The sequence below is a fragment of the Artibeus jamaicensis genome, unplaced genomic scaffold, assembly GCF_021234435.1.
Source record: "Artibeus jamaicensis isolate MK-2021 breed Jamaican fruit bat unplaced genomic scaffold, CSHL_Jam_final contig_834, whole genome shotgun sequence".
Taxonomy (NCBI): Eukaryota; Metazoa; Chordata; class Mammalia; order Chiroptera; family Phyllostomidae; genus Artibeus; species Artibeus jamaicensis.
Window position 1 is genome coordinate 7113 of NW_026521981.1, and position 288358 is coordinate 295470.

General features: G+C 41.7%; 3 protein-coding genes and 1 long non-coding RNA gene across 5 annotated transcripts in view; 2 read left to right on the forward strand and 2 right to left on the reverse strand.

Annotated features, from left to right (window-relative positions):
• The first annotated feature begins 29526 nt into the window (after nucleotides 1-29526).
• LAMB4 (laminin subunit beta 4) lies at nucleotides 29527-158092 on the forward strand. The gene is made up of 35 exons (XM_053673199.1): nucleotides 29527-29577; nucleotides 37447-37509; nucleotides 44224-44381; nucleotides 49303-49438; nucleotides 51657-51730; nucleotides 54726-54914; nucleotides 55924-55987; nucleotides 56164-56378; nucleotides 57438-57558; nucleotides 58737-58925; nucleotides 66388-66567; nucleotides 69227-69336; nucleotides 71956-72035; nucleotides 72599-72749; nucleotides 82312-82443; nucleotides 92264-92449; nucleotides 94029-94144; nucleotides 94738-94858; nucleotides 102471-102648; nucleotides 103924-104067; nucleotides 107717-107948; nucleotides 108401-108558; nucleotides 110517-110741; nucleotides 111518-111738; nucleotides 113884-113980; nucleotides 117351-117726; nucleotides 121823-121983; nucleotides 127308-127513; nucleotides 128100-128264; nucleotides 138693-138837; nucleotides 143731-143938; nucleotides 145469-145607; nucleotides 148031-148204; nucleotides 152845-152998; nucleotides 157518-158092. The coding sequence occupies exons 2-35, from the start codon at nucleotides 37476-37478 to the stop codon at nucleotides 157649-157651; spliced, it is 5373 nt and encodes a 1790-aa protein (XP_053529174.1). The 5' UTR covers nucleotides 29527-29577; nucleotides 37447-37475; the 3' UTR covers nucleotides 157652-158092.
• LOC128628560 (uncharacterized) lies at nucleotides 108540-155439 on the reverse strand. The gene is made up of 3 exons (XR_008392980.1): nucleotides 155339-155439; nucleotides 109794-110066; nucleotides 108540-108602 (listed from the first exon to the last, which is right to left on the reverse strand). It is a non-coding gene; the product is annotated as an uncharacterized LOC128628560 (long non-coding RNA).
• A 23389-nt stretch (nucleotides 158093-181481) lies between the features above and the next one.
• On the forward strand, nucleotides 181482-255547 carry LAMB1 (laminin subunit beta 1). Its single transcript, XM_053673197.1, has 34 exons — nucleotides 181482-181699; nucleotides 181844-181953; nucleotides 183046-183221; nucleotides 185784-185919; nucleotides 188909-188982; nucleotides 194817-195005; nucleotides 195095-195158; nucleotides 198877-199079; nucleotides 202875-202995; nucleotides 204573-204761; nucleotides 204994-205173; nucleotides 205309-205421; nucleotides 206745-206824; nucleotides 216209-216344; nucleotides 217618-217776; nucleotides 218681-218808; nucleotides 219046-219169; nucleotides 220081-220285; nucleotides 220906-221049; nucleotides 221260-221491; nucleotides 224239-224402; nucleotides 225471-225695; nucleotides 226681-226895; nucleotides 227587-227683; nucleotides 237034-237403; nucleotides 241923-242107; nucleotides 243110-243351; nucleotides 245983-246186; nucleotides 246852-246996; nucleotides 248789-248996; nucleotides 249174-249315; nucleotides 253267-253443; nucleotides 254896-255055; nucleotides 255258-255547. The coding sequence occupies exons 2-34, from the start codon at nucleotides 181917-181919 to the stop codon at nucleotides 255392-255394; spliced, it is 5361 nt and encodes a 1786-aa protein (XP_053529172.1). The 5' UTR covers nucleotides 181482-181699; nucleotides 181844-181916; the 3' UTR covers nucleotides 255395-255547.
• A 2882-nt stretch (nucleotides 255548-258429) lies between these two features.
• Nucleotides 258430-288358, reverse strand: part of DLD (dihydrolipoamide dehydrogenase) — a 34749-nt gene continuing 4820 nt past the window's right edge. Inside the window, exons 3-14 of one of the 2 annotated variants that reach the window (XM_037152922.2) lie at nucleotides 282551-282630; nucleotides 282002-282070; nucleotides 279624-279693; nucleotides 278159-278259; nucleotides 277712-277855; nucleotides 276626-276727; nucleotides 262415-262605; nucleotides 261349-261519; nucleotides 260842-261031; nucleotides 260286-260423; nucleotides 259301-259390; nucleotides 258430-259206 (exon numbers count right to left, since the gene is read on the reverse strand). In XM_037152922.2, the coding sequence (XP_037008817.2) occupies nucleotides 259141-259206; nucleotides 259301-259390; nucleotides 260286-260423; nucleotides 260842-261031; nucleotides 261349-261519; nucleotides 262415-262605; nucleotides 276626-276727; nucleotides 277712-277855; nucleotides 278159-278259; nucleotides 279624-279693; nucleotides 282002-282070; nucleotides 282551-282630 (1412 nt within the window). In that variant the 3' untranslated portion in view covers nucleotides 258430-259140. Of the gene's footprint in view, nucleotides 259207-259300; nucleotides 259391-259895; nucleotides 260012-260285; nucleotides 260424-260841; nucleotides 261032-261348; nucleotides 261520-262414; nucleotides 262606-276625; nucleotides 276728-277711; nucleotides 277856-278158; nucleotides 278260-279623; nucleotides 279694-282001; nucleotides 282071-282550; nucleotides 282631-288358 lie in introns of those variants that run through there. The other variant, XM_053673196.1, reaches the window with a different exon arrangement.

A 288358-nucleotide genomic window follows, 5' to 3' on the forward strand; every position in this document is an offset into this window, starting at 1 on the left:
GTTTCCAAGAAGAATCTGATGTATAGAAGATTCCAGAAAATGTAAACATCTAAATTGTGATTTTAAAAAATGTAAAAAACAAAGGAATTACAATAGATGATTATAACCTTCAGCAAATTTCCCCCAGATTTTCTATTATAGCTTTCTAAGTTCCAGGTACTTCTGAGTTTATAATTTAATTCTTTCTGCATAATTGGTATTTTTGTTAGTTTTGTTCAAACTAATCAAGATTTTATTGTGTAAAAGTTAAAATGACATTTATTTGAGAACTATTTTCTTTTCTTTTTTTTTTAAATTTTATTTAGTTATTTTTCAAGTACAGTTTTTTGTCTATTTTTCCCATCCCAGCCTCCCCTGCCCCTTGCTCCCCACCTCCCTCCCATTTCCTCCCCCCCCTTAGTTCTCGTCCCTGTGTCCTTCCTATTTGTTCCTCCAAATCCCTCCCCCCTTTTTCCCCTTAGCTTCCCTTCCTTCTCCCCTCTGGTCACTATCCCCTTGTTCTTTATTTCAGTGTCTTTGTTTTTTGGGTTTTTTTTTCTGCTTACTTGTTTGTTTTGTTGTTTAGCTTCCTGTTAAAGGTGAGATCATATGGTATTTGTCTTTCAGCACCTGGCCTATTTCACTCAGCATAATGCTTTCCAGTTCCATCCATGTTGTTGCAAAGGGTAGTAGCTCCTTCTTTCTCTCTGCAGCATAGAATTCCATTGTGACATGATAGTGTACATGGAAAATCCTATAGACTCTACCCAAAAACTCCTCAAACTAATTGATGAGTTTGGCAAAACAGCTGGTTATAAAGTCAATATCCAGAAATCAAAGGCATTTTTGTATACCAACAGTGAATCAGCAGAAGCAGAAATAAAGAGAAAAATCCCATTTGATATAGCAAAAAGAAAAATAAAATATCTGGGAATAAACCTAACCAAGGAGGTAAAAAACCTGTATGCAGAAAACTACACAGCCCTGAAGAACGAAAAACGAAACTATTAAACAGCCTTGATCCCTTTGTGATTTTTAACTCTTTCAAACATGTTTCCTAATGTTTGAAAATAAGGCACATTTTTATTTGTGCTTTTACAATCATATCTGTGCAGAGAAGATTAAACACAAAACTAAACACATAAACAGGGCTAATAAAGTAGGGCATATCAAACATTTGCATGAAAAGCAGGACTAGATATTACCAGCCTTTTGAGAAACAGTCTGAGAAATCAGGTGCTGCTTCCTTTGCTGAATCCGGGCCCCGCCCCGGCCTGGCTGCCTGCAGTGCCAGCCTGTCTGCTGCCCACCTGGACCTCCGCCCTCCCTGCCACAGACAACTGGGACTCCTTACCCTCTCCCTCTTGATGGGAGAGCTGGGGCATTTACAAGCACTGCGGAAATGCCACCCACTTGCTTCGCCCCAGCCTCATTCTTTTCACTGTTTCAAACCTGTCTGGCTCTGTAACTGCCAGCGTCCAGTTTGTCCACCGCCTGCCCTTACTCACCTGTCCCCTGGTCCCAGCCTTCCACCCATGAGACCTGCTGGCACAGAGCCCCTCTCTACATGGTTATTTGGATAACAACATGTTACAGTGGTCCCCCCTTATCCAAGCAGGATGAGATTCCAAGACCCCACCCACATAGATGCCTAAAACCTGAGATAGTACCAAGCCCAATATATACTGTTTTTTTGCATACATACATACATACCCATGATAAACTTTAATTTATAAATTAGGCAAAGTATGAGATAAGAATAATGATAGAACAATTATAGTGATATACTGTAATGAAAGCTATGCAAGGCTTTGGGACAGTTACTAAGTAAAATAAGAGTTACTTGAAAACAAACATCGTGATACCAAACCACGGACCCGATAACTAGGACGGCTACTAAGTGACTAACGGAGGGGAGAGCAAACAGCACAAAGACACTGGTTGAAGGGATGTCCATGCTGGACAGAGCAGGATGGCTCCAGATGGCTTGTGGTTTAAACCTTATGAATTGTTTATTTCTGAAATTCTTCGTTTAACATTCTTTGATCACCATTGACTGTGGGTAACTGAAACTGCGAAAAACAAAATTGTGGCTATGAGGACTACAGTATGTAAGTCAACCATAAAATGCTCTGTAGACCTTAGCATTTCCAGCACAGAGAGCGTTCACTTCTGAACAGAAAACCGGGACCTCCCCTTCACTCTGCGGCCGGTTCACAGCCCACTCTCTCAGGGCACGTCGTCAGTCACAGCACTGGTCCACTGATGCCTTCTTGTTCACATGGTTTATAATAACCCTGATTTACTTTTATTTTATTTGTTTTTTTATTTTTTAAAGATTTTATTTATTTATTTTTAGAGAGAGGGGAAGGAAAGGAGAAAGAGAGGGAGAGAAATATCAAAGTGAGATGAGCCTGGCCCACAACCCAAGCACGTGCCCTGACGGAATCAAACCAGAGGCTTTTCCATCTGCAGGACGACGCCCAACCCTCTGGGCCACACCAGGCAGGGCTGGTTCACTTTTAATGGCTGATTTTGGAAATGGCTTGGGGAGGCAAGGGACATACAGATAACAATTCGCACCCAGCCTCAGCAAATCTCTCCCCATCAAGAGCTCTTCCTACAGATGACCACCAGAGGACTCCCGTGCTTTATTCGGAGCAAAGGAAAGGTTGTGAAACTCTGAATAGCTCTTGATCCACAGTCTGTGCAAACAGTGGCTGACTGCTGCCACCAGGGGAAATGGGATCTTCTGCTTCCAGGGAGTAAGTGTGTGTGGCCCTGAGCCTTGTGGGTCTTCCTCTTACCAGCTGTGTCCAGGCAGCTGGTGCCTGGGCAGCAGGGAGGGAGCGGAGTGAGCCTCCTGGCTCCCACCAGGCACCCTCCTTGCTGCAGGCTGGGGAGAGTGAAGGTAGGGGCGTGTCCTTAGTGTGGTTCACCCCCCCACCCCGGTCCCCAGAGCACGCCATTCTGACTGCCACCAGTGCTCTGACGTTTGTGACTGGACAGCACAAAAGCACGGTTTGCACACAGACAGCTTTTATTTTTTCACTTGTAAAAAAGCAAGAAGGGGAGAGAATACTATGAGAGTATTTATATTGAGAAAACAAACAAACAGTTCCCAGGTGGAGGTAGAAAGTGACCAGAATTTACATCCCAGTCCACTGCAAAACCATGTGTGAAGGAAGCCTGCCTCTGTCTGCTGCCTCTTTAAGGCCTCTGTTTCTTCAACTTTAAAATAATGACAGAAAACAGGTGATTTCTAATATCCCTTTCCGATTAAGTCCCATGGTTTTAAATAACCTTCCCTTCCCCCAAAAAATGTATTTTGAGAGCCTACGAGAGGTAAGTGGGAGTGTACAAGATGAGCTAAACCAGATATGGTTCCTGCTCTGGAGGGGATGAGAGTGTGGTGTGAGCAGATGTTAATCAAATAACCACCTGAATGAATGTGCGATTCCAAACCGAGATAAGCACCGGGAATCTGTGAGAGCAAACAGTGGAGGAGGCTGCCCGGTGCCGCGGTTAGGAAGGCTTCCCTGAGGAAGTGGAGAGGAGGGAGAGCTGGGGGACAGAGAGGAGACAGGACAGAGGCCAGTGTGCTGGGAGCACAGGCTGGGGCCGCCCGTGCGGAGGCCTGAGGACCACGCACAGGGTTTTGTGTTTATTCAAGGAGTAGTGGAAAGTGGGGAGTCATTAAAGCCATTGAAGGAAAGGATTATGTGATCACATGTGTGTTTGGGGAAGAGACAGGAACCATGGGATTCAGTGTGGAGAACGGGCTGGCGGGGAGCCAGGGAGGTGGATGAGAAGGGCTGGAGAAGCTTGGGGAAGCCATTTGGTCAAGGCACAGGTTGCATCCAGATCCGACGGTGGAGAAGCAGAGAAGTGGTGGATTCTAAAGATATTCAGGGATCCAACTGATGGAAGTAAGAGGTAGGATATGGGAGGTTGAGGGAAAGGGAATCTCTTAGATTTCTGACTTACGTAACCAGACATGAGGTACGCGTAGGGGGGAACATTAGGAAAGAACCAGATGTGAGGTAAGTTATGAGTTCAGGTTCATGAATGAGAAGTTTGAAAAGCCTCTGAGACAGCCAAGTAGAAAGGACTAGTAGGAATTGGATATATGGGCTTAATGCTCAAAAGGAACTTCCAAGGTGATGAGTAATCATTGAAGACTGAAGCACCAGTGCAATTGCCTGGGGAAAAATATAGACGGAGGGCTGAGGATTACAGCTATCAGGAAAGTCCCACGTGTAGATGGACCTCTAAAGGGAACTGATAAACTGGAGCCAAGGAAGTTGGGAAGAAATAAGGAGAGTGTGTTGTCTTGGAAGCCAGTGAAAGAAACCACTTCAGAAATAGAGAATGGTTTACAGTGTTATAGAATGTGAAAAATCGAGCAAAATGAGCACTGGAAAGTACTTCTCAGGTTTGAAGGCAGGGAGGTCGTCTGAGACCTCAGGAAAGCTGTTGGGTGGTATGTGGTCACAGCCTGGAGTGAGCTGAGGAGTGAGGAGAAGGGGAGGAAACGGAGACGGTGACGTTGCCGTCACCCCGGTGGACAACCCACATGTCCCTGGCTGTTCCTCGACACCTCTGCCTCCACAGTGGAACTTCAGCGTCCTGCTCTCTGCTCACAACCTCCCCTCCAAACTACTGGCCCCTCTGCTTTCTCTCACTCCTCTAGCTGCTTCTGTTTTTGCATCCCCTTTCCAGCATGAATGTTATAGTTCATTTTTTAACTTTATTTTTAATTACAGTTTACAGCCATATAGTTCATTATTTTTGAAACACTCCTTCTTTACCCCAAAGTCATTTGCCCATCTGTCTTTTCTAAACACCTGCGGAGCTAAACACCTGATATTACTCAGGATCAAGTCCTCTGCCTGCTTTCTGCTGCCTGCCCCTAGGAGCTGGAGGACAGACCAGAGGTCAGCATCACTATAAAGTCATAAACATCTTCAGATGGTTCAACTCACCACACTGCACAGCAGACCGGCTTATTTTTCTCAGGCGAACTTACATCCTCACACTTAGCAGTGACCACGTCGAATCTTTTCTACTCTCCTCAGACATTCAACCCTGCTTCACCTCCCCACCCAGCCTCACAAATCATTCTCTACAAAATGACCTGACATCACGATTAGCTAAAACAAGAGAAGGAAAAGCAGAGATGGGAATTCCCTCCCCAACCAGCAAACCAAAGTGCCAGGCTCCATGTGCTCTCACCCTCTACCTCCTGTGAAAGTGCAGGAGCCGCCTTCCCCGCCCTGGACCAGTCCTCCCTCCTGGCTCGGGAAACCCTGCCTGCAGCAGTGGCGTCCCCACCATCAGTCACCCCTTCTTCTGCTCAACGAAGCCTCTCCTGTCTCAGACAAAGAGACCCTTGCAACCTTTGATTTCCCACCAACACACCCACTTCAGTTACCATTTTCTGTCCTCTACTTCATGGTCCAAAATGTTGAAAAGCTGAAATAATACCAGAAAAAGTAAATGAGGATAATCATAGAAGCTACTGTTTGCCAGACAGTGCATTCTCTCCTCCTTCTACAGTCATAAAACCTCCCAGTCTCACTCAGCTTGTCCTGACACCGTCTTTCTTCACTGGTAATTATGTGGCTGTTGTCCCAGTGAATAGTCCAACTTTGTTTTAAATCAGGGGTTCTCAGCCTGCCCAGGGGAATCACCTGGAGAGCTCTGAAGCCCCAATGCCGGCCCCTCCCCCCTCAGTTGCCGTGGAGACGGATCCCAGCGCAGCCCCCACACAACACAGTGTGCGGCCAAGGCTGAAACCAGCACAGGGAAGGAGTTGCTGCGCTCTCCAGTGTGCACTTAACTAGCTGGTGAACAGTATTTCGAATACACTTCTCCACACGTGTCAATCTCAAATTCTCTTGTATTTCTCACATTCAAAATACATGCCATGGGGAAATGGGCTTCATATTGCTGGTGGGAATATAAAATGCTACAGCCACTGTGAAACAGTTTGGCAGTTTCTTCAAATGTTAAATATAAATTTACCATATGAGTCAGAAATTCCACTCCTGGGTGTCTGTCTAAAAGAGATGAACTGATGATAAATGAACAAAACATGGTCTATTTTTACAACTAAATGGTATATCCATGCAACTAAATGGAATACTACTTGGTAACTTTTTTAAGTACTAACACATGCTGCAACATAGAGGACCCTTAATGACATTAAGCTAAATTAAAGATTCATAAAAGGCCACATATTTAATGATTTCATTTACTTGAACTGTCCAGGAAAGCAAAGATATGAGACTGAAAGTATATTGTGGTTGTCTGGGACTGGGAATGGAGACAGGGATGAACTGTACCTTGGCAGGAGAGGCATTACAGGAGTCGTGGGAAGCATTCTAAAACTGTATTGTGTTGATGATCACACAACTTGGTAAATTTACCAAAAATCATTGTATACTTCAAACAAGTGATCCATGATGTGAAAGTTATACCTCAGTAAAACCGTTAAGGTCACTGTCCCCAGGCTTACATGTGTCTGGGAAGCATTCGAGGCGCACAATGAGCACAACACCAGTAGAGGGCGCCCCATGTCCCTGTCCTCCTGTTTCGTGAAGGACACATCACAAGACCGGAGCGTCTCAAAGTGCGGTCCTGGAACAGCAGCATCAGCCCTGTTTGCTAGACAAGCAGATTCTGGGTTCGCCCACATCCTCCTGAATCAGCAGGTCGGTGGGGGGGCAGCTGGTTGACCGAGGGCTCTGGTGACTCTGACGACACTAACAGGTGAGAGGCTCTGCTCTGGATCCAGCTCTCTCCTCGCTCACCTGTAGGAACAGAAGCACCTCAGGTGTTGAGATTAAAAGAAGAAACTAGGTTTTCATAATAGCAAGAAAGTTGAAATAACTCCAATGTCCATCAATAGGTAATGGTTGAACACTTTTGAATATATCACATCAATATCTATGCCGATGAATTACTAATCTGCAATACAAAAGGAATAAACTGCTGAACTCATTCTGCTGAGTGAAAGGAGCAGGCACAACAGTATCACTTACATGGAACGGGCAAGACCAGCCCACAGTGACGGAGGGCTCACTGGCAGTTGCCGGGGCTGGGAAAGGGGGAGGCTTCACTGCAGAGAGGCTGAGGGGATTGGCAGGGCTGATGGAAACGGTCTATCTGTTGATCGTGGTGGTGTTTGCAGGGTTGGATTTATTTGTCAGGACTCAAAACTAAATTCCTAAAATGGGTATGTTTTACTATACATAGTTATATCTTAATAAAATTTATTTTAAAAGGAAAAACTAAGAAACAGGGTCTAAGTGATCCTCTTCTGTTCTTTCTCTGGGGTCTACCTACCCAAAGAGGGGCGGGAGCAAGGGACATGGGGCAGGGCCCTTGTCTCTGCTCCTGTTTTCATGTGACAAGTGCAAGTGCTCAGGACCCAGCCTGCCTTCGGAGAAAGCTCTGCCAGAGGCCCTCTCTCCCGCCTCACCCAGTCCTGCCCTCAACGTCCAGGGATCCAGTTCACACCCACACCTCCCTGGGTGGTGCCCCAAGGAGACGGCCCCTTTCCAACTCTGGTCTCTGTGTGACCAGGAGCCCTGCGGGGCTTTTCGGAAACCCTAGCTGGTTGCTGTCTCTAGCCTGGTGCCTCAGGCCATCCCTTCTCTCCTCCTTATTTTTCTTTCTCGGGCTTTTCACCATCTTCCTTACTCCTTGCTGGTATCTCACTCAGTTTTGCTCTCCTGGGCCTAAACAGCATTATGTTTCCTAGCTTTCAGTTCTCCATCCAAATGACGTCTAATTGATACCCCAGAATTAACCTGTTTGAAGATAAATCTTCAGTTGTTTTGTGCTCTGTAACTCTTCCCTTCCTCGATGCACCCAACTCAGCAAATGATACCCACCTCGCCAGGGGACCCATGACCCTGGGAGTCACTGTTCTTCCTCCCCACGCCAGCAAAGCCAGTGGCTGATTCCCTAGGTTTTTTCCAAAGTATGTGTTGAATAGATCCACACTTCTTATCTCCAATCTCCCAAATACAGGGTCTGGCACAAATAATGCTCCTTTTGTTTATTACAAAATCATATCATGTAATTCTGTAACATAACACTATCACTCTCAAGCACACCATATGATATTTTAGGTGAAATGTTCAAACCGCTGTCCATCTCATGAGAGACATCCACATACCCTACCAACCACACTCCAGCAGGCGATACTTCTGCCTGACCCTTTACATGGCTTCTCTTGCCCACTGGCAAGCCAACACCCCACAATGGAGCACAGTTGGCAACTTGTTCTTTAAAGTCCCAGACAGTAAATAATTGAGGCTTTGAAGGCCATATGGCCACCGTTGCAAGTATCCGGCTCTGCTGCTATAGAGTGAAAGTAGCCTCAGACTTGAGACTTACGGCGTATAAGATAAACAAATTGGCGTGGCTGTGTTCCGATGGAACTACTTACAGTAATAGCTGTGTATCAGGTTTTGTGCTGGTCTCAGCTTATCCACAGTGCTGCTATCTGCTAGAAATGCCTGGGGCGAGAGTCCCCTCCATTTCAGGATCACTTGCCTGAGAGTTCACGACAATCAACAATCATTAGGACACTCCGGGAGGCCAGCCACATGGGAACGTGGACCTGGACAGCAGATCCAAAGAACTTTAGGTTGGAGAGCTCACTATCCAGTCTCATCAGAGGTACAGTGGTGCCCTGGTCAGAGGCAATGTCTGTCTATCCAAAGGGAGCAAGAATAAATTTAGTAAGGAAAGAGAGGACCTGTTCTGAAGAGGAATTCCAGGAGGGGGTCGCCGAGAGGAGTCCTGTGTAAGTATCGTTGATCCCGATGCTGCATCCGGAAGCCCCGGTGCAGGGGGGCAGCTGGCAGGTAAAATCACTGCCTGAGGAAGCGTAGTCAGCCTCCCCCAGGGAAGATATCCCCATCTGGATAGCCTCTGTTGTTTGGTTTGGGGACAGAGAGTGCACTGGCCTATCCTAACCTTGGGGCCAGAGAGAGGGATTCCCCTGGCTTGAGCCCAGGTTGTTGAGGCATGAACCCCCTGATGACGCAAGTTGGTGAAAAGGGTCGGTACTCTGAGGTGTCGGTGCTTGGCTGAGTGTGGAGGGCTTCGTGAGGGAGTCTGCCGTACTGTGGGAAATAGCTTCTCCCATGGAGCACTCTGTGTGTACAGAAGCGTAAGTGGCAATGATAAAAATTGGGGATTCTGCTAATTTATTCCATATTTGGACACCAGATGGGTTTGCCTTGGATGAGGAAATTGTCCTCTGCCACTGGCCAGAGCAAACGTCAGTGCCTAGCAAGGACCCAGGAGTCTGAAAATGTGGCTCTGTGAAAGGCCCTCTCTTAGGGCCCTTGAGGGCTACCTGAGCAGCAACATTCCGCCCACTGAGCTGAGTCATAAGCGCCCTCTTCCACTAGCAAGTTTTCTGCAGCAGGTGGGATGCCAAGCCCACCAGCATACGGCACTGCACACGGTGGTACGGCCACTGATGAAGAACACTGACTCTGTCTCAGGCTGTTAGGGCCCTGGGGCCTCGCCACACAGCCAGAGGGAAAGAAGCGGGAGTTCTGCTATCACTTCTTCAAGGCACTCCAGCAAGAGGGTGCGCAGGAGGTGGGGAACCCCATTCTCCTGTAATTTGGAAAAGCCTTTGGCATCAGGGTTAGCCCTCTGGTGAAGGCACCACTTCAATTTCCCCAAAGAGGCGTGGATCTCTCTCCCAGGACTTTACCGAACTCAGGTAAGAAGCAGTACTGGGCGGGGCAGGTTGGGGCCTCAGTTTCTAAAAGAGCCCAGTTTCAGTAGGATGCTGAAAGCTGGTGCTTAAGGGGAATGTTTCAGGCTGCCCCTAGGAGTTAAGATTTAGTGCAAACCCACCTCACAGGAAGCCAGGTAGATTCACGTTTGGTCCAGGGACCCTGAGAGGCAAAGTCAGGTGCAGCCAAGGACTCAACTTGGAATGTGGAGCCTGAGGGGACGAAAGGTGAGGCTGTGGGGCAGCCTGTTGGGCACTCTCTGAAGCCCACTGTTGGGCTCTGTCCCAGTGGAGGGGGCAACTGCACATGGCTGCATATACAGGGCAAAGGACCAGTGAGACGTGTTGCCTTAAGAACATGAAAAGAGCTCACATGTGTTGTGCCGTGTGAGTGTGGCGGGTGTTGTCATGTCATTAATGTTCGCCTGATGGGGGAATTCCTAGGCCCTCAGAGGACTGGATGATGCCCAGGAACGTGGCTGGGAAGCCGGGCCTTGAACCTTGTGAGGGGCAATTGCCCAGCCACGCTGGTGTCAGTGGTCTGTGAGGGTGCGCACATCTGCCCATACTGCTTCCTCAGAGGGACCCCTCCACATGCCATCAATATAATGCCAAAAACGGCACTTTCCAATTGCAAGGTGCTGAAATGCTGGTGGCAGAGTCCACGTGCACTTGCAGGACTGTTTAAATACCCCATTGGGAGCCTCATAAATGTATACTGAGCCCCCAGTGAAGTGAAAGCAAGCTGGGCCCAGGATTCCTTTGGGATAAGAACAGACTAGAACATGTAACTTAGGTCCTAAACCTCGAAGAATGCTTCTCAGCCATTGTAATATGTCCTCGATCAGTTCTATAATTGTGGGGGCGACTTCTTTCGCGAGTCCCCCCGGTGCCACGGACATGATAGTGAATAATGACCAAGACAAGATGAGATCAGTTTGGGGAGGAGGAGTGGGCTGTGGCCAATTTCTCAGGGGAGACAAAGGCCCAGAGTGCCTTTCTCCATAGCCTTTTACTGGGTTGTAATACACAGGAATACAGGGCAGCAAGGATCAAACAGTAGATAACATTACAAAGAAATCTGAGGGCTTCAGAGTCTGAGTCAGTGTCTGTCAGGAAGAGAGTTTCAGAAACTTTGGGAGACAAACTCATTTCCTCTCGGACCCTTATCATATGAATGAAAGCACTCTTAGCAGAGCATATTTCACCGGTTTATCAGCAAGTCTTTGTGATGCCAGATTTTTCCCCAGGACACGCTCTAGCAAGGCAAGGAGCTGCACCTCTCCCCACAGGTATTCAGGCTTAAGGGGATTAGAGCCAGGAAGCACTTCTCTCAGAGAACATGGAGACTCAGGCTTTGTCAAAGTTGGGGGGCGAGAGTCCATTGCTCTTTCTTGCAGCCTCCCAATCCTTCCATGATGGCCTCCCAGGTGATCCAGTCTGGCTTAGGTTGCCCTCCGCTGTGAGAGGTCTTACCTGTCATTGACTTCCAACCAAGCTTTGGGGGCAGGGAGAGGAAACTGAGGCAGCATTTGCTACCAGAGACAAGCTTTGTCTCCTGTGGCTAGCACTCCAGAGGTCATCCCTCGCCCTTAGCCACAAGGGGTAGAGATACAATTCCTAAAACCAGGCAGAGCAGTCTACAACATATAATATTAAGAATTAGAACCTTAGTCGAGGGAGTCTGAGCCCTGAGTTTCCAGCAGTCAGGAATGAGGCTGCACTCACTGGTGCCGGTGCCTGAGTTAAGGACCAGGCAAACGGCGTTTACAGGGGAGGCTGTGGGCTTGATGACCCCACCCCAAGGTTGCCACTGGGCAAAGCCTCAGTGCCCTGTTGGTCCTGGGCAGTGGTTACCATCCTGACCTCAGGGGGAAGACTCGCTGATGTTCACTTGGTGAGTCTCACCAGGAAGGCCAAGAACTTGGGCTTGTCCCAAGTCACCTGTGACACTTCAGTGTCTCCATGGCTATAATATGGGAAGAGCAAGCCAGGGGCCAACACTGGAGGAAGCTCATTGAGGGGAACAGTTCCAAGAGTTACATTAAATGGGTTCATAAACTTTGATTGTTTTACCAATCAAAAGTAAAAGGGTTTCCTTTTTGGAAATGTAGAGAGATTGCCTGGAATGACAGTGACTTGAGCGCTGGTGTCCAATCTGGCCGAAAAGAACTGTGCACTTTTATTTTCCCAGTGGCCCACCAGAGTGGAACAGGGTGATTGTCCCTGGGAGGTGGAACAATACCTTGGAGCTGCCAGTTTCCTAGGGCAGGGGCTCGGGGGGCTGGCAGTCCCGGAGGTGGGGGAAGGGGCAGAGGTGGTATCAGAGACTGGCTGGGCCAGACGGTTGGAGAGCAGCTGTGTGGGAAGAGGATGGATGACAGAAGGAAGCTGGGAGGATGCTGGTGTGGGGCCTGGAGTTCAGAGTGCGGCTATCCAGAGCTTAAGTGGCCAGAACTCTGAGTTCTCTCATCTCCCACAAGAGGTTTGCCCGGGCATGCCCATAGGGGCAAAATTAGGGGAGGGAGCGGGGAAACCTTTCCATCGAGGCAAATTTGTTCGTGGTTAGACCCTTCCTGGGCAGCAGAAGCAGAGGGACGTGGGGCTGAAGTGTCTGGCATCTGGGAGGGAATCCCCTCCATGTCCTGTCAGCACCCCCCAGCCCTGGAGAATGTAGGCGCACTGTCCTGCCATGAGGGGGAGCTGCCTGTAAAAAGAATTCTCTGCACTCAGGATCAAATGGGGCCTCTTCAGAGTTGTAAATAAAGATGGGGTCAGTTGGGTCACTATGGTCATGGAAGCAAAACCCATTGGACCCTGCCCATTTTGCACAGCGGGAGATGAACTTCATCTAATGTTTTCCATTCACCATAAGCCTTAGCACTGATCACCCTGATGGAAGGATGGGCACAGGGCCAGGTAATAAGTAACCAGTTAAGGAGAAGGAGAGCCCTGTACAATATCAGTGGCTCTGGGGGCCTTTGCTTCCCCTTCCCCCTCTTCCTCTCCACTAGAGGCCTTGCAAATTCTGTCACCTTTTTCCTGGGTGGCTGGGATGCCTCCTGGCACATATTTCTTGGTTCTGCCCCATTCCAGGAAAGCTGGGGATCAGGGGTTCTTGGAGTAGGGACATACAGCCCAGATGGATCTTAAAAAAAGTTATGGGTTTTAGAATTTACAGATACCAAGCAGTTGAGGTGTTTCAGTAGCCATGAGTATCTGGGCCTGCTTGAAAAGCCTTCAGTAGCCAATAAACTCCCTACTTTCCTGCCTGCTGCACAAAATCTTTAAGGAAGTTTGCATTTCAGTTAAAGATCCTGAACTCAGTGACCATGTCCTGGTTTTCCCCTGTTAACTTGCCTGTTGTTACTGTACCAATTTGGGGATGACATCCCTGCGATCCCTCTTCATGGGCAGTCACATTCTTTTCCAGGGGATCCCAATAAACCTGCCCAGACTGGGGTCTGTCTCCACTAGTTCAGCGTGCACAGGGTTTTTGGCCAAAGCCCCAGGCCTCGTGAGCACAATACCAGAGCCTTGGCTTCTCTGTGTCCGCAGTGCTGCGCAATGATCGGGAAGCTTCCATGGAGTTTGCATGTGCCAAGGAGCAGGTGCACTTCCTTGGGGATTTTAGGAAGCACTGGCACCAGGTATTCTGGACATTTCCATTTATTTGTTACTTTTTTAGTGACACCGCCCCAGAAATTGGAACCACAATATCTCATCGGGTCAGGGGATGAGAAGTGACAGCAGTGAGCAAAGTGGTAACGCAGGGACCGTAGGTTTCTGCTGAATGTCCCCGTCCATGGTGCCACCAGTCTCCTGCTGCAAAGGTATTTATCTGTCCAGTTTGGGACGCACAGCCCAGGCGTGACCCACCGACTCCATGGTCACAGACAGAGTTCCTCATCCTCCTTACCTTCGTGTGCGGAAGCTCCACTCACAGAGCTCCCCTGGGCCGTTGCGGATGAGAATAAATCTACCAAGACATGATCTGCTTGGGGAGAAAAGGTGACCAGGCCCTCAGAGGAGGAAGGTCCTGAGCATCTCCTTCCCTGCATCTTTATTGGGTTCAGCTCACACAGACATACACAGTGTGCACATAAAGATCATCAACCAATGCTCAAAAGCTACCCTCTTGAGAAACTGACATGATTGGCAGATAATAGCTGGAGAAACACAGGAATTGTCTCTGGTCAGGGTTGGCTTTGGCTCAAGTGTCTGTTTCATAGCAACAGGGCAGAGCAAGCCTCAAAGTAAACAATGTATATTCTTTCTCTGGTCAGATTCACCCCCAGGAGCCATCTGTTCCGGTACAAGATCCCAGCTGCCTCTGGCATTGTTCCCAGGCTGAGTCTGGTGGGGAGAGCAAAACAACCAAGAGACTAGGAGACTTTTACAGAAAGACTGAGGACTCTCTCAGGCTATGACAAAGCCGAGGGATGAGGGTCTTTCTGCCCCTTCTCTGAAGATCCCTAAGTCCTTCCCTGACGGCCCATTGCAACTGTACCTGTCTTAGGTTGCCCCTCCTCTTTTGAGGGGTCTTATCTGTCATTGGATAACCAGTCATCCACCCAGACCAAGCAGGGGGAAGTGAGGGAGGCAGGGGCTATGCTCCTGCCAGGAGAGAATGTTCTGTCTCCTTAGTGGCTCATGTCCCTAAAAGCTTTTCACTCAGTCCTAGCTGTGGGACCTTTTTGTCCATTAATGAGGCTACAGTCCCTGAAACCAGGTAGGACAGCTCCCAACACCTTGGGAAAATCCTTTCCTGGTGGCTTTAGTCCAGAGCCTGTTCTTTTTCTCTGACAATAGTCTTGCAATACAATCCACCCCTTCTACCTCTCCTTGGTTATTTGCTGAGTGTTTGTATTTCCAAACTAGTATCCTAGGAAGGCTGGGACTTGGCTCTTACATGCACCATTGTGTCGCTCATGGCCAGAATAAAATGCCTAAGACTCAAGCAGAAACACATATTGAGTGCCTAGTGTGTGCCAGATGCTGTTCTAGGCTCACAGTTGATACCAAATATATGTTGGTTGAGAGAATTAAGAAAAGAATAAGTGAAAGATACCATTCCAAGATTCTTTCTGTAAGCCTCACTAGGGGGAGCATGCAACCATGTTTCTACATACTTCAGCATTTTTTAAAGTTGTTATTTATTTATTTTTAGAGAGAGGGGAAGGGAAGGAGAAAGGGAGGGAGAGAAACATCAATGTGAGAGAGAAATACTGAATGGCTGCCTATTGCAAATGCCCCAGCTAGTACCCAGACCCACAGCCCAGGCACATGCCCTGACCAGGAATCCAACCGGCAACCTTTCACTTTGCAGGATGATGCTCAACCAACTAAGGCGCGCTGACCAGTCGTCCTGGTCAGGACTACTTCAGCGTTTTTTAAAAATCCTCACCCAATGATATTTATTGATTTTAGAGAGAGGAAGGGAGAGAGGAGCATCAATGTGAGAGAGAAATATTGATTGGCTGCCTCCCCTGTGCGCCCCAACCAGGGATCAAACCCGGGATCCAGGTATGTGCCCTGACTGAGGACTGAACCTGCAACCTTTTGGTGCACAAGATGATGCTGCAACCAACTGAGCCACCTGGCCAGGCCATGCTTCAGCATTTTTCTTTACATTTCTATCACCCTGTTAGTGTGCACCTGACCTCTCTATTGACATTTGAACATATGCTTCCATCTACCTGCTGGAGCCCCTTTAATGAAGATGCACAACCCCATTTGCAGAGCAGGACTTTTGCATTCCCTCTTTGGCCCAGGAAGCCACGTGAACATATTAATCTGGCCACACAGAGATTGGAAACTCCCTGCGTATAAAAGGACTGGTCCTCAGCTAACCTGGTAACCTTTCACTTTGCAATTGTCCCAGGCAATAGAGCTCACAGCCGAGGGTGCTGCTTCACACTCAATGGTTGTTAGTAATCAAAGTGACATAACAGCCTCCCCAGATGACCAGGCAAACCCCTTCTATCTTTCCCTTAGCAGCATCACACATTTTTGCTGCTCCTGGTTGTGGCTTTTCCTTTGGACCTGTTGTTTTCTGTCTTCTCTGGCTAAAGGGAAAAAAGCTATAACCCCTTAAAAAATAAAAGATATCATTTTATACAACACTGCTGGATACTACGTACAGGAAAGCGGGCATGGAGCAACTTTTCACAACATGCATTTTCAAATGCATCTTCAGAATAACGCATTGCTGTGTCGAGTGACATACAGAGATATCAAAATAATCAATACCAATGAAAGTAGCAGCAACTGACATGTTGATGCTTTCAACTGACACTGACTAGGATATGAGGTGTGGAGAAACTGCACAGTCTTTGGAGGAAGGTGACATGAGATTCCAGGTCTGTCGTCCCTCCAGCTCCTTCCTTCACCTCTGCACCTCTCCCCAAACTGCCCAGGGCTGAACTGTGCTGTGGGAGGTTATGGAAGGTAACATCAGAAGTCTCCTTTCATTTGCAATGAACCGTGGGGACACTCATGGAGCTGTGCATGGGGACCTGCGAGAAGACCCCGCTCATCTCCAGCTGTGGGGAACTGACAGAGCAGGAGTGAGGCTGCTCCCCTCCCGGCCTCTGGTCTCCTTCCCCAGCAAAGTCCAGGAACAAGGCAGCAAAGGAAGCAGTTTCATAGGTCTTAACACAATTTAAATCATTCAGGGTAAAACCTAAAATGAAAGGAAATGCCAAGTGTAAACATGAATGAATGTGTCCCCAAAGTTCCATGTGTGACTATATCCCCAGTCCCCAGTATGACTATATTTGGAGACAGGGCTTTTATAGAGGTAACTAAGGTTAAATGAGGTCATTGAGGTGGCTGGCACCCTGATCCCAGAGGATTCATGTCCTTAGAAGAGGAAATACTGGAGAGCTCACCGGCTCCCCGCACTCCCATCCACCGTTCCAGGGCACAGGGAGGAGGTGGCCATTCACGAGTCAGCACCCAGAGGCTGGTGCCTTGCTCTGGGACTTCTGGCCTCCTGTGAGAAAAAGAATTCCTGTTGTTCAAGCTACCAGTTCCATTTCGTTATGGCAGCCTGAGCTAAGACATAATCCTTTGCAAGTCACTTTAAATTCTTTTACATTTTGTCCTCCAAAAGCAAACAATCATTGTGGTGTTTTCTACTTTATATGTGTTGTCAGCATTTAACCCTCTTCAGTTAGCAAGAACAGAGAAGAGAAGAGCTAATCTGGCTTTGGTGTCTGTTAGATGCAGGGCACTTATGAAGTACTGTGTCTACTGATACACTGCATATCATTCCCGTTCATACTCCCGTCCGTCCTGGGAGGTGGCACCCTTCACTTTCCAAACATCACGCAACCACGGAAGACCTCTCACATTTGAAGGTCAGTGTGTCTGACTCCAAAATACAAGCTCCTTCCCTCGTGAAATTATTTCTCCTTAAACCTTAGCTACATAAAATAAAACTCTGTCTTTCAGAGGGAGGAGAGTAGGCCTATAGAATGAGGTCTGTTTTATAGTAAAGTATTAATATTTAAAAATGAAATGAAAGCCTGTTGTACAGTTTAAAGATAAGTTCTCAATCCCAAACCTATAAAAGGAAAAGACACCACTTTGTGCCCAGGCTTGGACCCACTTTTATGCAAGAAGACAGACCCCCATCTTACTCTTCAGACGTTGGCACACAGCGCACCGCCCAGGACCGCCCACTCTCAAGAATCATCCTGCTCTGCTGGCTGTGAGCTGCCAGATCTCTGGAAGGCAGAACTCGCACTTGCAAGTGTTTCATAAAGTCCCTCAAACATTGCTGGGACTCGTCTGAGGTTGTCTGGGATGTGTACTGATTGTTATTTTCCATAAAGATGGGAGGGATACGATGAGAATACGAAAGTCACACCTAACTGCTTACCTGCTGTACTCTGGTAGCAGCTCGAGGGCAGACGCTGCCGCTGGCATCTCAGCTCTCTGCCCAGCCCACCTCGGTCTCACCTCTCGCATAAGTAACAAAAGGGTGGAAGTGGAGGGCAAATTTGGAGGTCTGGAATTTGCAGCTCTGCACTCCAGGTAATAATGGAACCTTCCATCAGCACCGTTTACACCTTTGGGTGTGTGGGCAGTGTTTCAGGAGAGCCAGTGGAGTATAACAATAGTCTCCGTCTTCAAGGCACCTTCAGAGCAATTAGAGAAATAGGTGACCTCATGTCCAACAATTAGAGAGGTAGGACCAGGCACCATGATGACATATAGACTGTAATTACAAAGACAGATGTCATTGTGAGCTGAGGTAAAGGAGATGAATGGAATTTGGAAAGGGTAAGGATGGAAAGAGGTGTGGTGGCCTCCCCAGAGATGCCCGTGTCCTAATCCCTGTCACCTATGCATATGTTAGGTTACATGGTAAAAATCTACTATGCAAATGTGATCAAGTTGAAAATATTGAGGGAGGGAGATTTTCCTGGATTAAACTGAACGTGCTCAGTATCACAGGGTCTTTCCAGGAAGGAAGCAGGAGAGTCAGAGTGAGAAGTTAGAAACACAACAACAAAAACAAGAGATTAGAGTGGAGGAAGGAAGGGGTGACAGAAGGCAGGAACCTCTAGAAGCTGACAAAGTCAAGGACATGGATTCTCCCCTCAGAGCCTCTGGAAAAGGAACCAGATGTGCTGGCACCTTGACTTCAGCTAATGAGACTGATTTTGAACTTCCACCCCCCTTAACCATGAAGTAATAAGTTTGTGGTAATTTGTTACAATTGCAATAGGAAACTAATATGGGGGAAGTATTTAATTTGGAAAAGCAGCAAGATCAACAAACCCAAAAGGCAGTGACTCTAAGTGAAATAAACACCTAATCCCAATATTGGGGATAGGGAAAAGAAGGATGAAAAGTGAGGTGCCATGATGTATTAGTTTGCTGCAGCTGCCATAACAACAGAAATGCATTGTTTTACAGTCCTGGAGGCTACAAGTCCAAGATCAAGGTGCTGGGCAGGGCCATGCTTTCTCTGAAGGCATTAGAGAAGGTTCTGTCCCAGGATAAGTGGGTAAGTGGAAAACATTGAGGAAGCTACTCCCAGGAGTCGTGCCAGCTGCTTAGTTAGCCCTGCCCTTCTCGGGAGGGTAGCTCGGGCCTGCCAGTCCCACAGAGACTGTTAAACCCATGCTCTCATCCCAGCACATCCCTCCTTTGCAGAACAAGGTCACCATGTTAGGCCATGGCAGCTGCTGTTCTTATTTCTGCCTCCACTGTGCCCTCGATCACTTCATTTCAAGGGAATTAAAAGAAATAATGGTGTATGTCACTTTATTTTAAAAATAGGTTGGCTTGTGTTGTTGCTTTAACCTCCCAAAATAAAATATAAAAATAAGTTAATAGTCAGTTACTAAATGCTGAATGCTATGATATTCAAATGCCCTTGTTATCCAGTATGGGGAAGAGAAGTATTTCATTCAATGAATACTGAGAGTCTACTGTGAACCAGGCACTGTCTTAGGCTCTGGAAATGCAGGTGTAAACTAGTCATAGTCCATGCCCTCAAAGGATTTCCGGACTAGGTGTGAAGGCATAAGAAGAGTGAACATTCACAAAACAGATGGCAACTGCTACAGTAGACACGCACAGGGTGTTTTATTACCCACGAAGGGATCCCAGCCCAGAAGGGAGAGTTAGAAAGTGTCCTGGAGGAGGTGCTGAGACCTTAGGGGCATGAAGTAGATTATGGATCTTAGTCCATTCGAACTGTTACAACGAAGCACCATAGCCTGGGTGGCTTATAAATAATAGCAATTTATTTTTTCACAGTCTGGAAGCTGGAACTCCAAGATCAGGGTCCCAGCATGGTTTGGTTCTGCTGAAAACCCTCTTCCCAGCTGCAGGAAGCCAACTTCCTGCTGTGCCCTCACAGGGCAGAAGGGGACCGGGAGTTCTTTTATGAGAGCACTAATCCCATTGGTGAAGGTTTCAGCCTAATTACTGAAGCACCTCCCGAACGCCCCACCTCCCAATATCATCATCCTTGGGGTTAAAATCTCAGCATGTGAATTGGGGGTAACCTGAACATTCAGATCATAGCAATGGGTTCAGAGACTTTTCCTGAAAAGGGCCAGATAGTAAGTATTTTCGGCTTTACATGTGATGAGATCTTTCACGACTTCTCTGTTGTAGTGTAGACATGATAGGTGTACACAACACATAATGATCAATATAGACGTTTCAGTTAAACCTAGTTTATGGACACTGAAATCTATATTTCATATCACTGTCATGTCACAAAATATTATTTTTTAAATATTTTTAACCTTAAATGCCAGGCTTAGCTTGTTGGCCATTATAAAAGCAGGTAGTGGGACAGACTGGAACTGGGTCTTGGACATTGCTGACCACTGAACTGATAAAGAGGCGAGCAAAGCATCACAGGGAGAAGAAACAGCTCGTGGGAAAGGCACGTACGCACATTCAGGAACTACACACAGTTGTTAAAGATCAATTTTTTTAAAAGGTAAAATCATGAGTCTTATACAAACATAAAACAAATATGTGCCAAAGATTTATTTAACTTATTAATGAGTAAACCAGTAAAATATTATGGCCAATTCAAAGGACACATTTTCAAAAATACATTTTATTGATTATGCTATTATACTTGTCCAAATTTTCTCCCTTTGTCCTACTCTACCCAGTACCCTGATTCCCTCCGGCAATCCCCCCTTAGTTCATGTCCATGTGTCATGCATACAAGTTCTTCGGCTACTCCATTTCCTACACTGTTCATAACATTCCTCTGTCTATTTTGTACCTACCAATTTGTGCTTTTCAATCCCTGCACCTTCTCGCCCATTCTCCTCCTTCCCCCTCCCACCCGATAACCCTCATGTGATCTCCATTTCTGTGCTTCTGTTCCTGTTCTGCTTGCTTGTTTAGTTTGCTATTTGCATTCAATTATTGATAGTTGTGAATTTACAGCCATTTCAGTGTTCATTGTTTTGATCTTCTTTTTCTTATACAATGCCCTTTAGCATTTCATATAATAATAGCTTGGATGGTGAATTCCTTTAGTTTTACCTTGTCTTGGAACTACTTTATCTGCCCTTCAATTCTAAATGATACTTTGCCAAATAGAGTAAGCTAGGTTGTAGATCCCTGCTTTTCATCACTTTGAATAATTCTTACTAGACACTTCTAGCCTGCAAAGTTTCTTTTGAGAAATCAGCTCACAGTCTCATGGGAACTCCTTTGTAGGTAACTATCTGTTTTTCCCTTGCTGCTTTTCAGATTCTCTCTTTATTTTTGTCTTTCGCCTTTTTAATTTGATGTGTCTCGGTGTGTTGCTGTTTTTATCCATTTTGTTTGGGACTCTCTGTACTTCCTGGACTTGTATGTCTATGTCCTTCAGCAGATTAGGGAAGTTTTCTTTCATTATTTTTTCAAATAAGTTTTCTATTTCTTGCCCTTCTTCTTCTCCTTCTGGCACCCATGATTCAGATGTTGGCACATTTAAAGATGTTCCAGAGATTCCTTACCCTATCCTCATGTTTTTTAATCCTTTTTTCTCCCTTCAGTTCTGATTGAATACTTCCTCTTCCTCATGTTCCAAATCATTGATGTGATTGTTGGCTTCATCCCCTCCACTGCTGGTTCCCTGTGGAATTTTCTTTATTTCACTTAGTGCAACCTTCTTTGTAGCCTGGGCCTTTTGTATGCTGTTACAGCACATGATGAATTCTTTGAGCATCCCGATAACCAGTGTTTGAACTCTGCATCTGATAGGTTGCTTATGTCCATTTCATCTAGTTCTGTGCATTTGTTTCTGTGTATTAGGTAGAGCTGCTTTGATTCCCTGTCTTAGTAGTATGGCCTATTGTAGAACAGCACACCTATGAGTTGTATGGGGCAGAGCCTTAGGTAGTCACCAGGTCAGGGCAACCGATGTCACTGCTTTGTGTCTCTGTGTGGGGGAGGGCTTTGAGAGGGGACAATGCCACTGCCTGACCTCTGGAGTTTTTCCCAGGAGGAAGCTGTGCCTTGGTACTTGCTGTGTTGCTAGTCACTTCACTTTCTCCCTGTTTGCCACCGGTGTCCTTCAGCTGTTGCCCTGGTGCTGAATCTCAGAGAGGGTGTGTCAACCTAAATCCTAAGTCTATAAGTCTTAAGTCCTAAACCCTTGAATAGAAGTCTCTAGAGAACACCGCAGTTTCTTCTAGAGCCCCAACACTCACTGGTTTTTATAGCCAGAAGTTATAGGAACTTACCTTAATGGCACTGGAACCCTGGGCTATGTGGTCTGATGTGGGATCTCTTGCTCCCAAGGTATTTCTCCCAATTTTTACCCACCATGCATGGATGTGGGACCACTCGTTTCACATCTCTGCACCTCTCCATGCCTCTCTGCATGTCTGCCCTTCCTCCCCATCTGGATGAATGTGGCTTCTTCAAATCTTTTGTTGTCAGACTTTCATGCAGCTCAATTTTCTGACAATTCTGGATGATACTTGTTTTAGTCTCCTTGTACTTTTTGCTATAGTGGTGCAAGGAGGTGGGGCTTGTTTATTTATGCCTCTTTCTTTACTGAAGGTCCAAACTTTTTAAAAACACGCATATATAAGCTATCAGAAATGTCAAAATCAGTTGGCCAATGTCTAGAAGGCAATGTCTAGAAGGTACAGTTTGCATTCCTATGGACAGGACTCATTTGCATTATCAGTAACCCTGGGCAAGCTCCTTACTTCTTTGTTCCTCAGTTTACTCATCTGTAAAATAAGAATAACTTAGTATACCTCACAGGATCGATGTATACCAAGTGATTTAAATGATTTAGTGTGCCTCATTATCCCACTAAATATTTCCATGTTTTGGGACTCACTGAAACCTTAAAGTATGCTAGAGTGACACTGGGTCACAAAAGCACCACAGAATGAAACAATAGAAACCTGGCCAGGTGCAATAGGCTGTTAGTGTGGCAAAGATGGGCAAGGGCTGTTGCCCCATGTGTGGTGGAAGCGGAATCCTTTTGGTGTAGGCTTCAGTTTCCTCATCTTGAGGGCAACGAGAACTATAATTGTCTTTGACTTTGTTAACAATTTTTACATAGAAGTGACAGAGTTTTCACATTATCAACAACTTAAAATTTGTTGCATTTTACCACCTTCCTATAGGGATTGAAATGCATTTGAAAATTCCGATAGGAATTACAAAAGCCCACCACTGGCCCTGGGTCACCTGGCTGTCTCTCAAACTCCCTCTGAGCTCCACCTGCCTCTGTCTGGTAACTCTCCAGAGCTTTGGGAGCTCTGCTAGGCAGCATCTGAGTGGGAGCTGCCAGGAGTCCTCAGGCCCAAGTACCTGGAGGCTGTATAGGTTGTTCCATCTTCCTCTGTAAGGAAAGGAATTAGGAGAGTTGGTTGTAGAAGAAACCAAAAGGTAAAATTAGCATTCTCTCCAGGTCCCAATGAGCTCTCTGCCCGGGGTCACTCAGAGGTAACACAGGGCAGTTGACATGGGTCCTGACAGGAAGGGTTTGGCAGCTTTCTCACCGCCTGAGGATGTTGTAGGTGTGTCCACACCCATCTGTCCTTTCAGAGTTTGACAGCCTGTGTCATCTCCATCAAGCATTGAGATCTCAGGTCATTCAGGTTCACAGAATCTTATTAAAGGCTGGTGAGCTGTTTCCATGTCTTCTGAGACTTACTAATTCTCCACACAGCCCACTGGGACGTGTAAGCCTCCTGGTCCCCCATGAAGACTGCTTAGCCCTCATGAAGTCTCCTTGAGTCTGGGCGAGTCTCTGTGCGTGCTGCTTCCTCAGGCCTGCCATTAGGTGGGCCACTGCCACCAAGGAGGAAAGGCAGGTGGGGTCAGCGCCGGACAAGGCTCATCAGAGAATTCTGGTTGAGATAATGCTGCCATCTCTTAGTTTCCTTTCCGAGAACATAATAGCTGTATTGCTTTCCCTGAACAAGAGGACTAAATGCTCATATCTTCCCGGGCTGCCTACCTAGGAGTATGAAATGTTCACTTCTCCCACGTTTGAGTTCAGCTGAATGCATGGAATTGTGTACTTCAAACAAGTGGACTGTATGGTGTGTAAATCGAACCTAAGGAAATGTGCCAGCTTTGAAGCAGCAGAGCAGGGATTCCACACTGCTGAGTGGGGGACTCAGCTGGACCCTCGGCCGGCCTGCCTCCGTTGCTCAGATGAGAGCGAAAGGAAGAATGGGAGGGAGGCGAGAGACCTGGGCAGGTGTTCACAGGAAGACTGTAGGCTTCCAGGTGATTTTTATTTTCTTCTTCGTACTTTTTTATATTGTCTGATTTGGAGTACGTAAGCACTTATTATTTTTCAGGAAAAGCCATAAAGCTATTTTATTTTTGGAGAAAAAAACAAGAGGTGCCAAGACCTTTCTTTAAGAAGAGCTGTAGTAAGAGACTGCTTCTGATTAACTGGTAAACTAACCCTTTGGTTTAACAGGCAAATATTTTTCTTGAAAATACCTCCTCTCTGACAACACCCTAACCCAAACCTTCATCCTGAGGTATAATAGTTAAGTCAGAGAGTGAAGGCAGATATCCTAGAATACAGTTTATAGGAAAATAGCTATGGTCACCTATACATGGTTATTTGAAAACAAATTTCTGGAATTTGAATGGTATTGTCACTTTAATTTTTACTATAAAACTAGAGATACATATAACAGGGGAAAATCCCTCAAGATATAATAAAATCACTCAAGAATGCAACAAGCCTTTTAAATTTATATATATATATATATAAACACTTTTTATGAAATTCCAATGTTTGAGGTTACTTGAAAATAAACATAAATACTGACTGTCTAGGTTCTTCCATATAGCACAATAATTTAAAATACTACAGGGAAAATAGTATTAGATGAATAAAGCGAATGACAAACCAATCACATGAACAAACTGAAAAGTCCCTCCATTTCACCTAAACTCCCTGCCGAATCCTACCCAAAAACCAAACACCGCCCTTTGGTCTCCTGCTACCAGTGCTTTGTGAAAGGAAATGAACCGAGCTCAGCAGATCCTGACTGCAGCCTCCCTCCTCTGAGTTCAGCCCTGAAATGGAGAAGACGCGAGCCCAGTTGTCCAGGAGTTGCTTTCCAGTATGTGTGAAGGGCACGGAATTAAAGCCAACGGTGGCAGCAATTTAAAATGTAGCAATAAATTAAACACAATTATATAACAAGTTAAGAACCTTTGAAACACACTCTGAAAGAGCTGAAAGTCTATAAAATTAGTGTTTGGAGAATGTTTGTTCAATCTATTTTCTATTTACTCAATGTTGTGTAAAAGTGAATGTTTAGTTTTGGCTTAGTGCACAACCTTTATCTGCCAGGAGGGTATTTATTCTCCATTAGCTTATGGGAATCCTAAATGCATCTTTTCAAGCAAACAACAGACTTGCCCACTGAAACTGCACACGAGGTTGGAGATGGAAATTTTAATATACTGATGGGTGAATGAAACTGAAGACTCTGGCTTAGTTTCACCTCTATTCTATAAACCTTCTTTGTAGGAGGATGAATCCCAAGCCATATAGACTCCGAACCACTGAGTCCTGCAGTTCCCACAGTAGCCATACTTGCTGAATCACAAGGCAGACAAAAGGCGTGTGAGATATTTAGGATGATCCTGAGTCAGTTGGGATCTGACAGAAACGTTGAAAAGCAGAAAGGAAACATTCTACCTGGTCCCCCTAGGAGTAGATCGGGGTGGGGGTGGGGTCTCTTGCTTCTTCGAAACAAGCCCCTTCTAGCGCAGCACAGTTTATAGCCGATAGGTATCAAGCTGTCTGAAAATACTACTGAAGCATGAACCAAAAAAAAAATGAGTGCATAAAACAGGGAACAAAATACCCCTGCATTAGCCCTGGCAATTAAAATTGGCTTTAGAGAAAATGAGAAGGATTAAGCGAAGAAAATTAAGAAGCTGTAAGAGATGTGGGAATGGGAATGAAACAAAGGCAAATGACATTTTGTCAAGAAAGGCAGATGGTGATTGATTTTTTAAAATGTAGCAGTTGACTTAAGTTACCGCAGGGGCTTATTAGGGCATACAAAGTTATTCTAGCTGTTCTAAGATATTACACCCCAGAGGAAATTGTCATGTTCTTATCTTGAATATTTTCCTCTCAAGAAACTCCCCTTGATAACTTTCCTGTGCCCTCCAACTCTGGTAATTTACCAAGCCTGGTAAAAGCCAACCTGAAGCAGTTCAATTCATGTGCCCTTAAATTGTACAATATAAATTCTAAATCTCAATTAGGATTTAGATTTTCTGATATAAATATAATCATATAAATTTGTTAGCAGTGTCTGCAATTTAATATTAGCTCATTCAAAAAAGGAAGTGCCAACCGTGTGCACTAAGTTTAGCACTTGAGAATACAGTGTGATATATTTTAAATCCTTGGCCAAAACCTTGTGGTGTAGGAGATCACGCCCAAGGGAATTCGTCACAGCTGGGCAGATGACAAGCTGTCCATCTGTACTCTAGGACTAGAGAAGGGGGCAGAAAACAGACCAGATTCATCTCAATTCTGGTATGGACAGCTCTGTGGAGATTAGGCAAGACCTAGCAGAGGAGAATTCACGCAGCATCCAATATTGAGGATCTGTCTGCTGTGGCAGAATGGTGGGATGAGGCTGACAGAAAGGACGACCCACCCCAAAGGAAAAGACAGAGGTTCCTGGTCAAAAGAGAGGGCTCAAGGTAGACACGGTGAAGTCCCCATATACTGGGCCAGGCTTCCTACTAGGAATAAAGGACCCTCGACAGAAACCCGGTCCTGCAGACCAGGAAGAGGCTGCATGGTGAGTGAGAAGTGCTGCCCCCTGCTGAGCACGAGAATACCCGGAGCTAAGTAGAGTCTGGTGATAAGGAAGAAGATCAGAGGAAACATAGGAGTTTACCTGCTGGAACTGAGTCATTGGCTTCTGGGCAGAGGAAACATGAGCACTACTGGGCCCAGAGCAACACAGTAACCACGGGTCTTCTCTGCCCTCCTTGCCATCGCATTGCTCAGAGTATCACGGGGAGGCTGACACCAACATTCCACTGCAAAAGAAAGCCTGCCGCTCTATCATAGTCCTTCTGAAGGAGGGACAGCCAACTCTGCCGGGAGGAAACAAGGAAGCCTTCACAAAAGGTGACAGGGAAAGGCAAAATGGACAATGGTGCGCCGTAAAGGTGGCGGTCTACACGAGGCCAGTCGTAGAAGTGTGTGGCGTGCCCGGGGACAGCATGCACGGAGCCGAGCTCCCACGAGGGAGCATGGAAAGCGGCCGGCGCCAGATTGTGAACAGGCCTTGTGATGCCACAGTAAGAAACTGGAGACTGTAAGTGAAAGGGAGCCAGGAAAGGTTTGTAAGCAAAGAAATAACACGTGGAAACACGTGCTCTCTGGTGACAACGAGGAGAACAGCTTGGAAGAATGGAGGACAAGACTTAGGAGCCAACCAGAGTCTGTCAGAGGGAGCTGATGCCAAACTCTAGGGTGAAAAAGAAGTGGGGTAGAAACGCCATTTGGGAGCTGGGGGTTTCTTTCATAATATTTTATCACATCTATCACATTTTAACCCCAAAACGTAATGTTTTAAAATGTTCTGCATTAAGTAATTGAGGTAGCATAACTTTGTTTTGATCATCAAGACCTGGCCACAAAATATTAAATTTGGTTTTTCCAAGCAAAATAATGCAGTTCAGTTGATAATATTTAACCTTCTTTCTCCAACCTCCTCCCACACCCCGCTCCCACCCCTACCCCTGCTCTTGAAAGGTTCATAGGTGTAAACAAGCCAGTGAAAACTTAAAATCTTCTGACCAACAGTGTTGAGTAGAAACAGTGATGCTCAAAGAAGGAAACGCTGAGTCTGTGCGTCCTTCCTTTGGGTGATGCTCTGAGACCCAGGCTGAGCCCTGCAACTTCTGTCTGAAAGGACATGATTGTGTGCGAGTGCCCGCAAACCATGGCCCAAGGGAAGTCCCGACTACTGTGCAAATCACCAGTGGTGTCTCTGCTGAGGGGAAAACACACTTTTGGGGGAAGCAGTCAGAGAAATAGCTAATGCCACTTCCCTTTTTGTCGCTGAACCCCATCAATGGTTTAGGGAGGCCAGGCTAGAGACTTTGAGTCTATGTCTTGGGAATGAAAGGAAGAGAGAGAAATTAGGCATAGCTGAGGTTCCTAACTTGCACAAATGAGTGGGTAAAGATGCTGTTCTGTGCACTGAGATGGTATGGAAATGAGGAAGATGGACAGGTTTGAACAACTGTGAACATTGTATGTTTAAGGTGCTGGTGAGTCATTGGATAGAGTTATCAAGAGGCAGTTGGAAACATGGAGTCAAAATTTAGGTGTAGGTGGGGTTAGAAGCAGAAAAAGAAGAAGAGGTTTAAACCATTACACTATCGAAGTGGGTTGCCTGAGGATTACACGTGGGAAGGGAAGGAGACACTCAGGGGACAAAGTTGAGGAAACGCCAGTGTTCAAGGGGAAGGTGGAAGAGGAGAATGTTTTCTTTCATCTCCGTGGTATATAAGAATATAAACAACTTTGTTTGCTGGGTGACTTACTGAAATACTCAAGTCCAATTAAATAATGAAACAAGAAAATCTATCATCCCAATTTAGGAAGCACTTAATAGTATCATTTTCAGAACTTCTATGCTGTAACATGCACCACCAACATATCTAGGTACTGGTAAAAATGGAGAGAAGTTTTTCAAGACTTCTTGAAATTCCGAAAGACTGACTTTTTTCCATCCTGAGGACGAACACGTGTTGTGTTGCTGGCAGCAGTTACAGGCAAGGTTCCCGCGTCTGAGGCCCAGCGGGATCTAGCCTCCTGAACTTTTACTTTCTTTTTTATTCTTGTCTGTTCAGTATGAGCTGTTTCTTCTTCTCCTCCTTCTCCTTCTTCTTCTTCTTCACAGATATCAATCAGTGAAACAGGTTAGCTATTATGTCTTAGTGTTGTATTTGCAGAGATAAATTTACTACTCAAATTCTAGTAGCCAAAATATCCCATAGACTGCCCCGCCCTTTCTCCATGAGTTTCAGCAGATTCCTCTCTGCGTTCGCCCAGGATCTAGGTCTGAAGGCAAAGCTGGACGCTCAAGCAAAAGACTCTACAAGTTAATGAATCATAAAAACACCTGCATTTAACAACCGCTGTTTTTCAGGTGGAGAGCTTACTTTATGGAGCATTATTATTGCGAGTAGGAAGTAAACTGTATTTGAATAGGCACATATTTTTCACTCAGATGAACCTAGAGCATCTCACTCCAACAATTCATTCATTCCTTGAGTGGGTGTTGCACCTCGTTGCTTTTGTGAGCACAAGGGAAGCTTTGATTGTTTGTGAGCCTCCGTCCTTAATTTCCACTGTTGGAGCAGGCGCAAGTAACCTACACACCCAGTTAGAAATTTGGTAGGAATGTTGCACTTTGTTGCTGCCGTAGCCCTGATCACAACTTCTCAGAGTCACTATTTTCCAAAGTTTGGCATGGAAATGAACATTTGCTGTAAAATCGAGCTCTCTTTCCCTCTGTATACTGTGTGTGTGTGTGTGTGTGTGTGTGTGTGTGTGTGTGTGTGAGAGAGAGAGAGAGAGAGAGAGAGAAAGAGCCAAAATCTAAGGTAAGTAACTTCACAAATCACGTCTTTTGGCAGGTTTTGGAACACCTCTCATCTTTTTTCCCTGCCCTCAGGTGCCTCGGGGCAAATGTTTTCTCCTTAAACTGACTCTCACTTTCAGGTGTGCCTTTCCACGCCCTGCCTGCTGCCCGCACCTCTCAGCACTCTGAACTCAGCACTCTCAGCTCCAGGTGAGTCTCACTTCCATCTCGCGGGCAAGCTGGCCTTTTGGGGGTCAAGTGAAGGCATCAGCAAGTGAAGGTACGTGGGGAACCAGCACGAGTATAATGTATCAGGATATAGAGTGTGATTGTCACTTTTACAGAACAATCAGTGATCAGGTAACGTAGACAGACACAGTCACAGAATGCAGAATCCAATGGGAAAAGGAGAAGCTTCATGCACAGTGGATGCAGCCAGTGACTTGAAATTTTGTTTGTTGAAGGGAGCATCAAATGATGTGGTGTTGAACTGCATAGTCTTAAATTGTGTATTAGGCAAATGCTTATTTTATTATGGCAATACAGCTGGCGACAATTTAGAAAAAGTTCAAATTCTATAGAACTATCTATATCTTCAAAATATTTTTGTTAATACCCTAGGTGTGGGTGAATACTGTTTTAAAGGAAACATAAAATTTGCTTTAATTGACCGGAAAGGAAGTTTTATAGCTTCTAGTTCTGCATTCCTTACTATGATACAATTTAGCAACACAGCTGAAATATTGAATGATTCCTGAAAAAATGTGTTACACAAATAAAAAAAAGGTAAACAATTCTGTTTACCTGAGCACAGCCTCCAAGCGAGGGCAGATGAGGTAATGTTAGTGAACAGTGAGTGAATTAAAATCAATTAGCAATGCCAGAACATTATTGTCAGTTTCACATACTTTACTGTATTTTGCAACAATTCATACATTATCAGATCTGTTTATTGCACCAATTCATTCATCTTCAGACCTGTTTATTGCAACACAATATATTTTAAGACCTGCTTCCTCCAGCAAAATTAAACAATGACCAAAATGCATCCAGCCTTGTTGTAAATTCATTTACATGCTTTTCATCCAAAAAAGGGGTAATATTATATTTGTTCATCACAATTACTTTTACATATATCACTGAAACTCACTAATGAATTTAGCAAGAAAAAATTTCACGTAGCCTCTGTGAGGCTTTGCAAATGTCAGCTCCGATAAACCAGGCAGAAAAGCAGCACCAGCTAAGTGAATAGCTTGATGAAGGGAGGTGGGGATGGGATTACCACACCGCCGCACCAGTGCTGCACGTGCAGCTGGGGGGTTCGTAATGCCTGGGTGGACGATTTCAGATAATACGACTTCTAAGCGTTGCCGGAGTTACTCTAACCCTCATCTAGTTTGGGGCTCAGATCACCTGAAATGGAAAACAGAAAACAGGAGTGAAGACGAGAGCTGAGCAACTTATGGAAACAAAGGGCAGGGTGCAAGGCCCTGGCAAAGGGCACTGGGGCCACCTGTGACTTCTCAAGCTCAGCACTATTGCTATTTTGGGCCAGATGATTCTTTGTAAGGGGGCTGGGCACGGTCCTGTGCATTGTGTAATATCCATTTAGGGGCATCCATGGCCTTTACCCACTAGATCGAGTAGTATCCCCCCCACTATTGTGACAGTCAGAAATGTGCACAGGCATCGCCAAATGTTTTCTGCTGGGCAAACCAACCCATTGAGAAGCATTGCACAACACTTTCTGAAAAACAGAAAAGCTGACATACAGGCTTAAGGATTTGCAGGGTAATTACAGGGATCAGCAGCCATAATCCACATTCACTGAGAAAGAAGTCAAGAGTTCACTTGCAGTGGGACATAGAGAAGTAAGAAAATCAGGGATGATTTCAATTGCTTTACCACATTTTTTGGATCATTTCAAGGAGAATATTTTCAGCAGCCTGAATTAACCAGAATTAATTTACCTCTTCACTTGCTGTGCCTCAGGACCTTCAGGGATAGCTGGATTAAAGGATTTAAAACCCCAGTGTTGGCATTCATTCGGGCCTGTTCCCATTACTTGGGTGGAGGAAGAAAGCTAGGCACCCCAGCCCTTTTCACCTGCCTTTCCACTGGACCCTGCAGAGTGCCCTATGTGGATGCTTTGGACCACAAGCCAGTGCTTCTGATTCAAACACTGTGAATCCTTCACAGGATGTGGTTCAGGATCATTTCACAAAACATAGTTCTGCAATCAGTTGTAAATGGAGACAAAGACTCAGAATAAAGACGTCTTTGAAATATCTTCCAGAATCCAGCCGGGCAGTTCAGTGGGTTAGAGCGTGTCCCTGTGCACCAAGACTGGGGGTTTGATCCCGGTTGAGGCACGTATGAGAATGAACCAGTGAGTGTGTGCGTAAGTAGACCAACAAATTGACATCTCTCTCTCTTCCCATCCTCCCTCTCTCTAAAAGAAAAAATCAGTAAATAGAATGCCTTCCTGCTATGATAAAAAAATTAGGACTATTGATGAGTGATTATATTTATCACCCTATTTACCACTCAAGTGCCTCCTATCACAATGTTTGAACTTTAAGATTTAAGAACAGCCCCAGTTTCACACTGGAGCTCTGGAAAGCAAACAAATTTTGAAACAAGGAGAAAGTTTGAGACTAAAAGCCATAGAATAAGGCTATGGGAGAAGAGGCAAGTAAAAGGTCAGCACCACGGAGCACCCAGGATTGGCAATTGATAGGGGATCGTAAAGCCGAGGCTGCGGCAGCCCCAGCAGGGAGGGGAGCCTCCAGGGCACAGCTGAGACTTTCAAGTGGGGGTGGGTGAGGTGAGGTTAGTGCAACAGCCAGTAAATTAAAATCAGGCTAAAACGCTATGCCTGCAATTAGTGTCCAGGTTAGACACCGACATATTTCAACACAAGAAATGGATTCAAGTCAACAAAAATTTTTTAAATAGTTTTATAAGTATCCAGGGACAAAAAGATTAATGTTCACATTCAAGTGCTTACAAAGGAAAGTTTAGACAGGTCATAAAATGTTTTTAAAGCAAAATGTTTCTAATCCTATGTATTTACCCAAGAGAAATAAAAATATACATCTGTACAAAAACTTATAGATGCATATTCATAGCAGCATTATTCATAATAGCCAAAAAGTAGGAAAAAAAATGCCCACAAACTGATGAATTGGATAAACAGAACATAGTATGTCCATATAGTAGAATATTATTCAGCAATAAAAAAGGAACGCAGGGCTGATACCTACTACAAGAAGAATGAACCTTGAAAATATGCTAATTGAAAGAAGTCAGTCACAGAGGATGACAAATCATGAGATTGTATTTGCATGAAATATCTAGAATAGGCAAACCACAGAGAGAGAAAGGAGGAGGTACAGGAAGAGGCAGTTGGGGACGATGGCCATTCTTGTTTGGGTGATGAAATGTTCTAGAGTTAGACAGGGAGCAGAGCTCTGTGAACATGTTGAATGCCATGTTGTCGGTGAATTTTATGGTATCTGAATTATCCCAGTAAAGCTTTCACCAAAAAATAGATAAAAAGAAGAATATACCTTATGCCTTAAAAGAGTTACTAAGAGCTGTGAAGATAAGAATACTTCCATTCTTGCCTTGACCAACATGGTTGGTTCAGTTGATTGGGTATCCTCCTGCGAAGTGAAAGGTCGCCAGTGTGATTCCCAGTCAGGACACATGCCTGGGTTACAGGTTTGGTCCTTGGTCAGGGTGCATGCGGAAGGCAACCCACTGATATTCCTCTCCCTTTCTCCCTTCTTTCCTCTTTCTCATTAAAAAAAAAAAAAGAATTCCCCCATTCAGAGAGACGAGAACTTTCATAGGAGAGGCTTCATATGTGAAAGAAAACTCTTTTTTCCCCTGTTTTCTTCCTAGAAACTTATGAACAATATAAAATCTTCTATTCTAAGGGGAAAATTAATTTTGGTTATTGAGGGGCTAAAAGAAGAAGCCCTTCACTGAGCAAGCTCTGAGGAGTACGTGTGCATTTGGTCGGGAACAGATCCACCCAATCTCCTCACTCACCCCAACAACACAGCACTGTGGCCAGGGCCTGCAGTGTCCAGCTGGGGGACCACCCAGACCACACAGCCGAGGAAGCACCTGCCACTGAGCGGGTCTCGTTAAGCGTTGGCTGCTGTCTCTGGGAGCAACAGCATCTCTGGTCTTGTGAGTTACATAGGGCAGCGGTTTATTAAACTTGAGCTGCATCGGACTCACGTGGAGGGCTTGTAAGAGCACAGAGTCCTGGGCCCCCACCCCTAGAGTTCCTAAATAGTAGGTGCGGGGCTGGGGGTTGATCATTTGCATTTCTAACTAGTTTCCAGGTGACCCTGATTCTGCCAACATCTGGGTTTGCCCAGGACTCAGGGAGATCCCCAGGACCTGGGGACTTTCAGAACTAAAACCTGAGAAGTCCCAGGCAAATGTGTCACCTTACTAAGTCCTTACTCCACACTTTGAGAACCACTGTTTAAGAAGATAAGATCAAAGTTAAATTTGAAGGGCAAGGGGAAGAGGAATACGGAATGAGCCTCAAGTTCCTAGCCTAAGCACACTGGTCCATGGCATTGCCAGTGAGTCCTAAACTTTGGACTGCACGTTGGAATCACCTGGAATCTTTAAACATACTGTGGGGGCCTCACCTCCAGTTATTCTGATTTGATTGGTATGGAATGTTCCTGGGTGGCAGAACGTTTAAATCTCCCTAGGTGATTCTAATGTGCAGCAGAGTTTGGAAAACATTGGGCTATGCCCTTCTCTTAGAATGGAGTCCAGGAGGAGAGGAGGCACATGAGGCAAATTAACGAGTTTTAGATGTTTGTGAAGCATTGGTGGTTTTGAACCCTGGGTATGTGTCAGACTCAGCTGGCCCTGGCTGGGTTGTTCAGTGGGTTGAGTGCCGGCCTTCAAACTGAAAGATGCCTGGTTTGATTCCTCCTCTGGAGCACATGCCTGGGTAGCATGCCAATCCCCAGTTGCAGGTATGCAAGAGGCAACTGATTGATCCATGCTTTTCTTACACATCGATGTTTTTCTTTCCTTTCGTTCCCCCTCCTTCCCTCTCTTTCTCCCTCCTTTTCCCTCTCTCTAAAAAATAAATAAAATCTTTTTAAAAGAGAACATTCTGGGGAGCATCTTAAACACATGACACCTGGGTCTCACCCCCCCAGCAGTTCTGAATTGACCTCAGTTGGGTCTGAACATTGGTAGTTGAAAAATCTCTGAGACTTTTTTAAAGGAAGGAATGAAGCATGCAGGCAAAAGTTCTGAATCCCAGACCTCAGGATTTGGGAGTTCATGTTATCAAAAGTGTAGCTGGGTAATTGACCGAAGCCACATGCTCCGACTAAGGAAAAGTGCACCACCTGGAAAAAGTGCTCGGGTCTAGGTGACCGCACGGAGGGGAACTTCCTGAGGCTCCATCTGGACTCTGCACCTGGACCTAGAGGTCTTCACAAGGTTTTGTGTGAGGTAGTTAGTCCACAACCCAAAATTTTTACAACACACAGAGTTCATTTTCAGAAGGAGATGCTTCCAGAGGGGCTGCTTCCCACTCAGTCATCTTCTTATGACATTGGACATCCCGAATGGCCCCCGGGCTGCGTGAAGAGCTTGGATCACAGAATGGGACATTTGCCTAAAATCAGGCATTTCAAAACACTTTCTAAAGGATTTTGTAAGAAGGCTGGAACTGGCAGGGTGGCATTCAAGGCAAAGGAGGTTTCCGTAAGCAGGCAGTGCTGAGCTCATTCTCGAGTGCAGGCGAGGGGAGATGAGAGGGCTGAAATGTGGGGTCCATAGAATAAACAATCCATTAGGACAGGACTTAAATGGTAGAATGTCAAAAAGAGTTCTCATCTGTAAATACATGAAAAATATTTTTATATTCACTACTACTGAAATAACTACATTAAAATAATGATGAGAAACAATTCTTTGCTTTTTAAATTGATAAAGCTTTAAAATTCATAATACTCAATATTGCTAAGGGCTCAGGGCAACAGCTATTCCCACAGGCTATTGACAAGAGTGTAAATTGGGACGAACTTTCTGAATGGCAGTTTGACATCAAAACCTTTACACACACACGTAGTGTGTGCGTATATATGCATATGTATGTGTACTGCTTATGCATACATGTATGTGTACATACATAGTCATGTTTTTGGTTCATTATTTCCACTCTATTTAATACGTCCTGGGGAATAATTAAGGATATAAACAAAAATTTAGCAAAAATATTCATAACGGGAAAATATTAGAAACATGGTATACATCAGCTAATAGAGGATTTGTTAAATAAATTTTGGTTCCTGCATTCAGAGGAATATTATCCAGCAACTTAATCATCAATGCAGAAGAGCACTTGACTTCCTTGCCTCCCAACCCACCGAGGTTCATGTCCTTTCACCTGTATCAGGGCTCCCACAACAGCAACTTGGGGAGCCCCCTAGCCAGCGGGCCTTAGCTGAATCTACAAAGGGGGACACAGGTTTGGTTTGTGGAAGCCCTCAGCTAATCCTGATGCCCCTCACTAGGTTGAAATTGCTAAAGTGAAAATATATTGCTGGTACCCTGACCCACGTGGCTTAGTTGTTCAGAATATTGTTCTGTAAACCAGAAGGCCTAGGCTGAGGGTTTCGTTCAGCCGGGGTATGTACGGGAGGCAGCTGATCAATGTTTCTGTCCCTTTCTCTCTTCTTCCCCTCTCTCTAAAATTAGTAAGCATGTCCTCAGGTGAGCATAAATGTATACAGTAGTCTGTCCAGAAAAAGTCCAACCATATAAGAGAACAGTTTGTAGGGCATCAATGCAACCTGGCAGCCAAGGAGAGTGGACTGGAATGCACATGTGTGAACAATGACGACTTCACTATGCTAGTCAGTGGGGGTGGGAGACACCATTTAGTGAGCATGTGTACTGTGTGGCCATCACATGCAAAATGACTGAGTGAGTAAAGCAATGAACCTGCATCACATTTTGCATCAAGCTTTAACATTCCTCCATGGAAAACACTGGGTTTCTGTGGGGGAATGCTGTGGACAACTGGTGATTGGCAGCTTCTTCACAACACACCCTCTCATATATCACGTCTCATGCAGAGATTTTTGGTGAAACATCAAATTACCCAGGTGACTCAGCCACCCTGCAGCCCAGATTTGGTGCCCTGTGACTTGTGGCTCTTCCTAAAACCAAAATCACCTTTGAAAGGAAAGAGAGTTCAGACTGTCAATAAGATTCAAGAAAAAATGATGGGACAGCTGATGGTGATTGGAGAACTGTGTGAGGTCCCAAGGTGCCTACTTTGAAGGGGACTGAGGCATCATTGTCCTACATACAATGTTTCTTGTATCTTCTTCAATAAATGTCTCTATTTTTTAAATAAATTTATTGAATTTATTTATCAAAAAATGGCTGGATATCTTATAGACAGACCATATAGATAGATATAGATATAGATATAGATAGAGATAGAGATAGAGATAGAGATAGATATAGAGATAGATACATAGAGATATAGAGGTATAGAGGTATAGAGATATAGATACCTGGTACAAAATAGTGTCTGAGATATAATGATGTGGTATCATTTTTGGAAAACTCTTACACATGATGAAGAATGTATGGAAGAAACTATAGCAAGACATTAACCACTTCTCTGTAGATGATTGTGCTATGGTTAATAATTCCTTTATTTTCCCTGTCTGATTTTTTTTGTTTTCAGTAATGGGTACATATTAATTGCATAATTCATTTTTTATAAAGAATAAAATGGGCAAAATAGGTTAAAATAAAAATATGAAAAGGAAATGTTTGTTTCATATTATTTCCCACAAATAATTATATTTTGTGATTTCAAAATAGAAAACAAATATTTGTAAAAATGCTTATATTTTTATTTTTTAAGGAATTGGGAACTATAGGTGTTTTGCGTCCCTAAAGGGTAAGAACTGTCAGACAAATTTTCATATCATTGACAACTGATGCAATTATTGAGTTTATCAGTGACTGATTTAGCCTTCTTTTTTTTTAACCTAGCAGAACTGAATTTCATCATTTCCTGACAAATAATGCAATTTCAACTGACCTTTCTTTTGCATCTTGGTGAGTATTAGTTGTTCAAAATTAATTTTCTGCTTCTATTATTGTTCTAAAATATTTGGTAGAAATGGTTTTTAAACACATTCACCTCTTTTTTTCTATACTGCTCTATATTTGCATGGCTACTCCATTGTATAACTGTGTCAAGCAACTAAAAAATTTCACTCAAATATGTTTAGTACCCACACATAGCTATTTCTATCTCTCTTTAATGGAATATTATCCTCAACAGATAAGTAAGTAAATAAGTAAAGTAAGATACTAGTGAAAGTAAAATACTTCAGATTCATAATTTACAAATATAATACATTTCAATTTTTAAAAATAGTTCTGCTTTGAATGTAACATTTGTCCCAGTGATGTGGTCTCATGAAGAATTTATGGGCAAAATTCCCTCTGCTGAGTAAGCAGCAGCTCTGGGCAAAAGCACCAAATCCTCCATGCCTCTCCTGTTTTTAATAAGCTGAGAATAATTTACATTAGTCACAAAAAATATGTTTCCAACAATCACTCTCTGATCCTGAATTTTCTGTCTATGACAGACCTGCTTTTGATTACTAAGTACCGACTAAATAGCTTAGACTCTTCTCTTCAAAGATTCATGCTAAATTTCTTCATGGCAGCAAACTTCAAGAATCCCATCTTTTAATTTTGCGCTTTTTAAACCCTGAGGCAATTGCCCAGATAGATCTGCTAGTAAAAGAGGAAAGAACAGCTCTAGAAGGGAAGTGCTCACTTGTTCTCTGTTGAAAATTCCCTGTCTCAGAGAGGTGAGTCACAAGCCAGTGGGAAAAAGATATTTAATCTACATTTGGCTTGGATGTTCTCTTTGGAACTAAACCAACATTCAAAATTAGAAGCAACCACTGAGGATGACTGTGCCTTCTCCCAGCCTCGATGGAGAATAATGTCGACCTTCTTCAGAGAGTCTTCCTTGAGGAGATCCCTCTTCTGAAGGGAATGTCTTCAAAACCAACTTAGCGTGGGCAGAAAAGGCCTTGCTGCAATACATCTAGGATTTCTAAACCTAAGGTACCCTGATGTAACCCAAATCTGTACGGTTGCCTTTGGGTCCAACTACAAACCAGGCTTACTCTACACCACCAGCGTGGGCATTTTCTGGTTTGTTCAACCATAGGCATTTCAATAAATGCTAGAGCCTATTTAAACACTTTGTCTTGCAATCTGACTGAGGAAAATAAGGAGAAAAAAATCATAAAACATGCACTGGTGCCAGGTTTGGGGAACAAGATGCAAAGTGCAAGCCTTATCTAATGTGCATTCTTGGCACTTTTTTTTACCCATAATAGGTAAGGGGTGTGAGTACATCAATGTGTGTTCACAGCCTCTAAAACTCTGAGGTGCACTCCAAAGTATATGAAAATATCTCACATGTTTCAGAAAATTGTAACAATATACAACATTACTGAGAGACTATATAATAATGGTTATTTCTACAAAATGATCCTTATAGAAAGTTCAATGTGCATTTTTTAAATGGTCAGATCTCCCACTTTCATTCTTAGTAAGATTCTATCTTTAAGATGTATGTCATTTTTGAGGAATATGTTGATTTTCTAAAGACATAAATATCTTTATCCTTCATCTTTACTGAATTAGTTCTGACCTATTGCTAATATAATCTGGCAGCTGAAATCTTTAGACCAGGAAGGATATTGCCCAGTTTATGTCCAGGCATGCAGCCTGAATTACTTATGTTTCTTGCCACTTTTTGCCAAGTATTTTAGACTGTAAGTTCATATGTGTACTTAGAATATTACATAAATTACAGTTAAATTTCCATAACTCCTGGAATACTTTTATTTCTAAAAAGTACAGATCTGATTAAAACAAGTTTGGCCAAGTTGGGTTATAAAAGCAGGTTAAGTCTCCAAGGCAACAGTCCCAATAACAGAATTCAGGATGGAACTTGTCTAGAAGAACAAATCCCCACGTCTTAGCTAATCCACACGTAGCATAAGCAGAAATGCTATACCTGACCTTGTTTCAAAAAGCCTCTGCCTACTGGAGCCCAAAATGCTGATTAGTTATTTGTCCAAGATGCCAATTCTAGGAAATAAAAGGAGATCTATGGTTGGATTGTTGGGTGAATAAGAGGAAAATTCGTGTTAAGCAATCCAGGATCATTTATTATACAATGAAATAAAAAGTATATGATAGAACTAAGTTTTCTCACATACCTATCTCAAATAAAGAGAAGGAAATGCTGTGTCAATAGTAATCTTCGCAATGAGACTGAAGGTAGAAAATTCCCTGTTCAAGCTGACATTTGGTAAACTGTGGGGAGGTAGGCATTTGTGTCATATTCTTAGCTGTAGAACTATGATCTACGTGTTTACAGACTGATAATAATCACAAAATAAGCAGGTTAATGGAATAGTTCATGTGGGAAATGTATGCATAACAGAAAGAACATTATTTTTCAAAAGCTTGTACTTTGGGGAGGACAAGTTGAAGAAAAGAAATTCATTAGACATAGAACGTGTACATAACAAATTCTTTATTTTTCAATTGAGAAAACTGAGAAGAAACCAAGCTTAGTTTGTAGTATGGTGATTATTCTTCATTTTAGGCCAATCCTCTCACTCCTGTCTGTTGAAATCAAGTCTTGGCATAAAAATGTCTCAAGGGAAAAGCATATGAGCAGCTAGAAGAAGTCATGTGTGTGTTATTTTAGAATGTAAATGTACTTGATTCACCATCCAGGTACTGATGGGGTAATTTTGAAGGAAGAGAAGATTGTTTGGGTGTACTTTCATTTTGAGGTAATTGTAGGTTCTTGTGCAGATGTAAGAAATAATACAGAGATATGCCCTTTACCTTTCACCCAATTTCCTCGGATGGTAACATCTTGCATAACTATAGTACAATACGACAACCAAGAAATTAACATCCATAGAGTCCATTGACCTTATTCAGATCTCACCAGTTTTACATGCACTCATTTGTGTGTATGTATTAACTCTATGCATTTTTTAAATATTTTATTTATTTATTTTCAGAAAGAGGGGAAGGAAGGAGAAAGAGGGAGAGAAACATCATTGTGTGGTTGCCTCTCATGTGCTCCCTACTGGGAACCTGGCCTGCAACCCAGGCATGTGCCCTGACTGGGACTTGAATTTACGACCCTTTGGTTTGCATCCTGCTCTCAATCCACTGAGCTATACCAGCCAGGGCAATTCTATGCAATTTTATTTACATGATCATCACCACACTTAAGACACAGAACAATTCCATCACTTCAAGGATCCCCAGTACCACCCCTTCGTAGCCACCCCACCTCCTTCCCCGCCTGCCTCCCAAACCCCTTGACAATCTGTTCTCCATCTCTACAGTTTGGCCATTCAAGAAATGGAATTACACAGTATATAACCTTTTAAAAGGATTTTACTTATTTTTTTTACCACAGGATAAGGGAAGGAGAAAGAGAAAGAGAGAAACATCAGTTGGTTGCCTCTCCCATGTGCCCTGAGTGGGGACCAAACCCACAACCCAGACATGTACCCAGATGGGAATCAAACCACTGACTTTTCTCTGTGGGACGATGCTCCATCCATCTTAGCCACCCTGTTCTTCAGGGCCAACATATAACATTCTGAGATTGGCCTTTTTCACTCAGCCTAACTCCTTTGAGATTTATCCAGATTGTTGCCATGTTTCAAGATTCACTCATTTTTACTGCTAAGAACTATTCAGTGATATGGATGTACCAACGCTTTGCTTAACCATTCAGCCATTGAAAGAAATCTGGCTTGTTTCCAGCATTTCGCTATTACAAATAAAGATGCTACGGACATGTGCACATAGGTTTTTACATAAACATAAACGTTCGTATCTCTGGGACAAATATCTAAGAGTGCAATTGCTGGGTTGTATGATAAGCACATGCTTAGTTTTCTTAAAAGCTGCCATATTGTCCCCCAGCCGTTTTACACTCCCACCAGCAGTGCATGAGTGCTCCGGTTTCTCCACAGCCTCGCCAGCGTCTAGCGTTACTGCTATGTTTCTAACCATTCTGATAGGTGTGTAGTGGTATCTTATTGTGGCTTCAATTTGCATTTCCCTAAAGACTAATGATGTTGAACATGTTTTCAGGGCCTTATTTGCCATTTGTATATATTCTTCACTGCAATATCTATTCATGCCACTTGCCATGTTATTGTTGGGTTTTTTTTAAGATTTTATTTATTTGTTTAGAGAGGGGAAGGGAGGGAGAAAGAGAGAGAGCAAAACATCAATGTGTGGTAGCTTCTTGTGCACCCCCCACTGGGGACCTGGTCCCCAACCCAGGCATGTGCCCTGACTGGAAATTGAACCAGAAACCCACTGGTTCACAGGCCAGCACTCGATCTTCCGAGCCATGCCAGCCAGAGCTGGGTTCATTTTTAATGGTGAATTTTGAGAGCACTTTATATTCTAGATCAAGACATTAGTCAGGTATGTGATTTGCAATTATATTCTCCCAGGCTGATGCTTGCCTTTGTATTTCTTTGTGAAGTTTCTAATTTTTATGAAGTCCAATTTATCAGTTTTTTATGGATCATGCTCTTTTCATCAGTTCTAAAAAGTCTTTGCCTAGCCCTGAGTCCCCAAGACTTTCTCCTACATGCTATAGGAGTTTTATACCTTTATGCTTATATATTTTACATTTAAGTCCATGATTTGTTCTGTGTTAATATTTGTATAAGTCATGAAGTTTTCATGACAGTTCATTTTTGCCTATGGATCTTCAATTTCTCCAGCACTGTTTATTTAAAAGATTATCCTTCCTCCATTCAATTGCCTTTGCACCTGAAAACTAAGTTGGGCATATAGTGTGGATGTATTTCTGGGTTCTCTGTTCTGTTCCATTGATTCATGGGCCTATCCTTCTACTGGTATTACACTCTCTTGTTTACTGTACCTACATTGAAAGCTTTAATATCAAGTAGAGAGATTTTCAAAGTTATTTCAGCTATTCTGGGTCCTGTGTCTTTCAATCTACTTTATTTCTGGAAAATTGTCATGTCTATGTTTGAATTTTAATCAGGAGAAAACTAGTGCTTGGATTTTGGCCTTGAGAATCAAACAGAATTCTAACCCTTTAATCAAATTTAAAAAGATACTGTACTGTCTTGTTCAAATACACCTTTAAAAGAAGAAATGGAATGACACTATAAATAGCTATCAATAAAAAGTCACAGTTGACTCACATTGTATCTGCATTTAAAGTTATATCTGTATTAACTTTACTTAGGTCCAGTAAGATTCTACTTTGTTTTCTTCAATCTTCCCAACAATTATCAAATCTTTTAATGTGTTATGGGTTACGAAAATGTGACTCCAATGTAGTAGAGCAAACTCTGCAGGCAAGCCGTGCAGGCAGGTAATAGTTCAGATCGCCCTACCCACTCCACTTTTATATGTAAAGATTTCACATGGTCTTACCTCAGAATTTAAAATTTTAAAACAAGTAGAACTTTCAAAATAGTTTTTAAACTGAGATACAAGAATACTATCTCAGAGGTTTCATTACATGCAAAGTAATGAATTAAAGTGACAGTCAGAATGGAGGTGCCCTGGCAATGATCTACACCTCTTGTGACCAAATCAAGACAGGTCTGCTGGACAAGGCTAAGTGTGCCGTACAGACTGGGACTCCGTCTCTCACTTGGTCCCAAAGGGGCATGATTTGTTCCATGGCACATCTGAGCCCAACAACTCATGTTATAATGGATCAATTGAACTTACGTAGTGTGTCTGTGTATTCTTCTTTGTTTTATCCTAAAATGATACATGGAGAATTTCCAGTACAGAGAAACTGTCTCAATGAGGTTTCTCAGAAGCAGAGCCTGAGACAGGGATTTGTGAGCATGCGATCTATTGAGGGAGTGCTCTGAGGAAGAAGAAGAAGAAGAAGAAGAAGAAGAAGAAGAAGAAGAAGAAGAAGAAGAAGAAGAAGAAGAAGAAGAAGAAGAAGAAGGAGAAGGAGGAGGAGAGAGAAGGAGAAGGAGAAGAAGGAGGAGGAGGAGGAGGAGGAGGAAAAGAAGAAGAAGAGGAGGAAGAAGAAGAGGAGGAGGAGGAGGAGGAAGAGTAAGAGGAAAGAGAAGGAGAAGAGGGCTGGAGGGGGTCCCAGCTGGAGTCGGGCTTCAGCCTCCCCAACCCTGTGAGAGGTTCTGAGCATAATTTGCACAGTGGAGTTGATCCTAGCCTGAGGCTTTGGACTATGTACGGAACTATGTATTTATCAGTCATTGGCTACAGGCTGGCCCAGGTGAGGATGGGAACACAGATGGTATAACCTCCTAGGTTAAGAAATTTCCATCAGGCTAAGGACACCAAGACCATCCAGGACAAGGGTCTTAATGATCAACAGAACTAGTATTAAAAATAAATGGACTGTTGCCCTGGCTGGTGTAGCTCAGTGGATTGAGTGTGGGCTGCAAACCAAAGGGTCACCTGTTCAATCCCCAGTCAGGGCATGTGCCTGGGTTGCAGGCCAGGTCCCCAGTAGGGAATGCATGAGAGGTAACCACACACTGATCTTTCTCATCCTCTCTTTCTCCTTCCCTTCCCCTTTCTCTAAAAAATAAATAAATAAAATCTTTTAAAAAATAAATAAATGGACTGTTAACTTTGCACCTTAACCACTTGCTTCTTTAAGCCTTCGACTACCCTTGGACTGCCTTCTAAGTAGCTGTTTTTGTTGTGTTCAAGGATTGCTCAGTTATGCAAAAGCTGAAGATGGATGCAACAAGCGTGCCTGTTACCCCACCACCGGCGATCTCCTTGTGGGACGCAGCACACAGCTCACGGCTTCTTCTACCTGTGGGCTGGACGGGGCCCAGAAATACTGCATCCTCAGCTACCTCGAGGTGGGTTGGTTCTTTGTTTACTTGTCGGGACATTATTTAATCACTAAGGTAGGTTCCGTTCCTCCGAGTACAGCTGGGGCTGTTCAGTCAACAGTAAAGAAGGAGACAACATTCCTTTTGGAACATCAGAGACACATGAGATACAATTCAAAGTCCAGGAAACCTTGTCAGATCAGAAAATAGAAAGGTCTGCTTTCTATTAAGTAGTCTGTTTCTTGTTACCTTTAGAATTAAACAGAGGAGTCTTCTTGGCTCAGTCTTTGAAGGGAATGACTATAAAATGTACCTACCATAGAATAAACCTAGTTGACTTAAGAGGTAGAAACTGAGAATCCATCAGGCCCTCCAGGCCATTATGCTAACCAGTTCTCCATGTTGTGCCATAGAGATAGAAGGGCGTGGAACCTGGAACTCACCATGCCACTTGGAAATTGTCTTGGTCTTTCCTAAAAACCATAAAATCCCAGTGTGAACATATTTTGTGCCCTTTTTTTTCCCTTTAAGGCCAGTGTGTTAAAAAAAAAAAAAAAAACAAGTTGCTTTAGAGTTTGTTCTTCCCTGTGTTCTGAGAGCAAATCAAGCCCCCAAGGTCATCTGCGCCTCATACCTGCTGAAAAGCCTGAGGCTGTCATGTCAAGCCTTCAATGAGAGGATGTGCAGGAAGGAAGTTGGACACAAGCCTAATGTTAGTGGCCCAGGCTTTTCCATGTATTGTTCATTAAGGCAACTCCTGGAGGTCTCTAGAAAATGCTTTGTATTTTCATTGGTTTCTAGCAAAAGAGGATGATTATAAATAGGTGGAGACAATACCTGAATGCTTAGTTCTAAGTTTGGGAAGTACTTGTATAAGAAAGGAACTTCTCTTCATGGGCAAGGAAATGCGACTGTAGAAGTTTACTTAACTCTGTCTGGGTCAGGTGGGACGGATGGCCCTTCCAGTAGCTTTATGAGTCCAGGTCCTGTAGACAAAGAAGTGGTTTTCAGCTCTAACTTTCTAAACTTTCCGACCTCCAATCACCCATCTTGTTCCTAACCACTGGCATTCACTTGCCCTTGTCCTAGCCAACCCCTGATATACTCAGACGATAATCAGAAATCCATGTTCCTATGTCTTAATTTCACACCACCAAAAACAGAAGTAAATCAAACATCAGAAGCTTCTTTTGTCTATAGAATCACAGATATCTTAAAAATTTAGAGCTGAAAAAAATCGACAAATATCTTCAGGCTGACAAAGTTTCACAGGTGAGGCTTTGAGTACTAGTCTGCGCAAACACTGTGCAGGATGGGGGACAATTTTCCCATCTGTTTGTCTAAGAAACTGCTACCAAGCAAAGCGTCCTCTTCAAAAACTTCAGGTCAACATCGACCCACAGTATCACACAAGTGGGGATTCCCGCTTGGTCACTACAACTAAGCGCCCCCTGTAGCCAGTCCCAGCAACAGCTGCGCTTCCGAAATGTTTACACAAAGAACAGCCCATGAGCCCTGAGTATATACATTTTGGCCCCAAATTTTTATAGTATTATAGGAAACACTTTGAAGTCTCGAAATCTTGTGATGGAATCACAGGGCTTCTTCTGCTCTTGTAGGACAGGCCTGGGTCAAGCCTCCCCATATGGAGAATTGAGGTAGCTTCCACTGTTCCTTAATTTTTTCAAGTGGAAGGTTTATAGTGGCCAGTAATTCTAAAAAGATTTTATAGGCCTGACCAGTGTCACTCAGTTGGTTAGGCATCACTCTGCAAAGTGAAAGGTCACTGGTTCAATTCTCAGTCAGGGCACATGCCAAGGTTATTGGTTCGGTCCCCAGTTGGGGCCTGTGTGAGAGGCAACCGATGGATGTTTCTCTCTTACACCCATGTTTCTCTCCCTCTCTAAAAATAAATAAATTAAATATTTTTTTAAAATAAAAAGATTATGTGGAGCTCTTGAAAAGCTGGTTTACCTTAATAGACTCTAGCAGAAATAGTCATTAAAATCATCATGCATTCATTTGACAAATTTTATTGATTATCTACTATGGTCCAGACACTATCCTAGGTAAGGAGAATACAGCCATAAACAAAACAAAGTCCTTGTCCTCATTTAGTTTAAGTCTAATAATGCCAACAGACAGAAATCCAACCACTATATAATATAGTCACAGGTAGTGATAAAAGCTTGAAAATATTGCCTAGCAGGGTAAAGGATAGAGACTGGCAGAGGCCATAAGGGTGGGAGGTGGTGGTATTTTACATAAAAGTTAAGGAGAATTTCTCTGAGATGATGGCATTTAAGCAGAGACCTGAAAAAAAGGGGAGGAGCAAGAGATAGGAATATTTGGTGCGGGTTCAGGGAGAAGTGAAAACAGCTTATGTTGAGATTCTAAGTCACAAGAGTTCTCAATAAGCTCAAGGAAAAGAGGTGAGTGTAGCTAAGGCTGGGAGTATTGGGGGAAGGCAATCAAGGAGGCAGCCCTGATGAGGTCATGTAGGCCCTTGTAAGTCATGGTCAAGACGTAAACTCAACATTCACTAAACACCAACTAGTGCATTCGCTGTTGTAAGCAGTTTTCCAGCAGAAGGGATGGTAATAAACAGCTCCTGCTTCCTGAAAGCTTTGTGAAAATGTTCCTCCAGACTCCCACTCCCACAAATTAGCCTGGAACAGCTGTGCAGACCATGAGCAGTTGTTTGGAAGCCTTTGAAAATTTCCTTAGGAAGCTTTTTTGTATTTTATTTTTTAATTTTTATTATATTTTTTCCATTGCCAATTACCCCCCTTATATACCTCTCCCCTCCACAATCACCACAGTATTGTCCATGTCCATGAGTCCTTCTTCCTTTCTGTTTAATCCCTCCGCCCCCTAACCTCCCTGCCCAAAAGCTGTCATCTTGCTTTCTACATGAGTCTGTCTGTATTTTGCTTGTTAGTTCAGTTTGTTCATTAGATCCCACATATGAGTGAAATCATATGGTGCTTGTCTTTCTCTGACTGGCTTATTTCACTTAGCATAATGTTCTCCAGGTCCATCCATACTGTCACAAAGAGTAAAATTTTCTTCATTTTATGGCTGAGTAGTATTCCATTGTCTAACTGATCCATAGTTGTTTTATCCCCTCACTTACTGATGGACACTTGGGCTGCTTCCATATCTTGGGGACTGTAAATAATGCTGCAATGAACACAGGGGTGTTTATGTTCTTTCAAATTAGTGTTTTGGGTTTCTTTGGACATATTCCTAGAAGAAGGATCACTAGGTCAAAAGGCAGTTCCAGCCTGGCTTGTGTGGCTCAGTGGATTGAGTGCCAGCCTGGAAACCAAAGGGTTGCCAGTTCGATTCCCAGTCAGGGCACATGCCGGGGTTATGGGCCAGGTCCCCCTGGGGGATGCTCAGGAGGCAACCACACATTGATGTTTGCCTCCTTCTCTTTCTCCCTCCCTTCCCCTCTGTCTAAAAATAAATTTAAAAAATTTTAAAGGCAGTTCCAGTTTTAATATTCTGAGATATCTACTGCTTTTCACAGTGTCTGCACCAATCTGCACCCCCACCAACAGTGCAGAAGGGTTTGCTTTTCTCCACATCCTTGCAAGCACTTGTTTGTTGATTTATTGATGATAGCCATTCTTGACAGCTGTGAAGTGGTATATCATTGTGGTTTTTTAATTTGCATTTCTCTGATAATTAATGACACTGAGCATCTTTTCATATGTGTATTGGCCATCAGTATGTCCTCTTTTAAGAAGTATCTATTCAGGTCCTTTGCCCGTATTTTAATTGGATTGTTTCATTTTTTTGCTGTTGAGTTTTGTAAGTTCTTTATAAATTTTGGATAGTAACCCCTTATCGGATACATTGGTGAATATGTTCTCCCATTGCATGAATTGTCTTTTAATTTCACTGATGGCTCTTCATTACTGTTCAATGAAGACATAGTTTGACATAGTCCATTTGTTTATTTTAATTTTTTTATTTCCTTTGCCTAGGGAGATATATCAGATAAAATATTGTTATGAAAAATGTCTGAGATTTTGTTGCCTATGTTTTCTTCTAGAATTTTTATGGATTCAGGTTGAATATTTAAGTCCTTGATCCATCTTGAATTTATTCTTGTGTATGGTGTAAGAAAGTGGTCTAGCTTCATTTTTCTGCACACTCCAATTTTCCCAACATCATTATTGAATAAACTATATTTAGCCTATTGTATGTGCCTGCTTCCTCTGTCAAATATTAGTTGACTCTCAAGTTGTGAGTTTATTTCTGAGATGTGTTTCAAATACGTACAGCTACAAGCAGACATATTCAAGTAAGCACACTCCAAGGACAGTTTGGCTGTTAACAACATTTGAAAATCCATCTCATGGAAAATTAGTTCCCATTTACTAATAAGACCTTTCCTGTGAGACAAGAGGGTGGGGCTCTCTGTTGTGAATTTATGAAAGTCTTTTACAAAATCCACATGCATGATATAAGGGTTTGGAATTGGAAGCTTTTCTGCCAAAAAGTATGTTTGAGAGAGAAAGGACAATGGTCACAGATAACCTACTGGCCCATTGTTTTATTATTTTTGTGCCAAGTATTCTTCTTTTAACTAAAGGAAATAATTCTACTCAAAGTTATGTTCTGACTATTTCTCTATAGTTGAAAATAATCTCCAGACCATCTGCATCTTATATGAAAAAAGAATTGGTTCCTCATATATTTGCATTTTTGCTCCAAATACATAAATTTATAAAAATTCTAAGCCATATTTTAATTTCATTTGTTATTGCATTTAAGCATCTATTGATGGAAAAATTGATGTCTTGTTATTTCCTCTGCTTTGTATTTTTAGCCAGATTGAATGACAAATATAGTAAGTACAGTTTGTTTTTAAATTCAGATCAACAATAAGTAATTACAGTTCTTTATTTTAAATGTTAATGATGGTGTTTTCCAGGGGGAACAAAAATGCTTCATTTGTGACTCCAGATTTCCATACGATCCACACACCCAGCCCAACAGCCACACCATTGAGAATGTGATTACAAATTTTCAGCCAGACAGAGAAAGGAAATGGTGGCAATCTGAAAACGGTATGATTGAGCTCCTTTCCAATGTTGTATTTCTTCATGTTTTTAATAAGGTGTGTTTCTGTATCATATTAACAGTGTCAGAGCAAGCAGTTATATTGGAACAGCATTTACCAGAAGGCAGAGCCCTGTGTAACAACAAAATTTCTTTTCACTTTCAGAAAGATGATTTGTTTCTAGAGAAATAGAATTGTATTTTAAGCAGATAACTCAGAATGTTTCACTCTTTCCTTGCCAGGGAAGAAAATATCTCTGCATTCTTTTGTTCTTTGTAAAAAAGAAATAATAGTAAGGGAGTTTATGAGGTATTGGTAAATAAAGCCCAACATAAAACACACTGATAGGTGGAGTTAATAATGCCAGGAGAAGTCTGAGTTCATGCCATGTGCCTTCTCCTTTCTCAATACATGAAGGAAGAGAGGTAAAGGACATGTCATTTCTTACTGCAAGCTGAAGATTTTAATATAAAAATTGAATTGAAAGGATAGTTGGCTACCGACTGAAGTTCTTGCCTTTCTGGGTTTGTGCCCTCCTCTGGTCGTGAACAACTGTGCCATTGGACCTCACCCTGGTGTTTCCCAGACGCTCACTCTAAGTTTGAGCCCGACCAGGGATTCCTCTTATGCTACCCAGCTCTGGGCCTTACGTGCTTGTATTAATGCAGACTGGCTCACTCAGGATGGCCCCTCTTCCATACTGCCCTGCAACCCTGACCATGCCCCTCAAAATGATTCCATCTGCCACATCTCTATGTGTTGCACTTGGGGCTATAATCCCTCTATTTTCCTCAGAGGCAAGCATATTTCCCTGAGGGGATCCTAGTGCCTCAGAGGGAGTGTGAGAAAATCACACAGGGTCGTTAGGGCAAGCATGGTGGGAGACTAGTTTCCCGTCCTCCAGCGGGCAAGCACATGATCGATGTCTACTAAATGCCAGTTCATTTTGGATCCTCATCAGTGACTCTAGTCGGACTCTCCCTAATGAATGTGAGGCAGTTTCTCCCGTGAACACCTGTCTTCACCGTTGGGTGGTGCCATTTTTGCTGTATAGCGCTTTTGACCCACAGGTCCAGCATGTGCCCCACATCTCCCAGAGGGAATGCCCCTCTGTCAAGGCTCATTATATGGAAAAGGGGTCTCAACCAAGAATTTTGGAGAGGGGAAAGCAGATCTCCTTTCCAGAAAGGGTGAGGACCCCTTGACAGAGCCTGGAATGTGGCTGCCCTATGTGCAGCAAACCCTTCTCCGACCCATTCACCCCCGAAGGCCATTGTACCCCATGGCACTGCAGTCCGGCCGCTGTCCCAAAGAGCTTCACTGCCAATGCCAGAGACACATGTGGCTTGTGGGCACTAAATCAAGGTGTGGCTCATCCAAATCAAGATGTGCTGCAAGTACAAAAACACCCAATTTCTAACACTTAGTTTGGGGGAAAACATATGATAAAATGTTACAAATTTCAAAAATATTAATTACATACTGAAATGAGAATATTTTTTACATATTTTGTTAAATACATTAAAAATAATTTCACCTGCTTTTTTTTTACTTATATAACTTTGGCTGCCAGAAAGTTTTAAATGGCACACGTGACTCATATTTCTACTGGACAGTGTACTTCAGAGAGATCAGGGCTTCCAGGGCGTCCGGACCGGGGCCAATCCTCCATGTCCCTGCTGGAGAAGAGGGCAGCCAGTTACCTCCGTGCGAAGTCCAGCCAGGACACATCTGTCTCCTCCATGCAGGGGCCCACAGAGCCTCACTCCAGGGGAATGTTCCAGGCTGTGTTTTATGCTACACAACAATAGAACTAGTTTAAATGATTGTTAGGAGCTGTTGGAAGCACAGGGTGTGTCAGTATTACCGTGCTCTAGCTTGCAAGCTCGTGTTCCTGTGTAGGACAGATTCGAGTCCAAGGAAAGGAGCCCTCTTGTTCCCCCTATGGGGAACGTCCTTGGTCATATGGAATACTGCCACACTGTGGCCATAAGCATGGCCACCAAAACATCCCTGTGGCATAGTCTGAGTAAACCCTAGGTTGCTCTCCCAAAGACCTTCTCTTGGGCATGAAATGGCATGCTCCAGCAAACTAGGAAAGAGTGTTGGTCACCAGCATGTGATTTCAAGGTGTTTTATTATAGACAAGCCAGAGTGAGGGATTAATATGATAAGCAGGGGTCCCTCAAAATCACTGATTTTCTTCTTTCTGGATTTTTCTTTAGGTCTTGATCATGTCAGCATCAGATTGGACCTAGAGGCACTATTTCAGTTCAGCCACCTTATTCTGACCTTTAAGGTACAGATGCGTAGGTTTGCTGCCCCTTTTGTATACTTACCGAGTGCTGGGCTTGCCTGAAGTTTCACTTCCTCACTTCCTTGCAAAGAACAGAAAGCTGTGTGCATCCTTTTGTCATCAGGTTGTTTGTTCTTGAACAAAAACACAATACCACTGCTCATTAATTAATAACTTATATGGTCCACAACAACAAAAAATGTCTTAGAATATGTAGCAAAAAGAAAATCACGAACACTGGGGGTTAGAGGCCACAGAAATGAAGAAGACATAACTTTGAGGAGAAAGGACAGGAACTGGAAATTATTTAGGGAAATATGGGAAGACTGTGATCAAAAAGGAAGAACAATTAAAGGGTCTCTGCTAAGGTTACTGAGATGCCAGATAAAATCTTGTGCTATAGTCATTCTCTAATTACGCACCAAAGTTCTAATTTTGCTGTCAGGCCTGGTGCTAAGTTGTGGTAATACAAAAATGAATATAAAAGAAAAAGTTATAAAAATGGAAAAAAGACTTCCAGCCAAGATGGAGGTATAGGTGGAAATACTGTACTTCTTCACACAATCAAACTAAGGACAACAAGATTTAGAAACAAAAAACAACCAAAATAGACAGAAAATTGAACTGTACCAAAGTCCGACAACAACAAACCATTCATCCAGACAAGTAAGAGGGGCAGAGTCAGCAGCTGGCAGAGAGGGGTTGCAGCAGGAAAAAGAGTCCAGACCAACCCAGGCACGCAGGCGGCGGTTGGCAGATCCCAGGTGTGGGGTGGCAACAGGCAGACCCAGTGAGGGCTCAAGGCAGCTGGCTGACCAAGGTCACCCATTCATGCACAGATAAACCAGGTGAGAAAAACAGACAGTGAGACAGACCATGCAACTCAGGGCCCCAGCAATGGGAAATAAAGCCTAAAAGCACCAACTGGAAAAACTTCAGGGGTTGAGGTGTTGGGAGAGGCTCCCAGCCTCACGGGAGAATTCGTTGGAGAGACCCACAGGTCCTAGAATGTACACAAGCCCACCCACCTAGGAACCAGCACCAGAGGGGCCCAATGTGCTTGTGGGAAGCAGCAGAGGGGACTGAAATCCAAGAAAGGGTGGGACAAATGCCATTGTTCCCTCTCTGACCCCAGCCCCAGTCACAAACCAGTGACTGGGTTGACCCACGCTGGTAAACAACTAAGCTTTTGCCCCTCATATGTAACAGGCATGAACAGACCAAAACATTATGGCTCAAGCAGAAGAACAACTCAAAGCCCCAGAGCCAATACTTGTAACTGACCAAGAGATAGCCAACCTATCAGATGCACAGATTAAAACACTGGTTATCAGGATGCTCACAGAACTGGTTGATTTAGTCACAAATTAGATGAAAAAATGAAGGCTACACTAAGTGAAATGAAGCAAAATGCACAGGGAACCAATAGTGATGGGAAGAAAACTGAGACTCAAATCAATGGAGTGGACCAGAAGGAAGAAAGAAACATCCAACCAGAAAATAGTGAAGAAACAAGAATTCAAAAAAATGAGGCGAGGCTTAGGAACCTCCAGAACATCTTTAAATGTTCCAACATCTAAATTATAGAGCTACCAGAAGGAGAAAAGGAAGAACAACAAGTGGAAAAGTTATTTGAACAAATCATAAAGGAGAACTTTCCCAATCTGGAAAAGGAAATAGACTTCCAGGAAGTCCAGGAAGCTCAGAGAGTCCCAAAGAAGTTGGACCCAAGAAGGAACACACCAAGGCACATCATCATTACATTAGCCAAGATTAAAATGAAGGAGAGAATTCTAGAAACAGCAAGAGATAAGGGGACAGTCACCTACAAAGGAGTTCCCATCAGACTGTCAGCTGATTTCTCAATAGAGACCCTACAGACAAGAAGGGGCTGGAAAGAAGTATTCCAAGTCATGAAAGCCAAAGACCTACATCCAAGATTGCTCTATCCAGCAAAGCTTTCATTTAGAATGGAAGGGCAGATAAAGTGCTTCTCAGATAAGGTCAAGTTCAAGGAGTTCATCATCACCAAGCCCTTATTATATGAAATGTTAAAGGGACTTACCTAAGAAAAAGAAGGTAAAAAATATGAACAATGAAAGGACAGCAAACTCACAGTTATTAACAACCACACCTAAAAGAAAAGCAAACTAAGCAGACAGCTAGAACAGGAGCAGAACCACAGAAATGGAGATCACATGGAGGGTTAGCAACAGGGGAGTGGGAGGAGGTGAAGGGGGGGAGAAGGTACAGAGAATAAGTAGCATAGATGGTAGGTAGAAAATAGAGAGAGGGGAGGGCAAGAGTAGTAGGGAAAATGTAGAAACTAAAGAACTTAGGACACATGGACATAAACTAAAAGGGGGGAAATGTGGGGAGAGGAGGTGTGCAGGGTGAAGGGGAATGAAGGGGGAAATGGGACACTGTAATGGCATAATCAATAAAATATATTTTTTAAATGGAAAAAAATTTTAGCCTTTGCCCTTAAAGAACTAACAGTCTAGTTATGATTTCAGCACATATATAAATTTAAAATTATAATACAAGGTGATAAGTGCCTAAACATATGGTAAGTGGTGGGAAATTCATTGAGAAGGCTAAATCTGCTCTGGGCAATCCAGGTAAACTCCATGGTAGATTTTCAAGGATGTATAAGAGTTTGCCAGAGGAAAAGCATTCTAGGCCAAGAAAACTGCATGCAAATTGCTGTAAAAATATCAATTACACTACCCTCTTAAAAATTAATATGCCATCTTCCTTCAATTATTAAATCACATGGCCACATTTTTTAAATGGAATGAGATTATAGGGAAAAATATGTGCTCATAAATGCCTGTCCACTTCTGGGAAGAGATTTTGGTAGGTTCTTTGTATAGTGACTTTAAAGGATACAAATAAGGTTTGAAAGTATAGAGTTAGAAAATGTAAATACTCAATCTGAAGTGGGTAATACAATTTTCCTTTGTGGAGCATCACAAGTCAACTCATTTTCCCACAGACTTTTCGGCCTGCCGCAATGTTAGTTGAACGTTCCACAGACTATGGACACACCTGGAAAGTGTTTAAATATTTTGCAAAAGACTGCGCCACTTCCTTTCCCAACATCACATCTGGCCAGGCCCAGGGACTGGGAGACCTTGTGTGTGACTCTAGATATTCGGATATTGAACCCTCCACCGGCGGTGAGGTAGCCTTTCCTTTCTTGGATTTCTTTAATGTCAAATAAACCTTTTTTTTTTCAATGTGGTTAACTGAGATGAAAACAATTGAGGTAGTATTTGTTGAAATAGAACTTGAGTGGTTAATAGAGTTTAAATTGAAATGAGTCCTGAATTCATTTCAAAATCAGATAAGTGATAAATACCTTCTAAGAATAATCCTTCACAGAGAGACCAGCTGAAGGTGGGCAGGTGCTGAAAGGCAGGCTGGGCACCCGGGCCTGGGGAAGGCAGGGGAAGAGCATCTGTTTCTAACGCCTGCAAGGCAGCACATAGGCTAGTGCAGCTCTGGACTAGTTGTCTCATCTCCTTGCTCTGTAAACCAGCACTCAGCTGGGATCTGCCAGGAACATCCCCTGAGAAAAACTGGTAACTGGCGGAGGGTCCAGGTGGGAGTGGGGTTGGCAGGTATTACCTTATCAGATCTAGGAGAAGGGATTGAGGCAGACAGCAGCTCCAGAATTCCCTGCCAGATCCAAACTGATGATGACTCGCTGAACCATGGCCCCATAACTCCACCCCAGCCCAGAACAGGGGCCGTTTGTCCTTTGGAATCACAACTGCTGCCTTCACGGACCTCTTGTGTATAAAGAGCCAACATGACTGTTTATGGCTTTCATTTTCCCTCTTGCTACTTTTTTTCACATGAGAACCTAACAATGATCTGTACCCTATGATACCTGGGAGGCAAGAGCTCAGCCTGCTTGTAAGATCAGGATCTCTTCTTTAAGAGTTTACTATTTAGCCCTTGCTGGTGTGGCTAAGTGGATTAACTACCAGCCCACAAACTAAAAGGGTTGCCAGTTCAATTCCCAGTCGGTGCACATGCCTGTGTTGCAGGCCAGGTCCCTGCTAGGGGGCACACAAGAGACAGCCCACATATTGATGTTTCCCTCTTTAACATAAAAAAAGAGCACACTGTTTAACAATAACATTTTGGGGTAAAACAGTTTCAACTTACCTACATTTGTTTTACAGGTTGTTTTAAAAGTTTTGGATCCCAGCTTTGAAATAGAAAACCCGTACAGCCCCTACATCCAGGGTATGAATTGCTTTATACTTTTCACAGCAACTTCTTTTCTAAAAATCTCATGTTAGGCATATTCCTTGTCATTACCTTTCTGTAGTGCATGAAGGGGATGCCAGTCAAGAAGGGCATCTTGAAGTGATACAACCTAAATGCTCAATTCATTATTTTTATTATTGCCCTTTCCCTAGACCTTGTTACATTAACAAACCTGAGGATAAACTTCACCAAACTCCACACCCTTGGAGATACTTTGCTTGGAAGGAGGCAGAATGATTCCCTTGATAAATACTACTACGCCCTGTATGAGATGGTGGTTCGGGGCAGCTGTTTTTGCAATGGCCATGCTAGCGAATGTGGCCTAACACAGATGGTGAGGGGAGATGTGTTCAGCCCTCCTGGAATGGTGAGTTACTGACCCAGGAGAGCAGTTGGCTCCCCCACCTTCCCTTCATTGTCCTGGTGCTCGATGTAGATCAGCCTTTATGTGGGGATGAGCCAGGTGCCAGCGTGTAGGGGCAGGCGTGACTGTCTGGACCAACGGGCGATCTGAGCACCTTCAGTTCTCTCTCCAGAGAGACTTGTGAATCCTTCCAGGTATAAGCATCACTGAACTCATGACCAGAACTTATAACTTGTGATTTTAAGATAGCCCATTTTGCTCCTTTTGTTATTTATTATTTCAGGGAATGGAGATTTGGTGGGGAGGACCCATAATTTCTCATGCATTCTCTCACAAAAATTTATGAAAGGTCTGCTGTACTCTGTACCGAAGTGTAGGACTAATACATGCTATTATAAAGATGGTTACTCCAAGTAACGATCTTACACTATGAATGACTATGTCTTCATAGTAAAAATTCCTTCCATCTGTGGGACTAGTCCTAAAGAGGGATGTAGTAGAAGAGTTGTATTTTCATGCAGAGTCCTGGGGGTGTGTCTACTAAACAATTTTAAACTATTAGTTATATTCAGACAAGGCTTGATGTTGGGATCAGGGTATGGCACCTTCTTACCCAGCTACCTCAATGTTTAACTGGAAATAGAACTTCTCTCTTTGAACTTGGACATCTGGGGCATTTTGTGGAGAATCACACACCTTTCTCTAATTTCTTTCTGTTTTCTAATTCCCTCTGTTCTCTTATGCTTCTAAACCACCCTGGACACACACACACACCCCATCTTATCCCTCATTTTGTTGAGGGCTGCAATGTGCTGGTCTGAAACTAGCAGTGGGATGAGCCAAAAAAATTTTATTGTAAATGTATACTAAACATCTTAAATCTTTACATTGTAAAAGCTAGTTGAGCAAATAATAACAGGTAGTCCAGGCTGGTATTGCCACTAACACAGAGGAAATTAAGTCTGAGGCCCGCGACCTGGTATTTCATTTTCCATAAAAAGAGCCCCAGCATCCTCAAAGGTGAGCCCTCTTTTCACACTGTTTGTGCATCACACAATACAGGTTCATGGTCAGTGTGTCTGTCAGCACAACACAGATGGCCCAAACTGTGAGCGGTGCAAGGACTTCTTCCAGGATGCTCCTTGGAGGCCAGCTGCAGGCCTCCAGGACAGCTCTTGCAGAGGTGAGTGAAGAGTTCTTAGCGCAGTCGGAGTGTGTCTGGGCTTCCTTATTTTGGAGAACATGTAGTTCATCTGGACTGCAGGCAACAAACCTGTGGCTTCCAGCACCAGGTGAGTGACAGGCCAATGTCTCCCATTGTCTCCCATGGAAGAATCACCAACATCTCAAACCTTCACACCAAAAATTAACATTAATTTGAAAAATAAAACAACATATGTGTTGGGTGGCCCCTTTCCAGAGGAGGGACAGAGCCATGTAATAAGATCAGTGGGGATGCCAATCCATGATCTGGGTGAATCTTCCTGAGTAATCATGCATTCCATGAGTATGAACTTAAATTCATATGTCAGATAACAGGAGAAATGAGGTCTAGGTTCAAGTTTGACAGGCTATTGTACCTTTTATAAAATATTTCGACTAACAATGTGGAGGATTTTTATAATGTGTTTGCTGCCTCTAAATTTCGATGAACTTGTCTTTCAGTTTTTTTCCCAAATTTGAGAAAAATAAGATTTAGGGGAGTAAGGTCACTAGAAGAGCACGTGAAAAACCTCACCCATGAGTCACAGTATACAAAACCCAGCAAATATTTATGCTGTTTACAGGAAAGAAAAAACACACAAACAAGATGAACAGCATAGCTAGACATGACCACAAAGACAAATTCCTCCAAACCGACTGCCTTCCCTGTACCACTCTGGCTGCACCCAGGTTGGGGCGTAAATGACCTGTGCCCTGCTTCCGGCTCCCCTGCCCACAGAGGAGAGGCAGGGGGAGGCTCTGTTTTAATGAGAATCCCAGTGCCTACAGAACGTGTGATATAAAAAATTCAAATTTACAAAGTATGTAAAAGTATTCTTTACTCAACAACAACACAAATATTGTACTTCAGAGCTTCTAGATTATGCAAATGATTTACTGTTGTTCCTTGACTTTTTAAACACCCATATATTAAACGTTTGGGGAACACGCTTTATAGAGAGTCTATGAGCATTACAAGAGTACTAGAAAGATCTTTCGAAAGCACCTAATTTAACTGTTTGCATACACGGCATGTCCAGAGAAAGAAGGTGGAGTGGCTAGGAAAGAGGGAGAGGACGCACAGATTAGAGGGTGAATGTCAGCTGGGTTACTCCCAGGCCCCAGGTCAGTCTCTCAGTAACTCCTCTCCTTTCCCAGCTTGTAGCTGTAACAGCCACTCTGACCGCTGTCACTTCGACATGACCGTGTACCTGGCCAGCGGCAGGGTCAGCGGGGGCGTGTGCGAAGACTGCCGGCACAACACCGAGGGGCAGCACTGCCATCGCTGCAGACCCCTTTTCTACAGGGACCCCCTGAAGCCCATCTCGGATCCTTACGCGTGCCTTCGTGAGTCCCCTGACTCTGGAAGCATCCTTCCCACTGGTTTGAGAAATGCTGAAGGGGCAAGTGTCTCTTGGGCTGCCAGGCCCCACTCAGCTTAGCAGCATCTCCGAACTGCCCTCTCAGTGGGAGTGGGGATTGCAAAGTCATTTTGACATTGAGATCGTTTCTTTCTCTGAACAAATTGGGCCAGGTAATCCAGGTTCATCCTGGCAGCCTTGTGGCAGGGTTTCCTCCTGGAAAATCAGGAAATTATTCTAGATTCAATCAGCAGAGGGTGAACGGTTTCAGTGACTTCACACACCTGGAATTTCTAGGTCAGCTCCAGCAAACAGTTAACTGCTGAAATTAGCTACATTTGACTGGCGGTAGACAATTCAAATTTGTTGTTAAGATGCATGAGCTATTATCACCTGGCTTATATTTTCTTTTTTCAACATTAAAAAAGTTTCATTTTATCTTTAATTTCAACTTTTATTTTTTAGGTATATTTTATCAATTATGCTATTACAGTTCTCCCATTTTCCCCCCTTATTTCCCTGTGCCCTTCATCCCTCCTCCCACCAGCATTTTCCCTCCCCCTCCTCAGTTCATGCCCGTGGGTCATTCATGTCAGTTCTCTGGCTTCTCCATTTCCTATACTATTGTTAACCTCCCCTGTCTATTTTGTACATAGTATTTATGCTTATTCCCTGTACCTTTTCCCTTACTCTCCCTCCTCCCCCTCCTGGCTGACAACCCTCCATGTGATCCTCATTTCTGCAAATCTGTTCTTTTCTAGCTGTTTGCTTAGTTTGTTTTAGTTATCCTTTTAGGTTCGGTTGTTGATAGTTGTGAGTTTGTTGTCATTTTATTGTTCATAGTTTGGATCTCCTTTTTCTTAGATAAGTCCCTTTAACATTTCATATAATAAGGGTTTGATGATGATAAACTCCTTTAACTTGACCTTATCTGGCAAGCACTTTATCTGCCCTTCCATTCTAAATGGTAGCTTTGCTGAATAGAATAATCTTGGATGTAGGTCCTTTCTTATCATGACTTTGAATACTTCTTCTTTGAGACTCTCTCAGCTTCCTGGACTTGCTGGAAGTCTATTTCCTTTGCCAGATTGGGAAAGTTCTCCTTTATTATTTGTGCAAATAACTTTTCCACTTGTTGCTCTTCTTCTTCCCCTTCTAGTACCCCTATAATTCAGATGTTGGAATGTTTAAAGATGTTGTGGAGGTTCCTAAGCCTCTCCTCATTTTTTCGAATTCTTATTTCTTCATTCTTTTCTGGTTGGTTGTTTCTTTCTTCTTTTTGGTCCACTCCATTGATTTGAGTCCCAGTTTCCTTTCCATCACTATTGGTTCCCTGTACATATTCCTTTATTTCACTTAGTGTAGCCTTCATTTTTTCATCTAGTTTGTGACCAAATTTAACCAATTCTGTGAGCATCTTGATCACCAGTGTTTTGAACTGTGCATCTGATAGGTTGGCTATCTCTTTGTCGCTTAGTGGTAATTGTTCTGGAGCTTTGATCTGTTCTTTTGCATTTGGGCCATTTTGTTTGTTTGTTTGTTTGTTTGTCTTGATGCACTCTTTACATAGTGATGGGTGGAGCCTTAGGTGTTCACCAGGGCCAGGCAACCTAGTTGCTGTGTTGTGATGCTGTTTGTGGGAGAGGGCTCCAAGAGGGAACAATGGCACCTGCTCCACTCTCTGCTGGATTTCAATTCCTTCTGCCACTTCTCCCAAGCAGAGTGAGCCCTTCTGGTGCTGATTTCTGTGTGGGTGGTTTTGTATACATTCTAGGACCCTGTAGGTTTCTCCAACAAATTCTCCTGTGAGGCTGGGAGTCTCTCCTGGCACCTCGACCCCCACAGGTGTTGTTAATCAGAGTTTTGAAGCTTTATTTCCCCTGAGCTGGAGCCCTGGGTTATGTAGTCTGTCTTGCTCCCCAGTTTCACCTGGTTTACCTGCACACAAATGTGGGACTGCCAGGTCTGCCAGCTACCTTGCGCACCACTCCCCTTCACAATCCTCCATCTCACTGGGTCTGTGTATTGCCACCCTGCACCGGGGTCTGCCAGCTACCACTTTTTTTTTTTTTTTTGCCATGACCCCTTGCTGCCTGGCTGCTCAACTCTGCCCCTCCTACCAGTCTGAATGAATGTGTCTATTTTAATTCCTTGGTTGTTGGACTTCCATACAGTTCAATTTTCTGTCAGTATTGGTTGTTTTTTTTGTTTCTAAATTTTTGTTGTCCTTATTTTGGTTGTGCATAGAGGCATAATGTGTCTACCTATGCCTCCATCTTGGCCAGAAGTCATGACTTTGAATATGTCTTGCTAGCACCTTCTTGCCTGTAAGGTTTCTTTGGAAATCAGCTGATAGTCTTATGGGAACTTGTTTGTAAGTAACTGTCTCCTTTTCTCTTGCTGCTTTTAAGATTCTCTCTTTATCTTTAGTCTTTGGTAATGTGATTATGATGTGCTTTGCTGTGCACTTCCTTGGGTCCAATTTCTTTGGGACTTTCTGAGCTTCCTAGACTTCGTTTGTCAGATTGGAGAAGTTCTCCATTATTTTTTCAAGAAGGTTTTCAATCTGTTGCTCTTCCTCTTCTCCTTCTGACACCCAAATGATTCAGATGTTAGGATGTTTAAAGTTGTCCTAGAGGTTCCTAAGCCTTTCCTCAGTTTTTTGAATTCTTGTTTCTTCATTCTGTTCTGGTTGAATGTTTATTATTTCTTCCTTCTGCTCCAAATTTGATTTGAGTCCAAGTTTATTTTCCTTCATTGTTGGTTCCCTTCATTTCACTTTTCATAGCCTTCGCTTCTTCCTCTATTTTGTGACCATCCTCAGCCATTTCTGTGAGCATCCTGATTTTCAGTGTTTTGAACTCTACATCTGATAGGTTGGCTATCTCTTTATCACTTAGTTGTTTTTCTGGAGTTTTTGATCTGTTCTTTCATTTGGGCCACATTTTTTTGTCTCAGCACACCTGTTACATAGTAAGGGGCAGAACCTTAGGTATTCACCAGAGCAGAGCAACCTCTGACACTGTATGTGGGGAAGGGGTCCAAAAGGAAACAATGCCAGTTGCTCAGCTCTCAGCTGGCTTTCAGTCACCTCCCCTCCTACCCGAAAGCACGTTAGGCCCTTCTGGAGCTAATTCCTTGGTGGGTGGATTTGCATACTTTCTAGGACCCTTCCAAGGAACTCTTCTGGGGCTGGGAGTTTTTCCTACCACCACAACCTCTACAGGTTCTTACAGCCAGAAGTTTTGAGGCTTTTTTTTCCCTGTACTGGAGTCCTGGGTTGCACAGTCTGTCTTGTTCCCCAGTTGTTCCTCCCAGTTTATCCTCACACAAATGTGGAACCACCAGCCACCACTTCACCCACCTGGTCCTCAAGCTTCTACCTTGCCATAGCAAGGCATTTCAGTCCCAGCTGCCCATCTCCACCCCTCCTACCAGCCTGGATGAATGTTTCTTCTCTAACTCCTTGCTTGTCAGACTTCCATACAGTTCAGTTTTCTGGTAGTTCTGGTTTTTTTGTCTGTTTTTAAATTTGTTGTTGTCCTTCTTTTAGTTGTATGAGGAGGCACAGTGTCTCTACCCATGCCTCCATCTGGGCTGGAAGTTCTAATTTCATTTTAAAAATAAAATATTTCAAGCATATACAAAATAATAGAGAATAATATAGTAAACACCACTTATAACCACCACCATCTTCATCAAAATTTCTTACCCTATCATCTTCAAGACTTTGATAAAACACTACAGGTACTAGTGATGTCCTAGGTGCAATCTTTCTCATTTGTCTAGGGATAAACTCTAATATATTTAGCAGTTATTACCATGCTTACTTTTTTTAAATTTAATCTTTATTTTTTCATTAATATTTAGTCCCCTTATACCTGTCTCCCACCAGCAATCACCACACTGTTGACCATGCTTATTTTTATACTTTCACCTGTGTTTTTATCTACAAGCAATACATATTGACATATTTTCAAACTTTAGATAAATGATATTATGCTGTATTATATCTTTGAATATTTCATTCAACATTATATTTTTAAGATTTGTCTGTATCATGTGGCCCTAGATCTCCCATTTTAATTTTTGTGTGTAATTCCTTCCTTCCTATAAATCTGAGGAAATCTATTTGTTTGTTTTGATTTTGATGCTACAGTAGCCATGTATTTGGCCTTGTGCATATGCACAAAGACTGTCCCTAAGAGTCATACTAAGAAGTGGAATTACTGGAGCATAGTATAAACTTCTTCAAATTGACTGTTTAATACTGAATTGTCCCCTAGGTAGGTGTACCAAGTAGCAGCCTGACCAACAGTATATAAGCGTTCATCTTGCTCTATATCCTGGCCAATACTTGGTTTTATCCTGCTTTAAATTTTGCTACTCAGGTGGGATCTCACCATCATTTCAACCTGCATTTCCCTGCAGGAATGGGACTAGAGTGAACAAAACACCTAGGTTCCAAAATTTAAGGAAGCACTGACTCTCAGTGTCATCTCAGAGACATGCAAGCATAGGGCTGACACTCGCCACTCACACTGACCTGACAACGAGTGCCTTTTTAAATGTTGTGCCCTAGGCACTGTGCTTGCCCTTCTCTAGTCTCAGCATTGTTGTCTATTACTGTGAAGAGAAATATCCTAATCTGATTTCAAACACCCAGGGCCAGTTCCTGGTCTGAGAACTTTACTTGAAGACTAACAAATTGGTCTTTTATTGTTTCATGGATGCTGGTGGAAAACATGAAACTCCTGGGTCAAAGACAAAGAACTTTATTACCATGGCACAGCAAGAAGCAAGATGTTGGTGTGAGTCCCCAAGTCCCAAGTTCCATGAGGCAATTCAAAGGGTGTCAGGTGGATCCTGTACACCTAATGAGTTTATCTCATAGCCACGAAACACTGAGCAGAGGATTCATTGCTTTTATAGCAGTGGAAGCAAGCTCGTTCTTCGTCTGGGTGAAGATGTTTCCTCATTCCTCAAGGTAGCTTCCTGCACCCAGTGTTGAGATGCGGCCTGGATAAAGAGCAGTCAGGGCCTTGCATTATCAGCACTCTCAGCACACCGTTAAGATGTGTAAGACTTATGGAAGATTGTTGATCCCAATACCCAGAAATCCTGCTTCACACGCTATCATCAGCTTGCCATATGGGGTAGGGGACTTGCTGTGAAACTGCATGTACACACTACATAAAATGAAGTCTTATACAAAAGTAATTCAGTATAGCTACCTGAATGTATACAATATTCTAGATTTCAAACTTTAAATCATCGCAATGTAAAAAAAGCATAAATTAGCTCTTTTTGCTCTGATTACTCAGTAGGTACCTGATTGCATAAAATTTTACCTTTACACAGCCTGTTTAAAATTTATATAAAGAACTGGAATCTCAAAAAATATGTATTTTTAAATCAGTGTCCTACATTTTTTACCAGTGTCTACAGTTACACACACACACACACACACACACACACACACAAACTTTTATTTATGTTTTTTATGCTGTGTATTTATAAAAGAAGATGAAATCGCTTTCTTAGGTGGAATCAGGAAAATACGATGTTTTGAAACAGATAACCTTAGAATATGGAAAGAGATTGGAAATAACTAAACCAAATGTTTTAACACATTAAACTAATTCTTGTTCCTTAAGAACATTAAGTATTAACTTGATGGTGCTTTTGAAGAAAACCAAGGAAAGAAAACTAGTACCCCTGATATGAAATTAAGAAGTCATTCTTTGTAAACAAGGAGTTTCTTGAGGAAAGGCAGATGAGGAGCTTGTAGAAACTGCCATCATGAGACTCTTCAGTTTCTCCCAGTTCACCTAAACACGTTTACGTGCGTGTAAGCACGTCTGTGTAAATGACGTGTATTAAGACTGATGAGCAGCAGTCACACCTAAATTTCCTCTAAGTTGTTTTTGTTTGACCCTAAATATTTACATAATCAAATTCCATGCATAAGGGTTGAATAATTTTAACTCTTCTATGATTAAAACACAGAAAAAAACAAAGATTTGGTAGACTCAACCACTGCTAATAAAAGTTTGTTAGAATTAAGTTGTGTGAAATCAAGATTTTATTGAAATTCTATCTTGAAGGCCATGATGTAGGGTTATTTCAAAGTAAAATCACTACCCACTCACCCACAGCCCCCAGAGATGCTTCTGTATATGTTTAAATTACACTCTGGAACTCAGTGCTAACCCTTTGGAATGTTTCCCGAGTAAAGCTGAGCTTTTTCCTTTTGGCTACTTCTAACATGTATCCAGTTTGTTCCTTTCTACAAGCAATGGTTTTAGTTAGAAGAAATCGTGGTTTTCCAAACTAAACAGAATCCAATGCTGTTTTTCCATAGTAAGATGTTCTCACAAGTCACAATCTAATAGCAAACAATTGACATTGAAAAATTCTGTCAGACAAGCAAATGAGTGCTTCAGTGACACCAAACAACTGGTTTGACTGGATTTTTTCACTGAACTCACTAACCTAACTGGTTGTTATGTAAATACAGCTTTAGGCCTGAGGATTTTATTTTTATTAATCCAAAGAACACATGTATAAATGTGAACGTAATTATTCCTTAGAATCAGGATATTCATTTTTTTATTCTTACTACCTTATTCCTTAAAAGTAGGACCCCTTGAGAACACAGCACCATACAGATACAAGACCTTGGTGATCATCTAAAGTCTACTGCCACACACGTCCTCAAAAAATGCCCAAGTGCGTGTCCAGCCTCTGCCTGGACAGCGCTGCTGGTGAGGAGGCCGCTGGTCTGATGGGCAGCTCTAACTGTGAGAGAGCGCTACCTCTAGTAACTTCTACCCCTGGAACTGTTCGCACCGTCAGCATCCTTTATCATTTGACACTCCTTGCTTCAGTTGTTCCAGTTTCCAATGAAAAAAATGGGGGGAAGGGGAAGTTGGAACTTTTGTTGCTCCTTTGCTAACGGTGACTCTTTATCTCATTTCCCGGATTCTCTTCAGGGTCTTGTCCCACCAGCAGACATCCATAAGGAAAACAAGGATAGGAACATTTCTCACATGCTTCTTTCTTGCATGTGCTCCAAACAGGAGCAATTCGGTGGCGCAGGGTTGTGCAACAACCTCCCCTACCTACTAGCTCCAAAACATTTCCATCATCCCCAAAGGAACCAATCTGTTATCAATGTCCAGTTCTCAGAATGGCTGTCTTCTCTGGTCCTCTTTAGAATCACGTGCAAGTCTCTTTAAACAAAGGGCAGAGTTTTTCAACGCTTGCAAAGACCAGAAAACTGGGAGATATTTCTGAGCAGCCCTTGCCCACTTGTCTGAATATTTAAACATACTTAGTGATTTAAGCAAAGTAGAACAGTTATAGCACTAGTAAAATGCTATGCTGACGTTTCAGGTTTCCCACACTTTGCAGTTAACTAAGGTAATGCATGTCTGTGTCCCCAGCTTGTGAATGTGACCCTGACGGAACCATATCAGGTGGCATTTGTGTGAGCCACTCCGATCCTGCCTTGGGGTCTGTGGCCGGCCAATGCCTGTGTAAGAAGAACGTGGTAGGAGCCAAGTGCGACCAGTGCAAGTCCAGCCACTACGGACTGAGTGCCACTGACCCCGTGGGCTGTCAGCGTAAGTCAACAGCGGCTGGGCGATCGGCCTGGGTGGTTTAAGGCTTGCAGCTGTCTCCGTCATCTGTGAACTTCGATCACTGTAAATACCCAAGAGTACTTCCAGCTTCTCGGTTTTTAAAAGCGATTTAAAAATGCCCATACAATTGAGTTCAGTTAGTTTAGCTCTAGGTGGCTTGCTGAGTTTAATCATAAGGTACCAGCAGGGGTCGCTCACATTTTTCTGCCAGAGCAGGAAGTGGAAAATGCCAAGAACTTTAGTGCCAAGTTGTGAAACCTTTAGAAAAACAGCTTCCACTAGGACTCTCCTATACAGACTGTGAAATCACGTGCGTTTCTGTATAGACTGATGACTTCTTGGGCAAATTTCATGTGTTGCTTTCTTTTTATTTTATTTTTTTACATTACTTTTTTTCTTCTCAAACCCCTCTCAGTGTTTTTATGTTCTCTGACAAAAGAAAAAGCTAGAGTCAGGGGAGGGGTTGCAGGAAAATAGGAAAAACCTCAGTTTTCTGGGTCCAAATGAAGACGCCCTTGGCTTTAGGATCACACAAGTTTACAGCTGCCTGGGGTCTCAAAGAGTTGCCGAATCCTCAGGGAATCCTCGTAAATAATGTATTTTTTAGACCATAAAATGCAGCTAGGTTTTAGAAGATAAAAATAAGAAAAAAATTTTTGAAGCAAAAAATGTGGTAAAATATTTAGTAACATAAATAACATAATATTTCACTCAATGTAAATGTAAACAGAACTCAACAGCAGCATTAACAACCATTATTCCTCCCAAATTTGGGGGGAGGAGGTGCATCTTATCGTCTGACAAATACAGTGATTGTTCTTCTGTCACAGCAGAGTACTCTATGTTCTCGCCTGTGTAAAGACTGTACAGTATTTTCATGTTTAGAGTGCAGTGTGCTGAATCTTTCTGTAATAAGATTTTCTTCTTGAGTTTAATGGCAAAACTAAATTTCAGGAGAATGAGTTACATCGTCAAGCCAGTGGTCCATCGCACTGTGCAGCACTCCGGACATTTTCCCTGGTTCACTGGCTAACTTAATGCCCTGAGAAGCGGCCAAATAGGGGCTTTTGTTTTGGTTTGGTTTGGTTTGGTTTTCTTTTTTAACAGCTTTAGTGAGGTATAATTCACATACCATGTAATTCACCTTTTAAAGTGTACAATCAATGATTTTTTTGTACAGTCAGAGTTATATAGCCATCGCTACAATAATTTTAGAATGTTTGCCTTATCCCATAATGAAACCTTATACCCTTCTTCTGGCTATATACCCAAAAGATTGAATGCACAGTCTGAAAGAGGTATTTGTACACTCCTGTTCATGGCAGCATTCTTCACAGTGGCCAGAAGGTGGAAGCAACTCAATATGCATCCATGGATGAGTAGATAAGTAAATATGGTATGTACATGCAATGGAATATCATTCAGCCTTAGAAAGGAAGGAAATTCTGATGCATGTTACAACATGAACGAACCTTGAAAACACTATGTATACTAAATGAAATAAGCCAGTCACAATAGGACAAATGTTGTATAACTCTACTTATGAGAGGTACCTAGAATGTCAAATCCATAAGAACAGATTGTAGAATGGTGGTTGCCAAGTGCTAAAGAGGAGGCAGAAGTGAGGAGAGATTGTGTTTAATGGGAACAGAGCTCCAGTTTTACGAGGTGACAAGAGTTCAGGAGACGGTTACACAACATGAGTGCGCCACCACTACCGAACTACACACTGAAAATGGTGAAGACGGTAACTTTTATGTTACATGTATTCTACCTCACAAACAGAGTGAAGAAACCCCATGCTCTTTATCTGCTACTTCCCTAGCCTCCCATTCCCCCAGCCCTAGGTAGCACTGATCAACTTTCTGTTTCTACAGATTTGCCTACTGTGAACATTTCATACACTGGAATCCTATAATTTGTGGTCTTTTGTATCTGGCTTCTTTCACGTAGCATAATGTTTTCAAGGTTCATCCATGTTGTAGCATGAATCAGGTCTTCATTTCTTTTAATTACTGAATAATATTTCATTGTATGAATATATCACACTCTATTCATTCACCAGTTGACAGAGATTTGGGCTTTTCCATGAACACTGGTTTTTAATGCACGGAAAATATACATCTTGCTCTGCCAGCTTAATTTCTTAGCCTTCATAACATAAAAAGGATTCAAAAATCTCTATGGGTGCAAAAGAAAGAGGAGGAGAAGGAAATGAAAATGTAAAAAGGCATTAAAAAAGAGGAAATAGATAGAGAAATGATAGATGCATCTGCCACAGAAGGACCTGTCAGTAACAACCACGACACTCAGAAACCCTTGCCCCTAGTCAGTGACCCAGGCAGCATCACTCACAATAACAGTGCCGAGCACTCACTCAGCTTGCACGACTCCCTCCACTTTGTCTCCTCCTCATTGCCATCCAGTAGGTCTACATGAGGGCCCTGGACGTGTCTGGCACTGGATTTCCTGTTCAGTGTTGTGTGCAGTACAATAAGCATGCAGCCAGGCAGACAGTAAGTTTGGCAGGGCTGGCTGTTCTGTGTTCCTGCGGCCACGTGTTTTTCTCGGTATGAATTATTAGGAACATTTACAAACAGGGTGAAACAGAAACCAGTGATTGTGTATGTTGTGCTTTCAGCCTGCAACTGTAACCCTCTGGGGAGTCTGCCACTCTCGACCTGTGATGCAGACACAGGCCAGTGCCTGTGCCAGCCCTTTGCCACAGGACGACGCTGTGCAGAGTGCATGGTATGTAGTATTTGTCTACGATTTCCCTTGTAGGTAGAGATTCGGATTTCTGTTGCCACTACCTAAGAGAGACTTGGTCTTGCCCGTTGCTTTCCTTGTCCTATTGTGTTTGGGTACTCCTGTGCTAAAAGTATTTATACTACAGAAATGAGCAAACACTAGAAATCAGCTCCCACCCTCCCGCAGAGAGCTGGTGGTTAAACATTTACCAGCACACCAACATTTACCAGATAGGACTGAATCGACTCAGGCACCCATGCCAATATTTTTGTTTGTTTGTTTTCATTTTGTTTGTTTCATTTTATTGCGTTTTGCTTTATTGTGCTTCAAAGATGTTCCCAGATTGCTTTTTTATTTTCTGTCACCTGAGGATATATTTTTAAGCTTTTAGAAAGAGAGGGAGGGAGAGAAAGAGAGAGAAAGAAACATCAATGTGAGAGAAACACCAATTGGTTTTCTACCATACATGTCCGAACTGGGGTCAAACCTACAAACCTTTGGTGTGTGGGAGCAGCTGATATTCCAACTAGCTGAGCCACCTGGCCAGGGCTGATGTTCCTGGTTTTATAAATTTTATTTTAATCTTGACATACAACATTATACTAGTTTCTAGTATGTAAAATAGTGATTAGACAATTATATGCTTTACAAAATATCACCACAATTAGTACAGCATGAGGAAAATAGCTCATGTCAATAGTTTTATCCTTTGTTCTCCTAAAAGTGCCAAGCAGTAGGACGTGAGGGCACTTCTCTGCCCCCTTCTTTGGGCCTCCCAGACCATGGGGCCCTTTTCTGTCCTCTGCCCACAATCCCCTTACCACTCCTTGCCTAAAAATATTTTGGACTGGGTCATTTAAAAAAATGGATTTAAATGTTTTTTAAAACATCTTAAAAACATTTATCCCCGTGATAAATGAACTCTTGGATTTTTCACAGACTCCACTAAACATATGAGTATGTGTGTCTAAAGTTAATCAAATAAAACATTTTTACTCCATAAGAAATGTGTTATGCAATATGGAGTTCAAACCCGTTCTTTGTTCTTCAACCTTGGCAGCCCACCATGACATTTTAGAAAGAAAAAAATCTTAACCTAATAAAAGAACAGTGACCTTGATGTGTCTGAAGAAATGTGGCTGATAAATATGAAACATATGCCTATTAGGACAGTTTTCTGGTAATATTTTAAGTATTTTACTGAAAACATGTGGGGGTGGAGCAGAGGAAGTGGGGAAAGAAAGCTCGGAAGTGAGTCTGAAGAAGACGCTCGAAGTGAGACAGGCGAGTCAGTGCCAAGGCCCACTGAGCGAGGCGAGCCACTCCAAGCTCGGTGACCAAGTGTGCGCAGCACAAGGACGCGTGCAGAGCCATTTAACAGGGCCCGTGAAGACACCACAGCAGATCGTTCCAATAAAACTTAGATTCAGGCCAACTTTTGGGGTTGGCGGGTTAACTGCCAGTTTGCAGTGAACTCTGTTTGCAGCAGGAAAATAACAGAGCAAGGGCCACCCCAGCCAGGGGCACCTGCCGTTGCCCGTGAGCGCATGCACCTGCCAGGCGCCTCACATCCGCATCTGTCCAGCGGTGCCCTGGTCCCGCACTGAGGTGGCCGGAGTGGCCAGGTACCCGCCTGTCCAGAGGGAGTTTTCCCAGGTACATCCTCAGTGATGCAGTTCATTTCGTATTGTTTCTGCCCAAACTGAAATTTGGTTTGGGGAAAATATCAAAAGTTTTTGCTGTGTTTTTAACAAATTATGTCAACTTTTAATGTTCAAAGTAAATCTTCTTAAGTAAAATTGGGCATAAAATTTTACCAAGATTAAAAAAAAACATAACAAAAATCCATTTTGTTAAATGGGTTATTTAACAAACCCATTTCAAACAATAATTCCATGCCTAGTAAGAGCTTAATTTTATCTGAGCATGTTCAACTGAGGCTTGAGGGGAAAGCATTTTTCTGGTCATTTTCTAGTAAATCTTATCAGATTTAAGAAATAGTTGTTTGTATCTCACCAGTTGCTTATACTGAATAAAGGTCAAGATGTTGCAATGATGAAAAGTCTTAAGCAACAGAGCTGACTCTCACGGAGAGAGATTGTTATGCCAAGACAACTTTATTTATGAACAAGTGATTCTACTAAAGAGTGATATTCATTTAAGAGCTCAAAATCAGCTTGACTGCTTTCCTTTTCCCCTCAAATGTTTCAGTATTGTTTAAATAAAAATCCTCAGGGATTTTGCAGTAAGGGAATCTATTGTTTTTTATAAAAGCAGTTGCAAATAGGGTAATTGAAGAACTTCTCTCACCGGACCTTAAACAACCCAACTTGGGGCTACACTGGCCCTGTCAGAGGGGCTATGTGTTTTCCACAGCATCTCCCCTTGACCCAGACACAGACAGCTCGCCTGTCCCCTTCATTGCAAGTCCTTGGAATGGGAGCTATATGTCTTTGAAAATCATCACCATGTTCACAGGCAAAAAAAGCTACTGTGTGACTGTTCAAACTACGTGGGCATTCGATAGGTGTCAACTGAACTGTAGTGCTTTCAGCATCATACACCAGCACGGCAGTTATCTTCATTCCTGAGTCAACCTGGAGCATTTTCTCTTTGTAGGTTGGATATTGGGGACTGGAAAATCATCTCCATGGATGTGTTCCCTGTGACTGTGATATTGGAGGTGCTTATTCTAATGTGTAAGTCAGTATAATGAATAAAACAAAGTTTTGTGATAATATTTCTCACTTATATATCTATATAAAAGCACATTTTATCCTGATAAGCTCATAGTCGCAAGCAAAGGAGTTTATTTCATCACAAGCAAAGAACATCAAAAAGGGATGATCTCAAGACATTAACCAGAGCCCAGCTGATTTATTTTACTTGAAATATTTTCAAGGATGAGATGACAATTCAGCTGTCTGGGTCTGCCATGAGATGATGGGATAGATGCCTGCAAAAGTGTGACCTGACCTGCCTAAAACACTAACTCTTCACCACCCTGTAAAGAGGGATCCTACCCTCTTTTTCTTCCTGGGTTTTAAAGCAGAGTCAGAGCCACTGGGGACAGAAGTGGCTGCTTGGTTTCATGGATCTGGGTTTACTTTTCAAAACCAGGCTTCTAGGGCCCATGGCTGCTCATCATGCTACCTAGGACAGCTAATCGGTTGATTTGAAGAATGGACCCAAACTTGGGGTGCAGTTAGCTCAGCACCACTATGCCTTCATTTTACACTTGCCCCCTCTGCAACTTTTTCAGGTGTTCTCCCGAGGACGGGCAGTGTGAATGCCTCCCGCATGTCACTGGCCGCAGCTGCACTGAACCAGCCCCCGGCTACTTCTTCGTTTCTTTGAACTTCTATCTCTATGAGGCTGAGGAAGCCCTGCCACTCCAAGGACTTGCCCCTTTGGTTCGTATTTCACTTACTTTTCTTACAGACTTCATTTGCTGGAATGTCAGTGAATACATACAGCACACCCTTGGGATCACGGCTAAGGTACCTGGAAAAGATGGTTTACCCACAGACACAGGTCAGAGTAGAGTTTATTCCGTCATGGAACTGCAGAGTACGTAGATTCTTGAGAGCAGTCTGTGCTTGTTATATCCCAATTCTAGCCCAGACCCTGGGACATAAATGCAAATTGGATTAAGTTGTGATCAAACCGACTTAACTTTTGCTCTTTGAATGCACCCATCAGATGGAGTGTGTTTACTGAGCCTCTACTTGGCTGTCTCCCCCATGACATTGTAACCCATGAGAGGGAAGGGGGGATATATGCCCCATTCACCATTATTGCTCTCTAGTGCTTGTTATTTAGGAGGAACCTGATAGATGTCTGCTAATGAATAAATGAATGCTTGATTGACTGAATGAGTGAGTGAATGAATGAGGTACAGGAAAGTGGCGTAAATGTGCTCTCTGGCCTCCTGCAGCTACTCTGGGATCAGCAGTTGTCACCGAAGTGGGTGGTGTTCGCAGGAGTGTGTGACACTTGGAGCTCTACTTCATTTCCTACAAGTCACATTCCTGCAGGATATGTCCATGTAAGAAACATCCAAACCTGTAAGCATTTTCAGGAGTTTATCTGAGCCCAACTGATGACAACTGCCAGGAAGCAAAATCTCAACAGATTGCAAAAGTGCTCCAGAAAATGAGAGTTTTACCACTTATTTTCTACATCAGAATCAAAGAGCAAGACTAGGGGGATTAGTGAAATCCACTGGTGATAGATTAGGGAGGCTGGAGAAAGCGAAGCAGGGAAATCTCTGGGACTGGATAAAAAGTCAAAGGAATAGGCACTATTACAAAGGTGGGTAGAGGGTAGTTGACAGTGAACAGTGAACATGATAACAATAATAATGAGGGGTTTCGTGGTCTCCCTCAGGCTCTGGGGAAGTGAGGGGTGGGGGTGAGGAGGGGCAGATACCCTGACACTCCAAATGCAATGATCACAGATGCAAAAAGACCATAGACAGGCTCAGTTACGGCAAAGACTGACCTTTGTCAGGAAAGATGTTGACCTAGGACACGACTACCCTCTGTGACTCGCTCTTAGTTAAGATGTTTTCATTTCAGACCATCCCATGTGGTTCCTTTGGTCTCTGGGTTTGTAAGGCCGCTCTGCAGGCCTCCCCTGAGCTTGTCAGCTTTAGTATGTGGGCTGTTTTTCATCCACAGATATTTGACCCCCCAATTTTTTTCTTAAAGTTTTGTTATAGGCACAGACACACACACGTGAGATGATTAGAGAAAATACAAATTAGACTCCCATGACATTCTCCTGCATGTGACTCCAGCCAAGGTGGGATGGGTGACAAAGGGGAAGGTAATGTGAGGTGCGGTTCTCCCAGGAGAGAAAGCATGGGGAAGTCACCTCTGAAGACAGGTTTTGGGGAGAAAACTGGGAACTCATTCCAGCGTCCAGTGACTAAGTCATCTCCTGACACTTCCTTATCAGGACATTGATAGAAATTCAGAGAGATAAAAATGCATAAAGGATAAAAAATTCTACCATGAGCCTTGGAATTTGCTGTTTTAGTAACTGGAATTGGAGCAGCAGGAGGCTTACAGCTGTAGGGGGTGGAATCAAAGTGAAACAATTCTGTGTCTGCATTCTTTCTCATGGTTTTTAACATTGCATCTGTATAACGGCAATGAAAAAACCTTTCGGAAAGGAACGTTGGTATATGTATGTAGGCTATGTCTATTGTGGATTAGTTTAGAAATTCAGAGTTGTTGTGGCTCTGGTCACAGAGTACCTAACTCCCTTGTAATTCCTCAGTGGTAAGAGCATGGAGGAACATCTTTTGTTCTCGTATTGAGTCTTTGACCTGCTCCTGATGTGGAACTCCTAAATCCTTTGGAATTTTCTGAGCAGTAGGAGGAGGTAAGCGTGTCCTTTATTCTAGTGAGGCAACTCTGGATGGGCTTCTGGGCAGCTTCAGGAAGGGGACTGATCACCAGAAAGTCCAAGCCATTATCAGAAGCTTGAAACTTTCAGCCCCATCCCCCATCCATCCTCCAGAGCCGGGAGAGGGCAGGATATTGACTTCATACCTGTGTGGCGAAACCTCCATATAAATTCCAGAAGTACGGGACTCAGAGCTTCCACACCGATGACCACACCCATGTGCTGGGAGCGTGGTTCACCCCAGCTCCAAGGGGACAGGCGCTCCTGTACCTGGGCCCTTCCAGGCCTTACCCAATGTATTTCTTCATCTGACTGCTCATCTGATGTTTTATCCTATCCTTTATTATATAAGAGACCAGTAATGTAAGTATGACATTCTGCGAGCTATCCTAGCAAATTCTTAAGCCCAAGGAGGGGGTCACAGGAACCCCATTTGCAGCCAGTAGGTCAGAAGTGCAAGTATCAACCTCTACTTCTGATTTGCATTGAAAGTGGGGAGGCAGTCTTATAGGACTGAGCTCTTAACCTGTGGGATCTTGTGCTAACTCCAGGTAGATGTTATCGGAACTGAATCAAATTGTAGGACAGCCAGCTGGGGGTCAGAGACTTGGTGGTATGGGAATAAACCCACAGATCCAGTGTCAGGAGTGTTGTGAGTGTGGTAATACTGTGAGAGTAAAGAAGAAACACAAGAGTGTCTTCTGCAACTATAAATGCAATAGTTTCCATTTTGGGGGGGTAAGAATACACAAAACAAACATGATTATCTAAAATAGATGGAACGTTACTTAAGATTTATTCAGTATGCACCATGTGGTGGATGCTGACAAGCAGTTAAGTAGGATAATATCACACATGCAAATACAGCCCCAAACTGTGAACAGAATGGCTCACGTGACTCCTTACTCATCTCTCCATGGCTTAAAAAAAAATAGCAAGGCTACAGAATGAGCTTAAAAGGCAAGGAAAATTGCTTAAAGGATTGGAAAATAATATATATGACAAAGGAAAGGAATTACAAATAGTTAAGTGTTTAAAGGTTAATAAGTTAGATGCTTTTTAATTATCCATGCATTCATTTAACAACTACATAATGTGTGCTGCTATGTAAATAAAACTTCCTCTGATTTAATGCTCTGTGCTTTGCACTTTATGTACATTATCTTACTTCACTTTCCAAATAAGTTAGCTATTATCATCTGTAATTTCCAGATGAGGGGAAACATCAGAGAGGTTAAGTAACTTGCCCAAAGTCAGACAGCTGGCGGACGAAGGGGCCTGGACTGAAAGCCAAGCGTATCTGCTTTTGAAAGTTGCTCTCAACCATCAATGTGTTGCCCGTCCTCCTGCATAATGCTGAGCTTCAAGCTAAGGGTGGCATAGGAAGGGATTAGTTAGGGTCCCTGCCCTTCTGGCGTTGCCAACCATAGCTCCTACATTTACATGCATAGCTAGTGCAGGATGGGGACAGTGCCACATGGAGCGGGCAGTCAGGAGGTGCATTAGGATTTTGGCCATGAACAGGCTTAACACAGATGTAGAATAATTTGGCTTGAGATTTGTAAACAATAAACCTCAATTAGTATACGAGGTGAGAAGATAGTTCAGCCAGGAAAAGTTGTAAGTAATGATTCAGAGAAAAAAACAATGCAGTTGTATTCACAGGTAGAACAGGAAATTTATACAAGGAAGAAGTATTGGAAAGGAACATTAGATTCTTCTATTAAAGAGACTAAATTTTATTCTCTGGACAATGAGAACTCATTGAAACTTTCTGAGCAAAGGAATGACATGATGAAGACTATCCTCAGTGTTCTTGTTTTTTTAAGTGTACATAGTTTTAATTCTTATTTTTAAAATTATTTTTTGTTCATTATGCTACTACAGTTGTCCCAATTTTCCCCCTTTGCCCACCTCTACCCAGTGGCCCCCACTCCCGCAGGCAATCCACGCACCATTGTTCATGCCCATGGGTCCTGTGTATAAGTTCTTTGGCTACTCCATTTCCTACACTGAACTTTATGTTCACTACCTATTTGTACTTTTCAATCCCCTCACCTCTTCACCCATTTCCCCCACAACCCCTCCCATCTGGCAACTATCAAAATGTTCTCTGTATCCATGATTCTGTCTCTGTTTTCTTGTTTGCTTAGTTTGTTTTTTTAGATTCAGTTATATCTACATACAATTGTATCAACATGCATATGTATTTATTGCCATTTTATTGTTCATAGTTTTTAATCTTCTCGTTCTTAAATATGTCCCTTTAATATTTCATTTATAATGGTTTGGTGATGATGAGCTCCTTTAGTTTTTCTTTGTCGAGGAAGTTCTTTATCTCCCCTTCGATTCTAAATAATATCTTTGTTGGGTAGAGCAGTCTTGGCTGTAGGTCCCTGTTTTTCATGACTTTGAACATTTCTTGCTAAGCCCTTCTAGCCTGCAAAGTTTCTTTTGAGAAACCAACTGACAGTCTTATGGGAACTCCCCTTTGGTAATGTCTTTTCTCTTGCTGCTTTTAAGATTCTCTCTTTATATTTAACATTTGGCATTTTAATTATGATGTGTCTTGGAGTGGGCCTCTTTTCATCCATCATAGTTGGGACTCTCTGTGCTTCCTGGACTTGCATGTCTATTTCCTTCACCAAAAGGGAGTTTTCTTTCACGATTTTTTAAAATAGATTTCCAGTTTCTTGCTCTTTCTCTTCTTCTGGTACCCCTATGATGTGAATATTGGACCTCTTAAAGTTGTCCCAGATGCTGCCTATACTATCCTCATTTTTTTTAATTCTTTTTTCTTCTTGTTGTTCTGACTGGTTGTTTCTTTTCTTCCTTATGTTCCAAATCATTGATTTGATCCTCATCTTCATTTACTCTACTGTCGTTTCTCAGTAAATTGTTCTTCATTTCAATTAGTGTATTGATGTGGACTCCGGCCTGCGGGGTCCTTATGTTGTGGCTGTGACAAACAAATTCCCACCGACTACAGAAATCCTGTGGAGAGAAAAGGACGGCATGGCCACTCTTTCAGTGAGAAAGAGGGCCCTGGCCTCTGCCTGGACAGGCTTTTATTGCTTTTCTGGGCACATTACGTCAAGGATGGTCCTCATTTACTATGCACAGGTTCGCTGTAGGTGATTACCTTTTACAGATAACAAAGGAAAGCATGTTCCTAATTACTTCAAAGAGAAGGATATTGCAGAGCAAGGGGAAAAGTGGTTGAACTGGTTACACTTCATACTTGGGAGGCTTAGCACAGATTTTAGGAAGTTACTTTAAAGATATGCAGTAAACATTTTCTGCCTCCATTCAGGGTGAGGGAGTTTTAGCAAATAGCAAGCCTCATAGCAGCCTCGTTACAATGCAGGCCTGATTCTCCGTGGGAGAACCGCTCCATGGGCTCGGCTCCTGTGTGTCGACTTGCTCCCCATCAGTTTTCTGAATCAGGGGCTGGGCTACATTTGCCATGCCATTCGGATAGGTTCCCTAGAGTGTACCCTTCATTTCTGACCGGGTCTTTTTCATGCTGCTGAGGTCCTCGCTAAGTCCCTTGAGCAGTGTTTTGAACGCTGCATCTGATAGATTGCTTATCTCCGTTTCATTTAGTCCTTTTTCTGGAGTTTTGATCTGTTCTTTCATTTGGGCCATGTTTCTTTGTCTCCTCATTCTGGCAGCCTCCCTGTGTTTATTTCTATGTATTAAGTAAAGCTGCTATTACTCCCTGTCTTGGTAGCATGGCCTCATATAGTAGGTATCCTATAGGTTCCAGTGGCACAGCCTCCTCTATTACCGAAGCTGGGAACTCAAGGTGTATTCTTTGTGTGGGTTGAGTACACCCTTCTCTTGTAGTTGAGGCTTGGTTGCTTGTTGGTAGATCAATGGGAAGGATTTACCCAGGCTAGTCAGCTGCAAGGATTGGCTATGGACATTAACCATAAACCTCCACTCTCTATTGTGGATCAGCTGTGCAGGGGTAGGGTGGTAGTACCCCTAAGTGGTCTGTAGCTATCCTCTGGGTGTGATGGCCCTGGGTTTTCCTGGGTGATACTGCTGACCCCAAGGTCAGCCATCACCTGTATCTTGCCTGGGGCCACCCTGCATGAGCTATAAAGCATTCTGAGATGTCTGCTGCTTGTACTGGGCTTGGAGATTTCCAGGTGAAACCAAGTTGTGAATCTAGACTGGCTGCTGCTAGTACCATGCCTTGGGCCACTTAGCAAGAGGTTAGGAACTGGGAGCTCAGAGGCTAGGGGCTCACTGAGGCTAGCTGTTGCTTATTTGAAAGGATTTGGGTAGTTGTAAAGCATGAACCATTCTTATGGAGAAGTACCTGTTAATAGCTGTAAATGGCTAGGGATGAGTAAACAGTGGTAGCCAGGTTGATAGAGTCTCAGATATGGCACCCACCTGCCAGGTCTGTGGCTCGGTAGGGGAAGGGTTCAGAATAGGAATAATGGCATCCGGCCACCTTTCTGTCTGGGAGAAAGCTGTCCCCTAGCCCTCACCCTGATGCCAAACACATCAGTTCTTCCCCATATGCCACTGGTGCCTTTCAAGCTGCTACCCCAGTGCTGGAGCTCAGAGGGAGTGAGTCTGAATAGGTGACTTCATATGTGGGTTCTTTAAGAGGAACTACTTGGAACTCTAGAAGTTTCTTTCACCAATTCAATCCCTGCTGGTTTTGGCAGCCAGAAGATATACAGACTTATCTTCCTGACACTGGAACCTGGGCTGAGGGGCCTGGTGTAAAGTTGGGACTCCTTGCTCCCGAGATATCCATCCCAAATTTTTACCCACCACACGGGCATGTGGGACCAGCCTATTCTGCATATCTGTCCCTCCTACTGCCCTGGATTGATGTGGTAATTCTGTAGTTGTCAGACTTCCATTCAACTTAATTTCTGATGGTTCTGAGTGATGGTTGTTCTATAATTAAGTTGTAATTTTGATGTGGTGGTTTGAGGAGGTGAGCTGTGTTTACCCATGCCACCATTTTGACCAGAAGTCTCCTCAGTGTTCTTATAAATGCAGTCTAACCAAGAGAAGCCCAGGATGGAGGGAGAGCAGTCTGCAGTGGTACAGACAGGAATAAACAAAAGGATAGAGATGGAAATGTAAAAGGGTGTGAGTCCCAGATCACATCTTATAAATAATTGTTAAAACGCTCAACTTGGAGAACTAAGAAGAATGACAAATAACTGTGTTGGTAGGTCTTCAAAAAGTAATATACAGGGAGGTTTCCAACATGTTGCAGGTTTGGTTCCAGACCACCTCAATAAAGCGAACCATAACCTTTTTTTTTTTTGCTGGGGAAGGGTCTTGCCACTGATTTGTAAAAAATACCACATCTGAGAAGTGAAATAAAGTGAAATGCAATAAAATGTTGTATGCCTCTATGTATGTATATATATTTCTCTTAGTATGTTTGGGCTGCTATAACAAAGATACCATAGACTAGGTGGCTTATAAACAACAAAAATTTGTTTCTTACAGATCAAGGTACCAGCAAGTTCAGTGTCTGCTGAGAGCCCACTTTCTGGCTAATATGCATCTATCTTTTTGCTGACTCCTCACGTGGCAGAAATGGCAAAGGAGCTGTCTGGGGCCGCTTTTATAAGAGCACTAATCCCATTCACAAGGGCTCCACCCTTGTGACTTAATCACCTCTCAAAGGGCCCACTCAAAACATATCACCTTGTGGATTAGGTTTCAACATGTGAATTTCCAGGAGAGGACACAAATATTCAGTCTGTGGCAACGTACTTGCTCTAAAAATGTGGTCTGTGGCCGGACCATCAAAATCAGCATCACCTGGGAGTTCACTGGACTGGGAGAACCTCAGGCCCCAACCCAGACCCACTGAGTCAGGTCTGCATCTCAGCAAGGTCCCAGGTGATTCACAAGCCATTTGGAAAGCACTGGTTTGTTTTCTTAATAGAAATTACCTGTGGTCACAAAATTACTATTGATTGGATAGTAATTTTGTAACATAGTACAGAATTCTGTAACATAGTACAGAATTTAATATAGTGTAGTATATAGCTGATTCCATAATGTGTTTCCTGCATAAAATTAAACAGTTTATAATTTTGTGTTATAAGATGACACAATTGGTGAGGAAAAGGAAAAAAGAAGAGGACCAATAAACATGATCTTAGTGGGGTCTGCCTGAAGGGTCCCCCTCACAGACAGGTGGAAGAACAGTCAGAGAGTGTGGCTGAGACTCTGAACAGAGCACCAGCAGGAGAAGAGGTTCTTAAAGGGCCACGGCTGACCACAGTGCCGCATGCCCAAGTAGAGCAACCAGGGCAAATTAAAAACTTTGTATATAAGATCCACGGTGCAACACCATGAAGCAAACACCAATGTCCTGGGTACAAAATGTTTAGAAACAAGCAATTGGAGATTCTAACGGGGTTGCTGCTGATTGACGAAGGAGAAGGTATGAAAGAGAGGCCCACAACACCCAGAATTTTAAAGAAACTGGAGTTGCGTGAATGCAATTCCTTTGCTTCTGTCTGGCTGGTAGAATTTGGCTATCCTGGTATAATCTCTCATGGGAACTCACAAGGCCAAATATTGCAAACTGTGAGAACTAAGAGGAATTAGTCAGGAGTGTGTCTACCGATGAATTTCTATGCAAACGTAATGCCCTGGAATATGAACAGGTGCTGAACCAATATTGAATCATAACATAAATTACACTCTTTCAATTCTTTCCCAAACTTCTCACTGCACCTAGGAAAAAGTCTCAATTTAGTGCTAACAGGACTGTGACACCCTCACCGACACTTCCCAGTCGCTCTTTCTGACACTAAGGACAAGCATTATTAGGCTCAGAGCCTTAGGCAGGCAACTGTGTCTAGCTAACATTTAATAACATTGTTTTATTTTCCTTGTTTATTGGGTGGGAGTTAGTTTATGGTTACCTTCTATTTGAGAAAAGCAATAACATAACTGGTTTTCCATTTACTGTGGTCATCTAAATTTTCCTTTTGAGCTACATGTACTGATATTTTTCATGAGTACCATTGCTGACATTTTAAATGAGGTTTAAAAAAATATGAAATCCATGACACCATAGAGGCGGTGCACAAGCAGGGCAGAAATTCAAACAGTGGCACCAGAATGACAAAGGCTGGAGCAGTGCTGCCCCATGAAATTTAAAGTTACAGTCCCTCATTCATCTTGGATCTTTGTACCACACCTATTGTTGATTTTCTACAGCCTTCTTCTTGACATTTCATGTTAAAACACAGCATTTGTACTTTTTAAAAACACCATGAAACCAGTTGATAATAATAAATATTTTCCCGGTTTAGAATTTCACTAGAATAGCATCCTTTAAAAATAAAAATTGATACGTGGTCTCACGACCACCAAAAATTTCCCATTTCCACAGGAAAACAAAAAAATTATAAAATGCTCCCATGACTGCTTCTTGAGGCTATTGAATGAGAATCACAATTGTTTTTTAAATTACAGTATCATCTGAAATTCTTGAACTTCAGGATCATTGAATCTTTTGTTGCTTACTCTGTCATTTCTTTTCTTTTTAAGATATTAGCAACAGCTTTGCCTACATGCGATGTTTATTTGCAACAGCAAGGACATGATTTCATAATTGACAATGGAAATATAATCCTGAAGAGAAATCAGAAACAGAGCGTGCATGCTGACGAGCAGAGTGAGGTAAGCCCTCTCTTCACGGCCATGGTCTGTCATGCCCCGAACAAGTCACCCAGGTGACGCACTGACAACCGTGCCTGGCCCACGGAAATAGTCAGAGTAAGGTCTCATTATCCTCCAGAGCAGAGCAGAGGAAGGAAGAGGCAAACTCCAAGTAACTAGAGCCCCTATTACTTTTCACAACAAAAATGTCTGGAATGCTGGATTCCAAAGAGTTGGAGAGTCAGGTACCATGAATTCACAATTTCTTGTCCTTTTAGCAAGAAAGGGCACCGTGCTAAAGAATGGCTGTCCTCCTAGTCGGAGAAAAGAAAAAAAAATTGCTGTCCCTGGGGGCAGCACTTGGCCGTGCCCTTGATTCTGAGGTGGTTGTCGTTGGTCGGTGCTGGTGTGAGGGCCAGGGCCATGCCGCCTCCTTAGGGCCCTGCCTCCAGCAGCTTCAGAAGCCTGGAGGAGACCCGAGGAGCCCACAGCCAGCCAACTACTCCCTCAGAGTCGGGACTGCTTTAGGCCCACGTGTTTGCTCGTTCATTCACTGCACTGGGGTTTTACTGAGAGGTCCTGCTGCATGTGTGTGAATGGGCATGTCGGAAAAGCAAGCGCAAACAGATGTTGGCTGTGTTGTTTACCAACCTAGCACCTGAAACTGTTCATTTCATATAAAAGACTTATTCTTGTTGTTGTTGTTATAAGACAACTTGTTAAGTGAATGAAATAGTTGAATGAGACACAACTATTTAGCCTTGGAAACTGCCCTTAAGCTCGTTGTTGGGAAATGAGCCATGTACACCAATGAGTGGCAGGTGGGCAAGTCCAAGAAAGAGGTGCGTACACATGGTGTGGACCTCAGGGCGGGGACAGCTACCTCTGGCCGAAAGGGTCAGCACAGGCTCCATGAGGGTGGGCCTCCCACGGTGTCCGTGCTCGCCAGTCCCAGTGGCTCTGCTCTTCTTCCTGTTTCTCTTACCATCCACCTGCCCGCGAAGCCTTCTCCAGCTCTCCAGGCTTATCCATCTGAAGTCCACCTAATGAGAAGTCCACCTGAAGGTGCTCCCTGTGGCACAGATCAGTCAGCCTCAAATTTTACTGTGTGTAAGAATATCCCAGGGGTTTGTTTCACACACGTGTTCTAGGGCCTTACCTTTGAGATACTGAATCGGGGAATCCGAGACTGCAGGGAAATACGCACATTTGCCAAGCACCCCAAGGTGATTCTGGTACGATGGCCCACAAGTGCTGCTTTGAGAGCAGCACTTGAAGCCTTCACAAGCTGCTCTCCGGACTCTTGCCCCAAGCGACCACCTCTGTATTACTGATTTGCAGACCTTCTCCCAACTCCTTAAGACCCAATTCAGATTTACTGTTCTCTTACATTCCCTACCCCAACATCTGGACACAATTAATTGCTTCTATCTCTGGTGTCCCATAGATCAGTGGTTTTCAAACTGCAGGTCATGCCTATTAGTAAGTAGATAATACAACCATCAGACCGGGTCAGCTTAGCACAACAGAAGAATACAAAGAAGGGCATATTTTTGGTGAAACTTTTGTTTCATTTTATATAAATGTGTGTGTGCGTGTACATGCTGATTATGCTGGGTTCCCTATAATCTAGCAGAGATCACACCAGAGATTCCAGTAGACGGGCTTTATTGAGGGAGCACTCATCAGGAGAAATCTGTAAGGGAGGGAGGGCAGTGGGCTGGCCAGGCAGAAAGTGAGGCAAGGACCATGTCTGGGGTAGAGTCCAGCCTGGACCTGCCGCCAGTGGGAACTCAGAAGCATACATTGGCACAACAGAGCTGTCCTCCCTCCAGGCCCAATGGCCTGCCTGTTATATTTCCGTATCAGTCAGTCATGACCCCAGGCTGCCAGGGTAGATGCAGGCAATCTCCCAAGTGAGGGGCTCCCCTCAGTCAAGGGCAATGCTCAAGACAAGGGAGCAGCAGTGAGTGAGAGCCACCAGCAGTAACAGGAATGGGTGGCTGGACTGAGTGGCATTAACTAAAATCCACTCCTTGGATGCTCAGACCTGCATTCAGGGTCCCTTGTTCAAAAATTAAGGAAAAGGGCCATTGAAGGTAGTAAAATATAAAGCTTAATTTTCTTCCACTCTCTCTCTTGTAGGGGTGTGTGTGTTTTTTTTTTTGCTTGCTATTTAATGTTGTTCTAACTAAGAAAATATTAAAAATTTAAATTATTATCATGAGTCATACTATTCATCTTTATAGTATGTGATACCAGTTTTATCTGCAGAAATAAGGGAATTTAATTCGTACATATCATCACTGAAATTACACAATTGGTGGTTTGCAGTTATAGATGTGTCTGAATTGGTTCCTCCCAGAACCATGGGAGCATGACACAAAGCTGACTCAGCTGGTTTTGCTTCACTTCTCGATGTGTATTTTGCCAATGCTCTCTACCATCAGCTTACTGATGAGTAAGGAAGGGCTGGAAGTGGAAGAGACTATGAGTTGCTCTGTCTTTCTCCTTCCTTCTCACCATCGTTTTCAGTGTGAGTTGTTGGCTTACACAGAGAAATAAAATGAATAATGTGTTACTTGGAATGCCTTCACCTTCCTCCTGCTCTCAAGTTCTGGCTGGAACAGAAGGCTTGGCTTCCTGGAACCATCAGTGCCCCTGTTTACTCAATCATAGATGTAACACCTTTCTTGGTACTCACTTTGAGTCTCACCGAATGCATAGTAGGTCCACTTGAATCCTATTCTCATGGGCATCACAGGCACTGTATGTGAGTGGGCAGCAAGGAAGTAGACACATATTGTGCGCATCTCTTTGGGCATGTGCATGCTCCATCATCCGAAGGGACTCTACTTACTGTGGGAGTGACTTTCCTCGCAAGTCCCCCCGTGTGCCACGGATGAGAGTAAATATGACCGAGACATGATGTGATCTGCTTGGGGAGGAGAAGTGAGCAGTGGCCAGTTTCACAGGGGAAAAAGGCCTCAAGCCCCCTCCTCCAGGGCCTTTTATTGGGTTGTAATACACAGGAATACAGGGAGGCAAGGATCAAACAGTAGACAACATTTCAAAGAAATCTGAGGGCTTAGTATGAGTCCGAGTCTGTCAGGAACAGAGTTTTAGGGTCTCCTGCTCGAACCCTTAACATATGAATGAAAGCACTCTTAACAAAGCAGATTTCATGGGTTTGTCAGGAAGTCTGTGATGCCAGATTTTTCCCCAGGACACGCTCTAGCAAGGCAAGGAGCTGCACCTCTCCCCACAGGTATTCAGGCTTAAGGGGATTGGAGCCAGGAAGTGCTTCTCCCAGAGGACGTGGGGACTCTGGCTATGTCAAAGTTGGAGGGTGAGAGTCCTTTGCTCTCTGTCCTTCCATGAAGGCCTCCCAAGTGATCGAGTCTGGCTTAGGTTGCCCCCCACTGTGAGGGGTCTTACCCGTCATTGACTTCCAACCAAGCTTTGGGGGCAGGGAGAGGAAACTGAGGTAGTGTTTGCTACCAGAGACAAGCTTTGTCTCCAGTGGCTCGCATGCCAAAGGTTGTCCCTCACCCTTAGCCACAAGGGGTTGAGATACAATTACTAGAATCACGCAAAGTGGTCTACCACAACTTAAAAGACAACTTCAAAGATAAAAATTGTTTTTAGATGGTGACAGAAGAGCATTACTCCAAGCATAGGCCCATCTGAGCATGGGGCCCTATGTGACTACACAGGCTCCATGCCCGTGAAGCCAACTCTGCCAGGTTGCTTCCATGTTGAGTTCACTCCTTGCAGACACAGCTCCTTCGTGGTCACAATTCCTGGGGAAGTTTATGGAAGTGGATGAGCCTTCCACTGCTGCAGTGGCTCCTAAGGTTGTAACTGATATTCACTATCTCCCTCCCTCCTTGCCACCCATTCCAGATTCCCCTAATCCTCAACTAGCACTTCTTGGGGAGATGACCTAGACTCTCATGCTTCCAGGCTCTGAGCCCCAGGTTCCCATGCCTTTATCAAACCACATGTATGGGAGCTCCAAAGGTGCCTCAGTGGCTCACCTCAGCTCCCATACATATTTTTTGTGTCCCCACTATACAGCAATAGCCCTACTAATTGTGGGGATTCCTTCCACGCCTGCTAGTCTATAGGCATCAGGAGCTCAGGTGGCCATGCAGCGGCCATAGCTTTAAGATTGTGGAATTCTTTGTCCCTGCCCAAATATCAAGACATCTAGACCCACAGAGCCTAATGTTGCCAGGACAAGAAGCCCAAATTCTCTTGGTCACTGCAAGTGATGATGAGCTTGGCTATTCCTCCTTGGTTCCTAAACCCATATTTCCTCCCTTTTGAGGTCATATAAAGGCCACTGGTTCAATTAGTAACTAACATGCTAAAGAACACTGCCCCATTCCACAGGGTGCCCTTTTCCAAGCTAGTAAAGCTGATGTGCCTTTAAGGGGCCCTCTTCCACTGCCATCTCAGGTCAGCATCTTGTGTAGCATCTTCTGTACGCCATGGCTTGTGTAGGAGCAGTGGCTCCCAAAGTCAGATGACTCCTCCTACACTTTTGTAAATCAGGTCCCTTGTGCTGAGGAGATATTATGTTTTCCCACACTGGTCAGTCAGATGCTCTGTGAGCCCTCAGAGAGTGGTGCTGCAAAGGCTGTGCAGTGTCTGATTCCTACTGTGGGAGACCACATAACATCACCTTGGACCAAGGGACACACTTCATTATCCTCCAATACAAGGGATGTGTGTACTATTAGGCAGAATATCTGGATGGTCCAGATCCTTTTGACTATATGGCTACAGAGAGCAGGAGAATTAACAGCCTTGGGGCAGAACTGAATATACACTACAAACCATTCCAAGTAAATATAAATATAAATATTGTTCCTTCTTCTTCATGAGGATGAAAATAAGCACATTTTGCATTTCACTGGCTGCATATCATGGACCAGCATGGTGTTAATCTACTCTGGTATGGATACTCCATCTAGCACAACAAATACAAATAAGACTACAACTTGGTTATGTTTGTGTTAAGTTGGTAATGGGAAAATGATGGGAACCAGTATCAAGTCTTGAGAGCAGAACTTTGAGGATGCCTCTGATTTGCAGTATTTTTTTGTTTGCTATCTTGGCTTGGGAGGGAGTGGGTATAGGTTGGACATGTCACAAGCTTATACTTGGCATTTCCTACAACTATAAGAGCTCTTAACATACAGGTGAAAGAATCAATGTCCACTGCTAAGCAGGTCCATACAATTACATATTCAGGAACTGAGAGAAGCAATGATTGTGTAGTTTAGTAAACACAGGGAATCCACTGTGAAAAGGACCTGGACCAAGGCTCCATTTATTACCTGAGCCTTATATGCCTCAGTTCTAATAGGGGGACAGAACATGGTGGCACTTTGGGTACCTGATCATCAATATCAGCTCTGATTCTATATCCACCAACGCTTGGGAAAATCTTGACTTTTTTCTCCCCAGCAGACTCAAGTAAATAACCATATATCTTTTTGGGAAATGAGTGAGAGAATCACACTTAGCATACTGTTGAAGAGTTTTTCCTCATGGGGGCCTGGACTCTTGTTCAGTCACTGGGTTCTATGTCTGAGAAGTAGCTCAGACCTAGAACTTGGGAAAGGATCATGGATTTTCATTTGGGCAGCTGACCCTATTCTTCTGCCAATTCATTCTTGATCACTTTTGATTATGGATATTAAGCAATACTTTTGTTGACTGTTCACCTATCTTGCTCCTACGAACACCATGTTCTATTAATTATCTCCACAGAAGATTCCTGTGAGTTAGGTCCCCTTGTCTCCTATTCCAACCTTGCTGCCCAAATAATTATACCCATCTTGCTTTTGAGAATTAAGTGCTACCCAGCCTTTAATGGTCTGAAGTTCTCTTCTCCACCTTGATACAAACCAGCTTAGTTCATACTGGTTTATCCTAGCAGACTATGGGATAAACTCCTCTGCTTCTCAGGGATGCTGGTGCCTCTCTCACCAGTTCATTCCTTACTGTCTTGATAAATGGAACGTCCTCCACATCTCCCAAAACATAGCCAGTTGGTGGGGTTTACAGTCTTGTATCTTAGATTCATTCTAGCATGCCTACTTCTTTGAGTCTTATAGTCCTTCTTCCACAGCCTGCTACAGCAGTTCTGGCATCTTTTCCTTAGTCTGGGCTCCAGTTTTTGCAAAGCTTGTAAGAGCTACTCCAGCAACACATTAGATCAGTCTCCCAGGGCCTCAGAGCCCTTGACAGAGTGTTAAATCCTAGATCACTGGTGACCCCCCAAATCGACAAATTCTTGTTCCCTAGTTTCATATTCTGCCCCTTGGTCTAACATCATCAGGATTCATATCCAACCATCCTTTCCCAGTTGCTACTAGTACATGTTAACCAGGTCCCTCTCAAAGATCCAGCACTTTCCCAGTCAGATCATCATGCTGAAGTTGGCCCTAATTACAAGGCAAGTGGTCAGAGGAGTAGTACAGGAAGAGCCCAAGGAAAGTGCACATTTTGTTTAAGACACCTGTAATTATTTAAGATTTTTGCATTGTCTCCAAACGTGACAGGAATGGAGTAGGAGTATCTCCATTTTCTAATAAGAGTAAGTGGATTACTTCTATAGTCCAAGAGTGCTCAGGAGAGCCTTAGGGTTCAAGGTTCTCTCATGTACCATTCATGTCTCAAGACCCCATGGCTTCCCTGTGAAGGGCTTAACTTTGGCAGAGGTGACTTACCTAAGGTAAGAATTCAGCCCTCTCTGAAGTTCTGTTACAGAACAGAGGTCCAAGGGGGGGCAATATTTGGCCCACCCAGGGATGCCAAAAACTGTTACAGAAAACAGGGGCCCCTCCCAAGGACAGTATACTAATACCTGCTGGGCTCATCTGTCTGCTGCCAGAGGAAAGACATCTCTCAATGCCAGAGATTTGTGAAAAGGAAAGGAAAGGTTTATTTAAAGCTATACAGACTTAAAGTAGTGACCCAATGTCCCCATTAATATATCAAAGTCCTTTAGGATAACCACAGATGCCCACAGCGCTTCCTTTCCCCCTGCCCTAATTCAGGGTACCGTGTCTCAGGAAAAGCAGCACACGTCCCTGTTTCAGGTCGCTGCCATCGTCTGGTGGGTCTCCATCCAGGCAGGATCTCCAATTAATCCAAAGTCATGTGGCACCTTCTCACGGTCCACTGGTAAGAGTTCTTTTGTACCAAATTCCAGTCAAAGTCTCTCTTGCTTTCCAGGCCATGCAGCCAAAGGGGCGTCCCAAAGCCGCGTGGGCCTCTTCTACCAAAGCTGCAGGGGCCTGCACTCCACCAAAAGCACGTGGCTTTCTTCTTCACCTGCCTGCAGGGGTCCCCACTCTGGCAAAGCCACCTGGTTCTTCTTCACCTGGGCAAGAGGGGGTCCTCACTCTGCTACAACCGTGTGGCTCTCCCCTCAATGCCTGCCATGTCTGGGTTTAAATCCCCATGCCAATCTTCCTCTGTACCCCTATTTCCAACTCCTCCCACAATCAGTTGCACCTGCCAGCATTCCTGTATTATTCCAAGTTTACTGGGCTGCCATCATGAGTCTGGGCAGGTATGGCCCCATGTCATGGAGCCAATCTTCTCCAAGCTCCCACACAGGTGCTATAACTCCGGGGATCTGCCCCCTAGTTACATCTTGCAGAGGAAATGACCTCCATCCCCCTGGCTCCAAGCCTGGCCACAGCCATGTAAAATATCCAAGTGACCCGCCAAAGGCTATAGATATGTTAAATGACCATGCCATGGATTAGCTGCAAGGCCGTGGTATACAAAACAGCCCTGCATGTTCCTGCTCCATGTGTCCCTTCCCCCAACTCACACCTGTGGGAGAAGGGGTGAGGACATCTTATATGTCTCTCCAATATTCCTATATACCTTGAGTTCTGGATCCCATTCCAAATCCCTTTTTGGGGCCCCTCTGTTGGCTGCACCTTGTATCAGATCTACAGCATTTCTAGTGAAGTCTTGTGCCTGGTCTTTATCTCTTCCCTCCTCTAGCTAAAGGAGATGAAAACCTCTTTAAATGCCACCAAGGAGGCCCTCTGATTCTCACACTTTGCTCAAAATGGATGACTGATTGCCCTGAGCTTGTCATGTTCTTTCATCAAAGCATCAATGGCCCCCAACAACAGCCACCCATCTCCACAGTCCTTATAATTACTTTTTCCCCCTATTGCTCAGCTTTATGCTGTCCCAGGTCTCCACAGATGACAGTTTTAGCAGCTGTTCTGCTACTGCACACCAGGGCTCATCAGAACATATCCCTCACAAGGGTGCTCATCACTAGCTGAACAGTAAATGAGCCCCTTCCAGAAATGCATCTTAGAGTCTACTTTTAGGTAAACTGGTACCAACTGTCTCTGGTCAAGTACCATGGAAAGAGAGCCTAAGACTGGATTCAGGTGCATGTGATCTATTGAGAAAATGTTTTTCAGGAAACCTCTTTAAGAGAGTGAAGAAAACAAGATAGAGAAGAGGAAAGAGTAGATATTTTCTCAGGTAAAACAAACCTTGGCTTGAACCACAGAGAGCCCAGAAGTATAAAGACAGGCAAAGTTGTCCTGCCCCTGAGACAACCAGGCCAGCTTTTGGCTGTGAGCTCCCTTGGAGGGTAAAGGGGGGCTGAGGGGTGGGTACAGAGGGAGCATGGAGAGCAACTCTCCAGAGAAGGGGGTGACACACACAGCAACTGGGTGCTGGGTGCACCAACCAGGTAAAGAGGGTCCCAGAGAGGTGCCCACAGCATCTGCGATTATGAGAGTATTTGAAAAATATTGCATATAGATGAGTTTACATATACCAGTGTCTTTGGAAACCTGACGACACAGTTTCTAATTCACATTTCTGCCTCCAGTGCAGGGTTCTAAACTACTCTACGGCAGGGACTCGGACCTGTTCACCTTTGCCTTCCTAAATCAGAGGCAGACATTGAATTGTTACTAAATAAACATTTACCAAATGAAGAGCAGTTTGGGGCAGATCACAGAGCAATTTGAACTCCAGGCTAAGTAATTTGGGCGTGATTCTGTTGGCAGTTAGAAAGAGTTTGAAAGCTTCCGGCCGTGAGCAGTGTGTAATATGTATTGGACTTGGGAGCGAATAGAGAGAACAGCCAAGAGACCATTAACAGCAATACAGGCAAAAGCACCAAAAGGCAGAATTCCCATGGAGGCTGTGAGTATTGAGAGGCAGATGCAAAAGCCATTAAAGAAAAATTATCTACAGGGTCCAGATGGCCCCAGGCAAACATCTAGTTCAGAGCTTTTCAGGGATGCTAATCAATCAAGTGAGTTAGTTTTGTACTTATCTGCCCCCAAGCAGATAGAAGACCATTTCTCATGTTTGCATGGAAGAAATATCTAAATATCAAATCCATATGGGTTTTCTCACTGTCATCATGCACATTTAGGTGAAATCCATGAAGTAGGCATGGGAATCTTTTCTTTCTTTCCACATTTTGGCCAGGATCCTACAGTCGTATCTGAGAAAACCCAAGGTTATTAGTGTGGAATTTTCTCAATTCATTAGCACACACAATACTTAACATTAAGGTGGTTTCCAGTATCATTGCTTTCAAATTAATCATTCTATACATAACATATATTTCAAATCTGCAGATTGAGCAACATTATCCTTGGCTATATTCTGGACTGTATCCTGGGTGGAATACATTATCTGTGACTCAGACAGATCATACATGCATCAGGAAATACATGGGCTTCTTTTATTTTTTTTCTGAATTCTTCCAGGGCTTGAGTGTAGGAAAAGCTACAAATGACACATTTCTCTCTGATTTTAGGGCTCGGTGACTGTCGGCCAGATGCCTGCGGTTCACATTGTCTTCCGAGAGCCACTGCCCGGGACGCCTGTTACCTGGACCGGACCTGGCTTTGCCAGGGTTCTCCCTGGGTCTGGCTTAAGATTCACTGTCAGCAACATCCCCTCTCCCATGAATTTTACTGTGGCCATTCGCTATGAAACTCAGGTATCCTAAGTCCAGTGCCTTTGGTGGTGAAAATTTCAAATGCATTCTCACACTAAATGTTTCCATCCCAGTCTTAGCAGATATGTTGTTCATAAAATGATTTGCAAAAAGTAGAACATCTGGAGAGCATTATACAGCAAAGGGTTCCCTAAAGATATCAAAGCAACACAGTGAGCCATATGTACACACTCTGTATTCCAGGGAGAGAAGCTAAAGTTGCAGTTATATATTTAAGGCAGTAGGCCTAAGGAAGTGGTGATGGAATATTTGTAGAAGAATAATAAATAACTAAAATAGCATAAATCCTGCTTTCCCGATACTTTTTTTCTAAAACTTTAACAAACTAACATGTGCAGAGATTCAGACTCAAGGGATGCAGAAGAGGCATTTATTTGCATTTGGGTTTTCTCTGAAACAAGAGAAAAACTAAAAAGCAGGCTGCTTCCCTCGCCCCCCACTGCTAAGTTACCCTTCCCCCACCTTTTGAGAAACATCTAAGACAGAAGAGAAAACAAATTAGAAAAACACTTGATCTAGACAACAGTTCATAACATTTTCTTTGGTAACCTGAAACCCCACAGACCATCTCCCCTGAAAGGGTATTTTCTCCGGCTTGGTGAGGTAGATGGTCCCACAGTCCCTCTGGAAATGCTTGTTGTGTGTTAAATGGCCAGAGCTGCTGGTCCATTGTGAAACTCTTGCTATGACATAATTCTGTATTTCCTACTTACAAATGAAAGCCAAGGGATTTCAGTGGACTTTGACCTGGTGAGTACAACAAAAAAGTTGTTAAAAATATATACACAGAAATTTTTCCATAGAGAGGACCCATCTCTAACAGCTTTAAAAAGCTTTCGAGGCCTGGCTGGTGTGGCTAAGTAGACTGAATGCAGGCCTGGGAACCAAAGGATCACTGGTTTGATTCCCAGTCAGAACACATGCCTGGGTTGCAGGCCAGGTTCCTGGTGGGAGGCATGTGAGAGGCAACCACACATTGATGCTTCTTTTCTCTTTCTTTCTCCATTCCCCTCTCTCTAAAAATGAATAAGTAAAATCTTTTAATAAAACCTTTTCCAAATTGTAAGGCTGTCAGAGTACAGCTAATAAGCATATACTATACATATATGTGTATATATATTTATACACAGATAGATATATCTAGTAATATAATTATTAAATCATATAATTTATATATGCATGTAGTAATGTTAAAAATACATGTCCTTTTGTGAAGGATTCCTAATTTTTACTTTTGTTCTGTGGCCCATGAACATGATGAATTAATGGATGCTTTGGGAGCAGAGGTGTCAGGAGTACCAGGGTTTTCCAGGCTCGTGAACTGCTCATGTAGCGCTATGGCCAGAAACGACCCTCCTCTACCTGGACTGCAGTTCAGACACCAGAGAGTTGAGCCTGAGAGTCAACCTCTAAGACTGTTTTCGATTCAAAAATTCTATTTTCCAAGTGAGCTATGGGTTGCAAGTTCTATTTCATGTACGATTCATCAGTATGCATTTGTGCGTGCAAGTCAGCTTCCCACATCCTCACAGTGACGTGCTTTTATGCCACGTCTTTCTAGTCTGCAGCTGACTGGGCCGTCCAGGTTGCAGTTAATCCCCCTGGAGGAAGCCAGCGCTGTCCACGCAAGACCCCTCTGCAAAAGCCTCCATCCTTCGCCCTACCAGCAGCCTCCAGGTACGCTTGGGACCCATCAAACACTGATGGTTTCTTAGAATTTTATTCAGCTATCCTAGATATTCATCTAGGAATTAAGTGGGAGAACAGATGTATTAAAGAAGACTGAAGAACGTTCCTTTCCTGTTTCCCCCATGGACTTGACATGTGAAAAAGTAAAATGCTGCAAGAATAAGATTAAAATGTTCAGCTTGAGTTATCCCAGCTCAGAGTCTGTGAGATAAAAAGCTACTGATTTTTGAAGCAACAAATTTTGTCTCATTAGAGATTTGTGGCAAAATAAAACAGAGACCCTGATGATATTAGCAGGATAGATAAGATGAAGGATTTTCTTATCATCCTTTCCCCACAGCAGGTCCTGACAGCCGGCCGGTGGCCAGTACTTTCTGAGGCTTTGCTCTGGTACAACCTGTGGAAGAGCCGTGGAGAGTGTCAGTGTGTGATTACCACCCACGCAGCCCACCCAGACCATGCCCCTGCCCCACACGGGACCCATGCCAGCACATAGGTGGAATGCTGCCAACCATGGTGGCACTTCGGTTATGTAACTGTACTTTTGTCGCTGAATTTTTGCTTTATTTCTCTCAATACAGAATCATGCTGCTTCCCACACCCATCTGTTTAGAGCCAGATGTACAATATTTCATAGACGTCTATTTTTCCCAGTCTTTGGAAGGAGGGCCCTACGCTCATTCACACATCCTTGTTGATTCTGTAAGTACCACAGAGCTTTGTGGGTATTTCTTTCTAAACCATGTTCTATTATAATTGTACTTTTAGACCCTCTGGTGACATGTTTCTTGAGAAGTATAAATGTATTTGTTTCATTATAAAAATCACCCATGCTCTACAAAAGTCACTTGATAATAATTGCAGATCTTACAGAATAGTATGTGCCAGTGCCAGTAATGGTTTGAAATACTTTACATGTTCGATTATTCAGTCTTACAGAGTCAACAATTCTATCAGGTAACCACAATTGTTATCTTCATACACAGATGATAGAACCAAGGCACAGGGTGTCACAGGGTCACGGAGCTGGTAGTGAGGAGTCTGGAATCTGGGCCAGACTGCCTGAGCCCAGAGTCCCAGTTCTGTTCTGAGCCATGACAGCATCACAGGCATTACAGTCTGTTTAGGGAGAAATCCCACCACTTAAATTATTAACACCTTGAAAGTTCCCATGTATTCATGCTATGCTTCTATGTTGTTGTGAACAGAGCACCCATACGATCTGCACATGGACATTTGTCACTTCACAGTATATCATAAACATTTCCTCATCATGTTTATGTAGTCTTAATGCTAGGAACTATGCATAGTATTTCTTTGAGTGACTTTTTTAAATTTTATTTTTCAGTTATAGTTTACATTCAATATTATTTTGTATTAGTTTCAGGTGTACAGCATGGTGGTTAGATAATCATATCATTTACAAAGTGGTCTCCCTGAGATTTCCAGCAGCCACCTGACACCATACCTTGTTATTACAGCATTCCTGACTAGGTTCCCTAGGCTGTGCTTTACATCCCTGTACTTTATTCTGTAACTACCAACTGGTGCTTCTTGGTGCCTTCACGTTTTCACCCAGCTTCCCGAAGCCCCTCCTCTTCAACAGCCATCACTCTGTCTATGAGTGTGTTTCAATCTTGTTTTTTGTTTGTTCTGAGTGACTTCCTTCAGCATCTTTCCCCCACAGAGCTGGACCACAGATAGTCCTTCCAGCGCTCTCACCCTGCACAGCTTCAGACCCAGGCTTGTCACTGGGCAGACTTTGGAACTGAGTAAATTTACGCAATTTACATATCTGTTCCCCTACTTGTGAAATACTGGTTGCTTTTATTCTTCATTATATACATTTGGTACATATTTTCAGTGTTTTAAAATATAGTCCTATTTACCCAAGGTTTTATGGCTCCTGAAATAACTTACCAAATTAATTTCTGAAAGCTATTCTCCAGTTAATTTTCAGGGTTATCAGTAATGTGTGAAAGTAGCAGTTTCATACAAGTACAATTGTATATTAATCTTTTGGGGTTTTAAAAGAAATTTTGCATATAAAAATCAAATTGCCTTTTTAAAATGTATTTTTAAATATTTGTGAGCATTTTCTCATATTATGATTTGATTGGCAAACTACAACCTGAGAATTTTATGGGAACACAGCTGTACCCTTTCATTTACGTATTATCTACAGCTGCTTTCAAGCTACAAAGGCAGAGCTCAGTAGTTATAAAAGAGACCAAAAATATTTACCATCTGGCCTTTTATAGGAAGTTTGTTGGACCCTGATTTAATTAGCCATGTATTCATATTTTGTGAATTGTGTCTTCAAAGTTCAATTTGTCACTATTGAATGTTTTAAATTTATAACCCTGGAACTTTGCTATTTCATCATCTACTATAGAATTCAATATGAGGCAGGTATATATTGGATTTTATTCAACAAAGTAAGCTATCATAACATCAAAAAACGCCTTCATTTTAGGATTATTTTACCAAAGGCAGATTGTAACATTTAGCAAAAAAATGGAAGGAAGGAAGGAGGGAAGGAAGGAAAGAAGGAAAGTTAGAGAGACAGAGAGGAAGGGAAGGAAGGAAAAGCAGAAAGAGGATAGCCAATCACATTTGAATGTGGTATAAATATGTCCCAGATGTTGCCCTTAAATATTGCATGAGACATACCTTTACTAAAAAAATTATCCTTTGCTTCCCTGAAATTCAATTTTAACTAGGTGATTTGATTTTCTGTGGCATTTTATTGAAAAGTAGTACAAAGCCTGCACCAGGGGCCATGTAATATCATGGTAAGGTTCTATCATATGATGGTAGAAATTAAGTAGAAAGTTGAAACAAACTCTTAAATGGGAAATCAAACTATCGTGGTTCCCCTAGCCACACAATCTATATTCTCTCCTGAGCACCTTTAAATAGCACTGTGATCATGAATCAACAACTGAGTTACAAAGAAAGAAAATCACACCCAACAGGTTTAATTCAGGGGCACAAAAACTAGAAGTTGGGGGCTCAGACAGAGTAAAGGAAGGGACAGGAGGAAAATAAAGAAGTCCTAAATCACAAAGGTGTATATAATAATAATAATAGTCCTGACACTCAAATTTATAAAAGCCAACTTACTCCTCATTTTAAATCCATATCCTAATTATTTCTAAACTTCATAAACTCCAGAGATTATCGCCTGATGCTGTATTAAATGACTATCCAAATTACCCATTCATCACCCATTCGTGGAGTGGGTGGGCCAGGCACTGTGCTGGCTCCTGGAGAGTAAATACGGTTTCTGCCCTCTGAGAATTCTCATCCTGATACAGAACGGAGCCATGTAAACAAAACTGTGGCAATGATATTTGATAGCTACATGATACAAGTAGATAATTTGGAATTAACTTAAATATATATCTATTTTGTTAACTTAAAAGTATATATATCCAATTAGTTTTCAAGCAATCATTCTTTTATATAAGTATTAAAACACCAAAACCCGAGTAAGAATGAAGAGAGTAAGCTGATCTTGACAAGCTGTCAGAACCCATTGAAGAGGCTATAGGTCCCTGCTTTAGGTCAGATTCCTCAGAAGCAGAAGCTGGGACAAGGTCTCAGGGGCACCTGATTTATTGAGGGCAGGCAGGTGGGAGAAGAGAAATGAGGGGAATAAGAGTGCAGGAGCGAAGCAAGGATGCGGTCTGCACTGAAGTGTAGCTATAGCCTGATCTCACCGCAGCTCAGGACACAGGATTTACACCACAGAATTGGTGCCACCTGGAGGCAAAGTCCCAGGCCTTCGTGTGCCCATGTCATTGGCTATAGGCTCAGCACCTCATCCCCCAGTGAGTGCATTAACTCCTGGACAAGGTGGTGTGACGGACTCCAGTTTTCTGGAGGGTGGGACAGCTGGGAGCTTCTGGCAGCCAGTGCCACAGCAGCTAGAAGGCGGGAAGATCTGATCAGGGTACAATATCCCCTCGAGTGCCTCACCAAGGCTGTGTAGTAGGACAAAATCATTACACATTTTATGATTACAGACTAATACGGTTGTTTATACACCAACGATTTTGCTGCTCTGGGAAGATATTTGACTGTTTGGGACTTGGTCCTTCCAAAGCTTACTCTCTTCTGCAGCCAGATTAACATTTCCATCTGAAACTAAGATGAATTACTTAGAAGACCAGGTGAAAGTTCTGTTCATCTCTGGATGCCCCTTCTGCATCAATTTTTTTTTGTTGTTGGCTGTATAGTGAGACACTTAAATTTTTTTCAGTTTCCCTTATTACAAGATATGTGCTTTCATAAAAGTGTGTATAGCCCTGACCAGTGTGGCTCAGTTGGTTGGGCGTCACCCCACCAAGTGGAAGGTCATTGGTTTGGTTCCCAGTCAGGGCACATGCCTTGGCTGCAGGCACTGTCCCCAGTTGAGGCACATGTGAGAGGCAACCAATCGATATTTTTCTCACATGTCAATGTTCTTTCTCTTCCTCTCTTTCTCCCTCCCTTCTCCTCTCTCTAAAAATAAATAAATAAAACTTTTATTTTTTAAAAAGTGTGTTTAGAGTCAAAAGTATATTAGGTATCCTACGATATAAAACTGCCATATTTCTTTGACACTGTGGAAACTGCTGTACTTGGTAAACACAAAGTGCTTAGACTTTCTAGGAGGAGTGAGTCATGGCAGTACACACACTACACTGACAGGGACTCTTCTCATTTGGTCCATCTGATACCAAAATTGGCCAACTCTTCACTGGCTCGGACTGATTGCTCCGAATAATGGACCCCTAGTTGGCTGCCTTCAACCCCAGCCCCAACCCATCTAGCTTCCTTCTGTATCTCTGTCCCCTTGGTTTGTGTTTGGAGAAAAAGTCATCGAAGTATCAACTTAAAAATACAATACTAGAAATTTATTTATAGCTCCTTATCGGACAAGTTTGTATGCAGCACATACTACAAATTAGACACCATGGCAGGCACAGGTGTACACAAAACAAGCACCTTCCCAGCTGAGTCGAGGCCGACTCTCTCAACAGGGAACGCAGATGACAACGCAAGACATGGCAACACGGTGTGTTAAGTGGCGCTGGGAGCAGTGCCAGGAAACAACTGAAAGTTTAATGTGGCCCAGCAGGGTTCTCAACATCACCTGACCCAGCCTTCCCTTTCTTATTACAAATACTTTATAATACTCTTCATTACCCCGAAACGAGATCCCATAGGCCTTGTAGCCTGCCTGCACACAGAATTTCCACATAATGTCAATGTAATATGCAAATGCGGACAAGAAATAAAAGGAAAGTGATTTGTGAAGCAATCTCACGTGCTGCAGTAGGAGGACGCACAGGCGCCTGAAGACAGTGAAGCAGGCGATGCTCATACATGTAGAATCACTGTGTGTGCGACGGCCACAAGAGCAGTGTGTCGGAAACTTGTTTAACATGTTTTTAAAACATAGAGTAAACGGGGATTTCTTCTCTGTGGATATCCAGTGGAACATTCAAAACCTACTGTAGAAGACATGGAATGATTTTTCTCTTTGTGAGAATGTCTAGTATTTGTGACCCCCGTCCACAAAGTGCTGGTACTACACCTTGCCCAACTGTGGTGACAACCAAAACCATCCCTTGGAATTTCCAAAATGCCCCCTAGAATTGCCCCACATTGAGAACCATGAAGCTGAGGGGAATGAATGAATGAATGAATAAATAAATGTGAAGTTTACATTTTATCCTTAGGCAATGGAAAGCCACTGAAGGAGGGAGTTATCTGAAAAAAAAAATGCCTTTTAAAGAATCACTATGACCCTGGCTGATGTAGCTCAGTGGATTGAGTGCGGGCCTGCGACCCAAAGAATCACGGTTCGATTCCCAGTCAGGGCACGTGCCTGGGTTGCAGGCCAGTTCCAGCAGGGAATGCATAAGAGGCAACCATACATTGATATGTCTCTCCCTCTCTCCTTCCCTTCCCCTCTAAAGATAAATAAATAAAATCTTCAAAAAAAGAATCACTATGACTATACAGCAGAGTACTGATGAGAGGAGAGGACAGGAGTGGAAGATGAGACATCTGTTGGCCTGCCACCGTGGTAATCTAGGTGGTCAAACTGAGGAAAGTTACAGGGAGACAAAGAGCAACAAATGCATCCCAGGCACAGTAAAGAGGTCAGATTGACCGAGTTTGTGATGGACTTGATGTGTGGGGGATGTGGGCTGGGTGTGGAGCAGCGATGACAAAGAGGCAGAGTGACCTTCTTCAGTTTTTTGCACTGAGCAGCCTGGTGGATGGTGGCACTGGTTCCTGACAGTGGGCACAGGAGGGAAAGGAGGTTTCGGGTGTGTTTGTTTTGTAGTACCCATGGGACACCCAATAGACCTGTCTGTGCAGATCTGTGCAGATCCAGAGCCCACGACTGAGATGTGGACAGGAGATGTAAAATCCCATGTCAGCAATCCGTACGTAGTAACCGAAGACGTCACTGTCATGGTCACTAGGAAGCGGGCGTGGAGTAAGGAGGCTGATGAAAGAACCTAAGGAACCAAACAGGGATGTGTGGAGAGAGAGGTACCCCACCGGCACAAAAAGTAAATGCAAGAGGAGGCAGTGGTATGGCAAAGAACTGATTTTCCACACAAAAAAGTGTCCTTTAGAGTCCAGTGGCCCAGTCTCCCTGTTTGCCTGACCTGTCAGGGAGTCAGACCGGACACTAGCAAGAGAACTACATCAGATCCAGGAGGTGATTTTACAGACAAGAGAGACATAAGCACATTTAATTGCCAGTTGAGAGACAGAGATTAAAACAAGTAAGTATAACCTACAGAAACGTGTCCCGAGGGCAGAGGACAGCAGTGGGACACTTCTCCCACTGGGGTCCTTCTTCGCTGTCAGCAGGAAGGGTCAAAGACAGGTGGTCTCCCCTGTGAGCCTGGAGTTTGTCGGGCAGGAAGTAGGCGGCTCCAGTGCCTTATCTGGGGTCTATTTTTACTGGGAAGTGAGAGGGGAAAGAAGCAATGACACATGCCGGAAGCACAGGGAAATGAGGTGAGAGGTTTGAAGTGTGGAGACACTTTGAAATAGTCTTCTAGGGTTCAGTTCTACCCTCCGGTGTGTCAAAAGACGAACAGAGAAGGACTGGAGAGGGTTGGAGTTAAAGGGCCATGGAGAATAGTTTCAGTATGGACAGAGCAAAAAGATCGGAGGCTATTTACCTGTGCCACCTGTTCTCTCTCCTGACATGACCTGCTACATGAAACTTATTTTTAATACTGTTTTTCCATCAGCCCTTCAGAATGACCAAGTTGGTGTGATTAATCTGCTGTACTAACACATTCTCTACTATATCATTTAAGCTCTAAATAAATTTTTCAAAATGCATTAGGCTATAACTTAGATAAAATCTTAAAAATATAACTGTAAAGTTTTCCTTCACATAGATGTTAAACTATAGATGAATTCTCTTTGAGAGTAAATTAATAAGGCATTTGTCCCCATAATAGCTATGTGATCTAAGCCAGGAATTCCCAAAATGCATCTGTGAATTACTGACTTCATGAGATGTTAGTATTATTTGAATGTAGGACCAAATGGTCCAATAAGTCTGAAAACACTGAGTTTAAAGAGCATCTTTCTTGCAGGACTTCTGAGGGCCTTTGATATGTTAATCTAGTCTGTGAATCTCCAAGAGGCAGATATAGTTTGATGTGGAACACCACTTTCATATGTAACTGAAAGAGACAAAACTCATACAGAAGAATTTGGTAGAATTAGAGTTCTACAGTAACACTATGGAATACCCTCCACCATAATTTTCTGTTACGAGTAGCCTAGTAAAAGTCTTTCAAATCTAAGACAAATTTACTAGCAAGGTATAAAATAGTAGTAAGGATGGTTGAAAGATACAGGCTCATTTCTTTTCTTTGCCATAGATCAATAAATGAAAATATTTAGTTGAAGAATTCTTAAATAAGTGAAAATCTTAAAATATTTAGTCATAAGCCAGGGTGTCCAATCTTGGCCCTTGGGCTCCACGTGGCCCAGGATGCCTATGAATGGGGCCCAACACTAAGTTGTAAATTTACTTAAAACACTGAGATTTTTTTGTGATTACACATTGCAGTGTATTTAATGTGTGTCCCAAGACAGCTCTTCTTCTTCCAGTGTGGCCCAGAGACGCCAAATGTTGGACAGCCCTATGAATTTCAAGAATTGAATTTTTAGTCTCTTTTCAAACATTATTCTCATATATGAATCTGATTTTTTATAACTGGAATCTGAACAGCAGACAGTTGCGTACATAAGTCTTTTCTCATTATTTTAAAAGCTCAGTCTTCTTCCCCAATTCAATGCATCGGAGGATTTCTGCAGAAAACTGGATGTAGACGAATATCAGCTACACACGTGTGTTGAAATTGCCTCGGAGCCAGGAGCTCAGGTGCTGCCTGGTGCATGTGAGAGGCTCGTGGTCAGCATGTCCGCCAGGCTACACAATGGGGCAGTGGGTGAGTATCTGTTTAGTAGGCTCTACTGAAGTGCTGCTACCCTGTAAAACGCTTTTTGGGACATGAGTGAATCGATTCCATTTATTTCAGCATTTTTCCAACAACCAACCACTTGCCCAGTGATTAGGTACATAGAGCAGGCACTGAGGTGCTGGAATCCCAATGTGCAGCCCAGGACTGTGTAGAAAGAGGAGCCTTGCAGTAGCATTAAGTGCTCGATTGCTGGAACAATAGCACTAAAATATTTATTTAGAATCCTGGGATTTTAAGTCTGAAATGAACTCTAAACAACTTCTTTCACTCTCGGACCTTCATTTAATAAATGAGATGATTAGGGTTCAAAAACATGAGGTAACTTGCCCAGTTCACTAAGCTATGGAGGGGTTTCTCACCCTCAGCAGTTTTGACATTTTGGGTTGGATAATACTTGGTTCTGGGGGTTGGGTGGTGGTTGTCCTCTGCATTATAAGGTGTTTGGGCCCTGGCTGGTGTAGCTCAGTGGATGGAGCTCAGGCCTGATAACCACACAATCACGGTTCAATTCCCAGTCAGGGCACATGCTTGGGTTGCAGGCCAGTTCCCAGCAAGGGACTCACGAGAAGCAACCATACATTGACATTTCTCTCCTTCCCTTTCTCTCTAAAAATAAATAAATAAAATCTTTTAAAAAAAAGATGTTTAGCAACATCCCTACCCTCTACACACCTGATACCAGTAGCACCCTTGTCCAGGCTGTGACATCCAAAAATGTGTCACATGTCCCCTGGGGACAAAATCCCTCCCAGTGGAAAACCCCTGCTGTAGAGTGCCTGCTACAGCCAGAGCCTGGGCTTCCTGAGCTCCAGGCGGGTGCTGTTTTCTGTTGAAGGGCTATGGCTTCAGGGCGTCCGTAGTCTTAGAAAAAATATGGAATGAGAAAAATCAAAGGTATAGTCCAGCACCCACATCGATCATTAGGAATTAACATAATAATAATTAAATTGGAATAATTAATTATTAAAACAATTTATTTCAAGCCTTTCATTAACTTTATTAAGTAATGTTTGTCAAGTACATACTACCTGCCAAACACTGGTGTAAGTACTTCACAGGCCTTATTATCTTTAATCCCTGTAATCTCATGAGGTAGATCCTATGTTATCCTCCTTTAGCAGATAAGGAATTAAGGACTGGAGAGGGACCAGGTGAAAGAGAGGCCCACCAGACCTGCTAACAGGATTAGGTTCTTCTCTGTCACTTCCTGCACCCCTAACTCCCTTATTTCATTCCCTGCAGCCTGCAAGTGTCACCCCCAGGGGTCAGTCGGGACCAGCTGCAGCCCCCTTGGGGGCCAGTGCCAGTGTAAGCCACACGTGGCCGGGCGCTGCTGTGACAGGTGCTGGACAGGAAGCTACGGTCTGGGGCGTCATGGCTGTCACTGTACGTAGCACCAAGCAGATGGGGGAAACACTCTTGTTCACAGCCTTGGAGGTCTGAAGGCAGGAAAACTGATGTGGGGAATCTCAGAGGGGAGAGGATTGGGAATTGGACTACATTATCCAGACTATCTATGTCAATAAAATGTGCTGCAATTTTTTGTACTGCACTTCATTCATCCACTCACTGGGCACTGATTGAGCAGAGTTCTGTTAAGAAGCTTCTGGGAGTTTGCAGTCTGCGTCAGTTAGAGGATAGCCCAGGTAAGATGTGGAAACACCATGAAGGGAGTTGGCTGTATGATCTGGCATGTTAAGATGGAGGCTGGAAAGGCTAAAACAATGATGAGATTTCAAACTTGAGAAAGGGGACAACACTGTGACCAGGGTATTATACTTTCTGATGCTAGAGTCACAAACAGTCTTGGAACTCATCTTATAAGCTGCCCATTAGTTAGGGCTTAGATGGGGCTTCAAACACAGAGGGTAGTTCAGTTATTGTGGCTGTCACATTCAGGGTCTAGAATTCTCTGTTCATCATGTAAACCATTAGTGAAAATACCGTCCCCCACAGAAAGCTGCCTGAGGAACCATGAAAACCGCCAGGCACGTTAATCCTCCCTTCAGGCAGGGGACATATCTCTCAGTCCTGGTTCAGAGTGATGGCTGCCTTCCTGTCATTGCTGGTCTAGCAAACAGCCCAGTGAACAGCTTAGGGCCACTGTCACTTCTTTTTCCCCCTTTTCTTTAAAAAAAATCAATTGCTTGACATACACAAAGGAGCAAACATTTCCATGTAGCACCCTGTCAAACAAACAGGCATCATTTTTTTTTTTTGTATAGGGAAGATCAGCTCAGAGGATTCAACAATTCAGTAGAAAAGGGTTGAGCCTCTACTATCTTGTCTAGGGCAAAAAAATCTGACCATCTTGAGAGGGAGAATTTTTTTTACAGTTTTTTAAAATTATATTTGATTGAGTATGCTATTACAATTGTCATGATTTTTCCTCCTTTTTCCTCCTCTACCCAGCAACCCCCCACTCCCTCAGGCAATCCTCACACCATGGTTTCATGTCCATGGGTCTTGCGTATAAGTTCTTTGGCTGCCCCATTTCCTATTCTTTACCTTACATCCCCATGGCTATTCTGTAACTACCTATTTATACTTCTTAATCCCCTCACCTCTTCACCCATCCTCCTCCTCCTCCCTTCCATCTGGCAATCATCTGGTAACTAACCTCTCTTGCTGTCTTTAGAGACTCTCTTTATCTTTAACCTTTGACCTTTTAGTAATGGTGTGTCTCAGAGTGGGCCTTTTTGCATCCATCACAATTGGGTCTCTCTTTGCTTCCTGGACTTGCATGTCTATTTCCTTCACCAAATTAAGGAAGTTTTCTTTCACTGTCTTTCCAGACAGATTTCCAATTTTTTGCTCTTTCTCTCCTCCTTCTGGCATTCTTATGAAGCAAATGATGGACCTAGTGAAGTTGTCCTAAAGGCTGCTTATACCATCCTCTTTCTTTAGAATTCTTTTTTCTTCTTGTTCCGACTGATTGATTTTTGCTTCCTTATGTTCCAAATCATTGATTTGATTCTTGGCTTCATCCATTCTACTGTTGTTTCCCTGTAAATTGTTCTGTATTTAAATTAGTGTATCCTTTGTTTCTGACATGGTCTTTTTTATGCTGCTGAGGTCCTCACTAAGTTCCTTGAGCATCCTTATACACAGCGTTTTGAACTCTGCATTTGCTAGATTGCTTATCTCCATTTCATTTAGTTTTCTTTCTGGAGTTTTGATCTGTTCTTTCATTTGGGTCATGTTTCTTTGTCTCCTCATTTTGCCAGCCTCCCTGTGTTTGTTTCTGTGTGTTAGGTAGAGCTGCTTTGACTCCATGTAATGGTAGTGTGGCCTAATATAGTAGGTGTCCTATAGGTTCCAGTGGCACAGCCTCCCCTTCAACCCAAGCTGGTACTCAGGTGTGCCCTTTGTGTGGGCTGAGTATACCCTTCTCTTGTAGTTGAGCCTTGGTTGCTGTTGGCAGATCAATGGGAGGGATTTACCCAGGCCAGTCCATTGCAAAGACTGGCTGTGTCCATTGACCATCAACCTCTGCCATCTATGGAGGATCAGCTGTGCAGAGGCAGGGTAGTGGTGCCCCAACATGGTCTGTAGCTATCCACTGGGTGAGCTGGTCCTGGGGTTTCCCAGGTGGTGCAAGCCAAGGTCATCCCCCAGCTGTGTTTTGTCCTGGGCGCCCTGCATGAGGTATAAAGCAATCTGAGATATCTGCTACTTGTGCTGGGTTTGGAGATTCCCAGGTAAAGCTAAATTATGAATCTAATCTGGCTGCTTCTAGGGCTCATTGAAGCCAGCTGTTGCTTGGTTGATAGAATTTAGGATCGAAGACCAGCCATACTTAAGGAAAAGTAGCTTGGGTTGGCCCATAAATTGGGAGGGGCAAAGCCTCTGGGGATCTCCAAGGCAGGTCAGACAGTGGTAGCCAGGTTGATGAAGTCTCAGATACCGCACCAGCCTACTGGCTCTGTGGTGGGAAGGTTTGGCAAAGAGACAATGGTCTCTGCTCACCTTGATGCCAGACACTTCAGTTCCTCCCTGTGTACCACTGGTGCCTTTCAAGCTGCTACCCTGGTGCTAAAGCTCAGAGGGAGTGAGTCTGAGTAGGTGAGTTTGTGTGTTGGTTCTGTAAGAGGAACTGCTTGGGACTCCAGAAGTTTCTTCCACAAACTCAATTCCTGCTGGATTTTGCAGTCAGAAGTTGTGGGGACTTATCTTGCTGGGACTGGAATCCTGGGCTGGGAGACCTGGTGTTGGTCTGAGACTCCTCACTCTGGAGACATCCCTCCTGAATCTTTATCCATGTGGATGTGGGACAACTTCATTCCATGTCTGCACCTCTCCTACCGGTTTGGATAGATGTTGTTACTTTAACTCTGCAGTTGTCAGACTTCAGCTCAGTTTCTGACATTCCTGAGTGATGGTTATTTTGTATTTTAGTTGTAATTTTGATGTGGTTGTGTGAAGAGGTGAGCCATGTCTGCCTAATGCTACAATCTTTTTTATATACTCTTTTTTTTAAAGATTTTATTTATTTACTTTTAGAGAGGAATGGAAGGAGAGAAGGAGAGAAATATCAATGTGTGGTTGCCTCTCGTGAGTCCCCTGCTGGGAACTGGCCTGCAACCCAGGCATGTGCCCTGACTGGGAATCGAACCGCGATTGTGTGGTTCTCAGGCCCGCGCTCAATCCACTGAGCTACACCAGCCAGGGCCTTTCTTATATACTCTTAAAGTTTGACTCCCAAGATGCATGAAAGTTTAAGTCATTAAAAACACACTATTTGTTCAGTTTTTCTGTATAAACAACATTTACCAGACCCAACTGTTTTCAACTTACTGTTTATTGAATGAACTGGTGAATTCTTATTTAGCAAACATTCCCCTGGTACTCACTATATGGCAGGCTCTAGAGACTCACCATATAGAGTCTAGAGACTCTAAGCACCTTAGAGACTCACCCTTCACCCTGGTTGGGATGAGATGGTAAGTTCAGTGCTACAGCGTTACAGCTGTACCTCCTTCACCAACATGCCACTTGCCCCCTTTCCCAACATACTTCTCTTTGCTTTATCCAGCATGTCACTGCCACCCTCAAGGCTCAAAGAGCACTGTGTGTGACCAAATAACAGGACAATGTTCCTGCCGGGAAGAGGTGGCTGGCCGCCGTTGTGACCGGTGCCTGCAGGGCTATTTTGGATTTCCCAACTGCCGCCCTTGCCTTTGTAATGGGTTCACAGAGCTCTGTGATCCAGAAACAGGATTGTGCCTCAATTGCAGGGGGTTTACAACTGGAAGAAACTGTGAAAGGTATGGAATTCATATGTACTTTTATTTTTTATTTTTTCTCTTTCGTTCTGACCTCACAACACTCTCCAAAGAACCATTGAGTAGAAACTCAACAGTACTTAAGTGTAGCAAGATTGCTCTGGGTGGGGAAGATTGTGTCATTCCATTATCCTTCAAAATCTTGTTATGAGTCAGACAGTGTCTGACTAAATCAGTGCTAGGCAATTGCCTGGTAACTTGCTTTTTGTCATCCTTAAATAAGACATGTAGATTAAGTGCTGTTATATTGAGTTTAATGACTATACCCTGGGACTTTCAATGGCAAAAAAAAATTTGCAGAACAAACAAAAACAATCATCTTCTAAGATACTGAGTTTTCAGAATCGCACAGCCCTAGTACACAGCAAACTCACATTGGCTAGCATGCAAGCTTTCTTTGGGAACATTTTGGTAAAAAGAAATTGCCTTGACAGATGCATCAATGGTTACTATGGAGATCCGGCTTCAGGACAACCCTGCCATCCTTGCCCATGTCCAGATGTTCCCTCGAGCCATCGGTATTTTGCTCACTCCTGTTATCAGAATCCTTGGAATTCAGATGTAATCTGTAATTGTCTTCAAGGCTATGCAGGTAGGTAGTATACTTTATGGTGGTGGTTTTTCTTCCATTTCACACTGGTATTTGAAAAATAATCACATATTAATAATTTATCTGCCTTGGGCAAATGACTGTTCGGAATATAAGTTAATGCAAATTTCTGCTTTACAAACAAAGAATTTGAATGATTTAAAAACCAATGACAATGTGAAACTCACCCCACTGAATTATAAGTTTTAACTGTTCTGGAAAACTAACTCATCCAATGAGTTTAAACCAAATTAATTCCTTTAAAATAAAATGATAACATGTTAAGATATATATGTAATTAAGTAAATATACGTTGATATATTGGGTTGGCCAAAAAGTCCATATGGTTTTTTCCATACAATAAAAGACATATTTTTAATTTTCATCAATAACTATTGATATGGATATTTTAAGTATGTCAGCTATTACCCTCATGGTATAACATTGATTGTTCTCAATTAATGTCTCAATTTGACCTCTATGTACTTCATCTGGTCTACCCGACTGTAGAGCATCATCCAATGAGAACTCTCCAGGATGAAACTATGCAAAACACTTTTGACACATTCAATCAGTCATAGCATCTTCTCTATACGCTGCATAAATCTTTTTTTGCATTTCAGCTGTGATTTTACCTTTCTTGAAATAATAAAGCATGATATGCCAAAAATGTCTCTTATTTTTGTCCAGCTTCAATAATAAAATGGCTACACAAAAGTTCACAATTTTGATAAGTTTTTAAAAAATGCACACTGATATGACAACTGTCACAATATAGTCTAACAAAATTGTTTCGAATGAAGTTAAAGACAACTGAGCACTACTAGAGCCAACCCAATGTATTACATATAATATAAACAATTAAAAATTAAAAAAAATATTTTAACCAAATGCTTTCCTTGTGTAATTCCAAGCAACCAATTTGACTGGTATTTCACAGATACAGATAATTTTTTTCAGAAGTGTAGAAGCACTGATTTGGGCATTGAATAAAGACTACATACATTAATTCAATATTTGTGTTTATTGCTCAGTCAAAATTTTTATTTTGCATAGTTTAAGCATGAGTATAAATATGTAAACAAGGGGAAAAACTTTTGAAGTCCACTTGATTTAACCACAGAAACTGTGCTATTTCCTTCAGTGATAATTACCATCAAGATAATAAATTACATGGCTAGTTATTTTTTTTTTACTTGTGACCTCTAAGGTTACACATGTGTCTAGTTAATTCTTACCTTCTCTCTTATAGTCTCTTTTCCATGTACACTTTGGCTTGGTCAGTCGGTTTTTAAGAACTGAGAGCATGATTGGGCTACCAGAACATTGCTAAATGGGGTGAACCAAAATGTGGAGAGTAGACCCACAGTTTGGATACCTAAACAAGTGCAGTTGCCTCGTGGTTGGAAGGGTAAAGGGTACAGGCAAGAAGGGGGGTTTCTCCATCCAGTGCCCTCTCGTGCTCATACATCAAGGAAATTACTCCCACCACGTGTCTCGGGTTCCGAAACCTGTAGGACCAGGTGAGAAGAGGGTCTGAATAAGGTGGTCCCCCCTCCTTCCCTTCCCTTCTCTCAAAAAATAAATAAATAAAATATTTTTTTTAAAAAAAAAGGTTTGGGTCCTGGAGCAGACAAGAGGGATGCTGGTTCTATAAGGACCCAGGGGTCCTCTGCCCGCAACTCTAGGTTTATAAGAAACACTGGAATCCATTCTTCACCAAGGACTTTTTAGCTCTAAATAATCATTTTACCTTCTGAATGAATAATAAATTTAAATGAATGTTTTGTTTTAAATTAAAACACTCTCCCTTATTCATCCCCAGTGTGTGACCTCTCATTATCCCTAGAGGAGCCTAATCATTTTCTATCTATACCAATCTCCATCCCCCCTCCCAACACACACACAAACACACACACACCCCTCTCATCTCCTTCTCTCTTCCTTTCCCCATCATTCAGGAAAGCAGTGTGAAGAATGTTCTCCTGGTTTCTATGGAAATCCAAGAATTTCTGGAGCACCTTGCCGGCCATGTGCCTGCAACAACAACATTGATATGGCTGATCCAGAGTCCTGCAGCCAAGTGACAGGGGAGTGCCTTAAATGTCTGCACAACACTGGGGGACCCAACTGCCAGCTCTGCAAACCTGGTCACTTTGGATCAGCCCTCAATCAAACCTGCAGAAGTAAGTCTGCAAGGCTGCCAGGGGAACTGTGGCAGCAGAGAGGCAGCTCATAAATGTAGCAGTTCTCCTGTGTTCATTGCAGTCAAGCCAAGTGGGTGCAACTACAATATACTCACTGGTGTTATTAGTTTGCCTTTTCTGACTGTTGCCTTTAACTCCTGCTCTGGTGGATTTCGACCAGGAGTATGAGACAAGTTTCACGGTGCCAGAATCATCTGGGGATGGGGATGCGGTGTTAACATGCAGATTCTTGGACTGTACCTCAGACACACAGAATTGCATCTCTGGGGGTAGGGGCCCAGGAATCTGCATTGTGAAAAACTCATCAAATGACTTTAATGCATAAATATGATAATCATTGACATAGAGGAGGACATAGGTTTAATTCTAGGATAAAAAAGAGAACTAAACACCTCTTTTTTAGGAACTATCTTAGCTATTTCAGTTCACCCAAGTCAATTTAGTGTACTATTTGTTTTCAGATCTTGTACATAAATGGAATTTTTGTAAATGGCGTGAGGGAAAAAGTGAGACTTCGAGTCTTCCTAATTGTGAGCTCTTGGAACATAGTAAGCACAACCGTATGAAACTGCTGCTTTGGGAGATAAACAATTGAATAAATTTAACTTATTTAGGCTCTTTGATAAATTCTATAGCATTGTAAGATGTTTTGTCATTGAGCCATTTGGAGAAGTGGTATATCCAAGTCTGAAAAGCTATTTGCATGGGTTGTTGAAAGCCAGTGTTATCACTGAATTTCCCTTCTGTTATTTCAGGATGTTCCTGTCATCCTTCTGGCATGAATACCACTAAGTGTCCCCCTGGTCAGGGAGCTTGCCTCTGTGACCCCAACACTGGCACATGCCCTTGTCTGCCCAACGTCACAGGGAGGACCTGTGACCGTTGTACTGATGGACACTGGAACCTGGTCCCTGGCAGAGGATGTCAGCCATGTGACTGTGACCCCCGGACCTCTCATGATAGCCACTGTGACCAGGCAAGATACTTTAAAGTTTCTAAGCTCATCTTGTCTACTTCTTGCCACTTTTCTAGAAACAGGCATTTTCTAGAATAAGGAGCACTGGTTTCTTTTGCTGAGGAATGGTATTAGAAACCAAGATCTGGGCACCAGATGACTGTGCCTCTTTTATGTGCTGCCCTCCACCCCTCCATTCCTCATGCCTGCAGCCGCCAACCATGGAACAAACTGCTGCATCCTGCTTGGCTTCCTGGTTCACGAGGAACTCCTAATGTTCATGACATCACTCTCTGGAATGCTTCTTATACCTTTGGGGAAACATATTTGTAGCAGACTAAACAAAGAGTGCAGTTCAAATGTGGACACTGAGGAAGCCTGTGAATCTGAAAGTCAGACAGCCCTGGTTTAACCAAAGAGCCCTTATGACAAGAAGTCTGGGGTTGCTTGGTCCAAAAGGGGGTTCCTAGGGGGACGCTGCTCTTTACATTCAGAAAATACTTTTTATTGGAGCACAGAGGACACATGTGGACATTTAGAATCTCAGTTGTTTAAACAGCTATGAAAATTGTCTCTGTCTCAGCCAGTAGGTGGTCCCCAGTGTATTCTTACAGAGAAATACAAATGTGCCGTCCAACATTTCATTTACAGCTTAAGACAGAGATGGAGAAACATGCTTTTCAGATTTGCAGATATTGCAAAGTTGTAAGTTAATGTGATAAAGACAGAACAAAAGACAAGATATCCTAACAGGCTGTCTGGAAGCAAGATGAGATCTTAATAGTGTACAAGTCAATTTTTGCAACTGGGTTTTAAAATTTTACATAAATACACAATGGGAATAATAATTTGGCACCAGCTCCTGTGAACAATATGTGAGGATTTTCATGGTGTGCTTCAAGTGAGCCAGCTGTGGGATGGGCTGTCAAGGAGGCAATGCCCATTCAGGCTGAATTAGGGGAGGGCCATACCCAAGTTCAGGGCAGGCATTGTTCCATTGTCCTCTGTACTGGCCCGGTGGTTCTTTGAGCATGGTTGTCATTTCTGAGTACTTTTTAAACATTATACTGACAAACTAATATGTGTCTAAAAGAAAGCAACTAAGACAGTGGATAAAACCATGCTATTCTATGGTGAAGACTTGAAAGAATTACGGGTGGTCAGCCTGAGGAAGAGCAGCAAGTGCAGGCTGAGAATGACTATGTACAGTTCAGTTGGGGAAAGGCCTGTAAGAGGGAAGCGGGAGGCTGCCTGTTTTGTGCAGCCCATAAGATGTGCCTCAGAACAGTGGGAACAAGTTACAAGGTGCAGATTCTACATTAGTATAATAAAGCATTGCCCAGCAGTCAGGGACAACCAGCAATATGACAGCTCTCAGGAGCAAAAACCTTCCCAAAACTCCATTTGAGCAGAAGCTAGCGGTTATGCCAAAGATGTGTAGAAACATAGTAAACCCAGTCACTTTTTGAATCCAGCTACGTGTTCACTGGAATAACACCAGTGGGATTGCTGTTGTTTAAGCAGACTTGTTGGTCAAGTATAACCTAGGACCACTACAATAGTCATTTGCGTCTATATTTTTCTCTTGTTAATTTTGCAGTTCTCTCAGTTTTCAAAACAGCTGGTCAAAAACCCAGTTTAACACTCTCTCCAAAACAGTTAAATAACTGTCATTAAATAATCAAACATTAAGTGCAAAAAATAATGTCTTGTTGAGCAAAACACTGGTCCAGTTGGGAGAAACTCCACTGGACATTCCATCATGGAAACATTATTTGCTGAGTTAATTGATGAATGTTCAGCCAGGTCTTTAGCCTCTCTGTGTTTTGGGAGAACTCCAATAACTGTAGAGGAAAAGAATGTGGCCCGCTTCCCATTATGTGTTTTGTTTTCATTTACATCTGTGTATGTTTCCCAGTTTGGGGCCACCTGTCCTTGAACAGCTGGATGCAGGCTGTATATTCAAGAGCTCTAAGCCAAAACACAGGAACTCCTGATCCTTGGCATTGTCGGAGGTCATTGCTGGCCGTGGGAATCATCCCTCCTCTGACTTTGCACAGCTGTATGTTTTAAATCACTGGAGGGAAAACTGTTTTGTACTAAAATGCATTATTTTTTTTTAGATCAGAAAGCTTGTCAATTCCTCACCCATGAATGTTCTCACAGGTTACAGGCCAATGTCTGTGTAAATTAGGCCATGGTGGGAGACGCTGCAGCGAGTGCCAGGAAGATTACTATGGCGGCCCACTGGGGCAATGCATTCGTAAGTATCAGTAACTCTAAAGACATGCGTACAGTCAGCCTGGTCCTGCCACAAGCATGCTATCAGCAAACTGAATTTCAAACTTCATTATTTGGTAAAAAACTCACTAATTTTAATTCCAGTTTTGAAAATAATATTTTTGTGGTCCTATAAAAAAAGATATTTGGCCCTGGCTGGTGTAGCTCAGTGGTTGAGTGTAGGCCTGCGAACCGAGCAACCACAATTCAATTCCCAGTCAGGGCACATGCCTGGGTTGCAGGCCAGTTCCCGGCAGGGGACGCACAAGAGGCAACAATACATTGTTTCTCTCCCCCTCTCCTTCCTTCTCCTCTAAAGATAAATAAATAAAATCTTAAAAAAAAAAAGATGTTTGCCCTGTATTAAAACTTTAGACTATATTAAATGTTAGCCTATGTTCAAACTTGTGTCCCATATTAACATTCCTCAAAGTCATTAAAATGGAACAGACCTCCGAAGTTACGACTTGCAGCCGATTCTCTGCTGTCTGGAAGCATGTTGACAAAAACAGCTGCTCTGGACTGAGGTGCAGGCTGGGAGACATGTGGCAGGAAGCCGGCGGAGGCTCCTCAACATGGCCCTCTCATAAGTCTGGGTCTACCACATACTCACTCATTCATTTACTTTAAGCCATTAATACAGTGTGTACTGAGTACTCCAGGTAGTGAACAAATGAGACAAGGTGCCCAAACTCAAGGAGTTTGAGTTCTAGTGCCTGTCATGCCACGTCTTAGCACTCGTTGTGGGAGTTAGGACCAAGCCGTCCAACAGAACTTTCTACAGAAATGGAGATGCTGTACATCTGCACTTCCCAGTGCAGGAGCCATGGGTAGCTGTTGAGCATTTGCAGTGTGGCTGGTGCAAATGAGGAAAAGAATGGTAATTTCATTTAATTTATTTAAATCTAAATGGCCACATGTAGTTAGGAGCTACCAAATTGGACAGTACAAATTTAAAATCTGGGTTAGGTTCTAAGAAAAGGAGTTTCTGAGTCTCTGTTTAAAGTCAGCTCCCAAAGAGGTCAACCCAAAGAAATAACAGACATGATAGGTTTGTCATCTACATACATTGCAACTCTTTGTTCCTTTCCATTTTTAAAATAAATGTGCTTTAGTGGCTTAAAATATGCTTTCATTTCCTTGTCCCATTCAAATACTTATTTCGAATGGTTTTCCCCAGTCTCACTCAGTTTCCCAAGTGGAATTGCTACTTTAAAAACCAGGAAGGTATTTTGACTCTTGGAAAATCTGTCTTAGAGGGCCTCTTTCCTTGTGTCCTTCTACTATTTCAATAATCTCATTTTATAAAAATGCTTTCATCTTTTATGGAGAAAACTTTGTAAATGGTCAGCTCAGGCCACAGACCCCACTCAAAGTCCTGGAGGAGAGCAGTTAACAGGGGCCCTCGGCCTCCAGCCGTCGGGGTGACAGAGTGCTGCTTCCCAGCAGTTCCTGTTGTGGCCTCTGGACCAAACCGAACCTGCCGGGCAGATGCCCAGTGGAGGGGCCTAATATGGTAATCAGCTTTCATTTATAATGAGCATTATTTTTATTCTAGCTGTCAAAGGCATATTTAAATCTCTTGTTCCTTACAGTTAGTCCAATTATACAGGCTAGTGATTCCCTGGCCTGTTGGAAATTGAAGTAACTTCAACAACTCTTCCATCCTCCATCCTTAGGCTTCATCAAAAACCTACTTAATTAATATGCACGTACTATAGTTTTTTTTACTATTAAGGCAAAACAAATTTAATTATCTCCTTTTTTTAAAACACTTTATTTATTTAGAGCAATTTTAGGGTCACAGCAAAATTGAGAGGAAGGTACAGAAATTTCCATATACCTTCTGCCCCCACAGATGCATAACCTCCCCCATGACCAGCATCCCCAACAGAGTGATACATTTGTCACAACTGATGAATCCACATTGAAGCATAATAATCACCAAAGTCCATAATTTGTCTTATAGCCCGCTCTTGGAACTGAACATTCTATAGGTTTGGATAGATGTATAGTGACATGTATCCATTCATTATAGTAGCATACAGAATATTTAGACCGCCCTAAAAATCCTCCGTGCTCTACCTATTATTCTATCTCCACCTCCACTCCCACCTCACCGCTGGCAACTACAAATCTTTGGATTGTTTCAATAGTTTTGTCTTTTCTAGAATGTCCCATAGTTGGAATCATACAGTAGGTAGTCTTTTCAAATTGATTTCACTTAGTTATGAAGCATTTAAGTTTCCTCCACATTGTTTCATGGCTTGAAGCTCATTTGTTTTTAACTGAATAATTTTTTTATTGTATAATTGTACCACAGTTTATTTATCCATTCATCCACTGAACAACATCTTGGTTACTATCAAGTTTTAGCAATTATGAAAAGTTGCTATAAGCATTTGTATGCAGATTTTTGTGTGGATATAAATTTTATCTCCTTTGGGTAAATGCCAAGGAATGACCTCCCCTCTCCCCCTGCTGGGTTTTTTGTTTTTTGTTTTTTGTTTTTGAGAATGCAATAGTTCTCCATCTATAATGGAAGACAGTATGAGTCAGCACACCCAGACCGGGTTTTACTGAGAAACGGTGTGGTCACGGGAATTCTTAGAGCTTTTGACATGACGAAGTCACCCCTGGGGACACAAGCTGTGGTCACTGGTGTATTGTCAACAGTTAGATCCATGTTCCTCATTGAAATAGGTAAAGAACTGACGCACAAACACTCACCCTCACATTTTTAAAAAGCATCTAATTTTTTCCATGTAGAAACCACGGACTGATTTGTTAGTGGAATGAAAAGAACACTGCTGTATTTTATTAAATCTTTGTTTATTCTTTTCTATGTTTATTTCCTCCTTAACTAAGCCTTATCTCAGTACAGGGCTAATTTGCAGTTGAGTGATTTCCCACCTTTAAAGTATCAGTAAAGGCTTGATACTCTGAGGTCACTGTTAACGAGGAAATTGTCTAAAGAAATGATGTGACATAATTACAATGGGGCACTAAATCACTCTTAGGGTGCAAATCTATGTATCGAAGAGAACGGATGTCCATAATGGGGTTTTCCCCCCTAAAGATGTGAAGCTTTTCATTTTCGTTTTTAATAGTTCATTTTTTATTGTATTTTTCCCATTACCATTTATTCTCCCTATACCCTCTTCCACCTCCAAGAAATGCTGTATTTTAATGGCCATTGCACAGGTTCCTGAATTTGTACTGGTTTTAAATGTTCACCTTACAAATGGGGACCAGGGAGGTTCTCAGGAAAGGGGGGAGGTCTTTATTCTTGAGCTAGTCATAAACAAAAGACCAGGTGAATAACATCTCTGCTCCTTCTCTCATTTTTTTAGCATGTGACTGCAACAGGGAAGGTACCCAGAAGCCCATCTGTGACCAGAACACTGGCATGTGTCACTGCCGGGAAGGTGTCAGCGGCCAGCGATGTGATCATTGTGCACGGGGTCATGGCCAGGAATTCCCTGCTTGTCTTCGGTGTCACTCATGCTTTGATCAGTGGGACCACACCATTTCTTTCCTCTCCAAAGCAGTGCACAGGTTAATTAGGCTGGCCGCTGACATGGAAGATAAAAGCAAAAACTTGCCTGTCTGTGAGTCTGATTTCCAAGGCCTCAGAGAGAACATGTCTGAAATAGAAAGGATTTTAAAACATCCTGTCTTCTCATCTGGGAAATTCTTAAAAGTCAAGAATTACCATGACAATGTTCGGTAAGATTTTTTTTTTAAGATTTTAAAAATGTACTTAGTTCAATTTTGTTTTTAACAGGCTTCAGGGTTTCTCTTATACTTTTTTTTAAACATATTTTGTTGATTATGCCATTACAGTGTCCCATTCCCTCCCCTCCACCCCTCCGCACACCTCCTCCTCCCCACATTCCCCCCTTTTAGTTTATGTCCCTGTGTCACAAGTTCTTTAGCTTCTACATTTCCCACACTACTCTCGCCCTCCCCCCTGTCTATTTTCTCCCCACCATCTTTGCTACTTATCCTCTGTACCTTCTCCCCCACTCTCCTCCTCCCACTCCCCTGTTGCTAACCCTCCATGTGATCTCCATTTCTATGGTTCCGCTCCTGATCTAGCTGTCCTCTTAATTTGCTTTTGTTTTAGGTGTGGTTGTTAATAACTGTGAGTTTGCTGTCCTTTCACTGTTCATATTTTTCATCTTCTTTTTCTTAGATAAATTCCCTTAACATTTCATATGATAAGGGCTTGGTAATGACAAACTTCTTGAACTTGACCTTATCTGAGAATCACTTTATCTGTCCTTCCATTCTAAATAAAAGCCTTGCTGGGTAGAGCAATCTTGGATGTAGGTCCTTGCATTTCATGACTTGGAATATTTCTTTCCAGTCCCTTCTTGCCTGTAAGGTCTCTTGAGAAATCAGCTGACAGTCTGATGGGAACTCCTTTGTAGGTGACTGTCCCCTTATCTCTTGCTGCTTCTAGAATTCTCTCCTTCCTTTTAATCTTGGCTAATGTAATTATGATGTCCCTTGGTGTGTTCCTCCTTGGGTCCACTGTCTCTGGACTCTCTGAGCTTCCTGGACTTCCTGGAAGTCTATTTCCTTTGCCAGATTGGGGAAGTTCTCCTTTATTATTTGCTCAAATAAATTTTCCGCTCATTACTCTTCCTCTTCTCCTTCTGGTACCCCTATGATTCGGATGTTGGAACGTTTAATGATATCCTGAAGGTTCCTAAGCCTCTCCTCATTTTTTTAAATTCTTGTTTCTTTATTCTTTTCTGGTTGGATGTTTCTTTCTTCCTTCTGGTCCACTCCATTGATTTGAGTCCCAGTTTCCTTCCCATCACTACTGGTTCCCTGTGCATTTTCCTTCATTTCCCTTAGTGCAACCTTCATTTGTTCATCTAATTTGTGACCAAAATTCACCAGTTCTGTGAGCATCCTGATCACCAGTGTTTTGAACTGTGCATCTGATAGGTTGGCTGTTTCTTGGTCAATTAGACGTATTGCCTCTGGGGCTTTGATTTGTTCTTGTGTTTGAGCCATAATCTTTTGGTCTAGTCACGCTTGTTACATATGAGGGGTGGAACCTTAGGTGTTAACCAGGGTGGGGCAATCCAGTCAACCCACGTCTCTGGGCTGTGACACTGTATGTGGCGGTGGGGTCAGAGAGGGTTTGAGACTTGCTCTGCTGTCTCTCAGATTTCAGTCCCCTCTGCCACTTCCCATAAGCAAATTGGGCCCTTCTGGTGCTTGTTCCCAGGTAGGTAGGCTTGTGTATGTTCTAGTGCCCTGTGAGTTTCTCCAACAAACTCTCCTGTGAGGCTGGGAGTCTCTCCCAGCACCTCAGGCCCCACAAGTGTTTTCAATCTATGCTTTTAAGCTTTATTTCCTGGCACTGGGGCACTGGGTTGCACGGTCTGTCTCACTGCCCATTTTTGCCTGGTTTATCTGAGCTCGAATGTGTGTCCGAGGTCAACCAACCACCTTGTTCACCTCACTGGGTTTGCTCATTTCCTCCCCAAGCCCAGGTCTGCCAACCACTGCTTTTTTCTGCAGGGACCCCTCTCCACCAGCCACTGACTCTGCCCCTCTTACAGGTCTGGATGAATGGTTTGTTGTCACAGTTTTGTACAGTTCAATATTCTGTCTGTTCTGGTTGTGTTTTTGTTTCTAAATCTTTGTTGTCCTTAATTTTGGTTGTGCAAGGAGGCACAGTGTTTCCACCTATGCCTCCATCTTGGCTGGAAGTCTGTTCGGTAAGATTTATGCTCGAGCAATAGATAGAAAGTTCCTGATCTACCTTAACTTCTACTGACTCTTCAACAGCCTTCAGTTTAGAAATGTACTTAAATGCATGTTGATATTAAGGGAATGATAACTGTTCAGTTAATTGATAAATACGCTGGTAATTATGTTTGTCTCTCTTTTTTTTGTCTCTCTTTTTTAAAAAAATAATTTTTATTTTCCAATGATGTTGCATACAATTTTATGTTAGTTTCAGATGTACACCACAGTGATTAGACATTTATATAACTTACTAAATGATCGATCACCCTGATAAATCTAGTCCCCATCTGATAGCTTATATAGTTATTAGGATATTATTGACTATCTTACCTATGCTGTACTTTACATCCCTGTGACTATTCTGTAACTACAATTTGTATGTCTTAATGCCCTCACCTTTTCACCCATCCCCCTATGCTGATCTATCTGACAATCATAAAAATGCTCTCTGTATAGTCTGTTTCTGATCTGCTTGTTTGTTTATTTTGGTTTTTATCGTAGATGCCACATATAAGTGAAATCACATGGTATTTGTCTTTCTCTGTTGGACTTATTTCACTCAGCATAATACCCTCTAGGTTCACCCATGTTGTTGCAGATGGCAAGATTTCATTCTTTTTTATGGCTGAGTCATATTTTACTGTATATATGCACCATTTCTTCTTTATCTATTCATCTATTGATGGGCACTTAAGTTGCTTCCATTTCTTGGCTACTGTAAATAATGCTGCATTGAATATGTTGGATGCACATGTCTTTTTGATTTAGTGTTTTGAATTTCTTCAGGTAAATGCCCAGAAGTGGAATTGCTCAATTCCTCACTGTCTCTTGTTATGGCATTTATTTTAAAGTCTATTTTGTCTGGTATAAGTATTGCTACCCCAGCTTTTTTTTCCATTTTTATTTTCATGAAATATCTTTTTCTATCCCTTTACTTTTGGTGTGTGTGGTCTTTCAATCTGAAGTGAGTCTTCTATAGACAAGATGTAAGGGCCTTTTTTTGTTATTCATACAACCACTGTATGTCTTTTGATTGGAATATTCAATCTATTTGCATTTAAAGTAACTGTTGATAGATATGTAGTTATTGCCATTTTAGTATTCATATTTTTATCTCTTTTTCTTAAAGAAGACTATTATATCTTGCAACACTGGGTTGGTAGAGATGAACTCCTTTAGCTTTTTCTTTTCTGGGATGCTCTTTATCTGTCCTTTGATTCTAAATGATAGCTTTGCTGGGTAAAGTAATCTTGGTTGGAAGTCCTTAATTTTCATCACTTTGAATATTTCATGCCAATCCCTCTGGCCTGCAAAATTTCTTTTGAAAAACCAGCTAACAACCTTATGGGAGGAGCTCCCTTGTAGATAACTAACTGCTTTTCTCTTGCTGCTTTTAAGATTCTCTCTTTGTCTTTAACCTTTGGCATTTTTATTATGATGTGTCTTGTTGTGGATCTCTTTGAGTTCATCTTAATTTATAGCATCAGAGAAGAAGGTAATGGCAAATGAACACATGAAGAGTATACTTACAAGCAAGGAACCTCCTTGTCACTTGTGGGAATGAAAAGTTAAGACCACATACAGAAGTAGTAAAAGGAATGCTGCTGGAAGCAGGTTTATTCTAGATGAAGAACTGATCTTTATCCTTGTCTGTGCGGTGGTTCTGTGTTGAGAGCTGAATGTAGATTGGCTCTCTCAGGCTGATTTAAATACGCCATGTCTAAATATATATGTTTGAAATGCAAAGCAAAGGGAGACAGAGTGTAAACAGCTGGTATTGAAAGATTCAAAAACCTTTATTCTACTAGGCCTTGTCTGCTGCTCATATCTTAAGTGGGTGATGAAATATTCCAGGAAGCTGGATTAATGAGAAAGACATAAGCCATAAACAGAATTATAAACTGTCAAATGAAAAATGGGATGGGGGCAATCTATTCTAATTATGAGGTAATTGCCCTAGTAATAAGGATAATTTTTTACATATGTTATTCTACCAATCTATCAAGTGTAATATAAGCTTCACTATGTTTATTTTCATTTTCCCCTGTAGGAAACAAATTATGCAGCTAAGTGAGCAACTGAAAACAGTGTATGAATTTCAAGATCTGAAAGAAACAATAATAAAAATGATGAATGAATCAGACCTCTTATTTGAAAATCTTCAGGAAGAAATCGATTTGCACTCCAGTGCCCACAATGCAAGCATCATGGGTAAGAGAGAAAATGCACTTCAACTGTCTGTTTCTAGACAAATGTTTACAAAATCCATAGCACATTCCATTAGCAAGTCACCCTGTGCTTATTGCCAAAGTGCCCAAGCACTTCAGAACATGAAAACACACTCATTGACCATGTTATTTTTACATGAATATTTCAACTTTTTAAATATTGCAGAACCCAGATAGCATTTGCTCAAAATCATGAATAAAGCTAACAATGTCTGATACTAAACAAATACCAAAGGAACATTCTAGAGCCAAACTATGCAAGGGGTCTTGTGAAATCAGCAAATTAGAAATTCTAACAAGTATAAGAAAATAAGAGAGATATGTTTCTATGCTGTCCTGCATATGAGCCACCCCATTTTCAGCAACCACAAATACAATGGGATATTAGCAAAAAGAACTTCCTCATAAAAACTTTGTAGGGAGTTTCAAGTCATGTAATATACTGGAAGCCCACAATTCGCATTGTATAGTTCTCAAAAATGAATGGGAGCTGTGGCAAAGCCAAGATGAACGGAGGAGAAATGGAATGCTGAAGCAAAACTTTGATTAGCTCTTCTCCTGATCTCTGATGAGATATCTATTATATTTGGAAATGAACAACTTAATACTACGAGGAGGGGCAGCACTAAACTTATTCATACCTAACCCATCTAATTGAAAGGTAAAGTGAAAATATATATGAAACCCACCTCAAGGCCAAAACACCGTCTGCTTTTCTTTGTTATATGTGTATGTTCCTGTTTTTCATCAGAACTTGATCTAAAAAAACCAAAATACATGACAATTATGACCATAAAGGCAGACCTATGTTTAGTGAAATAATTACTGCTGATGCTCAATAAATGCCATGCCAAGAGAGAAGAATTGGCTTGGAACTCTCCAGGCAGTCGCCCAAACCAGGGAGAAGAATGGAAAAACACCCTCTTGCTATGCCTCTCAATTTTACAGTTCAATAGCAGTTACTGAGCTCTTTCTCGATGTCTGACACTCTGCTGGGGAGATGAACATTGCATGTCCTTGCCCTTAAGTTATTCCAATCTAGTGGGAAGACAGGCATATAAACAATTGCAAACAAAAAGTCTAAATTTTTGAGCTTCTTCAGTTGCTTCAGGAACAAAGTAGTAGTAAAACAGAACTCCTCTCTGAGTTTATTAGGAAAGGCTTCAAGGAATAGGTGACAAAGGAATTGGGCTTCACGGAATGAAGATAAATTTGCCAGACAAAGAAAGAAAATCATTCCAAACAATAGGAATATGTTTTCTTTTGTTTTGTTTTCTTTCAGGATAAATGAAAATCATGTGTGTTAAGGGTATAGGAGGGTAAGAACTAGGGAGGTTTAAAAGATAAGGCGTGCTTGGTGCCTGGATGATGGTTATGTAGGGAGTGGAGAACAGGACCTCAGGCCTCTGGTTCCTAAGACATTAAGTTATAGTTTAAAGCCCTAAATATTATCATTTACATTAAAATATACCATATTACTTTTATGAATTTGCATTTTAATAAAATATGGAAAATATTAAAAAGGAACACAGATTCTATACCCAAACTCCCCTGGCTTCAAATCCTGGCTTCCTCTCTTCCTAGCAGTGAGACCTCAGGCAAAGAGCTTACCTCCTCAAGAGATTACAGCTGATACCACAGAAATACATAGTAAGAAATTACTATGACAAACTATGCAAAGAAATTTGAAAACCTAGGTGAAATGGACACATTTCTAGGAAAGTATAGTCTTCCAAAACTCAATGAAGAAGAAGCAGAAAGCCCGAACAGACCAATAACAGCAGATGAAATTGAAGCAGTAATAAAAAAAACTCCCAAAACACAAAAGCCCTGGACCAGATGGTTTCATAGGAGAATTCTACAAAGCATTTAAGGAAGAGTTAACCCCCATTCTTCACAGAATATTCCAAAAAAATCCAAGAAGACAGAAGACTCCCAAACTCTTTTTATGAAGCCAGCATCTTCCTAATGCCAAAACCAGATAAAGACACAACAAAGAAAGAAAACTTCAGGCCAATATTGCTGATGAACATAGACCATAAATTCTCATCCAAATATTGACAAACCGCATCTAACAATACATTAAAAAGATCATACACCATGACCAAGTGGGATTCATCCCAGGGATGCAAGGGTGGTTCAATATTCACAAATCAGTAAATGTAATACATCACATAAACAAAAGCAAAGACAAAAATCATATGATCATATCAATAGATGCAGAAAAAGCATTTGATAAGGTACAGTGCCCATTTATGATTAAAACACTCAACAAAGTGGGAATAGAGGGAGCATTCCTCAATATAATAAAGGCCACATATGAGACACCTACAGCCAACATCATACTCAATGGGCAAAAACTAAAAGCTTTTCCACTAAGATCAGGAACAAGAGAAGGTTGTCCACTTTCATCACTTCTATTCAATATAGTATTAGAAATTTCAGCCACAGCAATCAGACAAGAGAAGGAAATAAAAGGCATCCAAATCAGAAAAGAGGAAACAAAACTGTCACTGTTCGCAGATGACATGATAGTATACATGGAAAATCCTATAGACTCCACCCAAAAACTGCTCAACCTAATAAATGAATTTGGCAAAACTGTGGGGTACGAAGTCAATATCCAGAAATCAAAGGCATTTTTGTATACCAACAATGAAACAGCAGAAGCAGAAATCAAGAAAAGAATTTCATTTCATATAGCAAAAAGAAAAATAAAATACCTAGGAATAAACCTAACCAAGGATGGTAAAAGACCTGTATGCAGAAAACTACACAACACTGAAGAAAGAAATCAAGGAAGCCACAAACAAATGGAAACATATACTGTGTTCATGGACTGGAAGAATTAGCATTATCAAAATGTCTATACTACCCAAAGCAATTTACAGTTTCAATGCAATACCTATTAAAGTACCAATGGCATATTTCACAGACATAGAACAAACACTTCAAAAATTTATACGGAACCATAAACAACCCCAAATAGCTGTAGCAATTTTGAGAAAGAAGAGCAAAGTAGGAGGGGTCACAATACCTGATACCAAACTGTATATTATAAGGCCACTGTAATCAAAACAGCCTGGTACTGGCATAAAAACAGGCACATGGACCAGTGAAACAGAACAAAGAGCCCAAGTCTCTACAGTAAATTAATATTCGAGAAAGGGGGCAGCAACATAAAATGGAGTAAAACTAGCCTCTTCAACAAATGGTGTAGGGAGAACTGGACAGCTACATGCAAAAAAATGAAACTTGAGCACAGACTTACACCATACACCAAAATAAATTCAAGGTGGATAAGAGACTTAAATATAAGCCGTGGCACCATTAAAGTCCTAGAGGAGAACATAGGCAAGAGAATCTCAGGTATTTCACGCAGCAACTTTTTTACTGATATGTCCCCTAGAGCAAGGGCCATAAAGGAAAGAATAAACAAATGGGATCTCATCAAAATTAAAAGCTTCTGCATGGCTAAAGAAAACAATATTAAAATAAAAGACAACCAATGGTATGGGAAAACATAATTGCCAATGATACCTCAGACAAGAGTTTAATATCCGAAATATACAAAGAACTCACACGACTCCACTCTAAGGCATGCAACCCAATTAAAAAGTGGACAAAGGACTTGAACAGATACTTCTCCAAGGAGGACATACAGAAAATCCAGAGACACGTGAATAGATGCTCGATATCACTAGCCATCAGAGAGATGCTAATTAAAACCACAATGAGATACCACTTTACACCAGTCAGAATGGCCATCATAAACAAAGCAACAAGCAAGTGTTGGAGACGTTGTGGAGAAAAGGGGACCCTAGTTCACTGTTTGTGGGATTGCAGACTGGTACAACCACTATGGAAAACAGTATGGAATTTCCTAAGAAAACTAAAAACAGATATGCCTTTTGACCCAGGAATTCCACTACTAGTATTGTATCCTAAGAACCTTGAAACACCAATCTAAAAGAACCTATGCACCCCAATGTTCATAGCAGCACAATTTACAATAGGCAAGAGTTGGAACCAACCCAGGTGCCCATCAGCAAATGACTGGATCAAACAACTACGGTACATTTACACAATGGAATTCTATGCAGCAGAAAGAAAGAACCAGCTCCTTTGGGACAGCATGGATGGAATTGGAAAGCATTATGCTGAGTGAAATAAGCCAGGTGATAAAAGACAAATACCATATGGATCTCACCTTTAACAGGAGCCTAAGCAACAAAACAAATAAGCAAGCAAAATATAACCAAAGACACTGAAATAGAGAACAGGCTGACAGTGACTAGAGGGGAGAGGGGAGGGAAGTTCAGGGGGAAATGGGAAGGGTTTACAGGAATAAGTATAAAGGACACATGGACAAAAACTAAGGGGGAGGGAATGGGAGAGAGGGGGTGGGGTGAACTGGTATGGGAGTAAAAGACAGAAAACTGTACTTGAACAACAATTAAAATAAATAAATTTTTTAAAAAAGAGCTTACCTCCTCAAAGCCTCATTTACTCACTTGTTGAATGGGGGTGATCACACTAATGCACACCTCACAGTGTTCTGTGAAGGTTAAGGAAGGAAATGGATGGGAAGTACAGACATATAGAAAGTACCCAACAAATGTAGGCTGCTGTCATCAGAGGTCAGATAAGACAGTCAACAGTTTGCCAGCAAATTCTGCCTATAACCTGTTTTTGTAAATAAAGTTTCATTAGAAGACAACCTCACTGATTTATTTATATGTCGTCTGCTGCTCCTTTCACACAACATTTCCAGAATTGACTCCTTGTGACAGAAACACTATCACCGGCAAACCTAAAACATTTATTCCTGCCATTTTGCAGAACAAGTTTGTCTACTCATGCTCGGAATGATTAGGTAAATTTAGTTGGTTTATTATACTCAGGTTCATAATTAATACATAATTCATAGACTTGTGGAATGCTTTACAAAGTATTTTCATATCTCACTTAATCCTCACCAATTATCACCACAATTTACAGATAAGGACACACTAAGAGGTTAACCAATTTGCTCAAGGACATATCTAGACAGTAAAAGTTGAGCTAACACTCAAATGCATTCCTGCAGACATAGATCTGAATGTTCTATGTCTATTATATCTATATTTATTATACTACATCAACTCCTCCCTCATGAAGTGCAAATCTAAGAAAGAGAGAATGTTGAATTTTTATATTGTCATTTAAATATTAAAGATAGTAGTCAAATTGTGAAATGATTGTCTTGATAGCCAATGTATATTTTCACTTGTTTTCACATTTATCTTACCTCAATTTGTAATATAGATTACTCAGAGATCATCAAGAAGCATTATCACAGATCATCATCTGCTGAAAAAAAAATTAGTGAAATTACTTCCATCATAAATAATTCTGAAAAAACAAGGATTGATTTACTTAACATCTTAGATACACTAACTTCAAAAGAAACCTTGTCATTAGAAAAATTAAAACAGATTAGGATGCCAGATATCCAAATATTGAAGAAAAAGGTAAATATTCATATGATATAATAAAAATGTTTATAGTCTGTACTTGTCATACAAATCTCTTCAATTATATTTTACTTTTATACCTTATATTTTTTATTTTGTGTTAATGTATATGTATATATGTCCTATTATCTGATGTATAATGTAACTATATTTATGTTTTTATTTCTTAAGTCAAAGTTTAAGAACTATCAAAGAGTAAAACTTGTAGCTTGACTTTATTGTTTTATATTATATACAGTACTTCCCAAAGAGTACAGTTTGCTATTTCGGCTTATTTATAAGTAAAGGTAACTTTTATTTTTTAAAAATAAAATTAGCATGAAAATGCTAGACATTTGACAATTTTCCGCAAAAAAAAAAAAAAGTATAAAAATGACATTGGTTGGCACAAGGCTGATAATAAATAATTTAGATGCTGATTTAGTTAGCTAAGAAACATTTCATGGGTTATATCTATACAGTAAATATGAGCTACTATTGAAGAAAAACATGAATAGACAGTGCCTTGCCTCAGTGAGCCTGGATGACATTTAAAAGAACTCTGCCAGCAAATTGTTTTTTAATATGTCATCTCTCCTGTCAGGTATGTGGAGAACGAGAGGAGAACGAGCCATGTGCACTCTCTCCGTGTGTTGGCCCAAGCTGTCGTGACTCCCTGACCCTTTCGAGGAATGCCCTTCATAAAGCTCAGCAAACAAAGTCCATGATTCATCATTCGATCAATCAGGCTCAAGAGCTGAAGAATCAGGTAAATAATGTCTTTTCTTGTTCATCTGTAAAGCAATAAAGAAAGCAAACTATTTGAAATTTTTAAAACTGCCATTTAGAATATAAGCAAAAGGGTGATTCTAGACATTAGGCATTCTTATTAGGCCTGGAAATATAGGATATAGATGTACAGATAGATAAATGTAGTAGATGTGAATATTGACATGTTTTCTATTTCTGTAATATTTCCATTACCATATGTTTATAGGACATAGACTTCAGTGGACATATTTCTTTTACAGTAAACACTACATTGAAATGTGAAGACTCCTAAAGTTTTAAAAACTATAGATCTCCCAAAGTAAATAATAACTTTTTATCAATTTAAGTGTAAACTTAAAATTCTACCAATATGCACAGTTTAACATTAGAATTTAATGTTAGAAAATATTTTACTAGGAATATACCCTTATGCCTTGAACTCCTTCCTAGATTGATAAACATGATAAAGTGTTTTTTAATATATTTTACTGATTATGCTACTACAGTTTGTGGGGGGGCTCTGCCCACAGGCCCCCCCTGCCCTGTTCCATGCAGATGAGAATCAGTGTACCAAGACATGATGTGCTTAGGGAGGAAAGGTGGTTGATCTCTCCAAGGAGAAGGGCCAAGAGCCTTTTCCTCAATGGGCTTTTACTGGGTTCATTTTGCACAGGAATATAGGGAAAGCTCATTAATCATTGTTAGGCAGTAAGAATCAAACAATAGATAGCATACAAAGAACTACAAGGGCTTATTCTGAGTCAGAGTCTGTTAGCTAAAGGGCTACAAAACTTTGGGAAACAAACTCATTTCCTGCTCAGACCCTTATCATTTAATTGAGAGCATTCTTATCAAAGCAGGATTCACGGGATTTTATATATTTTTTCTTAGGCCTTTCCAGCACAGGACTGCACCATCCTCTCTCATTGTTCCACACTTAAGTCATGCAGCCAAGAGATTAGGAGACTTCTTGCAGACAGAATGAGGACTCAAGCTATGTCAAAGCTGAGGGGTGAGGGTCCATCACCTGCTTTTGCTATAGCCCCCCAAGTCCTTCCTGGGGCCCCCCATGATCATGCTTGTCTTAGGTCACCCCTCTCTCAAGGAATCTTACCCATCATGGGCTAACCAATCATGCATTGGGGGCCAGGCAGGGTGAAGTAACAGGAGCAGAGGTGGCACCCCTGCTAGGGAGTAAGCTTTGTCTCCTTAGTAGTGTCTTATGGTCCAAAGGTCACTCACCCAGCCCTAGCCATGTGGGGGTTACAGCTTCTGAAACCAGGCAGGCCAGTTCCCAACAACAGTTGTCTAAAGTTTTCTCCCTTTTCCCCCCTTTACTTGGGACCCCCCCATTCCCTCTGGCAATCCCCACCTTAGTTCATGCCCATGGGTGGTGCATATAAGTTCTTTGGCAGCTCCATTTTCTATACTGTTTTTAGCATCCCCTTGTCTTTTCTGTACCTACCAAGACATACTTAATCTATGCACCTTTTCCCATTTACCCTCTTCCTTCTCCCAACTGATAACTTTCCAAATCATCTCCATATCTATGGTTCTGTTTCTGTTCTGTTTGTTTGCTTAGTTATTTAGATTCAACTATTGATAGTTGTGAATTTATAGCCATTTCCCTGTTCATTGTTTTGATCTTTTTCTTATACAATTCCCTTTAGCACTTCATATAATAATAGCTTGGTGATGGTGAATTCCTTTAGTTTTATCTTATTTGAGAAATTCTTTATCTGTTCTTCCATTCTAAATTATAGCTTTGCTGGATAGAATCTAGGTTATAGGTTCCTGCTTTTCATCCCTTTGAATATTTTTTTCCAGTCCCTTCTAGCCTGCAAAGTTTCTTTTTGAGAAATCAGCTGACAGTCCTATGGAAACTGCTTTGTAAGAAACTATCTACTTTTCTCTTGCTGCTTTTAAGAGTCTCTCTTTTTCTTTAACCTTTGGCATTTTAATTATAATGTGTCTTGGTGTGGTCCTGTTTGTATCCATCTTGTTTGGGACTCTCTGTGCTTCCTGGTCTTACATATCTATTTTCTTCACCAAAGTAGGGAAGTTTTCTTTCACTATTTTTTCAAATAGATTTCCAATTTTTTGCTTTCTCTTCTCCTTCCAGCACCCCTATGATGTTAATGTTGGTAAGTTTGAAGTTGTCCAAGAGGCTACTTACCTTGTCCTCTTTTTTTTTTTTTTCAGATTATTTTTTCTTCTTGTTGTTCTGATTGAATGTTTTTTTTCTTCCTTGTGTTCCAAATCATTGATTTGATTCTTGGTTTCATCCACTACACTGTTGATTCCCTGTAATTTTTTTTAATTTTACTTAGTGTAAACTTCATTTCTCTCTGGGTCTTTTTTATGCTGTTGAAATATCCAGTGAGTTCTTTGAGCATCCTAATAAGAAGTGTTTTGAACTCCGTATCTGATAGATTGCTTATCTCCCTCTTGTTTAGTTTTTTTCTGGAGTTTTGATCATTTCTTTCATTTGGGCCATATTTCTTTGTCTCCTCATTTTGGCAGCCTCCCTGTGTATGTTTCTATGTACTACATAGAGCTGCTTTGGACTCCCTAAGTAGCATGGCCTGTTGTAGAAAAGTGCACCAGTAAACTGGATGGGGCAGAGCCTTAGGTAATCCCCAAGTCTGGGCAACCCATATGAACCAGGATGATGGAGTCTCAGATATGGTGTTGCCACTCTGTGGCTTTTGAGGAGGAGGACTCAGAAAGGGGACAATTGTGCTTCCTGGCCTCCCAAGTTTTGCCCTGCAGAAAGCCATCCCTTGGCACTCACCCTGATGCCAAATACTTCCATTTCTCCCCGTGTGCCATTGGTGCCCTTCCAGCTGCTGCCCCAGTGCTGAAGCCCAGAGGGTGAGTCTGCATAAGTCCTAAGTATGTTGCAAGCCCATTAAGAGGAGACTCCTAAGACTCTTGCAGCTTCTTTTGTCACCCGAATCCCCAGTGGTTTTTTCAGCCAGTAATTATGGGGACATATCTTCCTGGCCCTGTAATCTTGGGCTCAGTGTTCCAGTGTGGTTCTGGGATCCCTCACTCCAAAGGTATGCCTCCCAATTTTTATCTACCACAGACGGGTGTGTGACCACCCATTTCATGTCTCTGTGCTGCCATGCTGCTCTGAGCCTTTCTACATCTCTGCCCCTCCTACTCATCTAGAGAAATGTGAATTTCTAAAAAAGATTTTACTTGTTCATTTCTAGACAGAGGAGTAGGGAAGGAGAGAGAGAGAAGAAAAGTATCAGTGTGTAGTTGCCTCTCACATGCCCCCTACTGGGGACCTGGCCTGCAATCCAGGCATGTGCCCTGGCTGAGAATCAAACCAGTGACCCTTTGGCTTGCAGGTCAGTGCTCAATCCACTGAGTAACACCAGCCAGGGCTAAATGTGACTTCTTTAATTCCTTGTTTTTGGACTTCCATACAGGTAGATTTTATGATTCTGGATGGTATCTGTTTTATAATGTAATTATATTTTTGCTGTGATTGTGCAAGTAGGCAAGCTGTGTTTACCCTGACCTCCATGTTGGCTGGACCAACTGTCTCCATAAAGTTGTTTTAGACTTCTGGCCAAAATGAAGGTGTAGAAAGATACATTTTGCCCTCTCCCACAATCAAAAGAAGGACAATAACAAATTTAAAAACAAAAAATAACCAGAACTTCCAGAAAGTCAAACTGTATGGAAGTCCTACAACCAAGAAGTAACAGAAGAAACATTCATTCAGACTGGTAGGAGGGGTGGAGATGGGTAGTCGAGACAGAGAGTGTCTGTCTTGCGGCAAGGCAGAGGCTGGAGGACCAGGTGGGTGCAGCAGCAGCTGGCGGACCAGGTGGTCTCACATTTGTGTGCAGATAAACTGGGAAGGAAAAACTGACTGTGCAACCCAGGGTTCCAGTGAGGGAAAAGAAAGCCTCCAAATCTCTGGCTGTAAAAAACCTGTTAGGGTTGCAGTGGCAGAATAAATTCCCAAATTAACAGGAGAGTTTGTTGGAGAGACACGCAGGGTCCTAGAATGTACACAATCCCACCCACCCAAGAATCAGCACCAGAATGACCCAATTTGCTTGTGCATAGTGGGGGAAGTGACTGAAAACCTGCTGAGAGCTGAGCAAGCAGCATTGTTCCCTCTCTGATCCCTCCTCACATACAGTGCCACAATACAGCAAAGTGGGTTGCCCTACCCTGGTGAATACCTAAGGCCGCACTCCTTAGTATGTTACAGGCACACTGAGACAAAAAAAAATATTCCACATGAAAGATCAAAGCTCCAAAAGTAGAACTAAGTGATGAAGAAATAGCCAACCTATCAGATGCAGAGTTCTAAACACTGGTAATTAGGAACTCACAGAAATGGCTGAGTATGGTTGTAAAAGACAGGGAAGTGAAAAATGAAATAAAGGAAAACATACAGGGAACCAACAGTGAAGGGAAGGAAACTAGGACTCAAAGCAATGGTTTGGAGCAGAAAGAAGGAATAAACATTCAACTACAATAGAATGAAGAAACAATAATTCAAGAAAATGAGGAAAGGCTTAAGAACCTCTGGGACAACTTTACACATCCCAACATCTGAATCATAGAGGTGCCAGAAGGAGAACAAGAGAAAGAAATTAAAAACTTATTTGAAAAAAAATGAAGAAGAACTTCTCTAATCTGGCAAAGGAAACAGACTTCCAGGAAGTCCAGGAAGCTCAGAGAGTCCCAAAGAAGTTGGACCCAAGAAGGAATATACCAAGGCACATCATAAATATATTACCCGAAGAAGGCAACCTGAACTTCTGCCAAGATGGAGACGTGGGTGGAAGCACTGCACCTTCTCCCACAACTAAGTTTAAAAACAACAAAGTTTTAGCAACAAAAATGCAGCCAAACCACAGAAAATTGAACTATCTGGAAGTCTGACAACAATGAACCCTTCAGCCAAACTGGTAAGAGGGGCAGAGCCAGCAGCAGAGCTGGGTCAGGCAGGAAAGATCCACTGGACTGACCCAGGCACGTGACCCAGGCACACCAGCAGCTGTAGGCAGATCCAGGTATGGAGTAGTGGGCAGACCCACTGAGGGCGCAAGGCGGTGGACCTACTGAGGACTGATCCGGGTCACACATTCGCGCGCAGATAAACCAGTGAAGGAGCTAGCAGTGAGATGGACCACACAGGCCCCGGTGGCAGGAAGCGGCAGAGGGGACAGCCATTGTCCCTCTCTGACCCCGCCCCCACATACAGCATCACAAATCAGCAACCTAGGTGACTCTGCCCTGGTGAACATCTAAGGCTCCGCTCGTCATACATAACTGGAATGAACAGATCAAAACATGGCTCAAGAACAACTCAGAGCCCCAGAGCTGATAAATCTAAATGATGAAGAAATAGCCAAACTTTCAGATGCACAGTTCAAAACACTGGTGATCAGGTTGCTCACAGAACTGGTTGATTTTAGTCACAAATTAGAGGAACATATGAAGGCTAAACTAATTGAAATGAATGGAAATGCACAGGAAACCAATAGTAATGGAAAGGAAACTGGGACTTAAAGGAGTGGACCAGAAGGAGGGAAAAAATGACCAAACAGAAAAATATGAAGAAACAAGAATTCAAAAAAATGAGGAGAGGCTTAGGAAACTCCAGGACATCTTTAAACATTCCAACATCCGAATTATAGGGGTACCAGAAGGGGAAGAGGAACAGCCACAAGTGGAAATTGTATTTGAACAAATAATAAAAGAGAACTCCCCAATCTGGCAAAAGCAATAGACTTCCAGGAAATCCAGGAAGCTCAGAGAGTCCTAAAGAAGTTGGACCCAAGAAGGAACACACCAAAGCACATCATCATTATATTAGCCAAGATTAAAATGAAGGAGAGAATCCTAGAAGCAGTAAGAGATAAGGGGACAGTCACCTACAAAGGAGTTCCCATCAGACTGTCAGCTGATTTCTCAAAAGAGATCTTACAGGCAAGAAGGGGCTGGAAAGAAGTATTCCAAGTCATGAAATCCAAAGACCTACAATCAAGATTGCTCTATCTAGCAAAGCTTTCATTTAGAATGGAGGGGCAGATAAAGTGCTTCTCAGATAAGGTCAAGTTCAAAGAGTTCAACATCACCAAGCCCTTATTATATGAAATGTTAAAGGGACTTACCTAAGAAAAAGAAGATAAAGAAGATGAACAGTGAAAGGACAGCAAACTCACAATTATTATCAACCACACCTAAAACAAAAGCAAACTAAGAGGACAGCTAGATCAGGAGCAGAACCATAGAAATGAAGATCACATGGAGGGTTAGCAACAGGGATGTGGGAGAAGGAGAAGGGGGGAGAAGGTACAGAAAATAAGTAGCATAGACGGTAGATAGAAAATAGATAGGGGGGAGGGCAAGAATAGTATGGGAAATATAGAATCTAAAGAACTTGAGACATGTGGTCTTAAACTAAAGGGAGGGAATAGTGGGGGAGGGGTGTGCAGGGTGGAGGGGAATGAAGGGGAATAGAACAACTGTAATGGCATAATTAATAAAATATATTTTAAAAATGTAAAAAAAAATTACATTACCCAATATTAAAGAGAAGGAGAAAATCTTTAAAGCAGCAAGAAGAAAGGAGAGAGTTACCTACAAAGGAGTTCCCATAAGCCTATCAGCTGATTTCTCAAAAGAAAACTTGCAGACAAGAGGGGGTTGGAAAGAATTATTTGAAGTCATGAAAGGCAAGGACCTACATCTAAGATTACTCTATCCAGCAAAGCTATAATTTAAAATGGAAGGGCAGATAAAGTGCTTCCCAGATAAGGTCAAGTTCAAAGACTTCATCATCACCAAGCCCTTATTATATGAAATGTTAAAGGGACTTATCTAAGAAAAAGAAGATAAAAATGATGAACAGTGAAAGGTCAGCAAACTCACAGTTATTAACAACCACACCTAAAACAAAAGCAAACTAAGAGGACAGCTAGATCAGGAGCAGAACCATAGAAATTGAGATCACATGGAGGGTTAGCAACAGGGGAGTGGGAGGAGGAGAAGGGGGGGAGAAGATACAGAGAATAAGTAGCATAGATGGTAGGTAGAAAATAGACATGGGGGAGGGCAAGAATAGTAGGGAAATATAGAATCTGAAGAACTTGTGACACATGGACATAAACTAAAGGGGGGAGGGGTGGGGGAGGGAGTGTGCAGGGTGGAAAGGAATGAAGGGGGGGAAATGGAACAACTGCAATGGCATAATCAATAAAATGTATTTTTTAATCTAAATAAATTAATTAATTTAATTAAATGGAAGGGCATAAAAGTGCTTCCCAGATAAGGTCAAGTGAAAGAAGTTCATTATCACCAAGCCCTTATTATATGCAATATTAAAGGGACTTATCTAAGAAAAAGAAGATCCAAACTATGAACAGTAAAATGACAGCAAACTCAACAACTATCAACAACTGAACCTAAATACAAAAATAAAAACAAGCTAAGCAAACAACTAGAACAGTAACAGAATCAGAGAAATGGAGATCCCATGGAGGATTATCAGCAGGGCGGGGAAGCTGGGAGAATGGGGGAAAAGGTACAGGGAATAAATAAGAAGCATAATTGATAGGTACAAAATAGATAGGGGGAGATTAAGAATAGTATATAAAATGGAGAAGCCAAAAAACTTACAATGTACGACCCATAGCCATGAACTATAATGAACTATAATGGGAGGAATGCTGGAGGGCTGAGAGTGCAGGGTGGAGGGGAGTAAAAGGGAGAAAAAAGTGAGACAAGTGTAATAGCATAATTAATAAAGTATATATTTTTAAAGTTGTAATATTTAAATACCCATAATTGAATCTTTAATAATTTCAAAAGATTTCATTTACTTTTCTGGTCAGTTGATAAGTATACTATTTGGTTACCTAGTTTTCTTTAAATTTTTTTGTTAATACATTATAATCACCTTAAAGGGGTGAACACAGTTTTATGTATCTTGTGAATAACATTGTATTCATCTTGAGAACCAGATGAAGTGCTCACCGAGTCACTCTTTAAAAAAAATGAATTTTCTTATTTATTTTTAGAGAAAAAGGAAGGGAGGGAGAAAAGAGAGAGAAACATGGATGTGAGATAGACACATTGATCAGTTCCTCTTATATGCACCCCAACCTGGACTGAACCCATAACCCAGGCAGGCCCTGACTGGGAATTGGAATGGTAACCTTTCACTTTGGAAGAGGATGCCCAACCACCTGAGCCACAGTGGTCAGGGCTAGCTCACACCTTTTTTGACAATATACATAGAGCCCTTGATGAAAAAAAAAACCCTCTTAAAGTGCTTTCTTTTTTTTAACCAATGTTAAATTAAATATTATATCAGTCATCATTCTTGTTTGCATGCAACAAAAACCAATTCCTGAACAAAAAGGAAATGTACATGAAACTCTCAGAGAGATGAGGAGAGTGGAGAGGAGGACAAAGGGTCAAGCTTAGGAAAGAGGTGAGAACCACCTATGATACATGCATGTGCACCCCCACACAGGAATGTGCATGCACACACTAAAACCTCAGAGCAACAGTTTGCTCTGAGAGCCTCATCCCCCTGGGCCTCAGGCCCAGCTGGTCCTGTGTCCTTGCTCCACATGCCCCAGATTCCAAGTCTGGAGCAGGCCTCTGACCAGCCAAGTTGGAGAATACCCCTACACATATACTACATGTTGAAAAATTGTATTTGTATAGTCATAATTTTATATCGCTACATAGTTTTTCACTTATGCTATTCTTTATTATTTTAATAAATATTTATGAGTCACAACTATATGCCAGACATTTATCTAGATGTTGGAAACACAGCAGTGAACGTAAACAGAAATTCCAGTCTTGCATCCCAGTGGTTAAAACAATGCTTAATTGTTTAATGGAATTTTAAACGACTATATTGAACCTTTTCAAAAAACAGAGATTTTACACTTAAACAAACCCCATTAAACTACACTTTTAAAAGATAACCCCTGTGTTAGCAGAATCCAGTTTAATCAGCACATGAATGGAGAACTGGAAACAGATGGGGGCAGGGCTGTCAGGTGATGAAGTGGTGTGGTATTTTCCTCTTGATTAGGAAGGGAAAGAGTGCCAGAGAGATTGTGAGAGAATTCTCGGGAGTGAATTGTGACAGAGGATGGATTGCAGAGAGATGTTTTGGGAGTGAAGTAATTTAGCAATCTTTTTCTTTCTGAATATGGCATCAACTAATGTTCACTGAGGTTTTATCTGTATAATTTGGCACTTTCCTGTCCAGAGTATTTATTCCTGTAATTCTCATTTTACTGTTATGTATTCTTACTTATTGCTATCTATTTTTTATATTGAAGTATAATTGACAGATGTACCACCTCATGACTTGATATATGTATATATTGATAAATGATCAGCACAATGAGTTTAGTTAACATCACAGTTACATTTTTTTCCTTGTAAGAACTTTTAAGATCTACTTTCTTAGCAACTACTCTCTATATTAAAGTTTAAAATTTCTAGAGAATTAAGGAACAACTGAAAAATTAAGATACATATTTTAATCGTGTAAATATTTACTTTTTGTTTTATTATTTGCCAATGATATAATTAAGCCCTTTCCCTCAAAATACGTATGGCTCTATTAGGCAGGCTTTCTTTGTGGGGAATAAAGGGAGGTCCTGCTGGGTATGTTTGGTCCTAATTAGCCCTGCTTCTGTCACATCCCTCCAACACAGCTCGGCTGGGTGGCCATGTTGTCCTGTGGCTTCTGTTTTTATTTTCTTTTCCTCCACTTTGTTGGAATCCCAAGAAGAAGTCCATGATCTTTCTCAAATCACACATTTAAGAATTTACATTTCTAGTTTGCAAGCCTTTTAGTTCTAGCATTCCTTCACCAAGTGTACCAAGTGCTTGAAGTTTATCTCTGCAGCCTGCACCGCGTTCAAACTTGCTTCTTGATAGAAAGAATGCTCTCCTTTAAGCTTTCAACAGAAGTGCATTATTTGAATTTGAGAAAGATTTAGAAAATAACTGTTTTAACTTATTTAAAAGAAAATGCTCTCAACTTGTTCAATGTAATGACCACTTTAATTAAGTACTCTGAAGTAGTTTCTATGTAATTATTGATATTTTGGAATGCTAAAGTCTCATTAAAACATAATTTGTGTCAGGAAAAGTCAAATGTTATTTTCAAATAGTGATTTTTAATACTAATAATGTTTTATAAGATAAATTTTATCATAATGAAAACAAATAATATCTTTTAAAAGAGACCTTTAAAATGTTTTAAAATTGTTTAATTATCTACACTTCTATTTCGATTTAGGTGACAATCGTACTTGGTCCAGCTAAGCAGTTGAACATCACAGAACATGCCTAATCATTGTGTGTTTTTGTGTTTTCCTCATTGTTGGATTTTTTCTTATTCCAGATAAAAAATATAAGTAAACTGGCAGAAGTTTCCAAAAACAGTACCTTACAGTTAAGTGAGAATCTGAGGAATATGAAAAACCAAAGTGAATCTGAAGAAGAAAAAATGAAACTTTTCATCAAAACACTGAAAAAGTTTTTGTCAGGTAAATTTTTTAATATTAGAACTACTTTTTGTTTCCTTTTTAAAAATGTATACTCAAACATCACAACCAATTCCAAATTACATTGATTGGAAATGACATTTCTAAATTATTAAAATAATATACCCCTTGATTTAAAATTTCTTAATGAAATAAAATATTAACTCTGTACCCCCCAAATGAGATTAATTTAGTAATAAATACTAGAATTTAGTCAAAAGAATAAACTTGGTGTTTAAAATTATTTGCTAGAAGAGGAAAAGTTCAACATGATGCCTATATCAGATTCCCTCTTGTTAGGATTTTATAATTTTCTCTGTTGATGGAATATATAAATGAAGGTATGCCAAATTTTGGTTAGTGTATCAAACATCAGTGAGGTAGCATCTCAAATATTGGTTATTAAATATTATTGACTATTTCCCAAGTCTCATATTGCTCTCTCTGACTGGCCAAAAAGAACTATTTAATTCATTATTATTATAAATTATTTTACTTACGAACTTATTCCTTATTATAAGGAATTATATTATATTATAAGGAATGCCTAAATTTGGGAGAGACTTATTTTAAACTCCAGAGAATTATTAGTTAAGATAAAAATCAAATAATACAGCTGGAAATTAACATGGAGTCTTATTCTCAAATGATTCAGTTTGGATACAACATTATCAAGAGTTATTTTCAGGAGGCATTATTTTTCATAGTCATCTTCCAAAATCAACAATTTAACACTCTGCACATGAATTAACTGACAGTTGGGATGTCTGTTACCTTCTGTGCAGTCACTTCATTAATCTGTTTAATATTTATAAGAGATCCCTGTGGCCAAACAAGTATTTTTTCCATCTCAATAATTCTAGAAATTGTATTAGCAGCTTCTGGCCCTGATTTTCATGGTAAGAAAAAAATTGGGCAGTAAACAGGATTAATAAAAATGACCAAAATAATCAGTAAAAATGAATGGAGTTGGGATCAGCCTACTAGACATTTTTGTTTGTTCAAAAGCAAATTTTCAATGACTTAGGAAGTGGTTGGAGGAGGAACACTTTGGCTATTTCTGCACATACCAGCCTATGTGGCACAAATGAAAACTGCCGGACCACTTGTGTGAAATGGTGCCGCAGGTCCCAAGCCCTGGAAATGGTTCAGAAAGCAGATTCTTGCTTTCCACTTAGTTCACTGGGTCATAGGGTTTATTCCACAGTAGTCCTGTTTCTTGTTGCTACTGAATAAATTTCTAATAAAATTTTCACTTTAATTAACCTAAAAAATTGAAAAATAATGTGCCCCGATTGTTAAAGCAAAAATTAGACTAGGCAAAGAGAAAAATCCTATTCTCTGGTCAGATCCCAAGACCCTGGGTGACCAGGAAGCAGTGCCTTTCACCACCCATTTCTCACTTTTCCTTGCTATAAAGCCCAAATAAAGCCATCAGTAGAATGTATGGTGGCCCCACTATTCAGTTCTCCTTGGACCATTTTAATATTTTCCTTGTGATCTGAATTCCTTATGAACTAAGTTATGAGTCATTTCTCTTGAATTTGAACTTATGATCTCATAATAAATGCCAATAAATGTGTGATGACTGAATATGTGCTTAAGTGTAAATCATGTTTTATTAGAATATTTTACAAAGAGAGTTACTATTTATAAAAAGCCAACTCCCTGATTGCATTTAAAATAAGATTTTAATGGATTCATAAAAATGCTTTTCACACTTTTTCAAATATATTACAGGAAGTAAAATATTGTCTTATAGAAAACAAAATGGCTAAAGCAAAAATGCTTACAAAAAAATATACATACTTGTGTCATGCTGCTTAAATGCAAAAAAAACATCTGTGGCTTTCACTGCCTCCTGATCAAAGTCCAAGTTACTTCTGGGACTTCTGTGATTGGCTCCCAGCATTTCCAAAATTCCACTCCTCCAATTTTAGAAGCCCTGCTCTCCCACCAAGAGTGAGTTGTGAACTGTTTCTCGTGAGCTTTCATTTTTGCGGTTCCCTCATCTTAGAATGCCTTCCATCCCTTCCCTCTCCCCACGTCTTCACAAGCTTCATCTGTGCTGTCCTCCAAGGCCCAGTTTAAATGTCTTTTCAAAATTCTTCCTGAAGTATTTCCTGCTCCCTCTGGATCCCACATCATTTTGTCTTGTATTCATCTCTTCTGCTCTTATATGACTAGTTTTTATGTAGAATAACTTATACTTCCCCACTGATAGCAAACCCCTTGAGGATCAGATCTGCGTCTAATTAATCTCTAACTATCCCCCTTGTGCCTCAATAAGGAGCCAGTGATGCAAAGTTGTTACCCCAAACACTAACAATCCACCTTCCACTCTAGTTCTCAAAGAGGGCCAATTTTATTTTTCTGAATAGTAGAGCATAGATGTATATAACAGTTTTTTTAAGTATATTATATTGATTATGCTACTACAGTTGTCCTATTTTTTTCTCCTCTTTATCCCACCCTGCCCAGCATTCTCCTCCCCTTAGTTCATGTCCCTAAGTTGTACGTGTAAGTTATTTGGCTTTTACATTTCCTATACTATTCTTAACATCCCCTGTCTATTTTGTACCTACCTATTATTCTTCTTATTACCTGTACCTTTTCCCCATTCTACCCCCATCCTCACCCCACTGATAACCCTCCATGTGATCTCCATTTCTGTGAATCTGTTCTTGTTCCAGTTGTTTGCTTAGTTTGTTTTTTTCTTTAGGTTTGGTTATTGATAGTTGTGAGTTTGTTGTCATTTTAGAATTCATAATTTTGATCTTCTTTTTCTTAAATAAGTCCCTTTAACATTTCATGTAATAAGGCTTTGATGATGATGAACTCCTTTAACTTTACCTTGTCTGGGCAGCATTTTATCTGCCACTCTAAATGATAGCTTTAGTGGAGAGAGTAATTCTGGATGTAGGTCCTTCTTTTTCATGACTTTGAATTCTTCTTACCAGACCCTTCTTGTCTGCAAGGTTTCTTTTGGGAAATCAGCTGATAGGCTTATGGGAACTCCTTTGTAGGTAACTATCTTATTTTCTCTCACAGCTTTTAAGACTCTCCTTTTCTTTAATCTTGGGTAATGTAATTGCGATGTGCCTTAGTGTGTGCTTCCTTGGGTCCAACTTCTTTGGGACTCTCTGAGCATCATGCACTTGTATGTCTGTCTCTTCATAAAAGCTAATGAAATTTTTCTTCATCATTATTTTTTTCAAATACGTTTTTAATTTATTGCTGTTGTTCTTCTCCTTCTGGCACTCCTATGATTCAGATGTTGGGATGTTTAAAGTTGTCCCAGGGGTTCCTAAGCCTCTCCTCATTTTTCTGAATTCTTGTTTCTTCATTCTTTTCTGATTGAATGTTTATTTCTTCCTTTTGTTTCAAATTGTTGATTTGAATCCCAGTTTCCTTCCCTTTACTGTTGGTTCCCTATATATTTTTCTTTATTTCACTTTGGATAGCCTTCACTTCTTCCCTTATTTTGCATTCATACTCAGTCATTTCTATGAGCATCCTGATTACCAGTATTTTGAACTCTGCATCTGATAGGCTGGCTATCTCCTCGTCATTAAGTTCTTTTTCTGGAGTTTTATCTGCTCTTTCATTTGGGTCATATTTCTTTGTCTCTCTATTCCTGTTATGTTGTAAGGGGAGGAGACTTAGGTATTCGCCAGGGTAGGGTAATCCACTTTGCTGTATTGTGGTGCTATATGTGGGGGAGGAACCAGAGAGAGAACAATGACACTTGCTCGGCTCTTGCCCACCTTCCGTCACTTCCCCCACTACCCACAAGCCAATTGGGCTCTTCTGGTGCTTATTCCCAGGTAAGAAGGTTTGTGTACATTCTAGGATCCTGTGGGCTCCTCCAACAGACTCTCCTGTGAGACTGGCAGTTTCTCTCACCATCACAACCTCCAAAGATTTTTACAGACAGAGGTTTTAAGCTTTTAGTTTCCCTTGTTGGAACATTGGGTTTTGCAGTATGTCTAGCTCCCCAGTTGTTCCTCCCTGTTTATCAGAATGCTAATGTCAGACTACCCAGTCCACCAGCTGCCACTTTGCTGCTGGTCCTCTCCTCTCCGGCTGTCATCTGCATCCCTCCCGTTCAGTCTAGATGAATGTTTCTTCTTTAACTCCTTGGTTGTCAGATTTCCATACAATTAAATTTTCTGACAGTTCTTGTGGGGTTTTGTATTTAAGCTGGTTGTTACCCTTCTTTTGACTGTGTGAGGGAGCAAACTGTGTCTACCTACACCTCCATCTTGGCCAGTTTCTTTATATGTTATTCACATGTATTTTCTTTATATGTTCTTTAACATATGTGTTATGTTATAACAGTTTCTTTATATGTTACTCGCATGTACTTTACTCTGTATTGTCACATTTTCTTCCCACAATAGGCCTTCGAGTAGTGGCATCAGATATAATTACCTATTTATGCAAATGAGCAAAAATTGTGAGCCTTCTTAATGACATGGAGGATTAGAATTAAGTTTTCTTGGGTCTGAACCCAATGCTTCTCCATTGTCTCATTCATTGTGTTTGAATCTTAATGACAGGCACGCATCTAAACATTTTAACTGCTTTTGACTCAGTGTCCATAATAGTCAATTTTTGCTAGGACATTTTGGAGAACATAAGCAATATTCAAAGTCAGAAGTTTTGCTAACAAGCATTCGTGCAGCATGTGTTTAGCCCTACATTAGCAATGTTTCTTTCTGAGCAAAGGGTAAACGAAGCATGAAGAAGAATCTATGTGCCATATACAATCTATTTTAGGGACACACAATCAAATGCAAGTGTGGTTGACTTAGAGTTCATCGTCGCTATACTTAAAAGATACAGGATTTGATAAGGAGATATAATGACTTAAAACCCACCTTTTTATTTAAGAGGAAAATGTGCCTCCAGAGGACATAGAAAAGGTTGCAAATCATGTACTTGACATCCGCCTGCCAATAACATCACAAAACTTAACCCATGAACTTGACAAAATACAGAAATTTATGCAACTTGGTGAGAACTACAGGACAGATGAGGACAAGCTAAATAAAGCAGCAGATGAAGCACAGAAGATTTTGGTGAAGGCAAAAGCAGCTGAGTAAGTACCATACTAATATTCTCATCTTGCTCAAATGGGCCAGCTGCTAAAAGGCCATCTAAAAAATATTTGCATTCAGATGAAATTACCTTCCAATAATTTGGTGCCCAAACTGAGGATTAAGCTCTCTATAGAGGAGTCCAAGGAAACTGAGAGATCAGGAGGCACTGTGTGAGGATCTTTGCTTCCCATTTTCCTTAGATGCAAAGGCCTTCCCAGCAGTCTGTTACCTCTTCATAACAATATACACCAATAAATGCCATGTACTAATTATATGCCAATGTTTTAACATATAGTGGGAATATCAGAGTATTTTTCCCTTCTTGTCTTCCTATTTTTGTAACTTCTAAATTTACAATGATAAGCAGTACTTTGCATATTTAAATTTTAAACAAGATTATAATAAAAAGACATGGTGTGGACTTAGCCAAGCAAAAAGAAAAAGGTATAGTGCTGTTTTATGCACATGGGGTGCTGTGGGCCAGGGTCACAGGGTCGGTGGATGGTGGGAACATCACCAGCATCTACCACCATCTGGATGCTCTGCAGACTAGAGACCTGAGCTTCCCTCACTATCTCATGATCTGCTTCTATAAATTAAGTGTACCAGACTCAGCTGTAAGGCCAACTCCTTTTTTATATTTTAATATTTAAAACTAGGAACATCAATAGGGTCAGCAGGAAATCTCTGTACCGTCCTCTCAATTTTTCTACAAACCTAAAACTGCCCTTAAAAGTAAAGTCTTCTCCTTTTCTAAAATTTTTTTTTTTTAAGAGAGAAATTACCACTGGGAGGAGAGAGGTTGGGTTGGATAAGAAAGGGGAAGTTTTGTAATTTAGCTATTTTGCTCTGGGCACAAGCATTTCTAATTATTCTTCTGCAAAGGTATGTTTGATAGTTCACTTACTTGGTGCATTCTTCCAAAGGTGGTTGTGAGCCCATAAATCTAAGTAGCTGGTGAATGTTGACTTGAGGTGAGCTCATTTCTATAAAATCGCCTATCACTTGGAATGCTTGTGATTTTAACCTCTGACTGGGCCCCTGGGCAGCTGGAATGTCAGTGAAGCTTAAACAAACCTGTATAAACACAGCCTGAAAATGCAGGGCCTTTAGTTCTCTCTGCTCCCTGTGGAGCCTCTTGACTCTCTCACCTCCACTCCAATAAGGATTCAGAAACTGTTGCTTAAGTTTGAGAAATTACAGAACTGGAATTGACTGCAGATAGCTGTTTGTTCAAAGCTTGGCAGTTATATCCCCCAAACCTTTCTGCTTATGACAAATTAAGAAGAGACGAGACCTGTATCCTCGATGTCTGTATCTGGTGAAACCTTTCTGCACATGCGTAGATGCCGGTGTTTATTGGCATTGTAGATGCCTGTTTCTCAAAATGAAGACTTCAGCATTTTGTCTTACTTCAGAGTTTATAAATAATTCAGTGAATATTTTGGTTGAGTCCAATGAGTTCTCAAGATGAAATAAATGAATAATTGCATATTTATCTGATCTGATGTGTTAATATTTTACCTTAGAAAAGCAGCAAAGGTTCTATCAAATCTTGACAAAACGTTGAACAAGTTGCAACAAATTCAAGTCACTCATGGACGGGCAAATTCTACCACCACACAGCTGACTGCTGAGATAACAAAAATGAAAAAGAATGTCTTGCAGGTATTCCTCTCTTTTCTTTGAAGCTAACCTGAAATTGGTTTTGAGTATGGAGACAGCCCAGTTTTTACACATGCCAGTGTCATGCTTGCTCTACCTGTCTGGTGGGATTATTGTAAGACTAAAATGAGCTCTCCCAGCCTCATTTCATGTCATTGTTGACCAATCCTGGGGTTAAAGCACGTGCTACTGCAGCTTATAAATGAGAAAACAAAAACTCGGGGAGGTTAAGTGATTTGCCTAAGGCCACACAGATGATTAAAAGTAGATCTGAGGTCAGAGTTGACCCCTTTTGATACCAGAGAGAGTAATAGACTCTTTAAAGCTCACAAAGCAAAGAAATAAAGTTAATTGTTGCCAGGTGTTTGTAACTAAATGTGCATAAAATCTCATCTGAGTATCCTAAGACTGAAAGAATATCCTACCTAAAAGAAAGTGTTACATCCAGAGTTTGAAGGGAGCAAGACCACCGACCATGTACCACACGTGGTGGATCCGGGAAAGGAGGCCTGGCAGTTGGAGGACAGGTCAGAACCTAGTCCCAGGGTGTGTGAAGTCTCTTTCTCCAAGCTCCATCCCTGGCATAGCCCCTTCCTCACAGATTGCAAGTTATTCAGCTGTGTTTTATAGCTCCAAATGCACATTCCTGAAGAGAAGCAGAGAGCAGCAGGAGGAAGTGCACCAGGAAATCAAAGGGTTGCATATGGAGAGGCTGCATACATAGGGTCGCAAACGAATTAAGGCCTCCAGGTTTTCCTCCTTCTGGGCATCTTCTCTGAAACAGGGGTTGACAAAATATAGCCCCTGGGCCAAATAGGGACACTGACTGTTTCTGCCCCTAAAGTCACAGTTTTCTTGGAATTCAGCCACATATTATCTACGACTATTTTCATGCTACAGTGGCAGAGTTGTAGAGTTGCAATAGAAACTTTATGGATTAGAAAGTGTAAAACATTTACTATCAGACCCATTACAAAAAAAGTTGCAGATTCCTGCTCTAGAGAAATTGTAACATATGCTCAAAGGCACAGGGAGGGACTTCAGTTTCTAAAAGGTGGTGGACCAGTAGCCCCAATGAACCCTCCTAGCAGGAAAATAAAAATCAAAATGTTAGATGGGACATTTAAAAAAGTTTTAAATGCATAGCTAAATCAGTAAGAAACAGAGGAAATGCTCAGACACCAAAAGGACAGGAAAGCATGAATCCAGAGAGGAAATTAAGCATGACCCTGAAGGCAGAGGGCATCTGCTAATCTCAGGTGTATTGGAGCTGTTAGTTTAATGGTCACCATGCATAATGGGCAGAAAATGAAGCAAGCAGGGAATGAGACTGCTGTATAGAGCTGAGACATCAAGAGGCAAAATCTTCAGTGAAATGTTAAACCATGACACACACACAGATAGAAAGACAGAAGCAGAGAGAAAAGAGAGACAAAGAGAAAGAGAGGGACCCTTGCCTCTTGCCTCCGGTGGAGGGGGAAAGTCTTCACTAAGAACTGCTAACCACAAGGTAGCTCTCATACCTAGGGCGAGGATTCATACCTACCCGGGTGGCACCAAAAACCCGAAGCTAAAAATTTCGTTTAAAATAGTCCTGGGTTGGTAGTGAACTCAGATGGCTGGCAGAGGCAGACAGAAAATCCCTTCCAAAGAAATGCACCCTAAAACCAAGTTTCAGAGAATTTGCCCAAAACATATAAGGGAACAAACTACCTTAAACAAGACAGAAAACAACAGAAGCAAAATTTGACAGACTGCAGCTATTTCTATTATTGTATATTGAATATAAAGTAAGAACATTTACTTAAGAAAGTAAAAAGACATTATGACTAAAAAATTAAGACAAGAGATAACAAGTGACAATTTAGATATGAGAAATATTTAAATAGGATTTCTAGCTATGACAGATATAGTCATTAATATTTGTAAGAAGGAAAATTAGAAGCTACCTGCATCAACAGGAAATTAGAAAATAGAAATAGAGTAAAATAATGATATATTTGAATAAAGATAGAAGTAGGCAATCCTGTATATCATCAGGAATACCTCATGGGGACACAGTGAAAAGCACAGAGAAGAACATGAAGTGACAAGTGACTCAGGGTAGTGGCTGTCTCTAAGGGGAGAGGGGAGGCCCTATGGGCAGCAGTTCATTGAGGAACTCAGCTCGTTGGCCACACTTTATTCTTAAACTGGCCAATGGGTATATGAGGGTGTATCATATTTTCTTTTGAGCCTACTCTATGTCTGAAGTATTTTATCATAACATTTTCCTTTTGTAAATGGAACAGAGCAATCAAAGGGATGAGATTCCTTCCCTTTACATCTAGCTTCTTTTCTGAGGGGTAATTACATCATTTATTTCCTTGTTTGTTTCTTGTTACATAAAGAGACTTTCTCCTCTCTGGTCTTTACATTAATAACAGACTGAAAATCAAGCCAAGGAGACTAAGAGTGAACTGGACGCAGCAGAGCAGCAGTCAGCTCTGGAAGAGGAACTCTCCCAGCTGCAGATCAAGTTACAAAGGAATCAAGAGCAAGCCATCCTTGCGGAAGCTCAGGCTGAATCAGCCCGAGGCCAGGCTGGGGGCCTTGAGGAGGTCATTAGTCCTACCGCTGTTACTGAGACCAAATCATGCTCTTTGAAAGCCAATCCTCTAACCCCAGATTTCTGTGCCATTTCTCAGCATTTCCTGTGGTGCTGGGCCATGCTCAGTGGTGTGTATTCGTAGGGAATCCCCATGGGCATGAAGCTGGAGAGGGCTGCCTCTGGGGAAGGCAGAAGCCCTCTGGACAAAGCGCATCAGATTGTTCACACCCCATCTATTCATCTCCTAGTCAAATCTTTCCCGAACTTCCAAACTCTCACAGTCTATGTCACTGTATTTGCCCTTTAATCAAATCATATAACATATAAAGAAAACAAGAATTGAAAGTCGCCTGCCAGAGAATAAATCAAGTTGCAAAAATCTACTAACTAAACATTAACAGAGTTAATGTTCTATGGAACAGAGTTAAACAGTTGTGGAAAGTGGCCCATTAATTTATTTTTTTAAGTATATTTTATTGATTATGCTATTACAGTTTTCCCAATTTTCCCTCTTTATCCCTCCTCCACCCTGCACCCCCCAACCCTCCAGCATTCCCCCCGCTTAGTTCATGTCCATGGGTTGTACATATAAGTTCTTTGAATTCTCTGTTTCCTATACCATTTTTATCTCTCCAATCTATTTTTATGCCTACCAATTATGCTTCTTATTCCCTGTACCTTTTCCTCCCTATTCCTCCCCCCACCACCGAAAACCTTCCATGTGATGTCCATTTCTCTGATTCTGTTACTGTTTTTGTTGTTTGCTTAGTTTTTGCTTTCATTATTTTTCTTTTTCTTTTTTAAGTTCATTTGTTGATAGCTGTGAGTGTGTTTTCACTTTACTATTTGTAATTTTGATCTTTTTCAAGTTCTTAGATCAGTCCCTTTAACATTTCATATAATAAGGGCTTGGTGATGAGCTCTTTTAACTTGACCTTATCCGGGAAGCACTTTTTCTGTCCTTCCATTCTAAATGATAACTTTTCTGGATAGAGTAATCTTGGATGTAGGTCCTTGCCTTTCATGAGTTCAGATAATTCTTTCCAGCCCCTTGCCTGTAAGGTTTCTTTTGAGAAATCAGCTGAGAGTCTTATGGGAGCTCCTTTGTAAGTAACTCTCTCCTTTCCTCTTGCTGCTTTTAAGATTCTCTCCTTATCTTAAATCTTGGGTAACTTAATGATGATATGCCTTGGTATGTTCCTCTTTGGGTCAAACTTCTTTGGAACTCTCTGAGCTTCCTGGACTCCCTAGAAGTCTATTTCCTTTGCCAGATCGAGGAAGCTTTTCTTCATTATTTGTTCAAATAAGCTTTCAATTTCTTGCTGCTGTTTTTCTTCTTCTGGCACCCCTATAATCTGGATATTGGGACATTGCAGGCTGTTCCAGAGGTTCGTAAGTCTCTCTTCATTTTTTAAATTCTTGTTTCTTCATTCTATTCTGGTTGGATGCTTATTTCTTTCTTTTGTTCCAAATTGTTGATTTGAGTCTTGGTTTCCTTCCTGTCATTGTTGGTTCCCTGAATATTTTGCTTTATTTCATTTTGGGTATATTTCATTTGCTCTTCCATTTTGCAACCAAGCTCAATCAATTCTGTGAACATTTTGATCACCAGGGCTTTAAATTTCCATCAGATAGGTTAGCTACCTCCTCATTGCTTAGTGCTCTTTCTGGAGTTTTGCTCTTTCATTTGGGCCATATTTCTTTTTCTCCATGACCTGTTAAGTTCTAAGGGGGCAGGGCCTTAGGTTTTCACCAGGGCAGGGCAACCCTCTTTGCCTCCAGGCAGCACTGCCTGTGGGAGAGGGGCCAGAGAGGGAACTGTGCAGCTCGTCTGCTCAGCTCTAGTGCACTTTCCAAACTGTGTGAGACTGGGAGTTCCTCCCACTGCAGCCACCCCCACCACAGTCCACTGTCAGCTCTGAGCGTCAGTTTCCTGTGGAGCCAGCCCCACCCACACAGTCCTGGCCTCACCAAGCTCTCTCTCAGCCCCCCCACCTCATGGCGGCTCTTACCAGTCTGGTCGGTCTGGTTGACTGTTTCATTCCTTGGTTGTTGCAGTTCCATGCAGTTTGATTTTCTGGTGCTTATTGATTTTAGATTGGTTGTTATCCACCTTTTGGTTGTGCAAGTAAGCAAAGGGTTTCTACCTACACCTCCATCTTGGCCGGAACACTTGCCCATTAGTTTGGATTGCTGAAAGAATTTAGCAACTCATTTACTTAGCAGGATCATTTTGGTTAGTAGCAGTAATATGTTAGCTTAAACAAAAGAAAAATGTTAAACTGTCTTTACAATTGACCTATTATCTTGCTTCTAATCCTTCATGTGCTGGATAAAGTTTCCACTGATGTGGAATTTGAGAACATTTTCAATGTTTCTAACAGAGTTTAAGAAAGTGTTCTCTGTCCACCACCCTCTTCCCATTTCCATATTCCATATTCCATAAAGGTCTGGCCTTTATTCCTCTGTTTAACACCCAAAGTTGTCAACAATACAGGCACCAAAGATTCTGTCAGGGGACTCTGACTGCAGAATCCCCCTAAGCTGCCATGGATGAGAATAAATCTACCAAGACATGATCTGCTTGAGGCGGAAAGGTGGCTGATCTTGTGGGGGCGACTACTTTCTCAAGTTCCCCCCCAGTGCCACAGACACGCATGAATGAGTAAATATGGCTGAGACATGCTGGATCTGTTTGGGGATGGAGGCGTGGGCTGTGGCCAGTTTCTCCAGGGAGAAAGAGGCCCCGGTCACCCTCTTCCATAGCATTTTACTGGGTTGTAATACACAGGAATACAAGGCGGCAAGGATCAAATAGTAGATAACATTACAAAGAGATCTGAGGGCTTCAGAGTCAGTGTCTGTCAGGAAGAGAGTTGCAGAAACTTTGGGAGACATACCCATTTCCTCTTGGACCTTTATCATATGAATGAAAGCACTCTTAGCAGAGCAGATTTCACAGGATTATCAGCAAGTCTTTGTGGTGCCAGATTTTTCTCCAGGCCAGGCAAGGAGCTGCACCTCTCCCCATCAGGTATTCAGGCTTAAGAGGATTAGAGCCAGGGAGTGCTTCTCCCAGAGTACCTGGGGACTCAGGCTTTGACAAAGCTGGGGGGCGAGAGTCCATTGCTCTCTGTTGCAGCCCCCTGAGTCCTTCCATGAAGGCCTCCCAGGTGATCCAGTCTGGCTTAGGTTGCCCCCGCTGTGAGGGGTCTTACCTGTCATTGACTTCCGACCAAGCTCTGGGGGCAGGGAGAGGAAACTGAGGCATCGTTTGCTACCAGAGACAGGCTTTGTCTCCTGCAGCTGGCATTCCAAAGGTCGGCTGGCATTCCAAAGGTCATCTCTTGCCCTTAGCCATAAGGGGTAGAGATACAATTCCTAAAACTAGGCAGAGCGGTCTACAACATGATCTCTCAAAGGAGAAGGGCCCAGAGCCTTTTCCTCAATGGGCTCTTATTGGGTTCAATTTGCACAGGAATACAGGTAAAGCTCATCAGTCAAACAATAGATAACACTGAAAGAATTATGAGGGCTTATTCTGAGTGAGGGTTAGTTAGCTACAGGGCCATAAAACTTTGGGAAAAAAAACTCATTTCATGCTGGGACCCTTATCAGAAAAGTGAGGGCATTCTTAGCAAAGCAGGTTTCACAAGATTTTGTGCATTCTTCCTTAGACCTGATCACCCTGGGGAACTGCCCATTCCTGCCCAGGGCTTAGACATTTTCCCCAGGGCTCACCGCCCTCCAGCATTGTTTCAGGCTTAAGTCAGGCAGGGGAAGTAAGGCAGCCAAGAGACTAGGAGACTTCTTGCAGACAGAATTATGTCAAAGCCAAGGGATGAGGGTCCATCACTCCTTTTCTATAGTCCCCAAATCCTTCCCTGAGGTCCCCTTTGAAAACACGCCTGTCTTAGGTAATTTCTTCCTAGAGGAATCTTACCCATCATTGGCTAACTAGTCATCTCCCCAGGGCCAAGCAGAGTGAAGTAAAGGGAGCAGAGGTGGCTCTCCTGCCAGGAAGATAAGCTTTGTCTCCTTAGTGGCTTCTGGTCCCAAGGTCTCTCACTCAGCTTTAGCCATGGGGGAGGTTACAGCTTCTGAAACCAGGCAGGGAGGTTCCCAACAGATTTCCATTCTAATTCTGAGGAAGATCTTCATACTAACACTTCTACTTTCCTTCCTGCCTCCTTTTCTACCTCATTTCTCTCTCACCTTTTTGCCAACCCAGTAATGTATCCTCACTGCTTCTGAATCTTCACACCTCACTTTGTCCTTCATCTTGCACTTGCAACTGTTCCCTCAACTGGAGATTCGTCTGGGGCAGGATGGCATCATTCTGTCCTCTGTATCTCTTACCTTAGCATAGTTTAGGACAAACAGTAGATACCTCATAAATAATTGCATTAAAATGGAGTAATGATTGATATTTTGTAACAAAGTTTTATTTTTAATTAATTAATGCTGAGATTGTTTTCAACCTGAAAAAATGCAAATAAGAGCCCTGGTGGATCTATCAGAGTAATTCAAGCATGTTGACTAGATTAAGGTTTCCTCATACTCCTTTCATGAACAGTATCAGACAAATATCATGTGTGTACACGTGCTTTATAAGTATTTTCTGATGAAGGGGGTATTGCTCTGTTACAGGAGTTTGTTGAGCTAAAGAATCAATATGCTGCTCTTCAACATAAGACAAGTGCAACAGGACTGACAAAGGAAACAATTGCAAAAGTGAATCAGCTAAAAGATGCAGCAGAGAAATTGGCTGGAGATACAGCCGACAAGATAAGAAGAATAACAGGTATTTCTTCTCTTTTCCAACTTTACTGAGGTATAATTGACAAATAGAATTGTATATAAACTGTACAATGTGTGGATTTGCTAGACGTGTACATTGTGAAATATTACCATAACTAAGTTAAGACATCTATCAACTCACATGATTCCTACCTTCTCCTTTTCTACCTTTGAGAATGCTCGAGATCCACTCACATGCACGATACAATATTACTATCATCAGCACCCTACTGTGCATTAGATCCTCAGAACTTACTCATCTGACCCTTTGACCAGCATCTCCTCATTTCACCCACCCCCACCCCCAGCCCTGGCAGCCACTATTCTCCACGATCTGTTTCTGTGAGTTCAACTCTTTTTTTCTTCTAATGAGTGAGATCATATAGTATTCGTCCTTTTCTGTCTGGCTTATTTCACTTACTATAATGCCCTCCAGGTTTATCCATGTTGCAAATGGCTAAAATATATATATATATATATATATATATATATATATATATATATATATATACACACACACACACATAAAATATGATAATGTATATTATACATGTATTATATATACAACATAACTTTCTTTATCCATCTGTCTATTGACAGACATGCAGGCTGTCCCCATACCTTGTACATGGTGAACAATGCTGCACTGAACATGGGGTGCAGCTATCTCTTCATGACACAGATTTAGTTTTCTTTTCATAAACAGTCAAAAGTGAGATTGCTGGATGATATGATAGCTTTATCTACTCTTTTACCCACTTCATCAGTTTGACAATAATACTGTCATCCTCCACCAGGAGGTAGAATTTGAATTTATCATTGGCACAGTTTAACCACATGAGTCCACTGAGGAGAAAGGAGGAATTGCATTTGTACGTTGGGGACTGCAAAGTAACAGGCCTCTTGCATGGTTTTCCTTAAAAGGGTATTAATTAGCATCCACTCTGTTCTGCGTTAATCAGAACAAACTGAGATTTACCTTTGGTCACCTTGAAACACCCTTGTCTTAACCCAGTGGTTCTTACCCAGGGGTGATTTTATTCCCTCCCCTGGGGACAAAAACCTCTGAAGACATTTCTGCTTGTCACAGCTAGGGAGCACAACTAGCATCTAGTGACTGGAGGCCAAGGGTGTTGCTAAACATCCCATCATGAACAGGATATCCACCCTCTCCCCAGGACAAACGATTATTCTGCCCAAAGTCCCAGTGGTACTGAGGCTGAGAAACCCTGGCATGACCTGCGCTGCCTGTTTTCTCCTTTGTGCAAATCACTCCTTCGGAGACAGTATAATCTATCTCCGAGCAAGGTCTGTGGGTAGCAATCCAGAAGGAACCATATTCTGGACAAGGATTTTTATCAAAATGGGGATGTTAACACAAAGTGTGCACACATAGAATGCGTATAGTCAGAAAGTTCACTGGGTTTTTGCTTTACACAACTAACGCTCATGATTTTTCCAGGCCTTCACCAAGTCATCCTTAACTACCTCCAAATCAACAAGAAATATCAAACAATGGGTGTCTAGGTTTACGTTTGGTTGTATGTATTGTTTCCCAAAATTGTAAAATAATCATATTCCTTTGTAATATAAGTAACTCTGAAAAATTTTAAATTACCCAAATTCCTCACTTATAAATGCTTCTTTGTTATAAAGCAAGTTTTTGGCTGTACAACCATTCGTATCCTCGGCATCACATGAAAATGCAGCACTAATGTGGGCCCATGCAAAGGAAATACATGCCAATGGTCACCACTAATTATCTCTGGGAATGGGGAGAGTGAGAGCAAAACACACTTCTTACATTTATACAATTGTTTAAAAGTAGTGACCTTGTGGGGTTTTTTCATTTTCAATATTTTTCCTAATAATTTTAAAAAGGAGATACTAGGAAAGATTAAAAAGGACAGATATAAAGTTTTTGTTTTTTAACCTTATACTTGGCTACATAGGCCAGTGAAAATCAGTTTCCATTATTCCCAGACCTAGATCCTTTTTCTATAAGAGCAAAACCACGGGAAGAATATTTTCTGTAGACTTTATATCAGGGTCTAAATTGTTTCCACTTCTCCCCAGAGATTAAAGCTTTCACAGTCTTGAATTAGGTTGGGAGAGAAGTTTAAGTTCGGGGACTTCTCAGAGAGGTCTCAGATAACGCATTCCATTTTTCCTCTTTTCATGTTAAGGCTGTTTTCACAACTCAACAAATAGGAAAAACAGACATTGGTTTGGCCGTCTCCCTGACTCTGCCACTTGCAAAGGGGCTGAACCACAAGAGCTGTGCTCTGTTCCCATCTCTTAGGAAGAAATGCATGTGAAATCCTAGAATACAGCCCTTACTTACCTTGGCAGAATCAAAGTTAAGAAAGTCAAGAGTGGGCTTCACTCTGCAGCCAGGGCCCCTCCACAGAGCTTTCTCAGTCAGGGTCTCAGAAAGAAATTGAAAGTGCACTTGGATGTAATTCTGGGTCATGTGTTTATGAGCAGAGCTATCTCAGTTACCTACCCAAGTAGCTGCATTTGGTGGTGGGCCAGCTGGCAGGCCTGCCAGGGGCTGGGCTTGGCTGAGAAGCTGGCCCTCTCTCTCTCTCCGAGTGGTCTTTCACCCCAGGCTGCTTTGCAGCATGCTCGTTTGAGGGTTCTGCAAGAATAAGCACTGAAGCTCCAAGGCCCTTGAAGTCCTGCAACATCATTTCTTCCACTTTCTATTGGTTGAAATAATTTGCAAAACCAGACCTGGTCTGGGGGGGAAAGGATGAATAGTCTCCACTTCTTGATGGGAGAGACTACCAAGAATGCACAGGAATTAAAGGACACAAACAAGGATCTGGAGGTTCTGGGTGACAGAAGCTGTGAGAAGCCTGCGGGAGCAGGGACAGCTGGCCTGTGAACACTGGCGTGGAAGAGGCCCCGCCTGCAGGAGCTGGAGCTGAGATGTAAGAACTGACAGAACCTGCTCCTCAACAGGGCAGCATCCACTCTCTCTCCCTGCCCTCCCCACCGCTTCTCAGTGGAGAGGGACAGCCAGAGGTCAGGGAGCCAGGTGATGTCATCCACGAAGGCCAGCTTTCCAGGACACACGGTGGGGTGGAGAATGGATCTGACAGGACAAAGCTCTGGAAAGAGAACAGGTTCACCAAGTCTCCCTGTCAGGATTTATAAAGCCCATGCCAGAGTTTCTGTGCAGAGGGCCCAGGCTCCAGCTGTGGCCACCACATGATTTTACATGAGAAAAATAAAGTGAATTAAGCCTGTAAAATTTTTTAAAATAAATAAAAATTAACCAGCACAATCTTGTTAACTTATGTAGTAGAAACATAGGGGTCTTGTCTTCTTTTTAGAAACATACTTCCAATCCTGAATCCCCTTTTCAATCCCAAATGACCTGCATTTGAAAGTCTCTAGTGACAAAATGCTCACTGCCTCCCACAGCAGCTCTTTACTCTTTGAACAGCTATGACTACTAGAAACTCTTTCTATTCAGACAAAATCTTCATGGGGCTTTCACCTGCTGGTTTCATTCTGTTTCCTCAGACTGGCCAAATAATAATAATGATAATAACAACACCAACAACAACAACAGCCAAAACAAGAACGAAAATCCCCACACACTTACTCTGCTTTTCTGGCCCTCAAATACTTAAAAATAGCCATACCACATGCCCTGAATGTTCTCTCCTTTATATGAAAATCGGCAGTTAGTTCAATTTTTGTTCAGAGGACTGATTCCGGTTTCTACACAATTCAAACACATGCTGCATGGTAGTGTGACAGTTGCCCAAACCAAATGAGTGTCCGGGTGTGGCCTAAGGGAGTGCAGGGAACATGGGCCTTCCATCTTCCAGAGGTTTCACTTCAACCTAAAGCCAGTTTCTTTTCTAAAGGCCGCCTCACTGTTAACTGTAGCTCATGGTACATCTCCTGTCCACTACTTGGTGGGCTCCTTATTACGGTTTAATAAAATCCCCAGATATGTGTTAATTGAAGAATGGATGGATGGATGGATGGATGTGGATGGACTGGAGTGAAGCCAGGAAAGGCACCCTTTGCTCTCACTCTACAAAGACTTCAATGTTAGCAGAGGAGAATGAAGTGAAAATATCAGTCCTTTTTACCAAAAGATTGGGAAACCCTAAAGTGAAAAACACATGTTACAAAGTAAACTTAAAATAGAAAGAAAAAACCTTTGGAAATACAGCACTTCACCAGATGCAGTCAAGGCTTGCCACCTGTCTTTTCACTTCTCTTAAATTCTAACTAGCTATAGATGCCTTAGTAAATGCCTTTAGATAGAAAATATTTTTTGGCAAAAATATCAATTTGTTTGCTCCAATTTACATAAAAGTCTTGGGAAGTTCTGATTAAAATAAATGTTTTATCTATTGAGTCAAAACACAAAACTAAAATATCTTTAAAAGACACAGAAAACCCTATGCTAGGTATCATGTGGGGAAGAATCTATCAAATAGAAATATATCATCCACTTTATTTATTTATTTATTTATTTATTTATTTATTTATAGATTTAGAAAAGAAGATCCAAGATTTGAATCTAAGTAGACAAGAAAAAGCTGATCAACTGAAACAGTTGGAAGATCAAGTCATTGCCATTAAAAATGAAATTGTTGAGCAAGAAAATAAATATACAACCTGTTAGGCAGAGTTCGAGTTCAAAGGCCTGTGCCTTCATGTCTCTGCTGCCGCCCTCCCCAGAGCCCTCTCCTTGCTGCACATCTGCTCAGTGTGGCCACCAAGTAGAACTGGGCCCAGGAAAAGCCACTTCATATGGAATGGAAAAGGGGAAGAAAAGCGCTAGACTCTGGTTTCAGAAATCTTTCCTCTTGCCTTTCATAACAAAAATAATTAGTTACGTATGACAAGTACAAATTTAACCAAGTATTCTATTTGCTAATAATTTCAGGCAAATGAACCTAGATGTTAAAATACATTGTCAGAGGCTGGGGGTGGTGGAGAAGGGGGAGTTACTAACCAACTGGCATAAAGATTCAGTTAAGCCAGATGAATAAATTCTAGGGGTCTGTGGTACATTATTATACGTACTGTTAACAATAGTATATTGTATACTTAAAAATGTATTAAAATGGTAGGTCTTGAGTTAAATGCTTTTCCAATGATAAAATAAAAATAAATGCATTTAAATTAAGTTAAAATAAATCCATTAATATGTCTAATACTAGAATGAAATAAATATGGATGATATATACTAGTGTTCCTGTATTTTGTTTTTATTTGGATTTGCTTTATCTGTAAAACTATTACTCTGGTCTGAATAAAATGTGTACAATTCAAAATTCTATACCCACTTTCCTACTCATTTATTGTCTCAACCAAGGGCTTCTATTTTCCCCAATAGTCAAAAACTAAATATTGAACTACTTTTCAAAATTTCTCTGCAAGCATTTCTGCTGTAAATCTTCTACTTATTTTTAAAAGACTAGCAATTATATCACTATTGTTTAGTGTAAAAAAATCAGATTGTCTTATTTCAAATGAGCTATGATTTCACTTTAACTTTTCTGCATATATGATATATAAGAGAGCACATTGCTTCTGCTTACTATCCTTCAGTAGGATTATTTTAAGGGAATTTGACCTCACATTTTAAAATAAGAAACAATATGCATCAACACTGGTGTATGAAGGAGGAAAAGTCAGTGAAACCACTTCTATTAAGGACTGATTCATAAAAGATGGATTTTAAAATTCAACAAAGGGGCCCTGGCTGGCATAGCTCAGTAGGTTGAGCGCGGGCCTGCAAACCACACGATCGCAGTTCAATTCCCAGTCAGGGCACATGCCTGGGTTGCAGGCCGGTTCCCTGCAGGGGATGCACGAAAGGCAACCACACATTGATATTTCTCTCCCTCTCTCCTTCCCTTCCTCTCTCAAAGATAAATAAATAAAATCTTAAAAAAAAAGGAAATTACTAAAAAAAATTCAACAAAGGGGCTTTAGGATTATATATTAATATTAAATTTCCTAAAATGTAGATTATTAAGGAAAATTGGCAGTTCCCCTGGAGATTCTGAAAAATAGAATGAAACTTTTCTATAGGAAGGATCACCCAGAAACCTCTTAAAGTGTATTATTGTAATGCTCCATGTATCCAGCACTCAGACTTGGGCACCCGCACCAGAATGGCACACAGAACGAACCAGGGGGTTGAAAATAAAACTGACGCAAAATCTTAGCTGTTTACTCTAATGTAGAGGGTGGAACATACTCCAGCTTTTCCACCAGGATACTGGCTTTCAACTTTGTACAAATGCAATGATTGTTTGCAATACCAACTTTCAGTTGCTCTACCTTTTCAGCCATCAGAGTCACAGGCCAGAGTGTGACAAGGGTTAAAGAGGGGAGAGTATCTGTCCTCTGACTGGGAGGCTATTGAGTTCAGAAGAAACAGAAAGTTCCTCAGCCATGAAGAAGGTACAGTAATCTGGGGGATCAAGGGCAAGGGCAAAATAAACCCATCCTCTCCATGGGCCTACAGGGATTGCAGTTCACTGAGGTGAAGAAGTATGTGATACACCTTGAAAAGATTGCAATTAAAAAGTGGTTAGACTTCTGGCCAAGATGGAGACATAGGTAGACACTCTGTGCCTCCTCACACAACCAAAAGAAGGACAACAATTTAAAAACAAGAAACAACCAAAACTGACAGAAAACCAAACTGTATGGAAGTCTGACAACCAAGAAGTTAAAGAAGACACATCCATCCATACCAGTAAAAGGAGCAAAGACAGGCAGTCCAGCAGAGAGGGCTTGTGGCAAAGTGGCAGCTGGTGGACCCAGCAAGGCAGCAGATTGTAGAGCAGGGAGCACGAGGCAGCAGTAAGTGGACCCGGTGAGGCAGCAGATTGCAGACTGGGCAGTCCCACATTCACACACAAATAAACCAGGAGGAACAACAAGGAAGCAAAACAGACCACACAACCCAGGGCCCCTGTATGGGAAAATAAAGCCTCAAATCACTGATTGAAAAAAAACCTGTGGGGGTTGAGGCAGTGAGAGGAACTCCCAGCCTCACAAGAGAATTCGCTGGAGAGACCCACAGGGTCCTAGAACATACACAAACACACGCATCCTGGAATCAGTACAAGAAGGGCCCACGTTGCTTGTGGGTAGTGGGAGAAGTGACTAAAATCCAGCAGAGAGTGGAGCAAGTGCCATTGTTCACACTCAGACCCCTCACACATACACAATGTCACAACCCAGCAACAGGAGTTACCCCACCATAGTGAACACCTAAGACTCCGCCCCTCACTACATAACTGGCACATCAAGACAAAAAAATGGCCCAAATAAAAGAACAGATCAAAGATCCAGAAAAAAACACAACTAAGCGATGAAGAGATAGCCAACCTATCAGATGCACAGTTCAAAACACTGGTGATCAGGATGCTCACAGAATTGGTTGAATTTGGTCACAAATTAGATGAAAAAATGAAGGCTACACTAGGTAAAATAAAGGAAAATGTACAGGGAATCCATAGTGGTGGGAAGGAAACTGGGACTCAAATCAACAATGTGGACCAGAAAGAAGAAAGAAACATCAATCAGAAAAGAATGAAGAAATAGCAATCCAAAAAAAATTAGGAGAGGCTTAGAAACTTCCAGGACATCTTTAAACATTCTAACATCCAGATTATAGGGGTACCAGAAGGAGAAGAGAAAGAGCAACAAATTGAAAACTTATTTGAACAAATAATGAAGGAGAACTTCCCCAATGTAGCAAAGGAAATAGACTTCTAGGAAGTCCAGAAGCTCAGAGAGCCCCAAAGAAGTTGGACCCAAGGAGGAACACACCAAGGCACATCATAATTACATTACCCAAGATTAAAGAGAAGGAAAGAATCTTAGAAGCAGCAAGAGAACAGGGGACAGTTACGTACAAAGGAGTTCCCATCCCACTGTCTGCTGATTTCTCAAAAGAGACCCTATAGGCAAGAAGGGGCTGGAAAGAAGTATTCCAAGTCATGAAAGGTAAGGACCTACATCCAAGATTGCTCTATCCAGCAAAGCTTTCATTTAGAATGGAAGGGCAGATAAAGTGCTTCTCAGATAAAGTCAAGTTGAAGGAGTTCATCATCACCAAGCCCTTATTATATAAAATGCTAAAGGGATTTATCTAAGAAAAAGAAGATAAAAAATATGAACAGTAAAATGACAGAAAACTTACAATCATTAACAAGCACACCTAAAACAAAAACAAAAGCAAACTAAGCAAACAACTAGAACAGAAACAAAACCACAGAAATGGAGATCACATGGAGGGTTATCAACAGGGGAGTGGGAGAAGGAGAGAGGGGGGGAAAGTATAGAGAAAAAGTAGCATAGATGGTAGGTAGAAAATAGAAAGGTGGAAGGTAAGAATAGTATACAAAATGTAGAAGCCAAAAACATATGCATGACCCATGGACATGAACTACAGGGGGGGAATGTGGGTGGGAGGGGGTGTGCAGGGTGGAGGGGAGTGAAGGGGGAAAATAGGACAACTATGATAGCATAATCAATAAAATATATTTTAGAAAACACCTTAAAGAGTGGTTATATTTTTTAAATTTTGGTGTTAAAAATAATAAACATTGGTTATCTTTTTGTGAAAGATACATATGTGAACAATCTCATTTTTCAGTAATGTCAGATAAACCATTTTAACTTTTATTACTTGCTGTGTCAATCGTTCAAGACATTAGCAAGGCAAAGATTCAGTGAAACAGTATCTCTTAATCATTACAAAGTAATTTGACAATGTGTAGCAATGTTTATCCTGTGGAGGTGATCATTTTGTAAATTATATAAATGTCTAATTGCTATGTTGTACACCTGAAATTAATATAATAATATTTAATTGTATGTACTAATACATTACATATATTAATGCATCACATTAATCATATGTATTACTTATATGTATTAATCATATGTGTTAATATATATGATATATTAACACATTACATTAATTGTATGCATTAATATATTAATTGTATGTATCAATATATAAATGTCTAGTTGCTATGTTGTACACTTGAAATTATATGTATATTAATGTATTGACAACATATTAATATTATTTAATTAATAATATAGTAATTAAATCAATAATGTGCTGATTATATTGGATTAATATAACAATATATTAGTTGGCATACAATAATATAACATATTGTATGTCAACTGTAATTGAAAAATTAAAAAATGTTAAGATATTAAGTATAAAAATAATCTTAAATACAAGTGGGAAAAACTTTGTGAATAACTTATTGTGGCACTACTCATGTTAAAAATACAAAGGTTCCAGTGCTGACAGAGTGGCTTAGTTGGTTGGAGAATCATCGCTTACATGAAAAGGTAGTGGGTTCCATTCCCAGTCAGGGCACATGCCTAGGTTTCAGGTTCAATCCTTGGTCAGGGCGTGTATGAGAGGCAACTGATAAATGTTTCTCTCTCACATCTACATCTCTGTCTTTCAGTCTGTCTTTCTCTCTCCCTCCTCCTCTCTCTAAAATCAGTAAACATATCCTCAGGTGAGGATTAAAAAAAAAGGACTAATACACTTGAAAAAGAAAGCGAAGTAACCAAATAACTCACAATTAAAAAACAGTTAAATATTTTACCAGTCTGAATTCTTGGTGGCAAACACTGAAAACCAATGACAGTTTTTTAAGCAGAAAAGGAATTTACAGAAAGGCTCTCTAATATTGCATAAAATTAAAGAAATGGTTGGAGAAAATGTAACTAAGGGGAATGATGCATCTAGGAATATTCCCAAGATCACACCTCAGTAGCGCTCAGGTTAAGCTGCTAACGCTGGCCCTGTTGGACACTGCACCATGCCGTTAACTTCCAACTGTCCCAGCATCTTCTGTCATTCTCTCATGACTTGACGTGCCTGGTAGTAGTATCCAGTTGGCTGAGCCTCTTCACGTGCTGCCTGGCAGTGGGACTGGAGAATATCTGCCTGCTTTGGTCTTGATTATGGGAGGGGAGTTTTGCCTCCACCTATCTTTGGAATCTCCCAGGATAGGAAGGATTTTGCTGCCAGGCATCAGAAAATTACAAAGCTTCATTACAGACCACCTCTTTGACTTCCATTTAATATTATACATTATTCATTCCATTTTTTCTTCTAAAACAAATGTTTCTGGCAAACATGATGTCGCATGCCCTCAGCCATTGGAGAGTGCATCCACCCTGGCTTCACAGGAATCATCCCAAACTCCCACAGCTCACTGAGTGCACCAGCTCCGAGGCTGTGGTCTCCGGCTGCACTCCATCCTTTCCCACTTTGTGACAATTCTATCCTGAAATACCACAGCTTGCAATGGAAATGATGGAGTTCAACACCAATATCCACCAGATATAGAAGAGTGGGGAAAAGAAGGGAGATAAAAAGAAATTAAATACTATGTGTGTGTGTATACATACATATAATAAAAACATAAGTACATACAAAACATCACAGATTGAGAAACAGATTGAGATCACATTTCTGTAACTTCAGGAGGCTGTGGTTGGGATCACGAACCCCAACTTCTCTGTCCTCGTTCCGTATTCCCTATGCCTTAGCAAGCATCCCTTCACCAGGCAGAGTGACCCAAACCTTCCTTCCTGAGCATTTTGAGCCTCTGGAGCGCTGGGATAGGTAGGGGTAGAGTGCTCTTGTGCTACATTTGTTATCTGGACAAGGCAGGGCTAGACTGTCTGGATTCCAGCCACACCCCACCCTGCTGCCACTGTGGATTTATTTCCCTTTAAGAGTCAAGATAATTACCCCAATCGAAAGTAGAACCCACTCCCGCTGCTTTTGGATCTATTTATCCTTTAGCATGAGGAGCCTGAAATAGCTGGGTATGTAGTTCTCAGTGGCACAAATGGTGTGTCATCTAGTAACAGCGTACTTCCTGAGACACCAGAGCCCAAAGTCATAGGGACAGAAAGTAAAATCTTGCCTCTGAGTCGTTTGGATATAATTGTGAGCTGTGTCAATATTTTCACTTGCGGTTTTAGATTTATGTATTCTGCCTATGATGCTCCATCAGCTCTCATGGTAGGCCTGGCTCTGCCTCCCAGCTAAGAAAAATAATCTGATGTAAATAGAAAAAAATAAGTTAAATAAAGTAAACTGTGTAAAGCAACTACATGTGATTGCCAACTGATATAAAAAAAGTTTGTTTTATATAATTCCTTACATAAAATATTTACATGGATCAACATGAATATACTTTCTTTGCCTCTGTTATAATTATTTTAATAGTTTCCTAAATTTGGGTTGAGTGAACCTACATTTCCCTAGCCCTGGGAGTATGTTGAGGAGTATGAAAAACCAACATACTCGTAGAGACATCTAGACTGAACTCGGAGCATCTCAGAGCAGGGGGTGAGTGAGGGGCGGCAGTTAGAGAGCCAAAGTTTACACTGAGGGTAGGGACCAGGCCTGCAGTGATGGAGCCTGGTGGTCACAGGGCAGGCAGACAGGATATAAGACACTGAATGTGGAAGGCAGAACAAGACAACAGACAATGGACTGTGGAAGTCACACATAAAATGGGTGGGCCAGTAAGCTTGAGGAAACCCTGTTACCACAGGCCAGGTGGAAACATTTGCAACCCAGCCAGTCACATCAAAGAGTCATTATGAAGAGCAGGAAACAAGGGACTGTGAGGTAGCCAGCGTGGTCCTTGAAGAAAACAACCCTATGTCTTCTCCTAAATTAGAAGACCATCCCAGGTGAAGGCAGCTCAGGGCCAGCAGAACTAGCCAAAAGCATCATGGGGCAAAATGAAGTGAAGGCAAGCTGGCAAGAACAAAGGAGCCTGACGGGCACAGGCTAAAAATTCCTGTGCAATATCCACTCTCCGCCTTCATTCTTAGGCTAACAGAACACCTCTATATTTTAACTGGGCACATGTCTGCCTACTGAGACTCTCAACCTCCCTGGTAGGTCCAATGTGACCATGTGACTAAATTCTGGCCAGCAGAATGTTAGTGAGCATGTTGCACGCGCCTTCAAGAGCACACCCTTAAAAGGAAGCTATTTGTCCCTGTGGCAGGCAGAGTAATAGCCCCAAGAGGTATTCATGTCCTGATCTCTGTAACTTATCTGTAATATTACATGGCAAAGAGAATGACAGTTACAGCTGGAATTGAGGTACTAATCAGCTGATCTTGAGATGGGGTATAGCCTGGACTATGCGAGTGGGCCCAAGGTGATAAGCATCCTTAAAAGTAAAAGAAGGAGGTAGAAGAGAGTCAGAGAGACATCCACACGAGAAGGACTTGGGCTGATGCTCACTTTTACGATAGAAGAAGGGGACCATGAAGTGAAGAATTGTAAGTGGCCCCAAGAAGCCAGAAAAAGCAAGAAAAGGGATTCTCCTCTACTGCTTCCAGAAAATAACACAGCCATGCAACACCTTGCTAGCTTTGTTTTAGCTCAGTGAGACCTACATGACTTGTAACCTACAGAACAGTAAGAGGGAGTTGTTTCGTGTGTTGTGATTGATTATGGCAGCAATAGGAAACTAATATACCCTCTACTTGTTTTTTTTTGCCCTTCCATTGGGCCAGAATATAGTGAGCCAGCTATAACCATGTGGGTGATGATAATATTGGTGAAACAAGATAGAAAAAAATCTAGGTCTCTGGTTGACTGTACCTTCACAGACCCAGCAAGGAGCTGAGGACACAAGCTGGGACAGTTTATTAAGGGGACTCTTTACAAAGACATGGATAGGATGGAGGAAAGTCATAAAGGGCAGTGCAGCATCCCAGAGCCAGCCCAGGGCAAAGGGCAGCACCCCCTTAACCAGGGACAACTGCGTCTTGAAGACAGACTGTGTAGGAGGGCCACTTAACAGGAACAAGGGTGTCTGGTCGATAGATGCCACCAGCATGACAGCCCTGCATGTTGGAACTTAAACATCTTGATGTCACTCTCCGTTCCCATCCAAGCTCTTGTTAGTGCTTACCATTTGCTAGACCAAGAAAACAGGTTGGCATTTCCACATAGCTCAGCCTCCTGGGGTGTAGAAGAAGGGTGACTTGGTCTGGAGAGGCACAACGACCTTGTGGGTTAAAGCTGTCTGTGCCCAACTCCCCTGGACTACCTGGTCTGGGGAGTCCTTGGACTGGTGTTGAAATCCAACTTTTTTCAAACATAATGTAAAACCAGATCAGCCCTTCTAAAAATGCAATTGGGAATAATTTAAATATTTGCCTCAATTATTAGAAGGAGAAATGTCAGAATGTAATAGAATGCATGCACAGACAGAAATCTTTTTCCCCATCACTCCCCCTTCTCAACAACTACCATACTCCCTAGCGGCTGTTGAAAATCCTCCCCCCTCTCTGCAAACTCCCCCAAACCAAGGAGCTGTTCTCCCACAACCCATCTTTTTCTTAGGTTTCCTCTTCCTTTTCCCTCTCAAATCTAGTGTCTTCCCTTTGCCCTCAGTCACTCTCCTTTTCCCTTCTATGTATGTTTGTTGCTACTTTCCAAGTCACACAGCTGGGAATTAGGGTGAGCCACTCCTAAATGAAGGTCATGGCCTCACAGACAGGCTGCAGCCATACTGCCCAGGCAGGCTCACCCAGCCACACTGAAGGAAAACCTTTCCTTTTCATTCAATTAGGCTTTGTCTAGGAAAAAGCAACTGCATTAAGTGCCTAAGCATAAAACACGAAAGGACACATTTGAAAACATTTTATATATAAATATAAAGGCTTATGTGTTTACATATACTGAAGATTCATGCAAAATTTATATAAATGCAACTATAATTTGTATGTTCCTCAGTAATCCTTAGCCATTAAACAAATAGTTTAATTAGACCCTCCTGCATACAAACCCTGCACATACACACCCACTCTTCCTCCTCCCTCTCCCCCAAAACCAAACTTGAATAGAACATTTTTTTTCATTCACTTTAGGCTTCTAACTAAAAGTTCTTTCCCAGACCCAATTTTTTTTTCCTGGTACTTCAGAAAAGTGAAAAATTTAAGAACTTCAGTCAAAGAATTCTCACAGGCTTTTATCATGATAAGTTTTCAAGCTTTCAGCCACAGAGTTGCTTGCCCTCAGCCCTATTTCTCCTAGCTCCTTGGGATAGAGTAAAAGAAGATTCCCCCTCTCTCCTTCAAACATAAAGCAGCCGAAGCAGAACTTTTCCAAACACCTGCTCATCCATCAGCACCTAGCTTCTCTTCTGAGGCATAACTGGAACCCACATGTGACCCTTAGCTTTACTCATTAAATGCTGTAAGTGTCCATTCTAGAGGCTTCCACTGCCTCCAAGTCAGCCTGCCAACTGAATGAACTTTATTAGACAAAGCAAGCTAATAATTACATCAAATTTATATACCATGATTTATATCAAACACATTAATCAGAACTTACAGGGGTTTTGAATAGAAATGTAGCGTTTCCTCCATGTTCATATAAGTTGTGTAATTTTTAACTGTCAAGAGTATGATATTCATAGTGATATCTGACATAGTTCCACGCACAACCACAGTCCTCTCTTTGGTGACAAATACCAAAAGCTAGGGAATAGGTGGCTGGCTGCATTTCCTTCCACTGACTAGATGACCGTAGATCAAATGAACTGCATTTCAAAGCTCTCTCTACTCCCAAAAGGACACCAAGTCATTTTTCACATTTTACATATTTCACAGAAAGTAATTCTGCTTGAAAGAAGACAAAGGTCAGAGTAGCTAACCAAATAGGAAAACTTTATCAAAATGTTAGTGAACATTTGTGAGCATATAATTGCAGTTATTAATACATTCAACAGAATTATTTTCAGTCCTCAAAATGTTCCATGTAGTTTTAAAAATAGGGCTACAATTAAAATATAAATAAGAAGGCAGGCCAAATTTTAGATATTAAGATGTATTATATCTAAAATTTATTACAATATCCATTAATTCAACACAATGCATTTGATTACAAAGGAGAACAGAATAAACCTGACTACTAAAAGAACAGGTTGGTTGGGGGCATTACTTTCACGTGATATCTAACCAAGTGCTAGGGCTCTGAAACACTCAAACCACTCTCCAAGTTATTACCTCTGTTAACGTATTGAAACTAATCCAAGTTTTTTTCTTGATTCTCAGTTAATGGAGCCAATTAAAGATATCACCATACTGTGAACTTTCTAGAAAGGAGTAGAAATGGAAGTTAAATGGAGCCTTAAAATCTAACAAACAAACTAGTGTTTGAGGATTCCAGAGATTTGCATGATAGAAGAAGGCCAAAGCTTGAAAAAGCTGTATAAACATTCCATATCTAAAGACAAACACTTAGGCTAAAAAGAAAAAGACTCATGGATATGGACAAGAGTGTGGTGATTCTGGGGGGGTATAAAGGTAGAAGAAGAGATCAATGGTAATGGCAAAAAATACAATAAAAATCAACTGTTAAATATTATAAGACACCAAAGTAACCTTAAAATATACAAAAATAAAATAAACACTTGGAGATCTTTATGCCATTCAGGCCTAGCTTTGTGTTGGCCCCAGTGCATTATGACTCACCTAGGGAAGGCAAAATATGAATGGTAAAGATTAAATATTCAAGATTAAGAGAACAATTGCTTTCTTTTGGAAAGAGGAAGTCTAACATTTCTTACAAATAAGTATAAAAGGTCAATGTAGTTAAATATGATATGTTTTAAGTTATACTTTTACTTTATTAAACCTACTCTTCAATTCTTCAGACCATCATATCATATATACATCTTATATATCTTTCTGTACAACATATACATATATGTGTGTGTGTGTGTGTGTGCGTGTGTGTGTGTGTGTGTGTGTACTAAACTTTGTCCTTAAACTCAATCTTCTCTTAACCCATTTTGGGCTCAACTTTAATATGCAGATAATTTGAAAATCTTAAACATTTATATGAACACATTTCCCTAAGAAAAAATATCAACTTTCAATCATGAAGACATTTTGACTAGAACATAGAAGGAAAGGAAGTGGTTAACAGGAATTAACCATGGCCACTATAACATCACATTCAAACCCAAATAGTCCATAGCACTTCCTGTTCAACTCAAACTCAATTTTCCATCAAGTAGCTGCATGTTTTAAGAGGTAGCAGCAAGCTTGGTTTATTATTCCCTGGTCTTCGCTGGCCAGAAGACAGGCTCTTTTCTTACAGATGTGAATGTTGCCCAATATCTCCACGTAGGCTGCAGCATCCGTGACAGTAACTAAACTTCTAAACATAAAAGGTCAATTTGAGAATGCAACCACAGAAAACTACCTTAATTTTGAAATAACTTTTTAGAAAAAGGGCTATATATTTTCATTATGAAAACAATTGTAAAATAAGAGGGGAACGCTATTTAATATTTTGGGCTTCATATACAGAGAATTCCTGGGTGATCCCCCGTTTACTCCATCATAGAAATAAAGCACATCTTTCTCTTTTTTAAACAAATTTTAAGATTTATTTATGTATTTATTTTTAGAAAGAAGGAAACGGAGGGAGAAAGAGAAGGAAACGTCTATCAATTGATTACCTCTTACAGCACCGCGACCGGGACCTGGACGCAACCCAGGCATGTGCCCTGACCTGGAGTGGAACAAGGGACTTTCCGGGCTGCAGAGTGATGCCCAGCCCACTGAGTCACACCAGGCAGGACTAGGCCCCACCTTTTTAGGCAATTATTTAGTCTTTCATTATATAGGTCTAGCTTAATTAATTAACTAGTTGCCTATTAATACTCATTTTAGGTTATTTTCAGGGTTGTTGTTTTTTTTTTGGTCAGCTATAGTGTAAATATCTTTATATGCATTATCAGGCATTTTTTCCAGTTAAAGTTATGTGTTTTTCAGACCATAAGATGCACCGCCCCCCACAGGCCCCTCCAAATTTGGGAGGAATAATGGTTGTTAATGCTGCTGTTGAGCTCTGTTTACATTTACATTGGTGAAATATTGTTTTTATGTTATTAAATATTTTACCACATGTTTTGCTTCAAATTTTTTTCCTATTTTCCTCCTCTAAAACCTGGGTGCATCCATGGTTCAAAACATACATTATATATATTTAAATTTTTTAAAAATATATTTTATTGATTATGACTGTCATTTTACTTTTCATATTTTTCATCTTCTTTTTCTTAGATAAATCCCTTTAACATTTTGTATAATAAGGGTTTGGTGATGATGAACTCCTTCAACTTTACTTTACCTGAGAAGCACTTTATCTGCCCTTCCATTCTAAATGAAAGCTTTGCTAGATAGAGCAATCTTGGATGTAGGTTCTTGTCTTTCATGACTTGGACTACTTCTTTCCAGTTCCTTCTTACTTGTAAGGTCTCTTTTGAGAAATCAGCAAACAGTCTGATGGGAACTCCTTTGTACATAACTGTCCCCTGTTTTCTTGCTGCTTCTAGGATTCTTTCCTTCTCTTTAATCTTGGGTAATGTAATTATGATGTACCTTGGTGTGTTCCTCCTTAAGTTCAACTTCTTTGGGGCTCTCTGAGCTTCCTGGACTTCCTAGAAGTCTATTTCCTTTGCTAGATTGGGGAAGTTCTCCTTCATTATTTGTTCAAATAAGTTTTCAATTTGTTGCTCTTTCTCTTCTCCTTCTGGTACCCCTATAATCTGGATGTTAGAATGTTTAAAGATGTCCTGGAAGTTCCTAAGCCTCTCCTCATTTTTTTGGATTGTTATTTCTTCATTCTTTTCTGATTGATGTTTCTTTCTTCTTTCTGGTCCACATTGTTCATTTGAGTCCCAGTTTCCTTCCCACCACTATGGATTCCCTGTACATTTTCCTTTATTTTACTTAGCGTAGCCTTCATTTTTTCATCTAATTTGTGACCAAATTCAACCAATTCTGTGAGCATCCTGATCACCAGTGTTTTGAACTGTGAATCTGATAGGTTGGCTACCTTTTCATCTCTTAGTTATACATATATTTTTTTGTGGATCTTTGATCTGTTCTTTTATTTGGGCCATTTTTTTTTGTCTTGATGTGCCAGTTATGTAGTGAGAGGCAGAGCCTTAGGTGTTCACTCGGGCGGGGTAACCCATATCACTGGGTTGTGATGCTGTATGTGGGAGAGGGGTCAAGAGGGGCCAATGGCACTTGCTTTGCTCTTTGCCAGGTTTCAGTCACTTTCCCTGCTTCCCACGAGCAACCTGGGCCCTTCTGTTACTGATTCCCATGTGGATGGGTTTGTGTACATCCCAGGACCTGTGGGTCTCTCAAACAAATTCTCTTGTGAGGCTGGGAGTTTCTTCTACAGCCTCCACCCCCACAGGTGTTTTCAATCGGTGTTTTGAGGCTTTATTTCCAGGAGTTGGGACCCTGGGTTGCGAGGTCTGTCTTGCTCCCCAGTTCTGCCTGGTTTATCTGCGCTCAAATGTGGGACCATTTTGGTCCACCAGCCACCTTGCGTGCCATGCCCCACTCCACATCCGCTACCTCACTAGGTCCACCAGCCGCCACTTTGTGGTGAGCCTTCTCTGCCCGGCTGCCCAACTCCGTCCCTCCTACTGGTCTGGATGAACGTGTCTTCTTTAACTCCTTGGTTGTTGGACTTCCATACAGTTGGATTTTCTGTCAGTTCTGGTTGTTTTTGTTTTCAAATTGTGGTTGTTCTTCTTTTGGTTGTGCAAGGAGGCACAGTGTGTCTACCTAAGCCTCCGTCTTGGCCGGAAGTCCCCTATATTTTAAATTTTAATGTATTTCAGATGTGCCTTTCTAAGGCACAGTGTCACCTTCCCAATGATCAATTATGCTATTTCCCTCGTGCACATGATTACAGATGAGGTCACAAGACTTGGGGATATTGACTTGCCATTCTATCATCTCCACCCTGAGGCTTCTTAACACGACTGTGAAAGTGCAGTTATTTCTTGGTAATCCTCACGTATGTTTATACTCTGCACATTACAGTATGGAGCAATCCCCAAGCAAATTGCTTAACATCATATATATGAGTGATTCATGTACCTAAATCACAGCACTGCTCACTTTGAAACTTTTCCCATGGAATAAAATTAAACATGCTATCTGCTTTTTAAAAGCACTAATGTATATTGGGAATGACTCATTCTGGCTAAAGAATTACCTATGAATGTTTTCTCCCCAGAGAGCACATGAGCACTATTCCAGGCATTTGCTAAATTAATGCATTCAACAAATAACTGGTGAGCTCTGGGCTCAGTGCTAGGGAAGTTAGGCTGTTCTCAAGTACTTGCAATTTAGCACACATGAAAAATACACTAATACACTAACCAAGGATTTGGCGGGATTTGGCTAATACTCGTTGCACCCGTACCATGTGCTCTGTGCCATGCTGGTGCTGGGGTAGAGCAGTGAGTGTGAGAGGTGGGTTGCTTGGCCGCACGTGTAGCACATCTCTTTTAGAACAATGTGGAAGACCTCCAATACATGTATATCCAAGTATTGTACCTGGGCAATGGTATTCATTAAGTTATACATATGCAGTATCATAGAGGCGGACTTTGAAAGTAAGTAAAAGCCGGCTTGACAGAGAAGAGTGAGAACACATTCCAAGCAGAAAGGACTGGATGAGCCAAAAAATAGTGTTTGGGTTTTGAGAATGGTGAGTATATCGAGGCTAGTAGCTTGGTCACGTGGGAGGCAGGTAGGCTGAGAATACAGAGATGAGATTATATTGGGCCCAGATTCCAAAGAGCCTGTATCATATGCTAAGGTCCCTGAAGTTTGTACTTGTTACAGATGAGGAAACTGAGGCACACAGAAATGTGACTTGCATGGTCCAGTTTAAGAATCTATTAGTGACTAAAAATAACAAATTTAATAGGTCTTTGAATTTGTATTTCAAAGTAAGAACCCAGACATAGTCAACATTTATAGTATGCTTTACTCAAAGTATAACAAATATTTATACTTCAAAAAGACTTTTGTTAGAATTTTTGTTTTTAATTATACCAGTTATAGACAAATATAGTCTCCTTAATAAAAAAAATTAAAACATTATAGATAAGACAAGAGTTCCTTTTAACCCCCATCCTAAACACAATCCATGAACCTTCTTTTAAAGGATATACTTTTATCCACTTGCTATGCTTCCTCCTAGAACTTTATCATTGTCTACTCATGTGTATATGAGGCAAGGACTAAAAAAACCTACAATTACCTCCTGAAGGGCAGGCCCCTTGTAGTATGGGCTTTCCCCGCTAGGTGAGTGTTGTAGGGAACCATCTGTATCAGTGCACCAGCTGGTGTTGTTGTGAGAAGCTACTTCAGCCTCAGTGAATTTTTCTTGAGGACTCTTTCAACACACTTGCCCATTTCATGATGGGTCATTTACAAGCACACCTGCCCATGCTGAGCTAAGTGCTCAGCAGTTTTTGACCAAAAAAATGGCATGACCCCTGTGCTCCAGCCTCCCTATTCATCCAATCTCCTCCCAAGCAACTTTTTTTTTGTTTCCCTGGGATGAAAAAAAGCCTTCAGAGGGAAATGTTTTGCTGATGTGGAAGAAGTGAGACAAAAGAACAGCAGAAGCACTAAAAGGCATCAAAATCAATGTGCTCAAAAACTGTTTTGAGCAGTGGAAAAACATCTCAATAGGTGAACTGCATCATATGGAGAGAGCTTTGAAAGCACCTGAAGTTTAAACATGTAAGAATAAGTACACAATTTTCGATAAGTAGATTCTGGCTTTTGGGGGGTTCCCCCATATACATTTATATTTATAGAAATAGAAAATTGTAATGTTCTTCCTTTATTTTAGACTTTAATTCCTATTGATCTTTATCAATTGTGTATACATCCAAGATAACCCTAGACTTCTCTAAATGTAGAGTATAAACCAGGGGTGCCAAACTCATTTTCACTGGAGGCCAACCACATCAGTCTCACAGTTGCCTTCAAAGGGCCAAATATAATTTCAACTCCTTAACAGTTAAGGAGTAGTTACACTTGTACAGTCCTAAAATTATTTTGGCCCTTTGAAAGCAACTGAGAGGCTGATGTGGCCCCAGTGAAAATGAGTTCAACACCCCTCATCTAAACCATTAGACCATAGCAGTGCTCAGCACATAGCAAGTGCTCAAAAATATTAAAGAATGAGAGAGAGATGTTGGTGCTAAGGCTTATGATACTAATTGGGTAGATAAGTGGAGTTCCTGAAGTCAAAGGCCCACCAAATAGTGGTGATTATCACCACTTGGATTATCCAAGTAGATGACTGAATGGTCAGCTCCATATTCCATGATTTCTAAATAGGATCAGCAAGAAATCATTTCATCCTAGAGGTTAATAGCAGCATTTCATTCGCCATCTTGAAAATAGCAAACACATCCTACGATTTTTTTTTTTTTGGTCTGGCAAACAGCGCAATATGTAAAACAGCACGTATTCCTGCAGGAAGACCCAGTGCCGATTTGCTTCTGGTGCGATGAGAACAGCACCAGCTCTGGGTGGGCTGGCGCTCGGAAACCTGATTAGCAACCTTGGCAGCAACAAGTGCAGCAGCACAGTGAAAGAAGTCTCTTTCCAGAAGAGCAGTCTTACTCTTTTAGAGGAACTGCTGATGTAGAATTAATTCTTCTAGAAGACCAAGGGCATTAACAAATGGCAGAGATGAGGCAGAACTGCTGCTACTTGAGAGGAGATGGCTTTTACCAGCATTTCCATCACTTCCGATCAAAGACCCCAACCTTCCCAGGGTAAAAATACTGGATTGAGAATTAGGATCCACTCCCAGTACAAGCCATAAATAGTAGTGGAATGTTTAACTTACTAATTAAATCCCGTTTCCTGGATCACTGTAGGTAATAATTAACAACCCAGAACTATGAGATAGGTTTGCAGCAGGAGAAGAGATTAGACTATCACTTCAAGCCTCTAGTACAAAGATATTGCCTAGGTTCAATATAAGTTCATATAAAATATAAGTTAAGAAAGAAGTGCTTGATATTCCATAAACATATCCTAAGTACCTACTATGTGCCAGGCAGGGAACTGGGAACTCACAGGGAGATATGACAAGGATTTCAGTAGCTTACTGGGAGCTGAACTTACCCTCTCAAATGGAGAAAACACAATCTGGAAAAAAATCAGAGTAAAGAAGGATTTTTAAAATTTAAAATATTGGAATACAGAAAGTCTTTTTTCCTCCTCTGGCTATTACTGGCTTTCAGCATTCTTACAAAGTTGAGGACAGTAACATGATCAGCTAAAATAAAACTTTTAAAACACAATTTTAGGTGGGTTCTTATAAGACATGAACTAAACTTAATCAAGAAAAGTTCTTCTAAAATTGAACTATCAACCCTTGAGTGTCAGCTGCCTATTCAATTTACCGTTGGTAATTTTCAATAAACATTTTAAAACAAAAAGCAGTCTTAACAGACCTGAAATTTTAGATGCCAATGTATTTTGTCCAAGTATATAGCTCAGATCAAATTTCTATGGTAAATAGCTGTAATAATTTCTTAAATTTCTGTTTATACAAATTTTAAAAGTTTGTGACTATAACTATCATAGGTGACAAAAGACGACCAGAGAAACAAACAAAAACCCTTATGTTTGAAGTCCTTAAATTTTATTATCTGTGAACTGGCAAGTATTTGTACTTTTAAAATTCTTACTGCCCTTCCATCTTTCGGCAAGGCACTCATGAAGGAAGGTAAAGATATGCCAGAATGAAATGAAACTTGGGTTCATGACTAGTCGTCAAGTCTTAAGGTGTTTAATTGACTATATTTAAGTTAATCCCTCTATGTATCTGATAAAATGTTTAAAGAGCTTTCCTAAAGCTCTCTAGCCTTATTTCTGACATTAATCTCTCTCCTGCTCATTTTTAAAGTGCTAGCACTTTTAAAGGTTAGCAACGAAAGAGTAAAACCCATAAACAAAGAACAAACAGTGAACTGAACTGAAAAAACTTGACCCACTTAGAGTGTTAAATGTAGATGAGAAAATTTTTAAAAAATGATTTGGAATTCATGGGCATAGATGAGTAGAAACGCCACCCTGTTTACAGTTGCAGCCAGAGCACCGTCTTCAACCTGAGCGCCATCTGGCCACATTTCTGGGAGGTGAAATGCAATGGGTTCACAGCCTTGCAGAAGGCCTGGGAAGAGTATCAATAAGGCCTTCTTACGCCTACTTTAATGACTGTTTTCAAACATTAAAATATAGATTTTGGTACACTCTCATTTGTGATATTTCTTTTGAGATATTTAAGAATAGACAGATGACCACTTTTAAGATCAGTGCTGTTAGAGATCTGCCTGAAATAGCCAAGATAAACTGGCTGTTTATGGTGCAGCTTAAAGAGAAAAAAAAAAACCCTCCCAAATTGCAGGCAAAAACAACAAAGATTTATAACTTTCTCATGCCACATATCCAGAGAAATTAGTTGGCTAAGGTAAAGTAGGCTTGCTTCAGGCATAGCTAGATGGAGATACACCAAGGTGGTCCTTCAGCACCTGCCCTCTTGCTTCCCTCACTCCTGTTTTTGTGTGGGTTGGCCCCAGTCTCAACCAGCCACCACCAGATCCCAGCTGACATCCCTACAACTCCAAGTCTAGGGGGAAAGAAAGATTTTCTTCTCTCACATGAAAATCACAGTAATTCTCATGAAAGTCCCACGAGTCACCTAACTGGAACAGCTGAGTTGCATACCCATCCCTGAACCAATTGCTAGGAAGAGGGAGATGGAAATGCACTGATTAGCCTGGAGCCCATGGAGGGATTAGCTGCATCTGAGTTATGTGAGTTGACAATGTGAAAAGATTAGTTCCCTCAAAAAAAAAAATCTAGGTTCTGTTACCCGAGGAAAGGATGTTAATGCAAGCCCGAACAGCAGTTTCTATTGTATGGTCAGAGACCGAAAATGCTTTGACTCCCTGCCTGATTCAGGCCCTGATGCTTTCATGTTATAGAGAGTGGTGGCAAAGACCCCTGTGTGCCCCCATAATGGTTATAAGGAGGGGTTTTTCAATTTTAGTTATTCATTCAACAAGTTGATATTGAGTATATACAATACATCAGAAACTCTGCCACCTGATAGAAATACAAATTCCAATAAAGCACAATCCTCAACTTCAGAAACCTCTTGGGGTCAAAGACATCTAACACAAAATCACAAGTCCCTGTCCTGCACACCCTAAACGAGGCGTGTGGAAAGTGCTGTGTGACACGTGTCCCACATTCCACCCGTCATGGAACTTACTTTTCTGGATCAGTTCTGAACTCACACAGCACACCTAAATCTATTTCAAAACAGCAAAAATCTACTATTTTTCATGAGAATTATATTAAATAAATAGCCATGTTTTAGGACCTAAAGTTCAAAATCTAAAATGTCACATCCTCATTTCACCGTCAATCAGCATTTAAAATGAGGTATATAAGTGGTTCTAGGACTGTGTGAAGGTGACCTCGAAAGCAATTTTTTTGTTTGTTTGTTTGTTTTTTCCAAACAAAATAATAAATGCCTCAGGGAGATAAATGTCACACATTCTTGGCCAAGGAGCAGCCAACAATAGACAATCCCACCTGCCATTCAAAATTCCACAGAACTTTCCAGTAAAGACTCCCTATACTGAGGCAGGTGGTTCAAGGTAAGTAAACGCAGGGATGAGAGACTCATATCAGCAGGAGTAGAGCCTCGGTGGACTTTATTAACAAAAGTGATTCATTCCTCCTAAATTTGTAACATCTTTATATGAAATACAACTCTCTATGAAAGGAAGACTTTGTTTATAAGTGAAATTTGAAAGTATTCCTAAAATGAACTCAAGTCTATTGACTTCTTTTTCTCGACTACAAATTCATGTTAGGTAGAAAGTGGATATTTAAGAAAGTTTTTAAAACATGGAGTCTAGTCTTCATTTACTTTTATTCAAGAAACATTCGTTGAGCACCTACTATGTGCCCCACGTGTCTCACTGTCTATGGGGGAGATAAGATCATAAACACACAGTCACAGCATTACGTCATTCATGCTGTAACAGGCTTTCGTAAGGTGCTAGTAGAAGGGGTCAGGGGTGGAAAAAGGGAGGAGGAAAGAGTCATGTTTAAGTGGAGACTTCAAATGTGCATTGTTTCACCATGTTGATGAGGTGAAGGAGGGTCCGGGTAGCAGAGACAAAGAAGTGAAGGTATAAAAAGTATGTAATATATGTGCATTCTAATGAACAAAATAAACTAACAAAGTGGAAACAGATACATGGACACAGAGAATAGACTGACAGCTGTCAGAGGGGAGGGAGTTGTGGAGTAGGGGAGACCAGTGAAGGTATTCAGCAAAGGGGAAATAAAGAAACACTCATGGGCACAGTCAACAGTGTGAGGATTGCCAGAGGGAGGAGGGTAGGGGGATGGAGGAGGGAGTACAGAGGGGATAGATGGGGATAGAAGGAGACTTGACTTGGGGTGGGGCACACACAATAGGCAGATGATGTATTGTAGCATTGCATGCCTGAAACCTATATAATTTTATTAACCAATTTCACCTCAATAAATTCAATTAAAAATAAATAAAATTTAATTTAAAAATTGAAAAAACTGTATGTCATGTTTAGGGAACTTCAGAAAGCTCACATGGGCAGAGGGCAGCCATCGATAACTTGAACAAGGGAGCAACATGATCAAAAGTTGTGCCTCAGAAAAATCCTCCTGGTGATGTCATGAAGGATTAGACTGGAGAAAGGAAGAGTTTGGAAATAAAAACACTAACTAGCCAGGGGGCTCCTGTGGGCATTGGGACATGAGGAGAGACTGAACTAAGGCAATGAGATGGCAGCAACAGAGGCATGTTGACTAGCTGCTGGAAAAGCAGAGGGAATATCCAGCATGATTCCCAGGTTGAGCTGACTTCAACTTTGATGTGTGCGGTTTTGATCTCCCAACCCTCCTCCCCCAAGAAGAGCCCCAGGCTTGGTTTTAATGCTCTACTGCCACCATCTTGAATTCAGTAACTTTTGAACAACAGGCCCCATATGCTCAATTTCATTTTGCACTGGGCCTTACAAATCCTATAGCCAGTCCTCTTACAGGTTTCTGTCTTGAGCTAAGGGGTAGATCCAGTGCCAGTAATTAAAGTTGGAAAAAGAAGAACAGAGTTTGTTTCACTCTGCTCTGTGAAGGGCCAAGTTCAGTTTTATAACACATGTCCTATGGGTCATCAGAGTAGGGATATTCATTAGGCTGTTAGAAATTCAATGTAACTTCTCAGCAAGGTACAAGCTAGAGTTATAGATGTGGGGATTACCAAGGCCAAAGTGGTGGAGAGCCTGGATGTGGATGAAGTACATAGAGGGAAAAGACGGAGACAAAATGCTTGGGAACACCACAGTTTGAGGGCGGAGAAGGGAAAGAAATAGAAGAGGAGTCAGAGTCCTGTGTGAATTGTGTCCTGGAAGCCAAGGAAAAAGGAGACTCGGAAAGGAGGCAGCAATCCTGTAAAGCGTAAGCCACAAAGAGATCTAATAGGACAAGGTCCATTGCATTTGGTGACCAGAGGGTTGGTTGCAGTTGCTGAGACTATACTGGTCAAGCTGGAAGTTATTATAATAGGAAAAAGGGAAAAGTAGGAGGAAACGCTACAGACACACTGTGCTTTCAAGCACTTGGGCTATGAAGACAAAGGAAAGAAAGGAGGAGAGTGGAAGATGTATAGAATAAAGGCAGGTTTGGGGTGGGGTTTCCCCCTAAGATGGGGAAATGGAGCACATGTGTGTGAGAGAGCAGGGCTCTTAGGAGGTGAGAAGAGGACACACACTTTGGGGACAAAAGCACAGAACATAAAGGCGGGAATGAATAGAGACAAATTCATAGAAGGAGTGGACAGGTGAGTGAGTGTTACACAGGTTCCCCCCTGCACATATACCTGAAAAAAAAAAACCAACCCAACAGCAAATCTCTAATTTTCTTAGTAGTGTTAAGTTTACTACTGAATGAGGTGGTCTGGACAGTGGGGGGCTTCAGAAGAGTGCTGAGGGTGAGGAACTCATTGCCCTTGGAGAGGACGCTGACCAGGGACAGGTGTAACTAACTGCCTTGTAGCCAGGAGGGCTCGGCGGCTCTGACAGCAGAGGGCTTTCCTCTCAGGAAAGAGGCACAACTGAACGATGCTTGCGATTTGTATGGATGAAAAACTATAATAAGCAACTCTGGCCCAGAATATTAAAAGCTGGACAACGGTAAGAGAGATTTGTCTTTTAATACTTTTAATTAAGCTCTGAAGACCCTGCATTGCAACATTAAACCTTCAAAGAGCACCTGCTTTCTCAGCGCTCTCTGGCTGCCCGGCCAGCACAAGGGTCCTGCGCAAGTTAGAGGCTGCAGCAGGGCAAGTGCTGTTTGGTGAATAATTAATGCATCCCTAAGACCTGCGGCTCCTGCCTCCCTCAGCGAAAGCATATTTATAAACTCATAAAGCGACTTACTCTATGGTCTAATGATTAAAGTTTCCCGGGCCCTATTTCATTACAGCTGAGTTAAAAACTGACCAACTAACTGGGCACTTACCCCTTCTCCCTGGGCGATTAATCAGAAAGCAAGCGAAATCTCCTGACTAGGGCTAACGACTAATTATATTTCCCTCTTCCAGGCACTTTTGCGCAGAGCAGGACTCAGGAAAGCTAAAGCCTGACTGTATCCGTTGCTAAGGCAGAAGAACTAGGCTAATTCACAGAAAGGGAGGCAGAGTCCTGCTACTCAACTCCCTCCCCGCTCCAACTCCTAGGAGATTGGTGAGCTTACCTTTACCTTTTATTTAACCAGACAGGTCACACACGGCGTCGCTTGAGACCTTTCATTAGAGCTCCTCTCCCCTACCTCATTATATGTACAGGTACCATGGAGTTTCTCTCTAGTATTGCGGACATGGTGCTTAAGATTGTGAGAAAGTGCGTCTCATGAAGAGACCTCCAGCTTCCTTGTTGAGTCAACCCTGTCAAGGTGAGATGGGAAAAGGTGTCACTTAACAAAAGTGTCGATCGAGAAATTAACTGAATTAGAGCCATCATCTAAATTTAGATAAGAAGTCTATTTTTAAAAACACATGGGTAATGCAATGCCGTGGCCACTTGGGCGGGTCCTGGATAATTGTGTGCGCAAAGGGAGCGAAGTGAAGAGCAATTTTCTTTCCTGGTACGAAGACACAGATGTCCCACCTAGTCCAAGCTCAGCGGTACCGATGCCAGACAGTTCGTTTCCCAGGAACCTGCCTGACTTGTCGACCCTGAGTAAAGGTTTAACCGGCCTTCCAGGAGTGCTTAGTGCAAGAACTAGTAACCTAGGGCACCTTTTCCTGACTCACTCCTTGCAAATGTAAATTGCAGGAGCGCGCGGGAGGTCTCGACCAGCCTTCCAAGCCCAGTGATCTGAACACCCTCCTCCAAGACCAGTCCAGGCACAGCCCGCCCCCTGCACACCGCTGGGGACCCACATCGGGTGGCAGCCCCGCAGCCCCTCACGGGGAATTGGAAGAGGCAACCCTGCAGCGACGGCGGCCGCGTCCTTAAAACAAAAGCGCCCCTCCAGGCCAACTTGTGGCCTCCCGCCGCCCTCCCCCTCCGCCGACTCTCCAAATGCGCATGAGCAGAGGCGCCTCCCTCGGTTCCTCTCAAGGCTAAACTTTCTAATTCCCTTCTTTGGCTTGGGCTGCCGGCCGCTGGGAGAGCGCTCGCATCGTCGGGTGAGCTGAACAAAGTGCTTGCGCGATTTCCCCCTCCCCACCCTCCCACCCCCTGTTTCCGTGGGAGCGGCAGGAAATGGAAGGGCCCCTCGCCTCTTTCTGAACATTTGCCTTTTTTCCCCCCTACTCCACTGCTCCATAAAGGAACACGGGAAGACGGGGCAAGCGGCTCGGTGATCGCTCCTCTGCCGTGTCCCCTCGGCTGCAGGGACTGGACATGGGGCTGCTCCAGGTGTTCGCTTTCAGTGTCTTAGGTAATTCCGAGGAAACGGTGGGGGAAGGGGTGGGGTTGGATGTGGGGAAAGAAAACCCCAAAGCCTTTTCCAAAGCCTTTTGACCCAGCTTCGAGGGCACCTGGGGGATAGGGAGAGGGACTGGAGTGGAAATTATGCGCTGGGATTAAACGCCAGCGCCATCGGTGGCCGCTGAAGACGGCGCGTGAGGATCATCGCGGACCCGCATACTCCCAGCTCTGTGCCCAGAGCTCTGGGTCCAGCGGCCGCTGCTCCGGACTTTACATATTCCTGCTGGGGCTCTTCACTGCGGGGGGAAGGCTCCTTGGGGTGGCATGGGTCGCTGCGGAAGGCCCCCCGCAGCCCATTTCCCAGGAAATTGCCCGAGCTGAGCGCAGGCTTCGTCCTGGGAACAGATTGGGGCCATGTGGATTTAATTAACTAGCGCCGTCTGCCCCCGGATGGCGCCAGAAACAGCTGGACGCGGAGCTACCCTGGAATGGCAAAGCGTTGAAGCTGCTGCAGAGCTTCAGGAATTCTCCGCTCGCCCCTCGCTCGGGAAAGCGGACTCCCTCGCGAGCCAGCCGCCTCTGCCCCACATCCAGGGATCTTTGCGCGTGCACGTGTGCGCGCGCCCACACGTACACACTCTCCTGTGCCCCCTTGATCACAGATTTCCGCGCGTGCACACATTCGCATTCACAGCGAAGATGCACGGGCTGCCGCGTGCCCGCGGGTTCACATACACACTCCAGCGCAGATGTGCGGCGTTTGGCTGCCCACTCACTACATTGCACCCAGGTCAAGTCACGTCGAAGTGGCGGGTCTGCACCTAGGTCTTTCGTGTCCGGAGCTGCCCCCACCCCCAGGGCAAATCAGGGTGGGCGCGATGCCCTTGGCTGCTGGATAAGCCTGAGATCATATCTCTGTTTCTCTCCAAATTCGCCTCTCCACGTTCCTGCCTTCCCCTCACTCACCTCTCCATTGTCTCTTTTCTGTGCATTCTGCTTTCTTCTGAACCTACACTATCCTGGCCCCTGCTTGTTCCTTTTGCTCGGGCTCGCTTTCCACTCCCAATCCCCCATTCCCCACCCCCATCTGCCCCGTACGCAGCGGTGTTCGGGGTCCGAGTGCGCGCTCAAGAACCAGAGTTCAGCTACGGCTGCGCGGAGGGCAGCTGCTACCCAGCCACCGGCGACCTTCTCATCGGCCGAGCACAGAGGCTTTCGGTAACCTCGACATGCGGGTTGCACACGCCCGAGCCTTACTGCATCGTTAGCCACCTCCAGGTGAGCGCGGAGAGCCCAGCTGGACGCTCTATGCGCACGTCCTCCAGTCCAGACCAAAGAGGCTGGCCCGGGGGACTCCTCATCCTGCCACCCATCCAGATAGGAAGCGGGCAAGCCAGGGAGGCCCGGGATTCGGCTGGTAAACCCATCCTTTTGCCCAATCTCAGTTTGCACAGTTGCATCCGCCAAACGTTTCCTGTGGTCACCGCTGCCGGCACGGGCAGTATGGAAAGACAGGGCTGCAGACAGACCTGGCCCCTGCCACTGCCCTAACCCGCAAGCACCAACCCACCCGCTCCAGGGGCTCCAGAAATCCTGTGTGTGTGCGTGCGCGAGCGAGTGCTTAATCTTTCCCCTGTGGAAATACGGGTGAAAACAATTCTTTTTTCTTTTCTTCTTCTCTTTCTATTTAAATAACGAGTAGTGATCTTGGATTTTTTTTTCTTTTCAAATTTTGCACTTGGACAAAGAATATTACAGCCCTGACCTTTGTAAGGTCACTCCAGTCATCGGACAGGTGTTTCTCGCCCCGTTTGGTACTGTTCTCCCATCCACCTTTATTAGATACGAGGATCAGATGCTTTCGTTTTCAAAATGACCTGGTTGCCAATGGTACCCTGATAGATGAGGACCTAAATGGAATTTCAGGCTGTTTTCTGTTTCTAAAAGTAGGAGCAGATTTTAGATTGCAGAAGTCACACTTTTATAAAGTCAACACGTTCTATAAGAAAAAATGGAAACCATCCAGAATGAGAATCCCTTTCCTTGATTTTTAAAAAGGAGACTGATATCTCTGGCCTCTCAGGCAAACAGGTGTTAATCTCACAAGTGGGGCAAGTTCCAGACCAATTAGTCAAATTTTGGTTGCTTCATCCACCTGTATGCCTGCCCTTTAGGAAGAAGGCGGTGTGGTATGGTTTACATAGCAGATTCCTTAAAATGGAGTCGCTTTTACAAAGCAGAAGGGGAGCCCATTCTGGAAACCTGATAAAGTAAGCCGAAGGAATGTGGTAAAGTGGATTCCACTCCTTTGCTTCCAGATTGATGCAGAGATGTCTAGACTGTTTCCTCCTGATTAAAAAGGAGGCTATAATTAAACTTTTTGTAAGTTCTGGTAATTGTTCTTCGGTATTAGTGTCCTTGAAAAGTTAATGAAGGCAGTAGATGTTACCTTTTCTAATATTAGCATACACATTGAACTTAAAATATTATGCTAGTATCTACCTCAGAGACCAGGCTATTCTGTAACGAATCGCCTAATTCTGAAACCAGTTTTGACCAGAATGAGATATGAACTATTTGTGTTAAAAGTAAGCAGAACCAGACTCTCTGGTTTAGGTGATTAGCCAAGAAATTGTAGAGTGCTCTCCACAGATCCCAGGTCTTAAAGAAAGGGGCTGGGCGTGCCCTCCCCTCAGGCTTTTAGCGGGTGTAAGACCGAGTCAGGAAGCTTCTGTTTTGTTCAGGGTCCCACTGCACCGCTGACTTCTGGTCTCTGTATTTTCATTAGTACATTTTTGCCGGGTTCTAAATCCTTTAGGGAGGAAGAAGGTAAATAGAATTGTAAAGTACTGCCAGGTGATAATGTCCTCCTAAGAATACCACCATTGCTTAAATGTTTTTGTAAGATGTGTGTGGGTCTCTATAGATTTCAGTCTCAGTGCATTCTCAGACTTAAGGGGAACCTGCACTTCAGAAAACTTAGGTAGAAACCAGAGCTCTGTGGGGAAGAGGGAACTGTTAAGTCATGTCATTTATGATTTGCTGTGCTGGAATACAAAGAGGGCTCTTTGAACTCTCCTGACCCAGCTGCCGGGGTGGGGAGAAGGAGAGTGAGGAGGGGCAGTTCAGAGAGTCTACAGCCTGAAGTATCCTCAGTTCCAGGTCAGGTCCACTTTGCTGTTCTTCGAGTTGGTCACAGTTCACAGTGCTCCCAGCACAACGGGACAGCCTGGTACCCCTGCTCCCCAGATATCTGGAGGAGTGTGTTGTTTGTAGGCCACCACCAACCAGCTGGTTCACTGCCCAAGCTTGGGCAGAGTAGAAGCTAAGAAATCTTGTTCTGTAGTTCCCAAAGGCTCTTGAATACATCTGCCTGATAGCTGATTTCTGCTTGATGTAGGTTTTAGGAAATCAGGCTGAGTGAATTGGTTTTTTTTTCTTTTATTTTCAGTTTGCTCTGTCAGCAAAAATTCTCTAATACCTATTCTGCATTTTACTTGAAGAGTGAGCTTGTCTAGCTATTTATTGAGATGAAGGCTTAAGCCTAGAAATTTCATTTTGATTACATTAATAGCCGGTGGAAACAATACCTTCTTTTACTTATGACCTTGAATTTGCAACACAGGAGGAAATTTTTAGAACTTCATATGCTGTAAGTTAAAGGGAAAGGCATGTGACATGTTACTTAAATAATGTTGGCACATTCATTTTTTTTCTTTGAAACAAGTAAGTTTGATTTTTGTATTATGGGCTTGAATTTTATCGTGGGAGGTGTGTGTGTGTGTGTGTGTGTGTGTGAGTGATTATTTCCCAGGCTCATGAACGTCACTTTGCTTTCAGGAGGACAAAAAATGCTTCATATGCAACTCACAAGATCCTTATGATGAGACCCTCAATCCTGACAGTCATCTCATTGAAAATGTGGTCACTACATTTGCTCCAAACCGCCTTAAGATGTGGTGGCAATCTGAAAATGGTATGTGGTTCGTGTGGGGACAAGTTTGTGGAGTGTGATTGGTCACTTGGAAGGGGTTGACAGACTCCTGGGTACTTGTAATTATGGTTCCTCTGTCCTGTGATCATGGCCTTTGATAGATTTACTGCCTGAAGCACTAACTTCTCTGGTAAAATCTGATCCTTCTTCCCGAGCATGCACTCCCTATAAGAAAGCAGTCTTTCATGCTAAACCAAAGTAATCCCTAGTCCTCGTTCTGAGGGGGGCCTTTGGGGAGTGAGTAGGCGCTAAGGAGGGCGTGGGAAGGCCTGTATTCTCTCAGGCCCTTTTTCTTCCACAAAAATATAGCATCTCTCATTTGGATCAGCCCCAAATGAAAGGGCAGAATCAGCCCCCACCACTATCACCACCTTCCTTCCATCTAAAGAAAAACTGATAGTACAATGAGTAAGTAAGTACTAGATGTGATTTTTCAAAGACTCGATCAACATGTCTGTGACCCCAAGTCCATTTCCCCAGTGAGTATGTCAGTTTGATCTTTCAGCTCTGCTTTGCCTTTTGGCTTTTGGTTTAATAAATTCATCAAATATGGTATTACTATTTCTGTGAAATTAAACCAAAATTATTTTTACATTTATTTTCAACTTGAATGCTGAGCTTTGGGGAATAAAGGTAGAGTTACTGTGTTTGTTAATTAACCAAGTATCATTAGGTTTAAAAAAAATTATGAGTAAGGGCTTTCAGGAGTGAACCTAAGCCTGCCCATAGAAAGCATGGACACTACTACATCTGGTTGTTAGACGCCCTCTACCTGAGGTGTTTTGGGTGCTTGCAGTCATTCATCATTTCGTAAAGAACTCCTTAATAGATTTCCTCATCATTGACTAGAAAAGTCTCACATGCTTTCTAAAAGACTGTTAGTTTCTGGGGAGGGTTGAATTGTTCATTGATTGGCCTTGGGACTCCACCGGTTACCAGCTTGATTGAAACAGACTGGTCCCCAGAAAGCATGTATCTGTTAGAGCTTTATTAATTCTTATAGGAGGATCTCTTAGTCAATAGATCAGTGTGAAAGTTTTCGTAAATCTGCACCTGAACACAGAGGACCCCTGAGATAGTGTAGAGCTTATTACAATTAATTGAGCATTTCCTGACTGTTCACCTTCTAGAGAAATGGAAACAGAAGGAGGATGCCTCAGTGTGAGAAAAGCAAGACCATTCCCATTTTAGGTGATGGATAAGAAAATAGTTCATCATTTTAACTCATGCTGTAGTTCTAAAGAGGTTTTTCTTGGTTACGTCAGTAAAAAATTTCCGCAACTTTTAATTTGTATGGCAAGAGAAGCCAAACGCCAGAAAGAAGGGTTTTCCAATGAGAGGGGCTTGATTTCTCTGTCGCTGTGAGACAAGGTTAGATGACATGAGGCGGATGGGGCTCGGCCTCTAGAAAGTCAGACCAGTGATTACTGTCACCTGTCATTTCTCTGTCGTCTGCACAATTAAGGACTCTCTTTGTAAGTGTGATTTTTATCTACCTTCTGTGTTTTTTGTCCAAACCAAGCTTTCCATGGTGGCATTAAATGATCAGTTCTCGGGCTTGGCATGTACAGTTGCTCTGAATTTCCCCTTCATGGTGATCTGTTCCTAGGTCTGACAGAAATCAAATACACCGTGTAAGAACGGTCTTGTTTCTTCTCGATGGATTTTTCTTCCCATATTAAAAAAAAAAAACAAACCTGTAGTGCTTTACTAGGTTATAAATTTAAAGTGGACGTGCTTTTAGGCCATGCGTCGCAGCACAGGGTCGTATGTTGCAGAAATGGTACTAGTCTTGTCTGTACTTTGTTATTTCGTTATCTCTTCATTCTGAACAAATATTTCACATTTTTAAAAGCTTGGGAGAAGAGAGACATATGGTTGCTTGGCTAACATTTCACATGAAAAGAAATGTCCAGAACAGGTTTATAATATGGTTCTTTTTAATAATTTAGTAAAGCTAGGATGATTATAATGTTTTTCTGTAACATTCCAGCTAACTCATATCCGTTCCAGTGACCACTCTCCCCTCCCCCAATTGACTTGGTAGTTTCCCAGCTGGAGAGTTTATTTCAAAAGTCCAACTGATTTCCTGAAAATACATCAGCTGGTGATATGATTCATTCTGACCCATTCCTGTCTTCTAGCATTTGAGGCTTCCTTTGCTCTGGAAGATAGGCCCTAAAAGCTCTCTGAAGCACAGGAAAGGTGGAAGGTCTCCTTTACCAAACAGGCAGGGCCCAAGGGATTTGGGCGGAGATGTTGTCCCTCCCTGGAATTCCAGTGGCCTTTCTGTGTGTTATAGTCGGTCTGATGTACCCTGGGGGCATGGCGCAAAGGCTCATTTGTTTGTTCAGGCTTTCCCCTTAAAGAGGAGATGTTAGTATTTGTCTGGGCTAGTTTGTTTATTGGACCAATGCTTTTGTCTCTTTGGCATCGTTTTTCAATTGTGGAAATGCATCCAAAGCCTTCCCCATCAGAGATGGGTTTCTCTAAATTGGAGTGTAACTCTTATTTTCCTTACTGCTGCATAGGAAAAAAGGGGTATCTGTGTTCCTCCTGAAGGAGGATGTGTCCTTTGATTTAGACTGCAAGCCGAGCCCCTGCTGTGCTCAGGAACTGCCCCTCTCCTTTCCCCTTGGAGAGCCTCTTGGCTTAGAGGGGTGGGAAGATGTTTCACTGTTTCCTAAGTAAAGATGGCCTTGACACAGCTAGAGGCATGCTGCCAGATGTTGTATTCCAGTGGGCAGATCAACATGCTAGGCTCCAGGCGGACTTGTGGAAGACCGAAGGATCCTTCCGATTTGTGCTTCGCCACCTTAGTCAGGACAGGGGTGTATTGTCATCTTATCTGCCTCTTTCAGGCACAGAGGATTTCTATAAGGAGCATAATGATAACTTAAGAAAATAGTCTCAACTGTTCATAGATGTTCCTGATTACCTTACTGTTTTGTGTTATTTTTTAAATCTGTAGGCGTGGAAAATGTAACCATCCAACTGGATTTGGAAGCAGAATTCCATTTTACTCATCTCATTATGACCTTCAAGGTAAGGAATCCATAACTTCCTGGCAAGGGACTCTGTGCATTCCCCCTTTCGAAACTGGTGTCTTTTGTGAACTGACCTGAATGGGAACTTAAATATTATTGTTGCCATCATCAGTTGGGATAATTGGGCAGTTTTTTAAACATGGGCATAAATAACTATGCTTAACCAATACTCTATCTTTATGGCAATAAGTAGAGAAAGCCATTATTCTAAGGTAATTAAACTGTAAAGTTTTAATTGGGTATCTTTTATTTCCCCATGGAGAGAGGCAGGCTCTGACTCTCCCAAGCCACAACAAAACATCTGGAGAGTAAATCCCTGATCTGAAATGCTGAGTTTGGTAACTGAAAAGGAAGTGCATTGTCTTTAGTTTCCGAGGTTTTGCAGAATTTGTGAGAACAGTTTACAGTTCCTTAAGAACTCTGTATGCCTTCTTAAATGTGGATTTTCTCATCCTTTTTCTTTTTGAGATGTAAAATGACTCCAGGATGAGGGAATGTCTCTGCATAAAGTCCCTTTGTTTCTTCTCAAGCAGCTGCCTGGAAATGACAGTTTTCACACGGCTTACAGTACATGCTGGTGCACACCAAGCCCATAATTTACTTAACTACTTCTCAGATTCAAATCACTTGAGAATAGTTTCCAGTTGGAGTTGGGGGCCTTATCTGTACCCTCTCAGGTTAGGAAAAGGTGCCAGGTTAGTTTACCATGTGGGCAGGTAGCCATGAAAGTCTCATTTGTATCTGCTACTGAAGCCGGTGAGGCTGGGGCACGTGTGGGCGTGGAGGTCAGAACGGGACTGGGAGGGATGCTGGGCTTGAGGGGGAAGGTTTACACAGTGACACCTGATACTGAGTGGGTGGGGAAGGCTTCCCCTCAGCACCTTCCTCACTTACTCCTTGTCCCTTCATTTATCACACACTCAACGTGGCAGTTAGGATTAAAACTCAGCTACGTGTAAGGATACTGCCTTCCTGTTACGTGACACCTGCATACACTCAGTCATCTTTATTAATGTTTATGGCCCTATTTTTTTACTCTGGAAAGGGCATCTGTTCACATACATGGGTAGTTCTGAGTTCCTTTATATCCGAAAGTCCTTTGGGCACATATTTCATAGTTGAAACTCGTTCAAGTGAGTACAACGGGCCAGAGATGCAGTTCTGCCCAGAAGCACAGAAGGTCAGATGGAGGAGGTGGGGATTTAACTGAGATGTGAAGAATGGGAACAAGGCGTCACACTTTATGAGCGAGTACTCATCTTTGGGTTCTAGTCCATGTGTGAAAAGCAACCTCTATGGTTGTGACTTGGGTGTGGACCTGCATTCTGCCCTTTGCTGGTGTGCATGGCCAGAGCTTCAGCTTCCCTCTTTGGAAAGTGCAAACGACAGTATCACCTACATTGTAGGGTTGTGTGACCTCTATACCCCTCTGCTTTGGGAATAGGGGTGATCTCACTACCCTGGCCTAGTAGGGTAGGCCCCAGTGGGATTTCCTAGTGGGATTTTGTTTCCCAGTAGGAAATGAATGTGATAGTTTTTATATATGCTAATACTTGGCCCAGAATTGCTTTTGCAAATATTTACTGAGACATGAGTAAGTAAATGAATGAGTCTAACCACCTTCCATTTGTAAGAAACTGCTCCAGGTTTTATGGGATATTGTAAAGATAGTGGAGTTATTACCTTCCTGGAGCTTCCAGTTTTCTCGGGGAGAAACAAACTTGCAAATGACTATCATACACGGTTGAGTGTGCGAACGGCTACAGCAGAAGGTCAGATAGTGTGCGTTAGCACGGAGGAGTGGGAGATTAATTTTAGCCTGGAATACGAGAGGAAGCTTCATGAGGAGAGGCCATGGGCTGCCCTTGACCTGTGCCAGGAAGAGCAAGCAGGATTTCAGTGGGAGGAAGTGGAAGAAAAGCTATCCTGGGCAAAGGAAACAGTCTGAGAGCATACCTCTGGCAGGGTTTGTTCACACGAACAATGTAGATTTACCTTGACCTTGGAGTGGTGAGGGGAGAAAGGAAGTAAGAGGACAGAAGGACCTTGACTCCTTCCTGAGGAGTGTGAATTGTATAGGAAATAGGGAGCAACTGACAAGAAATGAGACCTGTATTTCAGGGAGGGAGGCGAGTGGAAATGCAAAGGGGGGCCTGGGACAGCTCTTGTTGAGGTCAGTGTGTAAAAAGTGCTGACTCAGGAGAGGACCGGTGTCCATGCAGAGGCTGTCTGGGATCCTCAGCCCAGATGTCTGGGCAGCATTACAGGAAGCGTCTTTAGATTGTACATAACCCCCGTCACCCTGCTACTGCTGCCTCTGAGAATCATCACCAAGATGTGGAGCCTGTTTTCTAAGAAGGTCAGTTGGACCCCTTAGAATCAATCAAAGGTTAAACCGTGAATCAGAGAAAGATTAGAAGCAGAGCAGTAGGAGGAAGGGTAAGGACAGGGATGGCTTAAAGATGACTCTGAGCTGAGTGACTAGGAGGGTGGTGATACCCTCAACAGCAGTGAGGACAGGAAGGGGGTGAGAATGAGTACATGTCATGCTTACTCCTGTTTGCCATGGTCATGGCTGACTGCTAAGTGGATTGCATTTCCTTAGGCTAGCAAAATTCATTCAGCATATACACAGTGTTTTTGTATATGGCCAGATGTTTCCAAATCCACAACCCCTTTATTTAGTATAAATTCAGAGGCAGCTGTGCAGCAGTGTGAGGCCTTGAAAAGATTGGTGACTAAGCAAAGAGAGTGGAAAGCCTTCCATTCTGTTGGTAAAATGTATTGTTCTCATTTCCAGCAGCTTCTTCATTCCACAGGAAATTGGATAACCTGTCAGTGGTCCCCTGGGACTTAGACACTTCCAGAAAGGAGGGAGAAGGAAGGACCGGCTATAAGGCTTTTCCTCTCTGCTCCCCTGTGACACAGACATCAGGCCAGTCTCCCCCCAGATATCGCCATCTAGGAGCTGTTCTTGTGGGGAGTTTGCCCTGGTTCAGTCGGCTACTGGGTTTTTTCCCCTGACCTTACAGCTCTAATTAAGTACCATTTTTTATATTCCTGAATTGGTTAAGAAAAAAAAAGAAGAAGAACCTGAGTAACTAGTAATTGAATAAGTCAAAGAACCTGTCAAAATGTGATCTTCCATTTCCTTACCTTTGTCTTCTTTTATCGGTGGAAAAGACCATCAGAATTATTAAGAGAGGCAAGCAGAGACCTGGGGATGTGCTAATGTATACCATAGTTGTCACCCAAATTTCTGTCAAGTGCCAGTTTTAATTCAGAAGTGTCTTTGTTCAGCTTCTGTTTAACTTTCTTGATCTTCATTGCAACCTGGCTTTTACTTTACCCTGTTCATCAGTGGCTAAGCATCTGCCTACTCTTAGTGCTCATTCTGCTTCATCGCTTATTTCCAGTTGACCCTGCTCACGAGACCCCCCCCCCCAAACTTCTGTCCTGCCTCTGTTTCTCGGATTTTCGTCTGTTAATCCTTCTTCTCTAAAATCCATTTTTCAGTCTTCTATTATGCCATTAGTCAGTGAGGCAGAAAGGTAGGTTTGGACTTGGGTTTGAATTCAAGCTCCACAGATGGCTGGCAAGTCAGCTGATGTCTCTCAGCCTCAGTTTCTTCATCCATTAAGATAAGTGTGTTGTGAGGCTGTTTTGGTTCCCTAGGGTTCTATTCAAGGTCCCACGGACTGGACGGCTTAAACAATGGTCTGAGCTCAAGATATCAGCAAAGTTGGTTCCTTCCATGGCCTTTTCTTTCCTTGACTTAGAGATAACTGTCTTGTTTTTTTTGTCTTCACACGGTCTTCTTTCTGTCCTTGTCTGTATCTTAATCTCTTCTTATAAGGACACCAGTCATAATGGATTAGGACCCACTCCGGTGACCTCATTTTACTTTATCCCTTTAAAGAGCCTACCTCCAAATACAGTCGTAGTCTGAGGTACTGAGGGTTAGGTCTTCAGCATAAGAATTTTGCGAGGATAAAGTTCAGCCCACAACAGAAGGTTAAATGAAATAATGTAATTAAAGTTCTGGGCACCATTCCCTTTCCTTCCTTGTCTAGCCCTTTGTTGATGCATTTTCCTGGAGCACCAACTTTGGCTCTCTTTTATCTTGTCCATTGCTCTTTGGGGGGACATTATATGTGTGGAGGTTTCAAATATTGTAAGTATACAGTGAATCCCAAATCCATGTTTCAAGCTCCATTCTTGCAGCCATGTGCTTGACCACTATTTTTAATTGTCTAGTGGGCGTCACCATATGGGTGGCTCACATGTCATTAGTGCAGAACCAAATGCCCTCGCATCTCAAAGACACAAAGTTGTTTGTGTCTTTGTTATTAGTAGCACAGTCCTCCCAACTGCCCAAGCTCAGATATCTGTGTTTCTCTCCTCTCCCTCCCTTTCCACTGAAGTCTAATTCAATATACTTTAATTTTAATAAATTTTCAGAGTGGTTAATTCCAACCTGTTATCTGTATTCAAACTGTAAAGCTTCAGTTACACCCTTCATCTTTTTTCTATTGCGTGGTTTCATTTCGTCCAGTTAAATCTTTGTGTTTCCCTTTCATTGTGTAAAGATGAAAAGTAAACCCCTTCTCACGGCAGACAAATCCCTTCCTGTTCTGCCCCAAGTGACCTCTTCTGCCACCTGCAGCTTCCTCCACTGCCCCTGCCCGAGAAACACCCAGTTACCCTTTTAAGATTTAGTTTGATGCCATCTTCTCTCTGAAGCATTCACCAGTTTTGTGTGTAGTAAAATATACAGAACCCGAAATTTGCCTTTTTAACCCTTTTTAAGTGTACAGTTCGGCGGCTTTAGGCATATGCACCATATTGTGTTGCTGTCAGTACTACTTCCAGAACTTCTTTATCATCCACATAGAAACTCTGCACCGTTAAGCAGCAGCTCCCTACTGACCCCTCCCTGAACCCCGGGGAACCTCTGTTCTCCCGTCTGTCTCTGTGCCCTGGCCAATTCCAGACATTTAGTGCAAGTGGAATCATACAGTATTTGTCCTTTTGTGCCTGGCTTATTTCACTTACTGGAATGTTTTCAAGGCTCATCTATGTTGGAAATATTAGAATTTCATTCCTTTTGATGGTCAAATAGCATTTCATGCTATTTGCAGGTATATAGTTTTTATTTATCCATTCATTTGTTGATGGACATATGAGTTGTTTCTCCTGTTTGACTGTTGTGAATAATGCTGCTGTGAACATTCTTGTGCGCGTATGGGTCTGAGTCTGTTATCGGTCCTTTTGGGTGTATGGCTAGGAGTGGAACTGCAGGATTCCTCAGATTCTTGAGTGAGTAATTCCTTCCTCTTGCTTTCCCAAAGCACACCACATACAACTCTACTTCGATGTTTGACATATTGTGTGTAAATGATTTATACCCATACTGACACCTCATTGGACTGCCTAGAGTGTATGCGTGGTACCGAGTAGCAGGTACTACACATCTACTGATAATTAAATGAACGGTTAAAAGAAGAAGCACTCAAACTAAACAGTCGTATTATGTGTCTGGTGACTAAATATACCAAGACTTGTCTGTTATTAAGCCCTGTTTATAGTCAGCTTCTAAAGAGAACCAGCTTACTAACCTTGGGTAGGGTGGGAGGAAGAGCGGTTTAGAGGACAGACACTTTCTTCGTGAGAAGAGGCTCTGTGGAGCCGTCTGAAGTATTTGAAATCCAGCTACATTCTGAAGTACCAACCACATGCAGTCAATTGAGTGATTGTCCTCTGAGATTTTTTTAAAACCCCCTTACAGGTAAAAAAAAAAAATTACATTAATCTTTTTTCCCCTGTCTTTAGACATTCCGCCCAGCCGCCATGCTGATAGAACGGTCCTCTGATTTTGGGAAGACCTGGGGCGTGTACAGGTACTTTGCTTATGACTGTGAGAGCTCCTTTCCAGGCATTTCAACCGGTCCCATGACGAAAGTTGACGATATAATTTGTGATTCCCGATATTCTGACATTGAGCCATCAACAGAAGGAGAGGTTTGTTTGCTTTTTTGTATTATATTCTACTTGCAGGTCTAGTTTTTGATCACTGCAAAAATACCAACTACTCTTCTATCTATTTTTAGGTGATATTTCGTGCTTTAGATCCTGCTTTCAAAATAGAAGATCCTTATAGTCCAAGAATACAGAGTAAGCTTGCTTTCAAATAAAAGTTTGATAGAAAATAGCAATCATAGAAGAACTTTTATCCAGAGCACTTCTACCCAGAATCCAAATATTCAGTGCTAAATCTACCCTCTTCATTTATTCTTTCTCTGCAATACCCTACCAGAAGCTCTTGAAATTGGCAGTAATCAAAATCCTCCCTGATGGGGAACACATTTTGATAAGAGTAAAAAATTTTTGTCACAGGTACTCAAACAGTTAGGCCTCTCACAATACCTTATTTATTTTATTGTTCAGTATATGTATATATGTGTATATGTATATGTATGTATAGATTAAGCTATTAGATAAAGCTGTTATAACAAAGGGTCTCCCAAAATACAGTGGCTCAAATAAATGGAAGTTTATTTCTCTCTTACAAAAGCACCCACAGGGATTTTTGGAGAAGAGTACCTCAGTTGCTATGAGTAGGCTCACCAGATAAAATACAGAGTGACATCTAATTAAATTTTACCTGCAGATAAACAATGAATTATTTTTTTAGTATAACTATGTCCCATGTGATATTTGGGACATAATTATACTAAATGACTATTTATCTGAAATTCAAATTTAACTGAACATCTTGTATCTTTATTGCTAAATCTGGCAGCCCTAGCCAGTAGGTGACCCAGATTCCCAGGTCCCTCCTGCCTTACTGTCTTTGTCCATATAATTAGTGCTGGACCAATGTACTTGTCCCAACCTGTGGGAGGGGAGAAAGTGAAGGGAAAGTGACACACAGCTGTTATCACTTCTACTTGCATTCCATTGGCTATAATTAGTCACATGGCTACACTGCAGGTGCCTCTGCAGAAGATCTCTTACTAGCTGCCCCTACGCTCTCTCACACTCTTGAGTGGGGCTCTTCTGATCGAAAGAAGAAAAGAAGAAAGAATAGTAAGGGGAAATCAGAAGTCTCCACCATGCTCAATGTGCTCAGCAGGGTGAGGGTTGTATTTCCATTTCACAGCTGAGTAAACTGAGGATCAGAGTTGAAAAACAGGTATAAGGTGACGTTAAATAAATGTCACTCAGATCTTGACCCGTTATGTTAGGATTCTTCGTTCAGAGCTCTCTGCAGCGTTCAGTAACTTTGCTATGTGTTTTCAGAATTCCATTTTGATCTTTTTGGGAGGCAGAATGTGCACTAATTAAAAGAATGGGCTTTGGAGTCAGACAGATTTAGGTTTAAATTCCAGTGCAATATATTATAATAGCTATGTGACCTAGGGCAAGTCATTTGCTTAAAACTTTTCTTTAGCCTCTGGGTTTTTTTGTTTTGTTTTTTTTTTTGTAAATGGAGAGAGTAATATTGACCTTAGGGTTGTTTAGAGATTTAATGTATGTAAACCACCTACCAAAATGGCTGACACACAGAAAGTTTCCAGCACATTGAAGCTACACTACTATTGTTATTCCTGTCAGCTGTGGCTTGGGTCTTGTGTAGACCTGGTCCTGTGGTCCAGCTGAAAGGGTGAGGCCTCTCTCCCGCCACTGAGGTGCCTGCAGTCAGGTGAGATGGGGCAGGCTGATTCTTATTTCCCTGCCGAGCAGGGCCCTGTTTTAACCAAGGCCCCATGGAACTACCAGCCTGAAGAATGGAAGGCTAGAATGGAAGAAGTCCAGGGAATATTGCCAGAAAAATGCTGTTTCCTCGCTTAACTTAATTTTACATGTGGCCCAGATGCCGCTGGTCTGTAATTTATTTACTCTTTCATTCAGTTGTAAAACAAATATTTAATGGTGCATCCAGTCCTCTGCCGTTTATGAGTGAGCTCTGCGAGGCACACCCACCCTGCTCTCAAAATCTATTTGTGAGAAATGACCCCTGGGCCCCCGTAACAGCCCACTCTCCACCCCACAATGCCAAGTCCCTGAAAGGACTCACAGTCTCTCCTCTTTAGGTGAAGTTTGTGGGACTTGGGGAATGTGTTGACATTATAATCCCGTTGTCTTCTATTGTTAGATGGCATCAGAAAAATCTATTTCTATATCAAAGAAGCATCCATTTTAGCTGTTCCATGCTTTTGATTTACTTTGTAATCAAGGGAACAATATCTCTTTAGTTATTTCTATTGTTGAGACCTTTGAGATTCACTTCAGAAGTGATTTTGCCTCTTAGAACACCAGTCAGTGCAATGCTGAGTTGTTAAATATGGCAGGAAAGTGGAGCGGAGTGTGTTTGCTCTTCTGAAGGCTTCCACAAAGATCAGTTCAAGGGCTTCTAAATACTCCAGCTGCTCTTCAAGTTTGTTGTTTGGCCTCTCGTCAATAGGCGCTTGTGCTCTTTCCGTGTAGGAGCATTTGTGCAGGAGGAAATGTTGGCATTCATAAATTCCATTCAGCTCAGTGGACCACAGTTTCTCTGTTTAGTTTTTGATGTTACAAAGAGCCCAAGTTTAATGCATGGATTCATGGGCTTTCTCTTTCAACCCACAGCTCTTTCTATAGTGTCTTTTGTAAGCTATGCATGTAAGTGTTTAAAATCGAACTTGGGCTTTGAAAGTATCTGATGTGCTGGGCCAATTCCCTGTTGCTCTGTGCTGTAAATGATGACAATACGTCAGCAGAGATGAAAGTAAAGTGTAGGAGCAGTTTCGGGCTACAGAGCTCAGTGGGAGGGCAGATGGACCGATCAATCTTTTGGGGTCCACTTTAGCTAGAACAACGCAGTAATTAATGAAAACATTGGTCAGAACATGGAGTGGCTCTTAAAAAGTGACCACAGATTGTGGTTGACAGTCCAGCTTTCGTAATCAGCAGAGGTCTATAGACCCAGGAAGAAAAAGATAAAATATGACAAATGGATCTACAGGTAACTTATATGTAGGAGAATAATCTGCCCCAACATCCTAATACTAAACTCCTTTATCTTTCTGCCCCTACATTGTGTTGGTAATTGTACTGGTGAATTTGTATTGTAAAACTATGACAAAAAAGTTACAGATCGTCATGCTGCTTGAAAACTTGGTTGAGATAGTCTGTATCTGGATTATGTTTCTCCCATGGTGAACTTTAGGTGAAATCCAGTAACTTGGATTTCATCTAAATGGCGGGCAGTTCCAATAGTGTTTTCCTCTGCAGAAATAAACATAGAAATACAAGGGAGGGCCAGAGTAGGTTTATACTGTGAGTATGTAAAACATCATTTATTCTTGTATTATTTGTTAATTATCATATTATTTTACATACAGAAATTGTAAACCTACTTTTGCCCCACCCTGTATGTTTATTTCTATCGTATGATAATATTAATGAGAATTTGGGGTACTGGGATAAAACCTTCCCCACCTGAATGGAATTTTCTGATTTTGAGAATGACACTAATTGCTATGGAAACCAAATGGCACGGCAATAGTTTAGCTTATTATGTGCCAGTAGGTTCTGGTAATCATGCAACCATGTTCTTAAATTTCTCCACTCTTGTAGTTCTTCCTGAAACATTAGTCTGCAAATAAATCCATCACAGAATAAACATTCTCGTTAAACTCATAAGAAGGTCGTAACCTTTCTTCCTTCCAGAGAGTGTCACATTATGTTAAACTTTACTGCTGTGATCATCTAGATCATACAAGGGGGGTAAACTTGACTTAAGTCATTTTTATTTGTCAAGTCTTTCTATGAAGAGAAAAGATGTATAATTGCAAAAGAAGTGTTGCTCATTTGATTCAATTTTTCATCTTCTTGGTGGCCTTCATAGATCTCTTAAAAATCACCAACTTGAGGATCAAATTTGTGAAACTGCATACTTTGGGAGATAACCTTCTGGATTCCAGAATGGAAATCAGAGAGAAGTACTACTATGCCGTTTATGATATGGTAGTTCGCGGAAATTGCTTCTGCTATGGCCATGCCAGCGAATGCGCCCCCGTGGATGGAGTCAATGAAGAGGTGGAAGGAATGGTAAGCGGGCGTTTTGTGTGGCTTTTCCCTTTATACAGGTGAAAAAGAAAAATTGAAGCTAGTCATACCTTAAGCTTTTCACATTTTCTAGGGGTTTTATTTTTATAGACTTACAGTTAGGCCTTTGTGCCATAGTCGATTTTCCTTTGCTGACGTTCTTGGACTATGAGAGCATAAGAACTGCTCATAGACACTGAATTCATTTTTGGAATTTGTTTCTGTGGGCTATTGCTGCAGCAGATATTTTAATCAATTAAGTGTTAAAAATGTTTTCTAAGTAATAATATCCTTCATTTACTTTAGAAGGGATGAAAAATCACAAGCATTCTGATCTTTATGGTAGAAAGTATACATTGATCCCAGTCCACAGAGTCTGGCAATTTGAACCCTGAACCACAGGATACCATTTAGGAATCAAATGGGCTTTGTTTCTTTGTATCTTCTAATATCGCTTTTCCCTGTGTTTTCAAATTTTGTACTTTTAAAAATTTGGGATTTGGGAGATTTGCAAAATGGATAAAGTTGGAGTACTTTACCACTTTCTGAGTGTACTCATAATTTTTGTAGACCCATAGGATTTTAAAGCCAGACAAGAATTATTAAACCCACTGTCCTTATTAGAAGAAACCAGAGAGTAAGTAATTTGCCAGAGGGCTTTAAATAAGCAAATGCAGGTGGAACTTCAAATCTGGCTCTCCTGAGTCTGCCCCGGGGACCCTTCCACTGGACCCTGGGCCTCCCATCCTGGCGAGGGCAGCACCTTGCTGACTTGCTGTTTGCCTTTTCAAAGCCTGTTAGTTTTCATCTAAGAAGGTACAGGATTGACTGTCTACAGTCAGAGTGCAGTTGACTATCTAAAACTTGTCTTCTGGGGGACTTCCACCAAGATGGAGGTGTAGGTGGAAGCACTGTGCCTCCTCACGCAACCAAGTTTAAAAACAACAAAGTTCTAGCAACAAAAACGCAGCCAAACCACAGAAAATTGAACTATCCGGAAGTCTGACAACAAAGAACCCTTCAGCCAAACTGGTAAGAGGGGCAGAGCCAGCAGCAGAGTGGGATTGGGCAGGAAAGATCCACTGGACTGACCCAGGTACGTGATCCAGGCGCGTGATCCAGGCACACTGGCAGCCGTAGATGGATCCCAGATGTGGAGGTAGCAGGCGGACCCACTGAGGGCGCAAGGTGGTGGACTCACTGAGGGCTGACCATGGTCACACATTCACGGGCAGATAAACCAGTGAAGGAGCGAGCGGTGAGACAGACCATGCAGGGCCCAGTGGCAGGAAGCAGCAGAGGGGACCGCTATTGTCCCTCTCTGACCCCGGCCCCACATAAGCGTCACAAACCAGCGACCTGGGTGGCCCCTCTCTGGCCACACCCCCACATACATAGTCACAAACCAGCAACCTTGGTGGCCCCACCCTGGTGAACAACTAAGGCTCTGCTCCTTATATGTAACAGGCACGAACAGATCAAAACATGGCTCAAGAACAACTCAGAGCCCCAGAGCCCATAAATCTAAGCGATGAAGAAATAGCCAAACTTTCAGATGCACAGTTCAAAACACTGGTGATCAGGATGCTCACAGAACTGGTTGATTTTAGTCACAAATTAGAGGAACATATGAAGGCTAAACTAATTGAAGTGAATGGAAATGCACAGGAAACCAATAGTAATGGAAAGGAAACTGGGACTCAAATCAAAGGAGTGGACCAGAAGGAGGAAAAAAATGACCAAACAGAAAAGGATGAAGAAACAAGAATTCAAAAAAAGAGGAGAGGCTTAGGAACCTTCAGGACATCTTTAAACGTTCCAACATCCTAATTATAGGCGTACCAGAAGGGGAAGAGGAACAGCCACCAGTGGAAAACTTATTTGAACAAATAATAAAGGAGAATTTCCCCAATCTGGCAAAGGAAATAGACTTCCAGGAAATCCAGGAGGCTCAGAGAGTCCCAAAGAAGTTGGACCCAAGAAGGAACACACCAAGGCACATCATCATTATATTAGCCAAGATTTAAATGAAGGAGAGAATTCTAGAAGCAGTAAGAGATAAGTGGACAGTCACCTACAAAGGAGTTCCCATCAGACTGTCAGCAGATTTCTCAAACAGGACCTTACAGGCAAGAAGGGGCTGGAAAGAAGTATTCCAAGTCATGAAAGACAAAGACCTACATCCAAGATTGCTCTATCCAGCAAAACTTTCATTTAGAATGGAAGGGCAGATAAAGTGTTTCTCAGATAAGATCAAATTCAAGGAGTTCATCATCACCAAGCCCTTATTCTATGAAATGTTAAAGGGACTTATCTAAGAAAAAGAAGATAAAAAAAGATGAACAGTGAAAGGACAGCAAACTCACAGTTATTAACAACCACACCTAAAACAAAAGCAAACTAAGAGGACAGCTAGATCAAGAGCAGAACCATAGAAATGAAGATCACATGGACGTTTAGCAACAGGGGAGTGGGAGAAGGGGGGAGAAGGTACAGAAAATAAGTAGCATAGACAGTAGGTAGAAAATAGATAGGGGGAGGGCAAGAATAGTATGGGAAATATAGAATCTAAAGAACTTGAGACACGTGGTCTTAAACTAAAGGGGAGAAATGGTGGGGGTGGGGGGGTACAGGGTGGAGGGGAATGAAGGGGGAAATAGAACAACTGTAATGGCATAATCAGTAAAATATATTTAAAAATTTTTTTAAATAAAATAAAACTTGTCTTCCTTTTTTTCCATTTAGAAATTTATTGCATAGTTAAAGGAGAATCTTTAACAGAGCCTAAAAGGGAGATTTATCCTAGTCTTGTTGCCACATCTTTCAGAGAACCCTATAAAGATTACATTTACTTGTTAATGTAACACATTGGGTGTGTAGCTAATGTCCTGTCATGTCACTGTCACGCATCTTGCATTACCTTGCACTGTTTATTCAGAAACTGTAGAGTCCTGTGGTATGTACTCTGGAGCTATATTTTAGTCTGTGTGAAACCACCTCGGAATGACAGGATTTTAGTCTTCTGCAAACTGCATTCCTGTCAAGGTGGGCCCAGGGTGGACCTGTCTGTCCTGGTCCGGAATTCCATTCCATAGAAACTAGCACTGAGGTGAGATGCCGCTGACATGCGTGTTGGGTAGACTGAAAGAATTTATGTGCCTTGAGGGTTTAAGCTCTGTGGTGACGCAATGTGCCTTGGGCCCTTATAAAGCAAAATAATGTGTATCTTTTTCTGAGGTTTTATATTTCCTTTCTTAAAGGAAAAAATAAATGTAAAAGAAAGATATAAATGTAAAATGATTAGTCAAAAAACCTTTTTTAAGTGCTGTGCCTGAAGTCAAAAACAAAACAAGGAAAAACCTTTTATCTGGCACAGTGGTAAAACCTGCAGGAATGTGAGTTGGTTCCCAGGTGGTGGGTATACATTTAATTCTCCATTATAACTTTTGTTGATTTCTATCATAATACACTTTTTAACTTGTAAGTAGTATTTTTTTAAATTCTCAACTTACTAATTTTGTTCATCTGGGTTCTTTTCATTGATACTTTAATAAGATATTTATTGACTATGTATAATATAATAGTAGTAGTTCCTAGAGATGAATATTATAGCCATCAACAAAATAGATAGAAGTGACTGTGGAGAGGAATAAATTAAAAACAAAGAAATCCCCACTGTGGTGCAGTAGAGATAGGAATTTATATGAAAAGAGGTTTATATTTTCCATTGATTGTGGGGAGAATCTAGCCACTGGCATGTCTCTCACTTTGGTCTTTCCTGTTTGTACAACTTTCAAGGTTCATGGACACTGCATGTGCAGGCATAATACCAAGGGCTTAAACTGTGAGCTGTGCCTGGATTTCTACCACGATTTACCCTGGAGACCAGCTGAGGGTCGAAACAGCAATGCCTGTAAAAGTAAGTCTCAGTCAAAGGGACATTTTGAATCAATTCAGACTCTGCTGTCCATTGTTTTGTTTAGAGATATAATAACAGTACACTGTTTTATAAAAAGGAAGGGAAGTTACCACCCCTTTCCCAGCTTTACCCTGATACTCCTTAGGAAACCAATATTCACTCGGATAAAGTAATAAGTTACTATTTACTGAGCAGCATCTACGAGTTTAGCAGATTCAGTAGAAGACAAAGATGTTGTCCCTGACAGTGTACATTTTTAAAGAAAGACGCCCATGAGAGAAAAATGAAAGAAAAATAAAGCCTGGTTGATCATTAAAATTGAGATTTGGAGTAGAATGTGTGGCCTTGTTTCTTTGCCAGTCCAGCTGCAGCCTCTGGTTTACTTCCATCTATACATCCATCCTTCCATCCACCCGTGCATCCACCTCTCTGCCCCAGAGGTATGCTCTGGGCAGAGGTGTTGTTTGAAACATCACCACCCCCTCAACCCCCCACACAGTGATTCTCATAAACTTCCCTCCCTCTGCCTCTGCCGCCACTGAGAAGGGGTGTCCTTTAAGTTCAGAAAGCAGTGAGGGCTGGAGTGAGTGGTCAAGGTTTTGTTAGTGATACAGCCCAGCCAGCGCTGCGTGAATAGTTAAGACTGTTTAGGTAAAGAGAAGAAAGAAAGAGCAGGAAAGGTGGAAGGGAGTTCAGGGAGGAGAACAAAGCCCCAAGGACATTCTGGTGACCAGCACAGAGTCTATCCTGGGAAATGATTCCAAAGTTTAGTTCAACCAGTGTATCAAGGGCAAGACTCTGATGGGCACCGGGGAAACATCAGCACATAAGACACATTTCCTGTCTCCAGGACTTGTGTTACAGAGGGGACAGATGAGGCCGGAATGTAAAGCCCCATGAGGGCCAAGTCACTTAAGCTTCACTGCGAGAAGATGAGAGGAACCCGTGTGGACTGCTGACCCCAGAGTGAGATGACTAAGGCTGGGTTGGACCGCGAGGCCTGCCAAGTGGGCTAGTGGAGGAGCGGACCGCGCCACTGAAGCCGGCTGGACGGCTGTTAAGCAGACCTTAATTCTCACTCAAGAGCCTGGCCTCATGTAGTGGTGGGAATTCAAGGAAGGGAATCAGACCTTCATACCCAGTTCCTCAAAGCCAGGAGCGCACAGGCTTTTCTAGGAACCTATTGCCTAGAAAATCCTCTGGAATGATGTGTTCCCTTCCCACCCTGAGTGGGACTCAAAGGTGTCCTCTGCAATGACATCCGTCCTGCCAGTGAGCTTCTGAGGGGAATTTCCCCAAAGGTTTTAAGCTTTTTGTAGCCCATTCTCTTCCAAGGATGGCACATTATTGAGCTTATTTCATGAAATTTACGCTTTGAAGGCTTCCGACATGATAGAGGATTTAAACTGATGTCATAAGTGGATATGTCTTTTTTTAGCACAAGTGCCTTCTTGTTAATTGCTGTTTTGCCTGAACTTCATCCCTAGTTTCCAAAATGAACTTTCTTCTTACCAACCCATTCCTCTATTGGCAAATAGACTTAAAAGACTTTTCTTGACACTGGTCTTTCCTCACAGAGTGTAACTGCAATGAACACTCCAGCTCGTGCCACTTTGACATGGCGGTCTACTTGGCCACTGGCAACGTCAGTGGGGGAGTGTGTGAGGACTGCCAGCACAACACCATGGGCCGGGGCTGTGAGCAGTGCAGACCCTTTTACTACCAGCACCCGGAGAGAGACGTTCGAGACCCTAACTTCTGTGAACGTAAGTGGAGAAGGTCACCTTTCAGTTTCAATAGTCCTATAGTCAACAGCCCTCTCTTGGAACTCATAGTATGGGCATTAGACCCAGTCGTACTTTATCTGCTATATAGGATGCTGGGAGTGGAATTCACCTGGGAGTCCAACTGTCTTTGGTCTATTTGTGTGACATTTGAAAAATGAAGGGAAATACACGTATGTATTTATACAAACCTGGTGCTTTTCATTCTTTGTAGCATGTACCTGTGACCCAGCCGGTTCTCAGAATGGGGGAATCTGTGACAGTTACACAGATTTTTCTGCGGGCCTCATTGCTGGTCAGTGCCGGTGTAAGTTGTATGTCGAAGGAGAACACTGTGACATTTGCAAAGAAGGTTTCTATGACTTAAATGCCGAAGATCCATTTGGTTGTAAATGTAAGTACACTTGTTAAAACGTATGGGAGTTTTCAGATGTGCATAAGCCCCATTCTACTTTGCAGTCTAAACCCAGACTACTGCTTCAGACTCACTTGGTTTGTGTTTCTTTATTTTGTTTTATCATCAATAAAGCTTGTGCTTGCAATCCTCTGGGGACAATCCCTGGTGGGAATCCTTGTGACTCCGAGAGTGGTTACTGCTACTGTAAACGTCTGGTGACAGGACAGCACTGTGACCAGTGTCTGGTAGGTAAATCCTAATTTCCTAATTGCATGGGATGGTTAGCTTGTGGATATGACAAGTTTTAATAGAGAATGCTTTTCCCTATGATAGATTTTATCATCACCCTTATATGTAAATGTTACAAAACATGAGTGGATACTTCACAAAGGAAGAATTATAGTATCTTTTAAAAATTTACTTTATTTTTCAATTACAGTTATCATGCAATATTATATTAGTTTCAGGTGTACAACGGAGTGGTTAGTCATTTATACACCTAATGAAGTGATCACCCAATGAATTACTGTATCTTTTGTTAATCGTTGCAACAAACCTAGATGCGATAGTGGGAGAAAATAGTTAAACGCACTTTGGGGCTCTCTGTAGTGATACTTGATGGCCACTGAAAGCAACAGTAACATGAGGAAATGCTTATGGTGATATAAAAAGAACTCAGGATATGAGTAGTATCTTGATTAGGAAGTAAAAAAATTCATCAAGAAAAAATCTGGAAAGAAATATACCAACAAGTTCGCTGCAGTGATTCCAGGTGGAGTAATTATGAAAGTAATTTTAAGAAATTATCTTATATCTTTTATAACATTTTTGTGATTGCTTTTATAATTCGGGAGAGGAGGTCTACTGAACCCAAACTATATCTATGATCACCAAATATGCATCGTGTCTATATCCTGATAAATTCGTGAAGTAAATTTCTGGAAGTCTGAGTGGAGTGGTGAACCTGGTCCTTACCTGCTCATTAGGAAACCTGTGCATGTGGGGCCACAAAGAGCTCTCTTCCCCCGTGCGTAGCTGCTGTGCCAGTTCTTTTTATCTCCCTCTCCAGGGGTTCAGCACGCAGCCATCTCCTCAACATTCCCTTGTGAAAACAGTTCTAGCTTTGTAGGCTAGGTTTCCACCTAAACAAATCCTTGAAAAGCTTTCTTTCTGGAGTTTATGACAGACTGAACTTAGGAAAAATTTAAAGGCCTACCGGATATTTGCCAAAACTCTCTTACTGCTAGAGCAATTCTCTTGAAGAAAATTGGCGTCTTTGCTTCCTTCTCGTGGTGATTATTGAACGCAGGCTATTTTCAGGGCAAAGACACTGCTCAGATCTGGCCTACCACGCAAGTATGTGACACTCTGTCTGACCCCAGTGACTTGCAGCTTGGGTGTCCTTATTTCAGAATATTTGTACTCATTTCTTTTATAGGCTTTCTACTTTCACGGTGCAAGTGAACATTTGGTGGAACAACCAAAACACGCCATAACTTGCTTCTTGCAGAGTCTATTGTGTAATTACAGGAAACCACTTTAGCTGCATTGTTTCTTTTGTTCTGCAGCCAGAGCACTGGGGCTTAAGCAACGATTTGGATGGATGTCGACCTTGTGACTGTGACATTGGGGGAGCCTTAAACAACAGGTGAGTGGAGCTTCACTGGCACTCTTGTGCTCCGTCACCCAGGGAGGCCCTTGCGATCCCCCGGAGAAGTGACATTCAGTCTCTGAAGCAGATATGCAGAGAGTGTTCACCTCTGGTTTGAACCCTTATAGTCACTTTTACCTGTGATCTCCATGTTTCCAAAGATTTATTCATTCCAAGAGTTAACTTTGGCATTTTTCTAGTCTATGTTTCTTGGTTTTAATGATGTTGCTGTTCCTTGTTTTTGTGCTTTCATTTGCAGTATTTTTTTAAAATTATGGGAACAATGTACCAGCATAGTTCCAAAAGTTCTAAACAGTTCACATAGCCCTCCTACCCTTTCTCTACCCAAGGTCTACTACCTAGAAGCCCCACTGTTACCAGTTCCTTGTATCTCCGTAGAAACTAATAATAGTGCTCAGAATACCTGTTAAAAAATATAGTTTCTTCTCTTTTCTTTTAAAATAACATGTTAGGTTTTATTTTTTTAAACAGTCAAGTACAAAAAAAAATAGTCCATGATTTCCCACTTCACTTTACTGACATTTTTTGAAAATCAAAGTAATAGATGTTAATGTACACAATTCTGCAACTTGCTTTTTTAATCTAGAGATCTTTTTCATATCAGCGTGTGTTCATCTGCCCTGTTTTGTATTCTGTCTTGTGAAAGTGTCATGATTTATTTCCAGTCTTTTTGCTTTTTTTAAATGTTGCAGTGAATATCCTTGTAGAGATATCTTGATGAGCGTTTGTTAGATGCACCTGCAGATTAGGTTCCCAGCGACGGAACTTGGAAGTCAGAGCGGATGTCAGGTTGTTCTGCAGAAGGGTTGTGCTGATCTGTTGTTTTACCAACTGGTTATACAACAAGCACTTTTTTCTCTACTCCCACCAGCGGTTGGTATTATCAACCACTCGTTCAGCAATCTAAAAGATGACAAAGGAACTCCCATTTTCATTTCTGTAAAGAATCTTTTCGTTTTCTTTTATTTTTCCACTTCCAAGCCTATTAATGAAAATTACAAATAATAACTTGTAGTTACTTAAACATGCTGGTATTCCTTGAAGAGATGAGATGTGAAGCTCTACCAGAAATGATCATAATACATGTTTGGCAAGATGCTAAATTTCAGGAAGTTTAATTAACTGCCTTTGAGTCAAAGAGAGTTTTGGTCTCTATTGGTTATGGGATCAGATTCAGAACATCTGGTGAAGATAGTGTGAGTGACTGCTGAGAGAACAGGCAGATGTTTCTTTGTCCCTGAACTTTCCCAGAGAGAACATGCTGAATTTATTGATCAAGCTTCATGTTCTCAAAAATCAACTCTCTTACAAGATTATTTCCCAACACCTTAGTAGTCTGCTGGGAAGGGATGAGATTTCAGGCAGTAAGAACAAGTTCTGTCTGGCCTCTGTATTTGAGTTTGTTTTATTCTAAATAGTGCAGTAAACTCAGTAAAGCATATATATAGCCCTCTGACACTCCAGTATTGAATGCCTATTGTTAGAAAATCTCCAGAGGAGAAGCAAGAGAGAGAACGGCAAACTACTTGTCTGCTTATGGAATCACTTTTATGACTTTCTTTTGTGACTCCCAGAAAACATGCTGGTTCCTTTACTAATTTATTCCCCCATTCAAAGCTGTCATCACACCTACAATTCTTCTCGGTTAGATGAAAATGACATCCATGATTCTCCAAATTATGTCATAAATTCAGGGATGTCCTATGTTCCTTTACCCTAAATGGTTTATATTACCTACACTCCCTTCCTCCTTTTCTCTATTCCACACACGTCTCCTGTCTCTAATAAATCTACCCACACACAGTCCCTGAACTGCCGCTCGTATTTCTTGCAAAAAATTTTATAAAAACCAGAATATGCTAATCAAGGGAGTTTGGGAAGCAGAAATTTCAGTGGAGATTTTAAAGCGGGTAATTTGATTTTTCTAACATGATTGATGAGACACTGTTTTTTGGCATAACTGGTGGAAAAAAGAACCTTGCAAGATGCCTCTGGTCCTGTGACTCCAGAGTTTTGCGGTGATACTTTCCCAAGGTTCCCTCATGAGAACTTTCTCTAGGGCTCCATAAGAGTGGTCAAGGCCCAGTCTTTTGAACACCCATCTACTTAGAGAATGCTTGGTGCATAGCAGACACTCAGGAAATACTTCTTGAATGATTTGTGCAACCAGTCACAAATGCCTTCTATCTGATAATGTTCCTTTGTGTCACCTTGAATGCATAGTAGGTATTGAACAAATGTTAATTGAGTTAGAGACTTTGAGGAACAAGAGTTTTAAAATATAAAAACTAAATATGTACTCCTTAGGAGAGACAGTCTCTAAATGTAATCCCAAACAGTCCTTAATTTCTTTGACCAGGGACAGAACTAAGTATAAAAATCATGTAAAGTGGAAAAAATCTTTAAATGTTTTGTATAATGAGCCAAATGAATTTTTGTAGAATGATAAAAGCTTAATAATCCATGTCTATTATGTTGACAGCTAATCTGAAATTTTGAATATTCTTAAGAGGTAAAACCTAATTAATGGAAATAGTGTAAGGTTATTGAAGATTTGCCTACCAGATAACCTGCTTTAATGAATAAGTAAGAATGGTTGTTAGGTAAATTCTGCCTTTAAATGTTTTAAAAACGTTGAAATCAGGGAAATGGACATCACATGGAGGGATTTCACTAGGGAGGGGGAAGGGAGGAATTGAGGGGAAAAGGTACAGGGAAGAAGAAGCATAATTAGTAGGTGTAGAATAAAATGGAGAGATAAAAATAGTATAGGAAACAGAGGACTCAAAGAACTTACATGTGAAACCAATGGACATGAACTAAGTGGGGGAATGCTGGAGAGTCGTGGGGGAGGCTAGAGGGATGATAAAGGGAGAAAAAACTGGGAAAACTGTAATAGCATAAGCAATAAAAAATACTTTTAAAAACCTTAAACTGGAAAAAACATTGAAAAATGTAAAGATCTTTATATCATCCTTTGAAGTAATTTCATTAATTTAGGGCTTTGATATCTGGCTTGAAGACTTCTCACTTCCTAGACTGAAATCCCTAGCCCCCAACAACACATTACTTCTGCATCTCTTCTAGCACTTATTCTGTTTGGCTACTTATAGCTATTTGTATTCCAAAGGTGTCTTTAGATAGAGGTTGCGTCTTACTTGTTCTTATATCTCCCTTTGTACCCAGCACAGTGGGATTTGCAGCGCTCAATAAATGAGGAACTGAAATTATTATACTTTGAAAGAAGAGCAGAAATTAATATGTTTTCATTAGTATATTGAGTGGATACCTAACCCTTTGTTAATTATAAGTATTTGGACATAAAAGGAATATAGAACACGGCTCCTTTCCCTTAAGACAATACCTCACTTTGCGGGGAAGGCTACTCTGGAAAAAGCACTACTCTGAGTGGTGCTTACTATGTATCACTGAAGAACCAACTCTTATTATTTGGTAATCAGAATTATGGAGGAGACAACAGTGTCAAACAGTGGTTGTTCTCATGAATGATGCTTTTTATCCTTATTTTTCCCCTAATATCTTAGTAATAGGGAAAAGTTGAAACTGTACAGTATTTGCTTTGCTCATCACTTTTTAAATGAGATAGAGTTTTCCTTCCAATAGAATTTTAAATATGTTGCCAAATTCTGTATTTATGAGAAATCTGTGTTTTTAAAAAATAATCTTGGCCTTCACTCAAGTAGAAAAAATACAACTTGTATTAGTTTTCTGTTGTTTCCATGGTATATTACCATAACCTCATGTCTTAAAACAAATTTATATGATTACAATCCTGTGCGTCAGTCCCAGTCCGGACTAAAGTCAAGGTGTCGGTGGGGCTGTGCTTCTATCTTAAGGCCCTAGGGGAGAATCTGTTTCCTGCTGATTCAAGTGGTTGGCAGGATTCAGTTCCTTTCAGTTGCAGGACAGGCCTGTCTCCCTGCAGCCTCTCAGGGAGGGCTGTCTCAGCTCCCAGGGGCACCCACATCCCTTGACTCATGGCCTCCTTCTTTCCCAATAACTGCAAATCAGACTCTTCTCTTGTCACATCTTTTACCTATTTTTTGCTTTCCTCCACTTTTAAGAGCTCATGTGATTACATTGGGCCCATCTGGATAATCCAGGACAACATCCCACCTCAAGGTCCTTAACTTCAGTCACATCAGTCCCTTGTGCTATGTGAGGTAACATATGCCCAGATTCCGGGGATGAGGCCACGGACATCTTTTGGGGTCAATATTCTACCTACCACAGAGCCTGACTTATTTTGTCTTACCTTAAATCTTTATTCTACCTTACTCATGCAATCAATGAAATCTATATCTAGTTACAGGGAATATAAACTTGTAAAATGTACCATTTCTATCCAATATTTTTACCTGAACACAGGAAAGAATAATTACATGTAATACACCTCTTGCCTCACTGTGGAGGAAGTAGCATTTGAGCTTGGACTTTAAAACATGAGTAAGGCCCTGACCAGTGTGGCTCAGTTGGTTGGGCATCATCCTGCAAAGCAAAAGGTTGCCAGTCTGATTCCTGGTCAGGGCACATGTCCGGGCTGTGGCTTCAGTCTCTGGTTGGTGTGCATGTGACAGTCAACTGATCGATGTCTTCCTCTCACATCGATCTTGCTCTTCCTCTTTTTTTCCCTCCCTTCTCGTCTCTCTAAAATAAAATCTTAAAAAAAAAAGGTAACAAATAACAAAAAGAAAATGAATGAGGTTTGAGAGATATGACAAGTGGGCAGGAGGCCTTGTAGATGAAAGGAAGAAGGCTGCTGAAGGTATAGAGGTGAGAACAAGTAGAGCAAGGTCAAGATCTGGTCTGACCTTGACCATGTCTGCTCAATTCCTCCATTACCCCTCTTTGCTCCTATCATTCCTATCCTCCTTCTGCCTGTCAAGATCCCCTGTGACCCTCAGAGCCAGCTCTTTCATGATGTTGCTCTTAATTGGACAAAAAAATGCTTTCCTCTCCAGGGGTGTCCAACTGGGGGGACGACTTTGCCCACAAGTCCCCCCATCCACCACAGATGAAAGTAACACTACCAAGACATGATCTGCTTGGGGAGGAGAGGTGGTCAATTTCTCAGAGGAAAAGGCCAGGAACCCCTTCCTCAAGGAGATTTTGTTGGGCTGTAATACACTGGAATACAAGTGGTAAAGATCAAACAATAGATAACATTTTAAAGAAATATGAGGGCTTAGTCTGAGTCAGTGTCTGTCAGGAAAGGCGGTTGCAGAAACTTTGGGAGACATACTCATTCCTTGCTTGGACCCTGAATATATGAAGAAAGCACTCTTAGCAAAAGCAGGCTTCACAGTACTTTTAGGAATTCTTTCTTATGCCAGATCACCCCAGATCCCGCTCTAGCCAGGAGCGGTTTTCAGGCATAAGTGGATTACAGCCAGGAAGCACTTCTCCCAGAGGACATGGGGACTCGGGCTATGTCAGAATAGCTAGGGTGCGCGGGTCCATCACTCCCTCTTTGTTGCAGCCCCTGAGTACTTCCATGATGGCCTCCCAAATGATTGTGTCTGGCTTTGGTTGCCCCTCCTCTGAGGATCTTACCAATCCTGGACTATGACCAAGCATTGGGGGCAGGGGGATGAAGCAGAGGCAGCGTTTGCTACCAGAGACAAGCTTTGTCTCCTTGTGGCTCGCATTCTGGAGGTCACTCACTCATCCTTAGCCATGGGAGGCAGTTGCAATTCTTGAAACCAAGGTAGAGCGGTTCCCAACATCCAACCTTTTGCGAATCTGGGCCACACTGGAAGAAGAGTTGTCTTGGGCCACATGTTAAATACACTATGACACGTAATCACAAAAAAACCTCATAGCATTTTAAGTAAATTTATGATTTTGTGTTGGGCTGCATTCATAGCCCTGCTGGGTTGTATATGGCCCATGGGCTGCAGGTTGGACACCCCTTGCAGACCAAAGTACATTGCTCATACCTCTATATAGGTATTTACAGCATTTTGACAGGCGGGGATACTCACCACTATACTAACAAGGACAGGCCCTGTTTACAGCATTTTGATTTGTCGTATTAGTCAATTGCTTTATTGTTTATCTCCCAAATTAGATCGTAAGTTCCTTAGGACAAGGACTATTTTCCCCCCATTTTTCTTTTTCCTTATTTAGCAGAAACAATAGACTTTACTAAGGAAGTAAGGATTGATTCAGAAGAAAGTTGACAATGGGCCAAAATGTGAGAGTATTAACACCAGGAAGCACAGCTTCCAGAGCCAATATTTGCTCAGTAAATATTTGTGGAGGAGTATAAGGAGTGTGGCTGATCTGAGAGCAAAGGGCGGACACCAGAGTAAGAAGCATGGGTTCTAGAGGCTGCTGGAAACCAGGCAGGGGCAGCATAACTTGATATATTAAGTAGAAACAGTTGTGGATTTTTTTTGTGAAATGATGAAAGCAATGCTGTGGAAAAATTGGTTCAGCAGTGTAGGCAGGATGGCTGGGCAGGGGGAGGGAGGAGCTCAAGAGGTCAGTTGGTGAGTTTGCTGGAGCCGCAGGTACAGGATGATGGCACACTGCGTGAGGGCAGTGGCCGTGGCAGCGAGCGGAAACTAAGTTGAGAAACACGACTTTCTTTTTGTGAAATTTGGAGGTTGCGCTGGAATAGAGGAATTTCTCTCTGACTTTCTAGCTTCCATGCAATTGAAAATGTACATTTTTCTTCAAATAAGACTTGGATATTGAGGATAAAGGAAAGGGAAGCTTATGTCTCACCTACCGTATCAGGAGAGTTTTAAATCTGCTGACAGAAATAGCAGAGCTGAAGATCAGAAGTCAGTGTGAGAGGCAACAAGCAGTTGGCGACAAGGTGAATCAGAAAGGACAGGTGGGCAGACCATGGAAATGCCCTGTTCCTGGCTGGAAGTGCCTCACCACTGAAGCACAGCTGAGTGAGTGCTACGAGCCATAGGTGTGAGGGCCACCTGCGCAGGGGCAGGTAAAGCCACAGGAATGCACTCACCGAAGGAGTAAGTGTTGAATTGGAGCCATGCCTAGCAAAGAGGAGAGATTGCCAGGGCTGATGTTCAGGGAATTCCTTTCACCTGATCGGGTTCTCCTGCACTGTTTCTTCTTTACAATCGGGCGGCAGGCAAAAGGCCACACCGGGAGTCTGCCCACTGTCCTTTTCCTCGGCTTTATTGCTTATTCTCTGTCGATGACATATGAAAGATCAAGTTGTTTCCTTTGATGTTTCGTGTTTTGGACATTTGTTCCCTCAGTAAACATCTGGGGAGGAAATATTTTCTCCTGTCCATATGGTGTAATGTCTGATGCCTGGACTTCTGAAAATGGCTTCTGTTGGTGGACTGTGCCCGAAGAGGGCTAGGTCCTAACTGGAGTAGTGTTTCCCACTCTGGGAATTGGCTATAGGATGATAAGTATTCGAATTCCTGTAGGGTAAAAACAACTTTCGTGGTATATGGAAGAAGACTTCACTGGGACTTAGATACTTGTTTTAAAATGAAGTTTGGGATGAGGAAAAAGAAGTCTGGGAATGTGTTTAAAGCAACAATTTCAAACCACGTCTTGACTTTAATGAAGTAAAAATGAAGGTGTATAATTTGGTTTTGCCATGTACATGAAGTCATGATACGGAGGAAAATGACAGACATAGACTGAGAACAACATGAATGCATTATAGTTTATCCCGAGGCATGTATTCCCCAAAAGAGTAATGACTAATTTTTTTGTTTTATTTCTTTAAAGATTTTATTGACTTATTTTTAGAGAGAGGGAAAGGAAGGGAGAAAGAGAGGGAGAGAACCATCAATGTGCAAGAGAGACATAGATTGGTTCCAGCCCCTAACTGGGGACCCAGCCCACAACCCAGGCATGTGCCCTGACTGGAGATCAAATCAGCGACCTTTCGGTTCATAGGCTGGCACTCAATCCACTGAGCTATACCAGCCAGATCTGAAGTTTTATTATTACATTAAATCTCCTATTTTTAACTTCAGAATCTCCTGTCCTTCCCACACTTATCTGTTGGACCAGTGTGTGAGTGTACTGTGTATGCAAGAGCACTGGGCCAGGCCCCGCAGGGTTGACTGAGCTGAATAAGGCACAGTCCAGACTCTCAAGGAGTTTACTGGCCAGTAGGGGTTAGATAGGTCTGCCAATAGTTACGCTACTAGAGAGAAGGCAATAAATGTCTTAACAGGACATATAGGGAACAGCTGAAGCCTCAGGAACCAAACAAAGGATTTGAAGTTACAGTGCCTCAACTACAATGAACGCCTACTGCCTGACAAGCTTTGTCATAGGTGTCGTGAATACGTCATTTCTTCTGCAAGGAGGTGGTGGCGTGAAGGAGAAGGCAGTTCATTCTGTGGATCGGGATGATGGTCAGGAAATGCCATAGCAGGAGCCATCAGTGAGCTCACTCAGGAAAGAATAGGTGGACCTTTGTTGGGTGAATCAAGGAGAAGGGCAGTCCAGGCTGAACAGTATAACGAAAGGCAGGGGGTCTTGAATCCCCCAGTGCATTTCAGACATTGTAAGTAGTGCAGTGTGGTTGGAGAGCTGAGGGAAGAGATGAGGGTGGAAAGATAGAGAAGGGCCAGACTGTGGAAGTCCTGTTGCACCGCTCCCAGGCCATGGTAGCCAGGAAGTGATGTGGTTAATGCATCTTAGAAAAGTTCATTTGGGAAGCTCTGGGCTTGGAGGTTTGGGTTGGGAAGTTGGAAGATTAGCAACAGGGATGCTGATTAGAAGACTGTAACAGCTTTTACTTTGAGAGGAGGAAGAAAGGCAAGCATAGCCCATGGAAAGGGGAGGAGACTACCAGGAGCTAGAAGGTGAAGTCATGGAAGTGGTGTCTGATGTGAAGACTGACTTCCACATTTCTAACTTGGGTGGCAGTGCCATCTCCCCAGTGGAGAACATAAGTGGGACTGAGTGCTGTCCTTTTGAATCTGTTGTTAGCCTCTGGGGTAGCTAAGTTAGAACTGTCCTTTCCAGGAGTTGTGTAGGGCCCAAGAAAAGGTTTGCGATGGAAAATAAGGCAAACAATCTAAGCAAAAAAAAAAAAAAAATCAAAACAAAAACATTTGTTGTATCTACAGAAAATCCTAACATAGTGTGGATGGAGCCCAGTGAAAAACTGGGCCAGGGAGATAAAAGTGAAAGACCAGGTTATGCTGAGTTTTCAACTGCAGAGTTTGGAATTAATTTTTTTCCAAGTATTTACTTTCCAGAGGAAATAAGAAAACCCCACCTGAATATTTTACGCATGTAATGTTTAATGGCAAGTTAACAACTGCGTCCAGTGGGTTCCTGCATTAGCAGTGAGCATGCTGACCCAGCTCCAATCCCTTCCAGCTGTTCCCCGCAGTCCGGCCAGTGCATGTGCCGACCCCACATGATTGGACGTCAGTGCAACGAGGTGGAACCGGGGTACTACTTTACCACCTTGGATCACTACATCTATGAAGCAGAAGAAGCCAACTTTGGGCCTGTAAGTAGGGGATGTTTGGCAGGTTAGTAAAGCCATGTTTGGGGAGCAGTGATGGCGTATACACATTTGTAAACAGGCCAGTTAAGAAGTAATTTGTCATTGAGCCCAAAGTAAGTATCAGGACCCTAGTGACTTGAGAATGGTCATATTTAAAGCTAAATAAGTCTACAACTCAGAGACTCTGGGACATTTGCTGTTTGTGGGTATTTGGGTTTTTTTTTTCTTCTTCTATTCTTCTCTCCGCTTATGCTCCACAGTTATTGTTGATCTGCTATAGTAACTACTCAGAGAGGATATTATTTGCATTTGCTGCTACTGTGTAATAAGCCATTCAAAATTTAGTGGCTTAAATGTGTGTGTGTATATATATATATATATATGGCACTTCGTCATCCTGTTTTCCTCTGCATGTCATCTTCTAGCAGTTGTCTTGTACTTCCTCACAGCATGGTAGAGCCAAGATAGTGAGACTCCTTACGTGGCATCTGGCTTCCAAGGAGAAAACAAACTATCAGGCCTCCTAAAACCTGGGCTCAGAAATCCTAGAATGTCATTTTTCACCTTTTTTTGGTCACGTCGTAAGGCCAGACCAGATCTGAGGCTGGGGTAATGTAGGTGCTTCCTCTTACTGGGAAAAGCTGCACACACATATACATCCGGGGAATGAAGGACTTTATCTTTGGAGATGACTGATCACAGGTATTACATAACCCTGTGAACAAACTCAAATGCTTGCTTGAGTTAAGCAGCTCAACTTGATCAATTTTCAGTCTCAGTGAGTCACAATGAACTCATTAGGAGTGAATGTTCATGATTGAACATCCATCAGCAGTGAACTTGCATGATTATATCAAGCTTCTTCACTTGTACTTGAAGCCTGAAATGAATGCCAGTGAGGGAGACAGAAACAAATCCATTAAATATTGGACTCACCTTGTAGAAAATCTGGGAAATTCCTCATCACTCCTAGGCCTGCTGATAACAGCATTTGAGATGTTCTCTTTCCTTCCTTAATGCTCATTGCCCTGGTTACATCATAGAAGCTCTGTCCTAGGCCTTTGAGTCCTATCTCTAATGTCCCAAGACCACCTCAGCCACAAAACTAAAAAGAAGCCAATTTGTTGTCTATATATTCAAAATGTTTTACAATCTACTGGGAAATGTGACTGCAAAAATTAGGTATAATATATACAGTTTTGGACCTTGGGGTGAACTCAGATTTCTTTTACTTCTGCATTTCAAGTAAAACATAAGGACTGTGTCCTGTCCTCAGGGGGTCAGCATAGTGGAGCGGCAGTATGTGCAGGACCGGATTCCCTCCTGGACTGGAGCGGGCTTTGTCCGAGTGCCCGAAGGGGCTTATTTGGAGTTTTTCATTGACAACATCCCATATTCCATGGAGTACGACATCCTAATTCGCTACGAGCCACAGGTAAACCCTTGGTGAATTATTGGGGGCGGGGAGGATATTGGTGGAGAAATCTTTTTTTCCTAATGGAAAGTATGTTTTTGTGAAATTTGGAGGTTGCACTGGAATAGAGGAACTTCTCTCTGACTTTCTAGCTTCCATGCAGTTGAAAATGTACATTTTCCTTCAATTCAGTTTCAGGAACATTTAGCAATTTCTTGTTAGGCACTTAACCTCCCTAAGAACTGAAGTGGGAGGAGCCTGTGTCGGATCTCCCCTCGCCCACAGGGCCTGCGCTGCGGAGGGGCAGGCACGCACCCCGAGTGTGGTAGAGGCTGAAGGGCAGTGTAAGAGCAGAAAGACAAGCAGTGGTAGAAGATGAGAGCTTCATCACGCCAGTTGGGCAGGCCCAGAGGCTGCCGAAATGTTTCAGAGAGACTCAGATATAGGCCTTGCCCTAAACGCAGACAGGATCTTGACATAAGGAAGTCGGGAATAGCATGAGCAGAGGAGAGGAGAGTGTTCTGAGGGTGACTCGACACAGCTAGGTGAGGGATATGGGATACGGTCAGACATGCTGCTGGAAAAATGCTAGATCAGTAAATAGACATGGGCTCTCTCTTAAGAGGGCGCTTTTGAAGGGCTTTGAGCAGGGGGTTGTCATTATCTGAGTTGTGTTTTAAGATGGAAGTGATGGGACATCAGGAGATGCAAGGAGAGCAGTTGGGAAGCTGTTTCCTTGTCCAGGCGAGAAGAGATTCGGGCAGGAACTGGGGCTATAGAAGAGGAAATGGTAAGACAGGAAGGGCAATGCAAGAGAGTGTTTTCCATTTAAACTTGGCAAATGGTGGATCAGGAGATGTTTTTATTAACAGGCAGTAGTGAGCCAGTGCAGACGGTCCTTTTGCTTGATTGTTTCTTATTCTAGCTACCCGACCACTGGGAAAAAGCTGTCATCACGGTGCAGCGACCTGGGAAGATTCCAACCAGCAGCCGATGTGGTAACACAGTTCCTGATGATGACAACCAGGTGGTGTCCTTATCACCTGGTTCAAGGTCAGTGTCACAGTGGTTTGCAGCTCACTAAAACTAGTAAATTATTATTATTATTATTATTATTATTATTATTATTATTATATCTTGCTTTGCACGTTGTACAGTTACCGTTTCACAGCAAAGCCAAACACTGACTGTTGACTTTCTTCCTTCAGAATGAGTAGTGTAGCGCTTTGATTGATTGATTGGTTACTTAAAGTTTGTCTTTTGTTGTTGTTCTGTTTTGCTCTGGGGCAGGTACGTCGTCCTTCCACGCCCTGTGTGTTTTGAGAAGGGTGTGAACTACACCGTCAGGTTAGAGCTGCCCCAGTACACCTCCTCCGATAGCAGCGTGGAGAGTCCCTACACGCTTATCGATTCAGTAAGTGCAAGGCCGTGTCAGGCACGAGCAGGGAAGACTGGGCAGAAAGTGTTCAAATGCTTCCCTACAGGGTTTGTGGAGGGGAAATGCTGAAAGGCTAGGCAGAATCCTCTTTTTTTTTTCACCTCTAAGGCTGATTTGCTCATTTATTTTAATAAAACTCCACCCTCTGGAAAGGATTTACTCAAGCTGATTCTTTCTGAAAATGTGAAGTATCTTAAAAATAACATGTCAAAAACCATCAGAGTAGCCTTGGCTGGTGTGACTCAGTCAATTGAGTGCTGGCCTGAGAACCAAAGGGTCACTGGTTTGATTCCTAGTCAGGGCACATGCCTGAGTTGTGGGCCAGGTCCCCAGTGGGATGCATGTGAAAGGCAACCACACATTGATGTTTCTTTCCCACTCTTTCTCCATCCTTTCTCCTCTCTCTAAAAGTAAGAGCCCTGGCTGGTTCTAGCTGGTGTGGATCAGTGGGTCGATTGCCAGCTTGTGAACCAAAGGGTCACTGATTCAATTCCCAGTGAGGGCACATGCCTGGGTTGCAGGCCAGGTCCCCAGTGGGGGGTGCACAGGAGGCAACCACACCTTGATGTTTCTTTCCCTCCCTCCCTCCCTCCATCCCTTCCCCACTCTATAAACAAATAAACAAATAAATAAGTAAATAAATAAATAAAATCTTTAAAATAAGTAAATAAAATCTTTTAAAAAACATCCTTCAAACTATATAGGGCTATCTAACCTTTTTCTGGCAAGAATATTTTAGAAATGGGAAGATTTATTAAGTGAATCTAATTTGTTTTCTTTTCAAGAGTCAAAAGCATTTTGGGTTTTTGTGTTTACTTGCCTTTAACTGATGACGCCAGAACCAGCTACCACAGTAAGAACACTTTGCTGTTCTCATTTTTCCACAGCTTGTCCTCATGCCATTCTGCAAATCACTGGACATCTTCACCGTGGGAGGTTCGGGCGATGGGTCCATCACCAACAGTGCCTGGGAAACCTTTCAGAGATACCGATGCCTGGAGAATAGCAGAAGCGTTGTGAAAACGCCAATGACCGATGTTTGCAGAAACATTATCTTTAGCATTTCTGCCCTGTTACACCAGACAGGCTTGGGTAGGTATTACTGCAGCTGCTCTGCCTCTTTCTTGAGAGCCAGAAGCACAGGCGGCATCATGAGGTATGTTGGAAGGCATGCCCCGTAGCTCTGTCAGCACGAAGAAAATAGTGTCTCAACACTATTTTCTCTCTTTATTTATTTATTTTTAAGGGATATTTCAGTGATAGAGCACCATTACCAGCACAATCGATATTCAAGAAATACACACAGGCAACTAGGGGGAAAGTCCATGAGGATGGAATCAGAGGAGCAGCACAGAACTGAAATGTGGTTTTCTCTTGAAAGAAACCCCCCCCCCCCAACAAACCCCCAGAGGTCACCTGGCTCTTGTCTTTAGGTCTTGTGATATTTAAGTTTTGGAGGCAAGGGGAGAAAACCTCAGAGGCCTCTTCCTAAAGAAGCTGTTTGTATCTGCTAATTCTGTCTCCTGTTGCTTCCATAGGGATGAGATTGTTTTCCGTGGGACTTCTGAATAAGCCTGGGTAGTGAAGGAGGGAGGGTCAGGGAGCTCGGGGCGGGGGGGGTCAGTTCAGAGCCAGGTGTGACAGGCTGCCCTCCTTCCTGGGGGGCAGCAGCTGTTCAGTGTCACAGGTTCTGGCCTCTTTTTCCCCTGCAGCGTGTGAGTGCGACCCTCAGGGCTCATTAAGCTCCGTCTGTGACCCCAATGGAGGCCAGTGCCAGTGCCGGCCGAACGTGGTCGGAAGAACCTGTGACAGATGTGCTCCTGGAAACTTTGGCTTCGGCCCCAGTGGATGCAAACGTAGGTTAATCAGAATTGTAATGTACTCATTCAGATGATCTGAAGCCTACTGGCATGGTTGCCGTAGTGTCAGAAGGCGGTGCCTCACTCTGGACGTTGATCACATGAACCCACGAGCATCCTGACCTGGGCACGGGGGTGCTTATCTAAGGGGTGTGTCTGCATTTAATGAGTCTCTCAAGGAGGTTCCTCGGTTGCCTGTCTCTGCAGCTTGTGAGTGCCATCTGCAAGGATCCGTCAATGCTTTCTGCGACCCCGTCACTGGCCAGTGCCACTGTTTCCAGGGGGTGTACACTCGGCAGTGTGACCGGTGCTTACCCGGGTACTGGGGCTTCCCGAGTTGCCAGCCCTGCCAGTGCAACGGCCATGCTGATGACTGTGACTCGGCGACAGGGGAGTGCTTTAGCTGCCAGGACTACACCACGGGCCATCACTGTGAAAGGTATGTGGAGGAGGCCTCTCGAAAGTAAAGGGAATGAAATTGGTTTTGGCTGAGCAAACAGGGGCTTAGAGAAACCACAGAATGGATCTCTACCGTGGTCCAGATGGCTCAGTCATTTCCGACCACTTCAGCATCTTCTAGGAACTCGTTCATCTAGCACATACTTAGTTTACAGCTTCCGCGTGCCAGGCACTGTTCCGGGGCTGTGCGCACGTCAGAGAGCACAGCCAACGTCCATCTGCCCCCTCGGAGAGCCATCCCAGTGACTGCCACAGGCTGTGCAGACTTCGTCGCCACCTCAGCAGGTTCTGGCCTAGGATGAGGTTTGTGAGGTGTTAATGCCTGATTTCGGTCAATGTAGAAACCCAGTCCAAGTGGGGTTAGTCATTTTAAATAGCCTTTTTGAAACATTTTATGTAGATACAGTTTCCAAGAGACCATAGAAAATGTGCAAAAATAGATCTGTTCTCCAGTTAGCAAATGTGAATCATAATTATTGCGGATGCAAAGCATTGCACTGTATACAGTAAGAATAAGGCTTAGAATGTGCTTCTAATAACATTGCAGCCCTGCTCAGTCAATAAGAAATAGTTCATATGAAAAAATGACATGTCAACTTATATTACTCACCACTAATTAAGAATGGTAGACATGCTATGAGAACCTGCTTTTTTTGGAGTACTAATATCCCACCTTCCATGTCAAAAATTTTTTTCTTGTTTAATATCCATCCACTCCATATAGAATTTTTATGTTAAAAATTTCATCAAATTGCTCCAGTCAGTGCAAAAGTTGCTCATCAGAGGAAAGAAACTGAGTAAAAATGAATACGCAGTCAGGTTAGGGCATGAAGACATTCATGAAGGCAGACCTGTGGTCTTGGCTCCGTGCTGGAGACTGTTCACGAATTTAGAGGTTCCAGTGGTGGTTCCTTTGAGTATAAATTATTCCCTCCACCCACAAAACTGTATTTGAAAGAATACAAAGAAACAGTTATACCAGACTGAAAAGAAGAAATTAGTATGTTGGTGTCATCTTTTGTTTTCTGCATTAAGTTTCCTATTGTTCTGCCAATGAGAGATGGAAAATAGGTTATAGAACAAGAGAGGAGAATATCAAATTAAAAAGGGGCACACAGTAAACAAAGGGGTTTGTTCCCATGCTGATTCGAAGTCGGTGCCCTCAGCAATGTGTTTGCGAGAGCGTTCTGTGAGAATGGCTTCACTGGTGTTTCCGACTGTTCTTGGATTTTACTTGGAAAACACTTTGATTTATTGCCTGAGAATTGAGAGAGGGTGTGGGAGGAGGGAAGGTATTTAGCCCTAGTTTGGATGACAAAACTTTACTGAAGTGTTTGGGATTCTGCTCTCTAGTTTGAGCCAATTCCTCATCATTCTTCTCCTTTTTCCAAGATAATTAGTATCAGTCCCCTGAACTGAAAAAGAAGTTCTAGGCCCAGATTGTTCCTGCAGTGGGAAGCAGAGGAGAGGGCGGGAAGGGAATGCTCAATTTCTGTCATGATGTATTTGGATTTATTTCACTTAGAAAACTTTCTCAAAACCCATTGTAGGAAATTGCTTCATCACCACCAATTCCCCTAGCGCATGATTAATTTGCTCTGAATGACTTTTCCCTCCTATTTCTTCATCCTTCCCCACACTTAAAAAAATCCCATCCCTCCCCTCATTTAAAAAATATTACCTCTGCCTCAAAAAGGGTGGGGGGGGGCGGGAAATCATGAAAAGCAAACTGAATTGGAAATCCTTAGACCTGAGTTCCAGGCCCAGTTTTGCTTCTGACCTGCCTTATTACCTTGGGTGAGTTCTCTCACCTCCCCAAGTATCCAACCTCCTGTGAGTAGAATAACTAGGTTGGATTAGATGATCTTCAAATTTAAGCTCTTATGTTATAGGAAGTTAAAAAGTAATTTAGGTATCATGCACATTGAGAAGTAGTATGTCAAAGAATTCCTTGCCAAAAGTCAGGAGGCTGGATTCAAACCCTGGCTCATTGCTAACAGGTGTGTAAGCCTTGCAAATCATTAACCTCGATGGGTTCCTTACCTGTGAGGAGAGGAGATGGGACCTGCTGGGTTTGGAAGTTGATAAAAAGCACCCCTCATCCCTACCCAAGTGTGAAGCTACCTGAGAGATACAAGGGTCATGTAGCTAGAGAACATCCTTATCAGCTCTGTTTCTGGTACAGTCTAGATTACAGAACATGCCACCACCGGCTTGCTGACAGGTCAGCCTCTTAGGCGAATGTAAAGACAGACAAGCACAAGCTCTCCCCTGAGCCCCCATCCTCCTTAATGCAAGGAGGGAGCCAATTGGAATGCTCCAGGCAGGCAGGCAGGCAGCTGATAGGACAGTAGGGTGCACATGGGGAGATATACCTCTTCCTCTAGAGAGGAGTGACGGAGGGTCCAGGTGATGCCAGGAGTGTAACCCTGATGCAGTGGCCTGCAAGTGCGATCCCCAGATCAGTAGCATCAGTACTACCTGGGTCTGCCTAAATGAGAAACAGGGGAGAAGCCCAACAATCTGATTTGTAACTAGCCTTTCAGGGCGTTCTGGCTAGCGCTAATATCTGAGAACCACTGCTCCAGTGGGAAGTGCCCCGTGTGGATACGTGAAGAATGGGGAATGAGCGTTCCCAAGCAGAGAATGCAGTTTCCAATACTTTTTCTTGTAGCAGGTTTCTTGCAAGTCTGGTTCACAGCCCTCTCTCTTTTGTGATGGATGTAGGTGCTTGGCTGGTTACTATGGTGATCCCATCATTGGGTCAGGAGATCACTGCCGCCCTTGTCCTTGCCCAGATGGTCCTGGCAGTGGACGCCAGTTCGCCAGTGGCTGCTATCAAGATCCTGTTACTTTACAGCTTGCATGCGTCTGTAATCCGGGGTACATTGGTAAGTAATGTTGAGACTCCTGAAGAAGAGGAGTCTTTATGAGTTAGTTGTTAATGAAGAAAATAGATGAAGAGTGAGCCAATTTTGTTGCATTTTTACTTACTTATTTTTTTTAAAGGTTTTAATTTGTTTTTAGTTTTATTTTTATAACCCTTAATTAAAAGCGAAGGGATCTAAAAAGATACTCTTTTTCTTGTTTGGCCTGTGGAGCGAGTCAGTTCTTGAGTCTCTATGGTAATGATGTTACAATACAGAGCAGAAGAGCAAGCTCACTTGAACCCATAAAGGAATCCCTATGAACGCTTAATAAGGAGCAGAAATTTTAATTTCCATTTGACTTCTTTTTCCCTTATGCATCTTCTAGCAGAGGAGTCTCAGAGTAGTGAAGTGGCCACTGGACAAAAGGAAGAAAAGAGTATCACGTAGCGGGTCCCCAGGCAACTGAATCGGTCAACACTAGATACGTTCTTCTTGTTTGTTATACTTACATTATCTGCCAACACTCAAGGAGCATAGCAAGTTGTGAAAATAAACTCCCTTTTATTTCACACTTGATGCCAGTCTTTCAAATACTAGATATGTTTATCTGCATCTCAGTAAGCATTTGCCTTTAGTTTGGGGATTCCTCAGACAGGGAATTTGGGATCGTGAAGAACCCCATTTTGGGCATTGCTCAGGCAAGGGCAGTGATATTTCAGTTAGTATAAGCCTTGGATTAAGATTTAACACCAAGCTAAGTTTGACTCTGTTAGATCATTAATTTAGCTCCTAATCTGCTTCACCCGTGTGTGAAGCAAAGCTCCACGTTCCATGTGCTGGAACTGCTCCAGCCACCCTGGCCCCCCTGTGGCCTCTGAGCCAGGCTGCAGCAGTGTTACAGGTGACAAAATACTTCTTTCCCTCACAGCCGGAAGCTGGGTTTTCCCCCTGAAAGTGTGGCCACCGGGCTGGGTAGCTAGTGTGTGAGGAGCACAGCCGGGGCTGACTCTCCGCAGGAATGTGGATGGACGAGACCTTTCTGTCAGGGTGCTAAAGGTGTTTATTGTGCTTGCTTTCATTGGACAATAGGCTCCAGGTGCGATGACTGTGCCCCGGGCTTCTTTGGCAACCCCTCTGATGTTGGGGGGACATGTCAGCCTTGCCACTGTCACCACAACATTGACACGACAGACCCAGAAGCCTGTGACAAGGAGACTGGGAGGTGCCTCAAGTGCCTGTACCACACGGAAGGGGAGCACTGCCAGCTCTGCCGGTTTGGTTACTATGGGGACGCCCTGCAGCAGGACTGTCGGAGTAAGATGCACCTTCGTTTTCCCACCTCACTGTAATGATTTCCACTTGCTTCTTCATCGGGAGGTTTCATTCTTCTGGAATTTATTTCCTTTGGGAGTGTACTTGTCACTTGTTCAGAGTGGTATAATTTCACTTTTGACAGAAGAAGGATGAGAGTGATTTTTTTCTTTATATCCTCATTTTCTAGCAGAACTGAAGTCTCAAGCCACAACTCAGTGCCTGAGAGAGAAAACCAAAAGAAAAAACATATAGCTGTCACCATGATAAATGCTATCCAATAAAGCATATTGATTTTATACAAGTTCTACCCAGGAACCTGCCGATTGGCTAGGATGTGTAGACCCTAGATACCCGCTCTGGTCCACACCTTTTCTATCATCAATGGATAGGACAAGAAAGAACCATCTTTAAAGTCTCTTTCAGAACTCCTTATTTCACTCTCAGCAAGAAATCTAGCGCTTCCCCCTGTGTCTGCTGCACAGCCCCGGGCCCTGTCTTTGTGTACGCAAACGCGTATGGAATGTCGAGGACCAGCAGGACTGGATTCTTCCAGCCTTACTAGCTTACAGGGCTTGTACCTGCTCTGTCTGACACATGCATTACTGCTGCTTCCTGCCAAGAGTTTGAAATCATTAGATAGCTCCATTCGCACGGCGTATTTTTTATTATTTACAGTTCAATCCTCAGCTTTACAGTGATTCACCAGCAGCTTATTAAATCTGCGTATTTTGAAAATACTGCTAGACAGCGTGTTGTCGTGCATGTCTGCCTGAGAAATGTCAGGACATCTCCAGAAATTCTGGAGAACAGTAGCCGAAGATTTTTTTCTAATAACCTCTGTGCCTTTCCCTACTTATTTGCATTTCCAGGTTGAAATTTGCAGAGTGAAAATCTTAGCCCTTGGGATGTGGCTAGCTGAATCTTGCATTGCCTGTGTGTTTATGAATGCGGCTCTATACAGACACGTGGCTGTGCTCTTTTTCAGAGTGTGTCTGCAACTCCCTGGGCACCGTGCAGGAGCACTGCAACAGCTCTGACTGCCAGTGTGACAAGGCCACAGGCCAGTGTTTGTGTCTTCCTAATGTGGTCGGGCAGAACTGTGACCACTGTGCGCCCAACACCTGGCAGCTGGCCAGTGGGACGGGGTGTGACCCATGCGACTGCGATGCTGCTCATTCCTTCGGGCCATCTTGTAATGAGGTGAGGCCATCATGGCATAAGGAAAGATGCCTTTGTGAGTCCAAGTGACAGCTGTTCAGTGCCTTGGTCCCAATTAGAGAGAGAAAGGCACCTTCTCCTGTGGTCACAGCCTTTCTTGCCATAGGGTACACAGCTTGGCAAACACAGCTCAGACCGGATGTCAGCCATCACTTGTCTCCTCGGCTGGGACATAACTGGGCATGGAGGCCCCATATGATGCAACTATAGTCTCTTAATACAGGGCCCCCCTGGTGACTCACATTAGAATGGACAGGAGCGTGCAGTTTCTCACCAGCCCCTGGCTGCTGAATCAGAGTGTTTTCTTGGCCACACGGCCTGAAAGGAACCAAATAGCCATATGCACCATTGTCAGACGTACTCATGTTTCTTGACACATACTCAGAAAGAAGGGCTCCTGTGGCAGGGGAGACCTAAGTGGCCTATTAATGATTGGTGAGGAAACATGCAAATAGAGTGTAATGGACTCTGGTCCTCTCCAGCCTCTGTTGCAGTGGAGCAGTTAGCCCTCAGCACCCGGGGTGGAAGTAAGAATCCCTGCTCCTTGTCAGGATGTGGGGGTCTTCTCAGGCAACCAGCTCAGTCCCACTTCCCCTAACTAGCAGCCGAGAAAGCAAGCGTGACTGGCTTTTGCCCTGCAGCCCGTTGACCTAGGTCTGTTTTCTGGCTACAGTTCACGGGGCAGTGCCAGTGCATGCCTGGCTTTGGGGGCCGCACCTGCAGCGAGTGCCAGGAGCTCTTCTGGGGAGACCCCAACGTGGAGTGCCGAGGTAAGGCTGTGGGCATCCCTGGCTTGGAGGGAACATTTGTACAAGGAGCTCTTTGTAAACTCTAAAGTACAGTACAAATTAATTTGTCTATAAAAAACCCTATGCTTAATAACAAAAGAAATTCACACTCATTGTGTTAAAAAAAATCTAACAATCTGGTCCCAAAGAATTGTGGGCAGTAAAAAGTGGACCTACTGTATTTTTCAGGATAATGTCTGTTTATCTCTGTGGAAACACACATATGGACTACAAATGCACACAAAATTGCTTTTTAAAATGCTTTTTAAAAATATCTTTATTGTATTTTTTCCATTACCATTTAGTCCCCTTCTACCCACCCTGCCCCCGAGCAGTCATCACACCGTTGTCCACGCCCATGAGTCCCTTTTCCCTTTGGCTCAATCCCTTCACCCCCTCACCACCAGCTGTCATCCTCCTCTCCGTCTATGGAGTCCAGTCTGCCTCCATTTCCCTTATTAGTTTGGTCTGTTCATTAGATTCCACATATGAGTGAGATCCTATGGTGTTTGTCTTTCTCTAACTGGCTTATTTCACTTAGCACAGTGATCTCCAGGTCCATCCATTGCTGTCACAAGGGGTAAAATTTTCCTTTTTACAGCCAAGTAGTGTTCATGTCCATTGTGTAAATGACCCATAGTTGTTTTGTCCACTCATCTACTGATGGGCACTTGGGCTGCTTCCATATCTTGGCGATTGTAAGTAACACTGCAATGAACACCAAGGTGCTTACGTTCTTTTGAATTAGTGTTTTGGGTTCCTTTGGATATATTCCCATAAGGGGGATCGCTGGGTTAAAAGGCAGATCCATTTTTAATATTTTGAGGCATCTCCACACTGCTTTCCACAGTGGCTGCACCAGTCTGCATCCCCACCAACAATACAAAAGGGTTCCCCTTTCTCCACATCCTCGCAGATATTTATTGTTTGTTGATTTGTTGATGATGGCCATTCTGGCAGGCGTGAGGTGATACCTCATTGTGATTTTCATTTGCATCTCTCTGATGACCAGTGACATTGAGTATCTTTTCATGTGTCTGTGGACCATCTGTTTGCCTTCTTTGGAGAAGTATCTATTCAGGTCCTTTGCCCATTTTTTAAATTTTTAAAATGTTTTATTTATTTTTAGAAAGAGGGGAAGGGAAGGAGAAAGAGTGGGAAAGAAACATCAATGTGTGGTTGCCTCTCATGTGTCCCCTACTGGGGACCTGGCCTGCAACCCAGGCATGTGCCCTGACTGGGAATCGAACCAGTGACCCTTTGCTTCATAGGCCCACACTCAATCCACTGAGCTACACCAGCCAGGGCCTTTGCCCATTTTTTTTAACCGAGTTGTTTGTTAACCAAAATGGGCTTATACTAACCATGAATTTTGGTGAATTCATTAGTCTCCCCTGAAATAAGCATTGCGTGGCCAGCTTCCTTGTTGGCACGTGCCCAGCTAAGCGGCTGTGGTAGGGAGATGGTTTGATCGCAGTGTGTCAAGTAGATTCTGTTGACAGTTGAAACCCACAGTATTTGCACTTTGTGTGATGTCCCCATGAGGGGAGTGGGAGGGTGTGGCCAGCACCCGGAGGATTGTTTAATTTTTATGCTGTTAACAATCTTTTTTTGACCTGCCAGATGACTTTTCAGATCTTAAAGTTGAAAACATTTACAGAAAAGGTTTTAACAGGTTGTGTCTATTATTCTTTCCTATTTGGGTTTTCTTTCCTGCATTTTAAGTTTATAACTATAGATAAATATCTTCTGTAGTTTTATATTTGTTCTTTGATATATTTTCTTTGTTACAAATCTGAGATTCTAGTTCCCCATGGACTCTAGATTTAAAATGACCTTTTCCTTTTGGGGAACAACTGTAGCAAGAACCAATACAGATCTTCAAGGTAGCAGTGCATTCAGCTATCTCCTAGTAAAGGTCAGAAAGGTTGATACTAGGTGTTCTTTAAGTCAACCAACTATTCGTTAACAGCAAGAAAATTTCAAACAGTGGAGAAGACCAGGACAAAAGGCATATGGTTTGTATTTCCAACTGAGGCGTAGCCAGAAGGATCTGGACCAACATGTTGGATTAGGTTAAGGCCTGTTCCACAGAGGAGGCGCTGTTTGCTGTGAGAACAAACAGGTGCTTTTTTGTTCACCAATGCTCAGTCCAGATATTGGTTCCTAACGGGGGCTGGTTTTCTCACTTGCACACGCTGTGCACCTCCTGCACGAGATGTTTTCTGCAAAAAACCCACGCCTGAAATCTGGTTTCTCCGGAGTTCTAAACATTAGTCTGTGAAATCCCTCAATCTCGAATGCCCTTAATGTCCCAAGGGCTTGAATTTTCTGCAGATAATGTTTCTATCACTGCTTATAGCCTGATTGTCTTAGCATGTGTCACTGGAAAAATAGCTTGGGCTGCCAAAGCTTTCTGACCTTTCTCTCCATCTTAAGCTTAGTTAGTCTGAGAAGCCTGTTACCAGAGCCAGAGCCAATCAGAGAGCTGTTCTTTAGTACTCAGAACTTTACCCTTCTATCTTTTCTATAAGCTTTTGGCTCTAAATTTGCCAGAGAAATTGTGCCTTATAGGGACGGTATCAATTTCTTTAGGTCAAAAGGTGATCACGTTTTAGAAACTTTGCAAAGAGTGAAATCCCTGACATCAGTATTTGCCAAATCCTTCGTTTTACCCAGAAAAAGAGGTCAGTTCATTTTACAAAAGAAACTTGTGGGACCTAAACGCTTTTGACACCCAGAGAGGGTGGGAACTGATGTGAGTTAACACTGGGCAGTCAGCACCAGCAGCACGGCCCCGTAGGCGCAGGTGGCAGCAGGAGCAGACCGGGTGAGGCAGGGACACAGGTTCAGAAGCAGGTAGAGCGCAGGGCTCTCAGCGTAGTGAGATGTGGTCACAGATGGAAACGGAATGACAGAAACTCAAAGGGGCTGGGCCCAAGATTAGCAGGGACCAGGGGAGGTGTCATCTGAAATTCAATGGCACTGTGGGAAAAGAATGTGACCACTTTTCTCAAATTACATAATTAATCACCAGTCTTCAATTTTAAATCTTTCAGTTGAACAGGGCACAAATTTAGACTTTCTGGCGCCACCTCATTCACAAATCCTTATAGAAAAACTTAGGTCATAGCCAAGAATTCTCCTTATGGAAAAAAATGTAGTTATGTAAAAGACAAATGAGTAGAGTCTCATACTTACAAATTGTTGAATGTTCCTATTATCTGGCCGGGTTGAGGCTCTTGGCCGGTCGTGCCAAGTCTGAACAAGCCCACCACTGTGCTGGGATGCAGAGAGAGTCTCAGCCACCCACTGCTGACCATGCCAGAGAAAACCGCAGCTCAGAGCTCTGCGTCGAGCCCCTCAGGAGTCAAAGGGTCACATGAGGAATCTCTCTGTTGACTCATACATAGCAAAGAGCCTCTGGCTCTTGGGAAAGGCCAGTGTCTCTTATACGCAGGCAAACTGAAGAGTGGGGCATAGGTGGGAGCAGCCACCATGCTTGTTTCTCATTTCAAATTGTTTTAGTAGAAAAATTAAGTCCATTTCTTTGCTCAGATGTACATTTTTATAATGCTTGTATTCTTTTCTGAGCCTGGGATTCATTTTGAGCCACCTTATTCTTTACTGTCAGTGTGACTCAGAAAAACAGATTTAATTTGGTTCTTTAAAGAACTACAACACTCTTGTTAGTACAGGGAAGGCTTGTCTTACATAATCCTAATCACAGAGTGTGGCCCCCAACGTGCTGGGCCAGACCAGAGGGAGGCGCAGCACAGCCTTGTGTCACGTCCAAGTCACCGCCTGTGTCAGGAAAGCTTCACTGGACTAGCTGTGCCTGTTGGTTACGTATTGTCCTGGATGTCTTCACTCTACAGTGCTAAATAGTGTTAAATAGTGTGACAGAGACCATATAGCCTGCAAAGCCTAGATATTTACCCTCTGGGCCTTTGCAGAGACAGTGCTTACCTCTGGGCCAGACAGCCAGCTCACTTCTGCAGGTGAAGTCATAGTCGCTCTCTAACTCTCCTTCCCCAACCGAAGTGCTGTTACTGCTGAGTCCAAAAGTAGTGGGGCTGAGGGAGGTAGAAGATGTGAAGAAAAGCAAAATCACATTGGAGAAATTTAAAAGAATTCATCCCCGGCCCGTGTGGCTCAGTTGGCTGGAGCGTCGTCCCATCACTGAAAAGGCGGGTGACGAGGTGGCAGGAGGCAGGAGGCAGTGGAGACCGTCTCACCTGCCGGGAGAGGCAAGCTGGCGGGCACTGGAGTCGTGTGACAAGGTTTCATGGAAAGGATTGGCTCCGGTGGTCATTTACAGGGAATTTGTCCTGTGCCGAGCACTTTGGGGGATATTATGTACACATTCCTGATTCTGTCTTTACAACCAACAACCTGTAAGTATAATCTCCACTTCATATCTGAGAACTCTCAGGCTCAGGAAGGGTGAGCGACTTGCCCAAAGACAAACGCAAGGGAAGACCTGCTGGGTCCTCGATGTCAGTGACATTTACAGGGAGGGAGTTATTGTCCTGGCTGAATTAGGACAATAAAGACAACATGTAGCAACAGGACTGGGGAAGGGGCGCCCTCAGGGAACACGCCGTCTGACTGGAGGGTCATGGAGAGATTCGGTCTCACCAGACTGTGTAGAGCCCTGGGGCCACGCCATTGAGGATGGACTTGCCTCAGGGGGCAGAGGCGGTCTCGGGAAGGAGAGGGAAAGATACAAAGAAAGCAGAACAGTCGTACCTGCTGACAAAGAGGCACATGGGCTGTTTCTCGTTCTGTCTTTAGCTTCCGAGTGTTTTCTTCCACGCCTCAACATCTGTAAAATGGGGCAGTGTTCTTCATTTAGCTACCTCCCAGACGCCCTGTGGTGAATGATGAGAAAACTCAATAAAAGTAGAGTAAACCTACTGACCACATAACCAAAAATGTTGTACAGATAAAGGTAGAATTCTTTATCTGTTTATTTATAGATGAAGGTAGAATTCTTATAGCTCGTTAAAATGGTTCTCTCATTTTAAAAGTGATAGTCTTCATCTTTATGATTTGTTCACCTTTCAATATACACTCTCCTTCTTTTCAAGAGAAAGCTTTCGATCCTCTGCCCAGTAATCACATGTCTTAAAGCAAGGCTGAGCTACGGGCCCACCTGACCTCCTGGCCCTTTCCCTGAAGGAGGAGAAAATCCGTTGGGCCTCGTCAGAGGCAGCCTGTACAGTTAGCTTATAATGTTACAGATCCCAGTGAATATGAGAGATGATTGGAGAATTTCCTTCGTAATTTTAGTGTATGCGAAGCTTTAAATCGTCAGGTAAGAACTGATGTTTCTGCATCAGAAATATTCTTGGGGTTCTCTTCACAAGGTTGTAAACGTAGGCCTTTCAGGGCTCGCCTCCCAGGTGACCCCCTTGGAGAAGCACCTCTGGAAACTCAGTGGGCAGGGAAGGAAGCACACACACATCCACAGGAGCTCTAGCAGGGTCCCAGCTTCAACCCAAAATTGAAGCCTTCTGCGAGTTACAGGAGGCATTTGGTATCCTTCCAGAGAGAGTTCAGGATCAACTTTTCAATGATGAAACTGCATCTGTGAGCCATCTGTGAAATTTGACTCCACTTCCAACTGCAGGAAAGAAATGTCAGTCAGTTCTGCTGAACTGGTCCTTAGCTTCTGGAGATAGCTGAATTTCTGCTGGTCCTTCAGAATACTGGTCTTAAAGGGACAAGGGACAGGATCCAGAAATCAGCAGGGATAAGAATAGGTGTCATCCAAAATTAGATGGAGCTGTGGGAAAAGAACACGGCCGCTTTTCTCAAATTATGTAGTTAATTGCCAAATATGTCTTCAATTGTAAATCTTTCCATTGAAATGGTTTGTTGGGGAGCAGAATTTTAGCCTTTCTGGTATCACCTTGTTAACAGTATGCATATGGAAAGATTTAGGCCATAGCTAGGTATTCTCCTTATGGAAAAAAATGTGCTTTTATGTAAAAGGCAAATGAGGAAAGCCATCATGGGAGTGCTTTTGCCTTTTAAACCCTACAGTTCAGGGCCAGTGTTGTCTTCCTCAAAGATGGCCATGACAGAATGAGAGCGAGACATGCCTTTACCAGGGAAATAAATGAAAATTGTTAGAGAAAGTAAAAATAAAGTCTACATAGGCACATGCTCTTGCCCCAAGCATGAAACCAGTAAAAAGCCCCTTTAGGGCTGACCTAAAGTGTACCCGTGCATTGCCTATGAAAAAGAAATCATTTTGTAAGCAAACTAAAAGCAGGTGCAAACATCCGCCTCAATTGTCCCAAGTCTACGGGGGTCGGTAAAGTAGGCACAGGTCCACGGGACGCCTAGACCCCACACAGGCCACCCACTGGAGCCTGCTGCGCAGGAGCAGACTGAGAATCTGACTGATGACAGTGGCATCATTAAGCATCTCTACTTACGTAGGTCCTTCGGTTTGTGTATCGATCAATGCTGTGAACTTCCGAAGTCAGGACTCTGCTCCAACCGCACACACACTCTGTCACCCCTGCACACACACATTAACATACCCGAGGAGGGCTGGAACAGCTGGGCGGATGACACAGACAGCGCTCCTCAAAACAGGGTCTAGTCCCCCTTCACATCAGCACCACCTGGCAACTGTTCATTCTCAGGCCCCATCCCAACCTACCGATTCCGAGTCTCGGGGTGGAGGTACGGTGAGGATGATGAATGCCTACGTTTGACAGGCGAAGACCTAGATGACCCAGGGGAGTTTTAGCTTTTTGGGAAGGTGACTGAATTTTACCAGATAATGTGGAAATCCATTGCTAAAGTCTATACAGCATAAGTGTCCAGACCCAGTGTCATCTGAGTTCTTCCCCTTTTCCTGATCTCAGAAGCAGGGGAAGGCCCTGGCCTTCCAGGCCTCCAACATCATACCTGCGGGCTGCCACTAGGCACTCCGCTAGAAAGAGACTTCACAGTCCAGCGAGTCTGGGATATGACATGGGAAAACAAAAGAAATGTGAAACAGTGTTTTCCTGCACACCTCCTCTGCCTCTTTAATATGCTGGTATTTGTTTTGAACCTTCAAGTGGAGGATGTAGGTTTTCCCGCACCCACCTGATTCGGGAACCCTTATTTTTAGGAACATCTCCTGGAACAAATGGTTTAGGGAACACACTTGAAGTTATCTGCAGCTCACCTGAGCTGCTTCCTGATTCATGAGAATGCCCCAAAATAACATTGGACAGATGAAACATGCCTGTTGTACCTGGAAATAAAACGATATCCTTAAGGAGAAAAGGGTTAGTTTTGAAAATCCAAGGCACCAAGAGAATGCTACATGTTTTTCATCCTAAAGTTTGATAACTAGAATATTCCAAACTTCAAATTTTTGCACAATCATGATGTTATTGTCAAATATACAAAGATAAATATAAAGAAGGCCATAACAGCTTTTTTTCCCTCTTCATCTGATGGAAATGTCAATCGAGCAACACTTTGAGCAGGAGACTACCTGCCATTTGCATGGACACAGAAAGTAATGGTAATAAAACACATTTCCTGAGCATTTACTCCAAGTCAGACTTTAGAATTAAGGTATTCTGTCCTGAAAGCAACCCTGGAAGGTAGGTGTAATCGTTGCTCCTTTTGTACAGTTGTGAAAACTCGCTCGGTTTCCCTACTGTGCAGAGTCATGTCTCTGGGGTGTGGGGAAGGCAGGATTCGCAACCAGAAAGCATGAACCCACTTCGCTGATCACAACACTGTTGCTCAAACTTGCTACTCATGAACTTGGAGTGCACTTGGCTAACAAAGGCAATGAAAAATCAGACCTAATACAAGGCAGGATGTGGGGAGGGTCGGATAAAATGTTACAGGCCATACACATGTCTCTCTGGGTTTAGAGCTTAGAGGGGCTGTGAGCAGCTCGCAGGACAGTCGGCAAAACTGGCTCTGGAAGGCGTTTAACTTAGAAAGTCTTTCGGAGGCAAATCGTAGCTGTGGACTCGAGAAGATTTTGTAAACAGTGTCAGAGAGGATGAGTCCACCGTGCTTTGTCACACGTGACCTGTTAAGAGGATTATTTTCTTTTATAGAGGCATCGGTTAAATGTCACTTGCATGCCTGTACCAAAAATGAGGTTAGGGCCTCACCTGACAAAGATAACTGAACTCTGTTTCGCTGCTGAGAATGGAAATAGGGGTTAAGAGGTAGCCCTGCCCTTGGAATCTTCAGTCTGGTTAAGGAAATAAGGTATTTGGAGTTTTTGTAGTTCTTGTTTTTTGTTTATTTTTAATCCTCACCTTTTCCCAGGAAGGATTCGATATTTGGGGATTAAAGATGTGTGTACAGGTCTTCTGTTGTTTAAACACTGTCCAATTACTCAGAAATATCAAGTGTTGATATAAGAATGAGTTAGTCCCCTGTGACATGAGACTGTAAGCCAGGATTCAGTGGCACAGGCGTTGTGATAAGTAATCTCAGCCACAGTCCATCGGTGAGACCACCAATTTCACTCTATACCGTTGGGCTCTGCCTGAGATGCCAACACTCCTGGGCCAGTGAGAGGCTAGGACTCAGCTGCCTCCCCAGGGCCTGTCTGTCACTCTGACATTTTACCCGCCTGTGCTGCTAGTGGTTCCCACAGACGCCCATGAGTTAGACTGTACTCCATTGAAATCCTTAGAACTAGATGCTTAGAATTCCTGTGACTTGTTTCTGATTTAGTTTGGTTTAGTTTTTTTTTCTTTTTTAAATCAAGTTTAGTGCATTTTGCAAGTATTCATTGTGTTTCATGAGCAGGGAAGGTGATGCGAGGAGCTGCTCTTTGTGGTGTTGTATCTCAGGCCACATGCCTGTGGCATCAGGACATCACCTGAATTGTCTGCACTGGTAGCACCTAAAGAGAAGTCTGAGTAGGAGGGAGGCAGAGCCAGGGCAGAGCTCAAGGGCGCAGACTCTTGAACTGCAAAGTTGAACCCGGCCCAGCCATTTCCTTGCCCAAGACTTGAGGTGGGTCACTTATCCCACAGGGCTGTCGTTGAGGGTTAAATGAGACGGTGCATGTAAACCATTTCTGCAGTGCCCGAAACAGTAAGTGTTAGCTTAGAAAATTATTGTGCTCTATTACTGTTATTGTCAAGAAGTGGACAGCAAGCACTGAGGTGATGCATGTCCTGGGGGGAGCTGCTGTGGTCTCTCCGAAAGCTGTTGGTAAGTGGCCATCAACGGGTGACGCTGTGCCATTGTAACAGTCATGAAGATTCTAAATGCCAAATCTTGTCACTGAGGTTTGTGGTCTGGTGGATCAGCTGGCATTGCTCTCTCCCTTCTAGCCTGTGACTGTGACCCCAGGGGCATTGAGACACCACAGTGTGACCAGTCCACCGGCCAGTGTGTCTGCATTGAGGGTGTCGAGGGTCCACGCTGTGACAAGTGCACTCGAGGGTACTCGGGGGTCTTCCCTGACTGCACGCCCTGCCACCAGTGCTTTGCTCTCTGGGACGTGATCATCGCTGAGCTGACCAACAGGACCCAGAAGTTCCTGGAGAAAGCCAAGGCCTTGAAGATCAGTGGCGTGATCGGGCCTTACCGGGAGACTGTGGACTCGGTGGAGAAGAAGGTCAGTGAGATCAGAGACATCCTGGCCCAGAGCCCAGCCGCGGAGCCACTGAAAAACATTGGGAATCTTTTTGAGGAAGCAGAGTAAGTAGTTAATGAGCACAAGTTAAAATTCACAATATTGTTTCAACCTCATGAATAAACAGCAGAGACGGCTTGGCATAGTGCTTTCATCAGAATGCGTGGTTAGTCCTGTGAGTGAAAACAGATGCTGGGCCATTCATTTTCCAGCCATCGTTACTCTGTGCATCAGGTGCATGAATGTTGGCACATCCCTGGGGACCAAAATTGCAGAGGTTGCAGTGTAGAATGTGTGTATGTTATACTCAGTGCTCCTTTTTCCAAATGGCGCTCTAAGGCAGTCCCATGGCCAGAACACTGGTTTCAGAGACAAAGGGTCCATAATGAGTCACAGCCTGGTTGCTTGCTAGGCTTGTGAACTTGAGTGACTCACTTGTTCCTGAGATTCTTTTCTCTCCTGTGGAGAAGGGAAGACAGTGTTTTCCTTTACTTTACAGAGTAGCAAAAAGATCGATCTATGAAATGGATAATGTAATTGCAAAAAAATTATAAGTTATTCTCATATGTTTTGCTACTACCAGGGAAATTCCATTACCACCAATAAGACTGTTAGTTCTACCGCTCAGTCACGGGTCCACCAGAACAGTGCTTCTTCCACCTGGTTATGACAGTTCTCTGCGACAACAAATCCTCTCTTAGCCCTTCTGTGGGTAATCATCTGTCTGACTGGAGAGTGTTTATTTTGCCATTGAAAGCAGAGAGCATTGAGCTGAATCATGCCTGACTTCCCAGGGTTCGTTTTGCTGTTTTTTCCTAGTCTTATCTCTCCTGCTCTGAAATGTTCCAACCACCTTTGCCAGAAAGGACCCCCAAAACCAGCACAGTAAGATCTAGCTGAAGGATAAAACAGGATAGAGTAGGAAGCATTTGTGTTTCCCCAAATGCTGTGCTTTCTTTTTTTTTTTTAATTTTTAATTTTAATTTATTTATTTTATTGATTATGCCATTACAGTTCTCTTCCCCCCCCTTCATTCCCCTCCCCCCTGCACACCCCTCCCCCCTGCACACCCCTCCCCCCTGCACACCCCTCCCCCATTCCCCCTCCTTTAGTTTATGACCACATGTCTCAAGTTCTTTAGATTCTATATTTACTCTACTATTCTTACCCTCCCCCCCCATCTATTTTCTATCTATGGTCTATGTTACTTATTTTCTGTACCTTCTCCCCCCTTCTCCTTCTCTCCCTCCCCTGTTGCTGACCCTTCATGTGATCTTCATTTCTATGGTTCTGCTCCTGATCTAGCTGTCCTCTTAGTTTGCTTTTGTTTTAGGTGTGGTTGTTAATAACTGTGAGTTTGCTGACCTTTCACTGTTCATCTTTTTTATCTTCTTTTTCTTAGATAAGTCCCTTTAACATTTCATATAATAAGGGCTTGGTGATGATGAAGTCCTTGAACTTGATCTTATCTGAGAAGCACTTTATCTGTCCTTCCATTCTAAATGAAAGCTTTGCTGGATAGAGCAATCTTGGATGTAGGTCTTTGGCTTTCATGACTTGGAATACTTCTTTCCAGCCCCTTCTTGCCTGTAAGGTCTCTTTTGAGAAATCCGCTGATTTCTCAAAAATCAGACTGTTCCCACAGTCTGATGGGAACTCCTTTGTAGGTGACTGTCCCCTTATCTCTTGCTGCTTCTAGGATTCTCTCCTTCATTTGAATCTTGGCTAATGTAATGATGATGTGCTTTGGTGTGTTCCTTCTTGGGTCCAACTTCTTTGGGACTCTCTGAGCCTCCTGGATTTCCTGGAACTCTATTTCCTTTGCCAGATTGGGGAAGTTCTCCTTTATTATTTGTTCAAATAAGGTTTCCACTCATGGCTGTTCCTCTTCCCCTTCTGGTACCCCTATAATTCGGATGTTAGAGCACTTAAAGGTGTCCTAAAGGTTCCTTAGCCTCTCCTAATTTTTTTGAATTCTTGTTTCTTAATATTTTTCTGTTTGGTCATTTTTTTCTTCCTTCTGGTCCACTCCCTTGATTAGAGTCCCAGTTTCCTTTCCATCACTATTGGTCTCTTATGCATTTTTCTTCATTTCAATTAGTTTAGCCTTCACATGTTCCTCTAATTTGTGGCTAAAATCAACCAGTTCTGTGAGCATCCTGATCACCAGTGTGTTGAACTGTGCCTCTGATAGGCTGGCAATTTCTTGTTCGCTTAGATTTATGGGCTCTGGGGTTCTGAGTTGTTCGCTTAGATTTATGGGCTCTGGGGTTCTGAGCTCTTCTTGAGCCATGTTACGTATGAGGAGAGGAGCCTTAGTTGTTCACCAGGGCAGGGCCACCCAGGTCGCTGGTTTGTGACGCTGTATGTGGGGGCGGGGCCAGAGAGGGAGCAATAGCGGTCCCCTCTGCTCCTTCCTGCTGCTGGGGCCTGCATGGTTTGTCTCACTGCTCGCTCTTTCACAGGTTTATCTGCGCGTGAATGTGTGACCTTGGTCAGCCTGCCGCCTTGCACCTTCACTGGGTCCACCCATCACTACCCCACACCTGGGATTTGCCCTTGGCTGCCTGGGTCGAGGGATCTTTTTTCCCCAACCCGCTCTGCTGCTGGCTCCGCCCCTCTTACTGGTCTAGCTGGATGGTTCGTTGTTGTTGGACTCTGTATTGTTCAATTTTCTGTGGCTTGGTTGCGTTTATCGTTGCTAAAACTTTGTTGTTTTAGACTTGGTTGTGCAAAGAACCAAGGCAAAGTGTTTCCACCTGCGCCTCCATCTTGGTGGAAGTCCTGCTGTGCTTTCTTATTGCAGGCACCATTTGGCATGAGCAAGGGGGATATTTCAGAGCTACATCCTCTATACTAAAGTGCTTTCACATTATGATAAAATTACAGTAATATTTTTTGACGAGACTTTAATTAGCATCTCCAAGGACTTTTCATCTCAACACTATCTGTGGGCTGCAGGAAGGGAACAGCTGATATTAGGTCAAGTACTTTGTACAAGGTCCTTCCTAGACCTTATAGATTTAAAGTCCCTTGATGTCAAACCTCAGGTTTTGTGTCCAGACCATGTGGTTGACCAGGGTGTTATGAAATGTCTAATAGGGCGATAATGCACTTAGTGAGGACTTTTACCTCATTAGAAAGTCTACTGCAGCTCAGCCTCCCAACACACAGTGCTAAGTTTTGGAAGACTGTGTTCCAAGTGCAAGCACTCTCAGGAAATGATTCTTGGCTTTGGTCTCATGCACTGAAAAATGAACAAAAAAATATGGTGTCCCCAGAGAGCGTGTCAGAAGAGAGTTTACATTCCTGAAACAGCTATCTCTGAGCCTCACTATTTACTTCACGATCAGATAGATTGTAAGCATCTCAGGAAAACTGGTTTCATTCATCTTTTTTCAACATAATATACAAAGATGTATGGTTTACATCTAAAGTGGCATTATTTAAAAATGTACAATGTTAGATTTGATTTTTTAAGAAATTGTAACATTATATGAGACTTGAGAAGAAATAAAAGCTTTTGTTGAATCAATAGGTCAGTAAGAGCAAAGCACTGAAAAAAGAAACTATATTATAACAGCCCAGGGGGGGAAAGCCATTGGTCTTATAAAATGCAATTTAACCTACAAACCCTTTTGAGTACTGTTTCACTGATTTCAATCATGATGTTATCTCAGCCTTAAATATCATTTTTCTCTTGGCCCTCAAACTTTCAGCAGCCCTACCTTTTTTCCCAGTGTTTTATACTATTATGTCCCTGAGAAGATAATTATATTCAATTAGGTGACTCAGTAATACCCCAAGCTAAGGTCTTTTTCTCAAAGGTTATTTTGTGATATACACACAGGTACACTGTATATATAAGTAAATACAAGTCGGTGCCCAAAGCATAGCTGTAAAGATTCAAAAATACAGAACAAGATGCTGCGTGGTTTAAAGTCCAGTGAAATATGTTGTGAAAGCTAAATGTTCATCTTATTTCATTCTCCATAGATAACTACTTTCTTTCTTTCATAAAATAAAAGGGCTGCTTGTTGGCGGAAGAAGGCGGCTTCTTTGATGGGACCTCTTGGGGTGGGGGGGCGCTGTGTGAAACGCAGGTGGCTCCTGCTGCCTTCCTGTGGTTGTGGGGCTTTTTCCTGGCATGGCCCATCCTGAAGGAGCTCCCTAAGGTTCAGATAGGAGCATTTTTGGTGGTGGGCTGAGAGGCATAATTCTACACCGGAGTCACTTTGTCTTTGGAGTCTGTGAGATTGCGTGGGCTTAAAGCTGCTCACACGTGGAGCTGGAACTCCATGGTCTGCACGGATGCTCGTGTCACAGCAGAGACGTGGACCCCTGCGAACGGCCCATCCGCCAGGACTCGGCAGAGAGCGGCTTCTGTGCTTCTCTTCAAAGTCTTCGAGGACAGAAACATTGTTAGATTTAATACAGTCTCGTAATGATAAGGAGAATAAAACCAGTATTTCGAGATAAATTGTTACCAAGTACTGAACTGGATTGAAATTACAGAATTATAGTATTAGTAGAAAATGTGAAAAGGTTTATTTTACTTGGGTAAACTTACCCTTCTCCTTGTAGGAAACTAACGAAAGAAGTTACGGAAAAGGTGGCTCAAGTAGAGGTGAAGTTATCTGGTGTTGCTTCACAGAGAAACCGTACAGCCAAAGCCCTGGATTCTCTCCAGACAGAAGCAGAAAGCCTCGACAACACAGTACAAGAGCTTGCCGAACAACTGGAATTTATCAAAAATTCAGATATTCGGGGTGAGCATTTTTTGTGCAAGTACTCAATCTTGGACAGTGGATTTAACAATCTGTGTAACAACCTCTTTAATACAGTACTTTCACACAAAAAATTAAGGAGTAGTTACATTTATACAGCCCTAAAATTATTTCAGCCATTTGAAAGGAAACCGCGAGGCTGATGTGGCCCCCGGTGAAAATGAGTTTGATACCCGTGACTTAAAGCTTTTTCCCATTGTGTCTCTGGCACAAATGAGGGCTGAATGTGGGAGCTGAGCCACAAGGACACTTAAGAGTCCCAGCTGAGGTCCCAGGGAGTGAGCAACAGTCCTTCATTAGAATGGCATGTGTTTCCTGATTTTTTTCAGTTAGTGCTTTAACCTTCTAGACTTTTCTTGGAAAGGGGCTCTTCAACCGTTAAGAAATTAGGTTGATACTTCCGCAGATCCTTGTACATTCAAGAATGTTGGTTGGTCAGGAAATAATTTTGGCAAATCCTTCCATTTCTTGTTGTCATAGGCCATATATAGCAAAAGAAAGTAAAATATGTCAGATCACATTGTTCATCCTGTTTAATGCATGATCACTTAATTTTTTGACTAGGTCCTTAAAGCTAAACAGCCATGCTGTTTTATGTTTATAATACCAGCCATTTGAGTGCCTCTAAAAAAAACGACTGAGAAGGGGGGACATTAGCTGGACGTGTAATCTACAGGATGCCTGACAGCAGCTGTCTAGAACAACTGGGTGCGTGCCTGCACCGAAACCACATCTGCATGGTTGACTTAGTTATCCATTCAGATGTTTACCAACCTCCAGAGCCAGAGTAGGTGCTAATAGGACACAGTATATTCATTGATCATAACAGGAAAGTTATGGTTCTTAAAAGATTTTATTTCTTAAATTGTAAAACAAAACCATACAATAAACTTAGGGCTAGAAAGACACTCTATATGGACATTGCTTGATGAGGAGACTGGGTACAAGGGGATTAACCGAGGGCAATTTTATTCCATGCTCTAGGCGCCCTGGACAGCATTACCAAGTATTTCCAGGCGTCTCTAGAGGCAGAGAAGAGGGTGAATGCCTCCACCATAGATTCCAACAGCACCGTGGAGCAGTCCGCGCTCACCAGAGACAGAGTGGAAGACTTGATGATGGAGCGAGAGTCCCAGTTCCGGGAAAAACAAGAGGAACAGGCCCGCCTTCTGGATGAACTGGCAGGCAAACTACAAAGTCTAGACCTTTCAGCCGCTGCGGAAATGGTAAGGTTAGTGGGGTTGGCCTCGAGGCCATCATGCTATAGGAGAAAGAAAAGCACCCTTTTTTGTCTTCAGTGTTGTTTACTTTGCAAGTGAATCAGCAGGAGTGCACCTCCCACCCAGGCTCCCACCTCTGGACCACAGAGTGGGGTATCCTGACCAAGCCAGGTCAAAAACAACAGCCTGTGTGTTTCTAATCTTCCTTCTCTTAAGGTGGTTTCTCTGGTACAACCCGAGAATCATGACTACTCCCCCATACTGTTGTACTGACTCAGTGACTTCGTATTTAAACTTGATCCTTTTTTATACCGTGGACATTTATGTTTTTACTTTGTTCTGATTCGAAGTGCAAACTCCATCTCAGTGGAGTAATTCAGAATCATTCTGGGAGGATTGTCCTAAAAAATTTTTTTAAGAGCGTTAAGAATTTTTCCATGGGTGTTAGTTAAAATGTGCCTTTGTTCCAGTAACTTTACCTGGTGAACATGAACCCTAAGACCAGCCTAGAAAGTAGATTCATTTTCCAGAAGCTTTTATAAAGTAACTCGGGAGCCAAATGAAATTGAGTAGTGACTTTAATGAAAATCAGGCAGAAGGCCAGAAAAACCAATGTCAGCCTGTTTCTTCCTCTTCATTCCACATTGTTTTGCATAGGAGAGCACCCATCTGAGAGTTTGGAGGGTATTTTTTATAGACTTTTATTTTGTAAGGCTTGTGCTCTCTTAGCTTAGAAACAGAGGGCGGGTGGAGGGAGGGAAGGTGAGTGCACAGGAAGTGGAGAGCTCTGTAAAGACGTGATGCTCCTCCCCGCCCTCCTCTGGCCCCACAGCCCCTTTTCTGAGTAGACAAAAACCCAGTCTGTCCTGTATTGTGACCAACTTAATTGATGGATACAGTATGTACTCATTATTGTCAGAAACTTTATAGCATCTAGTGGAAATAGGGAATAAGTAATAGGGAGTCACTATTTAATAGAAAAATAGGGGCCGAGCGATGTGTGAATTGTACCTAACAGGACACAAAGTTGTTAGGCATGAAGTGCCGGTTCTTTCAATCTTCTTTGCTTTCAGTATTGACTCCTTCCTCACAAATGCCAATAAAAATCCAGTAACTACAAATAAGAAATCCACAGACTAAAATGAAAAGCAGCTGAGCGTGCTAAAGGATGTTTGCTTTTCAGCAGAGAAAGTATCTTGGAATGGTTGGCAATGGGCACCTGTGCCTCGCTTGCTTTTCCACGTGGTGAGCTACCTGGGGATTAGCCATCTCCTTCCGGTCTATCCTTGTATATGTTTGTCTAGGTTAATTATTCTGTGAGAACTCCTTAATGCCGCTTCTTATGTAGGAACATTTTGGCCCCTTTGCATTTTTTCAAGTGCCTTCAGTTCTTTGTCTTTATGTCTATTTAGCGAGACCCATGCTGCTTTTTTTTTTTTTTTCAGGCTGTCCTGTCTGTTGAAATAAGACAGATCTTGCAGTGTGCTGTCAGATTGTTTTTAGAAAGCGTCCCTGGGGCCTTACGCTGCTCTTCTTGAGTAAAGCTCATGTTCTTGAGCACACAGAATAAGTTTTATCTTCTGAAGTTTGATGTGTACTGCAAACCAGATACAGGAAAGACTATTATTTTATTTATTTTTAAATGTAGTGGAATTGTAATTATAGAATTATTAGGCTAAAGAATTGATTGTATTTATGAAAAAGTATTTTTTTACTTCTTATAAAGAATACTTTCCTTGTTCGGGAGTATTCTGTTAACTGCCTTTCACTGCAGTAAATCTTTCGCTTCTTCAGTAGGAGCATTTTCCACAAAAGGAGAGCTTTCAATACAATTTCTTCCTGCTCAGGCTTTTACATCACATAGCAAATGTGTAATTTACCAATTAGCCATGTGTTTGCCATGCCCAGGCCCTGATCTTTGCAAGTGTCTGGTAGATAAGAAAGGAGGAGGAGAGTCTGGGGTGTTGCTACTTGAGAAAGTTATATCCACCTTTGCTCCTACTCCTTTCTCCCTCCCACATCTGGAATGTTGCCCCACTTCCCCTTCTCAGAGCCCACCAGAAACGTCCTTCCCAGCGAGACTGCGAGCCATCCACAGCTTCCTTTGTGTGCTTCCTTTCCTCCTTGCTGCATCTGACCTGTTCTTGGCTGTTTTATGTAGAGTCACCCTGTCTTCCTAACTAGATGGGAAGTTACTAAAAGGCCAGATAATAGGCCTTTTGTGTCACCCTATTCACCAGGGTATTTAACAAGGCACTAGTCCAAAAAAGGTCCCCAATACCTGTTTTGTTTTGTTTTTTTAACTCCAACTGGTTAGGACAAAGGGAAGAGAAGCATTCTGTGGCTCTCGAATTGGCAGGCTTCAACCCAACAGAGCAGATAATGTTGCTCCCTGCTCAGAGCTCCCTGCTCCAGTTCATTTGGGCAGAAGGTATTGATGAGTGTGCTAAATTTTTCTTATTTCCTTGGAAATAAGCAGGTTAGCTTATTCCTAAACTCTCTGCTCCTCTCTCCATCCCGAACACCCTCGCTGAGGACCACCTACACGCTCCCTGGGGCCACCCAGGCCCTACACAGCTGTTCCGCTGCAGCGGGACTCCTTCTCTGAACCTGTGCCTGCTCCTTGGCTCGTTGCAGACCTGTGGGACGCCGCCAGGGGCCTCCTGCTCCGAGACTGAATGTGGCGGCCCCAACTGCAGAACTGACGAAGGACAGAAGAAGTGTGGGGGGCCTGGCTGTGGTGGTCTCGTCACTGCTGCACACAGTGCCTGGCAGAAAGCCATGGACTTCGACCGAGACGTCCTGAGTGCCCTGGCTGAGGTCGAACAGCTCTCCAAAATGGTAATTCAGTGGATGGCCTCCATTTTTACTGTTTGTTTACTTTCAGTATGGAGTGGAGGATCTGAAAAGGAGAAATCAATTTAATTCAAAGTACTAAAATAGAAAGTGCATTTCACACCAAGTATGAATTCAAGTTTTTGTGAGGTCAGGGAAAGAGATGAGGCAGTTTTACTCATAGATGTTTAAGAATTTGCTTTCTTATCATGACAGTAATTTGAGAGAATCGTGTTACTTACCATGGGTGCAGGGTTATGAATACATCCAGCTGTACTACAAAACTTCTATACTAAGCAGTTGAGTATTTATTCTTCTAAAGTGATACATGAAGTATTAATCTCATATTAACTGAAATATTTATGTTGGTACCTGAGAAAAAGACTAAAGAATATTTTATAGGTCACCAAATGTTTTTGAAGGAGTTAACAGCTAGAAAAAGTTCATATGCTAGTCTTATCTATATGACAATACTGTATAAAACTCTGTATACTGAATACTTTCACTCTGTACAGGAACATAATATGAATGAATGTGAGACACTTGTTTCAAAAAGCTGTGATTCCAAATGTTAGTTTTTCACAGCATGATTTTCTGGACCATTTATAATATTCTGATCTGCTTTAGAAAGAATAAAGTTGTTCCCTGGGTAATTTATTCCTCACACGTAGGTCTCTGAAGCAAAAGTAAGGGCAGATGAGGCCAAACAGAATGCTCAGGATGTCCTGTTGAAAACCAATGCTACCAAAGAAAAAGTGGACAAGAGCAACGAGGATCTGCGAGACTTGATCAAGCAGATCAGAGACTTTTTGACCCGTAAGGAATTTTTTCATTTTACTTTTAGACATGTCTTCCTATCTTGAAATATAAAACTGTTTGATAAGGGTCTGTGTTTCAGAGGCCATAATTCAAATCTGCATTTTAGAAAAAGTCAATTTCTAGCAGTGAATAAAGTAATATGTCCAAATTTTGAAAAAAAATCCATGTTAAGAAATGTTTTCTATCTTAAGTTTATATATGTGTGTGTCAGTAACCTTCTCTTATGTGTCTGTATCAGCAGATACAGACACATCTGATTTGATACCCAAGTTGCAAATCAAGAAGTGAGAGCAAATCATACACTATGGGACTTGCATTTGGAATTTGTTACAAATTACAGATAATCCCGTTAGAACCTTAACTTGAAGTAGTTTATTTTGGCATTGTCCCCAAAGCTTCAAAATGCTTTTATTTACAGGATATTATTATACCTATGGTTAGACACCTCTGGTTATCTCTGTACCTTAAGAGTTTTGTAGAGAAAGAAAATCTCTAGAATTTGTGATCCAGTTCATAAGTATTGCTCGTCAGTGTGAGTGTTACCAGTGAGGGTGGTTTCAGCTACAAGTTATAGAAAACTCAACTGAAATACACTTAATCAAAAAGATGTGTAATGCAGAACAAGAAGTTCAATAGTAGGACAGCTCCATGGTTCTGGGACCCATGTACTTTTCATATTTCTGCTCTGCCATTTTAAGCCTATCAGCTTTATTCTCAGGCTAGCTCCTCCTGGTTACGAGGCAGCTACAAAAGCTCCAAACTTCATATAAGGACACAACAATATCTAATGGAAGAAAGACCACCTGTCCTGTTGTATTTTTTTAAAGGAGGAAAATATTTCCCAGAACCCTCTGAGCGAGCTCCACCATAAACCTCACTAACCAGAAATGAGTCCCATGGCTATGCATACACGTCACTGGCAAATGGAATGGCACGGCCATCTTTGGCAGACTAGTTGGGATTTACATGGACATCACTCATTCACAGGGTTACCAGGTGTTGGAACTGACTCAAGGGTACACGAAACACACAATCAGGATTTAAGTTTGAGTTGATAAGCTTACCTTACCTTATGGGTAGGTGCCTAAACAAGATCGGTATTCTGTGAGTAAGAAAAAGGGTTAAAAACTAATAATATATTTAAAGCTTAACCTCTTTGTATTTTTCTGACCTCCTTTCACATTTGATGTCTGAAACTCCTTGGATTCTGATACTATGCCATCCTGATCCTCTTGCTTCTCTGACTGGATTTTCTTTCCCTAATTTCCTGAATCCAGATCACTTACAAGGAATATCAACACTTTATATCTGCATTTACAGTACTTTCCTACCAAGTCTTTCAACCTCAATTGAAAGTTTTTACTGCCTGTTAGGATCAAGTCCCAGCTTTCGACCCTGGTCTCTGTTGTCTTCTACAATCTGAACCAGTCGCTCCATTCAGCTCGCACATAACAGGCTCTGCTCACACTGTTTCTCCATTCAGAGATGCCCTTTCTTCTTTCAAATACCATTATCCTTCAAAACTCGATCAGCTCCTCGTCTTCCACAAAGACATCCCTGGCTCTCCCAGGCTACGACAAATTCCGGCAGTCCTTGCTGTTTGTATTACCTTCTCTCGGGTGCATAGGTCTCATCCCCCTGCTCAGGTAGATTATACACATAAACGGAAAGTGTGTTTTGTCTTGGTGTAACCCCACCGTGCTGCTCACATCGTAGATGACCAGTAAGTGGCTGAATGTGTGAACCATGTGTTTCCACCTTTTTATGGGAACATCTTTGCTTTTAACAGAGGATGGTGCTGATTTGGACAGCATTGAAGCCGTGGCAAATGAAGTATTGAAAATGGAAATGCCCAGCACCCCACAGCAGTTACAGAACTTGACTGAAGATATTCGCGAGCGAGTTGAAAGCCTTTCTCAAGTGGAGGTTATTCTACAGCAAAGTGCTGCTGACGTTGCCAGAGCCGAGATGTTGTTAGAAGAAGCCAAAAAAGCCAGGTATCTGAAGATACGGCATTTTAAAAAGTGTAGAAAATATTCAACCAACAAAAATTTCTAAAAGTATCTCTGGGTTATTTCAGAAAGGCTGTTTTTTTTAAAGAAGTATTCTTTTCTGAAAGTATAGTACTTTTTTCATGTTCACACATAATATATTGTCTCATTCTTTTAACTCAGCAAAAGTGCAACAAATGTTAAAGTCACTGCAGACATGGTAAAGGAGGCTCTGGAAGAAGCAGAAAAAGCCCAGATTGCAGCAGAGAAGGCAATTAAACAAGCAGATGAAGACATCCAAGGAACCCAGAACCTCCTGACTTCGGTAAGATACTATGGTCATTGTTGTATGTAGGTGTAAACACTCGCATGTACTCTTATCAGGAAGGTGCATTTCATAGTTAGAAAATTCTTACAACTGAACTATTCCCTGAGCACAGATGCTAAAAGCGACACATTTCCAAAGAAGTAAAAGGATTCTGAAGACATTAGAACATCAAGCCCCGCTTCATTTTCACCCCACAAAAAGCTTGAGACAGCAGCTTCCTCTTCTTTCAAGAGATCGCAGAGGCTCTGTTCAGTAGCATGAACACTACCAGACAATCAAAGAACTGTTCACATGCATTTAATGCTTTATTCGAAAAACCCTCTCTGAAAGTAATGCAGATAATAATTGTTGAAAACAAAACAGGTCAATAAGCAAATCTTTTTCCTCCCAATTTCAGGGAAGTTCATTTCTTTTATAAAACTGGGTGAAAAAAATGGATGACCCATCCAGTCCCTCCCCATCTTCTCAGAATATACTTTGAAATTAGATGCTCCTAATACTGGCAGCCGTCTCAGGCCGGCCAGCCCTTCACGTTTACTTTTCCGCCTATTTTTCCTATCACCTGTCAATACAAACCTGTCCCCTCTATTCTACTGCTCTCACTTAAGACGGGCTCAGCAGTTCATCAGCCACTTTTCCTCCTGATACTTTGAGCACTGACAAGGCCTTTTCTTCAGGCTACTTGTTCAAGTTTAGAAAACTGTGTTGTTCCACCAGGCTGTGTTCTAACCCTTTATTTTTATTTTTTGTCTCTTGGCTTTTAAATTTCTTAGTATGTCACTACATGAAAAGTATTTTGGTAACTTTTTAAAAATTACTATGTTTTGAAAAGCAAGTTAGCAAATATTAATCAAATGATAGGTAAGGTTATTAATCAAATGATAGGTAAGGTACTGGGCTTGATGATGTACGTTTAGTTATGGTGCTTCTGTTTCTCAGGGTCCCTGGGAGGCAGCAAGTGGTTTAAATTGGTAACAGTAAGAAACAAAAACAACCTCTACGCTAATGAAAAGCTTGTCAGAAACTGTTCACCCATAAAAATATAAACTTACCTCCTAAAAATTATAACTACTAAGAATTTTTTCTGAATTAATTAGTAGGTAAGCTTTTAGGTCAAGAATCATTTGGTTTCAAATGCAAATTTTAGTGCATGTCTATAATACTGATCCATTAGTTCCATTATGACATTACTGTTCCTCAAATAATTCTATGGAAATAACTCCCTCCCGAAAGATCATTTTTAAGAAAAAGTGATTGCTGAGTGAAACTTTTTTTCTATCATGGGCCAGACTGCTTACTTTGGCTAGCTTTAAGAAAAAAGTTTATTCATTATCCTTTGATGAGAAATCAAATGTGGATTTTTCACTGGCTGTGCAGGTATTTCCCCCTAAATGACTATTTAAAGTTTCAGTCTCCCTATCCTAGTAACTTTAACACCCCTGGTCTCCATGTCTTCAGTAATTAGCTAAAAACACCAAAATTAACTTTAAAGGCAGTTTCTGAAGTGCCATAACCTCCACCACTAAAGTTTCATTTAAGTTGACAGAAAAAACTAAAGATAACTGAAAGTTATAGTTTTCCCACCCATATTAATTTCATTATTTATGTGGAAATCCTTCTTCTCATATCTGCTTATCTGTGAACATTGGACCAGTTTGCAGGTCTCCTTAAAATGCTTCTCAACACATCAAGCTGCCTGGGGGTTGTTACTGTAAGGAGAAATTTGATGTGAATTTCAGCCTAGATCACCAAAAGAATCAAGTTAATATATGAGATATCCAAAGACCATTTAAAGTTTGGCACATTAACTTCTGGTCAAGATGGAGGCATAGGTAAGCACGGCTTGCCTCCTTGCACAATCACAGCAAAAATTACTAGACTACAAAACAAGTATCACTCAGAATCATCAGAAAACCAGGCTATATGGATATCAGACAGCCAAGTAATTAAAGAAGGCACATTCATCAAGACGGGTAGGAGGAACAGAGATGCAAAGAGGCACAGAGGGGCAGGGAGAGGTGTGGAAACCTGGAATGGGCAGTCCCACCCCTATGTGTGATAGATGAAAATCAGGAGCGATACCTCGGGAATAAGAGATCCCAGACCACCCAGCCTAGGGTTCCAGCACCAGGAAGATAAGTCCCCATAACTTCTGGCTGTAAAAACCAGTAGAGGTTGGAGCAATGGAAGAAAGTGTGGGATTCTTAGGAATTTCCTCTTAAAGGGCCCACAATGAACTTAGGACTTATGCAGACTCACTCCTTCTGGGCTAAACACTGGGGCAACAGCTGGAAGGGCACTTGTGGCATATGGGGACACATGGAAGTGTCTTAGCACCAGGGTGAGTGATGAGACAGCTTCCTCCTAGAAAAAACTCAAGAGGCCAGGCGGTGGCCTTGTCCCTTTTCTGAGCCTTCCTCCACACGGAGCCACAGAGCAGTGACACTGGAGGTTACTTAAGGCTCTGCCCCATCCAACTTACAGGTGCACTTTTCTACAATAGACTGCTCTACTAAGACAGGGAGTCATAGCAGCTCTACCTAATACACAGAAACACGGGGAGGCTGCCAAAATGGGGAGACAAAGAAACATGGCCCAAATGAAAGAATAGAACAAAATTTCAGAAAAAGAACTAAACAAGATGGAGATAAGCAACCTATCAGATGCAGAGTTCAAAACACTGGTTATCAGGATACTCACTGGGTACTTCAACAGCATAAAAAAGACCTAGGCAGAAATGAAGGTTACACTAGGTGAAATAAAGAATTTACAGGGAATTGACAGTGGAGTGGATGAAGCTGAGAATCAAATCACCAATTTGGAACATAAGGAAGAAAAGAACCATTCAATCAGAACAGCAAGAAGAAAAAAAGAATACAATAAAACAGGGATAGGGTAAGGAGCTCTGAGACAATTTCAAATGTACCAACATTTGAAACAGGGATGCCAGAAGAAGAGAAAGCAATAAATTGAAAACTTACTTGAAAAAATGATAGAAAATTTTCTCTAATTTGGTGAAGGAAGTAGACATACATGTCCAGGAAGCACAAAGTCCCAAACAAGATGGACACAAAGAGGCCCACTCCAAGACACATCATAATTAAAATGCCAAAGGTTAAAGATAAAGAGAGAATCTTAAAAGCAGCAAAAGAAAAGCAGATAGTTACCTACAGGGGAGTTCCCATAAGACTGTGAGCTGATTTCTCAAAAAAAAATTTTGCAGGCTAGAAGGGACTGAAAAGAAGTATTAAAAGTGATAAAAAGGACCTACAACCTAGATTACTCTCTCCAGCAAAGCTATCATTTAGAATGGAAGAGCAGATAAATTGCTTCCCAGACAAGGTGAAACTAAAGGAATTCATCAACACCAAGCCATTATATGAAATGTTACAGAGACTTATTTAAGAAAAAAGATAAAAACTATGAACGTTAAAATGGCAATAAATTAATAACTATCAATAATTGAATCTAAAAAAAATTAAACCAACAGAATAGAAACAGAATCATAGATATGGAGGTTATTTGGAGGGTGTTCAGCTGGGAGGGGAAGGAAGAGAATAGGGGAAAAGGTACAGGGAATAAGAATAATAATTGGTAGGTACAAAATAGACAGGGTGAGGTTAAGAATGGTATAGGAAATGCAGAAGCTCACCATGGACATGAACTAAGGAGGTGATTGCTGGAGGGAATGAAGGGTACAGGGTGGAGGGGGGTAAACCAGGAAAAATTTAGACAACTGTAATAGCATAATCAATAAAATATATTAAAAATAATAAAGTTGGGCACTTTACATAAGCTTTCTTGAAATTGTTTTCTTTATAGTAATTACTTCTTTTGATCTGTAGTAAAATGGCATTCTTTAAATCTTCCTCCAAACTTATGTTCCATAGCATTTCCTACCACTTTCTAAATTAATGGCTTGCTGGCTGATTGACATTATACTTTTAGATTGAGTCTGAAACAGCAGCTTCTGAGGAGACCTTGTACAACGCCTCTCAGCGCATCAGCGAGCTGGAAAGGAACATGGAAGAACTTAAGCGGAAGGCAGCCCAAAACTCTGGGGAGGCAGAATATATTGAAAAAGTAGTATATGCTGTAAAACAAAGTGCAGAAGATGTTAAAAAGGTAAGTAAATCTTTGTAACTTCACAGCTATATTGATCCAGGAGCAGTAGTCTCCTCACTGCCTTCCTTGGAAATAATAAGGAACACAGCCCTAATAGTTAATCATCAGAAACATGCCAAACGAACTGTTCCGACACAGCAGTCTTTAAAGACACAGGGAAAAGAATGAGAGCGGATATGCAAGTATCCAGTAAGCATGACATAGGCCCTCAAATCCAATCTTGGATAAGGGTTTACAAAGATAAAATTAGCACAGGGGTGAAGTCTTCAAACAAGCATACTGAGCATGTATTTCTGTTTCAATCAAGATCTTTATGGCACCCAGTAAATACCTGGGCATTTGAGAAGTCTTTAAAAGCAGTGTAGAACAGCTTAGAGTGCATAGTAGAGAATATCTAGCAGGAGGGAACCGACATCTCACCCCTACCACACTCATTTTGAATTAACCCCTTTGCGTTTCACTTAGTCTGATTTGCAGAGAAAATCTCATGTGACACCCCCCCCCTTTTTTTTTTTCATTAAGTCAAGTAATATCTAAATTCTATGGGCTTTAGCTCTAAAGAAGCCTTTTTAAACCTGGGAAGAATGTTGCAACTGTTAAATGAATAGTAGGGAGTTATAAACTGAAATTAATATCAAGATTTTTCCTGGAATCACTTTGGCTTTGGGGCATTACATAACAGCGACCGCGCTATACCTCTGGGTTGGAGAAAAGAACAAAACAGTAAGAAAATTTCACTTCCGTCTTTTCCACTAGTTTCCTGCAGTCCTGAGAGCAGGAGTCTCCCAAATAATCTTCTTACAGGTCATTTTGCATAAAAATGGCATTTGATTACGATCCAGTGCAAAACCCCTAGACATGAAATTCCTGTTATCAATGGCTATTGTTCTAAGTGTTTCTCAAAAGAATCACTTGTAACCACCTTTCCAAACCCAACTCCTCCTCTCAACCACCCGAACCTGCTATAATCTTGTCCTGCCTTCCATTAAATTTATCTGCCTTCTCGCTCTGATTCTGGATACCGAGTCTCTACAAACCCAAGTCAAGAATCCAGATGGTCCTTACAATTTTTTCAAAATGGGCCTTTTTTGAGATCTACATGTTTGGATCCCAGCACATCTACTTTTGAGAAAATCTCTTTAGTGTCTCCACAGAAAAGAGCTAATCAGCAGGAGAATGAGGGCTCAGCCGTTGAGACCTGTTACACCACCAAAGTGTCTGAAATCTTTTGTTTTTAAAAATCTTGTCAATGTTGTATTTAATTCCACTATTTCAAGGTAATGTTTTCAAGCCTGAGTACCCTTGATGGTGGCCCTCGATCCAGAATGCTTGCTGTCCAAGTTCATTATTATCTATGTGGCTCAAGCTTGCCACAGTCAGACTACACATTGCTCTTAAATGTAATTACTGACACTAACATTATCACTTCTTTCTCTAAATGTGGAACTGCAGTCTCTGGATGGTGAACTCGATGAAAAATATAAGAAAGTAGAAAATTTAATTGCCAAAAAAACTGAAGAGTCAGCTGATGCCAGAAGGAAAGCTGAAATGCTACAAAATGAAGCAAAAACACTTTTGGCTCAAGCAAACAGCAAGCTGCAACTCCTGAAAGGTAGGTCATTTCACTTAGGTTCATGCTTTCATAAAGAACTTTAGAATTAATGCATCCACATTTTTTTATTTAAAAGGTAAAAATCTATTTACTTGGTCCTTGGTGCTTAACAGAGCCTTAATAAAGCAAAGACACTTGAGTATTAGATCTTGAGATCATCGTAATATAAATTGCTCAGACTTTTTCTCTTTATCTCCCACAGAGTTAGAAAGAAAATATGAAGACAATCAAAAATATTTAGAAGATAAAGCTCAAGAATTAGTAAGATTGGAAGGAGAAGTCCGTTCACTCCTAAAGGATATAAGCCAGAAAGTTACTATTTACAGCACCTGCCTGTAACGGAGGAGGGGCTATGTGAGATGGCTGAATGACCAAAGCAAAACAGCGACATTTTAAAACTGACTTACTGATCTTCAGAGTAAAACTCATTGCCTATTTAATGTTTTTAATCGCCACATTTTGTATGAATTTTAATAAAGTACACTGCTTTTGTATAAATTTGTTTAGTGTAATTCTTAAATTGTTACTTTTACTGATTCAGTGTTCATGAATCCCTTGCACAAAGAATGTTATTTTCAATGTGGATATGGATTTATAGACGAGTTAATTGCCTCCATGGAGATCCTAATTTCTGTTACACCTATAAACAAGCTTTTACTCATCTGTTTACTAGGTCAATACCCTCCACAAATGCATGCCAAAATCACTTCCTGGTGATTTTTGGACAAAAGGATAGAGCCTGAGTTACTTGCACAGTATCAATAGCTGCTTAGTTGCTCCAATCTCCGGAACTCCTGTAAGTATTCCTTGCTCTAGGAAAGAGAACAAAAAGCACCAATTCTTAGAAAATTGTGGCTTTAAGTACTACCACCTTGAATGGGTTTAGCGTTGCTGTGGGGAAGGTCTATGTTAACACAGGCCAGGGTCTACGGACACTGCTCCTGCCAACTGAGCCTTGCTACTCCAAGTACAGAATGACACTGTAATTTCTCAGCTTTTATTTTTTGTATTTTTTATTGTTGTTCAAGTACAGTTGTCTCCATTTCCTCCCCACCACACAGCCCCACCTCACCCATCTCACAGCTTTTATATTTTATTTGAATTAAAAAGCAAAAGATTCTCTGCTAGGATCTGTGAGGCCAAAACAATCACATGACAATCACTTATTCCACAAGGTAAAGAAAATAGCTGGAATACAAAGCCTGTGTCAACTTTATCCCTGAACTAACTGGGTAACAGCCCAGGCCCTAAGGGATTTTTTCACACATTCTTAGAGTAAAACTATTCTGGTACTACTTAACAACCACCCACACACCCAACACAGCTGCATTTGAAACTGGGCCTGAACAACAGTTATTGTAAACAGTTGTAATTTAAACAATAAGACAACTTCCCCCTGGTTCAAGTCAATTGATAGTCACTTTTTTGGGCGGGAATCCTAATAACTAACAAAGTGGTCATATTGCATCACCTACCAGAGCAACTATGTCTTTTTTCTTCCTAAGTATTTTACTTAAAATAGAAACCATCATACTCCCCATTCCTTTATGGCTGAACAACTAAAGCCCTCACTTTGAAACCATTAATTTTAATCAGCTTGATGAACTGGACAACTAACTCAGCCCCACCTTTCACAAGCTGAGAAAATACTGCAAACTTAGTAAATGTAAGTGAACATTTAAAATTTGATTTCTACCCAGGACTTCAGTCCCACACAAATAAACTTACATTCTCATATTGAATGGGGACCCTTAAAGTTGAATTTAACTATTATTTTGTGTCTATGTATATAGCAAGGACTTCATACTAAATTCTACTTCACTATTCCCTAACTAGAAACTTCTCCCCTAGAGTAGGGGACATGTTTGATATTTAAATAAACTGGCACTTCACATAATAGTAGGGTTTCAGACTTTTAAAAAGATAAAGAGTTCACTTTTCAATAATGGCAAATAGCATGTATCTGACCAGCCCTCCTGGTGATAACTCTGAACATATACCTGCTCCCCACCAAAGATAAATGGAGAATAACCAAGCAGGTAAAAGGTAGAGGATGACACTCAAAAAAAGATCACCACTGGATGAAATTCTACTTTTAATAACTTTGTACTTGAGGGGAGATCCCAGTAAGTGGCACCCTGGGCAGATGCCAAGATCTGTTGGTTAAGGACTTGATGGACAGAGTTTAGGGCAACCAAAGGAACTGAAATATGAAGGAAGGAAACACCAGAAAACAGGCATAAGAGAGGAACTCCCAAACTGTGCATATACTTTGTCCAATTTCTGCTTGACCAGTGAACTACACATGCATGGGGCAGACTTCAGCTGCTGCACCTCACAAAGACGTCAAGTTGGGAGTATGTGATCAGCTAAGTTAACTGCCTACTTAAAAAAAGAGATCACTATTTTTCAGATATGTAACAGAATCCAGTCTTTACACCGTATCATTCGCAAGTACTGTGATACAATCCAGGACCTGAACACATTAAGAAAAAGGAAACTGTGACCCATGTATAAATGCAATTAAAACCTTAAGACTCCCAAAGAGTCTCCTTTTAGCTGTGATCAACTGATGGTACCTTATTCCTTACAGCTTTCTGCTGACAAATTATATTCTCCAAATTTTCCCTAAGACTAGCATAACTTTTAAATTGCAATCAAGTGACTATCTAATTAACATATTTCTAGTACTTTAAGATACTTTATTTTCCTCTTTAAATTTATACTATCGCAGCCCTGACCAGGGTGGCTCAGTGGGTTGGGCATCGTCCCACACAGTGAAAGGTCACTGCTTTGATTCCCAGTCAGAGCATATGCCTTGGGGTTGCGGGCTGGTCTCCAGTTGGGGTGTGAACGAGAGGGAACCGATCAATGTTTCTCACATTAATGTTTCTCTCCCTCTCTTCCTCCCTCCCTTCCCCCCACTCTAAAAATAAAGTATTATAAAAACACTATCCCAGATTTGATAAGTACTTAATCGGAAATGATTCTTAAATAGTGATATGTAAAAGTCTATTTGTCATTTAACACTTTCTTAAAAACTTCAAGAAATGGCCACCTTAAATATTTACCAATGAATTCAATTTTATAGCACTCTAAAGAATCAGTCGTTTAGCCAATGAAAATCTACACAGGAAAAGACAGATTAAAGATTCCCTTACACTGCGTCTGCAAAAATATAAGCTAAACATTTAGTAGGTATCACTAAAATAGATGGAAGGGTAATAGTTACCTTTTAAATGCCTTAATACTACCATGTGGGGAAAGGTATGTCCATGTTTGTAAGAGCTATAATAAAGAGCAGCAAGAGGACACACAAAAGGTAGTTATAAGAACTCGAACCATCTTGATATATACTCAGAATAACCACCAAATGAATATTTAAGAAATGTTTATTTTCTTCTCTCCATTTTCCATTGTAATACAACTGAACTGCCATTCGACATTTGAATTTTGCAGATATACCTCAATTTGATTAATTATATACTTCAGACTACAATAGTAGCTCAATAGTAGCTTGAAAATCTAAACACAAATTCTACTCTAAACTCCAAGAATTTGGGGATTAAATAAAACAAGAGACGATCATTTTTTTATTTACATGAGTTCAGTTTATACATATTTTAATCTTATAATGACTGAGTCTTATGTCCAATATGAAAACCAAGTTTAAAATAACTTGATCACCTTGCTTCAAACACAGCTGTTCACATACCACACTCCAGCTCCATCCACGGTAAATCCAACTTTACTATATACCAGAGATAAAAGCTACGTAACATAAATCCAGTGAAACTGAACCTTTCGCAAACAGCATGGAAATACGCATTGAAGATTTTTCAGGATGCTACTGTAAGTAGCTTTTGGTTTTTTGCAATATAATGTACTGAAACAAAATATTAAATTTACTGAAAATATAGGTATGAGTTACTCCCTTCTGTCCAGACCTATTAAATACCTTCTAAAAGTTTCATAATTCAGTCCTAGAAATTCTTGGAGCTGTGAGCATTTCCTGTTCAGAAATGTGATCTCTACTACAAAAACTCCCAGGAAATTTCAGAAAAAAATATATATAATCTTCTAATTTAAAAGTTGATTGGTTTGCCAAATGATGCAGCCAGGTTTGCTTCTCTGAAAGCTTCTGATAGGGTCTGCAAGGGAAGAAAAGTAATATTGCAAGTCAAGGACTGGGGGGTCAGAAGAAAATTTAGTAGCCATTAATTCTGCCGTGCTGTGAATAATTACCGGATGTGCATGACACACTCTAGCGATATCTTCACAGGATGCACCATATTCCAAGGCAAGAGCAGCTTCATTTACCATTTCACCAGCACCCTTTAAAAACAGTAGGCCAAAAATTAATTTTACCTCCATGGCAAAAACAAGTACACTAATGGGACAGATTAGTTGTAAGAGCAATGAACTAACTTCCTCCAGTCAGAAAAAGCTTAACAGAAAAGGCGGCACAGAAGGTACAGGGCTGGGATCTGGGTTCAAAGCTTACCACTTACTACCTCAACTATGCAGGCTGTGTACTTCACTCCACTCCTTTACCTCAAAACTGGGAATAGCAATTCCTACCCCACACAGCTGTGAAAATTAATGCATGTACTTAGGAAAAATCACAGTGAGCACTCAAACGTTCTATTATTATTGTGACATCAGATACCTAGGGGCATGCTGTACATTCAGGGATAGAAAAGGCTTTTCTTAGAAGGTAACACTTGAGCTGAGATGTGAATAATAAAGGAGTCAATCACACAAAGATCTGGAGGCAGACACAGTTAAAACAAAGGGTACTACTATAAGCACAAAGCTTTAAAAAGGAAAAAAGTTTGACCTGTTATGAAACTGAGAAAAGGCCCATGAGGTAGGGAATTAACAAAAGGAAGAGTGGAAAGAGATGAAGTCAGTAAGATGGGCAGGACCAGATTTGGTGGGGAGTTGTGTGTAAGCCTGCAATTGAAAAGAACCATTTGTGAGTGGTAAGCAGGCACACAGTACAAGCTTTAAAAGCATAATCATAGTTCCAAGTGTGGAAAGCAGATTACAGAGTGGGCAAGATAGAGTATTGCCAGTACCTTGCTAGAAATGATGCACAAAGAGCCCATACTCAAACTTTACTGGTAAATAACCTCATAATGTAAATACCTGGTAGTTTTACAGCAATCTACTAAATGGCAATGCTTTTCAAAAACCCTAATGGAATTTCTCATTTCACATTACTCACTGGTCCTAGAATATGTGCTCCCAAAACTCTGTCCGTTGATTTCTGCCCAAGAATCTTCACCATGCCATCTGTGTCAGCATTTGTCTTAGCTCTGCTGTTAGCAGCAAAGGGGAACTTCCCAACTTTGTACTCAATACCCTGTGAGAGACAGAAAATGACAACCTACATAAACTCTGAAAAAGTTCATCCCATTGGTGACATCATCTACCATATGTTCAGAAAATAAATCCCAAGAAAGTAATTCTTCACAGACCATCCAGAAGGAAAGACCAAAATACTTGTTAATGAGATATATTTTGGTATAAACACAAACAAATGCAAGTATCAGTCTGTCTGTGTGTATTTCAAGGACAAAAAGAAAAGCTCTAGCATTACTAGTTTTTGAATTCACTGCAAGTAAATGATTTCCTTCATTATACTAGCAAAGAAAAAATATAGAAACTAATCTATGTTCTACATAGTAAGTATAATACATTAATACATTAATAAAATAATTCTCAGTGTCACGAACTTAATTCACACACTGGAGTAAAACTAGTCTACGCTTCAGGATTACCTCTTCTTTCAACTGCTCTTCTGATTTGCCGACCCACGCCACTTCGGGGTGGGTGTAAATCACTGACGGCACACAGTTGTAGTCGATGTGCACAGCGCCACCAGCCATCCCTTCAACACAGATGATGCCTTCATCCTCTGCTTTGTGAGCCAGCATTGGACCTGCCACCACATCACCAATAGCATAGATACTACAATAGAGATCAAAAGAAACAGTGAACTTCTGACATCAGACACTTATCTTCAGTTATGCCATATTCACAAAACTGGAAGTTTCTAAATACTAAGTCACCAAAAAATTTATTAAATACAGCTTTTAACTATCTGATTTGGGTTCTTATTTTGGGTAATGAAAAAAGTTCAATTAATTATTTTGCTCTCACATATTAATTTACTATTTTTCCCCTAAGCCAATGTATTTTTTAAGCATGACAGAACTCTTATTTGCAAAGTAGTGTTTGACATAAACTTTGAAATTATTGAAAAATGCAGCAACTGTGCAACTTACTTTGGAATTTTAGTTTGGAATCTGGTATTGACTGGAATTCTACCTCTAGGATCTAGTTCGATGCCAAGCTCTTCCAGTCCCAAATTCTGAGTAAAAGGTCGTCGGCCAATGCAAACCAAGAGAACGTCACACGTGATAACTTCAGCTTTACCACCAGAAGCAGCTTCAATCCTGGACAATGAGCATGTTATAACTGTTAAATACACATCTACATAAATAGCTGATAGACTTCAAATTCTAAAACCAGACACTTCTCAAGTCCTGATTACACTTCTAACAGTGTATGTTTATTTTATTATAAATATAAACATAAGGGTCAGACAATTAAAAAATGCGCTCTCATGAGTTCTATCATTGAAATCCCACAACAGGCAATATAACACAGGTGGGGGTCACAGGTATTAGAGTCAGAAAAATGCAAGTACAAGCTGTGACTCTGTCACTGACTGTGTGACCTAAGGTGAGGTATTTCATCAAGTTATAAAAGTGTTCAATAAAGAGTGCCAGGCACATAGTAAACAATCTAATTAATATTACCGATTTCCCCATATAAGTATCTAAAAATACTGAATTCATTTTATTGCCCTGGCTGGTATGGTCATTGAATTGAGTGCCGGCCTCTGAACTGAAAGGTCACCAGTGTGATTCCTGGTCAGGGCACATGCCTGAGTTGTGGGCAGGTGCCCACCGTGGGGGTGAGCAAGAGGCAACCAACTGCCTATTTCTCCCTCGGTTTCTTCCTCACTTCCCCTCTCTCAAAAAATAAACAGAAAGTCTTTTCAAAAATTTTCATCTTACTAAATATAGGGAGCTTAAATTTTTCTGAATGTATACTATGTTAGTGTACATTAAAATGAGAATACTGTATTAATTTTTCCAGCATGAAATTAAATATGAATTTCAATAAACTGATTTGATAAGGAATACTGATTTATACTAAGCAATAAAATGTCTTAAATTATAAAATAATGTAAAATTACAAATTATAAAGTAATTCTGAAAAACCGAAGGTTTCTGTTAAAGAAAGACAAGCATATCATATCAAAATCAAAGGCAGCATACTTACGAAACATCAATTTTTCCATCTGACTTCTTGGTAGCACCAGTAACTTTTGTATTCAATTTAAATTTAAATCCTTGCTTTTGAAGGATGCGTTGAAAGTTTTTAGATATCTCCATATCAATTCCTATTCCACCAACATGACCCAAAAACTCAACTGCTGTCACATCTGCACCAAGTCTCTGCCAAACTGAACCCTGCAAATAGCAATTTTTAAAAATCATAAAAATAAAGGTTCCTATAGCAAATGTTCACTGAATTATCTTAGTTTATTGTAAGGTATTTTCCTTTGTTTATATGCTCTCATTACAGGGTCTGAGGTTTAAATTAACACTGTGACAAATATTTGTAACTTTATACATTTATTCACTCTATTCATTCAGCATTTGTTGAATATCTACAGTATGTCAGGTACCATTTTAGGTGCTAGGCACACCAGGAACCTTATATCCTGGTGGAGGAGACAAGGAAAATTCACGAAGAAGTTAGTAAAGTGTTACGAGAAAAATAAAGCAGCAAGTAGAGCTGGGACCACTGAAAGGAAAGGGCAATTTTAAATAGCATGACCCGGGGAAGGCCTCCCTGGCAGTGACATTCACACAAAGACTGGAAGAGATGGAAGAACTGTACCAGTAACTCTAGAATGAGAGGAAGAAGTGAGACGGAAGGTCTAGATGGGTAAGAAGTAGCCTCTTACTGCAACTAATTACTAATGCTGGCAAAATACTAAACTGGCTTATTTTATTTTCTCAACAGAGAAATGTTTACTTTTTCATTCAAGTTATAATTTAAACTAAATGCTGACTTTTAAACATTTTAACAATAACTTCTAAATACTTACATGTAAAACAGGCAAGAAGACATAAGTACAGGAGACCGTTCTGCATGGTGTGGGAAATATAGGCCAGCTCCCACTCGGAAAGGCCAGTGGAAAGTGAGGTCTGGCACACAGGATCCACACCCACGGATTGGTTCTCCCACAGGGAATCAGGCCTGCATTGTACCTAGGCCGCTTGGAGACTTGCTTTTTGCTAAAACTCCCTCACCCTGAATTGCAGCAGCAAACATTTATTGCACATCTTTAAAGTAACTTCCTAAAATCCATGCTAAACCTCCCAAGGACGGCTATAACCAGTACAACCACTTTTCCCTTTACATTTGCAAATAACCTTCTTTTGTGATGTAATTAGCAACATCCTCTCCTTTGTTTTCTGTAATAGGTAACCACCTAAAGTGAACCTGTGCATAGTAAATGAGGACCATCCTCAATGTAATGTGCCCAGAAAAGCAATAAAAGCCTGTCCAGGCAGGGGTCTGGGCGCTCTCTCACTGAGAGAGCAGCCTTGTCATCTCTTTTTCTCCACACGATTTCTATAGTCCGTGTGAACTGTCTCGTCTCATCCATAATGCCACAGACACTGTGGGCTTGTGTCCGCATCACATAAGTAACACACATACACAAAAGTGAACTCAGAATCATGGACCTAAATGTAAAACAAAACTATAAAACTTCTAGAAGAAAACATAGCAGAGAATCTCTGTGACCTTTGTGACCAAAGGTTTCTTAGTGACAACACCAAAAGCACAGACCATAAAAGGAAAAAAGTGTATATAAAAAGTACCTCATCAAAATTAAAAACTCTTCAAAATACTAAGACACAGAAAGAGAGCAGTGATGTCACCACCACAGAGTGAGAAGACACCTTGATTTTTCCCCTGAAAGTGACGAGCTGGACAACTATAATTCAACAAATGATTCCCCTTCTCAACACACAGACACATCAGAGACAACCACGCCATGCAGCATGATATCTGAAGGTGGATGGATCAGGTCAAGCATGGAAGGCAGGAAGGGAAGAGAACAGAGACGGGGCCACAGATGCAATCTAGCACCTGCCACAACCCTAGCTGATGCAGTAGCAGGGAAGGAGTCAGGCTGTAGCCCCAAAACAGTGATCCATAGGGCCAGAGGGGCAGAAGCACCATTCCAGCCTATTAGCCAGCACCCACTGCTGTTAAACCCAGTGACAAGGGTGGGGATGCAGGGCAGCTCAGCACAGTGGTGTGGCAGCAGTAGACTAGTAGCCACCATTACTATTAAGGCGAAACTATAGCCCTGTAAGCCCGCTTCCCCCCGCCCCGACCTATCAGAGCGGAACCTGGCAGAGGCAGCAGAGATGCCTCAGATAGCACACCCTGGCTGGCAGTCTCCGGTTATGTGGGGCCAGTACCAGGAACTCAACAGGCCTGAAGCCCCATCACCAGCTATATCCCACAAAGGGGATGGTAGCCCAAGCCTGAGGTGACTGGGACCTAGAGAGGATGCCTACCCCCAAAGGTGACATGAGGTATTTTTCTAGACTGAGGCCGCACCAACCCAAGATCTGAGAGGTGCCAGAAGTGCTCAGAAGAAAAAATAAAAACTTGCACTATAGCACCATCTACTGGAGAACAAAAGACAGATGTCTACATAACAATTTAGCAATTGTTCAGAACAAAACAGCACCTAAAAAAGGTAAAGTTCAACTACCTCAAATGGCCAGGCAGAGAAAACAATCCATCAAGTACCATAAATAACCAAAATAACAGGGTAGCTCAATGAAAAAAAAACATCCAGAAACTGAACTCAAAGACAAGGAATACTGTGATTTAAATGACATGTGTCATTTAAATGATTGTAGTTATCAAAAAAAAAAACCTCAGTAAGATACACGAAAACACAGAAAAGCATTTCAGTGAGCTCAGAAATAAAATCAACAAAAAAGGAGTACTTAAATAAAAGACTCAAACTATAAAACAAACAAACAAATTCTGGAGGTGAAGAACTCAGTAACTTAGATAAAGAATGAATGCAATGGACAGCCCAGGAAACAACAGACCAGATGGAGAGATAATTAGCAAACTTGAAAAAAGATATCTAGATATATGAGTCTACTGAAAGATGAGAGAGAAGTTAAAAAAATGAAAACAATATGAGAATTAGATTGACTCCATTGGAAAGATGAATGTAAAAATAATGTGTTTACCAGGAGAATAGAGGGAGAAGGACTATTCAAACAAAAATCGATGAGGACTTCCCAAACCTATGGAAAGAGCTAGACCCTTGAATTCAACAAGCTAACAGAACACTTAATTATCTCACTGCAAAATGACCTCCAAGACACATTATATGAAAACTGACAAAAGTTTTCATATGGAAACCAACACAGGCAACGGAAAAGACTGCAAGCTACTAAGGAAACAATTAGATAACTATGAATTTTTCAACAGAAACATTATAAGCCAGCAGAGTAGGGTATGATATATGAGAGATAACCACTGATGTTTCTTTCTTGCATCAACGTTTCCCTCTCTTTCTCCCTCCCTTCCCCTCTCAAAAAAAAAGTAAATAAAATCTTTTAAAAAAAATGTTTAAAGGAGCTCGTCTATTTGAAACAAAAAGATGGAAGTATACAAAACTATGAGTAAGCTGCCAGACAGAAGCAAAAAATTGCAACTCTATTTCAGAAGACTATAAAACACCTGTGACATAAAGATTAAAGAGGAAAAATTTGTTTAAAAGACTAAAACTTCTGCAATTTGGAAACAAATACACAGCATAAAAGGGGACAATTGTGACAGCAAATATGTAAAAGGAGAGGGGGAAACAACTGAACTTACACAGGTGAAGATGAAATGCAGTTAGAAGGATACAATGTGCATGAAACTTTGTTTTGGCATAAACTTAATGATAACCACATAAACAAAAATCTAGAACTGAGACATATCATAAAAAAAGAGGAAATGGCCCTGGCTGATATGGCTCAGTGGATTGAGTACAGGCCTGCAAACAAAAGGGCTGCTGGTTTGGATCCCAGTCTAGGTAGGACACATACCTGGGTTAGAGGCCAGGACCCCAGTATGGGGAGTACAAGAGGCAACCATAGACTGATGTTTCTCTCCTTCCCTCTCTTGATAAATAAGTAAATAAGTAAATAAATAACAAATGAGTGAATGAATGAATGAATAAAATTTAAAATAAAATAGGAAGTGGAAAAAAAATCATAGCCCAACAATCTCAAATGGCAGACAGAAACACAAAGGAAAAGAAACAATGGAGTCCTGGCTGGTGCGGCTCAGTGGATTGAGCACCAGCCTCCAAACCAGATTCCCAGTCAGAGCACATGCCTGGGTTGTGGGTCAGGTCCCTAGTAGGGGCCATCAATATGTGGCCCTCATCATCTCTCTCTTCCCCTCCGTCTAAAAATAAATAAATAAAATATTTTTAATGTGTTCTTAATAGAACAAACATTTCAAAAATTTATAGGGAACCATAAACAACCCTGAATAACCACAGCAATTTGGAGAAAGAAGAACAAAGTAGGAGGGATCACCATACCTGACATCAAACTATAAACCCAATAAACCCAATAAAGTCTCTATGGTCAATTAATATTCGACAAAGGGGACAGAGGCATAAAATGGAGTAAAAATAGCCTCTTCAACAAATGGTGTTGGGACATCTGAATAGCTATATTCAAAAAAATGAAACTTGACCACCAACTTACACCATACACAAAAATAAATTCAAGATTGATAAGGCTTAAATATAAGTCATTATACCATAAAAGAGGAGAAGATAGGCAGGAAAATCTCAGATGGAATATCTGGAATCTCAGATGGAATATAACACAGCAATATTTTCACCAATATGACCCCTAGAGTAAAGGACATAAAGGAAAGAATAAACAAAATGGGATCTCATCAAAATAAAAAGCTTCTGCATGGCTAAGGAAAACATTAGCAAAATGAAAAAGGAACCACCTGTATGGGAAAATATATTTGCCAAGGGTATCTCAGACAAGGGTTTTGATCTCCAAAATATATAAAGAACTCATATGACTTCACACCAGGAAGACAAACAATCCAATTAAAAAATGGCACAGGACTTGAACAGACACTTCTCCAATGAGGACATACAGAGGGCCCAGAGACATATGAGAAGATGCTCAGCATCACTAGCCATCAGAGAGATGCAAATTAAAACCACAATGATATACCACATCACATCAGTCAGAATGGCCATCAGAAACAAATGAACAAATAGTAAGTGCTGGTGAGGTTGTGGAGAAAAGGGACCCCTAGTACATTGTTGGTGGGAATGCAGACTGGTGCATCCACTATAGAAAACAGTATGGAATTTCCTTAAAAAAACTAAAAATGCAACTGCCTTTTGACCCAACAATTCCACTGCTGAGAGTATACCCTAAGAATCCTGAAACACTAATTCAAAAGAATCTATGCACCCCTATGTTCATAGCAGCACAATTTACAATAGCCAAGTGCTGGAAACAGCCTAGGTGCCCATTAGTAAATGAATGAATCAAAAAACTATAGTACATTTACACAATAGAATACTACGAAGCATAAGAAGAAGGAGCTCCTACCCTTTGTGATAGCATGGATGGAACTAGAAAGCATTATGCTAAGTGAAATAAGCAAGGCAGTAAAAAAACAAATACCATATGAACTCACCTATAAGTGGAATCTAATTAACAAAACAAATAAACTAGTGAAATATGACCAGAGACATTGAAATTAAGAACAAGCTCACAGTAACCATAGAGGAGAGGGGAGGGAAATAACAGAAGAAAGAAGGGAAAGGGTGATAAATGAACATGTATAAAGGACCAATGGACAAAGCCAAAGGAGGGTAGGAATGATTGTGGGAGATGTGGGTTAGTGGGGTTGAAGAAAGTGGTGGTAGGAAAATGGGGACAACTGTATTTGAACATTAAAGATGATTAAAAAGGAAAATATTAAAGGTATTTTCATTTTAAAGATAAAAATACGTTCTTAAAAAAAGAAACAATGGAGATACACTAGAAAATAAAAGATAAAATAGTTTTGATAACTTCTCACGCATCATTAATCACTCTGAATTAAATGTACTGAACTCAACGATCAAAAGGCATGAATCAAAAGGCAAGAATAGTGTTGGTGCTGTAATGGTGGGGCAGCCTTCCAAAAGGCAAAGTAATAAATGGATTAAAAAGCAGACCCAGGTATACACTGCTTTGCTCTCAGCTGCAAAGACAAAAACAGGCTCAAAGTATAGAAGCAGAAGATTAAACTCCAAGCAAATGGCATCCGGAGAAAAGTGGGTGTAGCCATACTTAAGACTATACATTCTTCTCAACTGAATATGGAACAGTGGGGCACAAAACAGACCTCAATAAATTTAAGACCAAAATCATACTAAGCACATACTTCAACCACAACATTATTAAACTGCAAATTAACTACAAGAAGAAAGCTGAGAAAACCACAATATGTGGATATTAAACAACATGCCACTGAACGACTGGGTCAAAGAAGAAATAAAAAGATATGGAGACAAATGAAATTCACAACACACCAAAGCTTGGAGGATGCAGTAAAAGCAGCACTAAGGGGGAAGCAAACAGCATGACAGGCCTACCCCGAGAAACAAGAAAAATCTCAAACCACCTAACATTTCACCTTAAAGAACTAAAAAAAGAACAACAAATAAAGGCCAAGGTCAGTAGAAGGAAGAAAATAATAAAAATCAGAGTGGAAGTAAATTAATAGGGAATAAAAAAGACAATAGAAAAAAATTATAAAACAAAGAGCTGGGTCTCTGAATAGATAAATAAAATTGACAAACATCTGGCTAGACCTACTAAAGAAAAAGAAAAGACTCAAAATCAGAAATTATAATGAACACAAAAGAAATATAAAGGATTATACAAGATTACTATTAAAAGCTACACACTACAAAATTCAACAACCTAGAAGAAATGAACAAGTTCTAGAAATACATAACCTAACCTTCCTAGACTGAGCCATGAACAAGTGGAAATCTAAACCAATCACTAGTAAGGAAATTAAAATAACAATCAAAAACCTCCCCCAAAACAAAAGTCCAAAACCAGATAGCTTCACTGGTGAATTCTACCAAACATTCAAAACTTTAATACCTTCCTATACTTGCCAAACTTTTCAAAAAAATTGATAAAGGAATACTTCCTCATTTTAGGAGGCTAACATTCCCCTGATATCAGAACCAGAAAAGAACAACAACAAAAAACCAATATATCTCTGATGAACAAAGATGCAAAATCCTAAACCAAATACTAGCAAATCAAATAAAAGAGATGTAAAGATGAACCAACATACCTAAGTCAATGTGATATACTACATTAACAAAATAAAAGATAAAAATCATGTGATCAATAAAGAAAAGCTTTAATAAAATTCAGCATCTACTTATAATGAAAACACTCAATAAAACATGCATAGAAGGAAAATACCTCAACATAATAAAGCCATATATGACAAACCCTCAGCTCATATGCACACTGGTGAAACCTGAAAACTTTTCCTTTAAGACCAAGAACAAGACAAGAAAACCCACTCTCACCACTAGTTTTCAATAGAGTACTGGAAGTCAAGAAATAAAAGGTATCCAAATAGAGAATGAAGAAGTAAAACTGTCACCATTTGCAAATGACATGATTACATATATAGAAAAGCCTAAAAATGCCACCAATATACCATTAGAAACAATAAAAAAATAGAGTGGCAAGATATAAAATCAATATACAAAAATCTGTCACACTCCTATATATTAACAATGAAATGTCAGAAAAAGAAATGAAAAAAAGAATCCCATTTACAATTACAACAAAATGGATAAATTACCTCGGAATAAACTTACAAAGGAAGTGAAGGACTTGGAACTGAAAACTTTAAGACATTTTTGAAAGAAAATGAAGACACAAAAAAATGGAAAGATACTTCATGTTCACAGATTATAAGAAATACTGTTATTAAGAAGGCTGTATTACCTAATGAAATATGCAGATTTAATACAATCTCCATCAAAATCCCAATGGCATCTTTCACAGAAATAGAACAAAAGTCATCAAATTTGTATGGAACCAAGAAGGAGTCCAAACAGCCTAGGCAATCCTGAGAAAAAAGGACAAAGCCAGAGGTATCAACTCCCTGACTTCACAGTACGCTACCAAACTACAATAATCAAAAAACTACGGAATGGCAAAAAAAAGCAAACACAAAGATCGAGAAAACAGAAATAGACCCACACATATATGGGCAACTAATTTTCCGGGGGAGAAAGGGATAAAAAGGGCGAAGGGGGCCAAACACGTGGTGACAAGAGGAGGAAGATTACAGGTGGTGAGCACGCAGTGGGGTGTACGGATGTTGTGTTATAAAGTTGAACACTGGATATTTTTTTATTATCAACAACCAATGTCACCCCCATAAATATATTTAAAAAGAAAAAAGAAAACCAAAAAAGGAGCCACATATTGGGAAAAATTATTTGCAAAATATCTATGTGATAAAGGATTTATATTCAGATTACACAAGTCTCAAAACTCAGTAACGAAGTTTAAAAAACCCAATTAAAAAACGGTCAAAATATGTACAGGGGCACTTTAGCAAAGATATGACAAGTAAGTACATAAAAAGATGCTGAACATTACCAGTCACTAGAAAACATAGACATGTCTTTGGTGAACATGCTTCCCAAATTTATGAATGATACAAAGCAAGAAAAAGCAGGTTAAGCATAAGAATGACAGTCAAGAAAATAGACTGAAATAATGGGCACAAGTAAAGTAGATTAAATTGAAGAGAAATTATAGGTTCAAAGTCCTTTATTTAGGTTTTAAAAAAATCGGAATTCCTTAAGCAAAGGATATAAGGTTTTCATCTGACTACAAGCTCACTGTGTGCTTAAAAACAAATAAATAAATAAATACACTGATCTTAAAGGATTACATTGGAAAAGGCATATTACACATACCAAAAGATGTTCTAACATCCACATTATGCTTAGTTTTAAACACCATTTACAAGTAATCCAGACAGACCAGATTGGATCAAACAGCTGATGACAAAATAATAGATCTGGTATCTACAGGACCTAGTAAGAAGTATAAACAAAAGCAGCAGAGATTCCAATATGGATAACTCAGTCACTGCCTTCAAGGAGTTTATGGTTCTGTGGGAAAAACATAAACAAATAATGCTATATAGTGTTATTAGATGATAAAAAGATATAGACACTTTATATTTCACTCAAAAAATGAAAGACTTGGGCTTTTCTAAAACAAAGAAATCTTCACCAAAAAAGGTATCTTCTAAACTGACTGTTGAAAGTTATTATATTAACAAATGCTTTTTGAATAATAACAAAATAAAGCTAATATGTGAGCACTTACTGTATGTCAGCCACTATGCTAGATGCTAAAGACACAGTAAATGAAACCACCATGATGATCTCTGTCCCCATGAAGTTTATGATTTCATGAAAGAGAGACAAGTGAACAAGTAATATCAGGAAAGTGAAATAATACTGTAACAAGAAGTATAAGGTATGATGGAACACTCAGCAAGAATACATAAGGGCATCTAGAATAGTCAGGGAAGGGCTCATTAGAGCGCAGAGACTGGAGGGAAGAAATATTCCAAATGGACAGAAAGCCCACAGATAACAGAAAGCACAGCTCACTCAGAAATCGACACTTCAATATACCTAACACATACTTTGTGAGGGAGAAGGGCTAGCAAAGAGGCTGGAGATTTGAGCCAGTGCCACATCATGCTGACCTTTAACTGACACTAAAGAGGTTAGATTTGTCCTAACAGCTATAGTGAGTCACTGAAGGGTTTTTTTCAGGAAAGAGACGTGATTACTTCTGTTGTAGAAAGATCACTCCAACCACTCTGGGGAATTAGAAAAAGATAGAAAAGAAGATAGATTAGAAAAAGATGAAAGAAGCCAGAAAGACCTAGGACAAGACATGATGCTGGCCTGAACATGAAGCTAAGTAGGTACATGAAAACAGGATATATTCATGAGATCTCTATCAGGTAGTATCACATTAGGAGCCGGTAACTGGCTCAATACAAAGCATGAAGGCATGGGAGAATGCACATAATTCCCAAATTTCTTGCTCAGACCTCTAGATGGGTGGCAGTACCACTCATTCCCTAAGATGGGAAATGTTATATAAGTTTTTGATTGTCTTTTTAATATATTTTATTGACTATGCTATTGCAGTTGGCCCATTTTCCTCTTTATTCCCCTGTGCCCTTGCACCATCCTCCCACCCACATTTCCCCCTTTAGTTTATGTCCATGGGTCATATATGTAAGTTCTTTGGCTTCTCCATTTCCTAAACTATTCTTAACCTCCCCATGTCTATTTGGTACCTACCACTAATGCTTTATTAACTTTGCCTCCCACCCCCCATTCTCTCACTGCCCCCTCCCTACTGATAGCCCTCCCTGTGATCTCCATTTCTGTGAATCTGTTACTGTTATAGTTGTTTGCTTAGTTTTTGTTCTTTTTAGGTTCAGTTGTTGATAGTTGTCAGTTTGTTGTCATTTTACTGTTCATAGCTTTTGATCTTTTTTCTTAGATCAGTCCCTTTAACCTTTCATATAAGGGCTTGGTGATGATGAACTCCTTTAACTTGACCTTATTTGGGAAGCATTTTATCTGTCTTTCCATCCTAAATGATACTTTTGCTGGAGAGAGTAATCTTGGATGCAGGTCCTTGCCCTTCATGACTTTGAATACTTCTTTCCAGCCCCTTCTTGCCTGCAAGGTTTCTTTTGAGAAATCAGCTGAGAGAGTCTTAAGGGAACTCCTTTGTAGGTAACTCTCTCCTTTCTTCTTGCTGCTTTTAAGATTCTCTTCGTATCTTTGATCTTGGCTAATGTAATTATGATGTGCCTTCATGTGTGCTTCCTCGGGTCCATCTTCTTTTGGACTCTCTGAGCTTCCTGGACTTCCTGGAAGTCTATTTCCTTTGCCAGATTGGGAAAGTTCTCCTTCATATTTTTTTGAGTAAGTTTTCCATTTCTTGCTCTTCCTCTTCTCTTTCTGGCACCCCTATGATTCAGATGTTGGAACATTTCAAGTTGTCCCAGAGGTACCTAAGCCTCTCAATTTTTTTTGAATTTTTGTTTCTTTATTCTGCTCTCGTTGAATGTTTATTTCTTCCTTCTGCTACAAATTGCTGATTTGAGTCCCAGTTTTCTTCCCTTCATTGTTGGTTCCCTGTACATTTCTTTTCATTTCACTTTGCATAGCTTTAATTTTTTTCTCCATTTTGCGACCACACTCAACCATCTCTGTGAGCATCCTGATAATCAGTGTTTCAAACTCTGCATCTGATAGGTTGCCTATCTCTTTATCGCTTATATTTTTGGAGCTTTGATCTGTTCTTTCATTTGGGCCATATTTTTTGTCTTGGTGTGCCTATTACATTCTAAGGGGCAGAGCCTTAGGTACTGGCCAGGACAGGGCAACCCAAGTCCTTGCACTGCAGTGCTGTATGGGGGGAGGGGTCAGAAAGGGAACACTGCCACTTGCTCAGCTCTCAGATGGCTTTCAGTCACTTCCCTTGCTACCCATGGGGAAACTTGGCCCTTCTGGTAGACTCCCAGGTGGGTGGTTTTGTGTACATTCTAGGACCCTGTGGGTCTCTTCAACAAACTCTCCTATGAGGCTGGGAGTTTCTCCTGCTGCCATTACCCCCACAGAATTTTACAGTCAGATGCCTTGAGGTTTTACTTCCCCACAATGGAACTTTGGGTTGCATGGTGTCTCACTCCCCAGTTGTTCCACCTGGTTTATCTGCACGCAAATGCGGGACCACCTGGTCCACCAGCCATGACCTTGCCTGCCTGCCCATTTCTAAGCTGCCATCTTGCTGCATCCTCTCTGCCCCTCCTGCCCCGTTTGAATGAATGTTTTTTTACAGTTTGATTTTCATACAGTTTGACTGTCAGATTTCCATACAGTTTGATTTTCTGGCAGTCTGGTTATATATATTTAAATTTGTTGTTGTCCTTCTTTCGGTTATGCGAGGAGGCAAAGTGTATCTACCTATGCCTCCATCTTCCCAGAAGTCCCAGAATGGGCTTGGTTTTGTTTATTTTGGGACGGAGGTCAGAGGAGGGAGAGGCAAAAGTTAAGTTATATGTTTACAGAAATGAGGGCCAAGGAGACCTACAAAAACCAGAGATGCTGGTAGGCATTCAGATATAAAGTTTAGAGGCAAAGAGGAAGAACTAGGTTGCAAATATTTATCAGTCCTTAGGTAAATGAGATAGAAGTGAAGAAAATACTCTGTAGAAAGACAAGAAAAAGGGTCTGGGTCAGAATCCTGAGACAGAATCTAGGGTAATACTCACAATTCAAGGGAAGGCCAAGAAAGGGAAACACACACAGAAAACACAGCAGTCGGCCCACAGGGAGAGAGAAAATCAACAGAATATGTAATCAGAGAAGAATTTCAAAACCAAGAAAATCCATAGTGCTGACTGCTACCAAATAAAGCAGTGAAGAAAATAGTCCACTGGACTAAGTAAGAGGGCCATTCATGTCCTGTTCAAATGCAATTTGATGGCATAAGAAGCCACTGACTAAGGAATAAGTGAGAGTTGGTACAATACAGCTGGTCTACCCTTTCAAAGAAGTCTGGCTGTGAAAAGGTGAGAGGGAATGTAATAACCGAAGGAGGATGTGGGATCAACAGAAGGCTTATTTATGTGTAAACAGGCTGTATCTCTGAGTGCAAATGCATCTGAGCATGTATGAATGGCACGTGGATGCCCATAGATGCTTACTTAAATGTAAATGAGAAGGCCCCTGGCCAGGTGGCTCAGCTGGTTTGAGTGTTGTCCTGTACACCAAAAATGTTACAGGTTCAATCCCTGGGTGGGGCAGTATGGGAAGCAACCAATCAATGTTTCTCTTACAATGATGTTTCTCTTTCTCTCTCTCAAAAAATTCAACACACATTTCCTCAAGTAAGGGTTAAAAAAAAAACATAAATGAGAAGTAAGCAAAAATAGGGGAGAGTTTCAAGAATTAAAAAAAAACAAACGCAGAAGTAAAAATCACAAAGCTGAGATCCTGCGGAGGCAGGAGACAATTCAATAAGCAGAGGTGAGGGGCTCCATCTTAGGGAAAATAGCATTTCCACAGATACAGCAGAGAAGATCAAGGGAATGGGCACAACAACAAGTAAAAACATTTTCAAATCTGGGACATCAAACTGAGGGAGTTTTTATCTCATGGTTTCTCTTTTATGTGATAGTTAGTAGACAAAGTCATCTGCAGGCAGGGGAAGACGGTGTGTACTGACGGAGGTTAGAGACAAACAGGAAATGAAACAGTCACTATAGACACCAGGAGAGTGTACCAACTAGGATAATAAGGGACTGTCAGGAGGTTGAGATTCCTGTTGAGATTTATGACCAAAAATTTATATAGGCCTTAATCTGCAGGGTGTGTGTTTTTCTCCTGGTGTAGTCAACAGCCTGGATATAGCATGATGAAGGGAGGGCCAAGAGTTTTGCCAAGCAGGTATGGACAGCAAGGCAAGGCACTCAAAGAACCCCTGTAAGACAATGAATGGTTAAAGGGATGGACTATGGAATTTAAACTAAACTGGAAAGCAGTTAAGACAGGAAAGGAAAGATAGCAAAAACAAAGAGGGATCTATGGACTAGAAAACTTGATAAAGTTAAGAAGCCTGTTTACTAGGAATAACTGAGTAAGAGAGAAAAGAAGTTATGGTTAGAGAATAAAATGTCTAAATTTGTCTTTTTAGAAGTACAGCAGTTCTTTTTTTTTTTTTTAGATTTTATTTATTTATTATTAGAGGGGAAGGGAAGGAGACAGGGAGAGAAACATCAATGTATAGTTGCCTCTCGTGCATCCCCCACTAAGGGGACATGGCATGAGTCAGAGAACTGCAAATAGTTTGACATTTCTAATATGCAAGTTAGAGGGAATGAGATGAGGATGGAGAGGAAGGGCGGAGCCAGAGCATGTAAGTCATAGTCTTTATCTGAAATGCAATTTGCTCAGAATGAGAACTGCCTTCTGAAAGGATAAAGGGCTGTCAAAAATTTTTAAAAATTACTCAAGTTCTAGGGAACAGGAAAGGTGGTAGAGGGAAATAAATTGCAAAACAAAAGAGAATGTTCTATTACCTGATGATTACATAAATAAGTTGTCTCGAAAACTCTGTACTACTAGAAGTGTTTAAGGAAAACCCAATGCTACTCTGCATGCGCTATTATACAAACAGTCAAACGGAGGATCATTATGTCATTTTCAACCCCATGGACTTAATAAGAGACAGAAAAGATACCACTTACCAATTCTACACCTATTACTCCTGCACCAATGACAACCATCTTTTCTGGAACTTTTTTTAAAGATAAAGCACCTGTAGATGACACTATTGTATCTTCATCAATCTATTAAATAAAAAAGATACAATCAAAATTATTTTTAAAAACTCACTGATTTATAGACTAGTATCTCATTCAGTACAATCACTAAAAATACTAAGTCATTTATCTGTTTTAAGGTATCTGTGACTTCTCTCCATATACTTAATTAAAAATTAAAATATCTAAAATTTTATCTTTCAGCATATCAAAACAAAATGGTCAATTTAAACTTCATATTAAATTGAAATATATCTTAATGTAAAGTGTTATATTTCTGGTCAAAATCATTACAGAATAAAAACAGGCAACTTCTCAAAGTTGAATGACTATCAACATACAGTATTTTAGTAAGAAAGCTCTCAAAGTTCATAAATCACATGAATTAAGTAGTTTATAATATGTACTGGGTTGGTCAAAAAGCTCACTATTTTTTCCCCATAAAATAAAACACACATTCTTCATTTTCACCAATAACTTTATTGATTTGGATATTTTGAGTATGTCAGCCATCTCCCACTATAGACATCTAGTGGGTAGAGTCAGGGTGCTGCTAAACATCTTCCAGTGCATAAGGCTGCCCCACAGCAAAGCATTACTTAGCCAAAGTAATGTCAATAGTACCAAGAATCTTCACAAGCCACTTTTGACATGTTTGATCAGTCACAGCACCTTGTCCATACACTGCACAAATCTTTTTTTTTTTGCGCATCAGTTCCATTTTAACTTTCTGGAAATAATAAAGCATAATACACCGAAAATGTTGTTTATTTTCTTCCATCTTCAATATTAAAATAGCTGCACAAAAATTCACGAATTTCGATTAAGTGTTTTTAAAAACACACACTAGTATGACAGCTGTCACAATACAATCTAACAATGTTGTTTCAAATGAAGTAAAAGACAACTAAGCACTACTAGAGCCATCATCCAGAGAAAACATTAAAGGACTTTTTGGCCAGCCCAATACTTCTGAAGGAAGGTTTTGACAATTGTAAGAAGCATAAATACCGTGATTCCAGGAAAAGGAGTAACTTCTGAACCTGTAGCTATAAGAATGTTCTTTGTATCAATAACTTGAGTGCTGCCATCAGCTTTTGTAGCAGTGACCTGATTTTTGCCAGTTATCTTTCCATATCCATTTACATGGACAACCTTTACGAAATATAGAAATTCACAAGTTTAAAATAAATTGTCTGACAAACATGGTTAACAGCAAAAAATTACTCTATTAAATAATTTATCCAATACAAAATGCTTCCTTACTTGGCAATACTATACATGGAGCAGCAAGACATTTGTTAACTATGTCAGGGAAATCTACTTCAGGTTAGCACACTTAAATTAAGTAACTATTCCCCAGCAGCCAAGTTCTAATGACATCACTCTATCAGCATAAAGCAATGTTTAAATATGTATATGAAATAAAGCAAAAATCTGAACATTAAACACACTGACCTTATTCTGTTTGAATAAGTGGGCAATTCCACCTGTTAAAGCTTTTACTGCACTACTCTTCTGCTCCATCATCTTCTCTAAATTCAAGCGAACTTCAGACACTGTAATTTGTTAAATAAATCTTTAGTGCTTAGCTAAATTCTTAAAGCAATGTATGACAATTTTCACTAATTTGGAAAATTTCAGCCTAATGCTTAGAGATCTGTATAAAAGGCAGTATTAACATTTTTAAATGTAATAACTGTTATAATCATCCTAGCTGGTAAAAGGCCAACAGCATCATATCACAGTAACATAACTTATTGATCACTATTAAAAAATCCACCTTTGGGAAAAATGCAGTCCAAAATAAAACATGATATTCCACTGTGATAACATATTCTCCAAACACCTTATGATGATAAGTCTAGAAGAGATTTAAACAGATATGGCAAAGTAAATCATCACCTGAAATTTTAAATAAAAAGAAAATGCTAAATTTTGTGAAATAAAAACTAGAAAAAATACAGAGAAAACTTCCAATACAGAAACTTAACAGTTTAATCACTCATTTAACTCAGAAGAGAACTCTGAAGCAACAATATAAGAAGATAAACTCAACTCACAGAACTTTAGAAGGCTATCTTAGAAATCAGCTCACGCAATCAAAAACATCTTAAGAGGTAAGAAGGGAAAGGTCCTGAGCAATTTGGTATACCTAAGGTCACAGAGCTAGAACATGAACCTCTGCCTACAATGCAAGTCTCTTGACTAACACCGTCTCTTGTTTCCTTAGTGGGTAAGGAAAATAGGCTTTCATTCCACTCTTCATTTAGCTTAATACAGTATTTGCTTTAGTGTATACACATCACCTCTGTGCCCAAAGGACTGCCTACATTATAGCTCATTCTTTCAGAAACCTACTGCTATAAAGAAATAAATGAAGAAAAAAACAGCTTTCAATGTGTGTTAAAGCCGTTTCTAGAACAGACTACTTTTCTGGATGTATTTGTCAACGATAATCATTAAAGAGAAAGAATGAAATAACAGCCCAAAAAAGAAAGTCAGAAGATAAGACAAACCAAATTAAAATATTGTGAAATGTCCTTTTCCACTATACTACATCCCTCCCTCTCTCCTCTGTTCCTTCCACTGCTAACAACTTAGGTAGACCTTCCTTCCTTCATCTGGCCATAGTACTTAGGAATCCAGCAGCCACCCTGGTGATGGACAGATTTAAGGAAAATGAAAACTGACTACATATACACAGACTTCATGCAAAAGCTGACAAATGAACAGAAGATGTCATCGTGGAAATCTGGATTAAGCCTTCTTTCTTAAATAAATCTCTCTATATTTTTAAGATCTTCTTCCTATTCTTCCCTCACTAAATATTTATTACACACGTACCAGACACCCTTCTTTAGCCAGAAAAGTCAAGTCAAGTATGGCTGGTAATATTGCTAAATATGGAAAGTATACTTACTTTCAATTCCCCTAGATGCAAAATCTTTCCCATGGGCCATGTGGTAATAATGAGAGTTATTTAACAAAGCCTAAAGGAAATAAAACAAGATTGTCAAATTTTCAAATGCAGACTATATGCAACCCACACTTAGAAAATGACAGTCTGTACATAGAATAACAGTACATATGACCCCACCAACACAATTTCTGTAATTAATCTAAGACAAACAATAATGACATTAAAATGTTTAATAAGTAGAGGACTTCCGCCAAGATGGAGGCGCAGGTGGAAACACTGTGCCCTCTTGCACAACCAAGTTTAAAAACAACAAGTTTTAGCAACAAAAGAAACGCAGCCGAACCACAGAAAATTGAACTATATGGAAGTCCGACAACAATGAACCATTCAGCCAGACCGGTAAGAGGGGCATAGCCAACAGCTGAGCAGGTAGGGCAAAAAAACCCCCCGACCCAGGCGCACAGGCAGCCAAGGGCAGATCCCAGGTGTGGGGTAGCAATAGACGGACCCAGTGAAGGTGCAAGGCAGCAGGCTGACCAAGATCACACATTCACACGCAGATAAACCAGCGAAGGAGCAAGCAGTGTGACAGACCACGCAGGCCCCAGTGGCAGGAAGCAGCAGAGGGGACCTCCATTGCTCCCTTTCTGACCTGGTCCCCACATACAGTGTCACAAACCAGCTATCTGGGTGGCCCCGCCCTGGTGAACACCTAAGGCTCTCCTCCTCCTCATACATAACAGGCTCAAAAGACCAAAACATGGCTCAAGAAGAACTCAAACCCCAGAGCCCATAACTCTAAGCGACCAAGAAATTGCCAACCTATCAGATGCACAGTTCAAAACACTGGTGATCAGGATGCTCACAGAACTGGTCGATTTTAGTCACAAACCAGAGGAACAAATGAAGGCTAAACTCATTGAAATGAAGGGAAATGCACAGGAAACCAATAGTGATGGAAAGGAAACTGGGACTCAAATCAAGGGAGTGGACCAGAAGGAAGAAAAAAATGACCAAACAGAAAAGAATGAAGAAACGAGAATTCAAAAACACGAGGAGAGTCTTAGGAACCTCCAGGACATCTTTAAACACTCCAACATCCGAATTATAGGGGTACCAGAAGGGGAAGAGTAAGAGCAAGTAGGAAACTTATTTGAACAAATAATAAAAGAGAACTTCCCCAATCTGGCAAAGGCAATAGAATTCCAGGAAATCCAGGAAGCTCAGAGAGTCCCAAAGAAGTTGGACCCAAGAAGGAACACACCAAGGCATATCATCATTACATTAGCCAAGATTAAAATGAAGGAGAGAATCCTAGAGGCAGCAAGAGATAAGGGGGTAGTCACCTACAAAGGATTTCCCATCAGACTTTTAGCGGATTTTGCAAAAGAGACCTTACAGGCAAGAAGGGGCTGGAAAGAAGTATTTCAAGTCATGAAATCCAAAGACCTACAACCAAGATTGCTCTATCCAGCAAAACTTTCATTTACAATGGAAAGGCAGATAAAGTGCTTCTCAGATAAGATCAAATTCAAGGAGTTCATCGTCACAAAGCCCTTATTATATGAAATGTTAAAGGGACATATCTAAGAAAAAGAAGATAAAAAAGATGAACAGTGAAAGGACAGCAAACTCAGTTATTAAGAACCACACTAAAAACAAAAGCAAACTAAGAGGACAGCTAGATCAGGAGTGAACCATAGAAATGAAGATCACAAGGAGGGTTACAACAGGGGAGTGGGAGAAGGGGAGAGAAGGTACAGAAAATAAGTAGCATAGATGGTAGATAGAAAATAGATAGGGGGAGGGCAAGAATAGTAGGGGAAATATAGAATCTAAAGAACTTGAGACATGTGGTCATAAACTAAAGGGGAGGAATGGTGGGGGAGGGGGTATGCAGGGTGGAGGGGAATGAAGGGGGGAAACAGAACAACTGTAATGGCATAGTCAATAAAATATATTTTAAAAAAAGAATAAGTAAACAAAGCATCTTTATTTTCTTTAGAAGCAAAGGTATTGAGTACACATTTCCTGGTGGCAGATACAAAAGGCAGTCATGTTTACTAAATACATAAAGTCCCTAAAAGAATTTACTATTATCTATTTCAATGGTAAAGGAAAGGGGGGGGGAAATGTAACATCAGAGGCTGGCTGAATGGAAATGCTAGGTATTCTCAGACAAGGAAGCTCTTTCAGGAATGTATGGCTGACCTGTAACAGGTCTCTAAGTTTTACTAAGGGAAGTCATGTGTTTTAGTCATCCAGGGGTCATTTATTTTTTATTAACTGTTATTAGTCTAATATTCTAGTCTCAATATATCCTTCTAGTTGGTGGCCAATGAAAGAAACCTGTGCATTGTACAAAAATGTATACTCACCTTGGAAGGAATACAACCAACATTCAAGCACGTACCACCAAGTGTTTCATTTTTCTCAACGCAGACTGTCTACAACGAAAGGCAACATTATTTAACTGCATATAAGCTAGCATGCTTCAGTTCATTGAAATTCCAATAATGCCTTTCTTCCTCTACAAAACCAGCTACTCAAGCTGTGTTTGTTAGAATAAAATATAGTTTATAATTTATCATTTGAATAACTGAAGCTAACCCACCAAAAGTGACTCACTTACTCTAAGAAATATTTTTGTCTGTTTAACATTAGCAATACATGCTTTCAGCTCTATTACTCTATCTTCCAAAGTGTGTTTAAAAGCCAAAATGAAAAGCAATGGGGGAAGGGGAAAAAATGGACTTCTCTTTCCAGTTCATGAAAATACTAATGAACCCCCTCTTCATTAGCCTCAAGATTAAATAGAATGTATAGGATTAAGAAATTATTTACATTATCTGCCAAGTATTTTGTGAATATGATCAACTCTCCCCAAATGCAAACGAATAAAAGCCCAGTTTTAGTCTAACCCTTACCTTGAAGCCTAACTGGGCAGCTTTAATAGCAGCGACATACCCTCCAGGACCAGAACCCACCACTGTCACATCAGCATCAACTACAACAAAAGCAAATTGATATAAAACAGTAAATTGCTCAATACTGACCAAAAACAGTATATTCCCCCACCCCCAAAAGCTACTATTTTATTCCTAGGTACTTAGTTTCCCTGATGTAACCGAAAATGGCACAGATTTTTGTATTTCATTTTCCATTTGTTCATTGTGGGATATGGAAATACTACTGAATTTTTATCTACTGACCTTGCTAAATTCTATATGGTTTTATTTAATGATAATGGACAGGAATCTATATAAAGGAAAGAACCTGAGCTTTCAAACCTGACATACCTAGCTTTCAATCTCAGCTCTGACACTTACTAGTTGTAGAACCAAATCACTTAATTCTTCTGTAATACAGAAATAATAACATTGCCTCAAATGACTGATATTAGGGTAATAAGGTAATAACTTAGTAAGGTCAATAAACTTAAAGACTGATTATCCCTTTCAGGTTCTTAACTTCTAAGATATGGGTGGGGGAGGAGAATCAGCTTCCCTATAACACATGGCAAATATGTTTTAAACACTATTTGAATACTAATAAATTTTATAGAGTTTAAGATAATAGGCTAACCAGAATAGTCAATTAACTATTCTGGATATTTATCATATAAACACAAAAAAATAAGAATTAACTCAGAGCAGCACCCTTAAAAATATAATAATTACAATAAAAATGTACAAAATAATTCCAATTATTCCCATTCTCCTCAAACTTTTATAACTTACGAGAGTGCCCCTTCTCATTCCCCTCTACTGTCCTTACAACCCAATTAACTACAGTAGCATTTAGCAGTTTTTAACACTTTATAATACACCTTCATATATATTATGATGTTTAATTCTCAGATCTTCCTACGAGAAAGGTAAGAATGGCATATATCTAACATTTCACAGATAAGAAACACAGGTTCAGAGAAGTCAATTAACTTGCCCAAGGTCATCTGGCAAGCAATCAGCAGAGACAAAATTAAGCTTTTTGTCTCTACTTCCAGTGATTTTTCCATTAGTCAATACAGTCGTTTTCCTTTCCTCATTTAAACTACAATAAAACTAAAATCCCCAAAAGCAATAATCAAGCTTTATTAGCTATCTGAACTTAGGTGAGTAATTAAACCAGCTTCACATTCAGTTTCCTCATCTGCAAAATAAAGACCACAAAATATCTACCTCACAGGGTTGTAATACAGAATAAAAAAGCATATGTAAACAACTTAGTATAGTACCTGGAAGGTACATAAGTATTCCCTACATGGTAGCTATATTCTGACATAAAAAAATGGCAATTTAAATTTCTTATCATCCCATCCCCCACAAAACATACAATCCTGAGGGGATGGGAGTGCTATTATTATTCAAAAAAACCCTTTGCTGACCTTGAACAGAAATAGAACTGTGTGGGAAAGTAATAAGTTATCGAACCCAATTATCCACAAAAATCTATGAATCTTTCTAATGAATATATGAAAAGCAGTGATTCTCCATTACATCAGTGACAATTAGACTTACTCAATACAAGAACAAAATATAGCTAGTCCAATACATTAAAAAAAGTACTGTTTCAATTTTTATTGATCCATTTGTGCTTTTTAACCACACTACTTGGTTCATTAATTCATGTTCAGACTTAAATGTACCATAAAATGTAATTTCTATTTTCAAAAATTTTACCTTTTTATATTGGGGTGACATTGGTTAATATAATTATATAGGTTTCAGGTGTACAATTCTATATCACCTATATTTTGTATCATGTGTTCACCACCCCAAGTCGTCTCCTTCCATCACCATTTATTCCCTCTATACCCTCTTCTACCTCCCTTCACCCCCCTTCCCCACTGATAATCACTTCACTGTTGTCTGTGTCTATGGTGTCTATTTTTTTTGCTTCACCTTTTTCACCCAGCCCCTGCAACCACCAGCCCCCATTAACCCCCATCCCTTACAGTGGTCAGTCTGTTCTCTATCTATGAGTCTGTTCCAATTTCATTGTTCGTTAGATTCCACATATGAGTAAAATCGAATATGTAGAATCTGGTATTTGTCCTTCTCTGACTGTCTTATTTCACTTGGCATAATGTTCTCCAGGTCCATCCATGCAGTCTTATCCTTACCATACAAAGGATAAGAGTTCCCTCTTTTTCATGGCTGAGTTGTATTCCAACGTGTAAATGTACCACAGCTTTTCTTATCTACTCATTTACTGGTGTATATTTGGGTTGCTTCCAAATTGTGACTACTGTAAATAACACTGCAATGAACATAGGCATGCAAATATTCTTTCAAATTAGTGTTGCAAGTTTCTTTGGATATCTTCCTAGAAGTGGTATCACTGGGTTATGAGGCAGTTCCATTTCTAATTTGAGGTAACTCCATACTGCTTTCCACAGTGGCTTGTTGTTTGTTGATTTACTGATAGCCATTCTGACCAGTGTGAAGTGATTATCACATTGTTTTAATTTGTATTTATCTGATGGTTAGTGACATGGAGTATCTTTTCACATGTCCACTGGCCATCTGTAAGTCTTCTTTAGAGAAGTGTCTATTCAGGTCCTTTGCTCAGATTGTTGCGGGGGGGGGGGGTTGGTGTTGAGTTTTATAAGTTCTCTATACATTTTGGATGTTAACTCTTTATCAGATGTTATCATTGGCAAATATGTTCTCCCATTCAATGTGCTGTCTTCATTTTGTTGAAGGTTTCATTCGCTACACAAAAATTTTTTAGTTTGATATAGTCCCACTCACTTTTTCTCTTTTGTTTCCCTTGCCCAAGAAGATATGTCAGAAAAAATATGGCTACAAGAAATGTGCAAGATAGTACAGCCTTGTTTTCTTCCAAGATTTTTATAGTTTTGTGTCTAACATTTAAGTCTTTAATCCATTTGAGTTCATTCTTGTGTATGATGTAAGAAAGTGGTCTAGTTTTGTTTTTTTGCATGTCCCATTTTCCCAACTCCATTTATTAAATAGACTACCTTTACTGCATTTTATGTTTTTGCCTCCTTTGTAAAATATTCATTGACCATAAAGGCACGGGTTTATTTCTGGCTTCCTATATTGTTCCATTGATCTATACCTGTTTTGGGGCCTGTACCATGCTGTTTTGATTGATATGGCCTTGTACTATAGTTTGGTATCAGGTAGCATGATTCCTTCAACTTTATTTTTCTTTCTCAAGATTGCTGTGGCTATTCAGGGTTTTTTATGGTTCCACACACATTTTTGGAATATTTGTTCCAGTTCTGTGAAACACACCATTGGTATCTTGATAGGAATTGTGTTTAATCTATAGCTTTGGATAGTGTGAACATTTTAATGATGTTAATTCTTACTATCCATAAACATGGTATAACCTTCTACTTATTTGTATCTTCTTCAATTTCTCTCTTCAGTGCCTTATAATTCCAAGTACAGGTCTTTTACATGCTTGGTTAAATTTTTCCTAGGTATTTTATTCTTTTCAAAGCAATTGTCAATGAGACTATCTTCCTGGTTTCCCTAATAGTTCATTATTGGCGTATAAAAAAGCAACTGATTTCTTAATATTTATTTTGTATCCTACTACTTTCATATCCCACTGAATTAATTTATCACTTCTAGTAGTTTTTTGGTGGAATCTTTGGGGTTCTCTATATAGAGTATCATGTCATCTGTAAATAATGACATTTTTACTTCTTCCTTTCCATATTTTCAAATCTTCAACCAAATGATGACCTAAACAATATCCCTTAATTTGGGTTCTAATTTCTAATTTCACAGTAATGTAAGTAAAAGCTATAAAAACAGGTTTCTTTGCTGTATTTTTAACAGCTTTTCTAATTACAATATATAGGTTTATATACAACTTGAACACACAAAAGCTAAAAAAAAAAAAAACCTTGAGTTTTATTTCCCAATTTACTATGTGATCTTAGGGTTTTTCTTTTTAATTTTTCATTTACTGACTTTAGAGAAAGAGAGGAAGAAAAGAAGGAGAGGAAAGTGGGGAGGGAGGGAGGGATGGAGGACGGAGGGGGAAGGGGGATAGAGACAGAAACACATCTATTTGTTGTTCTACCTATTTAAATTCATTGGTTGCTTCTTGTATGTTCCCTGACCAGAGACTGAACCACCAACGTGACATATTAGGACAACACTCTAACCTACTGGCCTACCTGGCCGGGGCAGAATTTTCACTACAAAAAAATACCAAAAACTCAAAACAGTTTACCTCTCACTAAAGATATACCATTCCATCAGAATACTGCTAGAATACTTGGGAACACAAAAATGAATGGCAAGCAGAAAAGTCTTTATCTAAAGATTTGTAAGCTGAAATACAGGAGGGTATGATCTGGTGACAAACTTCAACAATAAGCCAGTATTTAGCCCTCGCTGGTGTAGCTCAGTGGATCAAGTGTAGGCTTGCGAACCAAAGGATCTCAGTTCGATTCCCAGTCAGGGCACATGCGTGGGCTGCAGGCCAGTTCCCAGCAGGGAATGCACGAGAGGCAACCATACATCAATATTTCTCTACCTCTCTCCTTCCCCTCCCCCTCTAAAGATAAATAAATAAAATACTTTAAAAAAAGAATCACCTATTAAAAAAAAAGAATAAGCCAGTATTTGGGCAAAGTATACCTATTTCTGAAATTTACTTTGAAACACACCAAAAAATAAGATGGATTGATGGATAAATTGATGAGCACAAGTGACAATGTAAGTGGGGTAAAATTTCTACTTTTCTAATGTTTGCAATTTTTCATAACTAAATTTTAGGAAAAACAAACCAGCTAGCTCTCAGCTTTACCAAAGGTACATACAAATGGAAGTTTATAACACATGATTCTGACTTACCTTGTCAAAAAATACTTCTCAGCTTGGTTCTAATATATAGCTTTAAAAAAAAGGATATAGCAAAGTAGTTAAATGAAATACATTAAGGAATACTTGATGGAAAATTTTACAAAATTAGCACCAGACTTTCTAGGAAAAATAAAAACTGAAAAGGATATACAAATTGATAAAAGGAGGAAAAGATGAGTAAGTCAGCAAAAATGGCAAAGACAGCTAGATAGCAACCTGCATTTCAGGTGGCAGTGAAATACCAGAAGAAAGCTATCAGACTGATAATTCAAAAAATAGTAAAATGAGAGGTGACTGACTTTAGAAATGTGGCAGTTAATGCCATAAAATGAACTGAAAGAGAAAAAGCAGGAAAAAGTACCCTACAATTATTATACAAATTTTACTTATATCATTTTGAGAAAAATAAAGATACTACATTATTAAAGCTACACTGAAATAAAGGTGTCAGGTTACAAAAAATTGTAATCATCAACAAATTATAAAAGGTATATTAAGAAGTCAGTCTGCAATAATATATGCCATGCTGGGTAATTTACTGTGTGTCAGGCAGTGAGCTAAATGCTTCACGTTGTCATCTTTAAGCCTCATTATATCTCTATTACCTCCACTTAACAGGGAGAAAACAATTGAGAGTAACTAACTAGGTTGCACAACCAGTAAGTGATCCAGCCAGGTTTCAAACTAGGTTCTTTAGGTTCTGAAGTGTACACCATCTGTTCTCATAACTTCCCAAACACTCAGATAACCCCTTATTTTCCTGGACAATCGGGAACTCAAACTAAAATGGCAAGCACCTCCTTCATTTTCAGAATGAAATCAATAAATATTTATAACTGCCTACTCTATATGGAAAACATCACTACCTTCAATAACGTT

Coding starts and splice junctions, on each gene's coding strand:
- LAMB4 (XM_053673199.1), top strand. CDS start 37,476: ATGCAATTTCAACTGACCTTTCTTTTGCATCTTG. Junction 82,444..92,263: donor ATGCTGACGAGCAGAGTGAG/GTAAGCCCTCTC, acceptor CTCTGATTTTAG/GGCTCGGTGACTGTCGGCCA. Junction 102,649..103,923: donor GCTACACAATGGGGCAGTGG/GTGAGTATCTGT, acceptor CATTCCCTGCAG/CCTGCAAGTGTCACCCCCAG.
- LAMB1 (XM_053673197.1), top strand. CDS start 181,917: ATGGGGCTGCTCCAGGTGTTCGCTTTCAGTGTCTTAG. Junction 205,174..205,308: donor AGATCCATTTGGTTGTAAAT/GTAAGTACACTT, acceptor TCATCAATAAAG/CTTGTGCTTGCAATCCTCTG. Junction 225,696..226,680: donor CCTGCAGCAGGACTGTCGGA/GTAAGATGCACC, acceptor GCTCTTTTTCAG/AGTGTGTCTGCAACTCCCTG.